The following is a 288,358-nucleotide window of genomic DNA, read 5'->3' on the forward strand; positions in this document are numbered from 1 at the left end:
ACTGTATCATAAAGTTTTTCTGAATGAAATATGAATGTCCTAAGTGTAGTATAAATCGTTGAAAAACGTAAAATGCGAATACTTGTTTTTGTATGTTTTTTCTCAATTATTGCTATTTTGCAACAAGGGTGACTATTTTGTAAATTTTTAACTAATTCTGTGTTATAGGAAAATTAATTACGCAACTTTTATGTCAGTACAACTTTTCTCGTAAATGAATACTTTTAAAGTTATAATCAAAAAACGAAGAAAAAAATCGAATTTTTCCTTCATTTTTGACATTTTGATTATTTAAACAATGTTCAGGACCTTTTTGAGAGGGAGGATAACTCAAATATTGCTATTTGAGTTATTTTCAAGCAATTTCTGCAAAAAAATTGAGTCACCTCTCAACGTCCAAATGTACTAATATTTTTACAGATGCGCCCTGATCTATATACGTTATCTTCATTTTTCATTTCTGAAGATGCTAATATAATTGTATCACATAATTCTTATAATTAAATCATCATAGAGTACGTCGTATCACCTTTCATTCTATTTACTTTTTCTTCGATTTTTTTGTACTAACATAGGTACCTACTAACATTTTGTACTAACATATAAATAGGTAGGTATTAATAGTATTTTTACAAACATTTTCGTTCATGCATCTGCATTAAAATATACAAGAAATCTTAGCTTTTTTACATTTGCTTAAGTTTTTAGAGCAATTTTTACAGTTACATGGTGGTTCTTGGATGCATTAAAATTAAAACTTTTTGGGGCTTCAGAGTCTCATTATCTATATTATATCCAAGTAAATGCGGATCAATTTCTTTGCAGCATCATCAAGGCACGTCAATTATGTGTACGTCACATAAAATGCTCGTTTTATAGGCACTGATGATCCTACAAAAGAACTCAAACTTTGTTTTATTGTAAATATCCAACCACCTTTCCTGCTTCAAATTGTCTTTTAAATCTTTATTACTTTTTTATTTGGTTACTAGATATTTTAATTTTCTTTTAGTAATTTTTTTTGTTAGACTAGTGATGGAAACCGCGATTGGATAATGATCTGAAGTAGTATTATTTTCAAATACAAATGGCGTTATGTTAGAGTAATCAGCAGGTCTTTTTATAAAAAAAATGTCTATACATATAAGTTTTACTTCTTATTAGGTCCAGTTGTTTTATTTATGTAACATTTTGCGAAGCTAGAATGTTTTGGTATTCTTCAGTGTAATCCAGATCCTCAAACATTAGTAATCCAGAGTAATAACGATTTTCGCGGGACACTCAAAGATCCAGGTAGCTGACTACTTTTTTAGTTATTTTGTAGACCTTTAGGAAGAAAACCTACCTGTTTCCTGCCTAGAGTTCGCGTCCGTTTTTTAATTATTAACAATTTATTGCAGGAATCGCGATTTTTTTCGATTTTTTGTACCCTATTTAAAAGCTAAATAGTTGACATAAAATTACAAAATTTAGTTTTTTAGAACATTGAAAAACTTTAAAATTGCCGACTTTTGAAAGTTAAAAAGTTAATTTGTTGCTACGCAAACTGAAAAATAAGTGAAAATCGTTATTTGTTAATAATTTTTACAAAAACTACCTTAGACCTTTAGTGTTTCACCCAAAGTTGGGTATTGGGGTACTTAAAACCTCAAAAATTGAGACCGATCCATTAATTAGTTTAAGAGTTATTCTATTTGTTTATCCCAGAGACCTTTATTTTGCAATAACATAAGACAGAAAATAATGAAGATATGGCAATTCTGAGTATGCCAAATGAAAGTAGAAGAGTGATAGTATCAAACTGTATTAAAAAAAGATAAAAAAAATAATTAATATAGTCAAAAATCCTAATGCAAAATTTTTGATATTTTGTAGTTTATAAACATTTAGAATAACTTTAAAAATGTTGTCCGTAGAAACAATATTTTTATATATTCGAAAAGCTGGTATTTTAACACGAATTTTTAAATAAAAAAATTTAGCCTGGGTTCATTTGGGACAAAGTTAGCCATGTGTTTTTTTTAATTAACAGCTAATTTGTTTATAATGATTAAGGAATCTCATTAACGCCATTTAAAAAGAATGGGATTTGTATTTTTTCTTTAAAAATTTGCACAAACATTGTACCTTCACTGCACCCTCTACGATTTTTTTAAAATGTAGTTCAAACGATTACTAGGGGGAACCTACAAATCTACCGAGTTAAATACCGAAAAAGCAATTTCAAACTAATATAATTTTCTGTATCTCCGGATCAACTCAATGGATTTTGATCTTTCTTTTTTTAATTTGTATGTAATTGCTACGTACATTACAAATATGCAATTTGTTTATAAATTTAATAATTAATAAACAGTCTAATTTGTTTAAACAATTCTTGAAAAAATATTTTTTTTACAAAAATCTATTTTTTTAATCATAGTATCATTAATGATCATAGAAAAGGTTAAAACACACTTTAATAAATAAATGATTTTTATTAGATAATTATTTATTGAAGATAATTTATTTATTAAAGTATACCTTAACTTTTTCTATGATTAATAATGATAGTATGATTAAATCATGGAGTTTTGGGAAAAAAATATTTTTTCAAAAATTGTTTAAACAAATTAGAATGTTTATTAATTAATAAATGTCTAGACAAATTGCATATTTGTAATGTACAGAAAAATTACATTGACATTAAAACAAGAACGATCAAAATATATTCAGTAGATCCCGAGATATAGAAAATGATAGTATGTAGTTTTAAGTTGCCTGTTTTAGTTTTTGAACTCGTGCATTTGTCGGCTCCCAGCTCCCCCTTCACTTACCACGACTAGTCACCAATTGAACTACATTTTTAAAAATTCGTGTAAAATACCAGCTTTTCTAATATGTAAAATGATTTTTTCCACGGACAATATTTTTAAAGGTATTCTAAATGTTTATAAACCACAAAATTTCAAAAAGTAGTCATTAGGATTTTTGACTACATTAATTTTTTTTAATGCATTTAGATACTATCGCTCTTCTACTTTCATTTGGCATACTCAGAATTGCCCTATATTCATTATTTTCTGTCTTAGTTTATTGCAAAATAAAGGTCTTTGGGATAAACAAATAGAATAACTCTTAAACTAATTAATGGATAGGTCTCAAATTTTGATGGTTTGTTAAGTACCCCAATACCCAACTTTGGGTGAGACGCTAAAGTTCTAAGATAGTTTTAGTAAAAGTTATTAACAAATAACGATTTTCACTTATTTTGCATTTTGCGTAGCAACAAATTAACTTTTGAACTTTCAAAAATCGGCATTTTGAAGGTTTTTCAATGTTCTAAAAATTAAATTTTGTAATTTTATGTCAACTGTTTAGCTTTTGAATGGGGTGCAAAAAATCGAAAAAATCGCGATCTTTGCACTAAATTGTTAATAATTAAAAAACGGGAGCGAACTCTAGACAGGAAACATGTAGGTTTTCTTCCTATAGGTCTACAATATCTAAAAAAGTAGTCAGCTACCTGGATTTTTGAGTGTCCCGAACATGGTCTATTTCTAGCTTATTTCCCTGGAGTATAGTATTAATATCACCACACCATTTAATATATTATGAAAACACATTCGTTTTTTACTTATGAGATCTTGATGTCAATCCTGATCCTGGGATATTGATTTGTAGCTATAGTATTTGTAGAATTTGTAGTTGGTGATTTAAATCGTTACTGTATGGTATTTACATACATAATATTATTTCCTTATATATTTTGATATACATATTATGGAAACAGCTTCCACAAACAACCTTCCACACTGGCTTATGTGGGATGATAGTTTGGTAAAGATGAAGGGAAGTGGTTTGAAGTTTGGATAGGAAAATACTGGGGTGTAAACCTGCTTTTCTTGGATGAATGAGGTATTTTTATAACCGAAAGTTTGTTTAGAGGAAATTGTTTCAAGCTTAACTGATGACTTACTTTGGCCTGGATCTTGTACGCAAATAGCCATGCTTTCAGTAGAAAATTCTGAGGGTGATGTTTTACCCACCGGATGATATCAAATTCTGATTGTTTTGCGTGTTTGTGTTTTGTTTGTGGATGATTCATTTGTGTATTATATGTTGCATATGTATAGTTGAATCTTGTACTTTTCTATCACTTGTCTTATGATGAAGATTATCATTTATTACAGACATGATCTGGCTTTTTGGAATGTGTTGTTCTATTTATTGTTGTTAATTTGTTACTGTATCTGTAAGAACTTCCCTGTCAGCCAGTGTATTGATGCCGGTATCCCATCACTAGGATACACGTAGTGCATATGGAATATAACCAATCAATGGCGAGATATTGAGATTATTTAACTAAACTACGATAGCTCATACATCTAGAAAGGGTAAATGAAAAAAGGGTATGTTTAAATATTGATACAAACAGGGGTGAACGATGAAAAAACAACTCTTTGGCCCCCAAGAAAAAGATAGAAAAAACTAAGAGAGAAAGATACAAAATTGGAATTTAAGAGGCTCTATATCTCTTTCTGACTTAAATTGGAATTTATGGTGTGTACAGATTCAAATGCGAAACGATTTGCATTAATATTGATTGTATGAAGTAACTCCACTTCAGTTGACCGATATTCTTTTTCTTCCTCTTTTGACATCATAACCCTGGATGGGTATTTGCCTGTCTGGCAATCTGGCCTGTCTGTTCGGATCTCTTTGGTGCCGTTATTTTCCATTGTCTTATATTCATGGTTTTCAGATCGTCTTCCACGTCATCGAGCCATCTCGTTCTGGACCTTATTTTTGTTCGCCTTTCTATCGGCTTTCATTGTAATATTTTCTTTGTTTTTTTTTCATCGTCTTGTCTCTGCACATGTGCCAGCCATGACAGTCTTTGACTTTTCACAAATCGTACAATATCGTACTTTACTTTACTTTTTCGTGTCTGGATCCGACTACAGTTTTTCTGCCCGATATCGGGCTACGTCTACACCCTTTGTATTTGCGAGCCATAAATCATCGAGGGTGCACTGTGATATGCAAAGTCTGCATACTCTCAGATGATCCACGCTCTGTATTTCCCCACATTCGCAAAGTGCGTCGTTATCTGTCTTGATGCCCCATTTAATAAGGTTCTGTTTTACAGGGGCAACACCTGTGCGTATTCGGTTGAGTGTCCGCCAGGTTCTCCAGTCCAGGTTCATTCCATTAGGTCGTTCTGGATGTAGGGGGAACAGTTCGGGTGGTTCGACGCTGACATTTCTCATAAACCTTTTCCTTGATTTAAGTCGGCGGATTCCTGGCGGTTCGTCAAACCCGTATAATTGGTGCCTTTCATCGAAAGTTTGCCTGAACTTCTCCACATATTGTGAGGCGCATCTGGATCCGAACAAATACAATATCGTAACCTTCATTCAATGCATTAACCTCGTTGTTTCTCCTGATTCTCCATGTGCCGTCTTCCTCTTGCACCGGGCCATATACTTTTCTCAGTATTTTCTCTCGAATATCCTGAGTTAAGCTTGCAACGAACGAAATGGCATAGATGCCCTAGCGGCAACTGCTAGCAAAAAGACTAAGTTTTCACTCTAATGGCATATAAAATTTACATTTACTCTGATTGGAGTACGAAGGGAACCATTCTCGTTGGAACTTTACCGAGCTGAGCAGATGGGACGTGAATTGTAAATTGTAGAATTCCCTCATCTTCCTTAGTCTCAGCATCCGTATGGCTTGCAAATTGTAGAAGCCTCGGAGGTGTAACCAGAGAAGGTTCCCATTGTTTTCATTCTGGTGGGATATGTTATATGCCATTAGAGTGAAAACTTAGTCTTTTGCTAGCAGTTGCCGCTAGGGCATCTATGCCATTTCGTTCGTTGCAATCCGTGACTGCACGCCGGGGTTTGTTTTGGTTGGATCAGGGAGAGCAGCATATGTGCCTCCTGATGAGAGACTAATAAGTTTCGAAACCGGTAGAGGTGCTTGCTGCACTCTCTGATTGGACTAGAATATGGTTCAGCTGTATTTTCGTTTTGCAACGAAATTGAAAGTGGTTATTCATTTTTTATTTACATTTACTCTGATTGGAGTACGAAAGGAACCATTCTCGTTGGAACTTTACCGCGCTAAGAAGATGGGACGTGAGTTGTAAATTATAGAATTCCCTCATCTTCCTTAATCTCAGCATCCATATGGCTTGCAAATTGTAGAAACCTCGGAGGTGTAACCAGAGAAGGTGCCCATTGTTTTCATTCTGGTGGGATGTAGAATAGCATTATGTTGTTTTATATGCCATTAGAGTGAAAACTTAGTCTTTTTGCTAGCAGTTGCCGCTAGGGCATCTATGCCATTTCGTTCGTTGCAATCCGGGACTGCACGCTGGGGTTTGTTTTGGTTGGATCAGGGAGAGCAGCATATGTGCCTCCTGATGAGAGACTAATAAGTTTCGAAACCGGTAGATGTGCTTGCTGCACTCTCTGATTGGACTAGAATATGGTTCAGCTGTATTTTCGTTTTGCAACGAAATTGAAAGTGGTTATTCATTTTTGATTTACATTTACTCTGATTGGAGTACGAAAGGAACCATTCTCGTTGGAACTTTACCGCGCTAAGAAAATGGGACGTGAGTTGTAAATTATAGAATTCCCTCATTTTCCTTAATCTCAGCATCCATATGGCTTGCAAATTGTAGAAACCTCGGAGGTGTAACCAGAGAAGGTGCCCATTGTTTTCATTCTGGTGGGATGTAGAATAGCATTATGTTGTTTTATGTGCCATTAGAGTGAAAACTTAGTCTTTTTAGCAATAATTGTAACAGTTGTAATAGGCCAACCAGCTAACTGAATACAAGCTTCAGTTTGCTGGTATCTTCCCTATGACGTAGATATAGTCCTTTTCAAGTAGGGTTCAGGATATTTCAATAAAAGGAAATCTTTTAGCATCGACCGTCGCTTTAATTTTTAATACATTTAACATGTAAGTAATCTAGTTTCAACTTCTAAGGTTTTTCACTTCTAGTTTAGTTTTCACTGATGATGATGTGATAAGATCGAAAACCTTCTGAAATTTTAATCCGTTTGGATTTCAATCTTTTTTTTTCAAAATATGTACCATTTTACACTAGAAGTTTTTCACTTCACTTTAAGTACTTTACTGATATTCGTACTTGTTATAGTAGTACCAGTAATCTAAGGGACTCATGAATATTGAGCTCAGCGGGGTGCTATTTATATTTCAACGTTTACTCCGAAAAAATTTTCAGAAATGCAATTTCTGAAAAACAAGAAGGAATAATATTGCGAACGGTGAAGTCATCAATAATTTGCGATATGCGGACGATACAGTACTCCTAGCTTCTGGTCAAGAAGATCTCCAAACACTACTTGATAGTGTCGTTGAATTAGTCACGGGATACTAGAAAATGTCCCCATTGAACAAGCTGGCTTCCGCCCTCATCGAAGCTGTACGGACCAAGTGCTGTCATTAACAACTTTTATAGAAGCTAGTTTTCAAAAGAAACAAAAGACAGCAACAGTATTTATAGATCTACCAGCAGCATATGATACTGTTTGGAGACAGGGATTAATATATAAACTGGCCTGTATTATCCCCTGCAGAAAGATAATTAACCTCATTGACAACATGCTGACAAACAGAGCCTTCCAGGTTATAATGGGAAAGGAGACGAATAGACAGACGAAACTTAACAATGGTCTTCCACAGGGTTCTGTCCTTGCCCCTTTACTTTTCAGCCTCTATATTGCTGACATGCCTGAAACCGAATCTCGGAAGTTTCCATATGCTGACGACTGGACCCTTGCAACAAGCCACCAATCTTTAGAAACTACAGAAATCACTCTCACGAATGACTTATCTATCCTCAGTGAATACCTTAAAAATGGAGACTACAACCAAGTAATACAAAAACTGAAGTATCAGCTTTTCATCTCAACAACAAGCCGGCAAACAGAGAATTGCGAGTGTATTTTAATAACAAGCTGTTAAAACACAATAAATACCCGACATACCTTGGGGTTACTCTAGACAGAAAGCTCACATTCAGAAAACACCTGACGAAAACAGCAGCAAAATTGAAAACACGCAACAATATAATACAGAAACTCTGCGGCACTACATGGGGGTTCACAGCATCAACTTTAAGATTCTCTGCTCTTGGCCTGATATATCCGGTGGCAGAATACTGTGCACCAGTGTGGCTAAATAGCAGGCATACCCACCTGGTCGACACACAACTAAACCGTGCTATGCGTATGATAACAGGCACAATTAAGCCCACCCCTACAATGTGGTTACCTACCCTTAGTAATATACTACCACCCAACCTACGCCGCGAACATGCATTGGTTAAAGAATATAACAAAATAATGGAGAGTCGCCAGCTTCTAGTCCACAACGACATCCCCGATGTTCTTGGAAGTCGTCTCCGATCCAAGTTACCCCCTCTGCAATCTGTTCAAGCACTGCAGCAATCCGACTTTGACTTAAATACCCGATGGAGAGAAGATTGGGAAGGTAGGACATTACCATAGTCTACCGGACATCATAGGAAAACCTGGCGAATTTGAACGTCCCCGTAAGATTTGGGCAGCCCTTAATCGAATTCGAACAGACTGTGGAAGATGCGCCGACTCCCTTTACAGATGGGGTAAACTCCCCTCGCCTTCTTGTGACTGCGGTGCTGCAAGACAGACGATCAGTCACACTGTTCAGGACTGCCCACGCAGAGCATACACAGGCGACCCTATACACTTTGTAATGGCAACCGAAGGGTCAATCGAATGTATAAAAAAACTGGACATATGTTTGTGATGTATTGTATAATGCATAAATCTAAATATATTCTGTGATGTACTTAAGCCATACGCTAAATAAAAAAAATAAAGTGTCGTTGAGAATTGTAGTGAGGCAGGTCTGGATCTGAACATACGGAAAACCAAAAAACCAGTAATAAGTAAACAACAGAATATAAAACCGTCTATATATGTAAATAATGCCAAACTTGTGTGTGTCAGAGTGGTAGTTGGTTTCGGACATAATCCATGAGCCACAGATTTTTTTATTTTAATTATTTTGTTGATTAGTTAAGATTAAATACGAATTTGAGATATTGCCCAACTTGAGCAAGTTAATAAAATCGTTTACCTTGAACAGCAATTAAATTGTAACGCAGAAAGTCACGGCGAAATTAGATCTAGGATAGAGCAGGCCAGAGCCGCTTTTAGAGGGATATCCAAAGTGTTACGTTTAGAGACCTAAAATTGACATTGAGGATCCGCATACTTCGCTGTTACGTGTTCTCGGTCTTACTTTATGGTGGCGAGTCCTGGACTGTGAATAAAATCGATCTAAATCGACTTGAAGCTTTCGAAATGTGGTGCTATAAAAGAGTTTTAAAAGTTTCCTGGGTGGAGAAGATTTGAAACTCCACAATACTAGAACGTCTCAGCAAGACTACTGAGCAGGGCCGTAACTACGATGTTGGGGGCCCCAGGGCAAATGTGAACCGGGGGCCCCAGGGCAAATGTGAACCGGGGGCCCCCTACCGGGAGGTCTGGGGAATCTACCCCCGGCGCAAGGGAGAGTCCGGAAGAATGTTTGATATTTAACCCCTTGAAAGCGCATTTTCCCTCCTATGTGAACAACACACTCTCTTCTTTCTTTTTTTTTCAGCATGTCCTGCAATAACTATAAAATTAGCAGCGCTAAAATGATTACAGCTTCATCTGTATCTCACATTGCGGATGGATTATCAACGAATGCGTTCATTTGCTACAATGTAAATGGTCTTACTTTGTACCGAACGAATAACCAAGCGAACACCTACGAATTCGTTCCTTCGTTCATGTTCACTTTGATTTAAAAGCACCTTAAGGTGCCTTAAGCTACTGCAGTGTGAGGTGTACTGGTGGGACTGATCCTAATGTGCTCATTTTATCTTATGTATACCTTTCTTGTCAATATGTGATTCCTTTCACGTACCAAGATGTGGTCTGGGGTAAATTGATTAAGACAAAGTAGCTGGGACCTGAGGTCCCTATTCCGGTTGCATTTTAGTTTTTATTTCGCCAAAATAACTAATTTCCTCAGTCACAATTTATATGTTTACGAAAGGTCTCGGGGGCCCAGCTTAGCCCGGGCCCCCTCTTCCAATGGAATTTTAGGTTTTATTACGCCGAAATAACTCATTTCTTAAGTAATAATTTAAATTTTTATGTTAAGTTCTCGGGGGCCCCAGCTTAGCTCAGGCCTCAGGGGACCTGTTCTGTTCCAATTGCATTTTAGTCTAAAAGACTAATTTCCCCAGTGAAAAATTAAAACTATGTTGCGGTCTTTTTAAAATTGTCATTTGAAAATATTTCGTTGGGATCGGCTTTTAAAATACATATTTTTATTTTCCTCGTTAAAATCTATGCACGGGGCCCCCCTTGATCGAGGGCCCGGGGATTCCGTAAAATAGGGATCGATCCATAGCACCCCGCTGAACTGAATATTAATGAGTCTCTTAGATAGCTGATATCTAGGAGGACTTCTCTATTATACAGAAGATGGATTACATCTTCGAGTCTTACTATGTCAACAAGTCAATCAGACATAGAAATGCTGGTCTGTTATACTCTAGTGATTTCTCAGTAATTTGCTTTATAACGAATATTGCATCTGTACACGATCTTCCAGTAAGAAAACCCTGTTGGTCATCTGCTAAACTTATCATCTGATTCATTAGGTCTTGTAGAATTTTAGTTGTAAGTTTTAGAGTAGTATTTGACAAGTTGATACCGATACCTCTGTGGTTTCCTGGCTGATTTTTATCTCCTTTTTTGAATAGTAAAATTAGCTCGCTCGTTCTCCATTCTTCCGGTATTTTAAGATTTTGTTGTTAATTGTTCTGTCATTGCTGCTCAACAATATTTCAGTAATTCGTTTGGTATTCCGTCCTTACCTGCAGCTTTTCTGTTCTTCTGCTTTTCAAGTGTTTTCCGAACTTCCTGTGTAAAAGAACATCTTCATTTGTGGTAATTTCTGGTGTTTCCGGTTCTAGCGTCATTTGTTCTTCCTCTTCATAGAGGTTTTTTAGATAGTCAATCCATATATCCTTTTCTATGTGTTTTTGAATATATTAGTTTCTTTACCTCCGTTTTTTAACCTCTTATAAAGCGCCATATTTGCTTTTGCAGACCATAAAAATCATGTTGCAGTTCTTTCGAAAAACGTTCCCAGTGACAGTGGCGGATTCAGCATCGTCAAGAGGGGGCCTATTGGCTAAATTTCTATGAAAAATAAATGAATGCTTTTATAATCTTTATATATAACTTGTTTTGAGAGGGGGGCCGACCGCCCCCATCGCCCTCCCCTGGATCCGCCACTGCTTAGTGATCACTTTTTATTATTCTTACGAGTGATTGTGTTTCATTTCTAATTGTCTTTTAATTATCGTATGCCTCTTGTGTCTTAGTTGACATATATGTTAGGTAAGCTTTTTTCTTTTCTTTACATGTTTCCTTCACTTCTACATAAAACTATGGAGTTCTTCGCCTTGGGAGCGATTTATTTTTATTAATGTTTCTTTCTCCAAGAACTTCCTTGGCTGAGGCTAAGATATAGACTTAATTTTTGCCCAGCTTTCTTTGACTCCGTTACTTTCTGTGATATACATGTTTCCGCTTCTTTCCGTCATTATTTTTTGAAATAGGTATCTTGTGGAGTCGTCCTGTAAGCTTTCGATTTTTATCTTGGTGGTGTACAGGGTTATTCACTATATTTTGACCCCCTGTAAACTGCTTTATTTACAGAATTATAAAAAAATGTAAAATACAAAAGTTATTCGATTTATAAATTATGATTTTTTGACATATATATCGTACTAGTGACGTCATCCATTTGGACGTGATGACGTAATCGACTATTTTTTTAAATGGGAATTGGGATCAAGTGCTAGCTCATTTTAAAGGTTATTTAATTCCCTATTCAGTAATATAAACATTAATATGATTAATTATACAGGGTGTCCAAAAAATTTTTTTAATTAAATTAATTGACACAAAAAGAAGAATGTATGTAATTTATTTAATTTAAAATACATTTCACTGCTGTTAGAAAACAGAAATAAAAGTTTATTACACAAATAAACATTGATTTTTGCTTAAATTCAATGTTTAAACTGCCAAGAGGCAGATGGGTGGCAGCTTGAACATTGAATTTAAGTGAAAAGTAATATTTATTTGAACCCTTTTTAATATTTATTTGTTCAATAAACATTTATTTCTGTTTTCTGACAGCAGTAGAATGTATTTTGAATTAAATAAATTACATACATTCTTCTTTTTGTGCCAATTAATTTAATTTAAAAATTTTTTTTTACATCCTGTATAATTTTAATCATGTTAATGTTTATATTATTGAATAGGGAATTGAATAACCTTTCAAACGAGCTAGCACTCAACGCCCAAATGGATGACGCCACTAGTACGATATATGTATATGTCAAAAAATCATAATTTAAAAATCGAATAACTTTTGTATTTTACATTTTTTTCTAATTCTGTAAATAAAGCAGTTTACAGGGGGGTCAAAAAATAGTGAATAACCCTGTAACTGTACATATTGTGCTGTTTTGTTATCACATAATATAAATATTATGTGTTGTAATTCTGTCTTTTTGGTTTTGTTTGGATAAAATTAAAAGTCAGTATGATTGAAACGATGCCATATTTATTTTTACACATAGATATTAGGATACATTCACTTCGGTAATAGGAAGAAATAATTTATGTTGATAATATGCATAGTTATGTTAAAGCTGGACAAAAGTCAAATATGGTTCATACAATTTTCACATACATATAATATGTAGTAGATAGATAGACAACGAGTGAACAGTAGAAAAGAGTGTTGAGGTAACGTCCAGCATTAAGTCTTACAATAGATATTGATATTTATAAATATACAATAATGAGATAACGTAACATAAGATGGACCGCTAGGTTTCTAGTGGTAAATAACAAAAATTACATACATTTATACATATATGATAAATAGTTTACAAAATCACACATATTTTCAGCTTATATTAAAAGGTACATTAATCCCTATGACAAGATGAATAGGTGAATCAGCTGGTGATGACGTAATATAATAATACAATAATAGTTTAAAACGAGGATGGTAAACAATCAATTTGAATAAAATACAAAATAATCATAGGAATACATTGGCAAAATGAAGCAGTATTTGTGCTATTTCAAAAATATCCGTCAAATTAATCCTTAACTAATAATAAATAACTAAAAATATAATAAATATGCTCCTTTGGAGCACGATATGTCCAATCTCTTTTGAGAATCATCACAAAAACAGTGGCGTTTTGGTAACCACTACATCACATCAACAACTAAACTAACAGTTAGGAAACAGAAACTGTTTATTTCTCCTTCCTAGTCATCATGGACTTGAGGTGTTCGACTTCTGTGGAAAGCCGAACGATTTCTGAGTGCAGTCTATGTTTTGCGGTGGTGTCGCCTTCCGTACTGTCTTGCATAGTTAGCTGGGATTGTTTGAGGGTTTGGAGAGTAGCTGCAGCAGTTGCAGCGGCTGACCATTCGGCACCAAGGGAAATGCCTGAGTCTCTTTCGTCACTGGAGCCTTCCCCGTCCCATGGTGGACTAGCGCGGGGACCTGGCTCTTGTTTGATGTTTTGTAAGGCGAGGAGTGCGTTAGCAGCGTCTTTATCTCCAAGGTGGGACTTATGTCTTAGTTTCAAAGGTAGGCTATTGTTGGCTTCGTTTGTCGTTAAAGCTACAGGAGCGCTTTCATCGCCTGAGTTACTTGAGACTTCAAAAGGCGATTGTACTCGTGAGCGGGAGCGAGAGAGATTCAGAGCATTATTAGAGTCGTAGGAGATACCTGTGTGGTAAGCTAGTTGGTAGTGAGGATGGTGGTAATCGGGTTCTCTGTATGCTGGTTCCAAATGTGAAGAGGGAGGAGCATGAAGGACACTGTGGGAGTGAGGAATTGGTTGTGGTGGAGGAGATCCCATAACAGGTTGATGTATTACTGGGGTAGGGATAGGTGTCTGTGGATTATATAAAATAGGAGTTGCAGGATGAGCGAGCTTCTGTCTTTTGGACAAACTTAAAACTTGTTCACTAGATGGTAAGTTTGCTAAAACTTTTTCTACACATACAACGTTTTCGCCACAGATCCCATACTCTTCCTTGATAGCTTCCAATTGAGCTTTTAAAATAGCATTTTCCTTAGTCAGTTCAACGACGCGCTGTTCCAAAACCATATCATTGAATCGTCTCTTTTCCCTGGACCTCTTGGCAGCTTCATTATTTCTTCTTCTACGATCCCAATAACTATCGTCTTTCTTATTATCTGGAGTAAATTCTCTTTGCTTGCGTTGGGAGAACAACTCCTTATGTTTGACAGAGGACATTCCATAGCTTCCGGGAGGAAACTCGTCTCCTGATGTAGATGTGCTGGCCATCATTTCAAGTTGGTGAGAAGACGGCAAATTTGAATTGAGATGTGGTATTTCACCATTTACTGGGGACCCACTTTGACCACGGCCCACGAATTCGGCAACCATTATATGTTGTTTTATAACATCTGAAACAAAAAAAAAACAGTATTAACATCTTTGTCTTTGTTCTATACAAATAACAATATTAAAAATAGAAAGAGGTTGCCATAAATTATTTAAAAAGAGGATGGTAAAAAATGTAGACTGGTTTTTGCACACAATTGAAGTCAAGGATGCTTTTCTAGTTGGTGGTTATTATCGAAGGTACACCAAGTACAATATGCAATTATCAGGATTAATGATACACGAATCATATTATTTTCATATTCTTTTGGCAACCAGTTATCCTTTACTTTTAATTCCGTTCAAAAGACCTTATTACTCTTGCGTGACTTCGTTTTTTAAATAAGATTATTTAATCTTGCTACTTTTTTGCTGTCTACTCTGTGTTACATAAACAACTGTATGAGCAACGTGACTCGAAACACGCGGAAAATCATAGCACGTTTATAGTTTTCTCGGGACCTTTAAATCCATTATGTAATTTCCATCGAAACACGTGGATTTCCACGTAATATGCGCGATGCATGTATTGGATTTTGCTATAAATGTGAAATATTAATGAAAAAAATTTCTAAATCGATATCATCATCGTAACAATAAATTAATTCAAAAATTTCCTGAATTAAAAAAACATTATTCAATAACAATTAGTACTGACAATAACAATTATATAAAAATGGGAAAATAAGGATAGTAAGACATGAAAGAACCAGGATTTCAATGAGTTAGACATAAAGATATAAAGATACATAATATGGTGAAATAAAGACAAAGGAATCTAAGAAAAAAATATTAAAATAACAATAAAGAAACAATGTGTATATCAAATTATTTAAAACATAAAAGTAAAATTCAGAACTAACTCTTTCCAGTCAGATGATCCCATTTGGGATCATGGCAGTGTTGCATTGATTTATTTGACAGTTCTGTCATTTATTTGACACTGCATTGAGATTTCTTTGACACTGCATCGATTTATTTGACGCTGTAATGATTTATTTGACAGTTCTATCAGTAAGGGCGAGTCAGAAATGAATGTGAAACTTCGAACCAAAAAATAATTTGGACTGTAAAGGGCTAAAAACTAAAAGTAACAAAGTTTGTCCACTGTTTGATAACTAACAGCTTTCTAGGCTTTCACAAAATTAAATAGATGGTGATTTTTCTTTGATCTATTGGTGACCTGACCAAAATTTTATCAGAACATCAATAAGCAAGGACCGGAAAAAAATGCACCAAAAAAATGTAAAAAATGCGCATTTTAATGCAATTCATTTGTGAAAAATATGCAAGAGCCTTTATGAAGAATGCAATATTAAAATGCAACATTAATAATCCTCAATTTATATTTATATGATGTTGAAATAATAACATTTAAACACAATAGTTAGTTTTTATCCACAAATGTTTAATACTTGTCACTTTCGGCATTTTGGCGAAAAAAATATTCGTTACTCAATTTAAACTATATGTCAAAAATAATACGCAACAACGCACTGCGAATCAAAACAAGAAATGAACTTCAGCTTTTATAAACAAATATTCAAATCTAAATTTCTGTAGGTACCTGCTTATCCCCCTACAAAGAGCAAACAGGTTTTTATAACCTAGTCAACTAATTGTTGCCCTACCGACCAAGTTATATTAGGGATTAGTCGGCTTAGTCCCAAAAATAGATAATAGAATAAGAATATTACCTGATTTAAACATTTTTCTTAAGAAATGGATTATACACAGTTATTGAATTTACGACTGATAGTTTTTTAATTGGAAGTGAAAGTGAACCTTTGAGATTTAAAATATCGAATTAATGCAACTTTTTTCTGAATTTATCCAGAAAAAATGCAAAATGTTAAAAATGCAACATTTTCTAATTTATCAAAAAAAAATGCAAAAATATGCAAAAAATGCAGATTGCATTTAATCCGGTCCTTGTCAATAAGAATTGCTGTACTGATTTAACTGATAAGTTATCAGTTAAATCAATAGAGCAATTGTCAGTGATAACCATCAATGGCGACTGCTCCACCTGAAACATGGTCTCTAAAAAAACGGTAGAAGCAAGATCGAAGCCTTCAAAATGTGGGTCTACAGAAGATCTAAGGTTTTCTGGACAGAACCCAGAGCCAATCTGTCAATTCTAGAAGAGCTTCATATAAAGGACAGGTTATTAAAAAAGTAAATTGAGCATACCTGGATTACTTCAGTCATACAGCGAGAAGAACTGCGACTATGAAACTATTGGTAGTAGAAGAAAGGTGGAAGACCAAGAAGAATATCTCCAACACGACGAGCAGACCAAGTAAAGACTCTGGTGAAAAAATCCCTACGTGAAGCTGTCCATCTAGCACACGATCGCAGACAATGAAGATAGCAAGCTAACAAGATTTAGCGTCATCATGTCAACAAGATTTAGTGACAAGGGCTCAAGGAATGATAAGGAGGAGGATTGAACATAGATGACAGAAAAAGGTAAGTGGCCTTCAAACGACAAAAGACAAGATTGTCTAGTCTAACTCAGCTGATTCACAGAAGAAGCAAATAAAGATTGAGGTAGAAGGTAGAAGGGATTCACACAAGAAATATAAAACGTAAGGTAGTAAAAATACTTAAAAACACGTGGAGGCAGATGGAAAAGCATCTCAATAAATTTAAAAAATCTTTCCAAGCATTCGTTTGTTTCCTTGGCTTTCGCGGGCCGATTAATACATTCACGGGCACGACTGCATATGCAGACAGTAATTTCCCTTTATAAGTGTCTGCATATGCAGTCATGTCCGCGAATGGGTTAAGCAGATAAATTGTGTACAAACAAAGCGCACATGCACATTTTGTGGAAAAATACTTCCCGGAAAAGTTTTCGTAATAATTTCCGAATGCGTATCAACTATACAAAGAATAAATCATCACGCTTCGGGGAAATTATCCAACACATTGTAATTTTCGAATCATTCAATATATTTGATAAACAACTTAAATTGCGCATATCTGATGAGGTAAGATACGTCGCGCAAAAACACGCGCTAAATTGATATATGTAATATATAAATAAACGAGTCGTACTATTCAGAAAAACCTACAGGCCTCCTTAAAATCAAAAGGAAACTAGGTCAAAGTCTATTACATAATATCGTAGATCTATATTAAACCGTTAGACGAATATTTGTCAACATATTCAATTTATTTTCAAATAGAATAGCGCTACACGAAACTTGCCAACACAATATGGACACTTTGTTCATTTTTAATTTGAAGTCAATGGAAAACGAGTATTGTTCAACATTATACACCAGGCAATATACAAATAATCGCTATATGCGACACTTGTATTTGCATTATGTGCATTAATTACTATCAAACTATTTAAAATTTACAAATTTAACCATATCAGTCACAAAAAGGTGAATTGTTTCTTGAAAGCAACTAATTATTAGAAATAAAAAGAAGTAGAAAGAGTTGTTTAGCACAATGGTCTAGAAATACTACATCTTTTATAAACAGGAACCTAAAAGGCAGTCAAAAATAATGAATGTCGCATAAACCACTACTGTATGTAATCATTAGCAAATATGTAATTTTATGAATTGTATATTAAATGTTGTAAAAAATCCAAACCTATCATACGATTCTGTGGTTGACTCAAATCGTTAAATATTCTTCGAGTTTCTCGCAAATAACATTTTTGGTATCTTGGTATTTCAGTGAATCCCAAATATTATGAAATGTTTTGTAATATGCTAACCTGCTTTGTTTCCTGTAGTGAACTTGAACTATAATCATGACTCAACATACTAGAATTCACGTATTGAAGTAGAAGAGCAGAAAAGAGTTGAATTCGTGAAGAATTTGAAAGAGAAGTGGATTCAAAGAATGGAATGGGTTGTCCTGTATAGTTTATGCATTAAATAATCTTGTGTTCTGGTTTATTGGACTGTAAGACAGTTTATTGGGAGTCATGACTCAACATACTAGAATTCATGTAAGAAGAAGAGCAGAAAAGAGTTGAATTCATAAAGAATTTGAAAGAGAACTGGATTCAAACATTGAATTGGGTTGTCCAATACAGTATATGCATTAAACTATCTTGTGTTCTGGTTTCTTGGACTGTAAGACAGTTTACTGGGAGTTATGACTCAACATAGTACAATTCACGTAAAGAACAATTTACGAAAAGAGTTGAATTCATGAAGCATTTAAAAGGGAACTGGATTCAAACATTGAATTGGGTTGTCCAATATAGTATATGCATTAAATTATCTTGTGTTCTGGTTTTTTGGACTGTATGTTTCAACACACTACAATTCACGTAAAGAACAATTTACGAAAGAGTTGAATTCATGAAGTATTTGAAAGGGAACTGGATTCAAACAATGAATTGGGTTGTCTAGTATGGTTGATGCGTTAAATTATCTTGCGTTCTAGTTTCTTGGGCTATAAGACAGTGTACTTGATACCAGTTGCTTTCATTATGTAATTTATCTATTACGGTTCCGGAACAATGCTCATACCAGCGAACTAAAAGGTTACATTTACTTCTGTCTCAATTAGAACAGAGGAATGAAAAACTGAATCATACCTAGGTTACAAAACTAACCTCTAAAATTTTTATTGCTAGATTAGATACCTAGGATCAGTTTAAAAATAATACATGGTGATATAAAGATAATAGTTTTCGCTGATATAATTTTATCTTTTGATTATGACTAACTACTAACAACAAAGGAAACCGTGGATACGTCATAAAGATCGTCTGCAAAATAATCACCAAATGTTATTGTCCTCTTAATCAAGTCAACGCAAAATAACCGATCTTTAGTTAAAATACTAAGGATTTGCTCAGACATATTCTACCTAATATCAACATTTTTATCCCCTTAAGGATCTCAAGAAAAAGAAAATGGGCAGAAAACATTATTTACTTAAAAAAAGGTTCGAAAATAATAATTGTTAATTACACATGAAGGAAAAAACAATAGAAGTAATGACACTTTTGTCTGCGTTATATACCTAGTTCTTGTAACAATATTTTCTCAGATGAATATAGTTTAGCTGATTTCGGAAAAACAAATTCAGGTCAAACTTTTGAACTAATTACCTATTTCCCAAGCACGTTTTTCTTAGAAGATTTGGCATATTTTGTGTAATGCGATTTTTTCAAAGAAATCTAAAATCGTTCGTAAATTATACAAAGAAGCAAATCCGGAGTTTTTGGTGGTTGTTCAAAAATTTTGAACTACGTGTCCAAAACAAAAAAAAACGCGCATTTTTGGCGGTGCCTGAAGCAAGACCATTCAAAAAACCTACTAGGAAATTACAAATAATTACGTTGGTCAGTGTCAGTGTTGCCGAAATAAAAAAGTGACAAATGCGTGGTTTCTTGAGAAGCGGATTTTCCGATTACACCGTAACAAAAGAATGAATCACCGGTTGTTCAAAGAAAACAATGAAAATGCAGAAGAGCTAACGACAAGAGATGAAGTATCTGCTAGGCTAGTGAAGACATTAAGATTGACCCAGTGAAGACGATTTGCTCTTAAAGAAACAATATTTAACGTTATAATATAATTATTAATAATTTTTAGATTGCCAATCGAGGCCAAAAAATATTTTGAAAATATTTTAAAATATATTTCTCGATTAGGCAAAGCCAACATAAACAAATATGTAATAATAATACTATGAAATTTGCGCGACAATTTTTTGTAGAACGGTGATAAATAGCGTATATTAGTAAAGATAATCTGTCGTTACTCATCAACTCATTACATATAATTTGAGAAACGCAGTAAATTTCAAATACAAAAATAATAATTACTAGATTGCATCATGATCTTGCATGAGCTGTCCAAACAGATCTGGGGAAATTAGAGCAGCTAACTGTATATTGTCACCAATAATGATGTGCAAAAATATTAATAGAGCGTATCTACATCTATTGTGTACTAAGTGAGACAAGGTAACTTGGAGAATCTTGCAAAGTGTTCAAAAATTACGGAAAACTCACCCGCTGTATTGGCTGACGTGGTGGCAAAATTTTTTTCAACGTCCCGAAGAAAAATCTTAATCACTTTTGAACAACTGACAATGTCAACAAAGGCACAATAATAACAATGTATTTCACTAAAAACACGTCTAGTTCGTATGAGCGATCGACAACAACTGAGCGTTGAACACGAGAGATTGTAGTTAACTAGCTGGTAGGGAGTTGGGTATTACGCGAGGATGGCAGTCAGCGGTCCGCGTGGTGCTTGTTGATCAAAGCCGCCGGTGGGGAAAGACAGAGGACAACACCCTCAGTGACTCACCAATCAGAACAGGGACAACTCCGACGATTACCGGGGAGGCGCAATAGGTTATTTTGTTTGTTGTTCGAAATTGCAAAACAAATCATAAACTGCGCGGCATAAGTTACGGTTGTCAATAAACTATAAACAACTTAGAAATTTAATAATTATTATTTTTTAATTTTGGTAATAAACACACACACAATAATTTTTATAATATAAATACACTGCGCGTCATTAAAAAGAGGCCACCTAAAATTTTTGGCATTTTTTAATTTTTACGAATCATACCAGAAAGTGATTGTCATTGGATGTTTGTGTACTGTTTAAGAATATGTTCTTAACGACGTTCTACACCTTCGGCAAAGAATTAAGGATTTGCATGAAATTTTAGTATGTTATAGTTTACTTCAAAAAATTAAGACTTGATTTTTTAAAAATTGTTTTACCGTGCCGTTTAATTACTATTAAGGGTCAAAGTTAAGTTTTAACATGGGCTCTTATGGGAATTCTTAAAAAGTTAATAACTTTTGACCCAAATTTACGATTTTTAATTATTTGTGCTTAAATTAAAGGTTTTTTTGTAAGGAATAACATATTATAAAATGAGGATTGTTTACCGTACCATTTATTTTTAATTTATTTATTATAATTAATTCCGTAATTTATTCCGTAATTTATTATAATTTATTTTTATAAAGTATTCAATACTGAAACATATGATTTGAGTATTCTGCTATAAATATTACCAACTTTCGCTTGCATAAGTTCCCCCCTTTCCTCTGAGAGGCATACCCCGCAACGAAGGTGTAGAACGTCGTTAAGCAGTATGCAATCATTTTTTAAATAACAAATGTCAAAAAAATAACTTTTTCCAAAAGAATGATTTTATTGAAAAATAAAAAAAATTAACATTGTACATTTTTTCTGTTTTCTTTATAAAAATTACAATTAAGTCGTGATTATTAATACTGTGTATTACCACCTCTATTGTGAATTACACTCGTCATTCGATTTGGCATTGAATTAATCAAATTCTGGATGTCTTTTTGAGCAAAAACTTGTCATTCTTCCATGAGCGCCAACCGAAGCTACTCACGATTTATTGGAGCAGGTATTCTGTTTCTTACCCTTCGTTTGAGTTGGTCCCAAACATGTTCAATCGGGTTCAAATCTGGACTTTGAGCCGGCCAGTTCATTTTTGGCACACCGACAGTTTCCAGGTATTGCGATACCATCCTGGCTACGTGTGGCCGCGCGTTGTCTTGCATAAAAATAAAGTTTTCGCCGACAAACCCAGCAAAAGGCATTACATGCTCGTCTATAATTTCGGTAATGTATCGGTGAGCATTCAACGCTCCTCTATCAATAAATACGAGATCAGTACGGCCTTCGAATGAAATGGCTGCCCAAAACATTAGCGAACCTCCTCCAAAAGCAACACGTACTCGTCGAACACAAGCAGCATATCGTTCCCCACGTCTTCTGTATGTTTGAAGAACCATCCTGGATTCATCACTAAACAAAACATTTTTCCAATCTTCTATCGTCCAATGCTCGTGGTCTCTAGCAAACTGTAGTCGGCGTTGTCGATGTGCTGCTGTTAACAAAGGTCCTGTTGCTGGACAGCGAGCCCTTAGCCCAAATTCCCTCAACCTTCTTCTCACGGTAGAACTGCTTAATGTCCACCCGTGTGAGCATTTTGAAAACGTTTTTGGATTGCTCTAGCCGTAAAGAACCGATTTTGCAAAGAAGTGCGTTGTAAAGAAGGGTCTTCTCTGGCCGTCGTGATTCTTCTCGGGCCTGATCCTGGTCGTCGTTCGTGAGATCCAGTCTCTACTAATCGTTGGTAACTTTTTTGGACCATACAACGACTAACTCCAAGCTGTCTGGCCACTTCTCTTTGGCTTATTCCATTACCAATCAAAGTAACAATTTGAACAGCTCTAGCAAATTTCTCAGCCATAGTTTTAAATTTAAAAATTGCACAAGTTTACTCTTAGAACAACTGTACTCTAGTGAAAGGTTTTTGAAAAACAGAATAGCCATATTTCAAGAAAAATAAGGTACAAACAACAACACTTGCATTATCCGAAGTCGTAAAACTGATATCCATTTTGCAAACTTATTACCCTTAATTGACCTGTCGGTACCTAAAAGACGCTAAAAGTGTTTCTGCATTGTGGGAATTTAGTTACAATAGAATAAATTGTATAAACTTAGTTATTGAAAAATTCTTACAAAATTCTAGGTGGCCTCTTTTTCGTGACGCGCAGTGTATATTGTTAATATTGTTATATAAATAATCTCATAATACGAGGTATTTTGGTAAAGTATTTTGAATTTGTATTACAATGTTTTGAACTTAATTAAATTATCTTTTATGCATTTTTTGGTTTTAATAGCGTGTGTTTTCCCCACTAGGCCTTACAGCTGCAGTCATTCGTCTTCTCATACTTCTGATACGGCTATTGATTAGTTGTTGAGGCAGTCTCTCCCATTCCTCAATCAAATCAATTTTTACATCGACTCTGTTTTGAACAGCAGGAACCCATGATCTAAGTTTTCTGCCTGGCATGTACCACACAAACGCTATCGGGTTTAGGTCTGGGGGACACGCTGGCCAATTCATCGTTTTTATACCCACGTACTTAGAGGGGTATCCATTGATCACCCTATTTACCTACATTAAATTAAAACAAGTTTAATTGTTGTAGGTTATTCGAATATGCTTGCTACGTCCGCTATGTTTAATCTTTTTAAACGTCGTACATCATTATGATCATCAGTGCAGTGAGGTTGCTTGCTAACTCGTTTGGATTAGATTCTAGTCTCTTCTAATATTTTTAGTAATATTCTGGTATTACTGTTTTTATGGATGGCACATTGAGGTCTAACTCTATCACATATTTTGGTACATACCAAGAGGCATTCAGCATTGTTCTAAGGACTTTGTTCTGGAATCTCTGCAGTAGTTTAAGGTTTGTTTGACTGGCTGTCCCCCACAGTTGATACCATAGGTCCACACTGGTTTTAATGTGGCTTTATATATCAGTAGTTTCTTCTTAAGAGGTAGGTAGTTGAGATTTACCACCGATGATCATGAACATTTCTTTAAAATTTATTCCTAGTTGTTTCCTTTTTGTGAAAATGTGCTTTTGCCAAATATATCTCCTATCAAGGTGGATTCCTAGGTACTTGACAGTATCTGTTTGTGGGAGCTGTGTTTCGTTTAGAGTTATAGTTGGACCTGTTTCTTTTTCATGGTGAAAGTAACATGGGTGGATTTACTCTTATTTTTTGCCTTCATCTTCTTTTTTTTTAAGCCATCATTGGATATTTTTAAGGTATTTTTTAATGAGATTGTGAGATTATTTTTATTAAACATATTTATAGTTATTTACAAAAAATATTATTCCCTCCAAAAAAGTCATATATCAACAATTAGCATCAATTATTGCTTGACTTCTACAAGGCATACTATCTATTAAATTATCAAGAGATTCTTGAGCAATTCTTCCCCATCACCATGGTAAAAGTTCTTGAAGTTGCTGAAGGGTCTGTGGGGGGGGGGGGGGAGTACGTGATCTATACGCCTTCTTTGTAGCATGTCCCAATGTATGATCAATGGGATTGATATCTAGACAGCGTGGAGGTGTGGAGTTGGGTATTACGTGAGGATGGTAGTCATCAGTTGATCCTGTTTTATAGGTTTTATAGCAGTAAAAAGTTTATAAAACTGTTGTTGTTTGCACGATACTAGAAATGCTTTCAGTTTTAATGTATCGATCTGGAAAATGAATCATTTTTCTGATATCTGGATCAGGTATGTAGGTTTTTGAGTAAATGTTAAAAAGTTAATATATGGTAAATTGTAATTGAATCCTTGCTAACGTCATAAAGTGCGTTTAGTTACTAAAATGCTCGTTAGCTTTGAATTTGAAGAATCATTGAGATCCAAAATGTGTTGTAAACATTAGGTATCATTACTTGTACTACCGCTTAAAAATAGAATCTTGAGGTCTCCAAGACTTCTTTGCTATTTAGTTGTACCGATTGCCAATAATTGTTGCCAATTTGTTCCCCGGACTGTGATATCAGTATTCCTCTGGGAGACCAACCCACTATTTTTCTCAGAATTCTTTGTTCAGTGACGAGCAAAAGTTATTTTTATGCAAATCTTAGCCGTGTCAACTCAGCAAAATATGAAGATTTATTTATGTACATAACTAACAGTAAAACAACTTATTATTAACTTTATTTTTTATTTATTATGGACAAATTTATATCCAAAATTGTAGAAGGACAAAGCCATAGATCTTAAATTGTATTTGAAACATACGGTAAAGTTGTTGAACTACCCCGGTAACTAGAACTAATGTTAGAACTAATGCCCGTCAAATCTATTCAATAGTAATACGATTGCGTCACAAGAATTTACTATTACAGCAACATAAACTGTCAGACATAAAAACTATCTACCGTTCAGAAAGGTATCAGTAAAAAGTGGATTTGGAATAAAAGCTTTTGAATATATTGATAAAAATAGGCAGAGTGATTATTGATTATGGTCTATTTAAGATTGTTGAGGGAGTAGGTAAGTGTTTCTTGTGGTATTGTTCATATTATTACAATCTAATTCTTATACCTATATCAGGAAAATAAAGATAACCACTAGTAGACAAACAACTACTAGTATAGTATCCTAATTCATTACCCCTAAAATACATAGACAAGTTTCTTACACTCTATTTAGTATAGAGAGTGTGTAAGATAGAGAGAGAGAGAAAGAGATAAAAAGAGCTATAAATTCCCATTAGGTATGGAAAACGCTTACAAAGTGGATAAAATATTTTAATAACTTTCTAGAACTTCTCAAATTCTTAAACATTTACCAAGAAGAGCTATCGTGTTTCTCACTACTTTATACAACATAATTCTTCATCTTTCCTACCATCCAACGCAATGGAAATTTACTGAAATTATCATGATCGGCAAACCTGGAAAGCCTCCAACAGAACTTGCCTCTTACAGACCTATAAGCCTGCTGCCTATACTTTCTAAAATATTTGAGCGATTACTGCAAAGTAGAATAAATAGTATCTATAACCTCGTTTAATAATTTAATACCAAATCATCAATTTGGCTTTAGGGAAAAACACACCACAACTCAGCAATGCCATAGGATAGTAAATTTAATCAGAGACGGTTTAGAAAACAAGAACATTGGCACTGCAGCATTTCTAGATATTCAGCAAGCCTTTGATAAGGTTTGGCATCAAGGGCTGTTATACCTATACAAACTAAAAAGTAACATTCCGAGTCAGATTTACTTACTTCTAAAATCATACCTTTCCAACAGACATTTCGATGTCAAAATGGAAAAAGATAACAGAAGCTACCAACTCATAAAGGCAGGAGTATCCCAAGGCAGTGCCTTGGAACCATTCTTGTAGTTTACATTATAGGTACACTGCTGATATACTAAAACACTGAGTTCTTTGAGCTATCTTTCTTAAAAGTTACCATATCATATTAACTTAAACATACCGCTTCAGATATAAAGAAACTGGTTTTTTAAACATAACTCAATAATTTCTTACAGATAATTTCTTCAATACTAAGAAATGCATTAATGGTTACATTTTAATTTTCTTATCCTAAAGTTTTTGTTTGATAACAATATTCCTTACTAAGAAATATTATTTCTCAGAAAGAAGAGTTTTGTAATGCCAAGAAAATATATTCTTATGACAAGTATAATTTCTTTCTGACAAATGGGTTTGCAGTTTGCAAGAAAGTGATAGTTCAATCATGTTTAAGATATATTTCTTTAGGTTAATTAAAATTTATTTGAAATATTTTAGAAAATTATATCTTACATACAAAGATATATTTCTTAGGCAATATGCCAAGTCGATCTTTCTTAAATATTAATAAAGTTTCTTTATGTCAAGAATTTTTTTCTCTCGGTGCAGTGGCTTCTAACAAGCTACAAACACACTTAGATCGATTACAAAACTGCCTCCAAAAATGGAAAATTAAAGTAAACCACGAAAAATCGGCTCACATAACATTTACGAACAGACATGTAAATTATCCACATATTACAATAAACAATCAAGTTATCCCAATGAAGACCGAAGTCAAATATTTAGGTATTCATCTTCATCGGAAACTAACATGGAAAGCGCACATTAAAGCTAAAAAACAACGACTCCAATTAAAAACCAGACAAGTGAATTGGCTTCTTGGTAGAAGATCACAATTATCCATAGAAAACAAACTGGCCATATACAAAATAATACTAAAACCTATATGGACCTACGGGATTGAATTATGGAGGTGTACAAAACCATCAAACACCAAAATTCTGCAGACAAACTAATCAAAAACTTTAATAATCATTGCGAATGCACCCTGGTATATTTCACACCAAACATTACATGAGGACTTAAAAATACCATTCATCAAAGACGTAAGAGGACTGCGTACTGCTTGCGACCAAACATAGAAAAAGAAGTATCAATCACAACAACGAGCTGATTTCCACGCTTACAAATCGTCCATTATACCAGTTCGGAGGCTCAAGAGGCAGTGGCCAGAAGACTTGTGTGAGTGCCACTTGTGTTAGTGAATACAGTGGTGAATAAGGTGAACCGGCACTGGCCGGCAACACCTACAAAACATTACATAACTTAACAGTTTTACTTAATACTCCTTTGCACAGAGTAGATTGTAAATTTGCAAGTTTCAAATAAAAAAAATAATAACTTTCTATAAACATTTACATGGCAAGTCGATCTAAACTTCCTATATTTGCAAAAATATCCACGAGGAAAAAATTTCCTGTAGTTGGCTGTATACCATTTATTACAAAAAACCATAAAATCCTTTATAAAAGGTATATTTGTTAAAATCCCTATCCAGGGCTACATCAAGAACATAACTAGTTTTCAATCGGTTGACCGATCATCATCAGTGTTTGCTCAGAATCAGAATCCAACATGCTAACCACCAAAGTAAAAAATATTTCGGTAAAAACCCTTTACAGTAGAGTCCCGTAAATTCGGCCACCTCGGGACTGGACCCTAGGCCGAACTTAAAAGTGGCCGAACTAACCGATGCCTACCTAAAAAATTCCCATTTATTGTTTGTACGGATCTAGCAAACACAAAACACAGGGATACTCTGACATATGAATAGACAGAAGGTTACAAAACACTCCAAAACCAAGTTACAGAACTGTAAGTAGGCCTAATAAAATTACTATACATTGGTGGTTTTGATTCGTAAACACTTAAAAAAATCTGCTTTTTTTTCTTTTTTAATAATTTTTTATGTTCAAAGTCACGCCACTTTTTAATAAACATTATATCGATGGCAGTCGCTTCTTTTTGCTTTTCGATATAGATAGCTGCCAGTTTCACAGCTGCTTTATCTTCAATGTGGCTTATTTTATTTTCTTCGTCTTCTCCTTCTATCTAAGCAGCATCTGCGTCGTTATCTTTCTCATTTTCCTGGCGAATGGCACACTCGGCGATTTCATTGTCGTTCAAAACCTTGTTGTGTCCATTTTCAAACTTGATCCACTCCAAAACATATTCTTTAACAATGGGACCACAGTTCGGTAGTTGCTGAAGGTCGTGCATTGTCATCAGGTTCGTTAACAAGAGTGTTGTTTGGCTCATCTGCTGTTGTGTTTGCTTGGTCAATTTTATCTTCTATATTTGGCTAAAGTTTTTTCCAAGATCTTAACAAAATAAACGTGGAAACTCTCCCAGTGTATTATCGGTCGCAGAAATCAGCGTGGATGGACACATATTTGTTTAGCGAATAGTTCGTTTACGAATTTGTTCTTAAAGTAAAAAAATATTTGACAAAACTAAAACTGCCCATCAAAGCAGTTCTACTTCCTGACAACGCCCCTACTCACCAGGAAGATATTCAGTGTGACGATGAAAAGAAGTTAAACTGCTGTTCCCAGTCTTTAACAGCCGATAGATCAAGGGGCCATTAAGTGCTTCCAGAGGAAGTATCGCCGAAAACTGCGATGACAATGACAAATAGTGGTCATTGTGGATGCTCGAAGCATTTGAACACAAGGCGACCGTTATCGTCTCTTTGCTGACTTTAAACTCCGTAGCAGATGTTTATTTCTGAGTGCATTGGTTTTTCTGGGCAGAAGTTTAAAATTTACCTAACTCAATTTCGTCGACGTTGTCTATTTGCTCTGGGCTCAAGTTTAGGTCACCGATGATTTTTAAAAATCTTGCAGAAAAATTGGTGGCCCCTAAAGGCAGAGAGCCGGCCGGACTAAGCGGAGACCGAACTAACCTAGGCCGAACTTACGGGAGTCTACTGTACAAATAATTCATCAAAGGAACATAGAAAATTGATGTGAATTTAAACCTGGATGTTTAAAATATTCAATGTTTCCTGCTCTAGGTACCATTGAGTTCGAATTTGACTTGTTCACATCATAGCTATATGGTAGCAAGTCCTGCTTCTCAGGATAATTCAGCTTGTTTGTATAATTTTTAGAGGTTCAGTCGCATTTTCTCTCTGAAGACTGGACTACCAGCATAGGCGTAACCAGGGGGTGGTTTTGGGAGTTATAACCCCCCCCCCTTTTTGATGTACTTTGAGCTCTATACGCTTAACACCATTATTATTCCATACCTCCAGAGACCTTCAAGTGGATGTAACCGCCCCCCTTAGGATCATCCTGGTTACACCTCTGACTACCAGAATTCATTCATTTTTAAACGTGTTTTTGTGTACCCTTTGAAAAAATCTAATAATAAAGCGCACAATGATTTCTGCAGTTTGAATACTTGTTTCGTCTTCCAATGCTTGAAAAATGAGAAGTCCTAATTTATTTCTTATAAAACCAACGAACTGGATTTTCCAGCTAATATAAATTGATTATTGAATGAGATAAATTCTCTCCAAATTATATTTATTCGCACGGATTATTAAGGTCCGGACAAACGGAGTGTGCTGAGGCGCGCTTCACCAGTTTTGACAATTTAAACGTCGTCAAGGAGAGATAGAAAATATATAATAGTGAAAAAGATAGAGAGCACAGTTGGCACCCCACACCTACCGTAAAATTAACAAATATTTATTTTGTGATAAAATCGGTCGGACCTTAATATCCCCAAGAACATCAAGGTACACCGCCAGTGTTGGCGTTATAAATATTAGTAGGTTGGGTAATTCACACAATAATAAAAATTGAAACACAACGTCGTTACCACAGAATTATCACGGCACTGACCGTACCCTCCGTTCCCGTGTTAGAAGGGTCTTGTTTGAGCTTCTGATTTTCTTTGAACTGTGTCATTTTACCGACAAATGATGGGACAAGCCAAGCCAGTCCGCTCTAGCCATAAATGGACATAAATAAGGGTTTGTTCTTTGTCCAAGGATCGTAAATCACAAAATTCTGAGGAAAATAACTCTATTTCACATTGCTTTGATACCCGTCTTCAGTTTTTATCTTTGGTTGTTACACTTTCCAATTTCGCGAAGCGCGCCTCAGCACGCGCCGTCGGAATTCTCTTTTAATAACATTGTCATTCATTCTAACAATAAAACCGTTCTGTGCGCGCGTAAGCGAACGTGACATATTACTAAATAAATTTAAATATTATCTTAACGCCTATTAGCTGGACTCCCACATTACATTTCTGGCAGATTATTTAAAAGATTTTGAACTATCATTTATTATTATCTTGAGGCACAAGTTTAGTGACCCCGAGGTGTTACCTGAACATCATTTTTTATTTCAAATCATATTTGCTATTTTTATATAACCTCAATTGAGGCCAAATCTATTATCACTATCGTCTAGTTTTTTCTGAAATTTACTACGGTTTTTGAAGTTACAAGCTATTTTTGATTAAGCAAATTTTAAAGAAAAATTTTCAGTTATCTACAGAGCCATTCCAGTAATGCCTAATTCTGCGTCCGAATTGTACTAACGCTCTTTGAGTGACTATATTAATGCCAAACTCATGATAATCACATGGTTATAAATCGGGATCACAAGACGGCTGTTTAAGATCTCCCACTCCATATACTTAAGCAGATATTGAACTGTGCGGGCCAGTGCGGGTCATAAGGAGCCACATGCTGTCTTGTTTCAAGTTTTGCACGCTGCGCTGCTCATATTCGCACGATGAGAATAATACTTATTTTTGTCCTATTAGAAGCTGAGAAATAGTACCAGCAGTACCTACCCTGCACGCCAGGAGAAAGCTAATTGAGGTCACCTGAGACACGAAGTTGAGCTTTTATCGAATCTGAAGATCCCTCAGAGTTATTGGTAATGTCTCACTTTTTGATGTCTTCATCATTCAATCACTGTTGAGAAAAACTGTGCTCACAGTAGCTTTTAGTTTGTTATATAAATGTTCATTGGCTGACAAACCTTAACAAAGCTTACCAAAAAATGAATCACAGTACGCATATTATTTTCGGGCAGTTATTTTGTACCTTAGTAACAATATTTAGAAAAGAAACAAATACAAATGTTTATGCAATATACGTCACTAGTACTTAACCAAACAAAAAACAAGTTTCGTTAAATCCAAATAGATCATTTTAAAAGTAATTCAAATTATTTAGCCAATTATTAACGAATTATCAGACTGAAACATTAAAATCCAATCGAATCAGAATATAATTTACTATTATGCTTGACTGCTTTCATTTCTCATAAGATTTACTAGACTTTTAATTTTTTAATTTTCATTCTCTAGAATATTCAGCACTTGGAAACAATTAGGAAAGAATTTAGAGCAACAATACCAGCAACAGATCAATTACTCACTATTTCATTGAAAACCCTTTATCGATTACAGGAAAGCCTATGACAATATGCGTTAAAATAAAAATTATGTGAAGTTATCTAAGCCACCCAAACGCATTTAGGACATGCTGTATGAAGAAAAAACTAATAGCGCCAATAAAGCATAACAATATATGGAGAACAAATTAAAAAAGTTGAAGAATATAAATCTGGGTACAATAATTATTGAAAATAATGAGTACACAGAAGAGATTAAAGGAAGAAAAGGACAGGCAAGAAATGCTTTCAACAAACTGAAAAAGTATTCTGTGGCAGAGATATTACCATATTGGAGGCTTGGACATCATACATTTAGACGTTGAGAGGCGACTCAAATTTTGTTGCATAAATTGCTTGAAAATAACTCAAATAATAATATTTGACTTATCCTCTCTCTCAAAAAGCTCCAGAACATTTTTTAAATAATCAAAATATATAAAGATATATAAAGATATATCATAAAGATCAAAATATATTCAGTAGATCCCGAGATATAGAAAATGATAATATGTAGTTTTAAGTTGCCTTTTTTAGTTTTTGAGCTCGTGCATTTGTCGGCTCCCAGCTCCCCCTTCACTTACCATGACTTGTCACCAACTGAACAACATTTTTAAAAATTCGTGTAAAATATCAACTTTTCGAATATGTACAATGATTTTTTCTACGGACAATATTTTTGAAGTTGTTCTAAATGTTTATAAACTACAAAATTTCAAAAATTTGGCATTAGTATTTTTGACTATATCAGATAATAATTTTAGTACATTTTGATAGTATCACTTTTCTACTGTCATTTGACATACGCAGAATTGCCTTATCTTCATTATTTTCTGTCTTATGTTATCGCAAAATAAAGGTCTCTGGGATAAATAAATAGAATAACTTTTAAACTAATTAATGTATCGGTCTCAAATTTTGAGAGTTTGTTAAGTACCCCAATACACAACTTTGGGTGAAACACTAAAGTTCTAAAGTAATTGTAGTAAAAGTTATTAACAAATAACTATTTTAACTTATTTTGCAGTTTGCGTAGCAACAAATTAACTTTTTAACTTTCAAAAATCGGAATTTTGAAGGTTTTTCAATGTTCTAAAAAATTCAATTTTGTAGTTTTATGTCAACTGTTTAGCTTTTGAATGGGGTGCAAAAAATCGAAAAAATCGCGATTTTTGTACTAAATTGTTAATAATTAAAAAACGGACGCGAACTCTAGGCAGGAAACAGGTAGGTTTTCTTCCTATAGGTCTACAATAACTAAAAAAGTAGTCAGCTATGTACCTGGATCTTTGATTGTCCCGAACATGGTCTATTTCTACCCTGGAGTATGATAGATATTTTAGTAAAATAAACGTCTTTTCGTTGCAGTAGTTTTTTTGTAGTTTAAAAGAATTACGTATTGTGCCGATTCTCTTGAAAATAAAAGGTCTTAAAATAGATACATGTCGACTATAGACTAAAGTAAAAATATTTGGTATAATCGAGTTGATATCACTACCTTGTCGAAAACATTTTCGGTTATGAGAGGTGAAGGTCGGTGTTTGGTGAAAATTAGTAATATTAAATATTTATAAGACTGTTCATGTATGGTAATAACAAAAACATTATGTTTCATAATTTATTTAGGTCCTTTTTGATTGTCTTAACGAAGAGATAAATATGCAGCCAGTATAAACAAGTTTATTTGCGAAAAAAATGAGATTTTTGACCTTATTCGCCGCCAATGCAATCTTATTTTTGTTTTCGCGTGGGTTATAAAGTATTTTTACATACCTGTAATGCATTTCAGACAATTATAAATAACATGTTATTGACGTTTACAAAAATTCAACAAAAACAACTTTGTTTTCAAATTCTGCTAAGGTACTTAACCCCTCTTTTGGAATATCTCTATCATTGACTTGCCGCTTTACGAAAATGTTAACGAATTCAATAGTTGTTTGTTCCAACTTGCTGTGTGTTCTTTGCAAGATAAAGAAACTTCACTGATACTCACAATCCTCAAAGTAACGTCATAAACCGGCGAAGAATTTAAAAATCATTTCAAATTTTCTTGTCTCAAATGTAATAACTTTAAATCATTAATTTAGGTATTCTACATGATCTGTTCAAGTACAAAACAGTATCATTAGGAATCATCCCCAATATGTCGGCCTAAAAATGCATATGACAAACACAGACAAACGACCCCAGACGTATAACTATGGCAATAAGAAAGGTCAAGTCCATGAATATATCTACCTAGGACAAATTCTGAAACTACTTTGTAAGATAAAGAAACTTCACTATAGGTACTCACAATCCTCAAAGTAATATCATAAGCCAGCGACGAAGAATTTAAAAATCATTGGAAATTTTCTTGTCTCAAATTTTGCAGTAGTAATTTTAAAACATTAATGGTATCTACATTATCTGTTCAAGTATAAAATAGTATCATTATTAGATATGATCCAAAATACGCCTGCCTAAAAATGAATAAGACAGAAACAAAAACAATGAGAAACACAGACGACCCCAGACGTATGACTATAAAAATGGCAGTGAGAGAACAAGTCCATGAATCATGAATATAATAATGTACCTAGGTCAAATGCTGAAACTTGATAAAGAAAACTAAAGTGCGGAAATCACTATAGAACAGCAAGACTTACATGGGCAGGATTTGGAAAACTCAGTTGAATACTTAAGAACCGCAAAATACCTCAATAGTTGAGGAACAAAGTGTTCAACCAGTGCGTCCTTCCTATAATGACATATGGATGTCAAACTTGGACTCTAACCAAGAGAAAATGTGAATGAACATGAACTAGCCACAACAGAAAGGACAATGGAAAGAGCAAGGTTGGCTAAAGGACTGTCAGATAAAAAGAGAAACCAATAAGAAAATTTATCATACTTATATAAGGACCTTATGTTCCTCAAAACTCAGTTGTTTAATGTTCTCAAAATGTTCTTACCATTCCTCTCTACTTCATAGGCGTCATTTCACGAATTTCATTGGGGTGGCAAAACCTACCAATTTATACACTATTTTTTATAACTATACACACTGGCTGTATACATCCTGATTTTCGATTTTTTACAATATCTACCACAACTTAGGATTCTACTGGATACAGGTCTAAATCTTATAAATTCAATATAATAATTCAAATATTTAATACGCTTTTATTTACAATAATATTTTAGTAAGATTAGTAAGATTAGAGAAACAATTTGTGTTTTAGAGTTGATGGATTCAAATGTAACTTAATGAAGCCTCTCCGGATATTAAATACATCAATGACACTTTCAATATCGACTGGGATTTTCCTTTAAGTGGCTAAAAGCCCCAATGCAGACATTCTTTCCTGGCCGCTAGCATTTCTGGTGTAGGTTTTTAATCTTCTCAGGCATGCAAAGGTCCTTTCACACCTAACTGAGTCTAGTAGTATCGTGAAAAATAGCCTGAATATTTCAAACATCATGGGCAAGACATTTTTTAGAGCCTTTTCCACAAAAGCTGACGATTTTTCTTCAACTGTTTTGTTTCTCATTTCTTTCATGTTATGAAAAATTTTCATTTCGCAGAAAAGTAACTCCTCATCCAAAGGTAGGTAGTATTTTGAAACAAACTTGATGGTTTCCTCCACTACTTCATATCTTCCCAACAATTGGCTCAGTACATCCAAATTGTCTTCGTGCAGCCTATTTTCAATTTTCTCTTCCAAAGTGTCTCAAGGAGTGGGAAAAAACGGTAGCTTTTAGTTGTTCTTTAACCCTTTCAAATGGAGCTTTAGGGCCTCCGCCATGTTTATCTGGGATTTTTTCTCTCCTTGGGAGCTCCGCTGGACGAAACCCACATTTTTCAGTAATTTTAGAGCAGTAATCAAACAGTAAATAAAATTTAGTTTTGTGGGTCAATCTTTGGGGTGGCAAAATAGGAGGGTACAAAACTTTGGGGTGGCAGCTACCACCCCTTGCCATCCCCGAATTACGCCTATGCTGTACTTGACGATTTTTCATTGTATTTAACAAGAAATGTATGGACCAATGTAGCTTGTACTTCCATCGGATTTACCTGCCTATTCAGTTTACAGTGCCCTTTTATTAGACCTACTATGGCTTTGACTGTTTTCCTGTCTTTTCTTATCTGCTATAAATTTTGGCGAATGTTCTCTAATGAACTATTTCGCCTGTCTTCTTTGTCTTGATGAATTCCTCCAGCATTCCAAAGATTTATGAGCTACCCACTTTCTTATAGTAGTTCTTGTTACTGCCTTTGAAACGTGCAGAGGGGTTCCCAAGCATCTAAAGAAATTGATGCTTTTTAATTGCTCTTATGACTCTTACCCCGGTACCCAGGCTACAGTAACCTTGCTACCGTCTCTTAGTTTTTTATGGCACCAGCACAATCCTTTACTATTAGAATTTATCTCTACAGAATTGAGTGCCTTATCACATTCGCTGCTTATCGAAGAGGATAGAACTGGACTAGGATACATTTTGTCGAACGGCACCTGACTGAAGCAACCATATACCGCGCAGACGCGTGATCGGCAGAGAATTAGTTAAGCTCTGCCTAGCTATCTGAAGATGGCAATTAAACGGTACATTATTTTCTGACTGACTTTATATTGCTTACACGCAGTAATAGATTGCCGTTATTTCTGCCTGGAAAATTATGACATCCTTTGATAGACTTACCGAGAAATCTATTCCTTGCTTTGTCCCTAATATACTGGCTCCTTAGACTAGAAGAATCCGAATGACTTGAGCAGCAGTAAGAAGACTCAGTGCCGTGTTAAAAAAACAAAACAATTCCAATCAGTCTAAAGAAAAGTGTATTAAACAGTGGAATTCTACCAGTTATGATCTATGGAATAGACACCGTGACAATTACAGAGTTATTAGCTAATAGATCAAGAACAACGCAGAGGGCCATCGAACGAGCTCTTTTAGGAGTTTCTCTGTGAGAACATAATATACGAGCTGAGGACATGCGAGACAGAACGAAGGTGGAAGATGTAATTGGAAGAATTCCGCAAATGCAATGAAACTGGGTAGGACACGTGGCACGACAAAACAACGAAAGGTGTATGAGAAACATTGTACATTGGAGACCACGCTAGCGCAGTCATAGAGGAAGACCACAAAAGCGATGGCTAGACGATCTAAAGACGAGGCGAGAAACTGGCAGCAAATAGCACAAAGAAGAGAAGAGTGAAGAACTCATGGGGAGATCTTTGTCCAGGAGTGGATGCAAACAGGCTGAAGAAGAAAAGATACTGGCTTCTACACCATTATCAACATAGTATAGGCTGACTTCATTGCAATACAGAGGTTTTTTTGCTATGTCAACTATTGCGCACATTGCGCAAACAACTATATTGCGCACATTATTTTTAATTAATATTGATTATTATATTATTAATTAATATTAAGAAATAACATTTCTTTTATTTCAGTAAATATTCATAGTTAAATAACAATTATCTTTGGAGCAATTTAAAGCTAACCTTATCGCGTACGCCACTGTTAGGATATCCAAACCATTTTTAAATAATAAATTTGTTGTTTGTTTATAGAAATGTTTTTAACGTACTCACTTTCCATTACGTTTCAAAAATATTTTGTGTTAAATACAACAATCTTATGCAATTATTAGCTTCTTTTATTTACCAATAATTTACTGGGAATTTACAGCGGTATAGGTTTTGCTGTAGAGATGTCCTTTCTCAACGTATCACGAAATGGTCAGTTGAGTCAGACATTGAGATCCGTTAATTGGTATACATATTGTACGTGGTGTTATTAAAAACCAGGAGCTAAAAAATGCGAAGAATGAGTCTCATGAGTCATCTCCTGAAAATGTTCCTAAAGATAATCTAAAAGAAAATTTACAAGCTCTGTGTACAGTTTGGGTTAATAAATGCTGTTGGTACTAGAGAGGCTTTGTTTTCAATACAAGTCTAATTCCAGAGATGCAGAGACTTAAATTGCGACGTATTTATACGCATGTCTCGTTGATTACGAGAAGGCGTTTGATCGAGTACAACACGCCAAGATGATGCAAATACTGAAAAAAGCAGGAATTAACCAAGATCTGAAAATAATCAAAAACCTTTAATGCTACAATATTAATGCTAACTTATTATTCTAGCATGCAATAGCATACTGAAATTAAAGCCCAACTATAGCCTAATATTTTCTTAACATTATGTTTTTTTATTCATTCACATATTGGATAATAAAAAAGTTAGGTACTTTTTTAACTAGCCATGTTTTTCATGTTTTTCAACACAATGTTTTTAAATAAGTATGGCAAACTTTAATGGGTAATTCTGCACAAAAAAGTAATGACAGTTTGCTTCATAAACGTTTATTTTATAAATGCTTTGTTTACCAAATAGGGGTGGTTGAAATTTTTCTTACAAACTGAGGATTAATTATTGCTCTAAACCCGGTTGAGATATGTAAATGAAATTTTGTGGGTTTTAAGAGGTACATAGTTTTAACTTTAGTTAGTTAGAAGATAGGCAGGAATCACTTAGATCGTGGGTTCAAACCCCACCCGGTGTCAGTTGTTTTGATATTTATTAATTTGGCTAGTCTTTACTATGGCTATGATATTCAAGCTTAAAATATACTTCTCTGTTATGTTGTTCTAAGATATGCAATAGGCTAATGGGCAACGCGAGACTTGCAAGACTCTTGCTGCAAGACCAAGACCAAGACCGGGAGCGCAATACCAAGACCAAGACCAGGTGTACTGGCGCAAGACCAAGACCAAGACTGTGTAAGTCTTGTCTTGATCTTGCTTTGGGCAACACTACTAAACACCATAATAAATGAAGAATGGACCAACAATCGAGAGATAAGAGCGTGCATCAGAATAGCTAGATCCACCTTCAACAGGATGGGGGATTTCTTCAAGAGCCACCACCTCTCTTTTGGTATAAAAGTATAAATGAAAAAGAATGCTGCAATGCTACGTCTTCTCTGTCCTTTTTTATGGTGATATATCGTGGACCTTAACACGTGGACTACGTAGGTTTTATCAAAGGTACCGATGACGCATAAGTGGCGTCAGTAGTACTGTGTTACTAAATGAACAATTTAAGTACGTGGTACCATCCAAGTGGCGATTGTTCAAGATGGGCACCGAACGTGTTAAACAAAGATATGTGCTGGAGATTGGAATCATTTGAGATTTGGCTATATCGGAGAATAATTAATCCCGTGGATTGACCGAGTCACAAATGAGCAGGACCTCAAAAAAATGAAGAAGAACCGAGAAGTTACAATACTTTGGACACATTATGCGAAATTAAACCAGATATGCTCTCCAAGAAGCCATCCTGCAAGGAAAAATATTTGGAAAGAGATGTCCTGGAAGAAGAACAACACCCTGCTTAAAGAACCTCAGAGCTTGGTTCAACACAACATCTGTGCAGCTGCAGATAAGATAAATCTTGTCATGATGTTTGTCAAGATTCGTCACGGATAGGCACACCAAGAAAGATATTAGGACTTATTATTGGAAAACGAAGATTTGTAGCTTGTGTTGATGATGGACTATAACTATGTAATTGAAAATTAACTTCTAAAGATATTCATAATCATACTTTTTTCTACAATGGTCCGAGTCGTTATGATCCGGATCATATTAATTCAGATCCTTTTACATTCGATTCCTATCTCATTGCTGCAATCCATTTCAGAGATTCAGTAAAAAATGCACCTCTATATTACTGTTAATCGCTATTTATAATTATGTGGAAAATATTTTTACAGTATTTTTATCCTTTTGTAGCATGTAATATTTAAACAAACAATTTATTATTATTTAAATCATTTTTTATTGCAATGACATGATTACGTCTACTGAGAGTCACGTTGGATTGACATGAGACGCTTATTACAACTTGATTCAAATATTCAAAGTATTTTTTCGATAATTAATTCTTATTACTGTATTGTTCTCATAGAGATATCTGTTTTAGACAATATTTTTATCGATTTTATATTTTGTTAAATGTTTTTGTCACCTGCATTTCGTTGGGTTGTTTTAATGAACATTACAGCGTTTGATCCATTAAACATCGTATTTGGGCCTCATACTTCGAATAAAAGATAAATACTCTCTGTTACAGTTATCATACAAGGAATAGTAGAGGGAAGAAAAGGCTTGGGAAGAAAGAAGAAATCTTGGTGGAGGAATATCAGAGATTGGACTAACCTCAGTGTTGAACAGATATTTCCCGTTGCAAAAGATAGGGAGGCGTTCCTCATTTGCTAGCTAGAGGATACTTAAAAACCAGCATGTTTTCGGTTTTGTATTTGTTGATGACTACAACACCTCGCTTTTCACACCCTATAATATCAATGTCATCAGCTTATGCTAAGCCTTGTATCTCCTTCTTGTTCTAGTGCCATCTCCACTAATGAAGGTTGGCTATAACGATTGCAAATTCGTCGCTATCTTCTTCTTCTTCAGTGCCTTATCCGGTCTGGATGTTGGCGATCATCAAGGCTATCATTGTTTTGTTGACTGCTCTGCGAAACAGCTCCGCGGAGGTTATCCCAAACCATTGTCGGAGGTTTTTCAACCACGAGATACGACGGCGTCCCGGTCCTCTCCTGCCAAATACTTTGCCCTGCATGACGAGTTGAAGAACTCGATATTTTTCTTCGTTCCGCATCACGTGGCCAAGGTACTCAGGCTTACGCTGTTTTACTAAATTAAGCACTCCTTTTTTTGTCATGCGCTGCAGGACCTCAATGTTGGTGACATGGTTGTTACCTCATGAAATGTCTTAAGAAAATCTGTGCAAAATATCAGGTAGATCGGCTGAGTAGTTTTTCAGTTACAATGTCCACCGCATTTGAAAAAGCAGTTTTGAGAAAAATGCGTTTAAAGTTTTAACAACTGTATCTTCATCTTCTTATTTGTCTGCCAAATCGTAAAGTGATGCACATTGGAATATGTTTTTTAAATCAAGGAGTAATCTACAAAAGAGAAGGCGAACAGTTGTTTAACGTTTCTCACTACGCTCAAGCGTGCTGGCGCGAAGTCGCGGCAAAGCGAGTCGAAGGTAGGGATATTCAAACACGCTGTATCTCTGGCAATTTTACTCCGATTATTTTAAAATTTTCAGAGAGTATTCTTCAAAGTATGTACTTTGATTTAAAATAATATTTATACTAAATTTATAATAAATATTTCAAACCATACCCCCCCTCCCTTAATGTTCTCTACAACGCTCTGCAACGCCTCTGCGCGTTGAGGGTTCTGCAAAATCCGCTGCATCTTGTTAAATTGCTATGACACATACGTTTTTATCAATACGCTAGGTAACAGTATTACTTCTTTTGTTTCCCTTAAAAATTTTAAGTAAACAAATTATTAACTATGCATCTATTATCAAAAAATATAATTTTTACTATCTGAAATATTTTGCTCGTGTGAATTACTGTGAATTTTAAGGTTCCTCTGTAATTGTTTACAATCCCTTATTGTTTTTGATTATAAACTGATAATTATTGATTAGCAATGACTTTTCTAAAATTTGAGGCCTCTAAATTAGGTTTTAGTGCTAGGGTTCATATTATGCTTATCTGTTTACTGTTTTCTAAATAATTTGTGAAAACTTGTGACACGGTTATCTTAATCAAAGTATAACTATTAGACAATTCGATTATATTCTTGTGTAATATTTTGAAATGTATTTAATAGTGAATTATGGGGCCCCTAAATGGGGACCATAAAAGATACAGAGGGAGATCTCCAGTATGATGGCCGCACCAAATAGAGGACATGTCTGGTTACTTATCCTCCGAAGCAAAACAATACGTACAGAAGAGAGATAATAATTGGACAGAAATAGTCAAACAAATTACATGACGCCCCTATATCCTTAGTCCAGGGCGCATCTGTTTTGAGATGGACGTTGAGATGTGACTCATATTTTTTTGCAGAGATTTTTTGGAATTAACTTCTATAATAATAATTGAGTTATCCTCCCACTCAAAAATGTCCGGAATATTGTTTAAATATTCAAAATGTCAGAAAACGAAGGAAAAAATCGATTATTTGCTTCGTTTTTTGATTATAACTTTCAAAGTATTCACTTCCAAGAAAAGTTGTACAGATATAAATGTGGCGTAATTAAATTTCCTACAATATAAGATTGGTTACGAATTTTAAAAATTGTCACCCTTGTTGCAAAAGAGCAATAATTGCGAAAAAACCATAAAAAACAAGTATTTGCATTTTACGTTTTTCAACCATTCATGCTACACTTAGGAACTTTATATTATACCCAGAAAAACTTTATGATATAAATAAAACAATACTGTAAATTTCATTAAGATGGGTTCAATCAATTTTGCAAAATAAATTTTGAAGTCCAGCTTTTGCAAAAAAAGTCATTTTTTCAAAATGTTTCAGGACTGAACATAAAGCAGATAGAAAGTTGAAATTTTTTATACATATAGAAGAATACTGTACATTTCATTTGCAATTTTTAAACTTAAAATCCATTAAATACCACGGCGCGGCGTCAGGAATTTTTTTAAGTAAACATTAATTTTTGGTGCTACGCGCAGGACAGTGGTGTTCGATTCACAAAAGTTGATTTCCACCAAAATTTCTTCCAATCTTTATCTAATATATTATTTTCTTACTGTATATTTTGTTGTATTTTAATATTTTAATTCCACAAAAATCAAACTAATTTGATTATTGTTTGTGAAATATTGTTTAAACAATTGCATTTGTTTAAAAATAATAAACTTTTCTTCTGTAACTTTATATGAACAAAGAAAGTTTTTGCCAAAAAAGTGTTATTTCAAAGTACAGAGTATGTGTTTTTATTTTGCAATAAACAAATTTATTTATTTATATCGAAATGTACTAAAAATTAAAATTTATCAATCATTAGCAAAGGTCATTGGAATGCCCAATCCGAGCAAACTATCCGCTGTCCTGAGCGTAGCACCAAAAAATAATGTTTATTTAAAAAAACTCCTATCGCCGTAGTGGTTAACCGATTTTAATTTTACAAATTGCAAATGAAAGGAAATAAATTCAACTTGCTGTCTGCTTTATTTTCAGTTCTGCAACATTTTGAAAAAATGAATTTTTTTGCGAAAGCTGGATTTCAAAATTTATTTTGCAAAATATATTGAACCGATCTTAATGACATTCACAGTATCATTTTCTTATATCATAAAGTTTTTCTGGGTAAAATATAGAGGTCCTAAGTGTAGTATAAATGGTTGAAAAACATAAAATGCGGATACTTGTTTTCTTTATCGTTTTTTTCGCAATTATTGCCATTTCGCTACAAGGGTGACAATTTTTAAAAATTTTAACGGATCCTATGCTGTAGTAAATTTAATTATACTTTTATGTCAGTACAACTTTTCCCAGAAATGAATACTTTTAAAGTTATAATCAAAAAACGAAGAAAAAAATCGAATTTTTCCATCATTTTTTGACATTTTGATTATTTAAACAATGTTCCGGACCTTTTTGAGTGGAAGGAGAACTCAAATATTATTATATGAGTTATTTTCAAGCAATTTCTGTAAAAAAATATGATTCACCTCTCAACGTCCAAATGTACTAATATTTTTACAGATGCGCCCTGGTCTACCTTACAAAGGAGAAAAGATAGAGTAAGAGAAGGAGGGGACCATATTCGGAACTAAACAGAATTATTATTAGACAAAAATGCGAACAAGGGAAAGAAAACTACGTAATTTCGCCTTCGGAATGTCAAGAAAAGGAAAGCCTATATGTTTTGTATGACAATGTACTCTTTGTATGACAAATGACAATGTAAACTTTCATACAAAGATTAAGAATACTGGTGTCACGTGTCACAAAGAAAGAACTTACAACATCCTTGGAACATGATGGAAACTTAATTTTGGATCCAGTAGAGCTATGCAACGTATGGAAAAGATATGCTCAATTATTGCCGTTTGAAGATCACGAAGAGGCTAGACAACCTTCAACTGGGAAGAATGGTCTGGTTCAGAAATTCTTGAATCTGAGTTTCAACAAGAGAGCAATGAAGAATCGAAATACTTAGTCTGGGTCATGATAATAAATCAACTTTTGGTAACAATTCCGTAAAAAGGTACTTCCTAAAGACTGTAGTGACTATATCGACTCATAAGATTTATGAGTCACACTCTGAAAGTTTTTTTACTCGAAATTTTAAGAAAATATTGGAGAGACACAATTTGGTTTCTATAAAGGGTTAGGTGCAAGAGAGGCTTTGTATTCAGTCAGACTGTTGATTCAAAAGTGCACTACGATCAACACCAAGATGTTTTCGTATTTTTCATGGGCTATCCAAAAGCTTTTGACGAATAGAAAGGCAAAAGCGGTTGTAGAAATAAGTGTTTGTTTGAACAATTATCCCTTCGTTGGAGCTGATTTTTTATTTAGGAGCCATCTCTTCAGATTTCGGAACACATAATAATCGAAAATAATCGAAGAGGGATAAATCAGGAGCATAAACTGGATGAGAAAGCAATTCGAAGCCCAACTCATGAATTTTAGCCATTGTCATTATGCTCTTGTTAGCCGGTGCATAGTTTTGGAGAAAATCGTCGCGTCACATGCGATTTTCTTTACAAAAGAAAATTCAATTTTAATGCAGATTTCTATAAGAAACCACAGTTTTCACATATTTTACTCCCTTGTTTTCATCATTCAGTACTTTCAAAGGCATAAAAGATACACAAACAACAGTGCAGGACTTATTATGGGTAATCCTCTAAACCCATTGCTATCAGATATATTTATGAACCAACTTGAAACAACAATTTCTAAAGATCCCGTATTTAAACAGTTCTTATATTGGTGGAGATACGTGGATGATATACTAGTACGCTTTACAGGAACTAATGGACAACTTGGCCAATTTCTATCTTACATTAATTCACTTCATAGTAATATTGAGTTTACAATAGAAACAGAACAGAATAACTCCATAAACTTTCTAGATGTAACGATTACCAGACTACACAACAAACATGAGTTCTCCGTATATCATAAACCTACCCATACTGACACAACTATACACAATTCATTATCCCATCCTACACAACACAAATTAGCAGCCTACCGTAGCATGATACATAGACTAACAGAAATTTCCATGACAAAAAATATCTTTGAGATAGAACTAAACATCATTAAACAAATAGCAGTAAACAACGGCTATAAAGAACAAACAGTTAACAAAATTTTAAACCAAAAACTCCATAAGAAAGCCCTGAACTTAGTGTATCCACCACCATAGAAAGAACCCAGTACCTTCTGCTCTCTCACATATACTGGCAAGATAACAACAAAAATAGCCAGATACATAAAAAAGAAAGGAATAACACCAGCTTTCAGAACTAACAACAACTTAAGCAAATATATTAAGAACAATAAATGCCGAAAGAGAAAACAACTACAAAGTGGTGTGTACTAACTAACTTGTGGTGACTGTCCGAAAACGTACATCGGTCAAACTGGCAGAACTTTTGACAAACGGATAGCAGAACACAAAAGTGCTTTCAACAATAGAAAAACAGACACTTCTACATACGCACTTCACCTTCTAGATCATAATCATTCTTTCAATAAAGAGTTTCAAATTCTGCATATTCAAAATAAAGGCCTTAAGCTATCTTTTTTAGAATCTATGAAAATTAATAAACTGAAAAATACAGATATAATTCTGAATGACCAACTCGAGACAAACAGCTCCCCACTCCTCAACCTCTTCAGTTAAAGGTCAAAACGGCAAACAGGTGTATGTTCTCAAAAAACTTTTGATACTGTGTAAAAAATGTTTTTACACACTATCACAAGTTTTTTGAGAGCATACACCTGTTTGCCTTTTTGACCTATTTAGAAGTGTGTACAAGTCTTACAGTCTTTTCCAATTCTTCAGTTAAAGACTTAAAAAGGCAAACACATTGTAAACTATATCACTTGAGAAAGGCACTCTGCCGAAACAGCTGTAGTCACATAGTTATAATAAATTTTGTGGAAGTATAGAAAACAAACGTTTTCAGTGTTTTATTGTTACATAAAAGATACAATTATGACTTAACTTCTTTTGAAATCTGACATTCTATAATAGCTTTGTAAATCTTATTTTTCCCTTATTTTCGCAGAAAAATCTTACAGATCTATTTATATATGTTTACGTCATATATTTCATTTTCATATTTAGATGTGAAATTATCAATTTATATGAAAAAAAAAACAACAAACAATATGATAACTTTGGTATTGTACGCATATAGATTTTTTCTGTGTTTTTTTTATGAGAATATTCCATTGTTTTGTCCCATGCTGGCTTATCAGATAGGAATTTTAGAGGCACAGACAAGGTTACAAATTCCCTTTTTTCTTAATTACTTAGTTTGTTTACTATTTTAACCTCTTTAATTAAAAATTAAAGTTGTTTTGTATTGTCGTTTTCCACCTATAAGTATTTTCACAAAAAAAAAAGCAATAATACAAGGAGATGATCCAATATTACGAAATTATAGATACAATTATTTTATTTTGATCATATTTACCTAGTTATAGATAAACAAAATATTGCAGGTTTAAACATGCCTCAAGGTTAGTCATTTTTGGGTTCAAGGTTCTAAGTAGTATGTAGGTATTATAAAAAGTAAATCTTTTGGAATTCAGTCAGGTAAAGAGAATACGATTCAATGGCCAATGGTTGTCTGAGCTGAGACTCTGAGACCCAAAAAAGACTACATGTAATAATATGGAAATAGATTGTTATGTTGTTTACATCACTTATTTTTCAGAGAATCATATTAGTGGCTTTTTATTTTGTATTATTTAACATAAATAATTTAGAGTACTTCGTAGTTCTTATATTTTTGTTTTGTTTGTTAGAATTAACAAGTATTTATTACACGGTTTGTTGTTGAAGTTCTTACATAATTGAAATTTCTGGTAAAATGTTTGTGTATGTCTGCTTAAAAAAATGAATTTCTGTGTATTTAAAGATACTGTTTTAAGATTTCTGAATTTATATCGTTAAAATTATCTTTTAAAATTTTCCTGTTCCTTAATAAAGTACTGAAGACTATTTCATGATCAGAAAAGAAGATGAAAGGACTGGAAGGTACAGATTCAGTGAGACTGTAAGACAACCTCAGTTTGTTCTCCACCTTGCATCTCCGTTGTGTATATCTGCAGTGGCGGCCGGTGAGGTAGTGCCATGGAGCCATGGCACTACCTTATTTTTATGCAGAAACATATTTTTTATCTTTAAACCGTTTTAATGCCCGTTCGTTTTTTGTGCGTATTTCTGTTCTCTTTATAAATTATACACTGTGTCCGTAAAGTATGGAACAAATTATTTTTTAGCTAAATAGAAATTTTAAGAAATAATCCTTAAACACGTCGATTTTTGATTTTAATTTACCGCATTTTAAAATAATATTCTAATATACAGGGTGAATTACTTTCGAGTAATGACGTCACCGTCATTTTTTTTAAATGGAACACCCCCATTTTGTCTCAATTTTCGGATTACTCCAGTTGAGCTGATTCCAAAAATGTATAACATGTTGATTCAAATTGGTACAGGGTGGACAAAATACAATAGTTTTGTGTGTGTTCATAAAGTAACGCGTTAGTTAAATTAACAATATTATCAAAAATACTTATTGTCTAGCGGACAGAATATGATGAAATACATGACTTTATAAATGTTCGAACTGCAGCTCTTGCTGTATTTGACAGTAACCCAAACGTTGTATAAATTCTTGTTGAACCTTGTTTATTGTGTCTTGAGAAATATTGTTTATTGCTGTCCGAATTCTCTGTTTTAATTCTTGAATATTTGCTGGTTTTATTTGATACGCAACATTCTTCAGATGGCCTTACATAAAATAATCCAAAGGATTGAAATCTGGTGACCTCGCTGGCCATTTAATAGGTCCACGTCTACCAATCCACCTGTTAGGAAAAATTTCATCTAGGTACCTTCTAACATCTGCAGCATAATGTGGAGGTGCACCATCCTGTTGAAACCATAAACCTTCATCAAAACCTCCAGGATTACGTCTGCTGGGAAACAAATTACGTAAAATAGGTACGAGATACCCCCTTAAAAACTCAAGGTACGTTGCCCCGTTTAAATTACCTTCAGCTTCAATTGGGTCAGTTAGTCCTTCTTCTATGTACTTTAGACAGCAATTTAGAGATGATTTATTGGAATATGACTAATAGATATTATTAGAGATACTGAAATAGAGTTATTTGTAAAAATCTATAAAAAAAAACTATATAAAGAGTGGCAAGAAAATCGGTGGGACAGAGAGCTTCAAAACCATAAAATTGCCAAAAAGGACACATTGCAAAATAGCAGTAGTGAAAGCTAAAGCAACTTATAAAAATATTTGTTTAAAAATGATCAAATTGACGAAATCTGTCAAAAGACGATGGAAAAAATAAGTTGGCTAACAGGTTTACTGAACAGAATTTTGAAAGTGAGACAAGTACAATACGAATGAAGAGGCAGACCTACATGGACGTTTCACAATGGATAAAGTACACTCATAAAACATGTTTTACACACCACGAAAATATGGGAAAAAGTAACTGACGTACGGATATGTGAAGAAACCGAAATATCTGAAGAGGTTCCGAGTTCCAGAAACCAATAGGAGAGGAAGACCAAAGAAGACGCTTTGACAAGAAACTTTTGTGAAAGGGTTTGATATTAGTATGATCTTAGTAAGATAAAAATCAGAATCCAGAATAGAGCAGGAAAGAGCCGCTTCTAGAATGATCTCCAAGGTACTATTTAACAGAGAACTAAAATTACTACTTCGCTGCTACGTTCTCGGTTTTACTTTTAGTCCAGGGTAATAAGGTTTGTCCATGACAATTCAACAGCCAGCGGTACTGAAGCGTTTTCTCGACAGGTAATGCCTATAAGAACAAATTGTAACTATTTCCTGCTTAGGATCTGACGGCTATTTTTATTTATAGACAATTTAGTGTCAAAAACGGTCTTTTTCACTTTTTTTCAAATTAATGGAAAACAGTAAGACATGGTTTTCTTAGTACAAACATCTTCGAGAAAATGGAAAAAGCTTTAAAATGGCGTATTACAAATTTTAATAGAGTGTCCAGAAACTCTACCGACAAACGAAGACAGGAGATTCTTCAGATACTTTTAAGACAATTTAGCTCAATTCGCCTAGTCCGAAAATGCTTCCTAAAGGAGCTAGAGCTCTTTGAAGATGGCTTCTTGTAATTAGTTTTTCTTAAATACCTCCAGAACGCTTCAATTTAGAAAAACGAAAATCGGTACGTATATTTATCTTTCAGAGATAAATCGATTCCATCCATTGCCAATTTCTGGTACCGATCATAGGCGTCCGTTTTGGGTAGGGCAACGGTTATTTTATCACATAACTTTTTTGTCTTTAACTTTTAAGCATTTTTGACACTGGATTATTAAATTGTGAGGTATTCTAGTACTAAAAGGTACTCTTAGTTTAAGTCCGTAGGACACACGGTTTTCTAGAAAAATCGAATTGAAAATTTTTCGTTTTTTAAATTTGAATAAAAATTGAAAAAATGTTTCAAAAAAAAACGGTGTATTTTATCAACTTAAAGCAAGGGTAACTTTTAGTATTAGAATACCTCATAACTTAATAATCTAGAGTCAAAAATGCTTAAAAATTAAGGACAAAAATATTATGCGATAAAATAACCGTTAACCTACCCAAAACGGGCTCATATGACCCGTACTAGAAATTCGCAGTTAATGAAATCGATTCATCTCTGAAATATAAATAAATGTACCAGTTTTCAGATTTCTAAATAGTTTTTTTTTTTTATTTTTTTTTTGTAAATTAAAAAGAAAAATTTTTCAAATTGATTTTTCTAGAAAACGGTGTATCCTATCGACCTAAAACAAGAGTACCTTTTAGTTGTAGAATATCTCACAATTTAATAATCCAGAGTCAAAAATGCTCAAAAGTTAAAGATAAAAAAGTTATGCGATAAAATAATTGTTGCCCTACCCAAAACGGACGCCTATGGTCGGTAATAGAAATTCGCAATGCATGGAGTCGATTTATCTCTGGAAGATAAATATGTGTACCAATTTTTGTTTTTCTCAATATAAGCGTTCTGGAGTTATTTAAGAAAAACTGCTTACACGACGCCATCTTCAAAGAGCTCTAGCTTCTTTAGGAAGCATTTTCGGACTAGGTGAATTAGGTTAAAATATCTTAAAATTATCTGAATAATCTCCTGTCTTCGTTTGTCGGTAGAGTTTCTGGACACCCTGTACTCATTTATTGTTAATATAATTGCGAAAAAAGGTCGAAATTTAAAAAAAAAACTAATTTCGCAATAACTATTGTAAAAATAAGTGTACAGCTTTGAAATTTTTGTCAAATAAGGGTTCTTTGGTGCTTAATACGTGACAAAAATTTCAAAGCAATTCATTTAATTGTTTAAATTTTATTCAAATTGTTTATCCCAGCGTACTTTTTTGCAATAACATAAGTCAGAAAAAAATAATGTCAGAACCATTCTACAGGTGTCAAATGAAAGAGTAGAGCTAAACTTCATTTATTAGTTATAAATAATTATGCAGAAGTATGTTCAATTTTTCCTTATAAACTTTTTATTTTTTTATATAATAAATTATATATATTTATTACAATTTTTCATCAATTATCATATACAAAACATTATTTGGTAGTTGTGCACCTAAAAAACGGCAAAAAATAGATTTTTTTGAAAAAAGTTATTCAAAAAGTTTATAAGGAAAAGTTGACGATACTTTTGCATAATTATTATTTTTTATTCACTTTTTTTCAACCATTTTGAACGTTTGGTTCATACTCTTTTATTTGACACCTGTAGAATGGTTCTAACATTATTTTTTTCTGACTTATATTATTGCAAAAATAAGCCCTCTGGGATAAACAATTTGAATAAAATCTAAACAATTGAATGAATCGCTTTGAAATTTTTGTCACATATTAAGCACCAAAGAGTCCTCGTTTGACAAAAATTTCAAAGCTGTACACTTATTTTTACAATAGGTATTGCAAAATTAGTTTTTTTGAAATTTCGAACATTTTTCGCAATTATATTAATAATAAATCAGTGTATTAAACTTTGTAATACGCCATTTTAAAGCTTTTTCCATCCTCTCGAAGATGTCTTTACTAAGAAAACCATAAGGCTTACTGTTTTCCACTAATTAAAAAAAAAGAAAAAGGCCGTTTTTTGAAACTAAATTGTTTATAAATAAAAATGGCCGCCAGATCCTACGCAGAAAAGTTACAATTTGTTCTTATAGGTATTACCTGTCGAAAAAACGCTTCAGTACTCTGGCTGTTAAAGTGTCACGAACAGGGTACGAACATTTTTGTCTTATTATTAATCTGGCCTATTTATGGTGTCGAGTCTTGGACTATGAATAAAATTGATCTAAATTGCCTTGAGGCTTTCGAAATGTGGTGCTATAGAAGAATTTTAAAGTTTCTTGAGTGGAGAAGATTCTAAACTCCACAATACTAGAACGTCACATTAAGACTACTAAGATTATAAAAAGCATCAAGTACAAAATATTAGGCAAGGGAAAATAGTAGGCAAATGCAGTCCAGGACGAAGAAGGATTTCATAGTTGAAGAACCTGCGAGACTGGTATAATATTGATACAAGCACGCTATTTAGGGTGGCAGTGAATAAAATTAAGATAGCTATGATGGTAATCAATGGTCTGAAAGGACATGGTACATGAAAAAGAAGATAAAACCTCGTAGAGATATATATTGATTTAGTGCAGCCGACTCTGCATAGGGATAAAGATAAAGAGACTGATGATGGTGATGACGATTAAATAATAAAATTTCACTTAGCTAAAAATAAAAATATAGGTACCTCGTATTGATTTTAAGTTCTTGTAGTTTTCTACCTGCGCACTTTTCGAGTTTCGAATGATCAGTTATTTAAAGCTAAAAACAGATAATGAACGATTTAGTACCCTATTGTACGGTGGTATTTAACTTAAGCTATCTCAAGCAGGTATAAATCAGTGGTTTTCTTAACCAAAAATATTATTTGAACAAGTATTATCGAATTCATTGTTATTACGTAACGATACCTGATCGTTCTTGAGCTTATCTCATATTATGATCAGCCGGAAATAACAACAAACTTTGTAAGTAGGTATGTCAATGCCACTATTAGAAACTATCATTAGTTAATTTTTAATGGTTCCTTAATAATGTAATAAACGTAATGAGGATTTAAAATTGTGGAATTTTTCTTGAAGAAAAATGAAAGAAAGAAACATTATACTATACAATAAATGATAACAATAGTATCACTAAATCAAAAAGTAAATTTGTAACATATATTTCGAATGAAATATCTTTTCATCTTGAATCTAACGTGCATCTGGTCACGTATTCAGAAAATTCAGAAATATAAATATAAAAATCAGACAAAGAAATATAACCAAAAAGTAATATACTCAGATACATTATTCTCCAAAATAACTAGTACCGAAAATAAACATTGTATTTAATGTTTACTTTTTGTGACTTCGTGTTCAAAATCTGCATCTTTGCCAGCCAAACAATATTCATACCTAATGATTTTGCAGATTATTAAACATAAATATGTAATAACAGTTTTTACTGCCGTTACCCAAAATTATTGATTTTATGTTTCGTTGTAGTTTTCCAATATGTCAAGTATTCAAGTTCAAGTTCAATTTTCAAGGTGTCTTATCTGACTCAAAGCATTATTTCCGGTCAACTTTTATCCACGAAAAATATTCAGTATTTAAGATAATCGTAAAATAACTTTATGGTTTGTGTAACTCAGTGGCGGATCCAGAAATTTTGTTTGGGTGGGTCATGGGTCTTGAGGGTGATTTAATTACCTATCTCTGATGCAAGGTGACTTAGTCTTACCAACCTTAGGATACATGGATTTACAATTATGGGGGGGGGGTCATGACCCCCATGACACCCCCCTGGATCCGCCAGTGAGTGTAACTGCAGAATTCACACGCGGCAACATGATTGTAGAGCTCTAAATAAACGTGTAATAATGTCTATAAAGCTATTCATAACTAAATGTCGTAGTTCTCAACAAAATTTCCATATAATTCACATTCGAACGAATCACACTATATATTCTTATCACGTTTAATGATTAAGAAGTCATTAAAGAACAACAATGGATGGACCAATTTGGGATAATTCCTGAAGCACAATTTGGCTTCATAGCACAGCACTCCTACGAACATCAAGTACTGCGACTAACTGAATTTATTGCAGCTGTATTCAACCATAAACAGGAGCTGCCTTCCTGAATGTAAGCAAAGCCTTTGACAGAGTATGGCATCAAGGGCTAGTATATAAAATGAGAGAATATGGATACAGCGTAGCCATGAAAAGACTACCTATCTTCTGCCTTGATGACGGGAGATTCAGGATCCGAATAGGAGAAGTCCTGCCGGAACACGGTGCCCTGGAGGCCGGAGTACCACAGGGGGCAGTATTATCACCCCTACTGTAAAGCATATACATCGCTGACGTTTCAGAAACACTCGGAACTCTGGATGTACGGAAAACCTGGATGTACGAGTGAGGAACCTAGAAACAGCAATGGAGACAATAGGAGACTGGTGTATCCAATGGACAATATCAATAAATCCAGAGAACACCTAAGCGGTTATCTTCAAAAAGAGAAGAGATAACCACATCGAACTAACCAACTTTGATGATCATTGGTTGTAACTTCGTTTTGATGACAACCATAAGTTTTGTCTTAGAAGTATCAAGTTTTAGTCCATATGCATCACATATTTCGGTCAGCATATTTATTGTCATTCCAACTATTTTTCATTGGACGCAGTCAGTACCATATCGTCTACGTATCTGAGATTGTTAATATTAATTCCCTTGATTTTATTGCCTGCCTCTTTATCTAAGGCTTTTTTTCAAGATGTATTCGGAGTAGATATAGATATTAAAAAGTAGGGAAGATAAAATACACCCTTCGCTCAATCCAGGTCGTATCTCCAGTGCTTCCATCGTGTTCTGACTAATTCGTATGTGTGAACATTGATGCCAATAAAACTTTTTGATAATACGAAGATCTTGGTCATTAATTTCCACTATCATTTTGTCTTGGGTGATTCGGTCAATGGCCTTCTCGAAGTCGATACCGGTAGTTCTATATCCCTACATCTTTGAACCATCACCTGCAAACTGAATGATGCTTCTCTGGTTCCATGGTTGTTTCTGAAACCAAACTATGTTTCGCTTAGTTGTACTTCTAATTTGTTTTAAATTCTCGAGTGGAGTATTCTTAAAAAATATCACTACATGGCTCATCAGACTGGTGATATGACTACATAGAAGAAAATATTTAGCTTTATCTTTGAGTAGTTTGATTATTTCGCTGGGAATTTCATCTGACCCGATTGCTTTCCTATTCTTTGATATTTTGATAGCTCTTTCCATTTCATCGAAGGTTATGTTTGGACCAGTCGATATATGTATTTATTCATTTGATTAGCTTTTTTGTATGTTTTTAAGCTATTTTATCTTGTTTTTCAAATAATTTTTCCATCCAGACATATGACGGCTACAACATATGAGTCTAAACAAATATTTATTACGATTTTCTCTTGAATATGTTGTCCTTGTTTTTCAACTACTGTAATCAATAATAACGCAGTAAGAAATGAGGGATCGAAGAGTTATACAGTCACTAATTTAGTTGTGGTTTAAGATAAATAGTACAGAGTAGTTTAAAAATAAACCAAAAACATTCAAAATTGCATAATTAGCAACAATATCTGCTTGGGTCAAGCTAATTTGAAAAAAATAACTCGACAAGTTATCAAGAAACGCTAAATTAAAATTTTGTCATCAATGTACGACTTGTAAGATTATGTTGACATAGGTTAGTGTTGTGCATATAAGATTAATAATATATTTATAGCCTAAAGTTCACGGTTTCTAGATAGCCACTTATAATATTACTGTATTTGTTATATGAAAAATATGATCGTCAAAAAGTTCAATGCCATTTGTTCCAGAGTTAGAGATGTGTGTTAGACAGAAACAAGATGAGTCAATTCTCGAATCGCTGAATTAAATTAAATAGATACTTTTTTTATTGAAGTTATACTTCTCTACGATCGAGGGTGAAATTTTATAATTACCTGGCGCATGCGCAGACAGACAGTATGTAGTTCGTTGTTAATCTTTCAAATTATATATGTATCAGCGCAAATAAGTCATTAAAAGAATATATTAGTGTTTTTAGTAAATGTATTATTTATTATAATTTTTGTGTCTTTGGATTTGTCTTCCAGGGGCGTAAGGTAATAAAATATCTATTTTTATACTTCACTTTCATCTATTTATCACCGTGATGTATAATTGTATCCGACACGGCGGGTTCAAATCCCGGACAATTCATATTCGTTTTTTTTTGGTATTGTTAAGTTTTGGTTAATTTTTGGTAATTATTGTTAATTTTTGGTATTGTAACTGTTAAGTATATTTATTTCGTTGAAATTATATAATAGAAGTATAACTTCTTACGTGCGTACAAAGTACACACACATTCTTTTTTTTTATTTTTGTATTAAAATCTTTTTAGTCTGTGCGCCTAAGAGCCTGTTCACATGACAGCGCGTTTTAAGTCATTAAAACGCGCGTTGGCATGTGAACGGTCTCAAGTAAAATGTATGTAGTTGTAATCGCGCGTTATAAAACCGCGCGTTAAGCGCCTCTCATGTGAACGGGCTCTAAGTTTAAAATGCAATAAACATAATGGTAACTGTAACGGAAATTGACTGAAAAAGTGAGACATCATTATAATTGAAATGACTCGAAAGATGTAGTGTCTTAAATAAGATTGAATTTGGCTGTAAAATAAGTCGTAAAATAATAAGAAATTACAAAAAAGGAATAAAAAATATGAACGGAATGAAAATTTGTTACAAACGTTGCAACCAATGAGAACTTTAGAACATTAGAGAGTTATCAAGTAACCCTAGGAGAATACGGTAACGCTATTTTACTGTATACTTTACATGTTATTTATAACGTTATCGTATTCTCATAGAGTTACTTGATAACTCTCGATTATTACAATAAATATTGCCTTATACATAGTAATTTTAATGAAAGGAAATAATAATAGATGTAAAGACTGAAATAGTTTTTCTACACACTTATGACATCAAATTTCTGTAATCTGTAATGTATATTTTTTGTGTGAGAGTCTTTTGTGCCCGTATTAGATGTCTTCAATGTTTAAACCAAAACCGGCAACACCATTAGACAATTTTTTTCCGAAAGTCAGACAAAGATTTTTTTACAAATAAAAAACTGCATAAGAAGTAGAAGTATTTTTAAATTTTACATGAGATCCCTCTCTCTTCATAGTGGTATTTTGAAATTATTGACCATAGCTCTGAAGATGGCTTTATAAGCCGAAAGCGCTCAGCTAGGATTTATTAATTTTACACACTTCAAAAGGACGCTTCTCAATGTCTTTCAGAAATAATAATAGTCTCCCGTTTTATACTGCTAATGCGGCTTTGGGACTATAGCAAAATAGTCTGCTATATCTAGGGTCTACAGTCTACGGTATACAAGGAAGGTAAGTAACAGGGCCAGTGCTACTCTTTAACCGCCTATTATTATTCCTGGTTTTACCCAAGGTACTCATTTTATTCAGGCTTATAGACGATCTGGGGCCTATAGACGTTTTTAAAAATGTCTACTTTAAAAATGTCTCACTTTTAAAAAAGTAGCTCACTCTTCTTTCCTTTATATTATTGTGTATTTCTTTTTATTTTTTCATCTTTCTTAATGTTTACGGGTTTGCTACATGCTGTGTCCATGATATTTTCCATATTCTTTGATAATACCACATCTCAAAAGCTGGCAAGTATTTTTTCAGTTGCGTTCGTAATTGTCCAGGCTTCAACTCCATATAAAAGGACAGAGAATACGTAGCATCTCAATACTTTGGTTCTAATTTCTATTTCCAGTTTTCCATTGCATAATACAAGATGAGGGCTAATTTTAAGTGATGAAGAAGGTGTTTAAAGAGCAAGAAATATATATTTTCACGATAGTTGGATTTGTTGATTTTTTTTCGTTATCACACTAAACTATTATCTTTGAGATTAATGACAGTAATGATTTTTTTCTTTATTCCGATAATATATAGCTAATAAAATGTTTTGTTGTTCTACATATGTTATCAAATGTGATGAGGCGAATATGTGGAACATATAAACAGAAGGATATACAAAAATAATAAACATAATTATAAGCCAATTACGAGGGAAAGGTTCAGAAAGATATACCAGATGAATAAATATATAAAGATTATGATTATGATGTGTTTGTATACTTGCTTTACAGAAAGGCTATAAAAGATATGCTCAAAAATATAGACCAACTGTCATTAAAAAATGTATTTACCACCCTCGCATTCCCTATTGGACTGCACACTTATCGATCTTCTTATACAGGGTGTCCAGAAACTACCGACAAACGAAGACAGTAAATTCCTCAGATAATTTTAAGGCAATTTAACCCAATTCATCTAGTCCGAAAATGCTTCATAAAGGAGCTAGAGCTATTTGAAGATGGCGTTTGGTAATTAGTTTTTCTTAAATATCTCCAGAACGCTTCTATTTAGAAAAACGAAACTCGGTACACATAATTATCTTCCAGAGTTAAATCGATTGCAAATTTCTAGTACCTGTCATAGGCGTCCGTTTTGGGTAGGGCTACAGTTATATTATGGCATAACTTTTTTGTTTTTAATTTCTAAGCATTCTTGAGTCTGGATTATTAGAATGTAAGGTATTATAGTACCAAAAGGTACTTTTACTTTAAGTCGATATGATACACCGTTTTCTAGAAAAATCGATTTGAAAATTTTTCGTTTTTTTAATATCAAAAAATATTTCAAAAAAAAACTATTTAGAAAAACGAAAACTGGTACGTTTATTTATATTCCAAAGGTGAATCGATTTCATTAATGGCGAATTTTTAGTAGCGTTCATATGCGTCCGTTTTGGGTAGGTCAACGGTTATTTTATCGCATAACTTTTTTGTCTTTATTTTTAAGAATTTTTGACACTAGATTATTAAATTATGAGGTATTCTAGTACTAAAAGTTACTCTTGCTTTAAGTTGGTAAAATACACCGTTTTTTTTTTGAAATTCAAGAAACAAAAAATTTTCAAATCAATTTTTCTAGAAAACTCTGTATCCTACCGACTTAAAACAAGAGTACCTTTTAGCACTAGAATACATCACAATTTAATAATCCAGTATCAAAAATGCTTAAAACTTAAAGACAAAAAACTTATGCGATAAAATAACCGTTGCCCCACCCAAATAGGATGCCTATGACTGGTACTAGAAATTCACAATAGATGAAATCGATTTATCTCTAGAAGATAAATATGTGTACCAATTTTCGTTTTTCTAACTAGAATCGTTCTGGAGGTTTTTAAGAAAAACTAATTACAAGTCGCCATCTTCAAAGAGCTCTAGCTCCCATAGGAAACATTTTCGGACTAGAAGAATTTGGTTAAATTGTTTTAAAATTATCTGAGGAATCTCCTGTCTTCGTTTGTCGGTAGAGTTTCTGGATACCCTGTATAATATTGGACAATTCACGATGTTGATGTTGAAAGGACATCGCACACATCTTATGGAAAATATAATGTCACTCAAATTCAATAAAATTTATACGAATAGATTCGTTTTAAATTAACGGTCAAATCTTATCATTGCGGCAACTCTATATTTTCAATAATAAGAGCAGAAATTGATATAAATAAATCTGAAATCAAATGGATACGTACATAAGTTAGAGAGAGAAAAAATATTTTAAAATACCCAAATTGTCGGTACTCCATAAATCAGCGGATTAGTTTCACTAATCCGCTTAGGCCCAGCGGGATTTAAGCTCTTTTGAATAGCACCCAGAGCAATAGTGATTGTAACTGATACTTTTACTGACTAAAAAAATGTGATTTCGATAAACTTTAATTGCAATTTGCGCCGTAATTAATCATAATTAAGAGTTGGCGCAATGATAAGATTTGACCGTTAATTTAAAACGAATCTATTCGTATAAATTTTATTGAATTTGAGTGACATTATATTTTCCATAAGATGTGTGCGATGTCCTTTGGAAACAAGAATTGTCATTTCCAATAATTTATTTTTAAATGTCGTCGTGATGAGTCCGTAATTTATCTTATTCTTTCATTTGTCTTGTGCATCATTCTGAATATACCTGCTGGTCTGCATCAAAAATCCATTTCCAGAGCAAGGAGTTTTGTTCCATTCTCTTTATGAGTTGCCACGTTTCACATGTATAAAGCACAACTGTTTTCCTCCATTTTCATCTGTCCATTGCCGCAGTTCTCCAATTTGTTATCCCAATTGTTTCAAGGTTTCACGCTCCTAACCACTTTTTCCGTGGTCATCATCGTTTCTTCTTTCCTTCCCCTCCCAATAACGATTCCTTTGCCCACCTTTGCTCCAGCCATTCTTGCAAGATGACATAACTAAGTCTCTTTCTTCTGACGACCTGGCTAATTTCTGGTTTCCTGTACAGCACTCTGTCTCTGCATGTGTTCGTCTCCTCCAGACGTCTTCACCGTCTTTTATTCCCCCGAATGAATCTTCCTTAGAACACTCAGCTTCCAGATGTTCTGCATATTTTCTTGATTTTTGTTCATCTCCCATGTTTCTCTTTCGTAAAGCACTGTGGGCTGGATCATGGGCGCCCATATTAAAATTTTTAGGAGGGAACCAGACGTGAAGAGTGGAGTCTTTATGGAGTCGGTATTGTTCTGGACAGTCGCATAAATGATTCGATGATAAATTTTGTTCCTTATTCAGATAGAGTAATGCTGATACAATTAAAAGCACAACCGAAGAACATTAATATTATTCAGGTATATGCCCCTACAGCAGATAAGGATGACAATGTAATTGAGGACTTTTATACACAATTACAAGCGGTCCTCAAAAGTATACAGAAAAAGGAACCTATAATAATAATGGGTGATTTCAACGCCAAGGTGGGTCAGGGTAGAGTGGAAGATTGTGTTGGAGACTATGGGTTAGGAGACCGTAATGAACGTGGTGACAGAATGGTTCAATTTTGTCAAAATGAAAAATTTGTAATTACAAACACAATGTTTAAACTCCCGAAGCGTAGACTTTACACATGGAAATCCCCTGCTGATGGTAACGGGAGGATGATTAGAAATCAAATAGATTACATTCTGGTTAACCACAGATTTAGAAATTCTATACTATCAACAAAGACCTACCCAGGTGCGGACATTTACTCTGACCACAATCCGGTTGTATCTGTGTTAAACATAAAATTAAAGAAACTAAAAAAGAAAAAAACGACTCGGATAGATTTCAATAGACTAAAAGATACAAGAACAAGAGAAGACATAAAAGAAAAAATTAATAAAAACTTGAAAGAAATTAATAGCGTGAACTCCGAAGAAGTTGAAAATAATTGGAAACAGATAAAGGCAGCACTAACAACAGCTGTTAAAGAGACGTTGACTCCTAAACGAACTGAGAGAACTAAAAGAAAGGCATGGATGACAAAAGAAATTCTTAATTTAATGGATGAGAGACGTGCCTATAAGAACAAAAACAAACAACAATATGATGCAATAAATCGAACCATAAAGAGAATGATCAAAGAGGAAAAAGAAAAGTGGCTGTCAGAACAATGCAAGGATATTGAGGAATGTGAGAGAAAGTACGATAGTTTCGGCATGCATAAGAAGATCAGAGAAATGACTGGTACAAAGAAGAAGACTCATAGTGGAATGGTGAATGATTCAGAAGGCAAGATTATAATAGATTTCAAACAAAAACTCACAAGATGGAAAGAATACGTAAAAGAACTTTTTGACGACGAAAGAGAATTAATAACAGTGAAACGAGAAGAAATGAAGGGTTTAAGGATACTTAAACAAGAACTGGAATATGCTTTAAAAAACACCAAGGATGGTAAGACACCAGGGCCTGATGAAATACCGGTTGAAGTATTAAAACTTATTGATGGAGAAGTGATGAACATGATACTCGAGTTATTTAACAACATATATGATACTGGAATAATACCACAAGACTGGTTAAGGTCCACATTCATTTTAATACCTAAAAAATCAAATGTAAAAGAGTGCTCGGATTACAGAACGATTGCCTTGATGAGTCATATGCTTAAAGTTTTTCTAAAAATCATTCATAATAGAATTTTCCGCAAACTTGAAGAAGATATTAGTGAAACACAAATGGGCTTCAGGAACGGCCTTGGTACGAGGGAAGCGCTCTTTGGTGTGGGCGTACTATTTCAACGGTGTTTGGATATCAATCAGGATGTATATGCCTGCTTTATAGACTTTGAGAAGGCCTTCGATAGAGTCCGACACGACCGACTGAGACAACTTCTAGTCGAAAAGAACATTGATGAAAAAGATATTAGAATAATAACTAATTTGTATTGGAATCAAACAGCACGAGTCAAGGTAGATGATGAAATGACTGAGGAGATCAAAATATGTAGAGGAGTAAGACAGGGGTGTATTCTGTCTCCTCTTTTGTTTAATTTTTATAGCGAAGTCATATTTAAAGAAGCTCTGTCGGACGTTAGTTGTGGTGTAGTGATCAACGGAAATACAATCAATAATTTGAGGTACGCTGACGACACAGTGATATTAGCAGACAATCTTACAGATCTGCAACGACTGATGGAACGCACTAACCACTACTGCAACAGCTACGGACTTACATTAAACCTCAGAAAAACTAAATGGATGGTAATAACAAAAGATCCACACGCCACGAATGATTTGGTTGTCAATAACACGGTTATAGAAAGGGTATCCTCCTATAAATACCTTGGAGCTTGCCTGGATCATACAGGCGATCAAACAAAAGAAATAAGAGCAAGAATAGAAATAGCTAGATCAGCATTTAACAAGATGAAAATATTTCTCTGTAGTCGTGACATAAATCTTGATCTGAGAGTGCGTATGCTGCGGTGTTATATCTTCTCCACTTTATTATACGGAGTTGAGTCATGGACCATCAAGATGGGCAGCATTAAAAACATTGAAGCTTTTGAGATGTGGTGTTACCGTAGAATGCTACGTGTATCTTGGGTGGACCACGTGACGAATGCCGAAATTTTACGTCGGATCGGAAAAGGATGTGAAGTTGTACTTACTGTTAAAAGAAGAAAGCTTGAATACTTTGGCCATGTTATGAGAGGTGACAAATACTCGCTGCTGAGACTGATCATTCAGGGTAAAATCAGGGGTAAGAGAAGTATCGGTAGGCGCAGAATATCTTGGTTAAGAAATCTGAGGGAATGGTTCGGCTGCAGTTCCATCGACCTATTTAGGGCAGCCGCCAGTAAAATAAGAATAGCTGTGATGATTTCCAACCTCCGATAGGAGACGGACTTGAAGAAGAAGAAGACGTGAAGATGTTGCACATTACATTTTGTATACTTTGGATGACAACATATAGTTTAAAGCATCCGAAAAGCTAGGGGGCACGCTCCCCCCTGCCAATGTGCATGGGCGCCTATGAGCTGGATCACTTTTCGGTAAAATCTCAATTTTGCCTCTCTGGAGATGTTTTTTGCTCTTAGTAGTTCGTCTAAAGCTCCGACATTCTTCCTTCCTCCTTTCATTAAATTCTTCCCAATTTGTTATTTTGTTCTTTAGTTTCTGAATAAAATAGCAAATTGAAAGAAACCCAATTCATTGATAAATAATGACAGCTGCAGGAAAATATTGGTTATTGATTCGTTAAAAAACTTCGAATCACTAATGGGATCTGATTGACGACATCTCTAGACAGTTAAAGAGTATAAAAATATAATAAATGAATGTTTTTTTGAGGTTTTGATAATAGCAGCCGCGCATTTTAGCTGATATGGAAAGGTCGTACGATTATCGCGAAATCTTCTAACCAATTATAAATTAAAAGTTACGAAATCCTATTAACAATCAATTCGTTTTTTATTTCGACACATTTTTATGGGAAAAGGATCTTTGGTCGAGTTTCCAGTGTTCGAAAAAGTGGGACGGGGATTACCGTTTTACTGGAAATTTTTTCGGTGTTGTCTACATATTTTAGAATATCATGATGAGTTAAGTTTAAACTATTATGGAATTATAATACTGTCATAATTATTACTAGAGGTCTTATGACACATTAATGGACAATGAATCAATAGTACCTAATAATCACAAAGATACTCAACAACACGTACAACTCTGGAGAAATACCAATAGAATAGCTGAAGTCTGAGTTTATTGCACTTCCAAAAACACCAGGAGCCAAAAATTCGAAGAATACCCTACCATAAGCCTCAGAGTCACCTACTAAAATTATCCTTAAATATGATCCACACAAGAATTTACAGCTGTGTGAAAGTCTTTCTACCAACCAATTCGGATTCATATATTAGGTAGTACGAGAAAAGCTTTGTTCTAAATATAAGTCTTATTCCAGAGATGCAGAGACGTCAATCGCGACGTATAAGCATGGCTCGTTGATTACGAGAAAGCGTTTGATCGAGTCTACGATAATAGTCTAGGTGCAGGTAAATTGAAGATGGAATTACAAAAACAAAAAATTTGTATGTGTTTGTACTCACTTTATAATGCTCAAAAAATTAGGATCTGGATTTCAATGCATATTTTTTTTATACTTCTCGTATCAAAGTTGCGCGTGAAGTTAGGTGTCTTAATGACAGTAGCGATTTTGGGGGCGACTCCTCCCAGAGACCATCCAGTAGTTGTATATGTTCGCCCCCTTAGGATCATCCTTCTTCTTCTTGCAGTACCGTCTCCTATCGGAGGTTGGCTACCATCACAGCAATCTTAACTTTGTTGACTGCAGCTCTGAACAACTGTATTGAACTGCACCCATACCACTTCCTTAAATTTCGCAACCAGGAAATCCTCCTACGTCCCACATTTCTCTTTCCCGAGATTTTTCCTTGGATTATGAGTCTTAACAGAGAGTACTTTTCTCCTCTCATTATGTGGCCTAGATACTCCAGTTTTTCGCTTGTATGATGGTTTTTATGACTTCAGTTTTAGACCATACTTATTGGTCTGAGTGTTTATGTTTTCCATCAAATACTGTAAATTTGCTAGGTTATCTGTTACTATTAGCGTGTCATCAGCGTATCGTATATTGTTAATTAACTCTCCGTTAATGTTCATACCAATGTTTTGCTCTAGGAGCGCTTGTTGACATATTGTTTCGCTATATATATTGAATAGTAGTGGAGAAAGCACACAACCCTGACGCACACCTCGACGAATCTCAATTTCTTCGGTTAACTCATTATCAACCGTAATTTTTGCTGTTCGTCCCTAGTACAACCTGGATATGATGTTAATGTCGCGACTGTCGATGTTTTTGCTTTTTAGGCTACGGCTCCACGGGCTGGAAATTGACGCTAGCAGTAGCCGCAAAACGAACTTAAGGTTCCGCAGAACGGAACAGGAATAGCCGAACTGTACCGACTACAGGACTTGTGCATAGTCGGTTCAGTTCGGCTATTCCTATTCCGTTCCGTGGAACCTTAAGTTCGTTTTGCGGCTACTGCTAGCGTCAATTTCCAGCCCGTGGAGCCGTAGCCTAAGGATTTCATACAGCTTTTGGTGTCTGACTTTATCGAAGGCCTTCTCAAAATCTATGAAACCTACGTAGAGGTCTTGATTTACATCCAAACATCTTTGCATTAACACACTCAGACCAAACAAAGCTTCCCGTGTTCCCAGTCCACTTCTGAATCCAAACTGTGTGGCGCTTATGTCCTCTTCTAATTTATTAAATATTCTTTTGTGAATTATTTAAAAAAATACTTTTAGTGTGTGGCTCATCAATGCTATAGTTCTGTGGTCTGAACACTCTCTGGCGTTATTCGTCTTCGGAATTGTGACAAAAGTAGAGGAGAGCAATTTCTTTGGTATGATGCCTGTTCTATAAATTGTGTTAAAGAGGTTCACCATTATTTCAAGAGTGTCGTCATCCATAAGTTTCAACAATTCTACAGGAATTTCATTGGGTCCTGCAGCTTTACCCCCTTTTGTGTTCCTTAAAGCATATTCTATCTCGCTTTTTAGGATTTCAGGCCCTGTTGTGTCGTCTGTAGGTTCTGCCACTGCTATTTCTGGTCTTTCGTCTGCAAAAAGTTCTTCAATGTATTCTGTCCATCTTGCCAGTTTTTCATTTAAATCTGTAATTATTTTACCTTTTTTGTCCTTTACGATGGATGCTTGTTTCACTTTTTTACCTGTTATTTCCTTGATCTTTTTATGCATGTTAAAGCTATCGTACTTTCTTTCATATTCTTCTATTTCCTTACAGTTTTCCAGAACCCACTTCTCTTTGGCTTCTCTAATTTTTCTTTTAATCACACGGTTCACTTCTTTGTATTTTGTCTTGTTGGTTTTATTTCTTCGCCTTTCCTCCATGAGGTACAAAATTTCGTTTGTCATCCATTCCTTTTTCTTAATTTTGCTTGGAGCTAAGGAGCCTTCACCAGCTGTCATAAGGGCCTTTTCTATCTCCATCCATTTGTCCTCTACATTGCCTGTGTTCCTATTTTTTGCAGCGAGGTTTCTAAGATTGTTGTTTACCTGTTCTCTTGTCCTTTTCAGTATAGTTGAGTCTTTCAGTTGCTTAACGTCTATCTTTTGTTTAGCTGCATTTTTAGGATCATCCTGGTTTCTTTTATCTTTTTTTTATATTGAATATATTACTGAAAACCCTTTGTACACTCTACACTAGCGTTTGAAAATGATAGAACCAATAGCAATAAAAATACTTTTTTAAATTAGGAAACAAATATTATATTAATTTAATTTTACCATTTTATCCATTATAAAAAAGTATTTTCACAAACCAAAACTTATTTCAACAGACGTTTGCTGAAGCATTGCACTACATAAAATAAAAATAAAACTAAATCGTGCACTAGCTATTCAAAGACTAAAAACCCATAAATAAAATCGGACGGCAACATCCCTGTTTTTGAAATTTGAATTGGATCAGTATGCCTTAAGTGGAAACATTTGTGCATTCAAATTCCAAACAAAAAATTTCGCACAGGTCCCTTTTGTCTCTTCTTATCTTAGATAATTACCATGAAAAGTATCGGATGTCACTAATAGTGATGTAACGAATATTCGTATTCGCATTCGCGAATATTCGCATATTTTGCATATTCGCATTCGTATTCGCATTCGCGAAATTTGTGCGAATGTTTTGCGAATATGAATATCAGAAAAAAATAATTTGAAGATAACATTAGGTTCATAAAATCAAAATCTATCCACTTATTATCATCTTTTTTTTATTAAGAAAAGGTATCAACCTCGTATAATCATATTATCAACCTTCACTTTATTTTATTATTTGGTATTATGTAATAAAGCTTAAGATTCAGTTTGATTTACACTAGATATCAATTAACTTCTAAAATATTACAAAACTAGAATTTTTTTTTTAAAACTGAAGATTCGCATTCGCATCCGCATTCGCGAATGTCGGTAGCAGATATTCGCATTCGCATTCGTATTCGCGAATGTTCAAAAAATGTCATTCGTTACATCACTAGTCACTAACATTCATCCAATATAGGTATAGGCCATTTATAGAAATTTGGGTGGAGGCAAAGAAAATGAATGTGTTGTTGGGAATATATGAATGACAAGCGGATTTTTTTAAGTTTATTTTTGTTATTACTCTGCTGCAATAGATTGGTAGATACATTGAAAAATATACGCAAATATCCGATTTATTTAAAGATACGAAGAAGATACGACAACTCTCAAAAAGATACGCAAATCGGATATTTATACGCCGATTGGCAACACTGGTCTCTGGAGTCCCAGAAGAGGACTCAGAATACTCAGAAATGAGAGACGCTTCTGAGACTACAAAATTTGTAGTATTTAATTTAATAAAAATTTAATTGGAATTTTACAGACAAACTTTCAGTATAGAACTTATTGTTCAAACAAACATAGCTCATAAGTATACTATACACACTAGAAAAATTATACAAACAGATCTAAGATCTATATAAATAGGCGGGAACGTGAGCCTCATCTCATATTTCTGTTACAAGAATACATTTTTCTGTCGCAAAGATCTTAGGCATGGCATTTAACATTACACTTAAAAATAAATAATTATTAGATAGCATTAAAACGAGAAGATTTAGACAGATCTTAGAATATTTGAAAATGATAATGACTGTTCGTTACGCTAATAAGTAGGGCAATTAAATAGAGATTTTAATATTCGTTTCGCTAAGGTAACGAAGCGAACAAAACTCTAATCGAGACAACCTACGGTAGGTAATAAAGATGGGAAGAAACCACGTTGAGATGTGATTTTTACTTCTGGCAGGTATTTTCCAACTTGATTTTAATTTTGTTCTGAAGCTATTTCCTTGTGGCATTTTTATAATGAACTACAGTAGAGCGTCGATAATCCGAACTAATTGGTACAGGGGTAGTTCGGATTATCAAATTGTTCGGATTATAGAACATATGTTCAAAATACATACAAAGCTCATAAACATAGTACATGTACATATGTACATACGTTTTAGTTACAAGGAACAAAACACTTGCATAATAAACAAATATATTGTATGTATTTCTGCATAAACAAAACAAAAATCCGCTGTCATATTTTGCCCATATTGTCATATTAAATCCAAAAATTCGGTCCGCGATCATATTTTTTAATTTTATAATTTTTTTTTGCGTTCGGATTAGCGATCGTTCGGATTACTAGGGTTCGGATTATCGACGCTCTACTGTATTTTAAATGGGAAATAAGCCACAATTTTACCAAAAAAATGAATTTATTAACGTTTCGACGCCCAAGTCGGGTGTCGTTGTCAAAATACAAAATTTTTTGTGGCGGATATTCTTGAGTTGGGGTTGATTTCATGTAATCGAATGAACTATCTTTTAGTAAAGTCGTCCCAGGAACGCAACTCATCAATATTGGCAATATCATTTTAAAGTCTTCTACTTTAAAATGTATAATACATGCCTGAATTGCCGATATAAATGAGTCAGATTAAATAAATTATTAGAAGAATTTTTTACTAAGCAACAACATTTTTGTTTATTTAGTATTATTTTGTATTTTGACAACGACACCCGACTTGGGCGTCGAAACGTTAATAAATTCATTTTTTTTGGTAAAATTGTGGCTTATTTCCCATTTAAAATAGTTCATTAATTTTAATTTTTTATACGCCGCTTGACGCATGAAAAATAATTTCTTTTAACACGTGGGACTATATAAAATTCGATACATGGCACTTTATGAATCAAAATAATTGTTTAATTTTGGATCATTTTCATCACCTCAAGTAAAATACATATCGTCGTCCTAATATGTAAACTGCCAAACTCCATAATTCTCTGAAAATGAGTTATTAGCTTATTTTTACCAGATGAGTAAATAGCGACCTTTTCGTATACAGCGTATCTCCCTTACCGCCAAAATTAGTACGAAAAATACGTAACTCCCTAGTTTGTCATACCACACGACTGACCTTTTAGAAAGTTATATTTTCAAGGAAAAGTTGGTGGTAGGTAATATTGAATATGTACTTATTAAACTAAACAATATACCAATGTTAGTGATATGTGTATCTATAAAATATTCAGTTTTACCATCCTATCTTTTAAAATGGGAGATACGTAGTATCTCCCTTATACGTAGTAATACGTATCCATTAGGCATATTTAGAGAGATAGTTTTTTATGTCACTTGTAAAATTTGGATAAATGGAGTTCGCAGTTTACAGATTAGGTCGACGATATTACAGTTAAACGTGTTTTCTCATGTAAATTTTGGATTCGTAATTAAAATTGCTTTAGCTATCAGTTTGATTTTATATAAAAGTAAAAGCAAAAAAGATTAGGTGAATTCTGGATATGACTGGAACGTGTGTATAGACAGAGTCCAGAGACTTATTTATTTTATTTATATATGGTTTTAGTATATGAATATAAGTATATTCGTACATGGACAATATAGTAATTATAAATGATTGTAACACATTACAAACACAAATACACAAAAACAAATATACAAAGTAAATTATGCCGCAGAGATAGGAACGAGTGTTATTAATCACTGCATTTGTCGCATGGAAGAAGTCGATAATGCTACCAGAGTATGCCGCCAGTCAGGACATTCCATCACAATGTGCTCAATGGTTTCGCGATGTTCTCCCTAGTCACATGATTGCATCTGGCTCAGCCCCATTTGAATAGTAAGTCGCGGGACAGCCCATGGGATGTTCTATACGATTTAAGATTCTTCCACTTAAAGCGGGTTAAGTCCATACCTGGTAGACGCTCATTGGAGTTTACTGCTATCTGTGGTGGGGATACCGTGTCCCAATAGTCGCTCCATTTTGCGTTGGCGCTGAAATCTTCCTTATGCATTTGTCTTGCCATAAGGAGTGGGGGCGATCTAGATTCAAGCCACTTCAGTGCGATATCTGTGACATATATATGCATTTATTCCAGAAAGCCACTGCGTATCCGCTAGGAAAAATATTCTGATTCGGATTTTTTGCACAATCTTACTCAAAAAGGACTCCTTTTAACAAATTTGCATGTTGCCAGGACCAAAAGGTGGTCAAACATTTTTTAAACGTTTTTTTTTTGTTTTTTTCCTAAAATTATTTTTTATGCATGGAAAAAAGTTTTTTTAGGTTTTTTGGATCATTCCACACAGAAAAGTTTTTTAGTGACTTTTCTCTAAAAATGATAGTTTTTGACATATAAGCGATTAAAAATTGAAAAATTGCTAAATCGGCCATTTTTAACCCTCAAAAACTATGTGAAAAACTGAAAATTTGAATGTTGCCAAGGTAGGTAGATATTCTTTAAGCACCGATTGATGAAATCCCGAAGAGTTTTTTGCAATAGAATGTTCAAAACTCCTTTGTTTTTTAGTTTTTTAATTGCTAATCAAGCGTGGGCGACAATATTTTCCACAGGTCGATTTTTATTTTTAAGTTATGATATTGTGGCATATATGGTATACTAGTGACGTCATCCATTTGGACGTGATGACGTAATCGATGATTTTTTTAAATGAGAATAGGGTTCTTGTGCTAGCTCATTTGAAAGGTTCTTCAATTCTCTATTCAGGAATATAAACACTTATATAATTATTTATACAGGGTGTCCAAAAATGTTTTATTAAATTAAATTATTTGACAAAAAAAAGAAGTAGAAGGGCACCCTGTATAAATAATTATGTAAATGTTTACATTACTGAATAGAGAATTGAAGAACCTTTCAAATGAGCTACCATACGACCCCTATTCTCATTAAAAAAAAAAAAACATCGATCACGTCATCACGCCTAGACGGATGACGTTACTAGTATACCATATATGCCACAATATCATAACTTAAAAAAATAAAAATCGACTTGTTTCAAGATTTTTCCTTAAAGTCGTCGGTTTACGAAATAACGAATTTATTCCTTTCATTTGCACCATACAATGTCGGTGGAAAATAGTGTCACGCACGCTTGATTAGCAATTAAAAAACAAAGGAGTTTTGAATATTGTATTGCAAAAAACTCTTCGGGATTTCATCAATCGATGTTTAAAGAATATCTACCTACCTTGGCAACATTCAAATTTTCAGTTTTTTACATAGTTTTTGAGGGTTAAAAATGGCCGATTTAGCAATTTTTCAATTTTTAATCGCTTATATGTCAAAAACTATCAGTTTTAGAGAAAAGTCACTAAAGATCTTTTCTGTTTGGAATGATCCAAAAACCCAAAAAACTTTTTCCATGCCAAAAAAATAATTTTAGGAAAAAACAAAAAAATAACGTTTAAAAAATTTTTGACCACCTTTTGGTCCTGGCAACATGCAAATTTGTTAAAAGGAGTCTTTTGTCCAAGGAGTGCAAAAAATCCGAATTAGAATATTTTTCCTAGCGGATGCGCAGTGGCTTTCTGGACTAATTGGTACATGGGGGTTTTCAATTATGTTTTTATATTCCCTAGGAGACTGGGTCTCTTGTCTACGGATGTCTGGAGGTGTAATATTACTCAAAATAGGAGTAGGGTATTACAATGGAGTAGGGGTACTTTTAAAAAATTTCCTTCATGGAGTTTGGTGTCGATCTTTGTTATGTACATAGTTCAACCACATTGGTGTGCAGTATTCGCTAATGCTGGGGCCACAGTAACGTTAACGGCATTAGACGTTACTGTGGTTTCAGCATAACTGAGTAGACCAGACTAAGAGTTGATCTTCTATACTTAATACTTATAATATATTTTATAAATATGTACGAGACTATGAGCCTGAGTTATTATCTTAATTTTATGTAGGTATGTAATTTTATCACTTATAATAGAAATGTTACATATTAGATTCAGAAATGCTAACATTATTATCAAGTAAAACACTTTAAAATATCATTTTTTTTATTGTCCTGGTAAAAAAATAATGATGTAAGTAATTGGTATTATATTTTATTACCACCATATCCAGTGATCACGGTGCAATTTTCTTGTTAGTCATCCGATTGTAAAATATGCGGAAAAACTAGAAAAAAACTTGTGGTTTACATAGATATTCGGTCTTACATTTAGTCTCATTATCGACACTAACTTTTACACTGCTAAATTTAGGAATATTTTCTTCTTCTAGTTCCATGAGCGATATCGATCGTTGGATATTGTGTTAACTTCCATATTCGCCACAGTGACTTTATTTACTATATTCTCACTTAAAGTCCACGCTTCCACTCCGTAAAATAGCACGGGAAAGACAAAGCTATATATCATTCAAACTCGAAGGTCAATAGTAAGATTGTGGTTGCAAAGTATGTCCCTCATTTTTACAAATACAGCTCGGGGTCGTTCTATTCAACTTTTAATGTCTACTATTGGATCCCAGTTCTGATTTATATTACTGCTGAGATACATGAGTTCCTCGACTCTGTTCAATACGGTACTACATACTGATCACAGGTCTGGTTTATTTTTTGGTTCATGAGTCTTAGTATTTCTTCTGTCATCCACCCTCGTTTTCGTATTGTTTTTACTGTACATACTCAATTTTGTTTCTTTATTATATCTGTCTTTATTATATCTTTCATTCTCGTCCAATCTTCCTCAGTCCTTTCCTCTTTCCTTGATATGAATTTTATTTTTTGTAGTGGTACACTGGTTAATTTTGTTGTACATTTGTTTTACGGTATCATTTGACATCTTTGCTACTCCTATCAAGAGTAACTGTTTGCTTATTCGCCTTTGTAACCCCTTTTTAATCTGTCTTATTTTTCGTACCAAAATATTGTGTTCCGTTCGTATATCTGTTGCTATGAATATTTTATTTTAAGTTACTAATTATATATCCACGATAGTTTGTCTTTTCGTGTTTTACCAATGTTGTTCTGAGCAATATTTGTTTTGTTTTAGTTTGCTTAACCCTTTCGCTGCGTCAAATAAATACATATCGCTGACCAGTGCGGCAGTAGTTTTTTAACACTAAATGCGATATTTTTTCAACAATTGTTTTTTGTACATATGTTAAAACGGATTATTATAATTTTTCTTCTGAATTTTTGCAAGACGCACATGTGCGCTGTACGCAGTTTTCAAGGAATTTCTTTTAAAAATGCGGAGGACGCACTTGTGCGCTTGATACAAATTTTTGTATTTAGTAAATTAAATCGACTTTTTTGATCTAAACTAAAATTTTATTCATTCAAACAGGATGTAAAATAAACAAATAACATATAATGTAAAATAAAAGTATACAAAATATTAATTTTTTCCTAATGTCTTTCTATATTGATACATGATATTCTCTGAAACATTTGCCTAAGCAGAGGCCAGGTTTATCGGGACATTCTTGACAATGATAAATAGTATCCTTACGTATCTTATTTTTATTGCATGTCCGACATTTTTTTCTAAGAGTTTTACCACGTTCATTATAGGTTTGTTCCAACACGACCGAGAACCGTCACGAAACGGTAACGCTCCTGCGCAGTAAAGAAAATCCGTTCCAACAAAAATATGATCGTCATCGGATCGTCCTTCCCATTGTTCCAACAAGAATTGTGATCTTTCGGTGACGGTTTCGTGATGATCATTTCAGTAATCGGGCAAATGCATAATGTGCTGGTTGGACTGACTTGAGCACTAGGATTTAATTCTTTAAATTTTTTGAGCCTTTGATCGACTAAAAGCACACAAGCTGTAACCAACAAAAATGACAAATATATGATTACCGTCATGGGACGATAACTGGGCGATACAATTACGAACATGCGCACAACAAACGGTACAAGTAGTTTCGTGACGGTTTCTGGGCCGTCCAAAAGTTCATGTTGGAACAAACCTTGTAACTCAATTTTTGAAGGTGTGTGGTTTACACCCGAAGTAACTGCTACTTCTGCCGTTACAACTGCTGTTCCTTGACATTTTTCTGGTAATAACTTTTCAAGTATTGACAATCGAAACTTATAATATGACATTTTGTTATTTCCGTGGTACTTATTATACAATCTATGAGCATTTTGCAAATATAGCTGAAACAGATGTATGCCAATTTTTTTGTACCAACGTAAAGTTTTGCGTGTCGGCGGATAATAAGAAGACATTTGGTCTTGAAGATCTACTCCGCCCATATATTTATTATATTGAATGATTGGCAGTGGTTTAATTTTCTCATCCCCTCGTCTATTTCTTATACCATCTCATTTTTATATTCAGTTGAAATGTAAATGATATCTGTTTTGTCTCGCCATTTTCCAACCATTACGTTGTTGAGGTACATACTTTTGGTCTGGCCTTTTTTTAACTTTGCGTCTACGACGTTTTTTGGACAGCCTTTCCTATCTTTTCTCAGAGTGCCTGTACAAAAACTATTTTTATCCAGTAGTAATTTGGCCAAGTTATAACTATTGTAATAGTTGTCCATATGAAGCGAATGTCCATGGTCGAAAAAATTACGCATTAGGTGTAGCACCACTCTTTCTGTATGAGACTTACCAGCAGTTGCATCACCTGCACCAGCATATATATGGATATCCAAAATTGTTGAATCGGCTTCTGTCAGCATATAAAGCTTTACTCCATACTTATGTCGTTTCTTAGGGAGATATTGCTTGAATACCAGTTTTCCTTTCCACAAGATCATAGATTCGTCTAGAGATAAAATACTTTCCTGGATAGTATACCGTCTTCATTTTGTTATTAAAATGATCTAGCAAGGGTCTTACCTTATATAGTCGATCTACTGGAACTGGTTCATTTTCTTTTACATTTTCGGCAAAATGAAGGCATCGCATTATAAGCAAATAGCGGTATCTACTCATGTATGAAGAAAAACAAGTCGAAAATAATCTATTTTTCTTCCAGTAGTCTTGTATGCTAGGCAATTGGATTGTTCCTGTATGGAAGGTTAATCCAATAAATATTAGCAATTCCGATATTGTTAATTCCTTCCATAGGGAAATCCTTGAACGGTCACATCTTTGCTGGTAGAAAGAACTTCAACTGCATAACTGTTAGTTTGTAAGACAATCATATTTAAAAGTTCATCGTCAAACAACAGCCTAAACCAATCGTACGCACTATCACCAGGACTATCGACTAACAATCCACTTCTTTTTGTAAATGGAATTTGTTTCATACCGCTAGTTGTTTCGGTCCATTCATTGTCTGTAATCTGTACGTCAGGATTATCTGCAACGGTATTATTTAACTCGTTCTGTAGTACATTATCCTCAGTATCACTTCCAGAAGAGTCTTCCGAAACATTTTCAATTTCAACTAAAAATATTAATTTCAGACCACAAGTTTATTATTACATTTATTTACTTACAGTTATCTACATCAGAGTCTTCATAATCTTCATCTGAGTCTGAATTATATAAAAACTGCATCAATTCCTCAACACTCAGATTTTTTTCATTTCTCACTTTCACGGTCTTACGTCTTTTTACGCCTGAAGGTCCAGCTTTATTTAAATCAGCCATTATTATACAAATAATTAAACTTATAATCACACTAAACCGTTTGAAACGACAACACCTTTGAAAACCTAACTATGTGAGTAACTGATCTGCGACGCCACCTATGAATAGCTCTGCAAACCTAACCACATGATTCACCGAGCCGCTACGCCACCTATGAATAGAAGTGACCTTTAATAAAATGCGGACAAAGTTTCCTTGATCTCCTGAAACTGAGTCAATTTTAAATGTATATGGAAATCACCATATACATAGGCCGCTCATGTGCGCCATACGCATTTTACAAAGAAATAGGAGGGCGCGCATGTGCGCTTTACGCAGCGAAAGGGTTAAGTGGGTTTATAGGAGTAAGAAATTAAAGTAGACCTACTTCAAGTCTTTTATCATCATCATCATCAGTGGCGTTACAGCTCTTTATGAGCTAAAGCCCTCTTCAGAACAATCCTCCATTTGTCCCTGTCTCTGTCAACTCTTCTCCATGCTCTAATTCCAATAGATTTTAAATCATTTTCTAAGTTATCTTGGTACCTAAGTTTCGGTCTTCCTCTTGCTCATTGTCCTATCGGCCCTCTTCGGTCAAAAACTTTTCTGACTATGGCATCTTCCTCTTGCCTGATTACATGACCTATCCATCTAGGGCGTGCTGCCATAATGAATTTTACAACGTCATGTTCTCCAAAACTTCTATACAACTCAAAGTTGTAACGCCTGAGCCACAAACCTTGTTCTTTTATCCCTCCATATATTCTTCTTAGGATTTTTCCCTCAAAACGTTTGAGCAGTTCTTGGTCATTCTATGTAAGTGACCAAGTTTCTGAACCACATGTTAGCACTGGTCTTATTAGTGTTTTCTAGTCTGTCTTCTTAAGCCATAGTAACACTTATGGGCGAGTACTATTCTTCTTTTAATTTTTCACTGAAATTGTTATCTTTAGTTAGCAGCCAGCCTAAGTATATGAAGGTGTCGACATCTTCCAGTTCTGGGTCGTCAATTATTATTCTTGTAGGTGTCCGGTTGCTTGACCTAGTGGAATACATAATATATTTGGTCTTTTGAAAATTATATTTAGTCCCATTCTATGTGCAGATGCTCTTAACGACCGAAATGCTTCAGTCAGAGATTATGTGGACCTACCTATAATGTCTATGTCATCTGCGTATCCGACAATTTGTACTGATTTGTTAAAGATAGTTCCATTTGTATTAATCTGGGACTCTCGAATTACTGTTTCTAATGCCAGGTTATAAAAGACATGATAGCCCATCACCCTGTCTCAATCCATTTGGAAGGGCCTTGAGAAATCGTTTTGGATTTTTACCATGCTCTCTGATCCTATGAGTGTAAGTTCAGTTAATTGGACAAGATGAAGCGGTATTTGAAATTCTATCATAGCAAGTAGAAGTTTACCTCTATTAACTGAGACGTATGCGGCTTTGAAGTCCACGAATATGTGGTGGGTCTTCACCCCAACCAACACATCAACCGAGCTCTAGGTTTTTCAAGGATCTGCCTCACTGTAAATATCTGGTCCGTTGTTGATTTATTAGGAAGGAAACCGCACTGATACCCTCGCACTATTTGTTCGGCGTAGGGAAGGAGTATTTTGTACAATACGCTGGACAACACTATATGCCATATTGAGTAGAGTTATGCCTCTACAGGGTGTCCCCGAAAATAGTGCGTTCCTTTAAAGGTATAGGGCAGGGCTTCCCAAACTTATTCGTACTGTGACGCCCTTGGGACTTTGCTATTTTTTTTGCGACGCCCCTCAACCCAACCCCCAATAATACTTACAAATTTTAGTACTAACCTAGTAACAGGTTATAGTTATATTATAACAAAACCACTATTTGAACATTTATAATTTTTATTAGAAATTAAGAACGAAATCAAAACATAGGCATAAAAATAAAAAGGGATATTATCGGTATTTATTTATGTAACTGGCTTGTTAATGTGAGGGATGTGCTTGCTTTTTTGAGCACAGCTTATAAAACCGGGGCTTCAGTTTGGAAATTGCCACTCTCATTTCTTTGTCTACGTTTATGTTTGACCTGTACTTGTTTTTAATTACTACTACAACTGCAAGAAAAGACCGTTTCGCACAGGTACGAAGTCGCAAATGATAATTAAACCTTTAATGCAGAAATACTGATGGCATTATATTCATGAGAAACTGAGCTCCAAAAGCTTTAGGTTAGAATCATAGGACAATTCTGTCAGTTGTTCTTCTTCCTCTGTTGAAAGTGTCGATTGTGTGGATAACTGGAAAGGGTTTCTGACCCAGTCATATTGCTCCAGATCTTCGGGAAAATATTTCTCAAAGTGTTCGCTCATGTGTTGCGTAAAAATATTTTTTAAAGAGGGATCGAGGATTTCTATCGATTTTTCTTGTAGAATTCCTTGCAAAGCAGGGAAACAGTCAATTTCTTGATATTATAATTTTCTCTTCCATAAGAACAACTTCTTCTGAAACCAAGTAATTTTATCTGCCAATGGCAGGATATGAGTATTGTTTCCCTGCAAAGACTTATTAGGATCATTTAATTTCTTAAATATGTCCAAGAGGTATGCTAATTTTATTATAAACTCTGAATTAATAAAGTTTTGCGCAATATTATGCGATTCTGAATGTAGATACGTGTAAAATTCATTTCTTAATTCGTATACATGTCCGAGTATGTTGTCTTTGGACAGCCAACGAGAGTTGTATTAATAAATTAAAGGCATTTCTGCACAAAGTTCTTGAAAATGTTGATTTCACGGGTCGTGTGTAGTTCACCACTTTAATAATGCTATCCATCACAACACTTAATATTTCTTTGCTGCTAAGGCCTCTCTATGTATGACAAATGTGTCCATTTTACACTTGGAGCCTTGGTTTTGATGAGAGCTTGTAGTCCTCCATACTGTCCAGGCATCGCTCGGGCACCACCGTACACACGCCTACACAGTTATCCCACTTAATATTATTTTCAGTCATATATCACTATATCAGTTTAAAATATCGAATAAAAGTCCGCGCTGACACGCGACGCCCCTAGAACAAAGCCGCGACGCCCCAGGGCGTCGCGACGCACAGTTTGGGAAGCCCTGGTATAGGGTATAGGTAGAAGGCACAATGTAGAGCAAAAAGTCTTATAACTTTTTTTTAAATTGATCAGTTTGACCAAAAAACGAAAATACATTTTGATATGCAAATTGAAGTCTGGCAACAACGCGCAACTCAAAAATCTAAAGATTAAAAAAGTAGGTTTGTAGGTCAGTTGCATCTGGTAGGTAAAATAATGTAAATATCAACATCAACCAAACCCATATCCATTATTTTGCAGGTAGGTACCTACGATGTCAACAACCCCAAAAATCACACCTCAAAGTAAATAAACATGGGGATATTACGTTAAATTTCCACAGTCACAGCAAGTTCTTCTAGGCTACGTTGCCATGTCATTCAAATTATGAAAATAAAAATTCACTTATATGGAGAAGAATGTAATTTTTTTCTTGGAAACGATTAACTTTAGAAAAAAAATGTTATAGGACTTTTTTGTTCTAATTTGTGTATTATATTCATACCTTAAAGGAAAGCACTATTTTCGGGGACACCCGTATAATTATCACACACCATGTCATGTTTTTTTGTCAAGTCTTTTATAATCACAAATAATGCAGTAAGTATTTTAACTTTAGCACGACTCAATTAAATAGGTTCATTTATTCTTATTTACAATTAAAAAGTGAGTATATTGTTATAATATGCTCTATTAAGATCCATAAACGTTACGTAGGTCCCTATCTCGTTCGACTTTCTTTTCCAGAGCTATTATATAAAATACCGGTCCTAAAACATTTACCTCTAACATTCTTCGCTATGCTTTCAATCGTCAATGGAACGTTTCTCCTTGAGGCAGGTTATTCCCATCACAAACACTAAATACAAGCCAGACATATCGATCTGGTGCTAAGTTCAAAGCTACGCTAATGGATCCCCCTAAACTCTATTTGATACATAAACATTTTTCATTCCACGTATTTCTGAGGTAGTGATTACCTACCTGTGAAAAGGGTGTTGATATCTGATCGGAAAAGTATGAAATTGTTTTTTGTAAACAGGGTTATTTTAATTATGTTAGTTTTATTTGTAGTTTAACAATAACGTGTTATAATGTTTATGCATAGTAAAAAGAACATGAAGTAAAAAAAGGTATATAATTTAGACGTGTTTTTACATAGCTTTTCTAAAATTTAATACAATACTCAAAGAAATTAATGCACCAGCTTAAAAATGGGTTATTTTATGTCTCGAATTTCCTAAACCTGTTATCCGATTTAAGTGATTTTTTAATATGTTATAGCCTTATCTTTTAACAATATCGCTGTAATAATATTGTTGCTAAACAGGTAAACTGTCATTGTATACCGACCGGGTATACCAATCAAACTGTGTTTTTTTCTCAAAGTTCATCACACTCTGTGGAATATTCTAGCATTTATAAAATACTGAACTTAAAACCCAACTATAGCCTCAGATTTTCTAAATATTCTGTTTTTTTATTCAATCGCTTGTGTTGGATAATAAAAAAGTTAGGTATTTTAACAACTAGCCATGTGTTTCATCAGTACTGTGTGTGCGACAAACTTTAAGGGGCAATTCTGCACGAAAAAGAAATAACAGTTGGTTTTATAAACGTATGTACGCAAAACGCTTCGGTTTCCGAGATACGGAGTGTTGAAATTTTTCTTACAAACTGACAATTTATTTATTGCTCTAAAACCGGTTGAGATATGCTAATGAAATTTGGCGGGTTTTAAGAGGTAGTTATTGCGCATTATTTGACATACAACTAAGAATTTTATATTCACCATTGGCGTGCATACGGGTAATATGACCTGTATGCGCGCCAATGGAGTATATAAAAATTTTAAAGTCTAAGTTTTTCAACCTAATAAAAATATTTGTAAAATAAAATACTTTTAAAAGATTTTTAATTGAAAAACTTATTGGACCATCTAAAAAGTGCAAGCCAGATGGATGCCGCAGTGAAGATAAGAGGGAATTCTAAAAAGTTACAATTCACAACCCCGTCTACAGCTTGGTAAAGTTCCAACGGAAAATGGACCTAGTTACTCTATATAGGAATAATACTAATATAAAATAAAAATGTAGGTATACCATTTTTATTCAGTTGCCATGCGAAGCCAAAACTGTCTTAATTTTTACTTAGGCTAGAGAGCGCAACCAGCACCCTTATCGACGATTTTACCTCTTGTTAGAGGTTCTTCAGAGAATGCATAGGCTGCTATCTCTACTCCAGGTAAAATTTTTTTTAGCAGTTATTACATTTATTTATAATTAATAAAATGACTATTTGACTATAAATACTTAAATTTAACGTTATTCAAAAACAGCATAAAAAGGTCGTACAAAATGGCGATAGTTTTTTACCTTGTGCCATCTATTGGCATTTCTCGAAATCTGTAGAACGTGCACTGACAATGAGAAATGGATTCCAAACAAAACCGAAGTTCACCGGTGAACCTCAGTCAAATGAACCATAGATTAACGCAGGAATGAGAAATCGACCCTAAGTGGAACTGGACAGGACATTTAGCTAGAGCATAAGATGGATGGTAGACAGGACGAATCATGGAATGGAGGCTCAAAAACTATAAAAGAAGCCAAGGACGACCACCGACTAGATGGAGCAGGAAATTGGCTACAATCGACACAGTGCAAAGAATATTTGAAGAAACTGAGGGAGCCCTATGTCCAGCAGTGAACGCGATTGGCTGAATAATGATGATGATTATGACTATCTCTAAGGCTACAGCGAGTAACAATCTCATTGCACCCTTGATTCATACATAAACCGGTCTTTGCACTGTTTGCAACTTTGATATTGCCTTTTGTTGAGTTGTTATGTCAATAGATCATTTTATGTGTATATTATGGTGTGGTCGGCAATGAAAATTCTCATTCCATTGAATTATTTCGCCACAGGAAGTGCTACTCATTAATACCTAATTAATAAATCAATTTGTACAAAAGCAAGTTTTATCACGAATGAACGAAGAATATGTTAAAAATAATTTAAGAGCACTTTTAAATATAGAATTTTCATAACTTACTAACATTTATAAGTACATTGCTAATCTTTTAATAGTTTATATAAGTTTATTAAACTTTTACAATCAGTTAGTTACCAATGACGCTAATTGTTTATAGAATTTCTACGTTTACATTTCATATTCTATTTTGTTTAATAATAGTTGTGGATGATCATGTCGATAGCATGTGAGTAGTTCATTGAAACTTAGGAATGGCATATTCGGATCTTTGTTTATTTCAAAACAATTATCAAATTCGCGTGAACCGTGAAAAGCCATTACCCGATACCCGATTTTTCGTCGTATTGGTAGCGGAGGCCATGAGCCACGCGCAAAGGAGAATTGATAACAAATCACGCGAAACATATCATAGATTAGATAGTACTGCCTTTACATTACTATTGAAGATTTTTACTTTGGTGTCCAGTTTTATCTCATTAGATTTCCATATATTATTGACCATATAGTATGCTGTCTGTGCTTTGTCAATTTGTGTTTGAATATCCTCCTCTGCTCCTCCTGTCGTGTTCAGTATGCTTCCTAGATAACTGACTCTTTCCACTGATTTCGGCTCTTGGTTTTCTATTTGTATGCCAATTTCTCTCGGTGTGTTAATCTTCATTAATTCAGTTTTATTCATGTTTATTTCGATACCCACGTTTTTACATTCTTTGGCTAATTTCTCACGTTTTTCTGCATCCTCTGTCTCTTTGCTGAAAATAGGCATACATCTTCAAAAAGGCTGCTTTTGATTGCTTTATTCTTGTTTGAATTTCTGATATCTTTCCCAGTCAGTTTGGTTTCAAAAATGAACTTGACACGGGCACGGGAGACAGGGCCGTAACTACGATGTTAGGGGCCCCGGGGCAAACGTGATCTGGGGCCCCCTACCGGGAGGTCTGGGGAATGCACCCCCCAGCGGAAGAGGGGGGTCTATGTCCTGCAATAACTATAAAATTAATAGCGCTAATGATTACATCTTCATCTGTATCTGACATTGCGGACGGATCATCAACGAATGCGTTCGTTTGCTACAATGTAAATGGTCTTACTTTGTAGCGAACGTAAATGCATCTTAAGAAGGTGCATTAAGCAACTGCAGTGTGAGCCAAACACACTCAGTGAAGCTGGTCAGTGTACTGGTGGGACTGATCCTAATGTGCTGATTCTATTACCCTTACCTTTCTTTTCAATATGTGGTACCATGTGGTTCCTTTCACGTACCAAGATGTGGTCTGGAGTAAATTGGTTAAGACAAATTCGCAGGCGCAGTGGCAGTCTCTAATAAGGGTATTAAAGTAAACGGATACTTAGAGGTAGGAATGATTACCCAAACGCAAAGATCTATGTAGCTTGAGAAGAAATCAAACAAGTCAGGCAGTTTCAATTCTGGGTTGTCTGCTAAAGGAGAGTTGGAACCCTGAAACTTAAATAAAAAACAGAGTAGAGCAAGCTAGAAATGCTTTTTTGAAATTTTGTAAATTTCTGACTGATCGCAAGATGGATGTCAACTGAGATACAAGATGATAAAGTGTTACTTTTTGCCTGTTCTCTTGTACGGAATGGAAGCATGGATGTCAAAGGCTAGTTCCATTAAAAACTTGAAGTTTTTGAAATGTGGTGCCTGTGCCGAATACTTACAATATCATAGAAGGCAGAGTCAGAAATAAGGAAGCATTAAGAAGAGCCGGCTTCGAGGATAAGAAACTTTTGGATTATTTAAAATCTAAAGAGTTGAAGACTGCCTACTTATAGTCCAGGGCGCATCTGTTTTGAGATGGGCGTTGAGAGGTGACTGATATTTTTTTGCAGAAATTGCTTGAAAATAACTCAAATAATAATATTTGAGTTATCCTCCCACTCAAAATGGTCCGGAACATTGTTTAAATAATCAAAGTGTCAAAATATGAAGAAAAAATTCGATTTTTTATTGGTTTTTTGATTATAACTTTAAAAATATTCATTTCTGAGAAAAGTTGTACTAACATAAAAGTTGTGTAATTAAATTTACTACAATATAGAATTGGTTAAAAATTTAAAAAATAGTCACCCTTGTTGCAAAATAGCAATAATTGCGAAAAATAACCATACAAAAACAAGTATTCGCATTTTACGTTTTTTAACCATTTACGCTACACTTAGGACCTTCATATTTTACCAAGAAAAACTTTATGATATAGTTAAACAACACTGTAAATTTTATTAAGATCGGTTTAATAGATTTTGCAAAATAAATTTTGCAATCCAGCTTTCGCAAAAAAATTCATTTGTTTAAAATGTTGCAGGACTGAAAATAAAGCAGATAGCAAGTTGAATTTTTTATTACTTATAGAAGTGTCCTGTACCTTTCCTGTGCAATTTGCAAAATTAAAATCGATTAATTTACACGGCGTCAGGAAATTTTTTTAATAAACATTAATTTTTGGTGCTACGCGCAGGACAGCGGTGTTCGATTTATACAAGTTGATTTCCACCAAAATTTCTTCCAATCTTTATCTAATATATTATTTTCTTACTCTATATTTTGTTGTATTTTAATATTTTAATTCCACAAAAATCGAACTAATTTTATTATTGTTTGTGAAATATTGTTTAAACAACTGCATATGTTTAAAAATAATAAACTCTTATTCTCTAAGTTAAAATATATGAACAAAGAAAGTTTTTGCTAAAAAAAATGTTATTTCGAAAGATAGAGTATGTGTTTTTATTTTGCAATAAACAAATTTATTTATTTATATCGAAATGTAATAAAAATTAAAATGTATCAATCATTATCAAAGGTCATTGGAATGTCCAATCAGAGCAAACTATCCGCTGTCCTGCGCGTAGCACCAATAATTAATGTTTATTTAAAAAAAATCCTGACGCCGTGGTAGTTAATCGATTTTAATTTTGCAAATTGCAAATGAAAGTTACAATACACTTCTATACGCAAAAAAATTTCAACTTGCTATCTGCTTTATTTTCAGTCTTGTAATATTTTGAAAAAATGAATTTTTTTGCGAAAGCTCGATTGCAAAATTTATTTTGCAAAATCTATTGAACCGGTCTTAATGAAATTTACAGTATTGTTTTACTGTATCATAAAGTTTTTCTAGGTGAAATATGAAGGTCCAAGTGTAGCATAAATGGTTGAAAAACGTAAAATGCGAATACTTGTTTTTGTATGGTTTTTTCGCAATTATTGCTAATTTGCAACAAGGGTGACTATTTTTTTAATTTTTAACCAATTCTGTATTGTAGGAAATTTAATTACGCAACTTTTATGTCAGTACAACTTTTCTCGGAAATGAATGCTTTTAAAGTTATAATCAAAAAACGAAGAAAAAAATCGAATTTTTCCTTCATTTTTTGACATTTTAATTATTTAAACAATCTTCCGGACCTTTTTGAGAGGGAGGGTAACTCAAATATTATTATTTGAGTTATTTTCAGGCAATTTCTGCAAAAAAATTTGAGTCACCTCTCAATGTCCAAATGTACTAATATTTTTACAGATGCGCCCTGGTCTATTAGGATACATATTACAAGGAGAACGATACACTTTTCAGTAACTTGTTTTTTTAACTCCTTTATTCAGCAATCTATATATCATGAATAACAATAAACGTTTTTGTTGACAAATAGTAATGACATGTACAGGATGCTCCATTAAGCACTCTGTTTTATAATGTAGCTATTGCTACTTTATGGGATTACCTCTACTATTGATATAAATTTTATATAATTTATATAAATAGTAGAGGTTAGTAACTAGTACCTGAAGGGAAGATAGTGGGTAGGAGAGGTCCAGGACGTACCAAGATGTCATGGCGGCCTAATTTTCGGCAATGGACAGGAATCCACAGTTATGAAATGCTGCTAAAAATAGAATAATTTAATCCAGTCTATCTAACATCTTACCTGACAAGACAATGTACGGTGGACGACTACGCAGAAAGGCACGACACCTCAAAAAGAAGAAGAAGAACAAGGGAACCAATAGGAAGAAAGAGCTAAGTCTAGTGAAGAAGATTTCAGAGAGGGCGAGATTATGTCGCTCAACCGGAAGAAAAGTGACACAACTGAAAAAGTGCATATCTAATTCCAGCTATTTTGTTAAATTGACTACAAAATCCTATACTTTCACCAAGTAAAGTGTCACATAGATGTTTACTTCCAACTTCGTAAAACGGTAGTGTCATTATTCGTTTGACGGTAAAATTAATATTTTTATTCCGGAACAATGTCACTTTTGAGTTATGCTCTGACGTTTGACGTGAACGTATTGTTATTTATTACAAAAACCGTAGTATTTCGAGAAGTGTCCTAGGCATTTTTCGGTAATGTTTAAAAAAGTGACATAATTCAAAATGTTGATCTTTTTCTTGTTAAATGTTAAAAAATAAGATATATATAAAAAAAAATCAATTTTTGTCTCCCCTGAGAAAAGTTATTTTTTTAAGTTGTGACGCTTGTCTTCCGAATAAGCGATGTGATGATTAAGTGAGGGGATTAGATGCTAAGGGGTACAAGTGACAAAATATTGTAAACTGAGTTAAGTGCACAAAATAATACTAGATAGTATTAAACATTTAGTGTGAAAGAGATACAGGTGAATTAAACTACTATTGGCGACATATCGCAGGTTCTAGTTTGACTACTTACGAAATATTTAAAAACAGTTTGCGGCAACAGGTACAACTTCACTTGTATACCTTTGCCTGTAAGGTGTTGGATTTTATTTTTGGTGATTTGTTTAGTATCTTTGCAAATCAAGCCCTTAAAAAAATATTCAAAATAAGTGAAATAATAACACAAAATGTACCAAGTAAGTTTTCATAAATAAAAATGTTTAATTTTTACGTAATTTTTCTTTTATTTTTTTAAGAAATTCGTAAAGTATTTAAGTGGCAAAGAAAAACAAGTGCAAAATTTGAAGCAGAGAGGTACAAGTGCGAACGTTTTTTTTTCCAAATTTCAAATATTTTGAATGAAAATAAATACTAACTTTACAAAAGCTTTTACAATTAGATAAATAAAAGGTATAAAGTTAATTCAAAAGCAGTTCATAAGTGATTAATTTGCTGTAGAATTTACTATGTAAATTTAATGACTTCGTTTTTCTCAATTGAACCACTTTATCACTTGTATTCCTTAAAGCATCTGATCCCCTCAAGTATAATACACGCTCTTGTTTTGTAACAGATCACCTCGTATATCAAATCTCATGAGAAATATCTGGTAAATCCAAATAAATAAATGATATTATTATATTATAGAATATTGTTTTGATGAGCACGTCGTAATTAGTCCAACAAATTATAAATTAGCGACAGTCAGTGGAAAGTTACTCGAGCTTTCTCCCATAGTTAGAACGCAGAACAGTTTGAATCAATAGAAAAAGTAGGTTTTTATGAAAAGAGAAGACAAGTGAACGGTTAAATCCATAACCTAAAGCTTCACACATCCGTTTGAACAGATCCGAACTAAGTAATTTTACAAATTGATCTTTAATATTCGTCACATATATTTGCTCGGTGAAAAAAGTGTGTTATTTATATAAAATCTTTAATAAAAGGTATATTTTATCTAAAAATTTCCGTGAAGGCTACATCATAGAACATTTTCGAACTAAGGAGTTCATCATCAGTGCTGTTTACTGGTTTTTATACGCTTGAGCGACCAAAATATAGGGGTGAGAACCCTTTAAATATTAAATCCACCAGGAAATTAAACTTCCTATAGCTGGCTGTATACCATAAATCACAAAAATACTAGATTTGTTGTAAAAGGTATATTTTAAAATACCTTAAATAAGGGTCACATTAAAACAAAATGATTTCGGATAAGGAAATCCATCATCAGTGTTTCTAAAAGCCAAAAAATAGCATGTATGAGCCACCAAAATATTTTGGGTAAAAACCCTTTAAATGTGAACAATTGTGTTATGTTACATGTTAATATAATAGTTTAAGGCTATTGCAGATATGCCTGGATATTACCCAGGGCAACACAGGACTCTTCTCACGTGGTTGGAATTTTTTTGGAGAATTAAAACTTCACATTTATTGTATTTCAATGGCCAACTTTAAATGGCCTTTAAATATTGTACATTTGTAAAAAATTTACATGTTTGTATTAAAGTAATTATGATGTTTAAAATAATCCTGGATTTTAAATCAGGAAACACAAGACTCCTCACAATACGTGGATTGCTGGTTCAGAGGGTAGAACCTTACATTAGGGAGGGACTGTAAATACTCACTTCAGTTGCTATTTATAGTCCATAATGTAAGATTCTGCCCTCTGGACGAGCAACCCATGTGTTATTGGTAGTCCTGTGTTGCCTAATGTAAAATATAGGATTAATTTAAATATTACAATTAAGTTCAGAAAGTTGGAGGAATATCAGAGATAATATGAAAATGGCAGCAACGGAAGCACTTGGAGAACGTAAGATAAGTAAACATATACGAAAGAAAAGGAGAACACCATGGTTCTGTGAAGAAATAAAAATGCCAAGAAAAAAGAAAATCTACCTAGAATACAAGTCCAAAAGAACGAGACAAACATATGAAGAATATAAAAGAGTACGAAATGAATTAAACTCAATAGTAAGAAGGAAGAAAACAGAACATTGGGAAGCATTTTCAAAAGGGATGGAGCACGACTTTTATGGGATACAAAAGGAAATGTGGAAAATGATAAGAGGTCAAAGAGCATAGATGAAGGAATTGATAGAAGTAAAACATATTGATACAAATACATGGACAACTTACCTAAAAAACCTCTATCAAACAGCTAATCACGAAGAACTGTAAACACCAGGATTAGAATCGGATGAGCAAACAGAAATTAAAGAGAAAGATATAAAGAACGCCTTAAAAAAGATGAAAAATCGAAAAGCTCATCGGAAAGATGGAATAGCTAATGAACTTTTAAAATACGGAGGAGATAGAATTCACAAAGAACTGAATATTCTTATAAGTTAAATAATAAATACAGGGAGAATTTCAGAAGAATGGAGAACCACTCAAATAATAGCGTTATTTAAGAAAGGTGATAGGTCAGACCCCAGTAACTATAGAGGGATAAAGTTACTGAGCAATATACCGAAACTCACAAAGATACTTATGGAGAAAATAATGGCGTGCATAAATATATCGGATGAACAACAAGGATTTAGAAGTGGAAGATCATGTAACGATGCAGTTTTTGTGATAAGGCAAATAGCGGAGAAATCATTAGAATATAACAAACCAGCCCTTTTCTGTTTCATAGACCTAGAGAAAGCGTTTGATAGAATCCAATTAAAAGATGTGATACACCTACTATATGACAAAAATTTACCACTGGATATCATAAAACTGATAGAAAACATATATGTAAGAAATGAAATAGAAATGAAAATCAATGGAATAATAACAGAACCCATAGAAACAAACACAGGAATCAGGCAAGGAGATTCACTAAGCCCACTACTGTTTAACATAATGTTGGAGGCAATAATAAAACAAGTGAAAAAAAAAAGAGGGTACAAAATGGGCAATAGAGAGATAAAAGCAGAGTGCGAAGACGACCTTCAAAGATTATTGCACGAGTTCAACATTAACGCAAAAGAAATGAATATGAAAATATCAGCCCAAAAAGCAAAAAGCTTAGTAATTGCCAAACAACCAATAAGATGCAAATTGGAGTTAGACAATCAAATTATACAACAAGTAATGACTTTCAGATATCTGGGAATTAATCTATTCAGCCGACAACAATATCGAAGAAGAGGTAAAAGACCAAATAATTAAAGCCAGTAGAACGGCTGGATGACCGTATTAACTTGGTGAAAAAACTGTATAGAACAAAAGTTGCTTAGAATTAATCAGTTTATCCAATTCCGGACGTATTTTAAAGGTTTCTTTTTTCACCCCCGAAACGGAGTGAAACTCACCCCCAGGGTAAAAGCACACATCGGCACAATATCACTTTGTTTGTTTGACATGTTAGCTACGTGCATGCCAAATTTCATGTCATTCCAGATGGTTTTTTTAAATATAGAGCAAAAACCGTGAGTAAACGTACTATAAACCATTATTTTTGCAATAATTTATTAATAACAAAGTCGGAACGTGGTTTAAGCTATCACAACTAGTGACAATCGATTTTGCGTATAAAAATACCATGAAAAAGACTACAAACTTGCTGTAGATAACGCATTTTGAGCTTTTCGGCGAATAAATAAGTATTTTGTTATTAACAAAATAAGAACTTATTTTGAGTAACCGTGACTAGTCGCATTCAATTCAGCCACCAAAAATACACCAGAGAAGACCTTAATACATTTACAGGATTTACAGGGCTTCTAATAATTCCTGAAAAACACCTAATTTTACCATAATTTGTTAATAACAATTAAACGCACCATATTTGGGCTTCCAGGCCGCTTCCATTGGATTCAGCAACCCAAAAAACCTATAATACCACCATCAAATCGCGGCGACCTAAAAGTGTCCACGGGACTCGCTATGTTGCGACTAGACTATATTGAAATAAGAAGTTATCACAAAGAAATTACCAACACTCAACACTAATGATGTAACAACATATTAAGGACACATCATATGACACAGGTTATATCATTGTTAATAATTTCATTTTTTGAAAACGATTTCCGAGTTGAAAACTAAAACGTCAAAATAAAAACAAATGATTTTACAAACTTTTAATATGTAAAACTCAAGACATCCGTCTAACAGTAAAGCCGCCTCTGCTATTGATTCTAATAATAGCACATTGATATCGTTGTTGCTACTAGTGCTACTACTGTATGTAACTTATTTTTACTTTCTCTCGTCTAAACAAGATGTTCTAGAGTTATGGTAAAAATTCTACGATTTTCGGAGTTTTCACTCACCCACTTTGTGGTGTTACAAGTCCTACTTAAATCGCCTGAATGGGAATTGGAATATACAGGGTGTAACAAAAAAGTAGGTCATAATTTAATCACATATTGTGGGACCAAACATAGTTCGATTGAACCAAACTTACCTTTATACAAAATGTGCACATAAAATGTTACAAAATAAAAATCGATTTTTTCCATATATCGAAAACTGTTAAGAGGTTTTATATTGAAAATGGACGAGGCTTTCTTATGGCGCAAACATCTTAAAAAAATATCAGCGAAATTTGTGCACCTCATAAAAATTTTATGGGGGTTTTGTTCCCTTAAACCCCCTCAAATTTTTGTGTATGTTCCAATTAAATTAATATTGTGGTACCATTAGTTAAAAACAATGTTTCTAAAACTTTTTTGCCTCTTAGTACTTTATTGATAAGCCAGTTTTGATCGAGATGTGGCTTTTTTTAATTTTTTAAAAATTTCTGAGTAGCTAACAAAATGTAAATTATAAATAAATTTTCATAATAATTATTACCAGGTCTCTATAATCTTACTTAACCATTTACAAATATAAAAAATATATGGTGGATTTTACAAATGTTCAAAATATCTCGATAAAAACTTGTTTATCTAAAAAGTACTAAGAGGCAAAAAAGTTTTAAAAACATTGGGTTTAACTAATGGTACCACAGAATAATTTAATTGTCACGTACAGAATCATTTGGGGGGTTTAAGGGAACAAAACCCACATAAAAGTTGTATGGGGTGCACAAATTTCATTGTTATTTTTTAAAAGATGACTTGCCCTAAAAAACCACATGTCCAGTTTTAATGTAAAATCCTAACAATTTTCCATATTGGAAAAAATCCATTTTCATTTTGTAACTTCAAAGTGCTGTAATAGTCGATTCGTTAATCTGAGACACAACTGTCTACACTACAATCACAATAAAGATGCACTATACTCTAATAGAAATAAACAAGCACGAGGAGCACTCCCAAATCATGATTTGGTAGAGTTTCACGATACGATACAATATCGATACTTTTTAAGTATTGAGTATTGTATTGGTTATGCCAATGAACTATCGTATCGAGTATCGATATCGGCAATACTTTCTTATAAAAATATCGTATTGATATTGATTTCGATACGAGATCGATACAATACTCGATAAAATATCGACATAAAAAGAATAATTATAATTATACATCTGAGCTGTGTAGGCTCTTTATGCCCACTTTTGCATGCTTGGCAAATGGGCATTATTCTAAAAATATTACAAATAACTCTTATAACTTATAGATTAAACCCTAAAAACCCTAAAAGATAGGGAAATCCCGGAGATTCGGAATAAATCGCAATTCATTATTTTTGTTGAAAATTATTTTTGCGTCATCATCATTTACTTCCATAATATTGCCACAAATGCCACATGATATAAACAGTGTAATCATAACAGTCATTTAGTCACTTCCAGAGCTTCAATTTCAAGCACTCAGGTGAACTTTCAGAGCTTCAATTTCAAGCACTCGGGTGAAAAATATTATAACAGCTGATGCTTGGGTTGCAGATCACTTATCTAAATGCCTATTCCACGAAATATAATTAAACAACTGTGGCGTTTTATTATTTTTTTCTCGATATCGATATTTTCAATAATATCGAGGCAAGCGTATCGACAATACAAGAGTATTGTATTGATTTCAGATAATGAGTATCGTATCGACATTAATATTGCTAAGGTGTGTATTGTATCGGTATCGTATTGATTTTCGATACGATACCAATACAATATCGATATTTTTATCGAATATCGTGAAACTCTATGATTTGGGAGTGCTCCTCGAACATTCAACTTGTCTTGGTTTTTGAAGTTATATTTCTTTACGCGCGATTGATATTGAGGGTGAATTTATATTGATCTGCGCGCATGCGCACACCGACAGTTTGGTATTAGTCTTTATACGGGCTCTGATTGGGTGTTGAAATGATCTGTCAATAATTGTTCAATATGAAGGTTATCGGTAAACAAAAATGTTGTATAATATATTAGTTTTTATTGTTGTGAGGACAGAAATAAAATCAAATTTATAATTATAGTGACTTTTTAAATAGTTTTGAAAAGCCACAGGTACGTAATTTTAAATGTTTCAGTTGTATTCCAATAAAAAATTATCTTCATACCTATTTGGAAAATGTAAAAAAAATAATGTACTTACCTAGTACTTGCTATGCTATACCCCTAGTAGGCAATGCTTTAATTTACATAATCTGATTACGAACAAACTTTCTACAAATTTTCATCTAATGTATCGTTTTCTTACCCTATATATTGTTGTATTTTAATTCGACAAAAATCAAACTAATAAAAATTCATATAAACAAAATGTCAAAAAGTTGATCAGTTTGTGTATATTCCCACATGACGTATACGCGAAGGTGGTGCAGTTTGAAATCGCTTCGACTCTCGTACGGCGGGATACACGGGAAGTAGGTTCAAGCCCAATACAAGTTATATCATTTTTTTTTATTTTTTTTTATAGATTTTATGATTGTAAGTATATTATTATATAATTTTTTTCAGAAAATACGTATTTAAATAAAATTTTTGGCAACAATTATTGTTCAGAAATCATTTGTGGCATTTTTCAATGTGTTTGTGTGTGTTTTATTCTTTTATTTTTTTAATTTTTGGTATTGTTTTAATAAAAATTTTTGGAAAGTAGTAGAGAAACTGTTTAAAGTATATTGATTTCGTTGAAATCATATAATAGAAGTATAACTTCTTACGTGCGTACAAAGTACACACATTCTTTTTTTTATTTCTATATAGTGCATTTTTTTTGTGATTGTAGTGTAGACAGTTGTGTAGACTATACTTCTTTTATGTGCACATTTGTACTATGGTAAGTTAGGTTCAATCGAAGTATTTTTGGTCCCGGAATATGTGAATTAATTTATGACCTACCGTTTTGTTACACCCTGTATAGTAATGCAGAATCAGTTAGGCGACACAAATCCACTAAGATTTATTAACAAGAACACCTACTATGGCGTATGGCGTGCAGACTTGAAGACATGAATTGGATAAAACGAATAATTGTGTATAATAATAATATGTAACAACTGGAGATCATTAAAAAAATTAACTAGTTCTTGTAAGCACGTAAGTACAAAATTATACATAAACTGCTACTGAATTTACCTTGCATTGATCTCAATGATCAATTTTCTATGTTTATTCAATGTTCGTTCTTCAGTGCTAGTTTTAAAATGTAGTACCAAACAACAACACATGTTTTCTCTAAATTAGGCCAGGGTAATAAGACAAAAATATACCCTGTTCGTGACACTTCAACAGCCAGGGTACTGAAGCGTTTTTTCGACGGTAATACCTCTATGAACAAATTGTAACTATTTCCTGCGCAGGATCTGGCGGCTATTTTTATTTATAAAGAATTTAGTGTCAAAAAACGGCCATTTTCCCTTTTTTTTGCAAATTAATGGAAAACAGTAATAATTATGGTTTTCTTAGTACAGACATCTTCGAGAGAATGGAAAAAAGCTTTAAAATGGCGTATTACAAAGTTTAATACACTCATATTTCTGTATATGGGAGGCATACTATCCTAAGTCCATTTTTTCAGAAAAATACATTATTGCATAACTGGGATCGGAATACCCTATATTATTCAGGGGAATACTATACTAAGTCCAAACTCTTTTAGAAACGAAATTAGACGAGAAACTATGTATACTATGTCCAGTTTGCTTTAGAGGTATATAATCTTATCTGGACTTAAACTTATATTCCTCCAAATGAAATATTATGAACCGGATCCTAAGTCCATTATAGGATTATATGCCTCTCAAGGAAAATATATCAAGTATATAATAAAATATACACACACGTGTGCATTTTCATGGAACTTAATCTTTTTAAAACAAACTCAAGTTAAATGCATAGTATATTAAGTGCACATCAAGTGGTAACTGTTTAGAATATTGGTTTAGTAATTTTATGGTTTACAGGCCGCCCTAATTTATTGTGTTTATGTCTTTTGGAGATTGGATTTAATTATTACTTAATTTATTAGGTTGTACTAAGCAGTATTTTAACGAAAAATCGTCATTAATGACAGACAGGCGCATTCTGAAAATAATATAATATTTAGTTTTTAACATACCAGCATAACAAACAGATAACATATTTAAAGTCGAAAGCGTGTTATTTTAGAGAAGGTATTTAGTGAGTCTTTTATTGCTTTAACAATGGCTTTTCGCAAAAGAAGTTTAAGGATATTAGATTTGTCGCTCTCCGACATACCTAAGTCTTTAAATACAGACCCCAGATTACAAAAAGGTAAGTTTTATCACTAATTTACTATTTTTTTCAGTCAGTCGTGAAAAAATAAATGCAATATTTACTGCTTTTCTAAATGTTAATAAAAATATCTTTAATAATAATCATTTTATTTAAACTCTGCTTCCGTTGTAACGAAACTTTCTATTGCAGGTGAAGATAAAGAAACCCTACCACATTACGAACTTAGCGATATATGCGGCCAAGATGCAGCCATCAAATCGCCTAGTGTTGCAGAAGAAAATCACTCTAAACAAAGTTATGTGGTAAGTGCCAACCTTTATTTAAGTGACAGCGATGACTCAATAAAGGATAAAGATTATCAACCAGATTCGGACACTGATTCAGATGAAAGTGGAAGTAGGTTTCCTGTACCTTTATCGGCATTTCCAGAAGGTATGCCAAGTACATCTAATGCTATACCAGACTCTTTACCTAATACAGTAGAAGATAATAGAAATCACAATCGTCTAGTCACCAAAAGAAAAGTCGTCAATAAAACAAAAATAAAGCAAACAGGAAAGAAACGAACACGACATGTTCTTAACTGGAAAGCGAATGAGAGAAAAAGAAACTATGCTGGTGGAAGGGCCTATGTTAGTAAGAAGGGTAAGAATGTTCCTTGCAAAAACTTAAAAGTGCCATGCGGAACATCTTGCCGCATGAAATGTGGTTCAAAATCATCTGAAGCTCAAAGGGAAGATATTTTCAAAAAATATTGGAATGATACAGCAGATTATAACATCAAAAGGCAATTTATATTATCTTGTGTCCAAACGAAACCTACAGAACGAAGTAGGTCGCGCTCAAGAGATGAATCTAAACTAAGATCAAATACTTTGGTTTACTCTTTTGTAATTAACGGTAATAGAACTGTAGTTTGTAGAACCATGTTCTTAAACACGTTAAGTATTTCACAACAAGTAGTGAAGACTGCTTTATCAAAGCGACAGGATGGCGGCATGGTTCAACGGGAACTTAGGGGCACTCATGAGCAAAGTAATAAGACAACAGAAACAATTATTCATTCTGTGGTATCACATATTTCATCTTTTCCCAAATACGAGTGTCACTACAATCGGGAAAGGTCCAAAAAGAATTATTTAGGGCCTGATTTAAATATTGAAAAAAATGTATAAATTATACGAACAGGAAAAAACAGAGAATAAGGATGCTACTGAAGACATAGCAAAGCCCTGCCTATATCGCGATATATTTAATAAGCAATTTAATTTAACATTTAAACCCCAGAGGTAGACACTTGTGACGACTGCGATATGTTTGCAGCTAAAATACGAGCAATTGATAATGATTCTGAGAAACAACTGATTGAAAACGAGAAAGATAAGCACTTAAAGGAAGCAGAAGACAGATATAAATTTAAATCTATTGATATGGCCGAAGCAAAAGTAAATATAAAGCACAAAGTACTGACTGGTGATCTACAAAAGTGCCTTCCCATGCCATATTTGACCAATTGTGTAAATTTTTATAAGCGAAAATTATGGACTTTGAATTACACTTTATACGATGGATATAATAGTGTTGCGTATTGTGTAATGTGGGATGAAACCAAAGCAAACAGAGGAGGAAATGAAATTGCTTCGGGAATTTTAAAGTGGGCTGATCTAAATATTCCTTCATCTGACGTCGAATGTGTAACCATATGGGCAGATAACTGTTGGGGCCAGACCAAAAACCTATGTGTAGTTATGTGTGCATTTTACCTCATTCAACGATATCCCAGACTACAAGTAATAGATTGTAAATTTCTTCTAAAGGGGCACACGCATATGGAATCCGATTCAGTACACGCTAATATAGAAAGGAAACGGAAAAAACTACCCACTCTAACTATATTAACACCCTGAGACTGGCAACAATTTATTCGTCAGTGCTCAAATAAATACGAAGCTGTCAACATGGAACTCAATGATTAAAAAAATTCTTCAACAGGTCCATTTATTAATCGGAAAATAAATACTGATAGAGGGGCATTTCAAATTTCAAAATCAGTGATCTTACGTGTTACCAAAGAAAATTTTGGAATGCTTCAATATAAAATATCATTCAACAGTGACACTTTTCAAATGGTTGTCTTAAGACGAAATAAAAGAGGTGATATCATTTTGCCAGAAACTTTACCACAAATGAATATGCAATTGATTCCTATATCAACAAAAAAATATAGTGATCTTATGGACTTACTCTTATACTTGCCATCCTATTGCAATGATTTCTATAAAAATCTGCCACATTCAAACGAAGAGTCCGAGTACCATAATGATAATGATGACATGTAATTTGAAAACTGTATGTTAATTTTAACTAAATAAAATAAATACAGAAATATTGACGAGTTTTTTTACACAGATAACCAATTTATGAGGACTTAGTATATGTGTATTATAAATATAAGGAGTCTTATAACTTAGAGGTAATATATCCTAAGTCCATTATTTTATTATCTTTAAACCCTTACTTTACTTTCAAAATACCACAGCAAACTATACATAATACTATTTTTAAATACCGACAATAGTTTTCACTACAATTATTAATTACTTATCATTTTTTGAACAAACATCAAATATAATGTTTAAGTGCTCCTCCTGTAAAATTATGAAAATGTGACTTAGGATAGTATGCTTCCTATGTACAGATTTATTTTAATACTAGCTGACCCGGCAGACTTCGTACTGCCTCAATAGATAAAAACAAACTGTTGTATACAATAAACTTAAAATGAACAAAAGGAATTCGTAATTAATAAACAAAAATGCTCGATGTGAATGAGGTTTTATTATTATTTTTAATTAATTACACATGATGTTTGAAATAATAAAGTTTAATTAGAAGTAACAAAATAAAGTTTGTAGTGCAACAGTTACAATCTTAAATTTGTTTATCTTATAATGAATATAACAGCTTTATTATATCTACATTCAAAACAACCATCTATTTATTATTAGGTTCGGGGAGATTCCAAGTCTATAGGTGTTGATTAAATAAAAAGTAAATAAAATAAAAATTAAATAAAAAAGTAAATGAAGTAAATTAAAATTAAATGAAATTGAATAAACGTAAATAAAAATAAATAAAACTGAATAAAATTAAATAAAAATAATAAATAAATTAAAAAATAATAATAAAATTAAATAAAAGAAAATATAGTCTAATAAAAATAAATAAAATTTAATAAAATGAAATACAATAAAATAAACGAAAATAAATAAAATACTTAAATTAAATAAAATTAAACAAAATGAATTAAAATTAAATAAAATTTTATAATTTGCTGCTTGTTCTTTTCGTGTGCTCAGAATTTTTCTCCTGCTTACGGTTCCGTTTAGAGATATTTTTTGAAAATTTCGCAAAATTAAAAAATTCATATTTTGCCCAATTTGAGTCCCAAAGTTAAACTGTGCCACTTCTCTTCTATGAAATTTGTCGCTCGTTCTTCTTCTGTCCTCAGAATATTGCTACAACTTGAGATATTGTATTTCGGACCGATTGTGCTAGACAAAAAATTTTAGTACGGTTCTGCTCGGAATTAGCAAGGAGTCTACCTACTTAATTTCATATTTTTCACGTCATTATTGTGAGAGTTACGGCGTCATGGGCAACCCGCTAATGACATACGGGTATGAAATATAGACAGCAACCTACTCCCAGTACAGTCCAATATACCTGCAAAATTTCATAAAAATCGGTTAAGTCGTTTCGGAGGAGTATGGTAACAAACACTGCGACCGGCGAATTTTTATATAGATGTAAAATATTTAAATGGCTATTAAAAAATAACGGTCTGAGATAAAAAATTGAAAATTTAGGATTTTATGTATCTTTTGCTTCTACATCTCATAAAAATAGTAAAAAACGGTTTTTCCAAAAATTAAAAAAATATATCAGGGGGGCAACCCCCCTTATGACGTACGGGTATGAAACTTCATATTATTCTATTCCCAGTCCGCTAGAATATACATGTAAAATTTCATAAAAATCTGTTTAGTCGTTCTGGAGTTATAAATGGTGTAACTAACACAACCTCGACTTTCTTTTATATATATAGATAATTGCGAAAAAAGGTCGAAATTTCAAAAAAATTAATTTCGCAATAACTATTGTAAAAATAAGTATAGAGCTTTGAAATTTTTGGCAAATGAGGGTTCTTTTGTGCTTAATATGTGACAAAAATTTCAAAGCGATTCAGTCAATTGTTTAAATGTTATTCAAATTGTTTATCCCAGAGAGCTTTTTTTGCAATAACATAAGTCAGAAAAAAATAATGTTAGAACCATTCTACAGGTGTCAAATGAAAGAGCATGAACTAAACTTTCAAACTGGTTTAAAAAAAGTGAATAGTAAATGCATTTATTACTAATAAATAATTACGCAAAAGTATCGTAAATTTTTCTTTTTTTGAATCCTTTAAACTTTTTGAATAACTTTTTTGTAAAAAATCTATTTTTTACAATTTTTTTTGGTGCATAATTACAAAGTAATGTTATTTATATGATAATTGATGAAAAATTGTAATAAATATATTTAATTTATTATATAAAAAAATAAAAAGTTTATAAGGAAAAATTGAACATACTTTTGCATAATTATTTATTACTGATAAATGCATTTTTTATTCACTTTTTTTAAACCAATTTGAAAGTTTAGCTTATGCTCTTTCATTTGACACCTGTAGAATGGTTCTAACATTATTTTTTTCTGACTTATGTTATTGCAAAAAAGCTCTCTGGGATAAACAATTTGAATAAAATTTAAACAACTGAATGAATCGCTTTGAAATTTTTGTCACATATTGAGCACCAAAGAACCCTCATTTGACAAAAATTTCAAAGCTCTATATTTATTTTTACAATAGTTATTGCGAAATTAATTTTTTTGAAATTTCGACATCTTTTCGCATTTATATTAACAATAAATGAGTGTATTAAACTTTGTAATACGCCATTTTAAAGCTTTTTCCATTCTCTCGAAGATATCTGTACTAAGAAAACCATAAGACTTACTGTTTTCCATTAATTTGCAAAAAAATACCGTTTTTTGACACTAAATTGTTTATAAATAAAAATGGCCGCCAGATCCTACGCAGGAAATAGTTACAATTTGTTCCTACAGGTATTACCTGTCGAAAAAATGCTTCAGTACCCTGGCTGTTGAAGTGTTATGGAAAATACCCTGGACTAAATATCTAACAAGGAGTATCATTGCAAATTGAACTAAACAATAATCAAGTCCTTTTTCTCTTTTTCCTACAAGTGGTTGCTTGGTTTATCTTTGCAGTTAAATTAGTATTATACTATAATTTCAATGATGAGTGTAAAGAGGCCACACAGAAAAGAAATCAAGAACACACGAAATATATGGAGAGAAGAACCAGAAAAAGAAGAGCAAGACTTAGGGCTGATAGAATATGCTGATAAAATAACTTATTCATAAGTAGATTTCAAACAGGCCTACCACTAAATTAATAGATACAAGTTATATCAAATATTGCATAGCTTTAACATTCTCCAAAACTACATTCAAATAGTAAAAGCAACAATGGACTCGTCTACAGCAACTGTCAAAGTACGAAATGAGTTCACTGAGAACTTCTCAATCTTTTTCTTTTGGCGCCTATTCGTTTCGAATATTGGCGATCATTCTGGCTATAATTATTTTATTAACTGATACTTTAAATAGATTAGGTAGTTGTTGTGGAGAACCATTTCCCCGGGTTCTTTAACCATGATATTCATCTTATCCCAATTTTTCGCTTTCCGAATACTTTTCTTTATGTGTGTCCTTATTATGTGTCCGATATATTCTAACTTTCTCCTTTTAATCGTATACATCACCTCTCTTTCTTTCCCCATTATTCGTAGCACGGTCTCATTGGTTATCTTGTCCGTCCATGATATCCTTTGAATTCGCCTGTATAGCCACATCTCGAAGGCTTCAAGTTTTTTCTCGCTTCAGTAAGTGTCAAGGATTCAACTCCGTTGTATAACATTAAGAAGATATAACATCGTAGGAGCCTTACTTTTATCTCCAGATTAAGGTTGTGGCTTTTAAAGAGTTTGCCATGTTATTGAATGCACTCCTAGCCTTCTCTATTCTACATTTTACTTCTTGTGAGTGATCCCATTGTTCATTTACTATTATTCTAAAATAGGTATACTGTTTTATTCGGTCCACTGGTGTATTCTTGATAAGCAGTTGGACGTCTCTAATTTAATTTTTGCTAATGCCATAAATTTAGTTTTTGATATGTTTACTTGTAGTCCAAATCTTTCACTTACTTCATTTATTTTGTTTATCAGTTGCTGTAAAATGTTCAAATTGTCTGCAAAAATAACAGTGTCGTCTGCATAGTGGATGTTCGCAATTTTCCAAGGTTTCACTAAATATTTCCTCTGAATATAGGTTAAATAATATAGGTGAAAGTATACATCCTTGTCTAACCTCGTAGAATCTGGATCACTTCCGTCGGTTCATCTCCAAGATTTGTTCTTATTGTGGCTGATTGGTTTCAGTATAAATTTTGTATCATACGCCGGTCTTTATCATGTATTTCGGCTTTTGTTAGAACATCCATCATTTTTCGGTGTTGAACTGTATCAAATGCTTTTTGGTAGTCCACAAAGCAGGTGTAAATATCGCAAGTCATATCTCTGCATCTTTGAAATAATACCTGTAAGCTAAACAGTGCATCTCTTGTACGTACGCCTTTCATGAATCCAATCTGCGTGTCTTTTATAGCTTGTATAATCTGCGATGTATAATTTTTTGATGTTTCTTTGGTAGCGTAATCAATTCTGAAACTAGTCTATCTTTTTTAATATTGCTTATGTCAGAGGTATTCTTGAAGATTTTGCATAGTATTCTTAAAGATTCATCATCAAGAAGATTAAGAAATTTAGACTGTACCCCGTCTGGTCCTGGAGCTCTGTCTTCTTTTAGTAATTTAATACTTTAGTGATAACTTCTCGAAGTCAAAGGATTAAAGCAAGAATACGAGTTGGCAACGACACTATTCAACCTAGTTCTCTAATATGTGATAAGACAGCTGCATATAGAAAGAACTAATTTCCTAACAAATAAATCAATGCAAATTGCCGTCTATGCCGACGACATCAGCATTATGTGTCGCAGAAGAATATTCAAAAGACAAAAAGGCTTATGTATTTTTCAATCGTCCATGTGTTTCACTCTAAAAACTGACAAAAAGACCCAAAAAAGTTCTGTTTGATATGAAAAAATGGTCGTGTAGCTTCATAAAACTAAAGTGAGATTAATAAAGGGTGTTGCTTGCTGGTCTGAGAGAAAATTAGCTACCCTATTTGAACACGCTCGTGCTGATTTTTCTTATGTTTCTATCCTGAAGAATATCCCGTCTGTACTATTGTAGTGTACCTCAGATAGGAAATTTTAATGAAAAACACAATGTTCACAAATGAAAAATATTTTGCAACATTCTTTGTAATACTTGACACACATAATAAACCCACATTATTAATCTTAATGCATTTTTTCACCCGATACTGTTAGCTCGGTTTATATAATGTGTTAATACGTTGTCGATTATTTTCAATGCCATCATTCTGAATATTATGTGTAACAGTGTTTGTTTACTTCCAAAAACATTGTTTTTTATCAGCTATGAAGACACACCGGAAAATTTTGTAATAATGGAAAATGTATAAGTTATTTGTTACTCACATTATTTTTTAAAACAGTGATATTACAATATTTGTAAAAACGAACGAAGCTTTTTAATTTTATTATTATTCAAGAATTTTAAACTGAAAAAATTAGGAGCGTAAAATTAATCTGGAATTTGAAATTAAGCTGGAAAAACTTTTTCAGTGAAAAAATAGCGAGTTTGTGAGTCCTCAGTCCTTGTTCCTGAACAAGTGAAGCTGATTTTATTCGACGGGAATGAAAAATATTGGTGTATTTTATGTTTTGTTATACCGGGTGTCCACTTATATTTTCCCCCATTTTAACCACCTATAACTTCTAAACGGCTCAAGATAGAAATATGCGGTTTTCGCTGAAATGTATTATTTTAGTGAAAGTTTTGTCTGAATGGATTGAATTTTTTAGATCGCTTTCAAGTACGAAAACAAAAATGGCGGATTTTTGAAAAAAACGGTATTGACTTTTTTTTAATTTAACTCCCAATATATTTTTTTGTAAATTGAAAGAAAGGTCATTTACCTATCCAGCGATATAAAGTTTTTTAAAATCGGTTGTCAAATTACTGAGTAATTAATTTTCAAAATGCAACATGGATATCACATACCTAAATAACATAACTAAGCAAATTGATATTATGTTATGTGATTTCCACATTGCATCTCTCATTTTAAAAATTAATTGCTCAGTCATTTGACAACCGATTTTAAAAATTTTTATATCGCTGGATAGGTAAATGACCGTTTTTTCAAGTTCTTAGGTAAATGACCATTTTTATATCGCTTGTAAATAAAAAATGGCGGATTTTTGAAAAAAAAACGTTGTTGACTTTTTTTATTAAAACACCCAGTATATTTTTTTGTAACTTGAAAAAATGGTCATTTTCCTATCCAGATATATAAAAATTTTTAAAATCGGTTGTCAAATGAGTGAGCAATTAATTTTTAAAATGAGAGATGCAATGTGGAAATCACATAACATAATATCAATTTGCTTAGTATGTTATTTAGGTATGTGATATCCACGTTGCACCTCTCATTTTAAAAATTAATTACTCAGTGATTTGACAACCGATTTTGAAAGACTTTATATCGCTGGATAGGTGAATGACCCTTCTTTCAATATACAAAAAAATATAATGGGTGTTCCATTTAACAAAAGTCAACAAGGTTCTTTTCAAAAATCCGCCATTTTTGTTTTCGTATTTGAAAGCGATATAAAAAATTGAATCCATTCAGACAAAACTTTTACTAAAATAAAACGTTTCAGCGAAAACCGCATATTTTTATCTTGAGCCGTTTAGAAATTATAGGCAGTTAAAATGGGGGAAAATATAAGTGGACACCCGGTATTTATATACAGATCATATAGCTTGGAGATATTATGTCTAAGCAATAACTAATAAGAATATGAGGAGTAGTGTTGCCCAAATGTAAGACCAAGACGAGACTTAGACAGTCTTGGTCTTGGTCTTGCACCAATACATCTGGTCTTGGTCTTGGTATTCCGCTCCCGGTCTTGGTCTTGGTCTTGTTCTTGCAGCAAGAGTCTTGCAAGTCTCGCAGTTACTCATTAGCCTATTGCTATTTATTAAACGTTACTTTAGATCTTCGAACAACGTAACAGAGTGGGTACGTAGCTTGAATTAACTTAGCCATAGTAAAGACCAACCAAATTAATAAATGTGTAAACAACTGACACCGGAGTACAACAAGGATTGGATGAAAAACAATTATTACATTAGACTCGAAGGAAAGCTCAATTGAGAATGAAATTTAGTGATGTCGAAAAAGTAACTACTCATTCTACTCATTAGGTACTTTATACTCGTTACTATCCAATACCCGAAGTACCGACTACTGAACGAGAATTATAATATCGTTACTTTAAATATTTCGGTATTTTGTTTACACGGTAGCCGGCATTATCTGTTATTAATTATTTGTCTCGTTAATTATTAATCTCATCGCACTTATTTAGTCGATTTAGTCTTAGGCCGATGAGATTTGTGGTAGACTCCTACTAGTCCAGGGCGCATCTGTTTTGAGATGGACGTTGAGAGGTGACTCAAATTTTTTTGCAGAAATTGCTTGAAAATAAATCAAATAATAATATTTGAGTTATCCTCCCTCTCAAAAAGGTCCGGAACATTGTTTAAATAATCAAAATGTCAAAAAATGAAGGAAAAATTCGATTTTTTTCTTCGTTTTTTGATTATAACTTTAAAAGTATTCATTTTCGAGAAAAGTTGTACTAACAAAAAAATTGCATAATTAAATTTCCTACAACACAGAATTGATTAAAAATTTAAAAAATAGTCGCCCTAGTTGCAAAATAGCAATAATTGCGAAAAAACCATACAAAAACAAGTATTCGCATTTTACGTTTTTCAACCATTTATGCTACAGTTAGGATCTTTATATTTCACTCAGAAAAACTTTATGATACCGTAAAACAATATTATAAATTTCATTAAGATCGGTTCAATAGATTTTGCAAAATAAATTTTGCAATCCAGCTTTCGCAAAAAAAATTCATTTTTTCAAAATATTACAGGACTGAAAATAAAGCAGATAGCAAGTTGAAATTTTTCTTTGCTTCTAGAAGTGTACTGTACCTTTCATTTGCAATTTGCAAAATTAAAATCGATTAATTGCCACGGCGTCAGGAAATTTTTTAAATAAACACTAATTTTTGGTGCTACGCGCAGGACAGCGGTGTTCGATTCGCACAAGTTGATTTCCACCAAAATTTCTTCCAATCTTTATCTAATATATTATTTTCTTACTCTATATTTTGTTGTATTTTAATATTTTAATTCCACAAAAATCAAACTAATTTATTATTGTTTGTGAAATATTGTTTAAACAATTGCATATGTTTAAAAATAATAAACTTTTATTCTCTAAGTTAAAATATATGAACAAAGAAAGTTTTTGCTAATAAAAGTGTTATTTCAAAGGATAGAGTATCCGTTTTAATTTTGCAATAAACAAATTTATTTATTTATATCGAAATGTAATAAAAATTAAAATGTATCAATCATTATCAAAGGTCATTGGAATGCCCAATTAGAGCAAACTATCCGCTGTCTTGCGCGTAGCACCAATAATTAATGTTTATTAAAAAAATTCCTGACGCCGTGGTGTTAATCAATTTTAATTTTGCAAAATTGCAAATGAAAGGTACAGTACACTTCTATACGCCAAAAAAAAATTCAATTTGCTATCTGCTTTATTTTCAGTCCTGTAACATTTTGAAAAAATGAATTTTTTTTGCGAAAGCTGGATTGCAAAATTTATTTTGCAAAATCTATTAAACCGATCTTAATAAAATTTACAATATTGTTTAACTGTATCATAAAGTTTTTCTTACTAAAATATGAAGGTTCTAAGTGTAGCATAAATGGTTGAAAAACGTAAAATGCGAATACTTGTTTTTGTATAGTTTGTTCGCAATTATTGCTATTTTGCAACAAGAGTGACTATTTTTTAAATCTTTAACCAATTCTATATTGTAGGAAATTTAATAACGCAACTTTTATGTCAGTACAACTTTTCTCGGAAATGAATACTTTTAAAGTTATATTCAAAAACCGAAGAAAGAAATCGAATTTTTTCTTAATTTTTTGACATTTTGATTATTTAAACAATGTTCCGGACATTTTTGAGAGGGAGGATAACTTAAATATTATTATTTGATTTATTTTCAAGCAATTTCTGCAAAAAAATTTAAGTCACCTCTCAACGTCCAAATGTACTAATATTTTTACAGATGCGCCCTGGTCTATACTAAATAATAAGAAAAAAAATTTAATTATTGAGTGGGTGTCCTTAACAGTAGGTATGCTAACCTTATTATATTTTTAACAGCTGCTAAGGTGACATATTTTTAAGAAGTTTCGATACGATTAATTAATTTCAGAGCGAAGAAGTAGTCTGATGGGAAATAATGTACAAAATAATTTATTTTTACATTGTAATTGTGACCTCTGAGTACTTGTCAAATGTGTGAAGTGTTCTTTTAATGGATATTTTGATAAGTCCAATTTTCCAAATTTTTGTTACATATTTTTTTGCGTCTCATAGATCTTATAGAGTTATACCCGAACGAATACGACACTCAGTCCCAACTGCAAGACGCAAGAGTCTCGCAGGCTTATTCTTGTTCTTGCAGGGTCAGTCTTGGTTTTGGTCTTGCGAAATCAAGACCAAGACTGCAAGACAAAGACAGATTTTGGCAACACTAATGAGGAGGGAACAAATAATATATGTTTCTTTGTTCTAAATATTAGCTAATCCTCCTCCTCTGTCCTTTATCATTCATAAGGATATGGTGACGTTAGCTATTCCCTGTATGGCTGCTATCAATTTTTCTCTCTCCTACGCGCAGTGTTGCCTCAGAAAGAGAGTAACGGTTGGTGCTTTTCGTTTGGTATGACCATCGAAGTGGCGATCTTGCCGGAGTTCTTTTACTATTTACCTTTAACCTCCAATCTCTCAATAACTTTCCTTCGTCTGGATATGTGTCCAAAATATGTACTTCAATATATATTTGGTTAATAATTGTGGTAAGTCTAGTTGTGTACTACCACTAGTATTGAATGGATGAAGTGTAGATTTTAATAAAAGTACATTATGCAGTCTGTTTGGTGTGGTTTTTGCACTAAAAACAAAAAAAAACAGAACCAAACAGCGGAGGTAAAAAGAAGGGTCAGGTTAGCCTGGGCAGGATTTGGGAAGTTAAAATGGATCTTAAAGAATAAAAAGATACAACAATACGTAAAAACGAGAGTGTTTGACCAGTGCATACTCCCAATTCTCACATACGCATGCCAAACATTGACCTTGACCAAAGCAAACATGGATAAAATAATGAAGACACAAAGAGCCACGGAGAGAGCAATGTTAGAAGTAAAATTAAAAGAAAAAAAATCAAAACAACTGGGTAAAAAATAAAACAAAAGTCAAAGACGCAGGACAACATATAGCCAGGCTAAAATGGAGCTTCGCAAACCAGAGACAAACGTACAATAGCTGGAATACCATAATACAACAATGGATACCATGCACAGGAAAGAGAGCAAGAGGACGACTCCAGATGAGACTACATTAGAAAGATAGGAGGAATACACTCGAAAAAGAAAGCACTAAACAGAAGCGAATAGAGGAAACTGAGGGAAGCTTATGTTGAAAATTGGACGAATTAAAGGGCAAAAGAAGAAGATGCAGTATGTTGTATTTAACAAACTAAAGTTACTAATGATATCAAAAAATGATAAATCTGACAACGTTAGAAACATTAAATTTCAAATCTTCATATTGCTTTGAATTCATCCATCGAAATTTTGTAGCTAGGCCTTTTCTTTCTGCGATGGTAACCTTGAAAACTTGTCATTCTTTTTTTGCAGCTCACTGTAGAAGTCTTGAATTTTTTGTTTCATCTACATTAAACACTCTTGTGTTATTGCTGCTTGTCTAGACAAAACAAAAGAGTTTCGAAATTATTAAAGAACATACCTACATTATGGCGGTTAAAAGATGACGCTCTACTTAAGCTGTAGCCTTCAGGAGTTCGCAAACATAATCGATTATCTCTCTTTCTAAGATTATATAAATACTCAATGTCAGAGTGCTTTGTTCCGTGCCATTTTTCAGGTACTATATTATTCAAGTTTGCTAGTTCGTAAATTAAGCGTCAAGCGTTAATAATTATTGTAAGTTAATAAAACATTTGGCTGCTTTTCATGATTATACTTCTGCATAAAGGCAAATGAGAGGCGCACGACTCAGTCAAAAGTAACAGACTATAAGTACTATATATTGGTTGAATTGGCAACACCACACAAGCTAATTAGACTCATTAAAGCCACAATGGATGGCTTGTGTACGAACACAAAACCACCGGACAGATTTTTTAAAAATCTCGCAGGGACTGAAGCAGGTCCCAACATTATTTAACCTGGCACTGGAGTAAGCGGTTAGGCAAATGCAAACTGGACGAGGAAATCTACTGACCAACAGAACGGTTCAATTGGCCGCTTATGCCGATGATATTAATATTATAAGTAGAACATCAACAGGTATGTATACAGAAAACATACGCAGAGTTAAAAACGCAAACGAAAAGGCTAGGGAAATTAACACAGAAACAACAAAAATAATGATACAGGCGAGAAGAAATATAGTCCCACAAAACATTACACATGAAGATGACATTGAATCGGTTAGAAAGTTTACATTACCTGGGAATAGAAATATATGCCGACGTATCAGAAGATGGAGAAATATGGAAGAGTATAACGCAGGCGAACACAGCTTATTTTGGCCTCTCCCATAAATTTCGGTCTAAAAGTGTCCACCGAAATACAAAGACTATAAAATAATAAAATCTATAAAACCTTAATTCGACAAATAGGACCATGCTATGGAAGTGAAGCATGGGTCCTGAAAGACACATCCAAAAAAAAAACTCGATACATTCGAAAGGAAATTACTGATGATAATACTAGAACCTGTGAGGGAAAACGGAATTTTCAGAATTCGATACAACAACGAGCTTTATCAATTTTATAAGGAAACGCCAATGTCAGACTTCGTTAGAATACAAAGATTGCAATGGGCCGGACATGTGATAAGAATGGGAGAGGATAGACTACCAAAAAGAGCACTGAAGGCTAGAATGCAGGGAAAGAGACCGGTTGGAAAGCCAAGAAAGCGCTGGGAAAACATAGTAAGCAGCGGTGCACAAAGGAGTCCGTGAGTGGAGAAGAGCAGCACAGACAAACAAGGGTGGAGGCAAAACATAAAGGAGGCCAAGGCTCAATTTGGGTTGTAGTGCCGTAGAAGAAGTAACCACGACTCTGACTATTTTCTTCTTCTTCTTGACTGGCTTTACAACTAGGGGTGAGTCATCACCGCATCCACTATAGCCCTCCATCTTTTACGATATTGCGCTTACATTTCCCATTGTACGTTGTACGTTGTACCCCAATCCTAGATAAATCTCAGATAGATAGATCGTCTGCCGTCTGGTAATCAAAAAATCTCAAAAAATACTGTCTTTAACACTCTGTCTTATTCTGATCTTACTATATGACCTGCCCATCTTATCCGGTTAGCTTTTATATGTTTGACGATGTTTTCAGTACCATACAAAGTCACCAATTCAGCATTGCGGCGCCTTCTCCACTCTCCTGTCAATTTATCTCTTTGAGGGTCAAATATCATTCTGAGAACCTTCCTTTCAAATACCAGCAGCTTATTTATTTCCCGCTGATGTAGAGTCCATGTTTGACTTCCATATTATATAACAACTGGGCGAACAATTGACATGTACATTCTTAATTTATATTGTCTTTTTAACAGCTTACTTAGATCTTAATAAGGATGATAGGGAGTATAATGGTCTATTTCCCGAAGCTATCCTTACTGAGACCTCTTTTTCTATGTGGTTGTGATCTGTGATTACAGCCCCCAGATATATAAAATCTTTTACTACTTCGAAGTTGTGGTCATTAATATTTATATTCTGCCGAACTCTTGGTCTTGGATTTTTGGTTACTAGCATGTATTTCGTCTTCTCTTCCTTTATTCGAAGGCCCAGACTACCTGTTTCTTCCTAGAGTTGTGAAAACACTTCTCTCACGTCTCTTGTAGGATGAGCGATTGCATCTAGATCATTAGCAAAGGCCAACAATAGTTTTGATCCTCGATTCGCAAATCCCCTGTCAGCTGAGACGAGAATATATTACTTATTGAATGTTCTAAGGCCAAATTGAAGAGCAACAATGATAAGGCATCTCCTTGTTTAAGTCTTGATGTTATACTAAATGGCATCGATGTTCTGTTTTCTATGGTGTAACGAATATGAGCGGATTTTGCTACTTCTCTTATTTTCTGGCCGCCTGAAATAATTCTAGAGCGTTGCTAGGCAATTTTACCTATAAAGAAAATATTACCTATATGACAAAAATTTACCACTGGATATCATAAAACTGATAGAAAACATAAATGTAAGAAATAAAATAGAAATGAAAGTCAATGGAATAATAACAGAACCCATAGAAGCAAACACAGGAATCTGACAAGGAGATCCACTAAGCCCTCTACTGTTTAACATAATGTTGGATGCAATAATATAACAAGTGTAGAAAAAAGAGGGTACAAAATGGGCGATACAGAGATAAAAATACTCTGTTACGCTGATGACACCGTGTTAGTAGCAGAGTGCGAAGACGACCTACAAAGATTACTGCCTGCACGAATTCAACATTAACGCAAAAGAAATGAGTATGAAAATATCAGCCCAAAAAACAAAAAGCTTAGTACTAGCCAAAGAACCAATAAGATACAAATTGGAGTTAGACAATCAAATTATACAAGTAATGACTTTCAAATACCTGGGAATTAATCTATCAGCCGACAACAATATCGAAGAAGAGGTAAAAGACCAAATAATTAAAGCCAGTAGAACGGCCGGATGCCTAAACGACACAATTTGGAAAAACAAACACCTAAGATTGGAAACAAAGGCCCGAATATATGTCAGTTATTAGGCCAGTTATGACTTACACGGCCGAAACAAGACCAGATACAAGCAAAACACGAAGACATCTGGAAACCAACGAAATGAAGATCTTAAGAAAGATTGCTGGAAAAGGACTACAGGATAGGGTAAGAAGTGAGGAAATCAGACGCATATGTGGGGTAGACAATATAAATATCTGGCTTAAGAACAGAAAAGAAGAATGGAATCAACACAAAGCAGGATGCCTGAATCACGGATAGTAAGAATAGCCAGAGACAAATCACCGTTAGGCAGAAGAAGTATAGGATGCCCAAGGAAAAGATGGAATGACAATTTAGGGACAGAATTAAAAGCACCGTTAAGGAAAAACAGGCAGTACTGCCTATAAAAAAGAGAAAAAAAAAGGAGAAAATATTAAGTTATAATATCTGTGGGTAATAAAAAACACGGATCCACTGCAGCCCAAAACAAAACTATCCAATAGCTTTTATCAACTAAAAAAAATCGATAAAAAATAAATAAATAAGTAAAAAAACTGTTTAGCTATCTGTCAACTAGATCGTCGCAATGCTACCTCATTTAAATTAAATGGACCGATGGCAAAATAAGTCTTTCTACCTTAACAAGTAGAATCAAAGTGTACATGAAAAAAATAAATACTTAATTCTTGAGATATTTTGCGGTTACATATACAAGATTATTTTGTCACGTAATATCGAATTAATTCAGAAACAGACAGATAACAAAAATATAACTGAATTATGTAATATTTTGGTTCGTAAGTACATACTCGATCATAACTGTTTTTGTAAAGAGAGGCAAACATATCACAGTTCTGCGTATAGAGAAATGGTGTCTAGGACATATAATTTAATTTAGGAAATAATTCTGTTGATAAATATTTGATAACAGTAAATGCTATGATGTAATTTTACTTTTAATAACATTTTCCGAGAAGATTTCGTCATGGGTATTTAGAATTATCTCTATAAAATATTTAAGTATCTGATACATTTGCCTTATGCGTTTGTTATTGTAACAGTTAAATATATAAAAACTTAAACATCGAAGTAAAAAAACTCGTTAGTAGTAGGTATAATTTAATTAAAAGCCATAAAAATCCAAATGGATTATACAGGGTGTCCCGAAACGATTGGTTATAAATTATACCACAGATTCTGGGGTCAAAAATAGGTTGATTGAACCTTACTTACCTATATACAATAGTGCACACAAAAAATTTACAGCCCTTTGAAGTTACAAAATGAAAATCGATTTTTTTTCATAATATATCGAAAACTCTTAGAGATTTTTTATTGAAAATGGACATGTGGCATTCTTATGGCAGCAACATCTTAAAAAAAAATTAAAATGAAATTTGTGCACCCCCATAAAAAATTTATTGGGGTTTGTTCCCTTAAACCCCTCCCCAAACTTTTTTGTGCGTTCCAATTAAATTATTATTGTGGCACCATTAATAGTTAAACACAATGATTTTAAAACTTTTTTGCATCTTAGTACTTTTTCGACAAGCCAGTGTTTATCGAGATATTTTGAATATTTTTCGAATCTACCACATATTAGTATACATAATATGTATTTATGGTTAAATACGATTATAGAGACCTGTTAATAATCTGAAAATTTATTTATAATTTACATTTTTAGGTGTATGTATTTTGAAAAAGAAGCTACATCTCGATAAAAGGTGACTTATCAAAAAAATACTAAGAGGCAAAAAGTTTTAAAAACACTGTGTTTAACTAATGGTACCACAATAATAGTTTAATTGGAACGTGCACATACATTTGGTCGGTTTAAAGTTAAGGGGTATCACCACAAAACTCCCATAAAATTTTTATGTAAATATATTAAAAAGAAGCCGCATCTCGATAAAAACTGGCTTATCGAAAAAATACTAGGATGCAAAAAAGTTTTAAAAACGTTATGGTTAACTAATGGTACCACAATAATGAATTAATCGGAACGTACACAAAAGTTTGGGGGGTTTAAGGGAACCAAACCCCCATAAAATTTTTATGGGGTTGACAAATTTCACTATAATTTTCTTTTAAGATATTCCTTCCATAAGAATGATACATATCCATTTTCAATAAAAAATCTCTAATAGTTTTCGATATGTTGAAAAAACCGATTTTCATTTTGTAACTTCAAAGGGCTGTAACTTTTTTTATGATCACATTTGTACTAAGGTAAGTTAGGTTCAATCGAACTATTTTTGACCCCATAATGTGTTGCATAATTTATGACCAATCTTTTCGGGACACCCTGTATAAATTTGTTCAGGGCGAACGTTTTAGGGCTCATTAGTCCATCAGTGAACTGATGTACTTGCAAGATAGCCCCAAAAGCAAACAATGGTTCTTCTTCTTCTTTACGTTCCATCTCCGCGACGAAGGTTGGCAATCATCATTGCTACTCTAACCTTTGACACTACAGCCCGAAAGAGTTCAGTTGAGCTGCATCCAAAACATTCTCTGAGATTTCTCAGCCAGGACATTTTTCTTCTGCCTATGCTGCGCCTTCCTTGAATCTTTCCCTGCATTATTCATTTTAGTAGTTCATATCTGTCACCACGCTTTATATGACCCAAGTATTGCAGTTTTCTTATTTTGATTGAATCCAGTATCTTCCTCTGCTGTTCTCATGGTTATGTATATCTATTATCTCATAAACAATGGTTATACATATATGTATAATTTAATTTGCATTGCGATATCTCCTTGCCAAAAGATATCGCTCCGATGAGGAAGTAATCGCCGAAGTTGAAGCCTATTTTGTAGACAAAGATAAATCGTTGTCCAAGGACAATCGTTGGACATCGGTAACCGCTAAAGGAGATTATTCTGATAAATAAAGAATAATTTTTGCAAAAATCTGTTGTTTTTCTAATTAGGCTCGGGACTTATTGACCCGACAAACATTAAAATTTTTCAAAATTGTACTACTTCACATGTTGTGGTTCAGAAATTATAATTGATAAAAAATTACTTAAAGAAGTAGTACTCTTGTGGAGAATCCATCTTGTGAATATGGATACATATTTTCCTATAATTCTGTAAGTATTAAAAATGTTAGACATTTTCAATTTCGTTGTAACCCGAAACCGCATCAGCATTATATTCTAGTTCAATCAGAGAGTGCAGGAAGAGTCTATACCGGTTTCGAAACTTATTAGTCTCTCATCAGGAGGCACATATGCTCTTCTCACTCCTTACAAGAGAAGGTTACCAATGTTTTCAATCTGATGGGATATTAAATAATATTTTAATGTTGTAATTAGATTGAAAACTTAGTATTTTTCTAATTCTGTCAGTATTCGTGAGAATATTAGAAAAGTATCAATATTAGTTGAAAGACATACATATTAGTTAAGAGAAATAAGGCTTTTGTCGGGACACTTGAGCAGCCAGGTTGCAAATGAAGTTTTGGGTACTATATACCGAATACATTATAAATAAAAAAATGCCCTTCACAGTTCGGACGAGAAACTTAGTTATTAACAATAAGGGTCAAAAATGGCAGTTTTTTCGTTTAAATCGCTACAGGTAAAAATAGGGTAATTAAATATCTTATTTATAATATTCTTCTTTTTGTAGATGAGCCAAGGTTTAAAATGGCACTTTTTGAATTTTCGTCCTATCCTTTTTTGTTTCAGAAAGTGCAAAATAAGACTAAAACTTCAAAAATAAAAAATGTGCTATACCTTTTGCGAAAATGGCCTTACGACTTTCATGTTGCACGAAAAGTTGATTCAAATATTTCATATAATGCACAAAAAATTTTAAGACGATTCGTCAATTAGTTTAAATTTTATTCAATTTGTTTATCGCATAGAGCTTTTTTTCGCAATATTATTGTTCAGAAAATAATAATTACATAGCAATAGTTATATTTTTAAACTATTGAAAAAAATTAGTAAAAAGTCGTTTTTATCACTCCGAAAAAAGTTTAGTAAAATAGAGTCATTTTTGGCTTCTAAACAATTTGAATAACTTTGTTAATATTGACCATAGAGTAAATCTACTTAAGGATTTCAAAAGCTGGTATTTTTATACGAATTTTCAGAAAAAACTTTTTGCCTAGGTTAATTAGGTTCAAAGTTAGCCACTTTTATTATTTAATTCGCAGTTACTTCTACATACATAAAATTCTCCTGTAACAGTGTTAGTTACCATACTACTCCAAAACGGCTTGGCCGATTTTTATAAAATTGTACACGTTTATCCTGTAGGACGTTGAAGAGGTTTTAATCTATTTTTTATACCCATAAATTATAAGGGGGGTTACCCCCCTGACATTTTTTAAAATTTTTTTGGACACAATTATCTATCTTAATTTTATATGATGTAGAATTAAAAAATACATACAACCCTTAATTTTCACTCTTCTACCACCAACCCCTATTTGTTAATAGCCATCTATATATTTACATCTATAAAATTCTCCTGTCACAGTGTTAGTTGCCATACTCCTCCGAGACCGCTTGACCGATTTTTATGAAATTATATATGTATGTTCGGTAGGTCTTAGAATCAGTGGTAATCTATTTTTCATATCCCTGAGTGATAAGGGGAGTTCCCCCTAACATTTTGTAATGATAGGTGGGGTTGTGTGTACATAACGTACTCTATAAGACTACGAGTACATACAAATTAAAAAAAATATGATCAAAATCCATCAAAAAGTTCCAGCGATATTAATCGCAGCATATGTTTGCAGAATCAGTTTCATTTTTTGACTGCACGTACTTTAGTAATTCCCCTCCACCGACCACGAATTAATTCCGTTTGGACGCCATTTTTAAAGCTTTATTAACCAGTCTGTTGAGGTTCAAAGTTTACCCAAACTTTTACAAATAACCTATATATCTTCAACTTCAAAATGGCTCTAGTTAGGTTGCTTAATTGTTATAAACAAAGTAGCCGTCAATTAAATAAACAAAGCGGCTAACTTTGACCGTAATTAACCTAGGCGAAAAGTTTTACTTTGAAAATTCGTATAAAAATACCAGTTTTTCAAATTCCATTGTAGTTTTAGCCTACAGTCAATATTAACAAAATTATTCAAATTGTTTATAAGCCAAAAATGACTTTATTTTAGTAAAATATTTTCTGAGTGGTAAAAATGACTCTTTAATGATTTTTTCACAGAATTGCTGTATCATTATTATTTTCTGAACAATAACATTGCGAAAAAAAGCTCTTTGGGATAAACAATTTGAATAAAATTTAAACTAATTGACACATCGTCTTAAAATTTTTTGTGCATTGTATGGACTATTTGACTCGACTTTTCATGCAATATGAAAGCCCTAAATTCATTTTCGCAAAAGTTATAGCAAATTTTTTATTTTCGAAATTTTAGTTTTATTTTGCAATATCCGAAGCAACAAATAATCGGACCAAAATTCAAAAAACGCTATTTTAAACCTTGGCTCATCTACTAAAAGAAAAATATTATAAATAGGACATTTAATTACCGTATTTTTACCTGTAGCGATTTAAACGAAAAAACTCTCATTTTGACCCTTATTTGTTAATAACTAAATTTCTCGTCCAAACTGTAACGGGCATTTTTGTATTTATAATGTATTAGGTATATAGTACCCAAAAAACCCATTTGCAACCTGGCTGCTCAAGTGTCCCGAACATGGTATATTTTTGCCTTATTTCCCTGGTGTATATTAACTATAAAGGTTTATTAGCGTTGACCTATTGATCGAAACGGATCTAAATTTTCGACGGATACCGATTTGTGAAAGCAGTGTATTATAAGTAAACTCATGTGTCCCCAAAAAGATTTCTTTCATAGCCATGCATTCGTATGTATCGTACTTGCCAAGAATAAGAAGCTGACCTCAAAGTGACAAGGCTCGCTGTATACTGACCTCACAGCCGATTCGTTTCCGGTTAAAGGTTTTTTATATTATTACAAATAATTTTTACTATCGGCAACCTTGATTTTAGATGGATTGGGTGTACCCGATTTGTAAGATCTTTTACTATTAAATAATACGTGTCCAAAATATTGTTAAACGTAGTTCTATGGTAGACGGAAAAAGAGGGCCAGGTCGAAGAAGAACGTCATGGCTTAGAAACCTGAGAGAATGATTTAACAGATCCTCTGCATCCCTTTTCCGAGCTACCGTTAACAAAATTACTATAGCCAACGCTCGATAATAGAGCAAGGAACACGAAGAAGAAGTTCTATTGTATAAAGTATTGTCGAATGAATTCAATTTTTAATCTTAAACATCTTAGAGAAGTTAAACGGCAAAACATATTTCCTAAAGTAAATACGAGAAAATTAACTTAACGTTAAGCCACCAATTTACGTCTGCTTTATTGATTTTGAAAAGGCATTTGATAGAGTCTAAGATGATAGGCTGTTTGAAAGATACAGACAAAGTTTTCATTCAAAGAGGTGTCATATAAAATTGTGCATTAAGGTACAGTGTGTCTGCGTAACTTGGAACCACATGGGAAACTTTTTTAATATCAATTTTACGAAAAAAAGTTATTCTTCATAAAGTGCTCTCCATAGTCTAAAACCTAAGATGCAATCATCAGATATCAAATTTTATCAACAGTATACGAGGTATGTCAAAAAATATGAATTTCGCTCAAGAGTAAAGTGCCTTTATATTTCACAATATCGAAAATTGTCATTGAGGAAAGTTGTTTGTAATTAATAATTATGTTATAATCTGCAATTACACTCTTATAATTGAAAAATAATATTTTGAAAATTTTCTTCAAATTACTGATACCCAACATTTTTATTTAAGATAACACAGTTATTATTAATCTTGCGAAAAAAAGATATTCTTTATATAAAAATGTTTTAATAGTCAAAAAACTAAGATGCAATCATAAGATATCAATTTTTTTCAATTTTATACGAGGTATGTCAAAAAATATGAATTTCGATCAAGAGTAAAATGCCTTCATAGTTTACAATATTTCAACTAGAAGGATTCAATTGCATATTAAAACATAATTTTTAATTCTGAACAACTTTTTATAATAACAAATTTCAATATTGTGAAAAATAAACCTTACTCTTCAGCGAAATTCATATTTTTTGACATACCTCGTATAAAATTGACAAAATTTAATATCTTATAATTTTATCTTAGTTGTTAGACTATGCAGAACGTTTTATAAAGAATAACTTTTTTTCGTAAAATGAATAATAACGGAGCTATCATAAATAAAAAATGTTGGATGTCCGTGATTTGAGGAAAATTTTCAAAAAATTTTTTTTTAATTAGAAGAGTGTAAATGCAGACTATAACATAATTTTTAATTACAAACAACTTTTCTCAATGACAATTTTCGATATTGTAAAATATAAAGGCACTTTACTCCTGAGCGAAATTCATATTTTTTGACATACCTCGTATACTATTGATAAAATTTGATATCTGATGATTGCGTCTTAGGTTTTATACTATGCAGAGCACTTTATAAATAACTTTTTTTGCGTAAAATTGATATTAAAATAGTTTCCCATAATATGGTTCCAAGTTACGCAGACACACTGTTTGTACTAGTATACTTTAGTAAACCAAAAATAATCATTTTTTTCAAGAATTTTTTTCTCAAAACCTTTATTAAAAATGAACATAAAACTTCTTACATATTAATATATAACTCGTAGAGAGTACAAAAAATATATCTTTTTCATTTATGCACGTACACTAATATTGTAGAGAACGTAAAAGTCGAGGCCTCGAAAAATGATGGCGGACAGTTAATCTCAGGATTGGGATATCTGAAACAAAAAAATCGTACTGCATTTGAAAAGGGAAGGTTTCTTACGTGACAATTTACCACAATTTCACCAAAAATAAAAAATAAATATTTTTAACCATGGAAAACTGAAGAAAAACGGGCGATTTTCTCACAAAATTTTTTAAAATTTCCGTAAAATCTTTTTTTGCGTTATTTTTTACTAACGGTGGTAAATTGTCACGTAAGAAACCTTCCTTTTTAAAATGCCGTTCGACTTTATTGTTTCAGAGATCCTAATTCTGAGATTAACTGTCCGCCATCGGAACTACTTTTTTTCGAGGCCTCGAATTTGGTGCCCTATACAATATTAGTGTACGTGCATAAATGAAAAAAAGATATACAAACTGGAACATGAAGTAAAAACCACTTCTATGTAAAAGGTATATTTACTAAAAATTTTTAGAATCCCAATGGATTCAATAAAATGAGTTCATCAGAACGTTTTCAAACCCATCGGTCCATCATCAGTGAATTTGAATACTTGCAAAATAGCCCCAGAACCAAACAATGGTTGTGATTATAAATAAATCTATATTATGTTGAAATAAATTTAAAATGGCTAAACGCCGATGTTCAGGGATTAAACCTCTGGGAACATGGTGAAACTCTACCCGAGGACCCAATCAACCATCTTCGGTCAACGATGACTACTAAGTGTTATACCTTATAGTTAAACAAACTGGAACATGAAGTAAAAACCACTTCTATGTAAAAGGTATATTTACTAAAAATTTTTAGAATCCCAATGGATTCAATAAAATGAGTTCATCAGAACGTTTTCAAACCTATCGGTCCATCATCAGTGAATTTGAATACTTGCAAAATAGCCCCAGAACCAAACAATGGTTGTGATTATAAATAAATCTATATTATGTTGAAATAAATTTAAAATGGCTAAACGCCGATGTTCAGGGATTAAACCTCTGGGAACATGGTGAAACTCTACCCGAGGACCCAATCAACCATCTTCGGTCAATGATGACTACTAAGTGTTAGTACTACTAACACTTAGTAGTCATCGTTGACCGAAGATGGTTGATTGGGTCCTCGGGTAGAGTTTCACCATGTTCCCAGAGGTTTAATCCCTGAACATCGGCGTTTAGCCATTTTAAATTTATTTCAACATAATATAGATTTATTTATAATCACAACCATTGTTTGGTTCTGGGGCTATTTTGCAAGTATTCAAATTCACTGATGATGGACCGATAGGTTTGAAAACGTTCTGATGAACTCATTTTATTGAATCCATTGGGATTCTAAAAATTTTTAGTAAATATACCTTTTACATAGAAGTGGTTTTTACTTCATGTTCCAGTTTGTTTAACTATAAGGTATACAGCCAATCCAGGGAACTACCCTTTTTAGTAAAAAAAGATATATTTTTTGTATTCTCTAAGAGTTAGATATTATTATGTAAAAAGTTTTGTGTTCATTTTTAATAAAGGTTCTGAGAAAAAAAATCTTAAAAAAATGCTTACTTTTGGTCTTCTAAAGTGTATGTACTAGTACATACCTTAACTCCTCAACTTTGTTTAACGTGTACTCGGAAATAATATTCAACGAAGCCTTAGAAGGGCAATTTAATGTTCGAATTGGGGAAGAAACTATTAACAACATCAGATATGTAGATGACACAGCTATCATGGCTGAAAATATCAAAGATCTTCACTTCCTTATAGATCTAGATACTCGAGAATGCTCCAATAACTAACTTGGTATAAATACATCAAAGACAACATTACTTGTGGTTAGTAAACAAGACGTTGGTCCTATGCAACGAATTGTCAAAAATGAGCCTATTACAAAAGTTAACCACTTTAAATACCTAGGATGTTGGATAAACGAGACACTCACTAAATCCTGAAGGAATGAAAAGTCGTATAGAAATTTGCAGAAATGTCTTTCTGCTGATTTGGTGCCCTTTGGTCTTATATCTCTTGTATTCCAGGGCGCATCTGTTTTGAGATGGACGTTGAGAGGTGACTTAAATTTTTTTGCAGATATTGTTTGAAAATAATGCAAATAATAATATTTGAGTTATCCTCCCACTCAAAATGGTCCGGAACATTGTTTAAATAATCAAAATGTCAAAAGATGAAGGAAAAATTCGATTTTTTATTGGTTTTTTGATTATAACTTTAAAACTATTCATTTCTGAGAAAAGTTGTACTGACATAAAAGTTGCATAATTAAATTTCCTACAATATAGAATTGGTTAAAAATTTAAAAAATAGTCACCCTTGTTGCAAAATAGCAATAATTGCGAAAAAAACCATACAAAAACAAGTATTCGCATTTTACGTTTTTCAACCATTTATGCTACACTTAGGATCTTCATATTTTACCCAGAAAAACATTGTGATATTGTAAAACAACACTGTAAATTTCATTAAGAGTGGTTCAATATATTTTGCAATCCAGCTTTCGCAAAAAAATTCATTGTTTCAAAATGTTACAGGACTGAAAATAAAGCAGATAGCAAGTTGAATTTTTTTTTGCTTATAGAAGTGTACCGTACCTTTCATTTTCAATTTGCAAAATTAAAATCTATTAATTACCACGGCGTCAGGAAATTTTTTAAATAAACTTTAATTTTTGGTGCTACGCGCAGTACAGCGGTGTTCGATTCACACAAGTTGATTTCCACCAAAATTTCTTCCAATCTTTATCTAATATATTATTCTCTTACTCTATATTTTGTTGTATTTTAATATTTTAATTCCACAAAAATCAAACTAATTTTATTATTGTTTGTGAAATATTGTTTAAACAATTGCATACGTTTAAAAATAATAAACTTTTATTCTCTAAGTTAAAATATATGAACAAAGAAAGTTTTTGCTAAAAAAAGTGTTATTTCAAAGGATAGAGTATGTGTTTTTATTTTTCAATAAACAAACTTATTTGTTTATATCGAAATGTAATAAAAATTAAAATGTATCAATCATTATCAAAGGTCATTGGAATGCCCAATCAGAGCAAACTATCCGCTGTCCTGCGCGTAGCACCAATAATTAATGTTTATTTAAAAAAATTCCTAACGCCGTGGTAGTTAATCGGTTTTAATTTTAAAAATTGCAAATGAAAGGTACAGTACACTTCTATACGCAAAAAAAATCAACTGGCTATCTGCTTTATTTTCAGTCCTGTAACATTTTTAAAAAATGAATTTTTTTTGCGAAAGCTGGATTGCAAAATTTATTTTGTAAAATATATTGAACCGATCTTAATGAAATTTACAGTATTGTTTTATTGTATCATAAAGTTTTCCTGGGTGAAATATGAAGGTCCTAAGTGTAGCATAAATGGTTGAAAACGGTAAAATGCGAATACTTGATTTTGTATGTTTTTTTCGCAATTATTGCTATTTTGCAAGAAAGGTGACTATTTTTTAAATTTTTAACCAATTCTATATTGTAGGAAATTTAATTAAGCAACTTTTATGTCAGTACAACTTTTCTCGGAAATGAATACTTTTAAAGTTATAATCAAAAAACGAAGAAAAAAATCGAATTTTTCCTTCATTTCTTGACATTTTGATTATTTAAACAATGTTCCGGACCTTTTTGAGAGGGAGGATAACTCAAATATTAATATTTGAGTTATTTTCAAGCAATTTCTGCAAAAAAATTTGTCACCTCTCAACGTCCAAATGTACTAATATTTTTACAGATGCGCCCTGGTCTATTGCTATCCGGGCTCAATATCCATTCGTGTAACATATTGATTCCATTCCTGTATTCTCTGTCTTTCCCATCGTATAGTACTCTGTATTTTACTGAGATTTCTTATTTGTTTGTTTGGTATTCTATCTTTTAATGTTTTCCGAACAATTGATCTCAAGACACAAAGTGTACGTATTTTTTTGTTTCTAATATCAACTAACTGCTCTCATTTATATTGGATATTGGATATATGTCATTATTAGTCGTACACATTATTAGTCATTATACAAATATCTTTGTTAGCAGTTTAGGAGTTGTATCGATCAATTTGTGATTTGTATATTGTAATCATCATCACTTTCTTCTTCTGCCTTTGTAGGCCTATCTTCTGTAGGTCTTTCTACTGTCTAAAGATGATGCATTGTTCTGTTTCTATTTTGTTTACTTACTTACTTATGATTGGATGTAATTCCATTTCCAAGTTCTCAGCGACATTCTTGTCTTGTACATCCTTCGCATAGGTCCACACCAGAGTAATTTTCGTTTTTCTATTTGGTTATTTAGTGTTCCTTCACATTCATTAGGTCTCTAATTCGTTCATTTCTCAGTTTCTCCATTAGTGTTAATCTGCAGATTCTTCTCCACAGCGTTATTTCCATTACATTTATTATGTTTTCTTTTATTATTTGTCACCAAAGTCTCTGAGCCATACATTGAGCAGCTTTCCATGAGCACCAGCTTACAAATTCTTCTTCTAGCTTTTTTATCATGTAGACGACGTCTTCTGCTAAAATTATTTGGTTCTGCAACCTTATCATAATTAATATTTGCTTTACAATTCAGGATTAAATTTAGCGGTGTGTTAAACTTTATTAGGATTATAAAATGATCTAATATAACTACTGTTACTGATATACCCATAACATTCTATAAACAAATATTAATTTTCTAGTCGATTGACATATCAAATTTATAATTTTTTAACGTGAAATTGCTTTTATTAAAATTAAATAAAAATAAAAGCATTAAAATTTTAGATTGTATCGTCATTTTATAAATTTTATATCATATCTTATTCTATTCTGTATTTTGAGCTATCAGAATCTGTACTCGTTCTTAAATTTATTGAAGTTTTTATCGATGCATCGGAAAAAATCGATTATTCTATTCGATATATCCAAAAACATTCGATTGATGCATCGAAAAAGACATCCATAATATATAATATATTTTAAATGAGCATCAGAGCATCCATAGTTGAGACAAGAAACGGCAAGGGACTATTGCGCCGATTGTACCTGAGGTGCGTTCAGCTGAGGCCACAATTGCGCTGAACTAACTCAGATGGTCCCTAATCCCTGGGTATGATTGTGGGACACCAAAAATGTTAGACCAAAAAGCCACTTCACGAAATGCCCTATATTAGAATTGTGATTCCTGGCATCCTCACATCTTGTTTAAACAATTTACAAACTTTCCTAGAAGAGCAGAAATTCCCTAATAATTATCGTGCTGTGAGGATTAATAAATATGCTGCCGAAGCAATCGTGCCCATAACTTAAAGGAACTTTCATTGAGACCGGATATAGCAGGCAGCATCGGCTCAATTGTCCCCTGCTCAACAACACCACGGGAGGCGGCGGAATCATACCCAGGGATTAGAGACTATCTGAATTAATTCGGCGCAATCGTGCCCTCAGCTGAACGTATCTCAGGTAAAATCGGCGCAATCGTCCCATACCCGCCATACAAGTTGTCCTGTAATGAATTTCAAATCAAGTATAATTTTTGAACATTTATGAACAAATTCTTGAAAATATACGTCGCTATTTTCAAACTCAGACGTTTTTTAATAATATAGTATATCGTGGATTACGCCATTTCACCTTTCAGCAGTTGTTTATTATTATTGTTATTCCCCTGATTAGAATAATAATATTTGCAATATTATTATTCAAATCTCCCAATCGTACTTGGATATTTTGATCAAAAACTTTCAAGAACACTTTTGTTATGTCATACTATTTAGATGAAACGGTTTCAAAAATCCAAGGTGAATCATTAGGTTGCTAGATAAACTGCGAGGAAGTAAACACTTGAATACACTGCTCACGATGAGACAGGTTTTAAGAATAAGTCCCGAAAAAAATAATCGACGTAATGGGATAGTAATAGTACACTGTTCAATGTCACGGACAATAGTTTTATGGGAAATTATCAAGATTATTTCATTCATTGAGACCCTAACCAATAGAAACCTACTAAAATAAAAATTTCAGCGATAATATTTTTTGATAATTTCCCGTCGTCAAGTTAAATAAACATTCAGTGACATTAATCACAATCAATGTTTTACAACTTGATGAACTTGGTGACAACTCAAAGTGAACACCATGAGCAGGTTTAGCAAATATTCAGAAGAAGATATCAATAAAATATTAAAATCCACAAGGAAAAGAAAAAGGTTTTCCTGTAGTTGGCTGTATACCATCAATCACAAAATTGGAAAGAAATCCTTTGTAAAAGGTATAAAAATTTTTTATTAAAAATCCCTTAAAAGGGCTACATCACAACAAAACGTTTTCGATTTTTATAAAAAATCATCATCAGTGTTCGATCTAAAAATAAGTATAACCGATTTAATGAATATAAAGTTATTATTTAAATTTTGACAAAGGTTAGAGCAAGTTGGTTTTACTTACAAACTGGATGCTAGCTGAGCCACAAAAGAAAAATATTTGGGTAAAAACCCTTTACATAAAATATAGATGCCTTAAAAGTGCATACTTCAGTAAAAAGGCCTGTGATGGTCACATGGCAAACAGGATAATGCCCTAAGGTAAGGTATACAGGTTTCCCAACACGTGGGATCCAAATTGAGTTGATCACATTTCAATGACTTAATGGCAACTGAATGCAAAATGAGTGATGTTTCTGAAAGGTGTCAAAAGACAGATGGACAACGTGACGTGGAATTTACCCTGTATTCCGACAGCCAACTAATTGTTAGTAAAATATTTAATGAAAATTTACCTAGTAATAACAAACATCAACAAAGTTGTGGCTATAATTACATTTAAGTAAGTACTTTGAATATGTAAGATGAACGTGAAGTATGAAATGATTTTTATAATGAGAAATAGCCAGAATCTATGCAGCCATCTATACATGTTCCTATTCAAATTGAAGTAAGTCCAACTGTGCTGTTGAAAATTTGATTTACTATGGATTAAAAGGAGTGTTTGGTTTAATTGTACCAATGGCAGAGTAAATTAGAGAGTCTACAGTAAATGGAAGTCTGATATTAAAGTAGTGTTGAAATTAAGATAAGTTGTATGAGTCACAGGAGGAAACTGATATGATATAATGATATGTGAATTAATTGGTTAAGGTACCTGAGTGTTGATATTGGAAGTGAAGAAGAATATCAAATGAACTAATAACCTGGCAAAAGTATGAGGTCCTTTTATGTAACATAGCATCTAGGACTAAACATGTTTATGAAATAGGGATTTTTCTATTTTTTATTTTTTATACCAAGTTATCGAGTTGAATTGAAAAGGTTTAAAACTGGATGGATGTATGTAGGTGTATTGGAAAACAAGCAATATGTGTAAAATTAGAAGGTAGTGAATAATTTGTGATTTGATATCAGAATTGTTTACTGTAATGAGGTGTGATGAAAAAGGCTGGGCGCCCCAGAAACCAGACCCCACATCCCATGGATAAGAGAGTGGAAGAATTAGTATAAAAACCTTTTATAAATATTTTTCTGAAGTTTAGTTGGACCTATAACGAAAACCTGATCAAATGGCAATAAGTTATGAAAATTGGGTGGAAGAGATCAAATAGTGTTAGAGTTGTGACTGGTCGATTTAGTAAAAACTGTGGAAAAAGTTAAAGTAGATTATTTTGGAAGACTAGTAGAAGTTAAGGGATAATGAGTTGATGTTAGAAATGTCATCTGTTAAATGAGTAAATATGGAGGAAAAGTTAATATAAATGAAAAAAGAGTTTGGAAACAGCAAAGAAGTTTGGAAATTTAGGTTAAGAAAAAAGTTGACGATGTAAGGGATTGAAGTCACGATTGAAAGACACATGGCGGTTAACACAGTTAGGGCTACTTTGCTCTTCTCTAATTATTTCCAAGTCCTCGTATAGGTCCAGTCTTAAGAAATTCTTTTGAGGTATGTTGTGTATTAGAGAAACATTTTCCGGAATGTTAAGAGTATGACTGTTTTGTTTTAAATGTTGAGAAAAGGTGGAAGTGTTCTCTCTTTTTGTGTGTTCAAGGGAACGAGATGCTAGTGACCTACAAGTTCTTCCTATGTAATAAAATGTAATAAAATATTAGTTAAAATGATTTAAAAATACAGTTTTTAGCTTACCGAATTACATTCGAGCTATTAAAATTACCGATTTGTAATGCCCTCGTGACAATTTGACATAATTTCCCTCCCCTTCAGGTCGGGAAATTAAAGCTGTCAAAGTGTCACTCGGGATACAAATCGGTAATTGTAGAGCTTTTGTGTAATTAATTATTACATTACAAGTGAAAACATCGATATATAATACGTACTAATAATTTCCATAGATTCTAATAAGGATGGCTTAAGTCCTTTATTTTGAATATCGAGAATATGAAATTGGTCATGAAGTCAATGACTATGATCTAGATCTAGATCTAGATAATCTAGAAGGTGCATTGCGTACGTAGAATCTGTTTTTCTACTATTTATAGTCCTGTTGTGTTCTGCTATACGTTTGTTAAAGGTTCTACCAATTTGACCGATGTAAGTTTTTCGGCAGTCAGCACTTAAAAGTTTCTATACACCACAATGTAAGTGCTTTTTTGGTTCTTCATGGCTTTCTATTTCTACGTTTTTAATGTTAACTTCTTTTTCAAACACTATGTTTTTCCACAGTTTTTCTCGATAATTTTGATGAAGTTGATATTCAGATAGTAGTACCTAGTTAATATTTGCTATTCAAAAATGCGCGAGGTATTGAATAACTTTTTTATTCGGGTTAGTTATCTGCTCTAAGTTCAAGTACCATTAGCAGGTATCATCAAAGTACGAATGATAATAGTGTATCAGTAGTTCTATTATTAACATATTTTTATTGTTTTGGTTAAAAATACTCGATCACTTTTTAAATAAGATGATCTGATTTATTATCTATCTACAATCATCAATTATATAATTATAACCAAGGAGATAGGCACATAATGCCACCCCTTTTAAGGCTGCATTACCTCAGAAAGACCTTTCGAATGCCTCACTTTCCAGAGCTATCAAGATAAAAAACAAGTAAAGCCTCATCAACGTTATGTCTACGATTGAGGGCCAGGGAGGTATCGTCTTTTCACGAGACGTGCCATTTTTGATCTTCGGACATGAGAACATCTTACTTTAAAAATATCATGTCCTTGAGTTGCGATTTACTTTGCTTCAAATGGATTACAATAGTTGTTCATGGATTGATAAAATTAAGTGTCCCAGCAACCCTTTTGATGTCTTCTGTCCAACGTGTAGGTGGTTTATCTCTATTTCTTTTGCTCGTCTGCTCGTGGTCTCTACACTGTAATTTTTGGGTCCACCTTCCGTCCTTCATTCTGGCTACATGTCCCGCCCAATTCCACTTCAGCCATGCCATTCGCTCTATGACAACTATGACGCCTTTCCTTCTTCTGATTTCTTCGTTTCTGACCCTGTCTCTGAGAGGCATTCCAAATAGTGACCGTTCCATTCTTCTTTGGGCCACTCTAAGTTTGGTTGCTGTTGCCTGGGCTAACGATAGTGTTTCGGCATCGTAAGTCATGACTGGTAGCACACATTGGTCGAGCGTCTTCTTTTTCAGATAATTTGGCGTGTTGCTCTTGAACATGCCTGATAGAGCTCCATATGTGGCCCATGCTAAGATTATTCTTCTTTGCAGTTCGGCAGTTTCATTGTCCCTGGCAACTTGGATTCCATGCCCTAAGTATTTATATTTATGGACCAATGCCATTTCGTTGAAGTCGACTTTTGGATTTTCTCTTGGTACCAGGTTTGTCAGTATTGTGTCTTTCTAAACAGGCGGACCTGTAAAAGTCCAAGTGTGAAATCTGGAAATATACTTCTAGAACAATGAAAATTTGATGTCGATTTATTCATGTAACAAAAATTAAGACATTTTTATACAAACTGTATATCGTACTTAACTCATATGGGGCAATCGGTACTAGAAGCTGTTACTTACTCCGTGGCGTTACAACCCTTCGTGGGTTTTAGCCAACTCGACAACATGCCTCCACTGTTCTCTGTCTTGAGCAACCTCCATCCAATTCTCCACGCCCATAGTGTTCAGGTCTCCTGCTATATTAGGGGCCGTCCATTACTCAAGTGATGTTTTTTGGCATTTTTCAACCCCCCACCCCCTTGGTGATACATGGTGAGGTTTAAGGCTAACCACCCCACCCCACCCCTATATCACGTGTATTTTTCAGTATCTACAAAAAATTTATTTGAAGCTAGCGCGTTTAATATAAGTTCCAATAAATAATTTTAGACAATAGATTGTATTTTAGTTGAGTGATTACTGAATAAATAGTTATATAAAATGGTATTGTATTTTTTATTCACATTGTTTTATTCAAATTGTGCTAGTATGTCAAAACAAACCTTAAGCAAGTTTGTATCAAGTTTGAAAAAACAAATTTCATGCAACAAAACAAAAACAAACCTTCAGCAAGTTTATTATCTCAAGTTTGTATCAAGTCTAAAAAACAAACTTCATGCAAGTTTGTCACACTCCAACTAGCAAGTTTGATTTAAACTTGCTGCAAGCTTGCAAAGTTGCCATGGCAAACCTGCAGCAAGCTTTCATGTTTGATGTATCAAACTTGTTGCAAGTTTGAAACAAGTTTATATTGCTATCTGGGAATACATAAGTAACTTGTAGTGAAGCGGTAACGATTAATTTTATTTGGGACGCTAATTAGGGGGTGATTTTCACGATTTTTTTTATCAAAAAAGATACCATTATTATTTTTAGCCTAACTTAGGTACTTACTTTTGAAGTTATAAACTTAAAAAACGAACAAAAAATAATGTTTCACTTTCACTTTTTTATAAGCTTTATTTTTGGTAAGAACATTTTGTTCGACAAAATACTTACTGAACTTACTGAAAAAACTCTAGAACAAAAGTTGCTTAAAATTAGTCATTTTATCCAATTCCTTTTTTGAACGTTTATATGTTTTTTTACCCCCGAGAAGGAGTGAAACTCACATCCAGGACAAAAGCACACATCCGCACAATATCACTTTTTTATTTGACATGCTAGGTATGTGTATGCCAAATTCCATGTTAATGCAAGCAATTCTTTAAAATTCGGAGGTTTTGCAAAATTTTACCGTGAGTGACTGGACTATAAATATGACTTCTAAAGTTCAGTTTTTTGCTTTATTTCAAGCACCTACCTACCTACCTACCTTCAAAAAATAAATAGAAAAACATTATCCAAAATGCCTTAAGTGGAGCCAAAGTCTTTTTTGCACACAGGCGCCAGTTACCCTTACGGGGGCCCTGCATAAAACAATAATAAGACCAATAACGATGTATGCAGAAGAAACGATGACTATGACAAAAAAATAAGAAGAGAAATTAAGGATAAATGAACGGAAAATAATAAGGACAATACTGGGTCCAGTGAGAATCGAAGAACAAGAGTATAGAAGGAGAATGAGTAAAGAAATTTTAGAAGAACTAAATGGTGAAGATATAGTAAAGAAAATAAAAGTACAAAGAACCAAATGGCTGGGTCATATATGGAGACAAGGACCAGAATCAGTATCAAACGCTATGGTATTGTGGCAAACAGGAGGAAAAAAGAGACGTGGTCGACCCAGATCGAAATGGTTAACTGAAGTAGAGAAGGACGTAAGAGGGACAGTAATTACTAAATGGAAAGGGAAGGCAATAGACCGGACGAAATGGAGACATATTAGTGAACAAATACAATGATCATGGGGAGTGATCCACCCCGTAAAATGGATCTAGAAAGCGAAAGCGGCGAAACCCCACATGGGGTGTGAAGCCATATACTATTATACTATACTATCTTCGTACGTCTTGTTGGTTGTTTCGATTTTATAAGGTTTTGGAGGGAAAAGACATCTGTTGCCGGCCTGTATCCTATTGTTTATTTCTTGTGATCCGTTATTGTCTTCAGTTAGAATCTGTTACCCGGTTTTATTTAATTCTTTAGATGACATAAAAATGTTTAAGGTAATTAGTAATAATTTCCTCTGAATTCTGATAACAGTTTATTTTTAGCCACATAATAAAACACAAATATTTATTTATTGTTACACTGTCTTTGTATGTGTTGTATGTATATGCGCTTCTAAGCACACGCATTGGAGATGAGCCAAATTATGCCTGGTTTTAAATACAACTCAACAGAATTTTTATGATTCATTTTTTTTGGAAAGAGTTCCAGCAAGTTCAATTTAAAAAATACGATTCAAAGTATATCTAAATGTTTTCTAAGTGATGATATAAAAAGATAATTAATATTGGTCGAGTTAACCGGAACACTATAAAAAACAGCTGAAACAAGAATTACAAAAATTTAGAGCATGACGTGATTGCTTCCATGTAATGCACTGGATAAACATTCTGACATGAAAATAAAAACTAGTTTTTTATTGGTTTATCTTTATCAGATTTTAAAAATGCTTAATAACATTATTTGATTAAAGTGGCAAATATTTCTTCTTTTTTTTTGTCTTGCTGAGACGTTGTAGTATTGTGGATGTTCGAATCTTCTCCACCTAAGAAACTTTTAAAATTCTTCTGTAACACCACATTTCGAAATCCTTAAAGCCATTTAGATCAATTTTATTCACAGTCCAAGACTCGACACCATACAGTAAGACCGATAACACGCACAGATAACACGTAACAGCGAAATAGGCGGATCCTAAGGGCTTGTTTATATGCAGGCGGTTTGCCAACGTCGACTGCGCGGTTTACCTGTTTTACTTGATCTCACCCTAATGCCGCCTTTGAAGTTTCACCCTAATACCAAGTAAAACAGGGGGAATAAACCACGACGTCGACGTTGGCAAACCGCCGGCATATAAACAAGCCCTTAATGCCAATTATAGATACAGTCGGAAAAATGAAAGAATACCCATGGACGATCACATCAATCACTTATTTTGTATTTGCTATCTTTTTCTATAACAAATGTTTGTTATTTATAGAAAAAGACAGCAAATACAAAATAAGTGTTTGATTTGATCGTTCATGGGTATTCTTTCATTTTTCTGACTGTATCTCATACATAATAAACTTGCTCACGTTTGGTATTAATTACATATATAGACGGTTTTCTATTTTTCTAGAGAAAAACTAGAAAACACCTTTGAGGAGAGACAGAGTGGTTTCAGAAAAGAAAGAGGGACGAACGATCAGATTTTCATAATAAGACAAATAATAGAAAGAGCTTTTAAAACAGAAAAATAAATACATGCATGTTTCATAGATATGGAAAAAGCTTTCAACAAAATTAAAAGAGAGGATACTTGGAAAATACTAGAGAAGAGAAAAATTGAACAAGATCTAATAGGATGCATCCAGAGTTTATACAAAAAAGTGAAAAGCTATGTAAGGACAAGAAACGAAAAATCAAAAGTATTTGACAGCAACATTGGATTAAAACAGGGTTGTGTCCTGAGCCCACTACTCTTTAACCTAGTACTAGATGACGTAATAAAAGAATGCAAACACAAATGGAGAAATTATAAAGTAGGATATTGGAAGTTGAGAGTGATACAAGTAACAGAACTATGCTACGCAGACGACCTGGTGATCATTGGGGAGTCAGAAAAACAATTACAAGAAAATATAAACATATTGTATGAAGAGTTAAAAATCAGAAATATGAAAATAAACAAAGAAAAGCAAAAACAATGATAATTGGAAGACAAAAAGGAAAACATGAAATAGAAGTAGATGGCAAGCAACTTGAACAGGTAGACAGATATAAGTATTTGGGGGTAATCATAAGCCGGGATGGAAAATTAGAAGATGAGATCAATGAAAGAATTGCAAAGACTGGTAAGCTGTACAATATTATTAAGAGAAACTTTTTAAAAAAGAAAGAAATACCTAAGAATATAAAAAAGATTGTGAAACCCACTCTAACCTATGCCTGTGAATCTGGGCAGTAACAAAAAGGCAAAAGAATAGACTAATAAGCACAGAAATGAGATTTTTGAGAACAATAGAGGGGAAAACAAGGAAAGATAAAATTAAAAATCAAACCTTTAGAGAAAATCTGAAAATACATCCAGTTACAACAACAATCGAACAAGGACAACTTAGATGGCTCGGTCATGTACTGAGAAGAGGAGAAGAAAAAATAGTAAGACAAATATATGAAGCGAGAGATATGGGAAGAAAGAAGAGAGGAAGGCCAAGAAAGACGTGGACAGAAGAAGTGAGGTAAGCGGCTGACAAAAGAGGAATGGATAGAACAAAATGGAAGGAAATATGGAAGAAAACGACGGAGAACCCAACTCCGTAATAACTCACACCGAAAGATAGACGAGTTCTGGATTAAGTAAGTAAGTAAGACGGTTTTCTACTCTGTTGTTTACTTATTCGAGTATTTTGGTTTTCCGTATGTTCAGATCGAGACCTGCCTCCTTACAGCTCTCAGCGACACTATCAAGTCATGTTTGCAGTCTTCTTGAGTAAAAGACATGAGTACTGTGTCGTCAGCATATGGCAAATTATTGATTGATGACCTCACTGTTCACAATTATTATTCTTTCTTGTTTTGTACGGGTCATATTACCCGTATTCACGCCAATGGTGAATATAAATTTCTTATTTGTATGTCAAAAAATGTGCAATAACTACCTCTTAAAACCCACCATATTTCATTTGCATATTTCAACTGGTTTTAGAGCAATAAATAAATAATCATTTTGTAATAAAAATTTCAACATCCCGTATTTTGGAAACGAAGCATTTGCGGACATACGTTTATAAAGCAAACTGTGATTTCTTTTTCATGCAGAATTACCCCTTAAAGTTTGTCGCACAACTTGTATTGAAGAAAACATGGCTAGTTGTTAAAGTAGGTACCTATACTAAATTTACATTCAAGTTGCAGTAGAAATAAACAAATCCAGACACGTTAAATGCTAGTAGGAGCACTTCCGAATCCTAATTTACAATGTATATACTTTGGAAATCAAAATTTGGGATTTACAATGTCCTATATACATTGTAAATTATGATTCGGGAGTACCCCTAGTAGCATTTAACATGTCTTGGTTTGTTTATTTCTACTGCATCTTGATTGTAAATTTAGTATAACTTATTTATTATCCAACATAAGCGACTGAATAAAAAAAAATCAAAGGCACTCGTGGGAGTGACGACAGAAGTGAAAACTTCTTATAGTATATAAATGACGAGCTCAATGCTTTTACCCCATCCTAAAAGAAGTGCTATAAAAAAAAGCTATGCGATTTATGTATACATACACATAATTTACATATGTACGAAATTTATTTCAGCGAAGTGATGACGGTCGCAAATTCAATACTTTTTCCCCATCCAAGAAGTGCACAACGTCCCTAAAGAAATTTTCAATTCAAAAATTTATTTCGTCGAAGCAATAACGGTCGCTAATTTACTACTTTTTCCCCATCCAAAAAGTGCACAACGTCCCTCAAGAAGTTTTCACTTCAAATATTTATTTCGTCGAAGCGATGATGGTCGCTAATTTAATACTTTTTTACATCGAAAAAGTGCACAACGTCCCTAAATAAGTTTCACTTTAAATATTTATTTCGTCGAAACGATTACGGCCCTAATTCAATATTTTTCCTCCAAACAAAAAGTGAACAACGTCCCTGTAACAGTTTTCACTTAAAAAATTTATTTCGTCGAAGCGATGACGGTCGCTAATTTAATAATTTTTCCTTATCCAAAAAGTGCACAACGTCCCTCAAGAAGTTTTTACTTCAAAAATTTATTTCGTGGAAGCGATGAGGGTTCGCTAATATAATAGTTTCCCCATTCAAAAAGTGCAGAACGTCCCTCAAGAAGTTTCCACTTCAAAAATTGATTTCATCGAAGCGATGACGGTCGCTAATTTAATGCTTTTTTCCATCGAAAAAGTGCACAGCGTGCCTAAAGAAGTTTCACTTCAAATATTTATTTCGTCGAAGCGATGACGGTCCATAATTCAATACTTTTCCCCCATCCAAAAAGTGCACAACGTCCCTGAAGAAGTTTTCACTTCACGAATTTATTTCATCTAAGCGATAACGGTCGATAATTTAATACTTTTTTCCATCCAAAAAGAGGACAACGTTCCTAAAGAAGTTTTCACTTTAAAAATTTATTTTGCCGAAGCGATGACGGTCGCGATGACGTTCGTTAATTCAATACTTTTTCCCTATCTAAAAAGTGCACAACGTCCCTAAAGAAATTTTCACTTCAAAAATTTATTTCGTCGAAACGATGACGGTCGCTAATTTAATACTTTTTCCCCATCCAAAAAGTGCACAACGACCCTCAAGAAGTTTTCATTTCAAAAATTTATTTTCTTCGAAGCGATGACGGTCGCAATGACGGTCGCCAATTTAATACTTTTTCTCATCCAAAAAGTGCACAACGTCCCTAAAGAAGTTTTCACTTCAGTACATATACGTACCAAATTTATTTCGCCGAAGAGATGACGGTCGCGATGACGGTCGCGATGACGGTCCAGAAATAAATCGTTTTTCCCTATCGAAAAATAGGTTTTACATTTATTTTAAATTTTAATACTTCTATACAATTTATATATACATACAAATAATATATAGTAATAGTAATATATAATATATACATACAAATAATATATATTACATTTATTTTAAATTTAAATACTTCTATACAATTTATATATAGATACACATAATATAGATACGTACAAAATTTATTTCGTCGAAGAGATGACGGTCGCTATGACGGTCGCTATGACGGTCGCGAAATAAATCTTTTTTCCCCATCCTAAAATAGGTTTTACATTTATTTTAAATTTTAATACTTCTATACAATTTATATATACATACAAATAATATATAGCATAAGCGATGACGGTCGCAATGACGGTCGCGATGACTGTCGCAATGACGGTCGCGAATTCAATGCTTTTTCCCCTATCCAAAAATTGCACAACGTCCCTAAAGAAGTTTTCACTTCAAAAATGTTAAGAAAATCTGAGGCTATAGTTGGGTTTTAAGTTCAGTATTTTATACATGCTGGAATATTCCACAGGGAGTGGTGAACTTTGAGAAAAAAAAACACATTTTGATTGGTACACCGGGTATACAATGACAATTTACCCATCTAGCAACAATATTATTACAGCAGTATTGTTAAATAATAAGGCTATAAGATATTAAAAAAATCACTTAAATCGGACAACAGGTCTAGGAAATTCGAGACATTGAAAATGACCCATTTTTAAGGTATTGCGTTAATTTCTTGGAGTAGATATAATTAGGTAGAAAATAATAGTGATCAGCTTCTCTAGCCTTTATTGATTATACTCCAGGGAAATAAGGCAAAAATATACCATGTTCGGGACACTTGAGCAGCCAGGTTGCAAATAGGTTTTTTGGGTACTATATACCTAATACATTATACATACAAAAATGCCCGTCACAGTTCGGACGAGAAATTTAGTTATTAACAAATAAGTGTCAAAAATGGCAGTTTTTTCGTTTAAATCGCTACGGGTAAAAATGGGGTAATTAAATATCTTATTTATACTGTTATTCTCGTAGTAGATGAGCCAAGGTTTAAAATAGCAATTTTTGAATTTCAGTTCGATCATTTGTTGCTTTAGAAATTGCAAAATAAAACTAAAATTTCGAAAATAAAAAAATTGCTATAACTTTTGCGAAAATGACCTTAAGACTTTCATATTGCACGAAAAGTTGAGACAAACAGTCCGTATAATGCGCAACAAATTTTAAGACGATTCGTCAATTAGTTTAAATTTTATTCAATTTGTTTATCCCAATGAGCTTTTTTTTCGCAATATTATTGTTCAGAAAATAGTAATGTAATAGCAATTCTGTGAAAACCACAAGAAAGAAGAAAAGTCATGATTTCAAAGTATTTAAAAAAATCATTAAAAAGTCATTTTTATCATTCCGAAAATATTTTACTAAAGTAGGGTAATTTTTAGTTCATAAACAATTTGAATAACTGTGTTAATATTGACTGTAGATTAAAACTACTTTAGGATTTGAAAAGCTGGTATTTTTATACGAATTTTCAAAAAAACACTTTTTGCCTAGGTTAATTACAGTCAAAGTTAGTCACTTTTTTAATTTAATTGACAGCTACTTTGTTTATAACAATTAAGCAACCCAACTAGCGCCATTTCGAAGTTGAAGGTATATAGTTTATGTGTAAAAGTTTGAGTAAACTTAAAACTTCAACAGAGTTGTTAGTAAAGCTTTAAAAACAACGTTCTAACGAAATCGATTTGTGGTCAATGGAAATGAATTATTAAAATCCGTGCACTCACAAAAAATGAAACTGATTCTTCAAACATATGCTGCGATTAATATCTCCAGAGCTTGTCGATGGATTTTGATCATATTTTTTTTTAAATTGTATGTACTCGTAGTCTTGTAGAGTACTTTATGTACGTAAATCCCCACCTAACATTTCAAAATGTTAGGGGAGTTCCCCTTATCACTCAGAGATATGAAAAATAGATTACAACCGATTCTAAGACCTACCGAATATACATATATAATTTCATAAAAATCGGTCAAGCGGTCTCGGAGGAGTATGACAACTAACACTGTGACAGGAGAATTTTATAGATGTAAATATATCGATGGGTATTAACAAATAGGGGTTGGTGATGGAAAAGTGTAAATTAAGGGTTGTATGTATTTTTTAATCCTACATCATATAAAATTAAGATTTGGACAATTTTGTCCAAAAAAATAAAAAAAAATGTCAGGCAGGCAACCCCCATTATAACTTATGGGTATAAAAAATAGATTAGAACCTATTCTCAGTCCCACAGGATACACTTGTAAAATTTCATAAAAATCGGCCAAGCCGTTTCGGAGTAGTATGGTAACTAACACTGTTGCAGGAGAATTTTATGTATATTAAAGTAACTGTGAATTAAATAATAAAAGTGGCTAACTTTGACCGTAATTAACATAGGCGAAAAGTTTTTTTTTGAAAATTTTTGTAAAAATAACAGCTTTTGAAATTCCAAGGTAAATTTACTCTACAGTCAAAATTAACACAGCCATTCAAATTGTTTTCAAGCCAAAAATGACTCTACTTTAGTAAAATGTTTTCGTAGTGACAAAAATTACATTTTAATGATTTTCTTCAATAACTTGAAAACAAGACTATTGTTCTTTCATGCGGTTTTCACAGAATTTCTATATAATTATTATTTTCTGAACAATAACATTACAAAAAAAGCTCTTTGGGATAAACAAATTGAATAAAATTTTAACTAATTGACGAATCGTCTTATAATTTTTTGTGCAATATACGGACTCTTTGACTCAACTTTTTGTGAAATATAAAAGTCGTAAGATCACTTTCGCGAAAGTTATGTTAAATTATTTATTTTCGAAATATTAGTTTTATTTTGCAATTTTCGAAGCAACAAACGATCGGAGCAAAATTTAAAAAATGCCGTTTTAAACACTGGCTCATCTACTAAAAGAAGAATACTATAAATAAGATATTTAATTATCCTATTTTTACCTATAGCGATTTAAACGAAAAAACTGCCATTTTTGACCCTTATTTGTTAATAACTAAAATTCTCGTCCGAACTGTGCCGGGAATTTTTGTATGTATAGGAGGAAATACATATCCGCGCCGCGAACTCCGCGCCGTGTGTGCGCCGCGCGTTCGTGGCGCGGTTATTGTTCGTTAAAATTTTTCATTTTGACGATCCAGAGGAAACTTACGAACGTTTAGTAATTGTAGATAATCATGTCTCTGTCCTGTACTTCTACTACATCTTATTTTGGTATTGTTCTGAAAGTATTTTCTTGTGTCATCTTATGCAATTTACTATTTTATGTGAAATAAGCCACAGTTTGGGAACATTTCGGGAAGTACCTTTTTCGCTTCCTGACAACACAAATATAATGGTAGGGGAGCCCAAGCGGGGATTTTTGCAGTTACTCGAGCGCGTCAGATTATCATATGGGGAGAAACGTGGTACCCTGCAGATATACCTCCACCATATATTGGCTCTTAACACAGGGGAGTTCGTTCAGGGGGGCCCCAAAAAAAATCTATCCTTAAAATATTCGAAATTGTCAGATTAAGATAAGGTAAGTTAAGTACATGCAAAAGATCTATATTTCAAAAATATGACGATTTGAGCGGGGCGTACGGAAATGGGTGAGTCAAAAAGTTTCACAAAAAAAGCGAATATTTCGCGAAATGAACGTCAGATTGAAAAACTAAAAACTACGTGTTCAATATTTTTCAAAAATCTATCGAAAAATACCAAACTTGACCCCCCACGGAGAGGGGTGGGGGGGTAAATTTAAAATTTTAAATACAAATCCCGCGATCTTTCGCAAAATAAACATCATATCGAAAAACTGCAAAATACACTTTATCAATGTTTTTGAAAAATCTATCGAATGGTTCCAAACACGACCCCCCACGGAGGTGAGGTAGATCTCAAAATCTTAAATGGTAGACCCCGTTTCTTATTGCAGATTTGGATTGTTTGTATAAAAATAAACAACTTTTATTCGAAACATTTTTTTGAATTATGGATAGATGGCGCTATAATCGGAAAAAAGATTGTTGGAAATGGAAAATTAAATTAAAAAATGGGAAGTCCCCACTAAAATGGAAAATTTTACTTAACTTTTTTGGTTTTAGGACCTAATAATCACAACCCAATATGTCCCCAAAGCGCTCGAGTGACTGCACATTTAGCATACTTTGCTCCCCTACCATAATATATCTGCTTGTTCCTACAACCAGAAACAAAATTAGAGAACTATAGGTACTTCCAAGTCATGCGATACCTTTTTCGTTTTCCGGTGACACAATAGTAATGTATCTGCTTGTTTCAACTGCGTAGCTTCACTGGAAACGAAATTAGAGAACTATAGGTTCTTCCAAGCCCTGTGTTAACTTTTTCGCTTTCCGGTGACCCAATTATAATATATCTGCTTGTTCCAACTCAGTTGCTTCACCAGAAGCGAAGTTAGGAAACTATAGGCTCTTCCAAGATGTGCGTTACCTTTATCGCTTTCCGACGACACAATTATAACATATCTACTTGTTCCAACTCCGTTGCTTCACCAGAAGCGAAGTTAGGAAACTATAGGCTCTTCCAAGTTGTGCGTTACCTTTTTCGTTTTCCGGTGACCCAATTATAATATATATGCTTATTCCAACTACGTTGCTTCACCAGAAGCGAAGTTATAAAACTATTGAGTCTTCCAAGTTGCGCGTTACCTTTTTAGCTTTCCGGTGACCCAATTATAATATATCTGCTTGTTCCAACTCCGTTGCTTCACCAGAAGCGAAGTTAGAAAACTATTGGGTCTTCCAAGTTGTGCGTTACCTTTTTGGCTTTCCGGTGACCCAATTATAATATATCTGCTTGTTCCAACTCAGTTGCTTCACCAGAAGCGAAGTTAGGAAACTATAGGCTCTTCCAAGATGTGCGTTACCTTTTTCGCTTTCCGACGACACAATTATAACATATCTACTTGTTCCAACTCCGTTGCTTCACCAGAAGCGAAGTTAGGAAACTATAGGCTCTTCCAAGTTTTGCGTTACCTTTTTCGTTTTCCGGTGACATAATTATAATATATCTGCTTGTTCCAAGTCAGTTGCTTCACCAGAAGCGAAGTTAGAAAACTATCGGGTCTTCCAAGTTGTGCGTTACCTTTTTGGCTTTCCGGTGACCCAATTATAATATATCTGCTTGTTCCAACTCCGTTGCTTCACCAGAAGCGAAGTTAGAAAACTACTGGGTCTTCCAAGTTGTGCGTTACCTTTTTGGCTTTCCGGTGACCCAATTATAATATATCTGCTTGTTCCAACTCCGTTGCTTCACCAGAAGCGAAGTTAGAAAACTATTGGGTCTTCCAAGTTGTGCGTTACCTCTTTCGTTTTCCGGTGACCCAATTATAATATATCTGCTTGTTCCAACTCCGTTGCTTCACCAGAAGCGAAGTTAGAAAACTATTGGGTCTTCCAAGTTGTGCGTTACCTTTTTGGCTTTCCGGTGACCCAATTATAATATATCTGCTTGTTCCAACTCAGTTGCTTCACCAGAAGCGAAGTTAGGAAACTATAGGCTCTTCCAAGATGTGCGTTACCTTTATCGCTTTCCGACGACACAATTATAACATATCTACTTGTTCCAACTCCGTTGCTTCACCAGAAGCGAAGTTAGGAAACTATAGGCTCTTCCAAGTTGTGCGTTACCTTTTTCGTTTTCCGGTGACCCAATTATAATATATATGCTTATTCCAACTACGTTGCTTCACCAGAAGCGAAGTTATAAAACTATTGAGTCTTCCAAGTTGCGCGTTACCTTTTTAGCTTTCCGGTGACCCAATTATAATATATCTGCTTGTTCCAACTCCGTTGCTTCACCAGAAGCGAAGTTAGAAAACTATTGGGTCTTCCAAGTTGTGCGTTACCTTTTTGGCTTTCCGGTGACCCAATTATAATATATCTGCTTGTTCCAACTCAGTTGCTTCACCAGAAGCGAAGTTAGGAAACTATAGGCTCTTCCAAGATGTGCGTTACCTTTTTCGCTTTCCGACGACACAATTATAACATATCTACTTGTTCCAACTCCGTTGCTTCACCAGAAGCGAAGTTAGGAAACTATAGGCTCTTCCAAGTTTTGCGTTACCTTTTTCGTTTTCCGGTGACATAATTATAATATATCTGCTTGTTCCAAGTCAGTTGCTTCACCAGAAGCGAAGTTAGAAAACTATCGGGTCTTCCAAGTTGTGCGTTACCTTTTTGGCTTTCCGGTGACCCAATTATAATATATCTGCTTGTTCCAACTCCGTTGCTTCACCAGAAGCGAAGTTAGAAAACTATTGGGTCTTCCAAGTTGTGCGTTACCTTTTTGGCTTTCCGGTGACCCAATTATAATATATCTGCTTGTTCCAACTCAGTTGCTTCACCAGAAGCGAAGTTAGGAAACTATAGGCTCTTCCAAGATGTGCGTTACCTTTTTCGCTTTCCGACGACACAATTATAACATATCTACTTGTTCCAACTCCGTTGCTTCACCAGAAGCGAAGTTAGGAAACTATAGGCTCTTCCAAGTTTTGCGTTACCTTTTTCGTTTTCCGGTGACATAATTATAATATATCTGCTTGTTCCAAGTCAGTTGCTTCACCAGAAGCGAAGTTAGAAAACTATCGGGTCTTCCAAGTTGTGCGTTACCTTTTTGGCTTTCCGGTGACCCAATTATAATATATCTGCTTGTTCCAACTCCGTTGCTTCACCAGAAGCGAAGTTAGAAAACTACTGGGTCTTCCAAGTTGTGCGTTACCTTTTTGGCTTTCCGGTGACCCAATTATAATATATCTGCTTGTTCCAACTCCGTTGCTTCACCAGAAGCGAAGTTAGAAAACTATTGGGTCTTCCAAGTTGTGCGTTACCTCTTTCGTTTTCCGGTGACCCAATTATAATATATCTGCTTGTTCCAACTCCGTTGCTTCACCAGAAGCGAAGTAAGAAAACTATTGGGTCTTCCAAGTTGTGCGTTACCTTTTTGGCTTTCCGGTGACCCAATTATAATATATCTGCTTGTTCCAACTCCGTTGCTTCACCAGAAGCGAAGTTAGAAAACTATTGGGTCTTCCAAGTTGTGCGTTACCTCTTTCGTTTTCCGGTGACCCAATTATAATATATCTGCTTGTTCCAACTCCGTTGCTTCACCAGAAGCGAAGTTAGAAAACTACTGGGTCTTCCAAGTTGTGCGTTACCTTTTTGGCTTTCCGGTGACCCAATTATAATATATCTGCTTGTTCCAACTCAGTTGCTTCACCAGAAGCGAAGTTAGGAAACTATAGGCTCTTCCAAGATGTGCGTTACCTTTTTCGCTTTCCGACGACACAATTATAACATATCTACTTGTTCCAACTCCGTTGCTTCACCAGAAGCGAAGTTAGGAAACTATAGGCTCTTCCAAGTTGTGCGTTACCTTTTTCGTTTTCCGGTGACCCAATTATAATATATATGCTTATTCCAACTACGTTGCTTCACCAGAAGCGAAGTTATAAAACTATTGAGTCTTCCAAGTTGCGCGTTACCTTTTTAGCTTTCCGGTGACCCAATTATAATATATCTGCTTGTTCCAACTCCGTTGCTTCACCAGAAGCGAAGTTAGAAAACTATTGGGTCTTCCAAGTTGTGCGTTACCTTTTTGGCTTTCCGGTGACCCAATTATAATATATCTGCTTGTTCCAACTCAGTTGCTTCACCAGAAGCGAAGTTAGGAAACTATAGGCTCTTCCAAGATGTGCGTTACCTTTTTCGCTTTCCGACGACACAATTATAACATATCTACTTGTTCCAACTCCGTTGCTTCACCAGAAGCGAAGTTAGGAAACTATAGGCTCTTCCAAGTTTTGCGTTACCTTTTTCGTTTTCCGGTGACATAATTATAATATATCTGCTTGTTCCAAGTCAGTTGCTTCACCAGAAGCGAAGTTAGAAAACTATCGGGTCTTCCAAGTTGTGCGTTACCTTTTTGGCTTTCCGGTGACCCAATTATAATATATCTGCTTGTTCCAACTCCGTTGCTTCACCAGAAGCGAAGTTAGAAAACTACTGGGTCTTCCAAGTTGTGCGTTACCTTTTTGGCTTTCCGGTGACCCAATTATAATATATCTGCTTGTTCCAACTCCGTTGCTTCACCAGAAGCGAAGTTAGAAAACTATTGGGTCTTCCAAGTTGTGCGTTACCTCTTTCGTTTTCCGGTGACCCAATTATAATATATCTGCTTGTTCCAACTCCGTTGCTTCACCAGAAGCGAAGTAAGAAAACTATTGGGTCTTCCAAGTTGTGCGTTACCTTTTTGGCTTTCCGGTGACCCAATTATAATATATCTGCTTGTTCCAACTCTGTTGCTTCACCAGAAGCGAAGTTAGAAAACTATTGGGTCTTCCAAGTTGTGCCTTACCTTTTTCGCTTGCCGGTGACACAATTATAATATATCCGCTTGTTTCAACTGCGTTGCTTCACCAGACACGAAGTTAGAAAACTATAGGTTCTGCAAGTCGTGCGTTACCTATTTCGCTTTCCGGTGACACATAATATATATCTGCTTATGAATGTTTTTTTGATATTGATAACTATTTCCGAAGTGAAAGTCGAAAGGTCAAGTAAACTTGATTTCAAACTCGAATTGTGGCTTATGCCCAAATAAAATAGTAAATCTTATTTTTAATACATGTTATTTTTAGTACAACAATGAACTATCATTTTTTAAAAAGGTCCGCATGTACATTTTTTTATTTCAGCTTCTATTTCCGTTCAGATCGGATTTAAGTTGTTTCTTTAAATTAAATGGTTCTTTATTGAGGATCCCACAATAATGATTTTCCACGGTAAACATCAATTTCCTTCCGACAATTCCGACCATTCCATTACTAACAAATATTCAACTCATGCGCGCCAAAACCAACAAACCACTCGCAAACCCGTCCAAATACGTATTGCGAACCATCAAAGCGTTTGTTGAAAAACCGACAGAATTTAGATCGTGGTGCGCCGTGTGCGTGCCGTTTGTGCGTCACTTGAAAACACGTACTAATCTGACGAATACGCTGCGCGCGAGCGGCTCGCACACCGAGCAGAGCGCATATGTATCTCCGCCTTAATGTATTAGGTATATAGTACCCAAAAAACCCATTTGCAACCTGGCTGCTCAAGTGTCCCGACAAAACCCTTATTTCCCTGGAGTATTACCCCTTTGCTTTAGATTCGTATTAGGAGATTATCAGTTCGTTTATTTTTAGCGTGACACCAATAAATGTATAATTCTCAACATCCTGCCGTAAAATTAAAGATATCATACACTCAAAAAGATAAAAAAACTGTTCAATTTTTATTGCAGAACAAAGCAATTATGCAAGACTCCCCACTTGGTTAAGTAACGCAATAATTAAAAACTAGATAAGGTAACAAGTAAATAGTGGTATTGTTACTTGATAATTTCTTGGTAAAACTGAATCATTCAATGAAAATAGAGTATAGTTTGAATATCAGACATACGTGTTTTTGTTACGAAATCTTGAGATATGGGAATTGTAAATTTATTAAAAGTTATGTTTAAAATAAAGTTAAGTACAATTTTTGGGTAATGAGTAATACTTACTATAAACATTGTTATGTAAACGTTTAACAGAAGCATAAATAGTAGTCAACCTACAGTATTCTCAGAATTTTCGAATTTGAATCAACATTTGAGTTTATATAATGATATCTAGATCAGAGTGATTTATAATGAACAAAGAAATACTATAGGGAAATAGGGACACAGTTTAAATGTCTCCTGTTTGTAGAAAGATATCTTTCTCTTCCTCTTCCTCTTGGGCCCGTCTGTATTCTCTCTACATGTATTCTCTCTACATTGCCCAGCCACCTCATTCTTTGGAATCTAATTTGAGTCATTATCGAAGAACTGTTATACATTTCCATTATTTCGTTATTTGTTCTTATTCGCCATCTTCTATCGTTCTTGAACCCTCCTATATCCAGTGTAGCATCTTCCTCTTTCATATATGAATCTTTTTTGAATTTTTGTTCTATGTCCACAGTTCTTATCCGTTCAAAATCTTATGACAATTATATACATCGCTTTTCTTTGATTGTCCTTTACTTGTACTTCTACTTCTTGTATTGATTCTGCCCCAGATTTCTCTCGATTTCTTACTTCAGTCTTTTAGATTTCTTCTTTACTTTTTTTTAATATTTAAATTTTTTTCTTTGCTACTTTTTTAATCTTCTATTTATTGTTTATGTCTTTTAGCTCTTTTTTAAGCTTGGTAGTAGACCTTTACATATTTACAAATCATTTTCTTAAGAAGAGTGATCAATATAGCATAAACTTCATCTATCAATTTTCCTGAGAATAATCAACTCCTTTCTCTTTGTTATCTCTCTACTATCCATGTTAAAGTCGCTGAGAAGATCTCCGCACACTTCACTTCTCCAGCAGAAGTCGCACAGGGCTCAATGCTAGCGCCTATTCTATATACACTCTATAACAGTGACACGGCTCTACTATCAGCAGGACCTCCACAGGGCAACAGTAGAGAAAGCTCGGTGTTTGAAAAGGCCTAAGTACAGCTTGACGCCTTAGTTAAGTGGTGCAGCAAATGGGAAGTAACTCTATCCAGACCATAGGTTGAACAGGCGAAAGCCTTAAAGAAGTCGTCATAACATATTTTGCTATAATTTCTCTGGTAGTTATTATTGTTGGTCAAATTTACTGTTATTCTTAAGTTGTTTTTAATTCCTGTCTTGTCAGTATTTCTTCGATTTGGGCATTGGCCACTCCTAAAATTATATTTTCTAGTCGGGAATATTGTTATTTAATATATTTTCAAACGCTGTATCTATCTGTTTGTCATTTTCTCCTCTTCTCCCACTAGATTCACTTCTTTGCACTTACAGAAATTTGCTGCTGTTAATGACTGCTTCTCTTTTTCGCTTTTTGTTAGAGATTTCTCATATCTTTGTTAATAAAATTGTCTGCAATTCTTTTGGTGTTGCTTTCATCTTATTTCTATCTGCTTCAGTTTCTGTAGCGTATCTTGATTCTCACCAATTTTCGCACTCTTCTTTTTTTTTCTAAACTTTCAAGTATTTCTGCTAATGATTTGATTGCATCTTCGATCTCTGTCGAATTTTCCTTATCCTGTATTCTTTTAAGACGGGTTTTTATAGTTTCTCGATATTTTTCTGCATTCGAGCTTCATTTTGTCATATTTAATACACTCATTTTTAGTTGTCTTTATCTGCATAACTTTTGTTTTGCTAATATTTATCTTCATTCGAGATTTCTACCCTTTGCTATACCCGACATGCAGCTATGCACATACATACGTATGCTAAAAGACCCTGACACGAAAATGAGGGTCCAAGCCACGTTAAACGAGCAAGTGACTGCAATTAGAGACGAATCGAACGAAGAACAAATGATCAAACAGATGACCGAAATAGTCCAAAATGTAAAGGATAAACACTTAAACGCAGATAAATTAACCAAGAAGAAATCATGGATGACAGATGAAATCCTGAAACTAATGGACGAAAGAAGAAATGCCAAAAATGACCCCGACACATATATCAAACAATCAATATATCAATATGAAGGAAAATTAGAGAAGCAAAAGAAAAAGAAGCAATGGAGAGATGCCCAGAAATTGAGACTCTACAGTAAAAGTACGATAGTCACAATGTACATAGGAAAGTTAAAGAACTCACAGGTGGACTAAGACGGAGACAGAGAGGAAATCTAACTGATTCTGACGGAAATATCATCTAAGACAAACAGAGTAATATTAGAACGTGGAAAGAATATTTAGAAAAACTATTTGAAGACCAAAGAGATAACACGTTGGAGTTAGAAGAAGAGGTAAATGATGGACCAAGAATATTACAGCAGTTTATTCTGCCATAACACAGCTAAAGGATGGCAAAGCAGCAGGTCCCGATAATATACAAGCAGAACTACTTAAACTGATGGACAACGAATCAATAGAAATAATCACAAAGATATTCAACAACATATACAATACAACTCTGGAGAAATACCAACAGAATGGCTGAAGTCTGAGTTTATTGCACTTCCAATAAAACCAGGAGCCAAAAAATGCGAAGAATACCGTACGATAAGCCTGATGAGTCATCTCCTAAAATTGTTCCTAAAGGTAATCCATACGAGAATTTACAAGCTATGTGAAAGTCAAATTTCGCCCAACCAGTTCGGGTTCATAAATGCTGTTGGTACGAGAGACACGAGAGAGGCTTTGTTTTCAATACAAGTCTTATTCCAGAGATGCAAAGACGTCAATTGCGACGTATACGCATGTCTGGTTGATTACGAGAAGGCGTTTGATCGAGTACAACACGCCAAGATGATGCAAATACTAAAAGAAGCAGGAATTAACAACCAAGATCTGAACATAATTAGAAACCTTTACTGGAATCAGACTGCAAACCTCAGAGTTGACGGTAAACACACCGAATATTATGTGAAAATCATGCGTGGAGTGAGGCAGGGCTGTATTTCCCCCCTAATTTTCAATCTTTACTCTGAAAGAATATTTATCGAAGCTTTGCACGAAACTGAAAAAGGTATTCTACTAAACGGGTACCGGCTAAATAACATCAGGTATGCAGATGACACCATAGTATTTGCGGACAACCTAGAAGACCATTAAGTCCTCATGAACAAAATCACGTATTATAGTCAACAATATGGACTCAATATAAACGTAAAGAAAACAAAGCTTATGATCGTCAGCAAGAAAAAGATAACAGAAGGTCAACTCTATATCAACCAAACCCCTGTAGAAAGATTGAGGCACTACAACTACCTCGGCACCATAATAAATGAAGAATGAACCAACAACCAAGAGATAAGAGCGCGCATCGGAAAAGCTAGATCAATCTTCAACCGTATGGGCGCGTTTTTCAAGAGCCACAACCTTTCTCTTGGTATAAAAGTAAGAATGTTAAGATGTTACGTCTTCTCTGTCCTTTTTTATGGTGTTGAATCATGGACCTTGAATGAGGATATATGCCGAAAGTTGTAAGCATTTGAGATGTGGCTATATCCGAGAATTCTTAAAATCCCATGGACTGATCGAGTCACAAATGAGGAGGCCCTTGGAAGAATGGGGAAAAACCGAGAGGTACTGACCACCATCAAATCTCGAAAGTTGGAATACTTTGAAGAAGAACATCTTAAACATGAACATGCAGCTCTTTTACTTCTTATTGTGCATTTCTTAATAGTGTCGTCCATGAATATTATAAATAGTGTTGGCTAAGTGCTCCTCCCTGTCTTAAAAAACCCCCATTTATTTATTGATAGAACGGATCTGATCTTGAATGATTATTACGGCATTGTTGTTCCCATTGTACATTTTTGGTATCATTCTTAATATTCTGTTGCCTATTCCTTTTTCTTTTAGTATTTTTCATAGTGTACTTGGTACTTTATCGAAGGCTGTTTTTAGGTCAAGAAAGACAGTATACTTTCTTTTTCTCCTGCAGCGCTTTTTGTGTTATCTCTTTTAGAGTAAAGATATGGTCCTGTTTACTCATGCGACTTCTAAATCAAATTTGTATTTCATCTAATGTGTGTTCTGTCGTTATTTTTAATCGTTTGTTGTTATTATACAAGTTAGTAAACAGTGATCTGCCCAGTGATGTGAAATAGTAATTTTTAGATCACAAATAAAAAATTTCCAGGATATAATCAAGAAAGACTACTAAAAAAGATGTAATACATGTTTTTTATACAAAACAAAATTTTCAAATATGCAATTATCAGCGTTCGTAAATTAAATTTTGTCCTAAATAATTAAATATTTAGTGTTTTTTAATTATAAATATAATTTGTAGGTTATATTAACCAATTAGGACTATCTTGAAAATTAAATAGTAATTTTGATAAGTATAGATATCTAATGTAATAATAAGTGAAAAAGAAATAGTCTGAGATTGCAATGAACTAATTGTGTAACCAAAATACATTGTCTTATCTGCAATGTTGCAATAGTTCTAATGAACCCATCTGATCAGGAATAAAATATGATCATTAAGATGTATTTAAGCTTCTTAGAAAGGAATAAAATTTCGAATCGACATAAAATTTCTATGAACCAGAGGTAACGAGAGACAACGAAGACAGAACAGAGGAAACAGATATATAAGATTAGCCGAACCAACCAAAGACGAAGTGCAAAGTTCCTATTGTAAACAAACTGAAAAACAATGAAAGTCCAGGTCAAAATTAAATAAGTGCAGAAATGCTGAAGGCAGGGGGAAGAAAACTACAGGAAAAGGTGTATGAACTAATAGAACTTATATGAAAAGAAGAAAGGATGCCTGAAGAGTGGATCAGAGCCTGTATAATCCCATTTCATAAAAAGAATGTGTGTGTACTTTGTACGCACGTAAGAAGTTATACTTCTATTATAATATAATTTAACTTCATATTATGATTTCAACGAAATCAATATACCTATCTACTTCAAATAGTTTTTTTGTATTGTATTTAAATATTAAACTAATTTTAGAAAGGACAAAAAGAATACCAAAAATTAAAATAATAAAAAAAGGATATGAGTTTGCCAGGATACCTCTCGATCCCTAGGCGAATGCTCTACCGATCAGCTACCACGGCTTTTGTATTCAGTGGATCATTTCTCGGACATAATTACAATCTCGGTGACAGATACTTTAAATGAAAATAAACATTTTCAATAATACATACTCTTATTATTTAGGAGGAAGACAAATCCCCAGACATAAAAATTATAATAAATATATTTACTAAAAACACTAATAATATATTCTTTTCACATAACTTAAAAGATGTAGTGACTGTTTTTTAACACCATACTGTCCGTGTGCGCATGCGCCGGAGAATGTAAAAATTCACACTCGTGCCTAAAGAAGTAAAACTTCAATAACAAAGGGGATGCAACGATTGCTCAAAATCACAGGGGTGTGGCTCTGCTGGACGTGGGCTACAAGATATTTGCTAGGATTGTGAGAGAAGGATTAGAGGTAATACTCAGAGAAACTAACAGAAGAATACCTACTAAGTAGACTAGAAATAACAGATCGACGATAGAACAAATATTCAACATAAAAGAAATCCAAAACAAACACGGAAGACGGTTGGCAAAGAAGAACCAATCAAGAATTAAGGATGCTTTACAAGGTACCAAGTATAACAAGATACACAAAGTTACGAACAAAGAATCAGGTGGGCAGGTCATGTCGAGAGAATGGATAGGGCAAGAATGCCAAAGAAGGTATTGCTAAGACCAGTTGGGAAAAGGAGACGAGGTAGACCAAGAAAAAGATGGCACAAGTTTCAGGAAGATATAGGATCAGGATCTATGGATATTACAGACTGGAAAGAGAAGGCTAAAAATAGGATACGGTGGAGAACCAAAATTATATATAAACATTAGTATATACTGTCATGTGATAAAATTCTAAAGCCCCTAGGCCTATAAGGCCTGTAGAGCATAATTAAATAAATAAAATTATTTGTCATTGTCAATTATTTCATTTAAGATTTACATTTCATCTGTTTAGAACTTTAAGCATAACGTACAAAAATTGCTAGGTTATCTACTAATGGTGACAAAAAACAATATCAAGTAAACTCATTACTTCACTGAAAGTAATACATAAATATTTGTAAATAATATAAATATTTCTGGATCTTTAAAATATATCGGAATTTTGTTATCCTCTGATGATAACCATTTTTATCTTCTAATTTTATAAATTTTACTGCACCCCAATATCACCTATATTATTTTCTAATCCATTCCTAATGTCAATGACTCATCTTCACGTGTCACATAATTCTATTTTCAAAGGTTCCTTAACAAAACTGTCCAGTTTTTGTTTTATGTATTATGCATATGAGTTGATAAGATGATCATAAGCATCGTAACAATAGATTCAATGGTTGATTATTATTATTCATATTGTTATGGTAATTTGAATGCATAGATAGGAAAATGTTTCTACGTGTTGAAATTCATAGATATCACGAAACACGTTTTCGTAGTGTGAATATTTCTATTTTTAAAAATCCTTCCAGATCTTGCAGGTCTTAGTTAACAAAGGTCTATGAATAATTTTTTGTATTTTTTTTTGTGTAACACCATCAGAAACAAAGTCTGACCCAACACAAGGGAATAGAGAATGAAATGAAGTCCAGAAAGCGGTTAGATCGACTGCACACTTCAAAAAAATAGCTCCTGTATTGCAAAGACTGCACTAGAGTGGAATCCACCAGGAGAAAGAAGAAGAGGACGCTCAGCACAAACATGGAGGAGATCAATTATGGATGAAACTTCGAGAAGAGTTTTTATTTTAAAAATTTAAAATGATTACTTCTGTTATAAGTAATAAAAAGAAAAATAAGGGCAGAAACATTTTATATGTTGTTTATTTATGAAAAAAGAATGTTTTATAAATAAAATTCGTTTTTTATTTAGTTCAAACATTGCATTATTTCAAAATATTCAAAGAAAATTTAATTGATTAAAATGAGAAAAAATGATAAAAACTAAATTTTTAGGGGTTGATGGCGGTTTTATAGGGGTGAAAATATGTTGGTACTTATTATTTAGACGAGATACCCAAAATCAAAAGAAAAATAGAGCTCTACGTTACACAGAAACTGAGATATTGCGTTTTTCAAGCGCGTTCAATTTTGAAGTTTCGTTTTCATGAGCTTGAAAGCAATTCCCCTCATCATGTCGCCCCCTCGGTGACCTTCCTTTTGGTCTGCAAACTTTAGCAAGTTTTCACAATGTTAATTATGCATATATTAATATTAATTAAAGTGAAAAACTGAAACTTCAGTTCTTAATGTTCTTAAACAATTGCGCTGTGAATTAAAACAAAATATCTCCCGTTCTATGGGTCGTACAAACTTCTTTTTTGTTAAGACGTGTTTTTTCATAAAAGCGGCACAGATAATTAAATTATTTATATAAGGCGAAACAGGGTACTTTAATCTGCATCAATTATTTTTAAGTAAACAATTAAAATTAATATATCCTTTTTTAAAAACATGAAGATTTGAGGCGAAGACAATGAGACCAAAAAACCCTCATAAGTATTGACAAATCAACTTTACTACCATTTCAATATTACCTATTTTTTGTCTAAAATGGGATCTTCTTCTTCTTTATGTGCCGTCTTCTACCGAAAGTTGGCGACCATCAAACGATAGGTTTCTCTGTTTTGTGCCGCATGTATTATGTTCGCAGCTTCTGGTATTTGAAACCATTCTCTCAAGTTTCTCAGCCAGGATTTCTTCTTCCTGCCCAAAACTCTTCTACCTTCAATCTTGCCTTCGACGATAAGCTGTAGCAGACTGTACTTATCATTACGGAACACATGGCCCAGGTATGATGCTTTCCTCCTTTTAACAGTTGTTAACAATTCCAACTCTTTACCCATTCGTCTCAATACCTCTGTGTTGGTCACTCTGTCTGTCCAAGGAATTCTCAGTATGCGTCGATACAGCCACATTTCTAGAGCCGCTAACTTCTTTATAGTTGCTGCTGTTAACGTCCACCCTTCTACTCCGTAAAGTAGCGTAGAGAGTACATAGCATTTTGTGGCGCGCCATCGGAGGTTAACGCTTAGGTTGCGGTTGCTTAAGAGCTTTCTCATTTTTATGAATTTGGATCTTGCTATTTCAATTCGGATCCTAATCTCTACGTCTGGGTCCCACTTATCATTTACTGTATATCCCAGATATTTAAATCGGTGTACTCTTTCAATACGTTCGGCTTCAATATTCAGGTCGATATGTTGAATGTTCTTTTTACTGATCACCATAAATTTAGTTTTCTTTCTATTGATCTTCAGTCCAAATTGGTTGCCAGTTGTACTTACTCTATTTAGCATCATCTGTAAATCTTCGATGTTATCGGCTAGTATAACAGTATCATCTGCATATCGAAAATTACTTATTGGTACGCCATTAATCTTGATGCCCTCATTGTACTCTTCCAGTGCCTCTAGAAATATTTGTTCCGTGTTCAGGTTGAAAAGCAGTGGCGAAAGAATACAGCCCTGTCTAACCCCTCTAGAAATGGTTATGTTTTCACTCACCATATGTCCATTCTTTATGTGGGCTGTTTGATTCCAATATAGATTTTTTATAATCTGGATGTCCTTAGTGTCAAGTCCTGAAAGATGTAATAGTTCTACGAGTTTGTCATGTTTGATAGTATCAAATGCTTTCTCATAGTCGATAAAACAGGCGTAAACATCTTTCTGTTGATCCAGGCATTTTTGAATCAAGACTTGTATTGCAAATAGGGGCTCTCGAGTTCCAAAACCGCATCTAAAACCGAACTGTGTTTTACTTATGCTGTGTTCTAATTTTGCTCGTATTCTGGAATGGATAATACGCAAGAATACTTTAAGGGTATGACTCATTAAACTTATAAGGCGATATTCGCTACACGTCTTAGAATTGGATTTCTTGGGAAGGGGCACAAATGTAGATTTCAGCCAGTCCGATGGAATTTGACCAGTATCGTATATCTTATTGAACAGTTTCAATACTACATTCATGTTGTTCTCGTTAAAAACTTTAAAAAAATGGGATAAACAAATCGAATTGTTTAAAAACTACTCGATCGATCGGGTTATCTTTTTCATATCTTCTTCTTCATATGCCTATCCGTGACGAATGTTGGCGGTCATCATGGCATTCTTTATCTTATCTGCAGCAATACGGAAAATGTACACAGATGTTTTGTTGAACCAGGTTCTGAGGTGCTTTAAGCAGGATATTTTTCTTCTTCCTGGACCTTGGTTTCCAAATATTTTTCCTTGCAGAAGAGTTCCCCCAGATATTTAAGATAAAAGCTGGATCTGTCTTAACCGACCACTTGAAATCAAATTGCGACGTCAAAACAAACAATAACATTAACATTAATAAATTGCGCAGATTTAACTATTTTATTTATTCTTGGAAATTTATGGCTGAAAAGAATGGCTCGTGTAATATTATTATGATAACAATTAGGAATTGCAACTGCTATCACTTTATTAGCAGATAACATTGTCTGCCAGGAAATTTTGAAAACCAATACAATAACACCTATTATTATATATAGTCTAAATAGCATGCTTGCTGATTATTATAAATAAATTATTTTAGATATCATTGTATCATAAAGTTATTAAAAACTGCGCCTAGATATATTTAAATCAGTGTAAAGTTTCCCAGAACTATGTTTTGGCAAATTGTTGAAGAATTTTCGAAATTCGAAATTTCGAAAAAAATGTACTTTCAGTTTTTGTGGAAGGTAGCCCAAATTATACTAATCCCTAAGACAGGAAAACCTGCTAAGCAAAACACACCCTACAGACATATTAGCCCAGTCCCTGCTACAATAAAGTTACTAGAAAAAACTACTTGTAGAGAAAATTGAACTCTGAAAGCAAATCCTCATCCTCAATGCTTATCCTCAAAGCCTACCTTCAAAATAGACACTTCCAAGGAAGGTATCAAGACAAAACCACAACTTTACACCCAATAAGTACTGGCGTGTCTCAGGGGAGTGTACTTTGTCCGATCCTCTATATCATTTATACAGCTATCTTCCCACTAGCAAAAACATAATCATTGCAACATAATATGCAGATGATACTGCTGTTATAGCATCTCACAAAGATACTGTTATTGCTTCTCAAATCCTGCAGATTCACTTGGATGTTATTTCCTCGCGGCTAAAGCCTGGCGAATTAAATCATATGAAATTAAATCTATCCATGTTATCTGCACCCTAAAAAGAGGTGCCTGTCCAATTGTGGCTTTAAATGGCCAGCTCTTGCAACAAAGAGAAAATGCAAAATATCTGGGAATCCATCTGAACCGGAGGATGCAAATATTTGCTAAGAGAAAGCCACTGGGCTTAAAGCTTAGCAAATTTTACAAGATGTTAGTTTGTAAATCACAATAATTAACAGTTACCAATAAATTGCTAATTTACAAAGTCGTCCAAAAACCGACATGGAGCTAGGGAATTCAGTTGTGAAGGACAGCATCCCACTCAATGAAGTCCTACAAAGATTCCAGTCCAAAGTACTTAGGATTATGGTAAACGCTCCATGGTACGTAACTAACAGTGTTATTCCTCGTGATCTTAAAATTAAATATGTCAAAGAAGAAATACCATCCTACTTCTCCCAGAAGTATGACGAACGCATATACCAATGCATTGGCTCAACCCTTAATGAGACGTCCCGTCCAGCGAAGATTAAGAAGGTATCTTCCATGAGTTCCATGTGATCAACCTGTCAGATTTTTCGAACTTTAGTACTGTTCTATAGTGTAGTCTTGTGTAGTAGTTAAATTTTCAAACCCAACTTTAAGCTTTATTTACACTTTGAAAGTTTACTGGCTGAAAGTACTTGGGGCCACTAAACTTGCCTTGTGTAAACAACAAGAAAGTGCACTTGCTACCACTTTCCTGCTGTTTTCACATGGCAAGTTTAGTGGCCACAAGTACCTTCAGCCGGCAAACTTGCCAAGTGTAAATGAAGCTTTAGATAAGTAAAAGGAAACTGTCACTGGACAGTTTTCCTAAAGGCTCATTAACATTTGGCAAGTTTACTGGCTGAAAGTACTTGCGGCCACTAAACTTGCCATGTGTAAACAACAGGAAAGAACTAGCAAGTGCACTTTCCTGTTGTTCATGCATGGCAAGTTTAGTGGCCGCAAGTAGTTTCAGCCAGTAAACTTGCCAAGTGTAAATGAAGCTTAAATGTTTTGTTACTGTCATTATCATTTTACTTTTGTAAAATTTAAAGATTGCAAATTAAATGGAATGTTTATTAAAAAAAAATGATTATATTATCAAAAAACTGCGCCTTAATATAAGTGAAAAATTTCCCGGAACTATATTTTGGCAAATGTTGTTTTAGAATTTTTGATTCGCTGGAGTAATTGGTATTTCCTGTTTCAGATATTTTGAAAAACATAATATTATTTCATATCATTAAATAATACTGACACAAATATTGGACCGATTCCAAAAGGACCAATTAAAATAAATAAATACCAAACCGACAACAAACAAGGGACTTAAATATACTAAAAAATAATATTTTTATAATTACTTATTAATTCATTTCATTAAACAGTATTTTGGTTTTGGTGGTATTTGTCACATCATAGATAAAATAAAATAGAAAAAAAAAACGAAAAGAAAGAAAATATACATATTAAAAAGTGAAATAAAAACGCATGTTAACATCGAGAGTTAGTTACACTTTATTTGGTATTGAGAGAGAGAGAGAGTTGTAAACTCAAACTATACTAAATTTACCATCAAGATGGGGTAAAAATAAACAAACCAAGACACGTTATCACGTTAAATGCTACTAGGAGCACTGCCGAATCATAATTTACAATGTAGGTATATACATTGTAAATTATGATTCGGGAGTGCTCTTAGTAGCATTTAACGTGTCTTGGTTTGTTTATTTCTAGTGCATCTTGATTGTAAATTTAGTATAGGTCTGCAAAACTTAATATCGAATATTAGAATCAGTGAGTTTGAATCTTTATATACTCTTAAATCCATATAATTGAAGAAGCAAAAGATCATTAAGGACCAATTTTCAAGTGAATCAAATTTGTGATCATTTTAAAGGACATTGATTTATTGAAAATTATGCATAAGTCAATGTTTTTTAGTCAAATAAACCTGTTAACAATAAATTTATACAAAAAAATATTATAACCATTTCTAATGTCAATGCTCCAATAAGTAAATTAATTCTGATCAACATGCGTGGAACTTGAAGATACGCAACATCATCTGTCACTGACTACGGCTTGTAAAGAGACATAACATGACCTGCCGATGGCACGGATAATCTTCTTATCTAAATGTTGTCAAACAAGTATCTGCAATCGAATGATTTATTTAGTATTATACTATTTGGTTTTATCAATTTTGTTCATTTCTATGTATTTATTTATTCAATTTATACGTAACAGTATTCGCCAAATCGCCCTTTTCTTTTCTAGAACTTTTAGGATCACGAGCGTAATTGAATCCGTGTAAACAAAAACGTTCTAAATTATGAAAACTATTTTAGGGAAAAACTGAAAAAGACCTGTATAAATTTGTATTAGTCATTTAAATAAATACCAAAAATTTTGGGAGTGTTTTTGACACTTTTAGGTGTAATGTTTTATGTTGCTTAGTACAAAATAATATGTATGTATATTATGTAATGTCAAAAATGAAAAAAAAATGACTAACCATTCTTTTGTTTACACCGATTCAATTTTTGTATCTCGATATCTTTAAATTATTATACAGGGTGTAACAAAAATACAGGTCATAAATTAAAGTACATCTTCTGGGACCAAAAATAGTTCGAATGAACTTACCTTAGTACAAATATGCTCATAAAAAAGTTACAGCCCTTTGAAGTTACAAAATGAAAATCGATTTTGTCGAATATATCGAAAACTATTAGAGATTTTTTATTGAAAATGGACATGTGGCATTCTTATGACAGGAATATCTTAAAGCAAAATTATAGTGAAATTTGTGCCCCCTAAAAATTTTATGGGGTTTTGTTCCCTTAAACCTCCCCCACCCCCCAAACTTTTGTGTACATGCCAAATAAATTATTATTGTGGTACCATTAGTTAAATTCAATATTTTCAAAACTTTTTTGCCTTTCAGTATTTTTTCGATAAGGCAGTTTTTATCGAGATGCGGCTTCTTTTTTAATATGTTTACATAAAAAATTTATGAGGGTTTTGTGCCTTTAAAGCCCCAAATGTTTGTGTAGGTACGTTCCAAATAAACTATTACTGCGGTACCATTAGTTAAACACAGTGTTTTTAAAACTTTTTTGCCTCTTTGTATTTTTTCGAGAAGGCTACTTTTATCGGATTTGGCTTCTTTTTAAATATGGTTCAAAATATACCTAAAAATTTAAATCACAAATAAATTTTCATATTATTACAAAGTCTCCATAATCGTAATTAACCATATACAAATATGTGGTGGATTTGAAAAATATTCAAAATATCTCGATAAAAACTAACTTTTCGAAAAAGTACTAGAAGGCAAAAAAGTTATTAAAACATTGTATTTAACTAATGGTACTACAATAATAATTAAATTAGAACGTACACAAAATTTTGGGGGGATTTAAAGGAACAAAACCCCCATAAAATTTTTAAGGGGTGTCCAACTTTCACTATACATTTTTCTTAAGATACTACTGATAAGAATGCCACATGTCCATTTTCAATAAAAGATCTCTAAAAGTTTTCGATATATTGGAAAAAATCTATTTTCGTTTTGTAACTTCAAAGGGCTGTAACTTTTTTATGTGCACATTTGTACTGAGGTAAGTTAGTAGGTTCAATCGAACTATTTTTGGTCCCAGAATATGTGATTAAATTTATGACCTGTATTTTTGTTACACCCTATAACAGAAGTGTTCTTAGAAATATTTTATTGACATGGAAATAATTTTGTCTATCTCACTAATAATAAAATATATTCATTAGATCTATTTTCAGTTGTCATCTATTAGCTTATTTGATTTTTCTTTTTTTACTATCTATCTGTTTCTTTCAAGACTATTGATAAATATTTAAAGTGTTAATATGTTCAAAGAATTAATGTGCTCGTTGTCTTCTTCTTTTTCTTCCTCTTTATAAGCAATTCTGCTTGTTCATTGGCGGATTGATACCTCTATCTTCTCTCGTCCATTCTGCTTATGTGGTTATTCCATTATTTTTTTCTATTTAGTGTCCATTTGTTTATACACTTTATGTTCCATTTTATTCTAATGTCTTCACCCCTCTTTGGACCTTTCAGCGTTTTTCTGTAATTCTTTTCAGTACATACTCTCATCTCTGCCGTTTCCAGTAGTCTTTGTGTTGTTGATTTGTCGAGTCTTGTTTCTGATGCATTATTGGTCTAACACTAGCTTTATAAATTATTGACTTCATCTGTTGTAATATGTCGGTTTCGCCATATACTGTTAGGAAGGCATTCTGCCGGTCTATTTGCTTTTCAACGAAAACATTTCGTTTATAAATTCGCAAAGTCAGTGCGTTGCCGCTTCTGCAATACTTAGAGCAGATTTATCGGTAGATTTTTATGTAGTTTTGTCTTCTGAATCCAAATCTGAAAACGGCATTTCGATGTCTCTAACCCTCCTCGAGATAATCGACTTTAAAGTCTAAAATGTCTAATTTGGAATAAAAAATTATGGTCTGATATGTGCAATTACATCCTTCTAATGGAAAAAAATATGAAAGATGAAGATTGTTCTCAAATTATGGAACAACAACATTTCCATTTATAACATTATAACTCTTTTATTTTTAATTTGACGAAGAAAAGTTATTCTTCATAAAAAGCTCTTCATGGTCTAAGATTTGTGATGCAACCATCATGTCAAATTTTATTAATTTTATACGAGGTATATAAAAAATATGAATTTCGATCAAGAGTAAAGTACCTTTATAGTTCACAACATTTAAATTAGAATGATATAATTGCACATTAAAACATAATTTTTAATACTAAACAACTTTTCATAATAGAAATTTGCCATATTATGAATTAAAATACGTAAATAAACAAAGTTTTCGTTATGATAATGCTCGCATTTTCAGCTTGTTGTACTTGATCTCTCACTTCTTTGCTCTGGTCTCCATAGTTGACAGTGTAATTTCAAGGTATTTGATTTCCATTAATATTTGTTCAATATCGATACTGTCCGATACCATCGATTTCTATTTTACATCTGACTGATTCTTTGTCTTTGCTGATTACTATTATTTTAGTTTTCAATTTGCTCGTCGTGAGCTGTAATTGTGATTATTTTATATATAGAGATATTGACCAATAGAAATCTACAAGAATAAAAATTACAGAGGGAGTTTTTTTCGATAATTTCCCGTCGTAGAGTATTACGTCAGATGCCCTTCGTTGCTACGCCAAAATGAACATTCGGTGACATTAATGACAATTAATGTTTCACAACTTGTCAATAGAACACCAGAACAGGTTTAGCAAATATTCAGTCGAAGATATCAATAAAATATTAGCTAAAATGATTTAAAAAACAGTTTTATTCATGGAATAATCTTACTGAATTACACTTGAACTCTTAAAAATTACCGATTTGTTTTGCCCTCGTGACACTTTGACATAATTTCTCTAATTAAAACTGTCAAAGTATCACTCGGGATACAAATCGATAATTTTGGAGCTCTCGTGTAATTACCACTGATAAGTTTTTCTTTATTAGATTTACGTTTGTCTTGATGTAATATTTGAAATATTTGAAAAATTTAAAAATCAAATACATAATATAAAATAAGGTACTTTATCTGTTATCACTAGCGTTACAAATTGTTTAATTTTTCAGCACTGTTAACGCTTTTTGTTTGAACAAATATAATTTAAGTCTCGGAATATTTTCCAGTTACGTCAAATTTCACAATTACAATGTACTTATTTGTGTTTACAACGATTTAAAAAAAATAGACTTTGCCTCGTGACGCTAAGTCGTAATGTAACTGACCTAACCGTGATAAACAAAAAAATATTTTATTTACAAGACGGTGCACAAATAAAAAGCGATTGTATATTATTTTTAATGTGTCGGTAATTTTTTTATTGTCTAGGTTAGCGTTTAGTCAATAAACAATGTTATTTAAAATGTTAAGGCCTGCTGATAAAGCGAATCAAACAGGGCGTTGGATTAGGTATTTTTAAAAATAACTTTTATTTTTATTTGTCAAGATAAGTTTTAATGCGCACATTATGTAAACAACTGTATAAAAAACATAATGCTTAGAAACGCAGTTTGAGAATCCTTTCCAATAAAGAATTAATACAGAAATAAGCTGCAAGAAGTTATTTAGGTATTTGGAGTGGTAATTTATATTTTTGAGAAAATGCCAGCAAATTGAAAATTTATCATATGCATGTAGAATAATCCCGATAGCTATGAAACGGAAGACATTTGACCAATGTGCTCATCCTATTGTGACATACGGAGCTGAAACTCTCACGCTCACAAAAACAACAGCACTAACAATGCGAGTATCATAAAGGCGCATGGAAAGATCGATTCTCGGCGTGACAAAAAAAGACAAAATAAGGAACCAAGACCTAAGGAAAAGAACAGGTATCATTGATGTCATCGAACGTATAGCCAGGCTGAAATGGAATTGGGCAGGTCACATAGCGAGACACAAGATGAACCAGAAAACTAATTGACTGGCGCCCAAAAGAAGACAACGACCACCAACACGCTGGATGGACGACATTAAACGGATATCCAAGAAATGGCAACATGACGCACAGAACCGTGGAGAGGGGCGAAAAATGGGAGAGACCTATGTCCAGCAGTGGACAGAAGAGGTTGCATGATGATGATGATGTTGAATAATCGACAAAAAAAATTAAATTCTTGTATTATCGTGTTTGTTCAGCGGAGACCAACGTTGGAACGCCACAATACAACATTGGGGACCTTAAAAAGGTAGACGAACAAGATAGTCTAGGCGCCAGAGGGGTCACCGTGTCCTTTTCAATTCTGATGGAGAAACTCAAGGGTTTCTTACGGATTTTTGGCTGCTGATTACGAATTTCGAGGGAGGATTTCGATCCGAATGGTCAAAAAATTGTTATAAACAATTTAATTGTTTATAAGGCTCTGGCTCATAAACTAAAAGAGATAAAAAATGTTTTAAATCAAATTTGTTCCTTAATAAAAAACGACGAAAAAACCGTTTACTAAACTTAAATCCAACAATTAGAACTCAAGATATTGTAAAATTAGTGCACAATGCAAATTACAAATTGCAAAATAAGTATTTTTCGAAGCTTTATCGATCGTAACTCGGCTTCTACGCATGCAAATGAGCCTTAGAGGGTCTCATTTTAAAACTTAATTAATAGGCTTCCAAAACAAAGTTTGTTAAATTACTTTATATTTATTTTTTTAAGTTATGCCTTTTGAAGTTATAATTTTCTTAAAAAAATTAAACATTAATTTGTTTATAAGGGTCTCAAGCAAATTTGAGTTATAAACATTTATACTTTAATTAACAATAATGATAGAAGAACTCAAAAGGAACAATTTGAGCTTATGAAAATGTTCGTGAGTTTATTTTTGGCCAAGATATAGATATTTTAATGTTCGTTATGAGGCTAAAGATCGGCTCATAGTTAAGTAAGCAGTTTTCGACGTTTTATCGATCGTAACTCGGCTTCTACGTATGCAAATGACCTTTTCAATTTTAAAAGTCTCATTTTAAAGCTTAATTAATACACTTCCAAACAAAGTTTGTCAAATTATTTATCTTCATTTGTTTTAAAGTTATACTCGTTTGAAGTTATAATTTTCTTAAAAATTTTGTACATTAATTTGTTTATAAGGGTCTTTAGTAAATTTGAGCAATAGACATTATACTTTAATTAACATTAATAATAGAAGAACTCAAAAAGAATAGTTTGAGCTTAGGAATTTGAGCTTAGGAAAGTGTTCGTAGGTTTATTTTTGGCCAAGATATCGATAGAGATTTACGCTGTGAGCCGATCTTGCTCCTCATTGCGCGCTATTAAAATATCGATATCTTGGCCAAAAATAAATTTACGAACACTTTCGTAACCTTAAAATGTTCCTTTTGAGTTCTTCTATCATTATTCTTAATTAAAGTATAAATGTCTATAGCTCAAATTTGCTTGAAACCCTTATAAACAAATTAATGTACAAATAACGATCAGTCACATTGTTCAGGACTGCCCACGCAGAGCATACACAGGCGACCCTATAGACTTTGTAATGGCAACCGAAGGGTCAATCGAATATATAAAAAAATTGGACATCTGTTTGTGATGCATTGTATAATGCATAAATCTAAATATATTCTGTGATATACTTAAGCCATACGCTAAATAAAATAAATAATGTACAATTTTTAAGAAAATTATAACTTCAAACGGGTATAACTTTAAAACAAATAAAGATAAAGTGATTTAACAGACTTTGTTTGGAAGCCTAATAATTAAGTTTTAAAATGAGCCCTTCTAAGGCTCATTTTCATGCGTAGAAGCCGAGTTACGATCGATAAAGCTTCGAAAAATACTTATTTTGCAATTTGCATTGTGCACTAGTTTTACAATATCTTGAGTTCTAATTGTTCTTTCTTCGTTTTTTATTAAGGAATAAATTTTATTTATCTCTTTTAGTTTATGAGCCAGAGCCTTATAAACAATTCACAAATACAACATTCCTAACAAATAAAATATAGGCTAATCTATGTAAAAAAAATGAGAAAATCGTAATTTTTTTTTGTAGTTTAAAAGTGCTTATAAAATTAAATGTTTCACACTAAACACTTCTTGGCTTAGAATACTGTTGATACAACAATCTAAAAACTGTTACTTCAGTTGTATATTGTTTTGATTTATGTTTTGTGTAAGTTATTTATTGAATAAAAATAATCTCGTTATATTATTATATACAAAATAAATTTTTATTTGTATGAATTTTACGATTCTTGTATATTAGGGAAATATGATAATTTCTTAATACCAAATTTATTGGTACATTTACTGCATATTATTATGGTTTATATTTTGTGTTAGTTATTTATTGAATAAAAATAATTTTGTTTAATTATCGCTCAATACTAACTTATTTTTAACAGAGAAATTGAATGTATTCCCGATATTTGAAAAAAACTAAAAATATCTCGAAAAGTAATGAATTTAAGTATAGGGAATGCTATATAAAAATGAAAGATTATCATAAATATAATGTTTTTAAAAAATAAAATATAGGGTGATCCATTTAAAAAAATTGAGAAAATCATAATTTGGTTTTGTAGTTCACCCTGTATAGAAATATTCGTCAATGATTTCAATTAAACTTAATTTAAAAACTACAGTAAATTGTTTATCTCATTATATAAAACAAATTATTATTTATGAGTTACTTCTTTATATACATGGTGTTAATCTCATAGGGATTTCGAAATAAACATGGTCATAACTTGTTAAATACTCTGTATAGTAATGCAAAATCCTATATTATATGAACAAGAATTATGAGAGAAATATAAATATGAATAATGTATAGGGTGTCCCTTTTAAAAAATTATATGTTTGATATACCACGCAGTTATTGATCACCCTGTAGAAATGAACATATTTTCTAAACCTGGAGAATATCATTGCCTACATTTTTTCTTAATAACTTTTTTCGATATTCTATACCATTATGGAATTATCGACCGATCCCGCACTAAAAACTCACCCTATATGTAGAGACATGCAAATATAATTACACTATAATGTAGAATAAAGGTGCGCATGACTATAAAGTTGGTATCTATAGTCTCGCTCTTGTCCTCCCCGTACTATTTTCTGAACCTTCTTCAAGTATGATACTCTTTCTTCAGCGTTAACACAGTCACCTGCCATTTATTTGTAATTACCCCTCTCTATCAAGTGTAATGGACTTAATATAAATGTAAAGAGGACAAACCGTATGATTATTAGCAAGAAATAGATAATAGAAGGTCAACTCTACGTTAACTAAACTCCTGTAGAAAGAGTGACGAACGGCAACTACCTCGGCACCATAATATATGAAGAATGGACCAAAAACCAAGAGATAAGAGCGGCATCGGAAAAGCTAAATGCACCTTGAATGGACCAACAAGCCAGAGATTATAGCTGATATCGGAAAACCTGTGGATAACTGTAGCGACAGACAGAGAAAAATGGAAAAGGATTGGGTTGGCCTATGTCCAAAGATGGACCGAAGAAGGTTAATTAGATAGATAGATCGAAAAAAATAGATCCACCTTCAACCGGATGGGGGCTTCTTTAAGAGCCACAACCTTCCCCTTGGTATAAAAGTAAGAATGCTGCGATACTAAGTCTTCTATCCTTTTTTATTATGTTCAATCCAGGACCTTGAACGAAGATATGTGCAGAAAATTGGAAACATTTGAACATGTGGTTATATCGGTGAATACTTACTTAAAATCCCGTGGACTGACCGAGCCACAAACGAGAAAGCCCTCAGGAAAGTGAAGAAAAACTGAGAGGTACTGACCACCATCAAATCTCAAAAGATACGATGATTCGGACTTCTTAGTAATTAACCTGATGCAGGTATCGTGATATGATTCAGCTATTAGCTGTTTTTCCAATGTTCCTCTATTTCTCTCTCTTTTGCAATTCTAGCACATTTTGACAATAGAGCACCAATAGTAGTAACAATGTGGTCCGTGTATCGTGTGGTAGATCTACCTCGACTTCTTTTGCTTTCTACCTTTTCCTGGATAGTAAGTTTTTCAAGATCATTTCTTAGCATCCCGTGTCCAAAGTAGCCTATTATTTGTTCTGATATTTGTGTTCTTAGGCTTTTTTATGTTTAGCTGGTTCAGTATCTCCTTCTTCTTCTTCTTCTTCTTCTTCTTATAATAGGCCTCTTGGCCTGTTCCTTACCGATTTTGAGCTTGTATTCGTAGCTGTGATGTTGACTGCCAGCTATCTCGCCACCTTTTAAAGGGCCTTCCTATTGGTCTCTTGCCTGTTGGCTTCGAATCCCTGGCTATATGGGCTATTCTCTCGTTGTCCATTCTCGTCACATGCTGATTCCGCTCTCGTCGTCTCTGTCTTCCCCACCGTACTATATCTTATATGTTACAGAGATCTCTTATTCTGTCATTCGGTATTCTGTCTCTCAGTGTTTTCCCAGTTATTGACCTCACCGTTCTCATTTTTGATGTTCTCAGTATCCTCTTGGTTTCTGCTGTGTCACATCTTGTTTCTATCGCGTACGTCGTGATCGGTCTTACACATGATTTGTATATGCGTACTTTCCCTTCCAGCCTTATATCTTTGTTTCTCCAGATGACATCCCTCAGACATCCTGACACGTAATTGGCTTTATTTGCTTGCTTTCGGGCGCTCTCTTTAACATCTCCATTACTACATATTTCGATTCCCAGATATTGGAATCTCGAGACTTGTTCAATTAGTTCGTTGTTAATTACTAATTTACATCTTATGGGTTCCCTTGACACTACCAGGGATTTTGTCTTGGCTGTTGATATTTTCATGTTGTAGTTCTTGGTGGTTTCTGTTATGGTTCAGTATAGATTCATTTATTTTTCGGGCCACCCATGGTATTTTCTCAGCATTCGTCTCCAGCAGTATAGTCTATAATCTTTTTACCTTTCTCTATAAGGGTCCATCATTTCAATGCATACGTGAAAACTGGAAAAACTAGACTTGTTACCAGGCTCATTTTTGTGTCAATAGTTATTTCATAACTTTTCCAAACTTTTGTTAACTTTGCCATAAAGCCTTTTGCAATAATTGCTGACTGGCGCTTTATTTCTTCAGTCAGTCTGTCTTGTTAGTTATTAAAGAGCCCAGATCTACAAATTTACCTACAACAGTGATGTTTATCATATTTAGATGATTTTGATTGTTGTGAGCTCTGTCAATTATGATTCTCGTTTTGTCTCTGTTTATTTTAAGACCCATAGATAAGCTTACAGGGCTTACAGCTTCTAAGGCTGCTCATATCGACTTAGTTCTCACGACCACGACTTAGTTATATTTATTATAGTCCAGTAAATATCATTTATTTTTACTTTTCCTGCTAGTTCTCTTTTCTTACCGTTTCCTAGCATGGTACTTGTTCTGTTTCCATAATAATTGCATGGTAATTACATTGGAATGTAATTTCATGTCACTGCTTTTTTTACAGTCCTTAAACCAGCCACGTTTTTTACATTATCGTTATCGGTAAAAATAAATATTTCTTTGTTCTATTTATTGTTGCCACGAAATTTATGTGTAGTATATTACATCAGTTTTATCTTCTAGGAAAATATATATCAGTGAATATCAGTACAAAAACATTGATAAAAGAAATAATTCCGATCTTAGACTATATGTCTCCCATACTGTACCTCCAGCCTTTTATAGTCACGCTGATAAAAATAATAATTATAACTTGTTTCATAACCCGATAAAAAAATCACAGGATTACGTTATCTATTATTATTCGCACCTATAAAGGTTAAAAACAATTTTAAGATCCATTGATTAACAACAAAACAATAGTTTAATTTTTATTTTTTTTTACTCGAGTCCTTAAACCGATAATAAATATATTTTCGCAATTATTCCACGAAATATTTTGTAACCTCTATCTCGCCTCTAAACTATGCGAAACAAATAAGGTATTCGAAAAAAATGGAATAAATTAAAAGGAAAATCAGAACAGGTGTCTGAAACAATGACGTATATTGAAAATCGTAAGGACATAATTAAAGAGCAAAATAGCAATAAGTATAAGGACACTTGGAATAACAAGACGAACATTCTTCTTTTTCACGTGCAATATCAGAATTATCCGACACTGCAAAGGCTTCTGGATCTTCTGCAACATAGAATAACCCAAGTAGCACAATAAAAACATTTTAGTTTTATTTAAGGTTTATAAAGGTTTTATTGTGGTAAATAAGAAGATAATGGTTTTAAAGTTACCTCGTAGATGTACTGCCAGAACTTTAAAACTGTTAAGCATTTGCCACTAGTTTTAAAGTATCTAATAAGAGTATCAAATATTTCTAATTAATTCTAATAGATAATTTGTCTTATTGTAGTTTTTAAACTGGTTTATTCTCAGTTCACTTTAAAACTAATCAGTTTTATGAAGAACTTCCGGACTGTTTGGTTTTATTAGATTCTAGTGTGTGACCTTTTAGTTTTATTGCAGTTTTAAAGATTCTCCTAGTATGAATAATAAAACCTGTTATTAAAACTACTTGATCTCAAGACTATTATGTCAGTAAAACATATGCCTTAAAACTATTTTTTTAGTTTTCTTTAAAGTTGCTTTCTTAAAAGCAATTATTAGGCTATATTAAAACCAAACGCTCTTAACTGAATCAATTTGGTTATCGTAAAGACTAAACTATGCATCTTGTTAGAAACAATAAAACTATACTCACCCCTCTTCTTTGATGTCCAAAATGGTCGGTCATTTGTTTTAGAGGGAAACAGTGGTGTAGTGTGTTGTAAAAAGTGGAAGTACACTTAGTATGGAAAAAATAAGTCGCATGTACTTAAAACATAAACGAACTGGTCATTTAAAAAAAAATACAACACGCACAGCACTACGACGCCGACGCCTCGATTTTAGGTTAGATTCACATTAAAACCGAGTGGCCTTATTGACAGCAGCATTAAAACTAAGCGGTTTTAATTCAAGGCAACCTTGCTCTTATGCAGGATATATGCTCTTGGAAAGGTATAAAATAAACCCATTTGATCTTAACAACTCTCTGTCGATAGACTAAATAGTTTTATTTGGATTTCAGCCATCTTGGTTTCTGAAGATGATGAAATTGATAGATTAGGAAGATTAGAAAATGAAGATGATAGATTACAATATAAGGCTTACATAAAAAAGCGACTTAAAGACATAAATTCGATTTGTTTTAACATTAAAACAATAAAATTGTAGAACAAATTATTTTTCTTTCAAATTAATATTTTCGGATTTAATTTTTTTATTATGTTTATGTTTTAATCGCCAAAAGTCAGAAATTTTAGGGCGCGTGAGTTATTTAGACTTACTTTTGTTAACATTATCAATAAAGTTGGGCGCGCAAGTGTTTTCTACCTTGAAAGTCCGAAATAATTTTTTTAAATACTTTTTATTATTTTATGGTTACAAATACGTATCTGCCTATCATAACACATGTAAAAATTTGATGGCATATAAGCCCTATATGGAGTATATGGGTTTAAAGAATCATGTAATATGGTAAATTGTCTTTAAAAGTGTCCATTTAAGAAACCTTTTTAAGTTCGCTATAAAACTGCCTGCACTTAAAGTGTCTTTTAACATGGTTTTAAAAGCACCTTCACAGCAGCTTTAAAACCAGTTGCTTAAGAAAACAAAGTTTTAAGAAGATTTTTATTTTTGGTTTTATTGACCTCTTTCAGAGTGGACCCTTTTATGCCGAAAGCGGTTTTATTGCAACCTTAGGGTTTACTTAAAAACCAAATGGTTTTAATTTTAGTTTTATTCTACAGTTTTAAAGCATCCTTAAAAGACTTAATAAACCCGTTCGGTGCTACTTGAGAATTGTCCTGCATTTGATATCTGAGTACATTCACGAATGTTTTTAACCAAGAAACTTGTTTTCTTCCTACACTTCTACGGTCTTCTATTTTCTTTTTGTTTTTAGAACAAGTTGTAGTAGTCTATGTCGATTTCCCTGACTAAATGTCCCAGATAAGACATTTTCTGGTATTTAATAGTCTTTAGCAGTCCTCTATCTTTGTTGAACCCCTTTATTTATCATTAATTTTTCTTGCTGTCCAAGGTATCTTCATCATCTTTGTATGAATCCACATTTTCAATGCTTCAATTCTGTTCATGCTTGGTTTTTTTAGTATCCACACTACTACACCATACAAAAGTACAGACCAAATATAGCACTTAATCATTCTTTGTCTTAGTTCTAAACTGAGATATATGATTATTGCAAAGAAATATCTTTATTTTCATAAAAGTAGTTTTGGTAATTGCTATTCAGCATTTTATTTCTATGTCTGGATCTAATTGGTCCATTATGACAGATCTCAAATATGTAATTTTGTAAACTTTTTCAACTTGGACTACAATTAATTGAAGCTGGAAGCATCTCGATGTGCCTTACGACTAAAGACCAAAAATTTGGTTTTGGTTGAGTTCAGGGCCCCCGTAAGGGGTACTGGCGCCTGTGTGCAAAAAAGGATTTTGGCGCCCCTTAAGGCATTTTGGATCATGTTTTTTATATATTTCTTAAAAGTAGGTAGGTGCTGAAAATAAACCAGAAAACTGAATTTAAGAATGTAAGTTTCACCCCTTTTCGGGGGTGAAAAAACATACTATAATATATAATAATAATAATAAATAAAATGACTAATTTTAAATATCATTTCTTCTATAAAGATTTTTCTCTGTCAATACTTTTCAATAGTTTTCAAGTTATTTGCCAGTAAATTTATGTTCATTTTTCAACAAAAAAAAACAAGTTTTTAGATCAGCGTTTCCCAACCGGTGGGTCGCGGACAGATTTCAAGTGGGTCGCGGAGTGGCTCTTACAGTAGCTGAGTGGCGTACAGAGTACAGAATAGCGTATCATCATGGGTGAGGGATGGGTCGCGAATATGAAAAAACACCAGAAGGTGGTTCGCCAGACATAAAAGGTTGGGAACCACTGTTTTAGACGGATTTTCGCAAATAACTCAAAAAGTAAGTATTTTATCAAAAAAATATAGCTTATAAAAAAGTGAAAAAAATGGTGTAACTACCTATATATGAAGTCTGCAGACCCAGTAGAAGCAGAGTTGTAGCTGATGAAAAGGAGGTTTTTATTCGTCAAATAGCAAATCAAATATTTCAACGTAAAATAACCAAAAAATCAAGCACTTGATCAGAGAAAACTCATTACAACTTTTTTAAAGTGTTTAAAAGAAGCTATATTTTTGTAACATCAAAAGTCAGTAAGTTAAAAATAATGTTGGTCCCTTTTTTTGGTAAAAAAATCATGAAAACCACTCCCTAATTAGCATCCCAAATGAAATTAATCGTTACCGCTTCATCACAAGATACTTTACTTATGTATTGTTTATATGATCAGAAGTTTCATCGGTTCAAAATCCTTATTTTTGAAAAGGCTGTAGTTAAAAGGGCGAAAGGGCTGAACGAGTCACTAATCATGAGTGTATGCAATATTTGAACAGCCATATCTTCCAATTTTTGTCTTACAGGAAAACAAAACATCCAAAATATTCAGAAAAGCAAAATCTACATTTTTTTACTGCTTGAGATTTTTGGTATCCCTAATTAATTTTAAAGTTATTTGGAAAAAGAAATTTTTTCAAGATTGAAAAAAAAATTAATTGAAACCAAATTTTTTCAAAAATGAGCACTTTAAACCGATGAAACTTACAGATCATATAAATAAAGCTTTTCTTAAACATTTTAAAGAAGTATTAATGAGTTTTCCCTGAAAAGTGCTTCATTTTTTGGTTATTTCACGTTGAAATATTCGATTTGGAATTTGACGAATAAGAACCTACTTTTCATTAGCTACAAAACTCTGCTTTCTACTGGGTTTTGCAGACTTCATATATAAATTATTCTTTCACTTTCTAGTAAGCTATATTTTTGCTAAGAGCAATTTTTCGTTAAAATAATTAGTTTTAATTGCGAAAAACCGTCTAAAAACAGGGGGGAAATGAACATACTCACTCGCAAATAACTCGAAAAGAATTGACTTGAAGTGAAAATCTCTATACAACAACAGTTGCTTAGAATTAGTCAGTTTATCCAATTCCGGACTTATTTTGAACGAATGTTTTCTCATCCCCGAGAATACCCCCAGGTATTCTCGGGCGTATTCCCCTGAGAATACCCCTTTTACCCCCAGAGTAAAACCACACATCGGCACAGTAGGTATCACTTCTTTTCTTGTTAGCTATGTGTATGACAAATTTTATGTCAATACGAGTATAAGCGGTTCTTTAAAATTTACAACAAAAACCGTGAGTAAATGGACTTTTATTAGTAGGCTAAAATATAAAAAAAAATGAAACAAACAGAATAAAAGCATAACAAAATAAATTAAAATGCCTGACTTCTGACATGTTCTCGCAAATGGGAATCGGATGATATATACTAATAAAATTTCGTGTGTGTTTAAAGTGAATCCTATTTAATTTCTCAACTTTTATTTTAAAATTAATTTTTGTTTTTTTGTTTCTATGATTTTTTTGCAATTTTTGACCCCGGGTATTGGCGCCCCTAAATTATGGCGCCCGTGTGCGTTGCACACTTTGCACATATGGTAGCGGGGGCCCTGGTTGAGTTTATTTTAATGTCCATTTCCTCTCCTACTTCGTGAATGCGATCAAGCAGAATTTGGAGACCTTCAATATTTTCTGACAGAATTACTGTATCGTCCGCGTTTCTAAAATTACATTAAGTAATTCCCCGCTGAATTTTATTCCATATGGCTGTCTCTCAAGTGCCTTTTTAAATAACTGGTACAAGTAAACATTAAACAATACTGGGGACAACACGCAACCTTGTCGGACGCCTCGTTGTATAGATGGAGAATTCGTCGTATAGTTATCTCTAATTTTCGCAATGGCAGTTTGATTCCAGTACAGATTGTCATCTATTCCTATATTTTTAGAATCCGAATTAATTTTACACGCTACGCTGTATTGTATTTAGTCCTGTCGCCAGGGGGTACAACGGCCTCCTCTATTCAGATGCCCTTACCCAAGTCTTTTTTATGTATTTTGACCCGTAGAACACGAATTTTTTGGGTAACAGTTGATCCGGATGTCGATAAGACTGTTATAGACAAAGAACTTGAAGAATTAAATACCAGCAATTTTTCGCAAAACATAACATTTTTTTTGTATTTTTTGGGTCATTCTAAGCAAAAAATGTTCTTACAAGTATTTTCGTAGGATGCATAGTTTTCGAGATAAACGCAGTTGAACTTTTAAAAAACCGCAAAATTGCAATTTTTGAACCCGAATACCTTTTGATTAAAAAATAAAATAGCAATTCTGCTTACCGCATTCGAAAGTTCAAGTCAAATTATACCGGTTTTGATTATTTGCATTGCTAAAAATTAATTTTTTTATTGTCAAACAAAGCTATAAACATATAGTTTTTTATGCCAAATGCACGCGTTTTACCGCATGCTACACGTAGAAATATCCTGTTTGTAGATGCGCCTACTCGTTAGATTTTAAATGGGAGATGCATCGAAAACATCACTCAAGCACTATGTGTTTATAGCTTTGTTTAACAATAAAAAAATTAATTTTTGGCAATGCAAATAATCAAAACCGATAAAATTTGACTTGAACTTTCAAATGCGGTAATCAGAATTGTTATTTTAATTTTTAATCAAAAGTTATTCGGGTTCAAAAACTGCAATTTTTCGATTTTTTTATAGTTCAACCGTCTTTATCTCGAAAACTGTGCATCATAAAAAAAAATTGTAAAAATATTTTTTGCTTAGAATGACCCAAAAAATCCAAAAAAATGTTTTGTTTTGCGAAAAATTGCTGGTATGTAATTCCTCAAGTTCTTTGGTTATAACAATCTTATCGACATCCGGATCAACTGTTACCCAAAAAATTCATGTTCTACGATTCAAAATACATAAAAAAAAAACTTGGGTAAGATCATCTGAATAAAGGAGGCAGTTGTACCCCCCGTGGCGACAGGACTAATTTTATCGAATGCGTTTTCAAAGTCCACGAAGCATGCACATACATCTTTTCTTTGGTCATGGCATTTTTGTAATAGGATATTTACCGCGTAAAGTATCTTCCTAGTTTCCATAGCATTTCTAAAACCAAATTGGGTATCTTTGAGATCTTCTTCGCATTTGTGTCTAATTCTGTTGTGAAGTATTTTTAGGAAAATTAAAAGTGTGACTCACTAGGCCAATTAATCGATATTCTGAGCATTTTCTAGCATTGTCTTTTTTAGGTATTGCAACAAACATGGATTTGAGCTAATCTGATTAAATCACTCCAGTGTTTTATATTGCATTAAAAAGTTTATTATAGTCTGTAATCCATTTATTTTTCTTGATTAAGTTGCTTCTACAAAGATTGTTTGTGGAGATTTCGTTAACTTGGTTTTTAATTTCATTACATAATATCTCTGGATCTTATCTTTATTCTCCGATATTCTTTATTCTATTCTTTATTAGAAGCATATTATAAGGTCAAAAATATGAGATAAGAAACTAAAAATGGTGCGAAGGGAGCTCAAGAATCAAACCAAGGAAAAATAAAATCAATGAAGCCATTGTACGTTGAAAATGTATGTGACATGCTTCTAAAATGAATCACTCCATATATGGCAACATTCACACTGCATGTCGCTTCTAGGACAACATAATTGACAAACTTACTTCAATTGGACATTAACAAATTTTTACGCTTTTTTTTACAAAGTAAATTTTTTTCTCTCCCGAAAATTTTTAATCTTTTATTTTCTATTTGTTTTTACTTATACCTACTGTGGTTTTTTTATAATGACAATTTTCCATAATTTGTCATTGTGTTACAACAGAAATATATTTAAGGAGCAGCCATAACGGCCGATCCCTCTCTGGCCGGTATCACTCATGCGTTTATTAACCATACACACACCACATCGCCTTCAAGAACAGTTTCAGCGTGACCCTGTATAATATTTGCTTAATGAGTGTTACGAGAGGTTTCACTTGTCCGTTACAATATCGAAAGTAGACCGAAAATGTGTAACAGGAGGTATTTTATTCGGAATGAGTAAAGCTGAACGAAATGTATAATGGGTACCGTCCAAAATTATAAATTAAAATGTTATTTCAGTTACATTTAGGGCAGATAAAAATACAGCACTCGCTGAAACGGGGGCAGCCATGAAAATGGCATTGTTAACGAATGAGCGAAACAAAACCTTAATCACATTACTACAGTCGTTACGTCACAAAGAAAAACCAAGGGAGCCGGGTTTGGGGGGGGGGGGGCTTATAATGAATGACAAAACTATACATGGAAAAATTATGTAATAAATGTTCTCTAATTTATATTGTTTGATAAGCGTTTGGAAAGTTGAGATGGATACTAAAAAGCACAAAGATACAACAGTACCTAAAAACCCGTGTATTTGATCAGTGCATCCTTCCTGTTCTGACGTATGGCTCAGAAACATGGACATTAACAAAGGCCAACATAAACAAAATAGAAATAACTCAAAGAAACATGGAAAGATCCATGTTGGAAATAATACTGCAATACAGAGAGTCAAACACATGGATAAGAGAGAAAACAAAAGTAAAAAATGTAACAGAACATATAAGAGGGCTTAAGTGGAGATTTGCGGATCACAATGCAAGACAGGAAGATAAAAGGTGGAATGCTGAAATAAAAAACTGGACACCGTGGACAGGAAAAAGAGGAAGACCTCATATGCGATGGAAAGACGATATTATAAGAGCTACAGGTACTTACTGGAAAAGCGCAGCCAAGCACAGACAGATGTGGAAAGATTCGAAAGAAAGCCTATGTCGAAAGTTGGATAAAAATGGACTAAAGAAGAAAAAGAAGAATTTATATTATAATTTAATTGTAAATAAATACAAATCTTCTTCTAGTGCCCACTCCACTAATGACAGTTGGCTATAAGTGCTACATTGCAAATAAATCTCTCTTCTACTTTTCTTAAAAGCGTCTGTGTGTTTAACCCGCTCTAATAGTAGTTGTCGTCTACCAGCACCACTTTTCCTTTGATTTTACCATTTATAATCAGCTGTAACAACTCGGTACTTATCACTTCTAAGTATCGGCGGTTAAACTGCAAAACCTCGTGAGTCAGTTTTATGTAACTTTAGAGGAGAGACGAAAAACATTTTGTCTTCTTTATGTAAGATTTAATTTATTCGTTTTGTGTGTGTAGGATTCTTTTTAGGTAACGATTCCATTACCATTAAGTAAAATTCAGTAATATTGTTTTTTTTTGCCAAAGAGCGACTTACGAGGTTTTGTTACTTAAAATCTTAAACTATCATTAACCTTACGAGGTTTTGTCTCATAAAAATGCAACTTACGAGGTTTTGTAACTTAAAATCTTATGAGGTTTTTGTAGATGTCTCTAGTACCATTAAATTTAAATATTGACTTACAAGCTTTCGTAGTTTAAAAGATATGTAAAAGTTCACAAGGAAAAAGTTTCCTGTGGCTGGCTGTATACTATGTAATACAAAAAAACAGTAAAATGCTGTATAAAAGGTATATTTAAAATCCCTCAAAAGGGCCACATCAAAATCACATAACTAGTTTTCGACTGGTTTACCAGTCATCATCAGTGCTTACCTAAAGTGAATATAACCTGATAAAATAATGCAAAGATATTGAAATTTTGACTACGGTTAAAAAATTATCAGTTATACTCATGTGCAATGTACATGCTAACCACCAAGATATTATTTAACAAAAATATGTGGGTCAAAGCCCAGTAAAAGTAGTCCGTCAAGGAAACATTGGTTTAAAATGCTACATTAAGTGTGGATGTTTAAAATATTTAGCTAATCTGCCCCAGGTAACATCTGAGCTGCGGATCTGACTTGTTTACATGTTGAAAGTATGACGGCAAGTGACAATGAGATGGATAGGACCTCCGAACGATGATAAGACAGAAATGACAGTTCCACAGGAAGTTAAAAATTAACCTGTCATATTTAAAGACTAAGGTGTACAGCTTGTTAAAATTAGAAATGATGTAACAACACATTCCATTGTGAAAATTATCATTTAAAATTCATTAAGCTAGTTATATGTGAAAATATAAACCAACAAAGTATAAAATTAATAATGGGCCAAAAATCGACTTACGAGGTTTTGCAGTTTAACCGTCGGTATGTGCCCCAAATATGCTGTTTTTCTCCTTTTAATGGTGGTCTCTGTCTCTTCCCATACTGTGCAACACCATTTCGTTTGTAATATGATCGGTCCATGGTATTTTCAAAATTCTTCTAAAAAGCCACATCGCAAAAGCTTCCAGGTTTCTCATTAAGTCAACATTAATAGTGCAAGTTTCGGCACCATAAAGAAGAATAGAGTGATTATAACATTTTACCATCCGATATCGGATTTGCAGATTGATTACTCCGAAAGATTACTGGTTACTCAGAAATTTCCTCATCTTAACATAATTTAGTAGGGTGTACAGTACCTGCACTTTCTGCCAAGTACCATAAGGATATGTCAAATAGTTTTATAGGACCGGGCGCACATAGTTCTTAAAGTTTTAAATAAATAATAAATTATTAAAAAAAAAGAATACTTTAAAATAATTTGACATATCCGTGTGATACTTGGCAGAAAGTGGAGGCACTGTACACCCTACTAAATTATGTTAAATAATCGTTTCTGGCTACTACCAGAGGCGTACGACAGGAGAAAGTGACTGGTTGACCCTTCCCAAATTCTACGCCACTGATGAAACTCCTATTTTAGCATAATTTTTAGATTCTCCAATACTTTCTATGCAAATAATATTCTCTTCATTTGTAACGATAAAGACATTAGTTTTCGAGATATTTGAAGTTAAAAATGAAAAGGCACACTTATTTTGATTAATGTATTATGCTCCTTCGTTTTTAGTTTCAAATATCTCGAAAACTAATGGCTTTATCGTTACTAATGAAGAGTGTGTTATTTACATAGAAAGTATTGGAGAAAGATTGCACTAAAATAGAAATTTCGCCAGTGGCGTAAATTTAGGGAAGGGTTAACCATTCACGTTCCCCCGTCGTACGCCTCTGGTAGTAGCCAGAAACGTTTGTTTAACATAATTTAGTAGGATGTACAGTACCAGCACCACTTACCAAATTTCGTGTTGTTGTCCTATGCCTACCAGGAAATATTCAAAAATAAATAAAATAAAATTTTAACTGTGACACCCTGTATTTCGGTTATTATCAACTTTTGTACTAAGGTAAGGTAACTTAAATCGACCTCTTTTAACCTCAGGAATCTAAGGTTAAAGTATGGCCCATTGTTTACCAAACACCCTGTATGTCTGGACCATGTCATCACAAAATCAAGATGTTGAAATTAAAAGAAGAACACAGCTGGCATGGACCACTTTCAGTAAAATAGCATATTATCTTGAAAACATCCCAATTCCTATAAACGTCAAAAAGAAAAAGGTGTATAACACATGCGTACTACCAGTTTGTACCTACAGCTTGGAGATCGTTGCCCTTACCAGAAATTCTGCTAAAAACTAGCAAAAACGCAAAGGCCAATGGAACGAAACATGCTTGGATTGGTTGGAATATCACTGAGAGACAAAATTAAAAATACCGAGAAAAGACGTAAAAGATCGAAGATATTCCAAAAATAGCCAGAAGGGGGACGACAAAAAGTAAAGGTAGATTTTAAAAGAGATGACATAGGAGCAGTGGCAGACAAGAAGTAGATTAGATTGGAGCAAGAAAGAGAAAGGTGGAAGCAATTGGGAGAGATTAAGGAGTGGATGGAAAATGGTTGACGAAGAAAAAGAAGAAGAGAAATAAATACATCAGCTACTACTTGCACACGTTATTTGTGATAGTATTTCCCATTCTTCAATTCTACGGCTTAAAAAAAATTCTAATAGTAGAAATGTGTAAAATTTAAAATTATTTGTGTCTTAACATTTAGTAATAAAATTTTTATAACGTAAACCCTTATCCTTATAGGTACATATACCTTTTTAGACTTGGGTGATCAAGTTATATAAATGCGGAAAGAATATTTACACGACTTTTTAAACAAATATTACAATCATGGAGAAATGCACTATAAAAGAAAAACATATTATATCAGGTCACAGTCAGAGTGAAAATAGCTACTGCTTCATAAAAAGTTAAATAAATAATATAGTAAAAAGACAGACCAAACGACTTCACAGAGACGGTAATGTTCTAGTTAGAAAAAGAAGAAAATTAATTAATTAATTAGTTCTCCAAAGAGTACAATCGAATGTTTGTAACGATACTCCCTTTTAAAGAATTCTACAGGCTTCTTTTTCTGTCTGAATGTCTGTTATTTAAATGCCGAAGTAGTTTCGAGGGTATCATACTTTCTTTTGACAAAACTTCTCCACAAATAACAAACAGTGGCTTATCTAAAATAACTGTAAAGCTATATTCAAGATACTCATCACTGTACAATCTGCTTTTTCTTTCATTATTTTCATTTCCAGGCGTAGACGTCTCTAATGATCTTTTTAAATATTGATCCATCTCTAATAAAATATTGTAAAGATGAAAAAACGAACAAACGAACCAAATACAAATAACTCATGCACCACTTTACTGTAACAGGACAATGCAATGTTTGTTGTTTCATCACATTTTCTTGCTTATGTAAAGTCGAAGGAAAACGTAAGAAGAAAAAATGTGTATTTAGCTCATAGATGGCACAAGTAAAAACATTTTTCTCTATTAAACAACTGTACCAAATCGTAAACGGCGTATTAGATCTTCCACTAACTGAGATCTGAGATTGGACTAACCTCAATGTAGAACAGATATTTCACGTTCAGAACACAGAACATATTTCATAGAACATAAGTGATACCCAACCTTAGTTAGAATATGGCACGAGAAGAAGAAGGATATATACCAGGGGTGGCCAAACTGTGGCTCGCGAGCCACATGTGGCTCTTTGAAGGATTATTTGTGGCTCTCAATAAATGTACCTGAATTACTTTTAATTTTTGTGTTTTAAAATGACTTAAATTATTGACTGGCCTTTGCTGATGATCTACATAGGTGCAGTCGCTTATTCTACAAGAGACTTGATAGAGGTGTTTTCACAACTAGTGGAAGGAACAGGTAGAAAGAACGAAAAACATGAAAGTAACCAAAAATCCAAGACCAAGGTTTAACTTAACCTATGCGGAACATAACTATTAATGACCACAACTTCGAAGTAGTAAAAGAGTTTAAATATCTAGGGGCAGTTTTCACAGATGACAACCACATATAAAAAGAGATCTCAGAAAGAATAACTGCGTGGAACAGAGCATCATACTCCCTATCATCATTATTAAGATCTAAGATGCTAAAAAGGCAATCTAAATTAAGACTGTGTGTCAATTATTCGTCCAATTGTTACATATGGGAGTGAAACATAGACTCTACATCAGCGAGAAAAAAATAAGCTGCTTTAAGGTGTTTGAAAAGAAAGTTCTCAGAATGATATTTGACCCTCAAAGAGATGAATTGACAGAAGAGTGGAGAAGGCGCCGCAAAGCTGAATTGGTGACTATGTGGTACTGAAAACATCGTAAAAGATATAAAAGCTAAGATAAGATGGGCAGGTCATGTGGTAAGATTAGATGAAGACAGTGTGTTACAGACAGTGCTTTTTGAGAGACGGTAGAAGATCAGTAGGCCGTCCCAGAAAAAGATGAAAAGATGATGAAGAATTGAATTATTCTGAATTAGTAAAGGCTGCTTGTAGAATTATTTGCATATTTGAAACAACGATGTGAACCATTTTATTTCACTTTAAAGTTCGTGTAATCCAAACAGTATGAGAAAAATTAAGGACCTTTTTTACGCTTTTTAAATAATTGTTTAATTGCGGCTCGCGAAAAATTTCAAATTTTGAAAAATGGCTCGATTATCAATGAGCTTGGGCACCTCTGATATATACCTATGCAAAGAGGTGCAAGAGCATGAGTAAAGACCAAAACTAATTTATGACCAAAAGCTGAACAGATGATAAAACAGAAGCAGATCCAGAGCACAATTTAAGGACCAGGTGGAGGAAAACTGCAGAGTATTGAAGCATTGAACATGAAGAGTATCGACCATGAAAGTAGAAAACCTAAGCGAAGAAGAGGAATGAATGGAGACTGATCCTGGAACAGACCATTACCCACGAAGGGCTGTAGAGCCAATGTTGTTGATAATGATGATAATGTTTATATTTGAGATATTTTTAATTTCAATAACTACCTACTAAGTATTATAAAAACTTCATAGTTTTGACAATGGAAAAACAAATCATAGGAATTATTTCGTAGACTTTATCGTGTTATCAAACCGGATTATAATTATCGATGAAACTATAACAATGACATGATACGTAATTGAAAAAATGCAAAATCTTATTGCATATTCGTATTACATACTAGAAAAATCTAGAAAAACACCGAGAACCATTGTTTTCTAAATTTCCTTCAAACGAATTGCATTATTTACAAAATTATTCCAATCATATGATTTAATAAATGCAATTGACGAAATAGAATTTCAAATCGTTTTTATGTCAAACTGTAAAACTGTAAATTTTTTAATATTCCAAGAAAACCTGCCAAATTGTATCAATAGTTTCAGTATTATTTTGTCTAAAATGATCAATTATTGCGGATTATTCCTAAAAAATAACTTAGAAGAAGACTAGGTAAAACGAAAACTGCAAGAATAACTTTTGTAAAGCTAAAGAATCTGTGGTCATATTTTTTATAGTGTAGGCATTTATTAGAAAGCAAAATAATGCAAAAGAGGATAATATATTATATTCGCCAAGATTCCAAGATGATCACATTAATGGTCCCAGTAGTACAAACGAAGGATATCTAACCTGAATAATTAGATATTTTTTAAGTATACAGAGTGTCCAGAAACTCTACCGACAAACGAAGACAGGAGATTCCTCAGATAATTTTAAGACAATTTAACCCAATTCACTTAGTCCGAAAACGCTTCCTAAGGGAGCTAGAGCTATTTGAAGATGGCGTCTGGTAATTAGTTTTTCTTAAATACCTCCGGAATGCTTTTATTTAGAAAAACAATAATTGGTATGCGTATTTATCTTCCAGAGATAAATCGATTCCATTCATTGCAAATGTCTAGTACCGGTCATAGGCGTCCGTTTTGGGTAGGACAACGGTTACTTTATCGCATAACTTTTTGTCTTTAAATTTTAAGCATTTTTGAGTCTGGATTATTAAATTCTGAGGTATTCTTGTACTAAAAGGTGCTCTTGTTTCAAGTCAATAGAATACACCGTTTTCTAGAAAAATCGATTTGAAAATTTTTTGTTTTTTAAGTTCCAAAAAAAATTCAAAAATAAACTATTTAAGAAACACGAAAACTTGTACGTTTAATTATATTCCAGAGATGAATCGATTTCATTAATTGTGAATTTCTAGTATCAGTCATATGCGTCGGTTTTGGGTTATTTTATCGCATTACTTTTTGTCTTTAATTTTTAAGCATTTTTGACACCAAATTATTAAATTATTAGGTAATCTAGTAGTAACTCTTGCTTTTAAGTGTCAAAAAATGGCATTTTTTCCTTTTTTTCAAATCAATGGGAAACAGTGAAACTTATGGTTTTTTTAGTAAAAATATCTTTGAGATTATGGAAAAAGCTTTAAAATGACGTATTACAAAGTTTGATACACTCATTTATTGTTAATATAATTGCGAAAAAAGTTCGGAATTAAAAAAAAAATTCGCAATATCTATTGTAAAAATTAGTGTATAGCTTTGAAATTTTTGTCATATAAGGGTTCTTAGGTGCTTAATATGTGATAAAAATTTCAAAGCGATTCATTCAATTGTTTAAATTTTATTCAAATTGTTTATCCCAGAGAGCATTCTTTTTGCAATAACATAAGTCAGAAAAAAATGACGTTAGAACCATTCCACAGGTGTCAAATGAAAGAGCATGAGCTATATTTTCAACTTGGTTTAAAAAAAGCGAATAAAAAATGCATTTATTAGTAATAAATAATTACGCAAAAGTATCGTAAATCTTTCCTTATAAAATTTTATTTTGTTATATAAGAAATTATTTATATTTATTACAATTTTTTATCAATTATGATATAAATAACATTACTTGGTAGTTGTGCACTTAAAACAGGGTAAAAAAGTTAATTTTTTTGGAAAAAGTTATTCAAAAAGTTTATAAGGAAAGATTTACGATACTTGTGCATAATTATTTATTATTAATAAATGCATTTTTTATTCGCTTTTTTTAAACCAAGTTGAAAATATAGCTCATGCTATTCCATTTGACACCTGTGGAATGGTTCTAATGTCATTTTTTTTCTGACTTATGTTATTGCAAAAAAATGCTCTCTGAGATAAACAATTCGAATAAAATTTAAACAATTGAATGAATCGCTTTGAAATTTTTATCACATATTAAGCACCAAAGAACCCTCAATTGACAAAAATTTCTAACCTGTACACTAATTTTTACAACAGTTATTGCAAAAATAATTTTTTTTGCAATTCCGACCTTTTTTCGCAATTATATTAATAATAAATGAGTGTATCAACCTTTGTAATATGTCATTTTAAAGCTTTTTCCATAATCTCAAAGATGTTTCTACTAAAAAAATCATAAGTTTTACTGTTTTCCATTGATTTGAAAAAAAAAGGGAAAAATGCCAGTTTTTGACAGTTAATTGTTTATAAATAAAAATGGCCGCCAGATCCTACGCAGGAAATAGTTACAATGTGTTCCTATAAGTATTAGTTGTCGAAAAAACGCTTCAGTACCCTGGCTGCTGAAGTGTCACGAACAGGGTATATTTTTGTCTTATTACCCTGGCCCAATTATTTATTTGGTCTGACCATCGTACTGGAGAAGTTCCTCTATATCTTTTGCCCGCTACGTTGCGTTGCTTTCAACTTCAACTAGCATTGGTATGGTACTAAGCCTTCTTTTCTTCTAGTTATATGTGCAAAATATCTCAGTATATTTTGGTTGATATTTATGACGAGTCTAGTTTTTATGTTAAGTGCTTCTAGTATTGAATTATTTATGTGATGTACTGCCCATGGTATGCGCAACAGTCTACAGTAGATTCACATTTCAGATGCCATTGTACGCTTCGTAACAGCTTTTTTGATGGTCCATGTTTCTGGAGCGTAGGTGACGGTAGGAAATATTAATGCTCCAAAATGGCGTAACTTTGTGTTTTCTGTAATGTCAGTGTTTTTCCGCATTATTGTGAGTTTGACTGTTACCGATCTGGCCATTGTGATGCGTCGACGGATCTCATCTTCGCATCTTCTACTGTTAGTGATCTTCTTTACATGCCATCTACGCAACGGAGGGTGGCAATCATCACGGCTGTTCTGATCTTAGATGCTGCTGCTCTGAATAGTTCGGTTGATGTGCATCCGTACCATTCCCTCAAGTTACGCAACCATGAGATTCTTCTTCTTCCTACACTTCTCTTGCCCTGGATTTTCCCTTGTATAATTAGTTGAAGTATGATGTGTTGTATCTCTTATTATGCATAACATGCCCCAGGTATTGCAGCTTTCGTGTCTTGACGGTTTCCAATATTTCCATTCCTTTGTTGACTCTTCCCATGGCTTCGTTATTTGTTACATGCTCGGTCCATGATGTCTTCTATACGCCCAAAGTTCAAATGCTTCCAACTTTTTAGCAGTGTTTTTTTTTAGCAGTAGACGTGTTAAGTGTCCATGCTTCTATCCCGTAAAACAGAGTTAGTGATGACTAAGCCTATACTACAATCATAATAAAGATGCACTAGAAATAAACAAACCAAGACACGTTGAATGTTACGAGGAGCACTCCCAAATCATAATTTACAATGTATGTAAAGTTCTTACGATGTCAGTTGGACCAGAAGCATTTTTGGGGTCCGGTCAGTAATTCTACGAAGAGCATAGAAATAAAGGTAAACCATATAAACATTTGCTTGCTTCAAAATTGATCACTCCTTGTATTAGTCCACATGGACGCGGGTGTGGCTTATTACTTTCTAACGTATCTTATTGGGCAATACTGAAGAGTAATTGGTCAAATTGTTCGGAAGTGCTTAGGCTCAAATCATATCCTTATCTGGTCAAAATACCTTCTCATGTTTCAAAGGCGGCAAGCAATATAAACACTATATAAACAGTATTGTCGTCATAACTTACAATTATTTTATTTTTATAATACATTTTTTGTCTCATTTCTTTAGTACTTAAAAAATGAATAAGCACATTAAATTGCATTTGTAAGTATTATATACTTTTAATGATCAATTTTAAATTTTAATAACTATTGTTTATACAGGATGTCCCATATATTATGAGAGATTTAATGAAGTCAATTTGCTCAGTCCGCTGATTGGATAATGTAATTAATGGAATTTTTCATGTTTCATATTTTTATTTTTTCCATATTTTCCTTTGTATGTGTCCATGTCTAAGAGCCATATATGAGGAGAGGGAGTGTACATCGATTGAAGACTCTTGATTTTAGGTATTGGGGGTATTTTTGTTTCTTTAGAATAAAAGACAGTTTTCCGAGTGATGCCCAAGCCAATCTTATTATTTTTTTTTTATTTCTTCGGTCTGATTTTTTTTATTTAATTTAATGATTTGTCCTAGAATATCTCTTTTACTTGCTTTATTCTTGTTTGTGCCACTGTAATTATTGGTTCTCCTTGTTGATTGGTCATGGCTTTTGTTTTACTGTAAGCGATGTTCAGTCCCATCTTTGTCGATTCACTATCTAGTGCTTCCATCATTCTTTGTAATTCTTCACTATTTTCTGTTTTAATACAATATATATACTTACAAGTCAAAAGTGACATTTGGAAAAATTGTGTAGCTCATGTTCAAGTAAAATAAAAATATTATCTTGCTTTGTCACCAATATTAATGTCATCTTCTTCTTTTCCTTCTTCTTCTTCTTGTGTAGACATGACTCTGTCTGTTTTTCAATGTGCCTCCAGTAAGTTGTCATTCCATCGTTTTCGTGGTCTTCCCACTTAGGTTTGGATCCCGCGTATGAAAAAAAAGTTGATTAATAGCAAGCTGAAATTTTTTTAATAGCTTAAGGGTGTCTAGTTGGAGAAACTTTGATATATGGGAACACTGGAACAGGGGAAGTTTTAATTGTGGAACAGGTTAAAAATTTGGAACGGCCAGACCACGAAAACGGCACATGTATTTTGTCCGACAGAACAGACTTAAACTCTCAGAACAGAGATTAAACTCTCATGCAAAAATCAGCCTACTATTTATCACCAAATGGGCGTTTTAATGAGTGGAACATGTAGAATATGTCAAATGACAGGAATTATGACAGGTGATAAATAGCAGTCTGATTTTTGCATGAGAGTTTAATCTCTGTTCGGAGAGTTTAAGTCTGACCGTTCCAAATTTTTAACCTGTTCCACAATTAAAACTGCCCCTGTTCCAGTGTTCCCATATATCAAAGTTTCTCCAACTAGACACCCTTAAGCTATTAAAAAAATTTCAGCTTGCTATTAATCAACTTTTTTTTCATACGCGGGATCCAAACCTAAGTGGGAAGACCACGAAAACGATGGAATGACAACTTACTGGAGGCACATTGAAAAACAGACAGAGTCATGTCTACACAAGAAGAAGAAGAAGGAAAAGAAGAAGAAGACATTAATATTGGTGACAAAGCAAGATAATATTTTTATTTTACTTGAACATGAGCTACACAATTTTTCCAAATGTCACTTTTAACTTGTAAGTATATATATTGTATTAAAACAGAAAATAGTGAAGAATTACAAAGAATGATGGAAGCACTAGATAGTGAATCGACAAAGATGGGACTGAACATCGCTTACAGTAAAACAAAAGCCATGACCAATCAACAAGGAGAACCAATAATTACAGTGGCACAAACAAGAATAAAGCAAGTAAAAGAGATATTCTAGGACAAATCACTAAATTAAATAAAGAAAATCAGACCGAAGAAATAAAAAAATAATAATAAGATTGGCCTGCGCATCACTCGGAAAACTGTCTTTTATTCTAAAGAAAAAAAAATACCCCCAATACCTAAAATCAAGAGTCTTCAATCAATTTGTTTGTGTCAATTAATTTATTTAAATTTTTTTTTGACACCCTGTATAAATAATTATGTTAATGTTTATATTACTGAATAAAGAATTAAATAACCCTTCAAATGAGCTAGCCCTCGACCTCGACCCCTATTCCTATTTAAAAAAATAGTCGATTACGTCATCACGCCCAAATGGATGACGTCACGAGTACAATATATATGTCAAAAAATCAGAATTTAAAATTCGAATAACTTTAGTATTTTACATTTTTTCTAATTCTGTAAATAAAGCAGTTTACAGGGGGGTCAAAATATAGTGAATAACCCTGTACATTGTAAATCCCAAATAATGATTTACAAAGTTTATACATTGTAAATCATGATTCGGGAGTGCTCCTCGTAACATTCAACGTGTCTTGTTTTGTTTTTCTAGTGCATATTTATTGTGATTTTAGTAAACCTAAATAATTAACTTGTCTAACCACTTCGTAACCTATCCTGTCTCTTATGTCTGGTTGTTTCTGTTTCTATCAATGATCATCACTTTGGTTTTTTGTATATTTCTGTTCAAACCATATTCCGTACTCACCGTGCCCAGCTTATTCATAATTTGTTCCAGTTCTTCTGGTGAAGACGCCAATATAACCGTGTCATCAACATTTCGTAGGTTTTTGATTTTTCTTCCTCCTATAGTTAATCCACCTTGCCGTTCCTCAAAAACTTGACGCACAATGTGTTCACTGCATATTATATTGAATAGAATAGGGGATATCATACATCCCTGCCGAACTCCAGATTTCAATTGGGACTTTCTCGAAACAGGCAGAATGAAATATAGCGCAGAAAGTGAGAAATGGAGGAAAAACCGTCATACCTAGTCCCTGTGAATGTGAAATGCCTAGTAATATGAGCCAAATGAGTATTAAACCAGGCAAATTCCTGATAGGTCGTAGTTTTTAAGAGGACATGATCTGGTGGAGTTTGGAGAAAAAGTAGAGTACGGTACAACAGTTTCACGACCAAGTTTCAGAGACAAGCAGTATCTTTCTTGATCCAAGGAGATGAAGTAGAATAAAAAGATGTTCAGCACACGTTCAATGCTGAAATGATTATCTTCCTTCCATCATGTAGAATTGGTGGGTATCTAGTTACTAACAGTGGTAGTAGAAGTAGGCCAAAGAAGACATTGTGAAAGACATTTTTGTGACGCAGATTATTTAGTATGGGCCAATATAAAAAGATGCTGCAAAATGTTAAACCTATTCCAATCATTGATGTTTCTATATGGTGATGATGGTGATATTATGCAACACAGTGTGGCTTATCTTTCCTTCTTTGATACCAGGATGATCTTAACATCTTGATCTTAAAATATTGAAAACATTGGAACACTTTATCAATTCTAAACAGTTTTTTTAACTTTATTTGGTCTCCCAAGCAAAATTACTTTTAATTCTTATTTGTGATAGCAGTAAACGCATTACAATGTGATACTTACAATTTGTGGCAAAATTGACGGGTTTATTCCTGTGACCTATTTTTGTGAAAATTAGATTTTCCATTACAAAAAATAGGGTGCTGCAATGAATTTCTGAGTCCTGTCATATCCAGAGAATGACAGGTTTATATATTATATTATACTCCGTTAGCCCTTTTGCAACCCTCCTGCCCTCCTGCACAATTTTCTTCATAAAATCGATGGTCGAAAATCGTCATTCTATGGATATGGCGACTCAGAAGTTCGCAACACCCCATTTTTTTTTCATGGAAAATGTCACAAGTCACAGGAAACCCGTAGAGTTTTCCACAAATTGTAAGTACCTCCTCTAACCTTCCAGTACTGCAAAGAGCAGGAATCGTGACTGAACTTCTATCTAATATCTCCCGGTCTAATATATAAATGTCTATTATTAATAAATTAAGTGGAAAATCTTGATAAGTATGGAATTCTTTTTCTTCTTATGCAATCCACTAATGGATGTTCCCGATCACGTTTGACCATTTTCCTCTTCTTCATTTACCTCATCACTTGCAGTATGTATGTCTCCTATGTTTCTTAGCCCTGTCCATTGTTTGACATTACGGAGCCATGACATTTTCTCCCTGCCCACTCCTTTTCTTCCTTCGATTTTTCCTTCAACTAAGGTTTGCAGAAACTGGTATCTTTCGTTTCTAATTAGGTGCCCCAGGTATGCCGTTTAGGTTTCTCTGTTTAATTGTACATAGCAGTTGTCGTCCTGTACCAATTCTTCTCAGGATTTCTTCATTTGTTATTGTTCGTCGACAAATCCAGATCTCAAATGCCTCTAGCTTATTCATTGTGTTTATTTTTAAAGTCCATCCTTCCATGCCATATAGGAGCACCGACCATATATAGCATTTCGTGAATCTTAGCAGCAGTTCAGGTCAAAGTCAGAGTTCGTAAAGACGTTTATGTCTAGTATGGAATTACTTTTTACTAAAGAATTAATTATTATAAAAGAATATCTTTATAATTATTATGTAGTGCAGTGTCCAAAAATTTAGAGAACTTCCCAAGAAATATGCTTATAAGTCCTCAGATATATCCCTAAAACTCCCAACACCATTCAACCAAATAAGTTTATCGTATTACAGCGCTCTTAAGATTATTCTTTCACTACGTATGTGGTAAATTAGCCAATCGCAGGCCTTGAAAGTTGGCGGCCAATTCAAAAGTGCAACTGGTTGATGAAGCAAGGTCTCATCGACCTTGGTCAACCTTGGTCAATGAATTTTGGTAATTTACATGAAATTAATTTTTATTGTCAACCGTGGATTTTAGTGGCAACGTACTCATGTAGAGGTTCACGTAACTCAGAATTGTTTATTTGAAAAAAATTTGAACTCGTGCTTACAAAATGCCGGTTTAATAGTCATAATCGTTAAGCGGGATCATCAAATCTCGATAGTAAACAAACGTTATGGCCATTGTTAAAGACTTTAACGACTAATAGTATTAATACATAAAATTTTATATTTGTCTCAAAATAATATGTAGCAAGGTGAATATTAGAACATAATATTTGCATATAAATTACAATTGCATAACGTTTCATATGAATTATGAAGTTTCATAAGCCAATATGGTAATAGATATTCAAGGGCAGACTTATACATTTTGGTGTTTAGGGAGTGATGGAGCCGCTTGAAGTTATTGCTCCTTATTTTACAATTGTGGAAAATGATATTGGGAGAAGATGGTCTCCGAAAAATTTGATCAGTTTTAAATGATCTAAAATACAAAGATGACAGTCAGGAGAACATCAGAAGAGTTAGAAACGGGTGGTTAAACAACAATATCAACTATATTGTTTAATCTAGTTGTATTCATCTGATCATGAAGAAAGAACTCAAGAGAACAGTCACATTAGAGAGCAAAAATCATCATATAATGGGTCTATTGAATAAAAAGAAGTATTTGCTTTTACTTACAAGTATTTAAGTACTTACTTAATAGTAATTAAATAAAGCATTAAAGAAATGACTTTATTCAATTAATATTAAGTAAATACTTAAATATTTGTAAGTAAAAGCAAATACTTCTTTTTATTCTGCGCTAAACTTATGGTTATGAAAACTGGAACTGGAACTGAATCAGAAACTCCAAAAACTGGTAGAAGCTTCATAAAAAGCTTGAGGATAAATAATAAGTAACAAAGGTAATATATGTCATAATGATTTCATGGCGTTGGTGTGTTAAAAAACGGGAGAATTAGTGAAAGAAAAATGACGAAAATGTAAAAAACAGTGCGAATTTTCCACCAAAATAGAATTAGGAGAAACAACGAGTAGCTCTAGAATTTAGCAGGCAGAGATAGGAAAAATAACTGTTCAGCTTTAGTTTGACGCATCTCAAACCATGTATACGACTGACGCATAAGGTGTATGCTATACTGTAGTATGGCTGTATGGCTGTAAGTGTTCTTCCTTTATGTTCCTATTTGTTCGATATTTCTCCTTTGGGTTGAATTCCCTGTTAAATAGTGTTTTTTGTGTATAAATTCTATAGATCCCTAATTCAGTAGAAGTTTTCATTTTTAATTGCAAATATTTATGATAGTTCTGCCAAAAAACTCAACCAAACTTAACATACACGGAATATATTCAAACGCGTTCAAAACAAAGAAAGGAAGGAACTAGACAGGGTTGAATATTAACACCATTATTATATAGCATGTATTCTGAATATTAAAGGAGGAAAGTACTGGACGTATGGGACGGAGGAATCATTATAAGAGGCAGAAAAATCAGTAACCTGCGATACGCAGATAACACAATTATACTAGCATCAAATGAAGTCGAAATGGTTACTATCACCTAAAAGCTAAACTAGATAAACAAAGAATTCGTACTTTAGAATAAACACCGGAAAAACAAAAATAATGACTGTATACAGGGCAAATAATAATCTACCACACCTTCGAAATACAATCACATACAATCTTCGAAATTCGGAAGAAGTAGATAGATTTGTATATTTTTCATTCAACATCTAATGAGGTCAAAGCTATATCCAAATGTACAAAACCATAATACGACCAGCAGTGACAGACGGAAGAGAAACATGGACATTGAGAAAGAAAGAAATCAATAAACTATTAGTATGAGAACGCAAAGCCAATAGACTAAGATGGGTAGGCCACGTGGTACGGAGTGATGACAACATTTATATTATGATCGATATGATCGATAATAATTGAGTAATCTTCAAATGACTACAACTTGGAAATACTAAGATCCGAAAAAAGTTAGGTATATCGAAGATCTAGAAGAATGGTCTGTTGTTTTCTTTGTTCTAGAATATTCTAGAGACTGAAAGCTCAACGTGATACATATATACATGTTTGGAATATTCTAGAAAATTCTACGACCTGATATAAGCAGAACATGTAGTAAAAATAATGTAGGAAAAGGGGAGCACATTGTATCAGTTCATGAATAAGTACGTTTCTAGGAAGTGTAATTTATCCTAACCTTATCCCGAAATTAAAAAAAGTGTATGCATTAAAAACAAATGCAATGAAATAAAGTTTTTCGAAAATTGTTAAAGATCCAAATTAAACTTTTCGAGTAACACTGTATTGTATTAACATGAAAGTCTCAGACTAAACCAGATTCATTTTAGCCCGAACGGCATTTTGATATATTCTGAAGGATATTTGCCACTTTACCATTAACAGAAACAACAAAAGACAAGTAGAGCATGACCCAAATTTGATGTAAACGCCACAACAAAGGATTTATTGTACCAACACAACAGTTATGTTCCTTAAACTATTCTTTTGTTTCAATTTGAGAATGCCTAACTGTTAAAAATTAGTTTATGTAATAGGCCAACCTATGTATTATTGAAAAGTTCTACTTTGAAATATTTTAGGAATACATTTCTAAGTTGAAATAATAAAACTAAAAAATGGAGTAAGACAAGGAGATGCGCTCTCAACGGTACTATGGATAATAGGATATGCGGACGATATAACTATAGTAGCCACAGATAAAAGGGCATTAAGGAAATACTTCCAAGAAATAGAAAACGAAGCCAAACTAAGAGTACTGGAAATAAATGAAAATGAAACACAATACATGAACGTAAGCAAGAAAAAGAAGACGCAAATGACAGAACTGATAACAGATGCACACAGCTTCGAAGAGGTTGAAACGTTCAAATATTTGAAAGTATTAGTCAACAGAAGAAATAAAAGTGTAGATATGAAAAGAAGAATTCATGCGGGAAATAAAGCGTTCTAGAAGAAAAAATAAAAAAATGTTTAGAGATAAGAATATAAGAGGAAACATAAAATAAAAATCTACAAAACGACCATAAGACCAATAGTATCTATATGCTTTAGAGACATTTGAATTAACAGCAAGAGAAGACTAACTGAAAATTTTTGAGAGGAAAATTATGAGACACATACTTGGACAAAAGAGGGAAAACGAAGAGGAGACAAGACAATGGATGAATCACGAAATACAAGAATCGATGGGTTAAGAGCAGATAGTCAGAGCAATAAAAGCACAGAGAATTAGATCCGCTAAGAACTATAAGTCAGAGTCATAGAGAGAGTCAAGAGAGCCATATATTGTTCTAATATATGGCTCTCAGACATGGACGTTTACAAAAGAAAATATGGAAAAAATGGCAAAGACAGAAAGATTTATGGAAAGACAAATTCTGAACATTAAACTATCAGAGAGGAAAAGAAACGAATGGATCCGTAACAAAACAAAAGTGAAGGATGTCTCTACCCAAGTAGCAAAGCTTAAATGGAAGTTCTCCAGACACACCCTACGCCAGAAGGATGAAAGATGGACTAAGATGATTATACATTGGAGACCGTGGAACCACAAACGAAAAAGGGGAAGGCCACAGATGCGATGGTCGGATGACCTGAAGAAACACACTGGGTCAAATTGGATGCAAATTGCCCAAGATAGAGAGGCATGGAAGAAGGAAGAGGAGGCCTATATCCAAGGATGGATGTTTAGGGCTGATTAGATAGATAGATAGAAGAGCTATAAAGGAATGGCTACCACCAGGTAAAAGAACCAGAGGCAGACCTAAACTGAGATGGAGGTACAAGTGGAAAAACACTTAAGGAGCATGGAAATAAGAAATATAGGAAGAACAATCAAAGCGAGAGAAGAATGGAGAACAGTAGTGGAAATTCACACCAGAAACTGTAAAACCAAACCTAGAATAGGATGATCCTCCACACAACAAGGGTCTTCAAGTGAAAACAGTTTCAGCTTCCTCGGGAGCGTATAGCTTGTATATGTAATATATTTCTGTAAGTTTTGGAAATTCCAAGTGGAATGCACTATATATTAAATCATTGTTAGACTCAACGTTTTGTATAAACCACCCCCAGTTTATTTTAAATTTTAGTAATCAATGTAAAATATTGGCATTTTTATAAATGCTACTACATATAAAGCTGTTTATGTTTTTAATGTCAATATACTCGTCTCGTACATGTATAACAAACTACCTCGTTTAGCTGATTGTTTCGTTACTATTTTTAAATTTTTCTAATCGAGTTTTTTTAAGCTTTTGCTTCTAGTTGCGATTCTGACCTACCACAACTAACCTTGAAAACAAAGACTTTCATTGTCCCATTTTTATTATCAGATTAAAAGATTGTTTTGATCTAGGTCTTTGTATTTTTAAAACGAAAGGTAAACTGATAATTTTCAAAATTGTTATGAAACGCTACAAACAAAATGCCTGTGTATGCAATAACATTGATAACAAACTGTAACAATATTATGCCAAATTTAGGTCAATCAAAAATTTACTTTGTGTGGCCAAGCACAGGAAAATTAAATATTGATAGTGACCCTTGTTCGAATTATAACAGCGAAAGTTGATTTAATGATGGATGGCAAAAGGGGGTCAAACTGGGAAATATTGAGGACATTTTACTGGACATCGGTTAGCAACTAAAAATTTTTTAAGGGTTGTTTTTATTTAAAGCATTTTAATTAACGCTAAATTACCTAATGTAAAAAATCTAATAAAGGCGTGACATTGACATTATGCATTAATATGTATAATGTTTTTTTTTAATTAACAAGTAAAATTTTGTGACCTGATTATCGGTGTATGTATTTATTGAATTATTAGTAGGGTGTTTGTGTTTTTAGTGGATGAAAATGTAGCTTACCTGAGGGTTGTGAGAAAATTAATCCGTTTTCAGTGCGCATGGGCATGTTGAAGGGAATAGGGCCGACAGGGAGGTTCGAGGGCGGGCCCGCAGAGGGTCTTAGCTGTTGCAGCGCAATGATTAGGCCTTTAACGACACAGGACACAAAAAAGCACAGAACCGCAAAGCCGGCGAACACAGTCTACTAAAAAAGACGCGCGAAGTAAAGTCCTTAGTGGTTTCACTAGAGCACAAGGCCAGAGTTGAGAGTAGCGAATGGTCTGAAGAGCAGTGGTTCACTGTAAGTGCGGGCCAAACAGTAGAACTCAAGCGAGGATGTAAAAGTATTATTGAGATAGTGACCTACAATTCGCGAGCCGGCTAAGTAGTGGCAAAACGAAGAAAGCGGCGAAAGGGAGACCTAAAGGAAATGCGGCCACATCAGTAATATGTAGTTACGTGAGATTACCAAGACGCATAATATGTTTGTGTCCTCAATTTCTGAGTATGGAACTTTCTGCAGTGCATTCTCGAATAAAAATGAAACCATCCAGATTCGAATTGGAAAAGCCGTTAATAGGGTTATATCAGTCATTAGAGAGAGTTCTACATATACCTATTATGTTTGTCAACAAATTATTTAGGGCTTGTTTGTCACACAATATTAGTAGGGGCGATAAGATCAAAATTCGTTACATGACCATGTAAGGGAACGACCTTCTTTTTCGGTTTATAACAGCCTTCTTTTGATGGATCAAAGGAATAAAACCTTACGTCTTTGAGTATTTATAATTCATCATCATTCTCTTTGCCTTATCCCTATGCGGGGTCGGCTTCCCTAATTGCATTTCTCCATACAATTATATCTTGGGTCATATCAATATTAATCCCCTTTACCAGCATGTCCTGCCTAATCGTCTCCCCCCACGTCTTCTTTGGTCTTCCTCTCCTACTCCTTCCAGGAATCTGCACTTCAGCTATTCTTCCAAACCATCTCATCCAAATGACCAAACCATCTTAACCTATGCTCTCTCATTTTGGCATCAATTGGTGCCACACCTAGACTTCCCTTAATATACTCATTTTTAATTTTATCCTTTTTTGACACTCCACTCCTCCATCTAAGCATTCTCATTTTAGCCACATGCATTCGTTGTTCCTCTTTCTTTTTCACTGCCCCCAACATTCAGTTCCGTACATCATAGCCGGTCTTATGGCTGTTTTATAGAATTGTCCCTTCAACTTCATTGGAATTTTCCTGTCACACAGCACACCACTCGCTTCCCTCCACTTCATCCATCCAGCCCTAATTCTACTGCATGCATCTCCATCTATTTCTCCATTACTCTGTAATACCGATCCCAGGTACTTAAAACTATTGCATTTTACAATCAGTTCACCATCCAAAGATACCATTTTATTTGTAGTAACTCCATCTTTAAATGAACATTGCAAATACTCTGTCTTTATCCTACTAAGTTTTAAACCTTTTTCCTCCAGAGCTTGTCTCCACTGTTCCAGTTTTTGTTCTAAGTCTCTTTTACTATTTCCTACTAACACGACATCATCAGCATACATTAAGCACCATGGAATGTTACCCTGTAGTTTCGCTGTTATTTGGTCGAAAACTAATGAGAATAAATACGAACTAAGCACCGAGCCTTGGTGGCACCTACTTTCACATGAAATTGACCAGTCTCTCCCACACCTGTCCTAACACTAGTCGTTACTCCCTCATACATATCCCTCACAATCTTTACATATTCACCAGAGACTCCTTTCTTATTGAGTGCCCACCACAGAATCTCTCGAGGAACTCTATCATATGCTTTCTCAAGATCAATGAATACCATATGAGCGTTTGTTTCTTTACTCCTGTATTTTTCCATCAACTGCCTTATAATGAAAATTGCATCTGTTGTTGATCTGCCCTGCATAAAGCCAAACTGATTCTCGGATATTTCGGTCTCTTCACGTATCCGCCTATCAATTACTCTTTCCCATATTTTCATGGTGTGGCTAAGCAGTTTTATAGCCCTGTAGTTTGTACATTGTTGTATATCTCCCTTGTTTTTGTAGACAGGTACTAGTATACTGCTTCTCCATTCGTCTGGCACTTGTCCAACTTCCATAATTCTATTAAATAAACCTGCTAGCCACCTTGTTCCTGTCTGTCCCAATGCTCTCCATACTTCCCCAGGAATATCATCTGGTCCTACCGCTTTTCTTTCTTTATTTGTTGAAGCGCTTGAGCCACTTTCTCGTTTGTTATTTTGGTGACCATTGCTGCTACTGTCTCCGTTGACTCTACAGGCTGCCTGTCAAATTCTTCATTTAATAAGCTGTTAAAGTACTTTCTCCATCTCTTTTTGACAGCCTTTTCGTGAACTAGTATTTTATTATTTTCATCTCGGATACATCTAATCTGATTAAAATCTTTTGCTTTCTTTGCTCTCTTTGGCTATTTTATATATCTTCGTTTCGCCTTCCCTGGTATCAAGTTGATCGTATAGGTTTGAATATGCTTCTGCTTTGGCTTTTGCTACTGCTACTTTCGCTTCCTTTTTCGCCACCATATAGTTTTGAAGATCTATGTCGGATCTGGTTTCTTGCTACTTTTTATATAATTTTCCCTTCTCTTTTATTTTTCCTTGTATTTCGTTTGACCACCACCAAGTCTCTTTATCCTCAAACTTTTTTCCTGACGTTTTCCCAAGTATTTCAATAGCAATCTCTCTAATACTACTGGCCATTTTTCTCCAAATTTTATTAGGGCTTGCAAATTAATTATAAATACTCATCTTTGAGTATTTATAATTAATTTGCTAAACTCTTATTTACTGGAAAATGTTGCGATTAGTATACAGGCTTATAGCTATACAACTGTGGTACAGGCCTTGCAGGCCCCTGGCTTCCAAAAACTTTGTTGTTTCCCTCCACTTTTTCCGGTCCCTTGCTTTTGCTCTTCAATCTTTCACGCCCATTTCTGACAAGTCTTTCATTACTGCTCTAACCATTTCTTCTTTGTACGTCATCTTTTTTCCCCCATTTCTCCTGTCTTCACTATTGTTTTAACATTTCGGTTCTCTTTCTCTGGCATTCTTCATATAATGTGACCAAAACATCTAGTTCTTTGGGCTCGTATTTTGTCTTAATTGTTGGCAGCGGCGTAACCAGGATAACCCTAAGGGGGGGGGGGTTACAAATAACTTCAAAATGGCTTGATTTGTCAACAACACATAATGGTGTTAAGCATATAGAGCTCAAAGTAGATCCAAATGGGGGAGGGGGGTTATAACCCCCAAACCCCCCTGGTTACGCCTATGATTGTTGGTTTTCCATACATCATCATTATTTCTATATTTGTTCGTCTTCTCCAAATATTCCCTGTCATCTGTATTACTCCATAAAGATTCATCTGAGTATCTTTATTTCCCAGATCTCTAGTTTCTTTCATCTATTTTCTTTCGGCTGGTTCATAATAGACATTTCGACGGCATACATTATTGTGGGTCTGATTACTGTCTACTGAGTAATATGATAGTTCTGAGCTTACCAAGACGCATAATATGTTTGTGTCCTCAATTTCTGAGTATGGAACTTTCTGCAGTGCATTCTCGAATAAAAATGAAACCATCCAGATTCGAATTGGAAAAGCCGTTCATGCGGTTATATCAGTCATTAGAGAGAGTTCTACATATATTATGTTTGTCAACAAATTATTTAGGGCTTGTTTGTCACACAATATTAGTAGGGGCGATAAGATAATAATTCGTTACATGACAATGTAAGGGAATGACCTTCTTTTTCGGTTTATAACAGCCTTATTTTGATGGATCAAAGGAATAAAACCCTACATCTTTGAGTATTTATAATTCATCATCATTCTCTTTGCCTTATCCCTGTGCGGGGCCGGCTTGCCTAATTGCATTTCTCCATACAATTCTATCTTGGGTCATATCAATATTAATCCCCTTTACCAACATGTCCTGCCTTATCGTCTCCCCCCAGGTCTTCTTTGGTCTTCCTCTCCTACTCCTTTCAGGAATCTGCACTTCAGCAATTCTTCGTATTGGGTGATTAACGTCTCGACGTTAAACATGACCAAACCATCTCAACCTATGCTCTCTCATTTTGGCATCAATTGGTGCCACACCTAGACTTCCCCTAATATACTCATTTTTAATTTTATCATTTTTGTCACTCCACTCATCCATCTAAGCATTCTCATGTCCGCCACATGCATTCGTTGTTCCTCTTTTTTTTTTCACTGCCCAACATTCAGTTCCGTACATCATAGCCGGTCTTATGGCTGTTTTATAGAATTTTCCCTTCAACTTCATTGGAATTTTCCTGTCACACAGCACACCACTCGCTTCCTTCCACTTCATCCATCCAGAACTAATTCTACTGCATGCATCTCCATCTACTTCTCCATTACTTTGTAATACCGATCCCAGGTACTTAAAACTATTGCTTTTTACAATAAGTTCACCATCCAAAGATACCATTTTATTTGTAGTAACTCCATCTTTAAATGAACATTGCAAATACATACTCTGTCTTTGTCGTACTAAGTTTTAAACCTTTTTCCTCCAGAGCTTGTCTTCACTGTTCCAATTTCTGTTCTAAGTCTCTTTCACTATTTCCTACTAACGCGACATCATCGTACAGGCTTATAGCTCTGCAACTGCGGTACAGGCCTTGTAGGCCCCTGGCTTCCAAAAACTTTGTTGTTTCCCTCCACTTTTTCCGGTCCCTTGCTTTAACGCCCATTTCTGACAAGTCTTTCTTTACTGCTTCTAACCATTTCTTCTTTGGACGTCATATTTTTTCCCCATTTCTCCTGTCTTCACTATTGTTTTAACATTTCGGTTCTCTTTCTCTTAGACGGGGCTGTATCGTCGCCCCAGCTAGCGAAATTATTTCGCTATTATTCGATTTTTTTGCACAAACTTACTCAAAAAGAGGTCCTTATAAAAAATATCCACAGGGTGCCGGGCGGTGCCGTGGTCGAAAAACTGTTTAAACAATTTTTTTAAACAAATTCACAAAAATAATTTTTGCATTTCGAACAATTTTTAGATAATTTGGGTCACTCTGAGCAAAAACGGTCTCTTGTCATTTTTCTCTAAAATTGATTGTTAATGGCAATTTTCCAGGCTTAATAACTCGATTAAAAATTATTATTATGAAATTCAAAAAGCGATCAAATCAAGTTTAAAACCCCTTCTTCGAGGTCCTGAAGAAATTTTTGTCATTATTTTTTTACAAAGCTGTTATTTTTAATTATTAACAATTAGCGTTATAGCCCAGGATGTATCGTCGCCCCGTTAGTGAAATTATTCCGATTCGATTTATTTTTGCACAAACTTACTCAAAAAGAGGTCCTTATAACATATACATAGGGTGCCGGGCGGTGCCGTGGTCGAAAAATTGTTTAAACATTTTTTTTTAACAAATTCACAAAAATAATTTTTTCAGTTCGAATAATTTTTTTTATATAATTTGGGACATTCTGAGCAAAAAAGTTCTCTTGTGATTTTTCTTTAAAATTGATTGCTGTCGAGTTATACGTGATTTAAAATTTAAAAAATGCGAAAATGGCAATATAACTCGACAACAATCAATTTTAGAGAAAAATTACAAAACACCTTTTTTGCTCAGAATGACCCAAATTATCTAAAAAAATCGTTCGCAATAAAAAAATTATTTTTGTGAATTTGTTTAAAAAAAATTGTTTAAACAATTTTTCGACCACGGCACCGCCAGGCACCCTGTGAATATGTTATAAGGACCTCTTTTTGAGTAAGTTTGTGTAAAAAAATCTAATCGAAATAGTTTCGCTAACGGGGTCGACGATACAGTTGGACTATAGCGCTAATTGTTACTAATTAAAAATAGCAGCTTTGTAATAAAATAATGACAAAAATCTCTTCAGGACCTTGAAGAAGGGGTTTAAAACTTGATTTCGTCACTTTTTGAATTTCATAATAATAATTTTCAATCGAGTTATTAAGACTTGAAAATGGCCATTTCGCATTTTTAAAATTTTTAATCGCATATAACTCGACAACAATCAATTTTAGAGAAAAATGACAAGAGACCTTATTTGCTCAGAATGACCCATATTATCTAAAAAAATATTGTTCGAAATGAAAAAATTATTTTTGTAAATTTGTTTGAAAAAAATTGTTTAAACAAATTTTCGACCACGATACCGCCCGGCACCCTATGGATATGTTATAAGGACCTCTTTTTGAGTAAGTTTGTGCAAAAAAATCTAATCGGAATAATTTCCCTAGCGGGGGCGACTATACAGGCCAGTCTATTTGCATTCTTCATTATTATAATGCGACCAAAACATCTAGTTCTTTTGGGCTCGTATTTTGTCGTGATTGTTGGTTTTCCATACATCATCATTATTTCTTTATTTGTTCGTCTTATCCAAATATTCCATGCGTCTCTATTACTCATTACAAAGATTTATCTGAGTACCTTTATTTCCGAGATCTCTAGTTTCTTTCTTCTATTTTCTTCCGGCTGGTTCATAATAGACATTGTAGGTCCCTGGTTTCCAAAATCTTTGCTATTTCCCTCCACTACTTCCGGTTCCTTGCTTTTTCTCTTCAATCTCTCACGCCCATTTTTGATAAGTCTTTCTTTACTGCTTCTAACCATTTCTTCTGTGGACCTCCTCTTCTTTTTTCCCAATTTCTCCCTCCTTCAGTATTGTTTTAACATTTTGGTTCTCGGGCATTTTTCGTATAATGTGACCAAAACATAGCTCTTGGGCTCGTATTTTACCGTAATTATTGGTTTTCCATAATTCATTATTAATTTTTTATTTGTTCGTCTTCTCCAAATATTCTTTGCCGTCTGTATTCCTACGAAGATTTTTCTGAGTACTTTTCTTTCCCAGATCTCTACTTTCTTTCTTCTATCTTCTTCTTGCTGAGACATAATCCACGTTTTGCTGGCATACATCACTGTGGGTCTGATTAATGTCCATTGAGTAATATGTAGTTACGTGTGATTACCAAGACGCATAATATTTTTGTGTCCTTCTGAGTATGGAACTTTTTGCAGTGCATTCTAGAATAAAAATGAAACCTTCCAGATTCGAATTGGAAAAGCCGTTAATAGGGATATATCAGTCATTAGAGAAAATTCTACATCATATTATGTTTGTCAACAATTTATGTAGGGCTTTTTTAACACACAATACTTAGTAGGGGCGATAAGATCAAAATTCGTTATTGTCATTTATGATACCCGAAAGAACATGTAGGAAAATTATCTTCTTTTTGGGTTTATACGACTATATTATTGACGTAAATTTTTGATGAATCAAATGAATAATCCCTTACATCTTTTAATAAAATTGATAAACTCTTGTTGTAAAGGAATATGGTTCGATCTTATATCTTCTTCTTAGCCTTCTATCGTCCACGTTTGGACATAGGCCTCACCTAACTCCTTCCACCGGTCTCTACCCTGAGCAACATATTTTTAATTTGTTCCGGCCACTCTTTTAATATTATCAACCCACCTCTTCTGTGGTCTTCCTCTAGGTCCTTTACTCTCGTAAGGTCTCCAGTGTTGTATTGTTGCATTCCATCGTCGGATCCCATCGATCTTAATATACAGGGTGTCCCAGACTAATTTATCCAGGCTATATCTCTTAAAGGAATAGAGATTTTCGAATGGGACAAAAACAGGTCTATTCCATTTGTAATACACTTTAATACGGCGTAGAAAAAAATCATCCCCTCTATATTCATCCCTTACTTACAACCCCTAGCTTTTATTTTTTTAATAGCACCCTGTATATTTTTTTATAATTTTGGATGTGGTATTCTATCGTCTATTCAACAGATTTTTTAAAAATAACATCGGTTTGTAAATAATCAACAAAATATCAGTTTATTTTTTTAATTTTTGTTAATTATGGTATAGTTAATAAAAATACGCCATATTAAAGTGTATTACAAATGGAATATATCAGTTTTTGTCCCATTCGAAAATCTCTATTAGTTTAAGAGATATAGCCTGGATAAATTAGTTTGGGACACAGACATGACAGAAATAAAAAATAAACTGATATTTTCTTGAATATGTATTTACAAACCGATTTTATTTTTAAAAAATCTGTTAAATAGACGATAGATAGAAGACCACATCCAAAACCATAAAAAAATATACAGGGTGGTATTTAAGAAATAAAAGTTAGGAGTTGTAACTAAGTAATGAATATTTAGAGGATGATTTGTTCTATACTATATTAAAGTGCATTACAAATGGGATAGAGCAGTTTTTGTCCTGTTTGAAAATCTCTATTCGTTTAAGAGATATAGCCTGGATAAATTAGTCTGGGACACCCTGTAGATCGAATCATATTAATATCATTGTCTAGGTCTTTTGACGCTTCTTAGATATCACAGTGTAATTTTAACGGATCATTGGACCATCTATTGCCAGTTCTTCTCGCTAAATGTCCCGCCCACTGCCATTTGAAGATTTTATTCTGTGGATTATTTCAGTGACCTGGGTTGTCTATTTGATCCATTCTATTCTTTTGCGATCTTTCTTTGTGATGCTTAGCATACATCGCTCCATTGATCTTTTGGTTGACTTTGAATTTCGCTATTCTCTTTCTTTAGTGTCCAAGTTTCGAAGTCGTATGCCATGATTAGTTGTATACACTGATCGAATGCTCTTTCCTTCCGGTAGAGTGGCATCCTGGATTTGAATATTACAGCATTTTTACCAAAAGATGCCTAAGCCAATTTGTAAATACATACCTATATCGCTAAGATTTTCCAGGTTTTTTGCTAGTGATTTAAGCAGTTCTACTGTTATGCCATCTATTCCAGCTTCTTTACCGCTTTTAATTTTTGTGATTTTCGATTCCACTGCTTCCAGAGACCAGAAGGACTTCTGGTGCATCCTCTTGGTTACTGGTTGCTTCTTCAAGTGTTTCAGGGCTTTATATAGTTCGATATAGAATTTAGCCACGAGCTGTATTATTTCTTTTTTGTCTGTAATACCGGTGTCTTTGTTTGTTATGCTGTTCTTGTTATATTATAGTTTTGGAAACAGTGTAAATGTTTAGAAAACTAATGAAAAAATATGAAAAATGGGGCCTCAATATGAATATGTCAAAGAGAGAGTATCTTAAAATAGGGGATGATGAAGAAGGTCCAGAGTTAGAAATTAGAACCACAAAAACATAAACAATATAAATATCTCGGATCTATAATATCTAAAGAAGGCACTACAAAAAGAGACATCGAAAATAGAATGCAGCAGGGCAAAAAGTGGTAAACATTCTAAGCTCTCTGCTATGGTCTAAAGATATAAGACACAAAACGAAATTGACAATCTATCCTACCTTGGTAGAGCCTATTATGACTTATGGGGCAGAAGTTTGGCAGACCACGAAAAAAGATAAAAAAAAGAATAGAATTAGTAGAAATGGATTATCCAAGCAGAGCGTGTGGTATATCCAAAAACGATCACATCAGAAATGAAGATATTAGAAGGAGGACAAATACTGTATATTCCAGTGTAGATATATGAAAAAACCCGTGGAGTGCTACCATTTGAAGGGGTGCGTTGTTTTTGAGAAAGGGGTGAATTAGTGCCTATGCACTAGAGTGCATTATGGTGAATTCTATGCACTTTTGTACATCAAAGAAATGTCACGTTAAAGTATACAACTTTTAAGAACCATATCTCGCTTAAAATTAGTCCTAAAATCTTCTACAATAAAACATTTTGAAGGTAAGTAATTTATTTTTCCTTTTATTAAATGTACCATTAGATATACCTAAACATGCGTAAAAAAGGTGAAACACGCTGAAAGTCCTCCGTTTAAATATTTGAAATTTCGACCCAGTAATACTTTCGCTACGCCCTGTATATCGATCTTCCGCATAGGCAGAGTATGGCGTTATTCAATTCTCACGGGATTTGGATGTTTATTTCGGTTCTTGCGATTCTTTGAAATTTGGTGTACAAAGGTGCCCCAAATTGTTTATATCCTACGCATTTAAGAAACGAATATTTTTCAATAAACCCTTGAATTGTTGTAGTTTACAAGGTAAAAAGGTTTTTATGATATTTACAGTTTTGGTTTGTCGGTTATATGTTTCGTCGGTATATCCAAATAGCTAGAGGAAGGACCCCTGCTATGCTGTTGGGCTGTTGCAGTCTAGAAGATGAAAGATTTTTATGACTTTCTCAGACACAAATTTATTGAGGGTGTATTGCAACCGGAAGGCTCAACCTAAAATAAGCCGATGTCTTTAGTAATATTGGTTCTCAAAACTAACTGTAATATATTGAGTCATCGCATTTCGTGTAAACTCAAGAGATTTTGTTATTGCGAAGTTTAAGTAATTGTAATTGGTTTAAAGTAAAACCATCATGGCGTTCGAGGGATGTCTTGAGAGTTTTTCTGACCATTTGATTGGTAGAGAAATATCTGGTATGATTCCTATTGGTCTAAGTAGGAAGTCACTTTTTTTGGGAGAAGAAACCCAAGTTTGAGAAGGATCGAGTTAGCGGTCCTAGAAAGGAGTTCCGTATAGGCTATCATCATGTTCAGTTGAGTTCAGTAGAAGCCATCATCATGTTTAGTTGAGTTCGGTAGAAGTCACCATCAAGTGAAGTTGAGTGATCAGTTCCACGAGGGCCACCATCGAGTTAAGTTGAGTTTTGGTTCCCTTAGGGCCATCGTCATGGAGTTGAGTTCCATTGGGCTGATTCTAGCCCGGTGAATGTGATGGTGTATCGTGAACCCCGGCGATTTTCCCGCTGTTTCTAAGCAAATCGTCGTTACCATTTTATACCAATGTTGGTATCCATTAATTTCTTTTAAGCAGTCAGAACCAGAAGTATGAGAGAAGAGTTTCAATTTTCTCATTGCTATGTTTAACAATGCAGTTAAAACATGTAGTATGCTCACATACTTTATTTTGGTCAAAGTTAATGAACTTTCAATAATCATGTTCGAGTCTAAATAATTTTATTCGAGTAAAAGTAAAATTTGATCCAGTTTAACGAACTTTTAAACTATTTATCTTCAAGTGAAAGCTGAATTTTTCTATAATAATGTTTGTTTATAAACAATGTACTGTTTGTTTGCTGTAACTAACGACAGTGAAGTGTTTCGCGAGTGCAATAGCGCCTTGGACTTTTGAATCAAGCTACGAGGAAGAAGCCAGGACACTAATTGTTAAGGTATAATTTTTATATTTGTAAAACTGTTCGTTTCATCTTTGATTAATTGGTAATCTGGTCTCTAATTATAACAGAGAGATCAGAGATTAATTTTTTTGTTTTTAATAAATAATGTTTAATTTTCAACATATAATTTATTTTCTTCCCTTCTCTCTTGAATCGTAAGAACGATAAAACATTGACTGAGTATATAATTTTGAGTATAAAGTAAAGGAGGTAAGTTACATTATAACATTTTGAATATTATGTATATCATTTTATTTGACTATGTTTCTTTGTTTTATTTTAATTTATCTTTCTTTGTTTTATTTCTATTTTTTTATATAAAGTTTGGTTTCCCTTAGGTAACCAATGGCGCCCAATATTTTATTTTTTGTATTTTTTTTATCTTTTTATTTCACATCCATATTCTGATTTTTCTATCTTTCTAATTTTTCTAAGCTAATGAGAGTATATATCATAACATCTATTAAAGAATCCACTCCCTAAAATCTCTGAGACAGAACAACCGAGGTACTTAATAAATTATGTAGCACGAATTTTGTCCAATTCTTAATTAGTCATGTTTCATAAAACAACAGGGGCTATATTTTGTCTTACATTAAAATGGCCCCATATGACTTCCATTCTTTGTCGTGTTTCATAAAATGGCTTCCATGCGTGGGGCTGTTTCATAAAATTAATCGTGCTACAAAGGTATAGAACAATGTTTGTGAAAAATAAGAAATATGGCCCAAAAATGATGTGAATGTGCGAACTTTGAAAAATCATATCTCGGATACTATGAATCCTGAAAACTTCTACCAAACGTCATTTTAAAGAGGAAAGATAAAAGTTGTTTTTCTGTAAAGCATTGCCTGTTCCTATAACCCCCTTGGAACAAAGTTATGGGGCAAAATTAAAAAAAATAAATTAAAAAATTAATAAAAAATTAAAATCGCGTTCTTTTGTATTTTCTTTTGCTTCGTTTTTTTAAAAACATTTTTGTAAAAAAAAATTATTTTTGACTTTATAAAGTAACAGTTCTATAGGAAACTTAATTTTGAACAACTTTTCTGTAGACGCATGCATATGTACGAAGAGTGCATATAATCCACCATATGCACTCTTGTGTATAGGGACTAATTCACCTTTTTCTCAATAAATGCATCCCTTTAAATGGTAGCAATCCTCGGTCTTTTCATATTTGGGCGTTAATTGAACATATACATTAAAACCCTATATTTTACTTAAAAACCTATATGTATTTTTAAGTATAAATAATTTTTATAAGGAAATCATATTTTTGGCACATACTTTATTATGGAGAAACCCGTGAAAAGATAGAAACGGCAAAAAGAAAATGAGTAAGTTTTTCTCAGATTTTCAAAGTCCCCAATGAAATTGAAATGTCCAATTATAAAGGACCTCCACAGGAAAGTAAATTTATCTTGAAGTTTAATAGAACGCAATTTATTTTCCCGTTTATTTTTAAAACCGTTTCTAACAGCAGCTTTGGATGACTCAATTCGTGGAAACAAATTTTTGTATTTGTTAGTCGCTGATTCTATGAAATTCGCGACCACATCCCGGGCCAATAACTTCTGTTGTTTTTTACGTAACTTACAAGGACTTCTATTTGTTTAAAATCCAGATTAAAATCCAGATTTAAATTAAACACAGGTAGCAATCACAGAATGCTAGGAACACGAATAAAAATTAACACCAAAACAGAAAGAAAAAACTTAATAACGCCAGGTCAAAATAATAAAAATAGACGAACGAAAACAAAGAAAAATCAATTACGAACAAAACTGACAGACCGTACTGAACTAATAGGCTTATTCTTTTTCTTTTTATATAGACATGACTGTCTGTTTTTTCAATGTGCCTCTAGTAAGTTGTCGTTCCATCGTTTTCGTGGTCTTCCCACTGATCGTCTTCCTATTGGGGAATCGTCTCTCGCTGTCCTGACTACTCTATTCGTTGTCATTCGGCTTATGTGGTCATTATATTCTATTCTTCTGTTTCTTACCCAGTTATTATCCACCTTGCATCTCCGTCGTATATCTGTACTTCTAGCTCTGTCCCATAGAGCCGTACCATCGATTTTTCGAAGGGTTTTCATCTCCGCTGTTTAGAGCAATCTTTTTGTCCTCTCTGTGTTGGGTCGTGTTTCTGCCGCGTATGTCATTATTGGTCTGATGACTGTTTTGTAAATTCTGCCTTTTATTTCTTTTCCGATATTTTTATTTCTCCATATTGTGTCATTCAGGCAACCTGCGGCTCTGTTTGCTCTATTCACTTGATCTTCCACTTCTGTTTCGAGCCTTCCGTAGCTAGATAGTGTGATGCCTAGGTATTTAAACTCCATCACTTGTTCTGTTATCTGACCTTCCAGCTCCAATTGACATCTTATTGGATCTGCTGTTATAACCATGCCTTTTGACTTTTTTGGGGAAATTAACATTAGACCAGGGCGCATCTTTAAAAATATTAATACATTTGGACGTTGAGAGATGACTCAAATTTTTTTGCAGAAATTGCAGAAAATAACTCAAATAATAATATATTAGTTATCTTCCCTCTCAAAAAGGTTCGGAACATTGTTTAAATAATCAAAATGTCAAAAAATGATCCTGGATCATACAGGCGATCAAACAAAAGAAATAAGAGCAAGAATAGAAATAGCTAGATCAGCATTTAACAAGATGAAAATATTTCTCTGTAGTCGTGACATAAATCTTGATCTGAGAGTGCGTAAACTGCGGTGTTATATCTTCTCCACTTTACTATATGGAGTTGAGTCATGGACCATGAAGATGGGCAGCATTAAAAACATTGAAGCTTTTGAGATGTGGTGTTACCGTAGAATGCTCCGTGTATCTTGGGTGGACCACGTGACGAATGCCGAAATTTTACGTCGGATCGGAAAAGGATGTGACGTTGTACTTACTGTTAAAAGAAGAAAGCTTGAATACTTTGGCCATGTTATGAGAGGTGACAAATAGTCGCTGCTGAGACTGATCATCCAGGGTAAAATCAGGGGTAAGAGAAGTATCGGTAGGCGCAGAATATCTTGGTTAAGAAATCTGAGGGAATGGTTCAACTGCAGCTCCATCGACCTATTTAGGGCGGCCGCCAGTAAAGTAAGAATAGCTGTGATGATTTCCAACCTCCGGGAGGAGACGGACTTTAAGAAGAAGAATAATATTTAAGTTATCCTCCCACTCAAAAAGGTCCGGAACATTGTTTAAGTAATCAAAATGTCAAAAAATTAAGGAAAAATTCGATATTTTTCTTCGTTTTTTGATTATAACTTTAAATGTATTCATTTTCGAGAAAAGTTATACTGACATAAAAGTTGCATAATTAAATTTTCTACAATTTAGAATTGGTTAAAATTTAAAAATAGTCACCCTTGTTGAAAAATAGCAATAATTGCGAAAAAATCATACAAAAACAAGTATTCGCATTTTACGTTTTTGCATGAGTAAAGTTCATTCAAGTATACGCACCTACTACAGGCCAGTCAGACGAAGAAGTCCAAATATTCTACGACCAAATATCCTGTGCAATCAAGGAAAATCCTGGCCACTTCTTAATAATAGGCGGTGATTTCAACGCCAAAATAGGTACCAAGGAAGACCCCTCTGAAATGATATTGGGAAATTTTGGAAGCGAAGGCAGAAATGATAGAGGCAAACAACTATTAACTTTTCTTTTGGAAAACAATCTCTATCAAATGAACAGCTTCTTTAAAAAGAAAAAACACAGAAGATGGACCTGGGAAAGTCCTGATGGAAAAACAAGGAACGAAATCGACTATTTCTTAACAAACAAAAAAGAATTATTTAAAGACGTAAATGTGTTAAACCAGTTCAGTACAAGTAGTGATCACAGGTTAGTAAGAGCTAAAATAACAATATCGATCGAAAAGGAAAGACTCAAAATGATAAATAAGAAACACCCAAAGAAATGGGCAACACCAACTAATATTCAGGAGTTCGAAAAATATATTAATGATACATTGAAAGATACAACAACAACAGACATTAATATGTTGAATAAACAAATAATCACCACAATACAACAGGCTCAAACTAAATATTGTCCAACAACCCAAAAATAGGAAAAACTAAGTCAACCTACTAAAACCCTTATAGAACTAAGACGACAGATGAAAGGAGATACCAGTTCCAGCAAAGAAGCGCTAAATCAAATAAATAAGACGATCACAAAGGCAATAAGAAACTACAATGTAGAAAAAACAAAACAAGCAATAGAGCAAAATAAGAACATAAAAGTTTTGAAGAAAAGTGTATAAAAAGGAAAAATAGAAATCAACAAACTAAGAAACAGAACTGGAAAAGAAACTACAAACAGAGATGAAATATTAACAATAGTCGAAGAGTTCTACACAGAGTTATACAAATCAAGAAAAAAAGATGACAATACGCAACATCCAATTACAGTAAAAACTGGGGTATTAAATCAAGGATCAGATTTAATGCCCGATATAACAAAATCAGAAATCAAAGAGGCTCTGAAGAAAATGAAAAATAATCGAACTCCAGGCGAAGATGGAATAGTATCAGAAGCACTAAAAATTGGAGGAAATATACTACTTGAAAAAATTAAGCTACTTTTCAATACCTGCCTTCACAACGCCAATATTCCAACAGACTGGAAAAACGCTACTATGATTCTATTACACAAAGCAGGAGACAAAGCCAATTTAGAGAATTACAGACCGATTAGCCTCCTCAGCCATTTATATAAGTTATTTACGCGAATAATAGTTAAGAGAATGGAAAGAAAGTTAGAGACTTATCAACCAAGAGAACAGGCAGGATTCCGAAAAAGTTACGGAACAAATGACCATCTACAAAGTATAAAAACCCTAATAGAGAAAATAGTGGAATACAATAAACCTCTAGTTCTAGTTTTTATCGATTTTCATAAAGCTTTTGACACAGTTGAGCTTAGCAAAATATTACAGGCGCTTAAAGAATGCAGGCTAGATTATAGGTATACAAAATTATTACACAAAATATACTTACAGGCAACAACCACTGTCAAATCACATACTAACAGTAATCGCATAAAAATAGAACGGGGGGTTAGACAAGGAGAGCCAATGTCACCTAAACTTTTTAATACGGTCTTAGAACATGCCTTTAAGAGTTTGGATTGGATGACAAAGGGAATAAAAATAGATGGAGAATACCTAAACAACTTACGCTTCGCCGATGATATAGTCATAGTAGCTGAGGATCTAGGTATGGCAAGAGAGATGGTACAAGGTACAAGAACTCGTTGTGGCTACAGAACATGTAGGTTTAAATATAAACATCTCGAAAACAAAAATAATGACAAATTTGGTACCCAACCAGAACATCAGTATTGTTGGGAAGGAAATAGAACTCGTAGATAGATATAAATACCTGGGACATGAAATTACGATTGGCAGGGATAACCAGGCTCATGAACTGAAGAGAAGAATAGGTCTTGGGTGGGCAGCATTTGGAAAACTGAGAGAAACTTTTAAAAGTGAGTAGCCCACATGCCTAAAGAGAAAGGTATTTGATCAGTGCGTCCTCCCAGTCTTGACGTACGGATAAGAAACACTCACCTTAACAAAAGCCTCGGCTACCAAACTAAGAGTCACGCAGAGAAGAATGGAGCGGTCAATGTTAGGAATAACTCTGCGAGACAAAATCAGAAACGAAGAAATCAGGAGAAGAACAAAGGTGACTGACGTCATCGAGAGGATAGCCAGGTTGAAATGGAGATGGGCAGGACACATAGCCAGAATGACAGATGGGCTATGGACGAAGAGGTTATTGGAATGGAGGCCAAGAGAAGACAAGAGAAGCTTCGGTCGACCTCCTACAAGATGGACTGACGACTTAAGAAAGGTAAATAAAAACTGGATGAGAGCGGCGCAGGATAGATGGGGTTGGAAACGAGGGGAGGAGGCCTATGTTCAGCAGTGGACTTTGAGGCTGGATGATGAAGAAAAATATACTTTTAATTTATACTGTACAAAATTTCAATATTAAGTAATTAATGACTCTTTATGCCCCAAAAATAGCAAAAAAGGTACAACCGAATCGTCTTTCTTTGTATTCTCTTATCCTACTTCAGAATCTGACTTTCGTTGAAAATATTGTGACCCTAAAGCGTTCTTTAAATTCACATAATCCGAAATTTGCATGACGCTTTTTGTTCCAAGTCGTTAACACTCGTTTTAAAAATAACAAGTTCATTGATACTTGTTGAATAAAGAAATATGCTAAATTTTGAGTTAAAAACGTTATAAACGATGCTAAACCGATAGCTTGTTAAATAGATTATGTCTGGCTACCTAGTATTATTTATTCATTTATTATCTAACAATTTTTATAGTATTGCTTGATCTACTTGTTTCTAGCAGTAGGGTATTTTTACATGTAATCCATGTTGTCATGAATAAAAAACAAAAACAAAATAAAAATACACTAGCTTTGAATTTATTTCCCGTCGAACAAGTTGTTTACTAGATACTTAAGCATAAACATGTATGCGATGATTGTTCAGAGTTTACATATTTTACACTGTTGTAAACTGTGTGTATAAAATCACTGGTACAGTGAGATTCATACCCTTTTGCAGCCTAAACCTTTTCCCACTACGCGTGAGGAGAATTGCTATAGGAAATGCCTTAAGGTTAAGACAGGCTCAGTATTTAAAACACCACGACCTGACTAAATATCTGGAATATCTTCACCGGAAAATAGAGGACAACGCCTCTACTGGAATTACTAAAAAAAATATTGGAAAAAGCATCTACAAAAGGCTCATCAAGCATGCAGAAAGAACAAGAATTATACAAGAACTAAATTTAATTCGATTACCTCATTATTTGTTCAATAGTAGGTACCTATATAAAGTAACAGAACATTTTGATTTTCAACTGACCAAAAGATCTCCAGGATGCAAGAAGTTCAGGAAGAGAAGTCTCAGGACTCTCAAATGAATTCCAACCAACAAGGTGTCAGACAATGATATACTTCTCTCCACAATTATTTAGTATAATTAGTGTTGCTCAATATCGGTCTTGGTCTTGCAGTCTTGGTCTTGTTCTTACGTTTTCACAAGACCAAGACCAAGACCGCCTTATTTTAGCAAGACCAAAACCAAGACTGACCGTGCAAGACTTGAGCAAGAACAAGACTAAGCCTGCGAGACTCTTGCATCTTGCAGTTATGATTGAGTGGACTCGTTTTAGGGAATATAGTAGTTCGGGTATATGCTTAAAGACTATGAGACGCAAAAAAATGTAACAAAAATTTGGAAAATTGGACTTATGCGAATTATGAACAATACGATAAACATACATAGCGAATCAAAATATCCATTAAAAGAACATTTAAAATATTTATTTGACACGTACTCAAAGGTCATAATAAATTATTACAATGTAAAAATAAAATATTTTGTAATAATACAATCTTTCCTAGCAGACGACGCCTTCACTCTGAAATTAATTGTAATTGTCTAGATTTTGAGAATAGCCAAGCTGTCCTTTCATATAATAATCTTGTATTGCGACGACGACAGTAACATCCTATTGAAACTTTTTAAAGATATGTCACCTAAGCTGATAAAAAATATAATACGATTAGCATACATACTGTTAAGGACACCCGCTCAATTGTTTTTCCTTATCAGTTAGTAGGAATCTAAATACCACATCATAAAGGCTAAACATCGTACTTATAAACTTATTTCTGCAGAGTCTGCAATTATATCAATCGGTCAAACAAAATTCCTTGCTATTGGACAAATAATGTTCTTTATACAGTCAAGTTTATGTCATTTGTCATGGGTAGATAGCTCAGTTAGTGAGAGTATAGGCAGGGATAGTTTAGATCGTGGGTTCAAACTCTACCCGATGTGAGTTGTTTAGACATTTATTAGTTTGGTTGGTTTTCACTATGTCTATGTTAATTCAAGCTGAAAATGTACTTATACTGTTACGTTGTTCTAAGATCTAAAGTAATGTTTAATAAATAGCAATATGCTAGGGGGTAACTGCGAGACTTGCAAGACTCTTGCTGCAAGACCGAGACCAAGACCAAGACCGGGAGTGCAATACCAAGACCAAGACCAGATGTATTGGTGCAAGACCAAGACCAAGACTGTCTAAGTCTCGTCTTGGTCTTGCATTTGGGCAACACTAAGTATAATATATGGGGAGTATATTATGAGAAGAGCGCTTGACGGATGTGAAAAGGGCATCCCAAGAAATGTCCAAAAAATAAAACAACCTACTATTTGCAAATAAAAAAGACACTGATCAGAAACACAGGGTCACTACAGGGAGAAATAAAACGTAGATGTGATCTGGCAAAAGTCTCCTTAGGAAAGATGGAAAAAATATGGAAGGACTCTCAGATTTCACGAACTCTAGGTTGAGTTTGATCAACTGCTTAATATGTATTCCCAATACTGACATACGGATATGAATTTTGGACCCTAAAACAAGCGAAAAGAAGATAGATAGACGCCACTGAAAATGTTCTGTTGGAAAAGAATGTTACGAATTCCGTGGACCGATCACAGGACAAAATACTTTGGACATATTACGAGAGCAGACCCAGAAAACATGGAAAGACTAATTATCCAAGGAAAGGTGGAAGGCCGAAGATCACCAGAAATATCCCCAACAATTATGGGAATGTGTAAAACAGCTATTCATGAGTTACAAGAAATGCCTAGAAACAGAGATCTTTGGAGACGGACAATACACGACATCACAATGACCATTATGCTCTCTCTGAGGGTCAGGACTGAAGAGAAAGAGAGAGAGAGAGAGAGAGAGAGAGAGAGAGAGAGAGAGAGAGAGAGAGAGAATTACGTATCCAATGAATTTCTTCAAAGAAGTCACTTCTTGGTCCTGATATACTCGGCAAGAGCAAATATTACGTAAAATTGGAAAAGAAAACTTTTATGCTATTTAATTTTTTTTTGTAGGAGTAGTATCTTTCGAGTTATAGAAGAAAAAAAATGAAACACGAGGTTTGCCACTGGCCCATATCGTGGTTATTGACACAAAGTACATTCTGAAGTGATTCCAGAAAAAAAATAGACATAAAAAATGTCGAATTCAAAACAGATCCCGCCTGACTTTATTAGATATTAAAATTTTGTACATTTCAGCCATAAAAAATCTGCAATCCTAGCAATGTGCTTAAACTATACAATATACAGAAAAAGATTAATTACAGCAAGTGATCAAAACAAAATAGTCGATTCTCCAGAAATAATAAAAAAAGTATATAAGTATAATTCTCCATAAGCTTATTGTCACGTACCTTGAAAATTCTATTGAAAATTATCCACGCCAGAATACATTCTAAACTGGAGCTGGATATTAGTGACACTCAATAGGGGTTCCGCAATGGTATGGGTACCAGAGAGGCATTATTGTCCTTCAACGTGCTGACACAGAGATGTTTGGATGTTAACCATCCTCTTTACGTCTGTTTTATAGACTACAATAAAGCGTTTGATAAAGTAAAACATGATCGACTCATGGAAATCCTAAAAAATAAAAACCTAGATGAAAGAGATTTAAGACTAATAACACACCTCTATTACAATCAGCGAGCAATAGTAAGAATTGAAAAAGAAACATCTGAAGAAATGGAAATAAAGAGAGGAGTCAGGCAAGGCTGCATACTATCACCTCTATTATTTAACGCTTATTCTGAAGAGGTAATGCGAGAAATTCTGGAAGATGAAACAGTCAGCATAAGAGTAAATGGAGTCTTAGTTAACAACATCAGATATGCAGATGATACAGTAATAATAGCCGATAGTTTACAAGACCTGCAGAGACTCATTAGTAAAATAGTAAAGTGTAGTAGGGAGTACGGACTCTCTCTCAATATCAAAAAGACGAAGTTTATGAAAATTAGTAAAAACAACCATAATACTAACGAAATCTTGATAGTAGAGGGCCTGCAGATCGAAAAAGTAAAAAGTACACTTACCTAGGAACACTTATAACAAAAAATAATGAATGCACTGCAGAAATAAAAGTCAGAATCGAAAAAGCACGTTCTAATTTTATAAAAATGAAAAAGGTCCTATGTAGCAAAGATTTAACATTAGCTCTTAAAGTACGCCTAACAAACTGTTACGTCTACAGTGTACTATACTATGGATTGGAATCATGGACGTTAACTTTAGATACAATGAGACGACTTAACGCCTTTGAAATGTGGACCTATAGAAGAATTATGAGGGTTTCCTGGGTAGATAGAGTTACGAACAATGAAGTACTGAGAAGAATAGGTAAAGAGAAGGAAGTTGAACTTACAATTAAAGAAAAGAAGCTACAGTATCTCGGACATGTGATGCGGGGTGAGAAGTATGGCATCCTACGACTCATAATGCAGGGAAAGATAGATGGCAGAAGAAGCATCGGAAGAAGACGAATTTCATGGTTGAAGAACCTGAGAGAATGGTTTGGATGCAGCTCAAAACAACTATTTAGAGCTACTGCCTCAAAAATTAAAATAGCTATGATGATTGCCAACCTCCGTAGCGGAGATGGCACCTGAAGAAGAAGAATAAAAAAAGTGATTTTATAAAGATTTTTTAACAAAGAAGTAAAAAATACAAAAAATAGGCTGGAATCTCGATACAGCCCTGAAAAATAGCCAATTCTCCAGAAATGAAAAAAAAAAGAAAAGTGATTTAATGAAAATTTTTTAAAATACATAAAATAGGCTGGAATCTCGATCCAGTCCGAAAATAACCAATTCCCCAGAAATAGAAAATAAAATAAAAGGGAATTTATAAAAAATTTGGAACAAATAAATAAAAAAAAATACTTAAAAATAGGCTGCAATCTCGATCCAGTCCTGGAGTCACTGTCCTACATTAACATTCATATGTCACAAAAAAATGGCCAATCTTCCAGAAATGAAGAAACAAAAAAGTGATTTAATCAAGATTTTGGTAACAAAGAAATAAAAAAAAACACTTAAAAATAGGCTGAAATCTCTATTCAGCCCTGGAGTTCCTGTCCAACAATAACATTTACATGTCACAAAGAAAAATAGCCAATCCTCCAGCAATGGAAAAACAAAAAAGTGATTTAATCAAGATTTTTGTCACAAAGAAATTTAATAAAAAAATACTTAAAATAGGCTAGAATCTAAATCCAGCCCTGGAGTCCCTGTCACAACAATAACATACACATGTCACAAAGAAAAATAGCCAATCCTCCAGCAATGGAAAAATAAAAAAGTGATTTAATCAAGATTTCTGTAACAAAGAAATAAAAAAAAAACACTTAAAAATAGGCTGGAATCTAAATCCAGCCCTGGAGTCCCTGTCACGACAATAACATTCACATGTCACAAAGAAAAATAGTCAATCCTCCAGCAATGGAAAAACAAAAAAGTGATTTAATCAAGATTTTTGTAACAAAGGAATAAAAAAACACTTAAAAATAGGTTGGAATCTCGATTCAGCCCTGGAGTCCCTGTCCAACAATAACATTTACATGTCACAAAAATAATTGCCAATCCTCCAGCAATGGAAAAACAAAAAAGTGATTTAATCAAGTTTTTTGTCACAAAGAAATTTAATAAAAAAATACTTAAAATAGGCTAGAATCTAAATCCAGCCCTGGAGTCCCTGTCACAACAATAACATTCACATGTCACAAAGAAAAATAGCCAATCCTCAAGCAATGGAAAAACAAAAAAGTGATTTAATCAAGATTTTTGTCACAAAGAAATTTAATAAAAAAATACTTAAAATAGGCTAGAATCTAAATCCAGCCCTGGAGTCCCTGTCACAACAATAACATTTACATGTCACAAAGAAAAATAGCCAATTCTCCAGCAATGAAAAAACAAAAAAGTGATTTAATCAAGATTTTTGTAACAAAGAAATTTAATAAAAAAATACTTAAAAATAGGCTGGAATCTCGATCCAGCCCTGGAGTCCCTGCCCAACATTAACATTCACATTTCATGTGACCTTGCGTTACAGACAATGCATCATATTTGCCAAGTTTTCGGTCAATAATATAAAGAGAAGTGCATCGACTTTTTATCATCGCTAGCGATTTTCATGAGGCTGACCTTGATTTTGTTTACAGCTTGATGTGCTAATAATTTGCGGTTCATGGCTGCGCAGCTTATAAAATCTTGCATTAATTATATACAAACACTTTTTGTTTTCTCCGTTTATCTTTTTTGTAAAAAAACCATTATGACAAAGACTTACATCGGCTGTTATATGTAGCTTGTTTTTACATAGGCGTACAATTATTGAATACCTTCCATGTTTCATTCCAATTCCTATAACATTTATTTAAAGAGGGGTTTAATTACCGAATATTTTTCATTTTCGTACATCTTCTTTTATTAATGCATTCCTTCGATTCAGGATAAAAAACTTTTGGGAGCGTTCAAGAAAGTACATATTACGTAACGCAATTTTTGAAGATTTTTGACCCCCTCCCCCCCCATGTAACGCACCGTAACGTTTTTATGTACCCCCTCCCCCTACCTAAACGTTACGTAACACCCAAGTGACCATTTGAACCTAAATGGAAAACTAGGTTACGAAAAGTACCGGAAACCCGGTAAAAGAACTTTATTATTTTAATCGCATTTGAGGTCATAATAAAAACTTACAATCATCATCCAGCCTCAAAAATCCACTGCTGAAGATAGGCCTCCTCCTCTCGTTTCCAACCACGTCTATCCTGCGCCACTCACATCCAGTTTTTATTTAGCTTTCTTACGTCGTCTGTCCATCTTTTAGGCGGTCAACCGATGCTTCTCTTGTCTTCTCTTGGCCTCCATTCCAATAATCTTTTTGTCCATCGACCATCTGTCATTCTGGCTATGTGTCCTGCCCATCTCCATGTTAACCTGGCTATCCTTTTGATGACGTCAGTCACCTTTGTTCTTCTCCTGATTTCTTCGTTTTTGATTTTGTCTCGCAGATTTATTCCTAACATTGACCGCTACATTCTTCTCTGCGTTACTCTTAGTTTGGTAGCCGAGGCTTTAGGTAAGGTAAGTGTTTCTGATCCGTACGTCAAGACTGGTAGGAAGCACTTATCAAATACCTTTCTCTTTAGGCATGTGGGCAACTCACTTTTAAAAGTTTCTCTCAGTTTTCCAAATGCTGCCCACCCAAGAACGATTTTTCTTTTTAGTTCATGTGTATGGTTATCCCTGCTAATCGTAATTTCATGTCCCATGACATGAAATATGTCCAAAACTTAGAATAATAATCTTTTATTACTAATTTTACATTTACATTTACATTTTCCCTGCTTTGCCCCATCCTTACATACATTTTTGGCTTCATCCTTTATTGTTCTTCTCATGCATTCTTCTATTTTATCTTTTTTAATAAAAACTTAAAATAAAATAACATATTTATTATTTCAATATTTTATTTTGCTTAGTAAAAATTTTTGTATAACAAATAATATACGATGTTGCCAGTAGTTTCGGAAAATAGTGAAAAAAATGTGTAAAACTTTTTGTTCTTCAACGTCCTGTATCGTGAAAACGCATGCCGTTACAAAAATCTTATACTAAGCAAACCCCAATTATTTTTCAGTTTTTCACCTAGCTTAGAGATCGTGTTACCTTTTTCTGAAACACCCTGTATATATAAGAAGGCACTTATGGAATAAAATTATTTCTGTCCTTGTTTTAATCAATTTTAAATAACGCTGAGACCCGTAGATATTTATATATAAAAATGTGTGCTTTTTAAACATAAATTTAAATGTACAGGGTGATTCATGCAAGCCTACCGTAGTCCATAAGCTTTATTTTTTAACACCCTGTATATTTTTATATTTTTAAAAGCTGCTTAACAATCTGATTTCATGGTCTTTATGAATAATACAGGGTGATAATTTAAAATTATAATGTATGGAAACCACTTATGGAATAAAATTGTTGTCATGTATCATTATTTTAGAAAATTATAAAAACGCTAGGATACGTCAACTTGTAAATTCAACTATGCACTATTTAAACATAAATTTAAATATACTCAAATATTCACTCAAGTCTAGCATAGTCAATTATCTTTAATTTTAATTAAACACCCTGTATATTTTTGTTTTTAGAAGCTGCTTAACAACCTAATCTCAAAAATGTGTATTATGTAGTGTCTATTATGAATAATGCAAGGTGAAATTTTGAAATTATGTATAATTTTCGTCAAGATATTAATCACATAAAACTTTGAAATTAATAATTCAGGAATCACACTTTAAATAAGGGTATTATTTTTTTTTTAATATCCATCAATTTTATAAACTAAGTATCAATATAGTGGGTTTTGTATTTAATGCTTTTTATTTAAAGACATTTTTAAATAATTTGAAAATTTGCGTATTTAAAACATTAATGAATACCTACTGCAGAAAACGATTTCAGAAAACATACATGATTTATGAACACGTAGTTCCCTCTACAACCTCTAAATAACATCTGTATCTTTTAATCTTTTGTTGTGGAGAGAGGTCCATCTTTAATTATTACAAACATATGTTACTGTGCTTCATCTGTGTTACAAATTTTAAGATTTTTTCACTTGAATAGGTACTATTGTCCTGTTGTCGGAACATGAGCGGAGCGTGAGGGTGCAACATAATACAATTCAGGGGTCTATGTAAAACATAAAAGAAATTCCGTAGTTTTTTTTTCATTTAAGTTAAAAAATAATGTTACGTAACGCGTTGTTCGAACCCCCTCCCCCCACGTAACGCGCCGTAACGTTTTACAAGACCCCCCTCCCCCCAAACTGCGTTACGTAATACTTGAACGCTCCCTTTAGAATTTTTTTATTTTAAACAATAAGGATACACCTAATCTATAACATTATTTTTCTTTAACCTAATTTTCTTAAAATCTAATCTAGATGTCACCTGGTCCATCCTAGCTGTTTTTGACATGAAATGCCCACTTCTTTGTTGTGGCTACACAGCACTGACTCTGTTTTTGACTATGGCCTTGTTTAGATAGGGCGGTTTGCCAACGTAAACGTCGCGATTAACCTGTTTAAACTCTGGTAAACCGCGTAAAACTCGCGTTTGCATATGTACGGTGACGAGCGGTCGCATTTGTTTCTATGTTAACTTGAACCGCGCCGGTTGGGGTTTTCAGGTAAACCACGACGTCGACGTTGGCAAACCTCCTGCATATAAACAAGCCCTAAGAGGTAATACAGACGGGGCGGCGTACGTCGACTGAACCCCCGCTGAGATGTCGAAAGCGACGCATCCCTTACTATACTTTGATGCAGTAACACACACCAGACGCTCTTAAGATTTTCGATTAAGCGACTTTCTGGCGACATATCCTGGAACCCATCCACCGCCAATCGGTTTTATGACTTCGACGGCATATCATCAGGGTTGCCAATTTAGTAGATTTTCTACTAGATCTAGTAGAATTTCTTGTGATTTAGTGGGAAAATTTTAAATCTAGTAGATTTTAGAATCTGGTAGAAAATTTAGTAGATTATAGTAGGATTTGGTTGTAAGTAAAGGAATCTTTTATTTTGACAAATGACAATGACATTACATATTTTTATTTTTGTAAATTTGTAAAAAATAACTTCTAAAATGTGCTAAAATTCTATTAGTTACCTGTAATATAGATAAAAAGTAAAATAAGATCATGGAAAAGAGTAAAACGTTGAATTTAATTAGTATTTTGTCATTTAAAGAACAACATAACCCATCATAATACTCATCCTACTGGAAGTGTATTCAGAAATACTCTATTTTAGTTGTTAAATACTTTTGCATATTATGAGTATATAAAATGAGGAATTTATGGACAATGTATTGTTAGGAAATATCCAGTTCTCAACTACCTAATGAAATGACACCATTGCAGAATCTTCAGACAGCAGTTAAAGTGCTGTTTAATCAATCATAAATTATTGCTTCAATTGTTATTGAAAGAAGGTTTGGTATTCTAAAAAGATTTTTCATATTAATATGTGAAATGAGATGCAATGCAAGATACCTTTTGTTCAAATAGTATCAGCTTTACAAATATTGCAGTTGTTTAGAGAAAACATTGAAATACTGGCAACTGAGCCTGCGGTTATTTAATCCAACAAGCTATGGCAGTACATTTATACATTTTTAACCAGGAGAAAATCTAGTGCAACTTTTTGTGCGTGTGTGTTTGTTTGTTTTAAAATGTTGCCATTTAAGGCAAATACAGTAAAACCTCCGTTAACCAAAACATTGTTAAACCGAAATGGCTGACAGTTTCAATAATTTTGGCAAAAAAAAAATAAATTAAACAAAAAGCAATAAAATTAAGGAAAATGAACATGTTGAGTGTTTTTTTAAAGAAATCTATTTTCTTTTGTGTTTCCCTTTGACAATGATGTTTTGTAGCTACATCTCTCCAATACTATGTAATTTGATAAAATAATAATACAAAAAACAATGTAATTTTTTACTGAAATTTTTGTTATCCAAAATGGCCTAACCCCCAATTATTTCGATTAACGGAGGTTTTACTGTAAATGGTTAATGTTGATAATATATTATTTTTCTTGGACTGCAGTTTGTTAATAAATTTATAAATACATACATGATATTGGTGTTTGATTTGAAATGATTTAAAGTATCATTTAAAGTATGTTATATCACTTTCCGTTAAAAGAACTTCCACAACTAGCAAAAATGTATGAATAAACAAATTGTTTTAAAGGACAAAAAAAATAATAGTAAAGGAATTGGCTTTATGGTGGTTTTTTATAGCACATTTAAATAAACAAATGCTGGTGGCATGCAAATAAAATTGTAATACTTTTAGTTCAAAACTTTATAGATTCTAATACATAAAGTATTAAAATTTAAAAAATAAATACTTAAAGCTTTGTTTTATTGTATTAACATGTTTATATTGTTAATACCATTTATGTTATATATCTGTTGAATTGAACTCCTACTTTTGAATCCAGAATTTTAACAAATCCTAGACTTTTCCACAATGTCTCGTCTCAAGCGTGATATTTGTGCATTCAAATTAATTTACATTGCATCTTAAATGCCTTAGATTGCATATCAACCAAAGGATAACATGGAACAAACACCTCCAAATGAAATGCAGGCAGTTGGATCTCAAGTTCAGACAAATATACTGGCTCCTTGGTAGGACATCCAAATTGTCATTAAATAGCAAATTACTACTATACAAAGCCATGTTGAAATCAATTAGGATGTATGGTATCCATCTCTGGGATTGTGCTAAATTAACACACATTACAACCATACAACAATTTCAATCAAAAGTCCTTAGATTAATTACTGGCGCACCCTGGTATGTCAGTAATCTCACACTGACCTGAATATTCCCTTCGTAATATGAAGAAATACACATAGATGAAATACAGCTACCTTCCATGAAAGTCGAACAAGAAACCAAGATAACGAACTGATCACACATATCTACCAATGGACCGATAATCAGAAGATTCAAGCAAACGTGGCTACAAGATTTAATACAACAGTGAAATAAACCTATAAGACGAAGCATCATTGGATCATCATCCTTCCTTGCTTAAAATTTCATTCAAACTTGCTTAAAACTTTTAAGAAATTGATTGTAAATAAAAGTTCACAAGGAGCAAAAAATATATACAAATGTTATTTTAATTCCGATATACCTACCTTTAGACATTACAAAAGACAGAAACATACCATTGTGGGTTTAGAATTAGAGGAAATCGAAAATATTTTAAGTTAAAAATGAACTTTGTACATATATACTATTTAAAAATTTTTTGCCTAGAACTTATAGTTATCTTTTACATTTTTAATATGTAGAACTTTCCTTTCAGTTAAATACAACTTATTTTGTTATTTTTACCTTAGGATATTCTTGTGATATGTGCAATCAAATGAAATTGCCAATGCTTGCAGCATTATCAGTTGGGGCACAGATTAACCTGATTAACACAGCATTATGTTATGTTAATCTGTGGTTGGGGTTTATTGAGTGTTAGAAACGAACTTTAATACACTATTTTTACTGGGAACAAGCTATAGTTTTACATTAAAATAAGTTTACAATTCGAAACGCTAAACTAAAAGTAAAATTTTGGATAGTAAACTGTGTTAAGCACAAGAAAGAGACTTTAAAAAAATTAAATGTACAAAATGTATTAGCATTGTTTAAAAAAGGGTAGTTCTTAAATAATGGTATTAGTTAAAATGTAACTTGTTTCTCTTGTTTTCACCACTTTCTCCTAGAGAGGATATATTTTTCTATAGAATAAGTATTTAACATTTTTTTAAATTATTTTTTAGAAATTTCAGTTATGTTGTTCATGTAAATATTTATAAAAATTATTATATTTTAAATAAAAATGGTTTTTGTATATAACAAAATAGCCTGTCATCTGTCATTTCTTCTTCTTTTTCGGCTGTCATCTGTCATTTCTTCTTTTTTTTGGGCAGTCATCTGTCATTTTTTTCTTCTTTTTTGGCTGTCATGTGTCATTTGTGAGCAAATAATTTAGTAGAATTTTTGGTAGATTTTATCCTCAATCTAGTAGAATTTGGTAGGTTTTATATATAAATCTAGTAGAAAACGAGGTTCGGTCGTTGGCAACCCTGCATATCATAAATACGTGTATCGTGCTGCAACACAGACGTTTGAGCTGTTTTCTAGCGAATTCTGTAGTGAGTGTTGTCAGATCGTGTTTTTGTGATGGGAAATACAGATGTAGAAAAATTAATTAATGAAATTCAAATGAGACCAGCTATTTGGGATATGCGTATTGATGAATATTCAAACAGAATAATAAAAAACAGGCCTTATTTATTATTTTATTTATTATGCTCTACAGGCCTTGTATTTACAATTTTAGATAATACAGTTTATGCTAATAATTTATATATAATTGTATTTGATGTCTATGTAAAAATTTCTGAACTATGGTTCTCCACTATATCCTATTTTTCACCTCCTCTTTCCAGTGTGTAATTTCCATCGATACTATACCTTCCTGAAACTTTCTTACCGTCTTTTTCTTGGTCTACCTCGTCTCCTAGTCCCAACTGGTCTTCTGTGCAGTACCATCTTTGGCATTCTTTTCTTATCCATCCGCTCGACATGACTTGCCCACCTGATTCTTTATGACTTTGTGTATCTTGTTACACTTGGTTCCTTTTAAGCATCCTTAATCCTTGATTGGTGCTTCTATGCCAGCCGTCTTCTGTATCTGTATAATTTCCCCTGAAAATAGCTCTTAGTACGTTCCGTTCTCAACTCTATATCATTTTTTCTTCTGTTTTATTTAGCACCCATGTCTCACATCCGTAGGTGACTGTTGCTCTTATTACGGTTTTGTATATTCTAGTTTTCGTCATTCTCGATACGTACTTTGGCTTTAATTTGGATATTTTTTTTGTTAATTTTCATTTGTGAAACATCACTATTTCCCAATAGATGGGGTATAATAGAGGGGCATCAATTTAACACCTGTATTTGCTCAGTGGCGTACCATAGAATGGACAGCCTCTTAGCGTTATAAATAGTTTTTCTTAGGTGATATGCTTTCCCTCATAACGGTGTTATTTCTTGAACACGGCTCTTTAATACTCACTAATAACTCCTGAAAAGATTTTTTAGACATTCTTGTAAAATTAAAAAACATCTCTGGGCCTTTCTTATATTAATTTCGTTAATATAATGTGTAAACCATCCCTTATAATTTCGTTCCTTTATGATGGGATGTATCCAATATCTGCGTTTCTTTTTTTCTTTAATCTAAGATAAAATAAACTTGTATTTATTACAAAAGACAAATCGTCATAACTTTCAGACATCGTATCGTACAGCAGCTAACACGCGACTAAATTTGGCAACAACGAAATACAAATAATTTAAATCGTAGCATAGCTGCCGCTGTTATACCGCGCCATGTGTTTCACGCTGCCTCGACGTCGATTCGACACGCGCTGCCTGGTGTGTCCTTGCTCTAACTCAGTGCTCTACAAAGTGCGGCTCCGGAACCGCATGTAGCTCTTTGGCTCCTTAGGTGCGGCTGTGGCACAAATAATATCCACGGAAGGCGCAATAATATTTTCATTTAAAAAAACTTGCTAGGAAGAACATTACCTACATCTTATTCTGATAAATTAGCTTTTATCAAGGTTACAAAGTTTAACATTTGTCAAAAATCCAAATCTATGTCTTAATGCTACAATAACCGAGTTGAAATTGGCATTAATAGCTTTGCAATACAATTTCTGGATTTACGAATAAGGAGGTATGGCGCTCTAAATTCGAACGTCTTTGTGTTGAATTGTGTTGAAATATTGGAAAAGAAAAAAATGTTCACAACACAAATGGTCTGCTTTAAATCACCTGGAGAAGGAAGACGTGATAATTTTCAACGCTTGGAATAGAATTCCTGATTCTTATGATGAGCTGAAAAAGCTCACGTTTGCTAGTTCTCTTTTCGGTCCTACATATTGTCAACATTAAAAAAAAATTATTTTGCGCCAAAAATTTTGTAAAAAATACAGTGTTGTAGTTTGTAGTAAATAAAACCTTACAAAACGTAAGAAAATAGAAATTTCTACGATGATTAGAAACGAGGATATCGCCAAAAAACGAAAAAGCACGTTTTAATTTTTTGGGGGGTTATGAATGGGACAAGGGGTTTAAAAATTTTTTTCGTTGAATACTTTTTGATGTAGAGCATGTGGTTTATTTTATTTTTGAAATATCGCTGGGAGCATTCTTCACTATCTTAACCGACTAGACCCTTTAGTTTTATTTAGTGTAATAAAAGTTTGCTGAACAAGCAGATTTTACTCCCAATTTTTTTTAAATTGTAATGTTCATATTTGGCTCTTTAGCTAAAAATTTTGCCGACCACTGCACTCACTGCTCACGTCTTTGTTGTGGCAACAATGCACAACACTCACTAATTAAGCCTTTCACAACTTCTCACACTACACAAGCCCGAACGGTTTAGTCCTCTTGAGCCTTCGCATCTGGAGTTGGTTGACAACTAACTGAAGTACTACATGGTTGGGATTCTTAAAGAGCCTATCTTCATGTCACCTGGTGACTTTCTTAATCATTTGGAATAGATTCGACTTTAAGGTCTCTACGTAAATCGTCATTCCGAACATAACAACGAGCACCTACAATATTCCTTAGTATTCGGTTCTGGAGCTTTTCTAGATTTCTATAATTGTTTTTTTTTTGTACAGCCCCATAATTGTAGGCCTAGGTCCATAACGGTTTCATTATCTGTTCGTAAAATCGTAAATCAGTACTATGCTCTGGATAGAAAGTTGAGAGTACCCACCTACTAGCCAGTACATATTTCTGTACTTTATCTTCAACTGTTCAGTTTTCTTTTTAACATGTTCCCTCATTTATATATTAATATCTTCTATATAATAGAGAAGTTCCCTAGATAGCATAAAAACTATTGAAAATACCTACCAAACCAAAACAACATAAAAGTCAGAATAAATGGACAAATTGCAGAACCCATAGACATTGACATAAGCAGCGGAATAACGCAGGTGGACTCATTGAGCCCTACTATCTTCAATTTAATCATGGATGCAATCATCACAACTTCAACAAAGGAAGAGGGTATAAGAGGGAATGGGAAACAAAGAAGTAAAAATACTCTGTTACGCAGCCGACGCAATGTTGGTAGCCCAAGATGAAGATAGTCTGCAAAGATTAGTCCATAGGTTTAACATAAGACCAAAAGAATTCAATATGACAATCTCATCTCAGAAAACTAACACAATAGTAATCAGCAAAGGACCAATTAAACGTAAAATAGAAATTGATGATACATTCTTTTGCTCCTATGTTAGATCTGTAAAGTTATATTTGCAGATTATATTCATCTTTGCGTCGTCATCATAACAGAGTATTTTTACTTCTTTGTTGCCCATTCTGTATCCTCTTCCTTAGTAGACACTTTTGATGATTTCATCTATAATTAAATTGAAGAACATAGGGCTCAGTTAGTCTTATATCGCTGCCTATGTCTATGTCTATAGGTTCTGTAAGTTGTTCATCTATTCTGACTTCTATTTGATTGATTTTGTTTTGTTGTCCAAGTTATCTGTCGGATTTGGTTTTGTTTCTAGGTGCCCGATTACCAGCTCTGCAATCAAATCCCTAAATCTGGACGACCAGGTATTTTTGTACAAGGTGTTCTCTCTCTCTCTCTCTCTCTCTATCTCTCTCTCTCTCTCTATCTCTCTCTCTCTCTATCTCTCTCTCTCTCTCTCTCTCTCTCTCTCTCTCTCTCTCTCTCTCTCTCTATCTCTCTCTCGCTTTGTAGACAGGTCCTCTTTATGTACATCCTCTCTGTTGTTTTGCTAGTTTTGGTCCACGCAGAGTATTTCATTTCCTTGGCATCACTAGGTATTCTCTTTGTTCCACCTTAGAACTTACTCGATGGAGGAACTAACAACCCTATATGAAACAGAATGCTACATATGAAAACTAAATACCATTATATAACCGATATACTCTGGTGGAAGCTGTAGCTGTTTTCAATTTTTCAAGATTTTATGTGGGCGATTGGCCCATTCTGAGTGCTAATTTATTCCCTGTCCACACCGCCTTTGACGATATCTGCTGCAGCTGCAGTCGAACGGTCAGGACCAAACACCAATACCATAGTGTGAAAGCCTTCACACCTTATGAGTCTCCCATCAGTTTCTGATTTAAAATTTGAGACGTCAATGCAAGAAGTGGGAAAAAGGAAGAAAAAACAAAAATGCGATTAAGGGTGGTTAACCTACTTTCGATATATTAAAAGTAGAAAAATATTTTGTAAAATGGACCTTTAACGATAACAAAATTAGATAACAGCTCACTTAATATAGAATATGCAATCGCATACGAGGATGTCGTGACAGAGATAACATGAATGAAAGATGACAAAAACATCCGGAGCAGATCACTTTTATGGTTTAAATCCTTAAATTTATACATAATGAATTAAATTTTATCGGAATGGTCTAACTAAAGCTACTTTAATAATATATATCGTTTCAAAATACAACTTTTAACAATAATTGATGTGTTACTTAGTTTGCTGCTAAATTTTCACAGGTATTACAAAACTAAACCAAATTAAATTGAGCTGTAACGTTCAAAAACAAAAAAATATTAATGTTCGGTATTCACTCATCTTGCTTAAATAAAAACTTGGATTTGTCTTTTTCTTCTTCTTAGTCTTCTGTCGTCCATGTTTGCACATAGGCCTGTCTCAACTCCTTCCATCGGTGTCTATCCTGAGCAACATATTTCTAATTTGTTTCGGCTATTCTTTTTATATCATCTACCCATCTCATCTGTGGTCTTCCTTTTGGTAGGGTCTTCCATTCCTCTTCTCTTCCAGTCTTCCTCAAAGGAAGAGGAAGTCTACAGATAAAGAAATGGTTGGGAACAGTAAAACAAGACTTGTCAGAAATAGGCGTGAAAGATTGCAGAGAAATAGCAAGGGAGAGAAAATAGCAACCTGTAGAGCTGTGAAAATGAAAATACAAATAGATGAGAAAACCACAGTTATACCAATCAACAGAGGAGTTCGCCAGGGAGACGTTATCTCACCAAACATGGGACTAGACATGAACTGGGCAGATAAAGGAATAAATGTTAATGGACGAAAACTGAGTCATTTGAGATATGCTGACGACATTGTAATATTCGCTACAAGTTTCGAATAATTACCGACCACGATGACACAACTATTTCAAGTTTTGGAAAAAGTAGGCCTTAGATGAACTTGGAAAAAACAAAAATAATGACGAATACATCGATTATTAGAAAAATAACGTTGAACGACATAAATTTAGAAACAGTATGCGAATACATTTACCTGGGACAGATAATGAAAGTTAATAAAGAAAATCTGTTAGTTCAGGGCGGATCTGTTTTGAGATGGACGTTGAGAGGTGACTCTAATTTTTTTGCACAAATTGCTTGGAATTAACCCATATAATAATAATTCAGCTATCCTCCCACTCAAAAAGGTCCGGAACATTGTTTAAATAATCGAAATGTCAAAAAATGAAGGAAAACTTTTGAAGTATTTTTTTCTTCGTTTTTTGATTATAACTTTAACTTTGATTTCCGAGAAAAGTTACACTAAAATAAAAGTTGCGTTTTTAAATTTCCTTCAATATAACATTGATAAATTTTTTTTAAAATTGTTACCCTTGTTGGAAAATAGCGAAAAAACACAAAAAACAAGTATTCGCATTTTACGCTTTTCAACCATTTATGCTACACTTAAGACCTTCATATTTCACCCAGAAAAACTTTATGATATTGTAAAACAAGAATGTAAATTTAGTTAAGATCTTCAATCCAGCTTTCGCAAAAAAATGTATTTTTTCAAAATGTTGCAGAACTGAAAATAAAGCAGATAGCAAGTTAAGTTTTTTTTACAAATAGAAGAATACTGTATCTTTCATTTGCAATTTGCAAAATTAACATCGGTTAACTATCACGGCGTCAGGATTTTTTTTAAATAAACATTAATTTTTGGTGCTACGCGCAGGACAGCGGTGTTCGATTCACACAAGTTGATTTCCACCAAAATTTCCTCCAATCTTTATCTAATTTATTATTTTCTTACTCTATATTTTGTTGTATGTTCATATTTTAATTCCACAAAAATCAAACTAATTTGATTATTGTTTATGAAAAATTGTTTAAACAATTGCATATGTTTAAAAATAATACACTTTTATTTTCTAAGTTAAAATATATGAACAAAGAAAATTTTTGCTAAAAAAGTGTTAATTCAAAGGACAGAGTATGGGTTTTTATTTTGCAATAAACAAATTAATTTATTTATTTCGAAATGTACTAAAAATTAAAATTTATCAATCATTATCAAAGGTCATTGAAATGCCCAATCAGAGCGGACGTATCCGCTGTCCTGCGCGTATCACCCAAAATTAATGTTTATTTTAAAAAAATCCTGACGCCGTGGTAGTTAACCGAATTTAATTTTGCAAATTGCAAATGAAAGGTACAGTATTCTTTTATATGTAAAAAAAAACTCAACTTGCTTTCTGCTTTATTTTCAGTGCTGCAACATTTTGAAAAAATTAATTTTTTTTGCGAAAAGTGGATTGCAAAAGTTATTTTGCAAAATCTATTAAACCTACCTTAATGAAATTTACAGTATTGCTTTATCATATCATAAAGTTTTTCTGGGTGAAACATGAAAGTCCTAAATATAGCAAAAATGGCTGAAAAACGTAAAATGCGAATACTTGTTTTTTTTTCGAAATTATTGCTATTTTGCAACAAGGGTGACAATTTTTAAAATTTTCAGTTAATCCTATGTTGTAGGAAATTTAATTACGCAACTTTTCTAGAAAATGAATACTTTTAAAGTTATAATCAAAAAACCAAGAAAAAAAATCCAATTTTTCCTTCATTTTTTGACATTTTGATTATTTAAACAATGTTCCGGACCTTTTTGCAATAAGATCTGTTTCGAAGAAAATGAATTTAGCCTCTTCCAAAATAACATATTTTTCTTTGTTCGAGTCCCATCTTCGATATGGTCTCCCTTTTTGGGGTTCTGGTACGGATGCCCAATCAGATGTTATTTTTAAATTACAAAAAAGAGCAATAAGATATCTGTTTGGCCTCAGAAGAACAACACATTGCAGAAGCTACTTCAAAGATCACAGGATTCTAACAGTACCTTCTTTATATATTTTAGAAACTATTTGCTTAATTCGTAAACATCTACATGTCTTTCCAGCAAGACCTAGACATGATTATTCCACCAGAAATTCTACCTTTGACATCTATTTACCGATCCCGTCCAGTGAGTTAGTAAAGAAATCTATATTATATTCTGCAAAAAACTTTACAACCATCTCCCTCTACAACTTAAATCTGCAACATCTTTCCCCAAGTTCCGTAAAATGACAAAAGCCTATTTATCTGAAACACCATATTATTCAATAGCAGAGTTTCTTAACCAATAACTAAGAAGGTACAGTATTCTTATTTATTATAAGTAGAATCTTAATCTATATTTGAGTGTCGTATCGTCATATTATGCAGCAGCTTAACTTAACTTATTAAATTTTTTAAGGTAGATTATGCAATTTTTTTAAATTTTGCAATAAATTGTTACTGTTTTTTGTTTCACTTCATTATATTTTATTTATATTGACGATTTATATAATTTTAGTAAATTGTATTTGTTATTGTTCTTATTTATGTTTCTTGTAAGCTTTGTCTATAAAATTGTTAAATTCTTCATGACAATAAAGCCTATTTCTATTCTATTCTATAAGAGCTGTTGTACCCCAGGGCCGTTTTGAGATGGACGTTGAGAGGCGACTCAAATTTTTTTGCAGAAATTGCTTGAAAATAACTCAAATAATAATATTTGAGTTATCCTCCCACTCAAAATGGTCCGGAACATTGTTTAAATAATCAAAATGTCAAAATATGAAGAAAAAAATCGATTTTTTTATTGGTTTTTTGATTATAACTTTAAAACTATTCATTTCTGAGAAAAGTTGTACGGACATAAAAGTTGCGTGATTAAATTTTCAACGATATAGAATTGGTTAAAAATTTAAAAAATAGTCACCCTTGTTGCAAAATAGCAATAATTGCGAAAAAAACCATACAAAAACAAGTATTTGCATTTTACGTTTTCCAACCATTTATGCTATACTTAGGACCTTCATATTTTACCCAGAAAAACTTTATGATACAGTGAAACAACACTGTAAAGTTCATTAAGATCGGGTTAATAGATTTTGCAAAATAAATTTTGGAATCCAGCTTTCGCAAAAAAAATTCATTTTTTTAAATGTTGCAGGACTGAAAATAAAAGGGGATAGATAGCAAGTTGAATTTTTTTTTGCTTATAGAACTGTACTGTACGTTTCATTTGCAATTTGCAAAATTAAAATCGATTAATTACCACGGCGTCAGGAAATTTTTTAAATAAACATTAATTTTTGGTGCTACGCGCAGGACAGCGGTGTTCGATTTACACAAGTCGATTTAAATCAAAATTTCTTCCAATCTTTATCTAATATATTATTTTCTTACTCTATATTTTGTTGTATTTTAATATTTTAATTCCACAAAAATCAAACTAATTTTATTATAGTTTGTGAAATATTGTTTAAACAATTGCATGTGTTTAAAAATAATAAACTTTCATTACCTAAGCCATTTCATATACAATAGACCAGGACGCATCTGTAAAAATATTAGTACATTTGGACGTTGAGAGGTGACTCAAATTTTTTTGCAGAAATTGCTTGAAAATAACTCAGATAATAATATTTGAGTTATCCTCCCTCTCAAAAAGGTCCTGAACATTGTTTAAATAATCAAAATGTCAAAAAATGAAGAAAAAATTCGATTTTTTCTTCGTTTTTTGATTATAACTTTAAAAGTATTCATTTCCGAGGAAAGTTGTGCTGACATAAAAGTTGTAAAATTAAATTTCCTATAATATAGAATTGGTTAAAAATTTAAAAAGTAGTCACCCTTGTTGCAAAATAGCAATAATTGCGAAAAAAACCATACAAAAACAATTATTCGCAATTTACGTTTTTTAACCATTTATGCTACACTTAGGACCTTCATATTTCACCCAGAAAAACTCCATGATACAGTAAAATAATACTGTAAATTTCATTAAGATCGGTTCAATAGGTTTTGCAAAATAAATTTTGAAATCCAGCTTTCGCAAAAAAATTCTTCAAAATGTTACAGGACTAAAAATAAAGCAGATAGCAAGTTGAATTTTTTTTTGCCTATAGGAGTGTACTGTACCTTTCATTTTCAATTTGTAAAATTAAAATCGATTAACTACCACGGCGTCAGGAATTTTTTTAAGTAAACATTTCTTATTGGTGCTACGCGCAGGACAGCGGATAGTTTGCTCTGATTGGGCATTCCAATGACTTTTGATAATGATTGATACATTTTAATTTTTATTAAATTTCGATATAAATAAATAAATTTGTTTATTGTAAAATAAAAACACATACTCTATCCTTTGAAATAACACTTTTTTTAGCAAAAACTTTCTTAGTTCATATATTTTAACTTAGAGAATAAAAGTTTATTATTTTTAAACACATGCAATTGTTTAAACAATATTTCACAAACTATAATAAAATTAGTTTGATTTTTGTGGAATTAAAATATTAAAATACAACAAAATATAGAGTAAGAAAATAATATATTATATAAAGATTGGAAGAAATTTTGATTTAAATCGACTTGTGTGAATGGAACACCGCTGTCCTGCGCGTAGCACCAAAAATTAATGTTTATTTAAAAAATTTCCTGACACCGTGGTAATTAATCGATTTTAATTTTGCAAATTGCGAATGAAACGTACAGTACAGTTATATAAGCAAAAAAATTCAACTAATTAGGTAAGCTTAAATTATATTTAATTGCGTACAAAATACTGTGCACAATAACATACAAAAAAAATGACATGATTTTGTAGTTAATTTCAGTATATTTATTTAATGTTTATTATATATCTGTATACAATAATTGTTACAAATTCTTTTGAAATATTTTTAAAAAGTGTAAGTGATTTTATTGTTGAGTACTGTACGTGACAGGAAAGTGAGAATCTGCTCGTCCATTTTGTAGGTTAAAGTGGATGTTTATACAATGTAGAATGTAGTCATTAAAATAATGTGTTGAAAATTTGAAGTTGCGAATCCTAAATACCGGCTGCAAGATGTAACTACACTAACATAACAAACAACATTCATATTAGTTATATTTGTCTGGCCTTGCATTCGAAGGTTTTGGTCGCAGCAGGCAGGGGCAGGCCGTTCAACTGTCGACCTTTCGCAGTTCGCAGTCAGTCAACATGTATATATCTGCCTGCCGCCTGCCGTCTCCGACGAGGAGCGAGGAGCAAGGTCTCCGCTCAGCGCTCACAAAAAATTGGGACCGACGACGGGGCCCGGACGGGGAGCACCGTCGGAGTCCGACCCGCTCCCCTTTTTCTTCGCGAACTTTCAACCCTAGACCGACGCGTTACGCCAAAGCAGCGATTAAGGAGGCGGCAGCCCCTTTTTTACGTTCACATTGGGTTTTGGATACGTTGAACCTATTTTGTCACCGGCCGCGGCCGCCTGATGATTGGAATATTATGAAATTTAAGTAATACGATATGGCCGCCTTTGCATTTTCAGGGTGGTCTGGTAGCACAAGCATAAGACTTACTTAATGTGCACAAAAAAGTAAAAGAAATAAACAACATATTTAAAAAACGTGTTCCCTCTGGACTAGTTGACAATAAAAAAATGATTGTAAATGACAACGTAATAAGAAGAAAATTGCAACTGTATAAGAGTTGTTTGAAGATGAGAGAAATAATATTACCGAATTCTACCAAAATTGTATTAACGGCCCAGAAATTATGAAATCAGAGGTAGAACACGCTAAAAAAATGCTAAAATGTGGTGATACACTGAGTTGCCAAAGCTAATAGATTAAAATAACATAAAAGTAGTAAAACTTTTCAATGCAATATACAGGGTGTCCCGAAAAGATTGGTCATAAATTATACCACAGATTCTGGGGTCACAAATAGATTGATTGCACCTAACTTACCTTAGTACAAATGTGCACATAAAAAAAGTTACAGCTCTTTGAAGTTACAAGATGAAAATCAATTTTTTTAATATATCGAAAACTATTAGAGATTTTTAATTGAAAATGGACATGTCGAATTCTTACGGCAGGAACATCCTAAAAAAATTATAGTGAAATTTGTGCACCCCATAAAAATTTTATGGGGGTTTTGTTCCCTTAAACCCCCCTAAACTTTTGTGTATGTTCCTATTAAATTATTATTGTGGTACTATTAGTTAAAAAAAGTGTTTTTAAAACTTTTTTGTCTTTTAGTACTTTCTCGAAAAGCCAGTTTTTATCGAGATATTTTGAATATTTGTCAAATCCACCACATATTTGTATATGGTTAAGTAATTATAGAGAACTGTTAATAATATGAAAATTTATTTATAATTTTCATTTTTAGGTATATTTTGAACCATATTAAACAAGAAGCCACATCCCGATAAAAGGTGCCTTATCAAAAAATACTAAGAGGCAAAAAAGTTTTAAAAACACTGTGTTTAACTAATGCTACCGCAATAATAGTTTAATTGGAACGTACACAAACATTTGGAGGGTTTAAAGGAATGAAACCCCCATAAAATTTTTATGTAAACATATTAAAAAAGAAGCCGCATCTCGATTAAAACTGGCTTATCGAAAAAATACTAAGAGGCAAAAAGTTTTAAAAATATTGTGTTTAACTAATGGTACCACAATAATAATTTAATTAGAACGTACACAACAGTTTGGGGGGGTTTAAGGGAACAAAACACCATAAAATTTTTATGGAGTTTACAAATTTCACTGTTGTTTCTTTTTTTAAGATGTTCCTCTCATAAGAATGCCACATGCCCATTTTCAGTAAAAAATCTCTAAGAGTTTTCGATATACCTATGAAAAAAAATCGATTTTCATTTTGTAACTTCAAAGGGCTGTAACTTTTTTTGTGTGCACTATTGTATATAGGTAAGGGAGGTTTAATCAACGTATGTAATTTATTTAATTCAAAATACATTTGACTATTGTCAGAAAACAAAAAAAATGTTAATTTGACAAATAAGCATTGTTGTTCGCTTAAATTCAATGTTCAAACAAGCTCCGCCAACCACCTGCCTCTTGGAAGTTTAAACATTTAATTGAAGCGAAAAGCAATGCTTATTTGTCAAATAAACATTTTTCTCTGTTTTCTGTCAGCAATAAAATGTACTCTGAATTAAATAAATTACATACATTCTTCTTTTTTGTCAATTAATTTAATTTAAAAAAATGTTTTTGGGCACTGTGTATAAACAATTATGTTAAAATTTATATTACTTACTGAATACGGAATTGAATACCCTTTCAAATGAGCCATCACACGATATCTAGTTTCTAGATAGATAGTATTTTGTATTTTGACAACGAAACCCGATTTGGCTTCGAAACGTTAATACATTCATTTTTTAGTAAAATTGTGGCTTATTTCCCATAGAAAATACTTAATTATATCTAGTCTCATTTAAAAAAATCATCGATTACGTCATCACGTCTATATGGATGACGTCACTCGTATGAAATATGTATATGCCAAAATATCGTAATTTTAAAATAAACAAATCGACCTATTTTGGGATTTTTCCTTAAAGTCACTGGTTTACGAAATATCAAATTTATTCCAGACATTTGCACCATACTGTATAATAAAGTGGTCACGTTGTGACTAGTATGACGATCAGCTATAGGCTATGGGTATAAAGAAGATATATTATCCGTAGTTGTATATATGTATAACAATAAGGAGAACACCATAAACAAGATGAGTTAGTTAATAATGTTATAATAATTGCTACAATAAATTGGAAAACCATAGCTTATGCGAAAATGGAAAGAGTAATAATTTTTTAACTACATATTTGTTTTTTTAAACGATTAATCAATCTTCAAAGAAAAACAAATATTTCTCTGAAAATCTTATTATACCATTCATAAACATTATTATGAAAACATCTATTTATATCATAACCCCTGTATCGATATCTTTTTGTTGATCAATATTTTTAACCTACAGAGTATACAAGGAGAAACTTTTGTTTTTACGTAATTACAAATAGAGATTTGAAAATATTTTGAAAAAATTTTCTTTTTATTTTAGATTGTAAACAAATATATAAAAAAGTATAACAACAACAACGATTAAAGTAGGTACACACTAGCGAATTATGTTTTTACATTTTATGAATAAATCAAATAATTCTCTGATTAAATAATTTACTATTATATACAGTGTGTCAATTTTAAAACTTACAATGGCTATATCTCACGAACAAAAGCTGATATCGAAAAATGTTTGAAACCGTTTCTAGGAGAGTAAGGGGGAACTAAAATGATATGAAAGAGAACTCACCCCCGTCAACCCCTTAGGCCCCACCCATCACAACCAAAAAAGTTTAAATTGCAAACCTCTACTTGTGATACATCATTGAAAAGGCTACAAAAAATGCTATTCAATGGTATAAAGAATAATTATACAGGGTGAAGCAATAATTGTGAAACTTTGGCTTAAATGAAAAATTTAATAAGGATTTGTTGAATTACATATTCATTAAAAATGTCAATTAAGTAAATATTTAATGTAAATTCCGTTGTTTGGTAAACAATAATACAGCCTATTTTCAAATTCTGCACGAAATATAGCAAATGTTCTAGTAATAGGGCGACATGCTTTAGTAATTCTTTCTCGCAATCCCTTAAGTGAAGCAAGTTGAGTTTTATAAACAACTGATTTAGGGTAACTCCATAGAAAAAAGTAATATACTATCCTACTATAAAAAGTACTATCCAATGGTATAAATAATAATTATACAGGGTGTTAATATCAGCTGGCTTACTATGACTTTTGTATTTATAATGCTATCTCCCGGACTATTATTTTAAATGGTAAGTGTCCGCTCGTACTTTTTTTTGTTAATTAAAACTTAATTTGCCATTTTTGCCTTAAATCAGTTGTTTATAAAACTTAACTTGCGTCACTTGGGAAATTGCGAGAAATAATAATTACTCAAGCATGTCTCCCTATTACTAGAAAAACATTTGTCAAATTTCGTGCAGAATTTGAAAATAGACTGTATTATTGTTTACAAAACAACGGAACCCACTTTGAACATTTAATTAATTGACATTTTTATCAAATTTGTAGTTCAACAAAACCTCATTAAATTTTTCATTTAAGCCAAAGTTTCACAATTATTGCTTCACCCTGTATAATTATTATTTATACCATTGGATAGAATTTTTTATAGTCTTTTCAATGATGTATCACAAGTAGGGGTTTGCAATTTAAACTTTTTTGGTTGTGGTGGGTGGGGCCTAGCGGGTTGATGGGGGTGAGTTCTCTTTCATGTCATTTTAGTTCCCCCTTACTATCCTAGAAACGGTTTCAAGCATTTTTCGTTTTCAGCTTTTGTTCGTGAGATATAGCCATTGTAAGTTTTAAAATTGACACACTGTATAGAAATAAATAAATGATGTATGTTGAAAACAAATCAATGGATACATATTATATCATTAGAAGACAGAATTTTGAAGACAGAAGGCTTCCCACAGCACATTCATAAGATATTAATAGAATAACTATCAAAGTTTGTGTGCGCGGTGGATACCGCGACTGATTACGAAAATCATAAACAGCAGCCCAGCAGTTTTGTAATAATGTAAAGACAACGTAAAAGGATTCCATTGTTACAGGCGACGAAATATGGGTGTTTCACTTTATAACCCGGTCTATATAGACATTTCAAATAACAAAAATTGCCGAAGAGCCAAATTTTGGTGGAGAGCTAGGGTATACCATAACAAATAAAGTTTTAAAAGTCCCCATCGATCCCATGTGTGCGTCAAAAGTTATTCGGGGTCAAAGGTCAAAATTTGAGATTTTTTGGATTTATTTCGAAAACGGTAAGTTTTATCAAAAAAAAAACCTTAAACCAAAGTTGTAGATCTTAAAATTCTCTACAAAAATAGTCCTTACTATTTTTTTCCTAAGAGTTGCCATTCCTGAGATATCGCGATTCAAAAAGTCACATTATACATGATATGCACACGTTTCCACACCACCTGTGAGGTAGTGTACTCGGAGCGTTTTTTTACCATGGTTTCCCCTGTAGGCCTACTGTTTTGACAATTTTAGGATAATTTAAGGAAACAATACCGGTCAAGCTACTATTGCTATTGATAATCTTCGGATTTCCTCTTCCGATTTCATCTTCTTCCTCTTCCTCTTGCTGGATGTTCAAAAATTGTTCAAATGTTACTGAGTCTCTTCATTAAAATCACAGGAGTCTTCCTCTGTTGTACTAAACTGGACATTTGAGCAAGACTGACCTTGGCAGTTGGTACACACTAGAGAACACAGCAACCCGACTTTTTTACATCCACATTTGGCACTACAACCTTTTTTGCAATTGCAAAAAATAGTGTTAAGGAGTTTTTCTGGAGCAGGTGGGAGTAAGGTTTTAATCGGTTCCAGAGTCTTCTTCTTCTTCAGCCTGTGTTCGTCCACTGCTGGACATAGGCCTCTTCCATTTGCTTCCATCGATTTCTACTCTTGGCAATTCTCATCCACTGTTTGCACGCGACTTGTTTGATATCATCTGCCCACCTCTTCTGCGGTCTGCCTACTAATCGCCTGTTCTCTCTTGGTCTCCAGTTTGTTAGTCTCTGTGTCCATTTTTCGGGATTATCTCGGGCAACATGTCCGACCCATTGCCACTTGAGCCTTGCTATACGTTCTGCGACATCAGTAATCTTTGTTCTTTCACGAATGTCGATATTTCGAATTTTGTCTCTCAAACTAATCCCTAGCATGGCCCTCTCCATCGCTCTTTGAGTTGTACTGAGCTGCTCTAAAGTTTTCTTTGTAAAGGCCATGGTCTCCAGTCCATATGTAGTTACAGGCAAGATACATTTGTCATAAAGTCTACGTTTTAGACACATTGGTTCCAGAGTATTATCTATTAATTTCCAACCCCAGTCTTCTGGATTCAGTTCATTGCCTAGCCATGTTTGAACTTGATAATATACTCGATACAAATGTTGAAAAGCAGATGCTGATGTTGGAGGAAGACATGATAGTTGTACTTGTTTCTTGTTTCGCGTATTTTTTACAAAAGTTAAGTATCGGTATTTATCAAGACAAATATTTTTTTTTGGAGCTCCATAAACCGCAAGAAGAAAGCTGAAAGAAAGCTGAAATGTTAACTGACAAATTAACAGCTGCGAATTTTGAAATGAAACAAGCTAAAAATGACGCAGATGTCCTTATAATTGAGACAGCAATTGAAAAATTTAAGGCAACAAACACAACAATTGCAGTTGGTGAAGGTGTTGATTTGTTGGTACTGATTACTGCAAGGACTCCAGTAGATAAAGTTATTTATTTTCTGAAACCTGGAAGGGCTCAACAGCGAACAGAGATATATTCTTTGAATACTTTATCGGCTTATCCCAAATGACAAAAGTACATTTTATTTTTACATGCGATAACCGGCTGCGACATTACGTCCGCAATGTACAGAAGGGGCAAAACGTCCGCACTTAAATTATTCGAAAAAAAAAAAAAGATTTGACTGACTGCTGTAAAGTTTTTACAGAACTTGATTCTACACTGCAAACAATAATTACGGAAGGAATTCGCTTTCTTCTTGCGGTTTATGGAGCTCCAAAAAAAATTATTTGTCTTGATAAATACCGATACTTAACTTTTGTAAAGAATACGCGAAACAAGAAACAAGTACAACTATCATGTCTTCCTCCAACATCAGCATCTGCTTTTCAACATTTGTATCGAGTATATTATCAAGTTCAAACATGGCTAGGCAATGAACTGAATCCACAAGACTGGGGTTGGAAATTAATAGATATACTCTGGAACCGATTAAAACCTTACTCCCACCTGCTCCAGAAAAACCCTTTAACACTATTTTTTGCAATTGCAAAAAAGGTTGTAGTGCCAAATGTGGATGTAAAAAAGTCGGGTTGCTGTGTTCTCTAGTGTGTATCAACTGCCAAGGTCAGTCTTGCTCAAATGTCCAGTTTAGTACAACAGAGGAAGACTCCTGTGATTTTAATGAAGAGACCAATGACTCAGTCAGATTTGAACAATTTTTGAACATCCAGCAAGAGGAAGAGGAAGAAGATGAAATCGAAGAAGACTTGACTGTTGAAGTAGACTTTCAAGAATATGAATCTGATTAAAATATCTAAAGAAATCAAAACAATAGTTAACCTAATAATCAATAGCAATATCAATAATCAATATCAATAATAAGGTAATATCTAGAACTTGACCGGTATTGTTTCCTTAAATTATCCTAAAATTGTCAAAACAGTTAGTGGAGTAGGCCTACAGGGGAAACCACGGTAAAAAAAACGCGCCGAGTACACTACCTCACAAGTGGTGTGGAATCGTGTGCATATCATGCATAATGTGACTCTTTGAATCGCGATATCTCAGGAATGGCAACTCTTAGGAAAAAAATAGTAAGAACTATTTTTGTAGAGAATTTTAAGATCTACAAACTTTGGTTTAAGGTTTTTTTTTTGATAAAACTTACCGTTTTCGAAAAAAATCCAAAAAATTTCAAATTTTGACCTTTGGCGCCGAATAACTTTTGACGCACACATGGGATCGATGGGGACTTTTTAAACTTTATTTGTTATGGTATACCCTAGCTCTCCACCAAAATTTAGCTCTCCGGCAATTTTTGTTATTTGCCAAGCATTTTGATGTCTAAGTTGACCGGATTATTATCCCTGAAACCAAGCAACGATTACATGAATGGCATCACTCAACTTCGCCAAAGACGAATACGTGTAAACAAACGCAGTCTGTTGGAAAAGTCATGGCAATCGTCTTTTGGGATAGGAACGGCCTACTTTAACCTTCGAATGACCGATGGGGGTAAATTTGGACCCCAGTGCATGTATTTATTTAATAAATTCAGAAATATTTTCAATTTTAAACTCATTATTTTTTTATTTGACTTTAATATCGTTCTAGATACCATCATATTTTTTTTTCGTAAAATTCCCTATATTTTACGAAACAATTTTTTTCTGAATTTGGGGTCAAAGACGAACTCCCTTGGCCCTCCATGTTCCAATTTTATATTAAGTAAATACCGTCTATTATGTGGAATTGTATGTAAGAAACATTTCAATATTGAAAAATATGGTTTGTTAAACCTGTATGTGGCGACGTAATTAGAGTATATTTTAATATTTCTTTAGTTCTAAGTTCAGAATGATGATTCCTGTTTTTGTTCTGTTGTAATTAAAAATATGTTTTACTAATGTTTATTTATAATTTCTTGATACAATAGTAACATTAAACTTACGAATACATTTCTTAAAACAACTTCAATTTTTTATCAATTGTTATTTTTGACTTGGGGTCATTTTTTACCCCCTTTGGTCATCCGTGTAACAAAAAAAGGTTGGTCATCGGAAGGTTAATCGACTTTTTGCCTCATGAAACAACAATTAACAATCAACTCCGACAGATATTGCAAGACATTAAAAAGACTGAGACCTGTGATCCAGAACCGCCGGTTAGGGCGATTGTCGAGTGGTGTGAGGCTTCTCCATGACAACACTCTATCTCATATCTCACACCAAACAGAAGAACTGCTGATATATTTTAGCTGTCCTGTTGTGCCCCACCCTGTTGCGTCCTACCATCAGGACCTATATAGCACCAAGTGATTATTCTTCTTCTTAACGTGCCTCATCAAGTCCCCTTGACGTTGGCGATTAACATGGCGAAACTGTCTCTGTCTCGAGCTATTCTAAATAGGTGTTGTGCTTTCTTTATTCCTGTCCACTCCCGGATATTCTTCAACCAAGAGGCTTGCTTTCTACCAATTCCTCTGCGTCCTTCGATTTTACTCATCATAATAAGTTGAAGAATATTATACCGGTCTTCCCTTACTACGTGTCCAAAATAGGCCAATATTAAGCAGAGCATAGCCGTCCATGGTATTTTCAGTGTACGTCTGTGCAGCCACATTTCAAAGGCCTCCAAACGATTAATGGTGGATATTTTTAATGTCCATGCTTCGACATCATACAAGAGGACTGACCAAATGTAACATTTAATCATGCGCTTTCGAAGTTGAAGTTGCAAGTTATCATTACAGAAGAATGACCTCATTTTTAAAAATGTCGTGTGGGCTATCTCGATTCAGCGGCGGCCGGCCAGGTGAAGTAGGTGAAGGTGATCTTCACCAAAAAATATATTCAAATTGAGACAAAAAAAAAATAAAAAAATATAAGTAGCATTATTATATCTAAATATTGAAATTAATTATTATAAACCTATTTTTTTAATTAATCCAAAAATTAAAAAAGAATTTTAATATGTAATCCAAAAATTAAAAAAGAATTTCAATATGTAATCCAAAAATTAAAACTGTAGGTCCTTGACGGTCAGATACCGACCTGTGTCATTTGACTTCTATGCTCGAGCAGAGTTAGATGAAGGCGTAGATGAAATTTCGGTTCCCGGCTGCACAAGCGTCAACGGTTGTCATGGCAACGTGACGTCATCATATCGGCACTGGTAGTACCCAAATTAGCGAGTGCAGATGAATTTAAAAATAAGTCCACCGTATTCACCTATTATAGTAAAATTTTAGTTGGACGGGTGCTATGATGGGCAGTATTCGTTTTTTTTTTCGGAAGATGGAAGACCGCAAATCAGTTCAGCTGGCTAAAGGCTTTTTATGAGATTTAAATGATTTTGAGTTTACATTTTTAGCAGTTTTTATCGACCTTTTTCATATTATAACAGATATTATTTTATATGACGTTCTTAAAAAAAACGTCCCCAGATATTCATTTTTGTTTCAACTAGATAAAAAGGACTCGTCAATTAATACGTGATAAAAGAAGCTAATAATTTTTTAATTCTGTTTTTGACAAAGCAAGCACAATGACCGTTATTAATACTTTGAAAAGATCTATGTGTGATGATGGTATAAGCACGAATGCAAATTCTACCCAATTTTTCTATTTAATATATATTATATTTTAATGGAAATGGATGTACATTTTCAGGATTGTGATGAATTAAAATTCTTTGTGAATTGTGATTGTGATGAATAAGCTTAGCAGATACAACAAAGTTTGGGTCATACAGTTTGATCATTCCTTCCGACGCTTTTCAAAATTTATTTTTGAGTTTTTGGCAAATATTTACTAAAATTCAAAGACTTAAAAGAGAGCTCTGCCTTTTTTATGCTGACGGATATTTAAAAAATGGTAATTTGCAAGAAATGGTTATAAAATTACAACCAATTAAAGACATTGTTACAGAAGCCTATAATTTGTTTTGTTTAATTCTGACAATTCCATCGAATACCGTATCTGTAGAAAGAGAAGTTTTTCGTGCTTAAAAAGGCTAAAAACTTTTAGTTTGACTGTTATCGCACTCAGAGCACTATTATATAAACTTTGCACAAGCATCCTTTCTACGAAGATATCATTGATAGATTTGCTTCCATAAACGATCAAAGACTCGACTTGATTTATAAAAAGTAATTAAGTCAGTTTTATTAATCTATCTAATACATACTGCTTTTTTGTTTAAGTATCTCTTCATCCTCGTCTCTAATATAAGTGCCATAAAAAAATTTTCAAGTTGTTAGGGCCCTAAACTCTAAACATTTTTTAAAGCATTTTTAATGAGATTTGGGCGCGTCATAGGTATAAGTATACCGAAATTTCTTTTGGGTCCGGCAGACTTTCCTCATCTTCACCACTTTTTTAGGCCACGAGCCGCCGCTGTCTCGATTCTACATTTTATCTCTTTATCTGGATCTAGTTGTTCAGTAATATGGCAACCAAGATATTTAAAACTGGGTACTCTTTGAATTATATGACCATCAACATATAACCGTGAATCTTGATGGGCCAAACGGCTAAATACCATGTATTTTGTTTTTGAACAGTTTATGTTTAGGTCAAACTCTCTTCCCACTGTTTCAATAGCATTTAAAAGGTGTTCTAGTCCATTCATATCATCACTTAAAATAACTATATCGTGTGCATATCTGATTGTATTTATCAGAATTCCATTAACTTTCACACCGCATTCCAAATTATGCAGCGCTTCCTTAAATATTCTATCTGAATAGAAATTGAATAACAGTGGGGACAGTATACAACCCTGTCTGACACCTCTTTGTTTTTTGCATAGTTTATCAATCACTTTTGCAAGTGATTATTACTTTTCCCAAAATTAAAGAAACAGTCGGGTGGCTTACGCTTCAGTACCGATGATGAAGAGGTTCTAGAAGAAGAATTCTATAACATGGGGATAGAAAAATTGGAGCATCATCTGCAAAAATCTTTGGATAGAAACGGCCAATACCTAGAAAGTTAGCGTAAGTTTTAGGTTTTAAAATGCTGTTCAACACTACTCTAAATTTACATTCAAGATGCAGTAGAAATAAACAAACCAAGACATGTTAAATGCTACTAGGAGCACTCCCGAATCATAATTTACAATGTATAAACTTTGGAAATCATGATTTGGGATTTACAATGTATATAGATTGTAAATTATGATTCGGGAGTACTCCTAGTAGCATTTAACGTGTCTTGGTTTGTTTATTTCTACTGCATCTTGATTGTAAATTTAGTATAGGAACAAAAATAAAGCTCTCTATTTTTTAAATTCATGGCGATATTATTCAACGAATGGCTGTCGTACATGTACATGTAATATGTTAGTAAATAATTCACACAAATATTTGATAATGATAAGACAAAGTCAAAAAAATATAAATTCAAAATATTAGATAGCGTTAAATCTGGAGATTCAGCTGGCTATTTATAAACCAGTGTCAATATTTATGCATATTTTCACCGATCTATATAAGTTGATTGTACCCGTTAAGATAGGCAAACTGCCCTCACTCCTAGAATTAAATTTTTTTCATTTTTTACTTTCTATGTTATTATAAATAAGTTTTAGCGCAATTTTAGCCCATCAATTCTTCTCCCAAAAACATAATTCTTTCGTTTTTATTATTATTATTATTATTCGGTGGATTGCTGTCAATTTAATAATTTCAAAAAATTCACATGCACAATTGGGGCTTATACAAAACTTGGCTATTTTTATAGACCCATAAACCACCTAAAAATGCATTTTTTAAAGCATATTATAGCCTTTTTTGGAGGGGGCTGCAGATGTAATTTTATTTTTATTTTGTGTATTTTATCAAACACTATTTTTCGAATTTTTTCGCCACTTTCACAAATTCAAATCACTGTTTTTTATGGTTTTTTTAGGGATTTTCTCCATTTTATTGACTTCAAAATAGATCAGATCAACGTTTTATTTATAGATTATATATAATTTGAAGTAACTGACTCCTTTAGGACATTAAAAAATTGGGCAAAACAACTTTAAATCCCAAAAAATCCAAGTTTTTAAAAAACATGTTTTTTTAGGGTTTGTAGGTGTTTCGTCCAATTTTTGAATCTCGTAAAGGACGCACTTACTTCAAATTATACAGAGAGAATCTGTAATTTGGAATAAATTCAATAGTTCAAATACTAATTGCTTTTTTGAAAAATGCTTAGACCTGTCGATTAGTATTTCAAAACGAGATTTTTTACATACAATAATAATGTATTCAGGGTGTCCCAATTTAGAGATATGACGTCATCGTTGATTTTCTTAAATGACAATACCTACTGTCATTTTGATAGCTATTTTGTTAGGGTGTGTAAAGTTAAACATAATTGCAAAATATCAAATTTTTATTCCGTACCGCTTACAAAATAACAAAGTTATGAAGAACAAGTATTCAAATAATAATGGAATTTTAACTATTTAGAATGGGAAATAAGCCACAATATTATTAAAAAATGATTTTTATTAACGTTTCGACGCCCAAATCGGGTGCCGTTGTCAAAATACAAAATACTATTAATATAAACAAAAATGTTGTTGCTTAGTAAAAAAATTCTTATAATAATTTAATAAATTATTAGAAGAATTTTTTTACTAAGCAACAACATTTTTGTTTATATTAATAGTATTTTGTATTTTGACAACGGCACCCGATTTGGGCGTCGAAACGTTAATAAAAATCATTTTTTAATAATATTGTGGCTTATTTCCCATTCTAAATAGTTAAAATTGTAAAAAAATGCCACAAGAAAATAGCTTCAGAACAACAATAATGGAATATAATTAATTCAATTAATTAAATAAATTAATTAATTCCTAATTTTAAGGATGTTTTAAGATATTGTCAAATAGTCAATGGGCAACATTATGAGCATTTACTTAATTGAAATTATTAAATTCAATTATTTGATTACCTACTTGTTTTTCATAACTTTGTTATTTTTTATTAACTTGTAAATGGTAAAGAAAAAAGAATGTGTGTGTACTTTGTACGCACGTAAGAAGTTATATGTACTTCTATTATATGATTTCTTAACAATAAATATACTTTTAACAGTTTGTTTTAATTTTTTTTAAACACCAAACTAATTTCGTGCTTACCGCTTTCAAAAAAATAAAAAAAAAGTATAGGATTGCACTGGATTCGAACTCGGGACCTTTCGATCTCTGGCCGAGTGCTATGCCAAATGCGCTACGACGACTGTGTCTGTATGTATCTGTATCGTTTCGGACGTACCTAATGACAATTCACGGTAACAAACAGACAAGGTGAATAAATATACAATAAAATGTTTTAATAATACTCATCTTACTCCTGAGGAAGACAAATCCAAAGACACAAAAATTTTAATAAATATATTTACTAAAAACACTAATATATTCTTTTCACACCTATTCTTGCACTGATATATTTATACATAACTTAAAATTTAGCAACTAAATGCTATACTGTCTGTGTGCGCATGCGCGCAGTATTATGAAATTTTACTCTCAATCGCGCCTAAAGAAGTATAACTTCAATAAAAATTTGATATTTTGCAGTTATGTATAACTTTACACAACCTATCAAAATAGCTATCCAAATGACATTGTTGCCATTTAAGAAAATCAACAATGACGTCATATCTCTAAATTGACACCTTGTATACATTATTATTGTATGTAAAAATTTAGATTTGAAATACTAGTCGACTGTTCTGAGAATTTTTCAAAAAAAAAACAATTAGTATTTGAACTATTGAATTGATTCCAAATTACAGACATAGCTTAGTTATTTTTTATCAGGCCCGGCCCTAGGGATTTTGCCGCCCTGGGCAAGATCGGCGACCGCCGCCTCTCCCCCTTAGTATACCCAAAACTCAAAAATTTCATTATGGCTAATTTGCTGAAATCTATATCACTTAATTCATTAATGGTTGTGTCTATAATTTTTAAATAGAAGTCAACTTTATATCGTGTCTCTTGATCTGGGTCCATACTTTCATCTTCAGCCTCCTTTTTGGATTCTTAATATCTAACTTTGATGAGCACTTTTGCGTCTGTCAAATAGCCCTGGAATTTTAAATCACTTCCGAGAGACTTAAAGTGAATTTCCGATTTTTCTAATAAACTGATAGCTTGATACGCTACCATATCAATACTCTGCATATGCGACTACGTTGACGTGAAGTAAACTGTCATGCCATATTACCACAGAGCAAAGAAAAGTAAAATCACGGATATGATTTGCCAAACAGCTTGCCTCATAGCAATTATTTTATCGCTGTTTTTATTCACAGTGATTTCTACAAAAGCATCGTAAATTTTTTTAATTTGGTCTCTAATGGGAGTAATTGCATCACTTTTTCTACTTTCCCATATAGTTTCGGACAAAGGTTTCAATGTTAGGCTATATAGAAATATGATTTTTCAGCATAGTCCAACGATGCATAGATGCTGAGAAAAACTTGTAAATTTTGTCACTAAGGAAAAGAAAGAAACTGCAAACTGTGAGGATTTAGCAGCATCGTTCACGACTAAGTTAAGTGAATGGCTAGATCATGGGACAAAAATGCTCTAGGATTCATTTTCAAAATTCTGTTTCGAACTCCCAAGTTCTTCTCTTCCATGCTTGCCCCATTATCATACCCTTGTCCTCTCATATCTTCCAAAGGTATTCCCAGTTCATTCTGAGACTCTGTAACTCCCAAACCAGTGGTGTCCACTACAGGCACAAATCCAAGAAAATGTTCTTCAATTTTAACACTTTGTGAACAAGAACCTAAATCGAAAAATTGTACAACAATAGTCATCTGTTCATCTGTTTCACCCCAGCAATATCAGATATACAATCTAAAATTATGCTATAATACTTTGCTGATTTCAAAAAGTTTAAAATTTTGTTTTTGATTTGGTCATGGAGGAGCTGAATAATTTCGTTTTAAATACGTTTTCCCAAGTAGGGATGTTGCTTGTTACTTCCATTAGTTATTCTCCTAATGTGCTCTTGTAACACAGAATCAAAATTTTTAAAGAGCTCAAAAATCTTAAAAAAATTACCATTGTTTTGATGAAAATGTTTATCAGAATCGCCTCTCATTGGATGACACTGATGTGCTAAGAACTGTATTATTGATATGTCGTTGTATTACATTTTCCCAATGACCAGTTTCTGAATTTAGAACTTTTTGTGATTCTTCATCTATGATTTTGCCCGATTCTAGTCTAATTGCTAGTTCTACCCACTGTCACTGTGACTGTAGATGAGCTAGAGACTTAGCGTGGCTGGACAAAGCTTCAGCCATATGTTTCTAATTATTATATCCATTTTCAGTAAAGTTAATTTTAAGTGAATTTCAGTGAATTTAGTTTAGTTCTGATCCCACTGTTCTTATGCGATGAAGAAGAAGGCGGTGTTGTCGATTTTCCGTAGAATTGCAATTCCGAACCTTGCAATTGTTATTGTTTCACTTACTTAATTCTCGTTTTTACAGTTGCATTTTTGCCGCTCTTGTTCATAATATTAATTTTTTATAATATTAAAAACATAAGTCATTATTTCTTCAATTTCAAAAATTGGCTGTCCTCTAAAATTTGCCGCCCCTGAATGTGCCGCCCTGGGCAGCCGCCCAGTTCGCCCACCCCTGGGGCCGGGCCTGTTTTTTATTATCTTGTAAATGGTAGGGAATAAAAATTTGATATTTTGCAGTTATGTATAACTTTACACACCCTATCAAAATAGCTATCAAAATGATAGTGTTGCCATTTAATAAAATCAACGATGACGTCATATCTCTAAATTGGGACACTTTGTACACATTGTATGTAAAAAATGCCGATTTGAAATACTAATCAACAGGTCTGAGCATTTTTTAAAAAAAAAATTAGTATTTGAGCTATTTAATTTATTCCAAATTACAGACTCACTCTGTATATATACTCTATAAAAAAACCTTAATTTGACCTATTTTGAAGTAGGTATATAAAATGGAAAATATATTTCAAACCCTCTAAAAAACAGATTTTCTGATAGACATGATGATTTTTTTCTATCAAAAAAAAATAGACAAGTTTTGTAGAAATTTCATCTGCGCGTGTAAATTTTTTGAAATTTGTAAATTGATTGTAAAACAGAAAAAAACGTAAAACCGAAAGAATGACGTTTTAAGGGGTTAGGGGTAAGCGGTGCCAGGCTAAAATTGCGCGAGTCTTATTTTTGAAACACGCAAAAGTAAAAAAATGAAAAAAATTATTCAGATTGTATCGATCTCAAAAATATTAATAGGCCTGCAAAAAATCGCAAAATTACCAGAGAACGACAGTTCTCGTCAGTGTCGCACAATACCCCTACATGCGACAGACACTATATTTTATATACACGAAATTTTCGATTTTCTAAATCTGACTGAATTGAAATTGGGCCAAATCCCATCTTATAGTTTAGGAAAAGACTCGCCCATCCATACGCCAACTCTCCATTTTGGTCCAAGGGTGTGGATTTTACGGCCCTTCCCATTTTTGCTCTGGTTTTCGTTCTCGTCCCCAAACCTCTCAAAAATTTCAAAAATTTACCTTTCCAGCGCATGTTTAATTTTTAAAATCGCTTATTTCATCAAAAGTTAGTACTCTAAAGTATGATTCAATTTTTATTTAAAAAGGAGAAAATGTTTGTGGATATGTATGTATGTATGTGGAAAAGTTACACCCATCTGAAATTTTTTTCTGTTTCAAAAGGGGATCTGGGCCGATTCAGAACCGGTATACTTTGTGACTTTTGACCACCCATAAGCCAGCTAGAGGGCTCTAGGTAGATACAAAATGGCATATTTTTTGGGCGTATATATCTTAGGTTCAAGAAGAGACAGGAAAACCGCAAATACACCAAATCAATAGCGTTGAGTTAAGCTTTCAAATGGGGCCTAAGCGGTCAAGACCATACCTACACACGGCTCAGTATAGCCGAAAAAGTAAAAAATTAAACTTTGAAAATTTTGGTTCTTTGACAATTACTCAAAATTTCAAACTACGAATTGCACCAATAACAGTGTTTGTAGGAGGACTCTAGATGCGTCTAATAGTGTATACCTCATATCTTAGAAAATTCTAATTTTTAAGTTATAGGCTTCATAAATATGATCAAATCTATTTCTTATGGGAAAAACGGTTTTTCAAGCTCAATAATTCCTGTAATACCTCCAGTTATCATACTTGACCTTGGATGCATCAAATACTACTTGTCAATACGTTTCAAACCCATGTTTAATGATCAAAATTGGTTAAGCTGTTCAGAAGTTATCGAGCTTTAAAAGTATAATCCATTTAACCATTATCATCAAAATGGTTTATGTAGTTGTAGTGGTTACGACGCAAAGTTTAATAGGGCAATCATAGGGACGCATAATTTAACAGGGTGGCTGGGATATGAACTCGGATTGTCTTATCACACGGTGCCGTAACTACTAGTTCATTTGGAAGAGAATGCGACCATTTATAATGCTTAACGTGTATTCGAGAAACATTACATTCAACTTCATATATTTAATTTTTAAAAAAACTTTGAAAAACTCTGGATATAAGAATAAATAAAAAAATATAAAAAAAAATTTCGGAAACGCTTTTCTTTAGTTACGAGTGACTAAAATTAAAAATATTATAAAAAAATCAACTAAAAAGCAAAAAATAAAAAAAATTCAAACACATTCGTTAAAGAAAAGCGTGGGGCGAAAACCATTTATTCGATGAAGATGCGCCCCACGCTTTTCTTTAACGAATGTGTTTGAATTTTTTTTATTTTTTGCTTTTTAGTTGATTTTTTATAATATTTTTAATTTTAGTCACTCGTAACTAAAGAAAAGCGTTTCCTAAAAATTTTTTTTTATATTTTTTTATTTTTTACTTTTTAGTCTTACAGTTTTCAAACATTAAAATATATCATCATGTTTATTAAAATATATGTATAAAACATAACATGATTAACAAACATGAAAATTAGTCGGAATCGGCAAAAAGATTTAATCTCTATTGCTTATTTATGAAGCATAATGTAAACAATTAACGTAAAAAGTGAAATTATGTATAGTTCATATAACTAGCTACAATCTCTAAAACTTTCAAGTCTCTTCATTGTAAAAAACAAGGGAATTTAAGCATTTTCCATTAAAATCGTGTTTTTTATTTAAACAATTAATAAACATAAAAAATTTTTTCTTGACTATTCGTGTATTGTTCCTGCGAATGCATATGTCTGCAAATTTCATTCATTTTCATTGAAGAAAAGGCAGTCAAATTAACGTCTAAATATTTGATACAAACGATTGAACTAAAGAAAAGTGTTTAATAATAAATTACATACATTCTTCTTTTTTGTCAATGTCCCCTATTCTCATTTAAAAAAATCATCGATTACGTCATCGCGCCCAGATGGATGACGTCACTAGTATGACATATATGTCAAAATATCGTAATTTAAAAATAAAAATCGACCTCTTTCGGGATTTTTCCTTAAAGTCGCCTTTTTACGAAATAACGAATTTATTCCTTTCATTTGCATCGTACTGTATAAACAAATATATGAGTGTTCAAAATTTAAAACTTTATTGTTTATTTATGACGCATAACGTAAACAATTAACGTAAAAAGTGAAATTATGTATAGGTTATATCATTAGCTACAATCCGTAAAAGTTTCAAGTTTCTACATTGTAAAAAACAAGTGAATTTAGGCCTTTTTCCATTAAAATCGTTTTTTTTTTATTTAAACAATTAATAAACATAAACAAACATTTTTTGTTGTCTATTCGTGTATTGTTCCCGCGAATGCATATGTCTGCAAATTTTCATTCATTTGCATGGAAGAAAAGGTAGTCAAATTAACATCTAAATATTTGACGCAATCTATTGAACTAAATAAAAGCGTTTATTAAAAACAGCTAAACGTCGTAAAAATGAGTGGCGCATACAATATTCCAGCTACAAAAGATCTGATATGAATATTACGTGGCGCGAAAATGTATTTTCATTTTGATGGAAAATAAAATTCTAGTTTTATTTTGAAAGATTTTTTCCATAATATTTGCTAAATTTGAAGTAAAACGCGCCACAAAAGAGCCTTAAAATGCAAACTGTACCAAAGTTACTCTTTTGTGGCGCATTTTATTTCAAAGGACATCGCACACATCTTATGGAAAATATAATGTCACTCAAATTCAATAAAATTTATACGAATAGATTCGTTTTAAATTAACGGTCAAATCTTATTATTGCGCCAACTCTTAATTATGATTAATTACGGCGCAAATTGCAATTAAAGTTTATCGAAATCACATTTTTGGAGTCAGTAAAACTGTCAGTTACAATTACTATTGCTCTGGGTGCTATTCAAAAGAGCTTAAAAACCCCGCTGGGCCTAAGCGGATTAGTGAAACTAATCCGCTGATTTATGGAGTACCGACAATTTGGGTATTATAAAATATTTTTTCTCTCTCTAACTTATGTACGTATCCATTTGATTTCAGATTTATTTATATCAATTTCTGCTCTTATTATTGAAAATATGGAGTTGGCGCAATGATAAGATTTGACCGTTAATTTAAAACGAATCTATTCGTATAAATTTTATTGAATTTGAGTGACATTATATTTTCCATAAGATGTGTGCGATGTGTGAGCAAATATTATGGGAAAATCTTTCAAAATCAAACTAGAATTTTATTTTCCATCAAAATGAATCGGCCCACGTAATATTCATATCAGCTCTTTTGTAGCTGGAATATTCCATGCGCCACTCATTTTTACGGCGTTTAGCGGTTTTTTATTCTTCTTGAATTATACACAAAACATTCTTTGTTTTCGTAAGAAGGAGTTTATGGGAAATATTTACCGCTCATACGCAATATGGTGCAAATAACACCCAAGCGGCTAGACATAAATATTGCACTAAAGCATACCTTGCCGACAGCTAAGTCTATTCCACAAATCGCATAAACTTGGCAGCCCCAACATTGTTTTGCGCAAATAGGTCAGTAACATCTCATAAAAAATAAATGTCGAAGAAAAACAGCGATGTTAGAAGTTCCAATAAAATTATTTTTAGTCTATTTTTTTTTCGGATCGGCTCGAGTTTTAAATCTTGCAAAACAAGTGCATCATCCTCATCCTTGCAGTGTGCAGAGGCACCCATGGGGATACAAATATTTTCAAGCTTTGCCAATGCCTTACACATCGGTCGCAAAAGCGGCAAAGAGCTATTGACTCTTGTTATTTAATGACCATAATTCACTGGCGGGAGAGGCGGCTTTGCAAATTTGAGAGCATTATTAGGCCAGGAGTCTTTGGACGAATTAATTTGTACATTATTTTTGGGTATTTATCTGAATACGTTAAATTTCACCGTATATAATATGTCACAGGCCAAACCCGATTTCAGGACAAACTAGTTTGGCCTACGCGCGATAGAACAAACTAGTTTGGCCTAGGCCAAACTAGTTTATCCTGATATAAATACACACACTTGAGGCCAAACTAGTTTATCCTGATATAATAAAGACTCACACTTCAGGATAAACTAGTACGGCCTATTAGTCTGAACCAATTTAGCCGAGTCGAAAGTAATTTAGCGAACATGTAAGGACTTTTACATGCGAAGAATTTCCAAATCACGTCTCAACAGGGATGGCAAAAAAAGTTATACATCGGTATATTGTATCATATGATACATCGAATGAAGATATTGATACATGCTATAAATCAATATATTCTTATAATTAAATAATATAAAAAAATAAATAAAAGGATGAGGTTTTCTCTAAAAATTAAAAGAAAAGATTCACTGACGAATAAAATCGAGTACGAATTAATATTGTTTTCACCAAGTTTGAAAAATTGTGAAAACGTTGAATTATCCACGTCCGTGTGTCCGCCTGTTCGTCCGTCTCTCTCTCTGTCCGTGAACTCAACTCCTCCGTCATTATACCAGGTAGAATGACAAATGAGGTGTCAAATGAAAACTTATAATCCAAGGATGGTACTAAAGGTGAGAAATTTGACCTAGGCTGTCTGTCCGTCCGACCGCGCATATAACTCAATATTATTGTTTGTTTGTTACGAATAATTATAATTTTAATAAAAATAATTATTTTTCCAAGAACAAAGTATTTTTTTCAATTTATTATTTATATTAAGCCGTACTAGTTCGCTGAATTACTTTCTTCTTCTTGGCTTTTTCCCATTATGAGTTTGCCGTTTTCGTCTTCCATAGCACTCTATTCTCCCAGTCGCCATCTCTGAGGTCCTCAGGTCTCTAGCTATCATAGCATTTCCTATGTGAGTTTTCCATCTCACAGCAGGTCTTCCTCTCCATCTTCCCAGTCCAGTAATCTTTACGGCCACCTGTGCTCCGGCATTCTTTGTACATGCCCGTACCATTTCAGGGCTCTACTTTTACTACCACAACTTTTTTGTACTTGAGCATTCTACTTCTATTCTGTTTCATATTTCCTCTGTTCTAATTCTATCCTACCTGGTAATTTGTAGACACCTTCTCATAAACTACAATTCAACTGTTCGTACTTTATTTCGTATTATTGTTGTCACTGGCCATTCTTCGGCTCTTGTACGGTAATATTCAGCACTATGCCCTGAAAAATCCTTTTTTGTTTTCTTCAGTTGAAGTTTTCTTCCATAGGTATCACTCCATGGAGTGCTTTCGTGGCTTGTTTTCCCCGTACTATTTTCATTTCTATATCTTTCATACAAGTGCCATCTCGGTTTATCATTTACCCTAAATACTTAAAAGTCTACAACTCTTAATAGTATCTTCTAAACTTACGTTTAAATCAGCAACCAATCTGTAATCAATTGTGTACTTTCGACTAGATTAAATTGGTATAAACTAGGCTAAACTAGTTTATCCTGATATAAAAACATACACTTCAGGATAAACTAGTTTGGCCTAGGACAAACTAGTTTGGCCTACGCGCGATAAGACAAACTAGGTTGGCTATACTAGTTTACCCTAACGCGCTTAGAACAAACTAGTTTGGCCTATGCCAAACTAGTTTGTCCTGAAATCGAGCCGGTAGCATATACATTACATTGTAAAAAATGGCTCACCATATGTATGTAAAATTACGGTTGAGTATGTGTGTTATGTCTTTGTTTTTTTCGGTATACATACAAGTTTTTCTTCTTCTTATATTTGAATCTAGGCCTATTACCTATTTTTCTTCTTCTTTTTGTATAGACATGACTGTCTGTTTTTTCAATGTGCCTTTAGTAAGTTGTCGTTCCATCGTTTTCGTGACCTTCTCACTGATCGACTTCATATTGGGGAACCGTCTCTTGCTGTTCTTACTACTCCATTTGTTGTCATTTGGATTATGTGGTCATTCCATTCTGTTCTTCTGTTTCTTACCCAGTTTTGTTATTAATGTTGTCCACCTTGCATCTCCGTCGTATATCTGTACTTCTAGCTCTGTTCCATAGAGTCTTACCATCGATTTTTCAAAGGGTTATCATCTCCGCTGTTTCGAGCAATATTTTTATCCTCTATGTGCCAGGGCGTGTTTCTGCCGCGTATGTCATTATTGGTCTGATAACTGTTTTGTAAATTCTGCCTTTCATTTCTTTTCCGATATTTTTATTTCTCCATATTGTGTCATTCAGGCAACCTGCGGCTCTGTTTGCTTTATTCACTTGATCTTCCACTTCTGTTTCGAGCCTTCCGTAGCTAGATAGTGTGATGCCTAGGTATTTAAACTCCATCACTTGTTCTATTATCTGACCTTCCAGCTCCAATTTACATCTTATTTGATTTGCTGTTATAACCATGTCTTTCTTGGGGAAATTAACATGTTAAATTTGCTGGCGGTTATGTTAAATTGGTGCAGCATACGTTATAAATCATTTTCACTTTGAGAGATTAGTATTGTATTGTCTGCATAGCAGATTATTTTAAGTTGTTTTTCTTCCATTTGGTATCCTTTTTTAGTTTTTACTTTTTTTATTATTTCATCCATGATCAGGTTGAACAATAAAGGACTCAAGGAATCCCCCTGTCTTATCCCATTGCCGGCTTCAATTGGGTCAGTTAGTTCATCTTCTACTTTTACTTTTATTGTGTTGTTCTGGAAGATGCTTTCGATCGTTGTAATTATTCCTAGAAGTACCTCTCTTGAGTAAAACGAATGGATAACGTCTTTTAATTTGACCCTGTCAAACAGTGGCGGATTTAGACATGCACTGGGAGGGGAAATTTGTCTTAGGGGGGGAACTTCCAATGAAACACCAATAACCAAAAGCCATAAAAAAGAAACCCAAACTACAATAAATAATAATTTAAATGTATTTTTTTTGGCTTTAAGATAAAACCCACACAGCCAGATACAAATGTTGTAAAAAAAAGTGCAAGGATTTGAAATATAACAAACAGTCGTAAATTTCTTTTCTGTTTAAAGCAAGAAGATACATTACGTTATATGGGCTTTCAATGTTCAATTGTAGAAGTTTTCTGAACAGCTCATTGGATTGAGCCCTATATTTTTGGCAATCAAAAAAGATGTGGTCCAGGTCACCGATTTTATTACAAACTTCACAAAGATCACTCTCAAGTATTTTGATTTTATGTAAGTGTGCTGGATAACATGCATGACTAAGCTTCATTCTACTAATAGTGGTTATGCTTTTGCGATTGTAATCGAACTTATTGTACCAAGGTTTTTTCCTCAATTTGGTTTCTAGTCTGGTGTATTAACGTGTTGGATTTGTAAAGGTGTATTCTTGGCACAAGTAGGACCACTTAAATGTACATACATATTAAGTTTCATTAATTTTTTAACTAGCGTGTTTATTGGGTTGAATTTGTCTGTCTGTGGTTTAAGTTTCCTGTCAGCTAATATATTTTTATGTTTCAACAATTTTTTTATTTAAATTTTGGACCTTGTTAGGGGGGAAAATTTCCCCTTTTTCCCTCCTCGTAGATCCGCCACTGCTGTCAAATGCTTTCTTAAGGCCCACTAAACATAAATATTTTGTGAAATATCTGTCACATATTGGCACTATCTTTGATATTGAACTATATCACAACAAAGAAATCAATTTCTTTGTTTGGAGACCCAAATAACCATTTTGCCTATATCGGCCTCCTATTATGATTGTTTATGTATGATTATCTGTGTAGTTTCCTTGTTGAACTAAATCATCTCAATGATGTTTACCTGTCGTAATCTCTGTATACTTGATTTTTAACATCATCATCGCTTACGACAATATTGACATAAAAAGAAGACATAACATGAAATATTTTTTCACGGCACTTAAAATTTTGAAACATTAACGATAAAACAGTATGAACAATATGAGGCCACATTGCTGTGTCCTACAAGATCTAGGCCAAGTATATCAATATACACTGGGGTGCAAAATTAACCGGACACCTTAAAAATGGGTAATTTTTGATGTCTGGAATTTCCTAAACCTGTTGTTAGATTTAAGTGATTTTTTTAATATATTATAGCCTTATTCTTTAACAATATCGCTGTAATAGTATTGTTGCTAAACAGTTAAATTTTCATTGTATACCGGGTGTACCAGTCAAACTATGTTTTTTCTCAAAGTTCGCATGACCCTGTGGAACATTCTAGCATTTATAAAATACTGAAATTAAATTCCAACTATAGCCTCATGTTTTCTCAACATTTTGTTTTTTAATTCATTCGCTTACATTGGAACATAAAAAAGTTAGGTACTTTAACAACTAGCCATGTTTTTCATCAATACATGATGTTTTAAATAAGTATGGCCAATTTTAGGGGGAAATTCTGCATAAAAAAATAATGGGAGTTTGCTTTATAAACGGTATGTCTGCAAATGCTTCGTTTCCGAGATAGGGGGTGTTGAAATTTTTATTACAAAATGACGATTTATGTATTGCTTTAAAACCGGTTTAGATGTGCAAATAAAATTTGGTCGGTTTTAAGACGTAGTTATTGCACATTTTTTGACATACAATTAAGCATTTAATATTCACCATTGGCGCGCATACGGGTAATATAACCGCTCATATTACCCGTATGCGGGCCAATGGTGAATATAAAATTCTTACTTTTATGTCAAAAAATCTACAATAACTACGTCTTAAAACCCACCAAATTTCATTTGCATATCTTAAGCGGTTTTAAAGCAATAAATAAATCGTCAGTTTGTAAGAAAAATTTCAACACCCTCTATCTCAGAAATGAAGCATTTGCGGACATAGGTTTATAAAGCAAACTGTCATTATTTTTTCATGTAGAATTACCCCTTGAAGTTTGCTACACTTATTTAAAAACACCATGTATTCATGAAAAACATGGGTAATTGTTAAAGTACCTAACTTCTTTTATGGTCCAACATAAGCAAATAAATAAAAAAACAGAATGTTGAGAAAACATGAATCTATAGTTGGGTTTTAATTTCAGTATTTTATAAATGCTAGAATATTCCACAGGGTGATGCGAAGTTTGAGAAAAAAACACAGTTTCATTGGTACACCCGGTATACAATGAAAATTTACCCGTTTAGTAACAATATTATTACAGCGATATTGTTAACGAATAAGGCTATAACTTATTAAAAAATCACTTAAATCGGACAACAGGTTTAGAAAATTCAAGACATCAAAAATGACCCATTTTTAAGGTGTCTGGTTAATTTTGCACCCCAGTGTATAACTGAAAGAGTTAAAGAATGTCAAAAAATATTTTTACGTTTAGTTGTCTGTGATATCTGGAACGTCAACATCTTAAAACTGGTCAGGATATTTACTATTTGCACTAACATTGTCTATTTCTTCACTTACTTCAGAATTACTCTTGCCAATACATTCATTCGTCACTGTCTGCTTCATCTCATAATATCTGAAGACGTGCTTGTTCTCGTTCGCAATTAATTTTAGCTTAGACTAATAAAAACATACTCTAAAATCTGTAGTAAGTTTTATTCACTTACTTATAGGTACTTATTTATAGGAGAATAAAAAAATAAAAACAATTCTGCGGAAAGTACAAAATCCGACTCGTGGGGTGTGGCCACTTTCAATCCAAATTTACTTGCTGAAACTAAACAGACGATTAAAAACTAGTGATGTTGATTATAGTTACTTTCGAGTATTCGTTACAAATCGTTACTTTTGTATAAAGTAATCATTTACAGTATTCGTTACTTTGATTACTATAATTACTTTTGTATCTGAGTACCGGTAATCATATCGAGAATCGTATTTCTCCTTAGGTAAGTACATATTTTGTATAGGTAAAGATATAGATCTAGATAAAAATATAGGGTTCTCGCATTCGATCTTTGTTAATGACATACATTACATATTTTACCTCCATTATACCTCCCTCTGTTTCATGTTCTATCTTCTCCTCACCCTCACAGTGTGAGGCTCTGAGGCTCACACCCTTAAAACGCTTCATACCGGTAACGATATTCGATAACACTCGTAAAATACCGGTCCCGTCTGTTACTGGGATACGATTGGTAGAAAGTAATCAAGTGTACTGGTTATAGATACAATAGTTGTTACTCGCTCTGATACGATTGGTACGAAGTAATCAGAGTAATCAAAGTAACGATTTTCCTCTCTGTATAGTAATCGTTACTTTCGGTATTCGTAAGTAACGAATACTTTATAATGAATAGATACTTTTTCAACATCTCTACTAAAAATTGTGTCATCGCATAGATGAACATACATTAGAAATATTGCTGTGGCCACTACATGCAAAGTTTACTTAGGATTTAGGCGCTTCAGTATTGTTGGGGTGTACTACACCCCACCTGTCGGATGCCGGGTTAAAAATAATTTACAATAAAGTTTCAAGTAAAATTGTGGCTTATCCCCAAGAAAAAATCGTAAAGTATGTCAGTTGCTCTGTTATTTTTCATCATTTTAAGCTTGTTTATCAGTCTCTTATTTCGTAAGCTGGGGAGTATATAGACATCTTTTTTTTTAACTCATTCGTATGAAAGGTCTTTCCCTGAATAGACCTTCTTTCTCATCTTTTAGCATCCACCACTTGATTTTTTGTGATCCTCTCCGATATTTTGGTTTAGTTTCACTTTTTACTTCGATGTCCAAAACAAGCAGCGTATGTTGTTGGCTTACTGTCTCACTAACTATTACCTTGCAATCATTGCATTCGCGTATGTCTTCTTTCCTTATCATGAAATAGTCTATTTGGGATTGATGTTGTCCACTTTTGTACGTAATAAGTTGAGTTTCTCTCTTTTTAAAGAATGTGTTAACAAACGCCATATCTAGTGCTGTTGCTAATTCAAGCATATCATCTCCAACTTCAGTTGTAATTCCAAAGCCTAATAACCCATATATTGCTTCGTATCCTGCCTTGGCTTGGCCCACATGTGCATTGAAATCACCTCCTATTATAACTTTCTCCTCTGACGGAATATCACTCAGGACATCTCCTAATTGGTCATAGAAAGCTCTTCTTTCATTCTCACCCAGACCTGTTTGAGGAGCATACACAGACAACATTCAATTATCAATTACAAATTTCACTGACATCATTCTATCACTCGTTCTTACAACTTCCACTACGTTATCTTTCATTTCACTATCAGCAATTATACCAACTCCATTTTTACAACTCCCTGCATACCACAATTTGTATCCTTCACCTAGTTCTTTTGCCCTTTGTCCTCTCCACCTAGTTTCTTGAATGCAAGCAATTTGAAATCTCCTTCGTTTGAGCGCATCCACTAACTCCAGACTCTTACCTGTAAGACTACCAAGATTTCACGACCCTATCGTGATTTTTCTAACCTGCAATGGTGTTCCCCCTGAGATAGTCCTCACCCGGAAATCCGAACGGAGGCTCATTTTACTTCCGGCACATTTTACCTCAGGAGATGCCATCATTTCAGTATAAGTTTTTTATATCATTGGAGAAGGTCTTTTCATTATTATGAAAAGATTTGCGAATGGGAGACACCAGCATGTATTTAAACTGAACGTGAATATCTAGACTCCCTTTCTGTTGGTCTCATGTGTTATATAGAGGTTATCGTATGTGCAGAAAGCAACACCACCAGCAGAACAAAGGAAAAGATAAGCATAACGGAATAATGATATAATTATTAATGAAGAGTTAACTAAGACAGTTTCAAAACCGTGTACTAAAAATAAATTTAATTTGCGCAGTGTGCTGCAATTTTTTATTAAATTCAATAAACTCATTGCCGCTTTGCAACCTATATAAGAGGATTTGTTTTATTTTACTTGCTTTTTATCTTGTATGTAGTAGTGCACATACTCAATTGGAATGGGAGACACCAGCATGTATTAAACTGAACGTGCATATCTAGACTCCCTTTCTGTTGGCCTCATGTGTTATAATATACAGGTTATCGTATGTGCAGAAAGCAACACCACCAGCAGAACAAAGGAAAAGATAAGCATAACGGAATAATGATATAATTAATGAAGAGTTAACTAAAACAGTGTCAAAACCGTGTACTGAAAATAAATTTAATTTGCGCAGTGTGCTGCAATGTTTTTATTAAATTCAATGAACTCATTACCGCTTTTCAACCTATTTTAGGATGTGCCGTTTAACATTTAGCAATAATTACAGAGGCCCGGGCCGCGGTGCTAAAAAAGCGAGAGCCGTAATGCTCCGTCTCGCCAGTGTACGTCGGCCCCACGACACGGCCTCTGAATCGATTTTACGCAGCAATTTCTTTGCCCTTGGGTAATAGAAGTCAATTCATCGCATCTAATGTAATAAAAGTTAAGTTATGGTAGGTCAAGTTTTAGTAAACATATTTATTGAGTGTGGAGGATTTCGTCCTCGTCGCTTCATTGTCAGATAAAATGTCTATTTGCAAATATGACAGAGTAAATCTAGCTTAAAACAGCAACATGTTTTTACTCAATTTTGGCGGGGAGAACATAGTCGCGCGCATATTTTTTAGGTTTTTTCCAACAGACTAATAATTACTTGGACTAATATTTTTTTAAACAAAAGTTTTAATCCAATTTTGTATTATACAGTGAATGCAGTACAGGGACTACAGGGATCACCACAGTGGCGGATCGTGAAATTTTTTTGGAGGTCATGGATCTTGAGGGTGATTTAATTACTTTTCTCTGATTTAAGGTCACTTAGTCTTACCAACCCTAGGATAAGTGGGTTTTCAATTATTTTTTGGATAGGCCTAATTTTTTTTTGTTTGACAGCTCTCCTTTTTTCTTTTTTTAGGATTATTGAATTGATATTAATTTTCGTTAGGGGGGGGTGGTCATAACCCCGTGACCCCCCTCTGGATCCGCCACTGGATCACCAATTATGTTCCCTGGGGGTCAAAGTAAAGTCAAGTAAAAGACAACTTCTTTGAGAAACTAGAGGAACTGACAAATATACTACCCAAAAAGGACATGCATATTATCTTGGGAGATTTCAATGCAAATATTGGGAAGAAAGTAGCATACAAACCAACTAACCAACAATTGGTAAACATCCATGATGTCAGTAATGATAATCGAACAAGGCTTTTAGACTTTGCAGCGTCCCACAATGTTCTAATACAATCAAAAATGTTCGAACACAAGAAAATATATAAAGAAATGTGGGTTTCCAACGACGCCGACGGCGTCACAAGAAATTAGATCGATCATGTTCTAGTATTCCATCTTTTCCAGGAGCTTTTCGATTTTTCATCTTTTTTTCTTTTTTCGATTTTTCCTCTTTAATTTCTGTTTTTTCATCCGATTCTAATCCTGGTGTTTCCAGTTCTTTGTGATTAGCTGTTTGATAGAGGTTTTTTAGGTAAGTTGTCCATGTATTTTTATCAATATGTTTTACTTTTATCAATTCCTTCATCTCTGCTCTTTGACCTCCTTTGATCAAGAAAGGTTAAGAAAGGTGATAGGGCAGACCCCAGTAACTATAGAGGGATAAATTTACTGAGCACTATACTGAAACTCACAACAAAAATACTTATGGAGAAAATAATGGCGTGCATAAATATATCGGATGAACAACAAGGATTTAGAAGTGGAAGATCATGTAACGATGCAGTTTTTGTGATAAGACAAATAGCGGAGAAATCATTAGAATATAACAACCAGCCTTTTTCTGTTTCACAGACCTAGATAAAGCGTTTGATAGAATCCAATTAAAAGATGTGATACACCTACTATATGACAAAAATTTACCACTGGATATCATAAAACTGATAGAAAACATATATGTATGTAAGAACTAAAATAGAAATGAAAGTCAATGGAATAATAACAGAACCCATAGAAACAAACACAGGAATTAGGCAAGGAGATTCACTAAGCCCTCTACTGTTTAACATAATCTTGGATGCAATAATAAAACAAGTGAAGAAAAAAAGAGGATACAAAATGGGCAATAGAGAGATAAAAATATGTACTCTGTTACGCTGATGACACCGTGTTAGTAGCAGAGTGCGAAAACGACCTACAAAGGTTATTGCACGAGTTCAACATTAACGCAAAAGAAATGAATATGAAAATATCAGCCCAAAAAACAAAAAGCTTAGTAATTGCCCAAGAACCAATAAGATGCAAATTGGAATTAGACAATCAAATTATACAAAAAGTAATGCCTTTCAAATATCTGGGAATTAATCTATCAGCCTACAACAATATCGAAGAAGAGGTAAAAGACCAAATAATTAAAGCCAGTAGAACGGCCGGATGCCTAAACGACACAATTTGGAAAACAAGCACCTAAAATTGGAATCAAAGGCCCGAATAAATGTCAGTTATTAGGCCAGTTATGGGCCGAAACAAGACCAGGTACAAGCAAAACACGAAGACATCTGGAAACCAACGAAATGAAGATCTTAAGAACTTGGAACCATATGGGAAACTTTTTTCTTATCAATTTTACGAAAAAAAAATATTCTTTATAAAATGCTCTGCATAGTCTATGTTATACGAGTTATGTCAAAAAAATTAGATTTCACAACATCGAAAATTGTTATTATGAAAAGTTGTTAAGAATTAAAAAAACTATGTTTTGGGACGCATTAATTTTATTACATCATTCTAATTGAAAAAAAAATGCATTTTTTTTTAAATTACGGATACCCAACATAATTTTATTACAAATATCTATAAGTATTTTATTATTAATTTTACGAAAAAAGTTATTTTTTACAAAAAGCTTTATATGGTCTAAAATTTAAGATGCAATCATAATATATAAACTTTTGTCAATTCTATACGAGGTATGTTATATGAATTTCGTCCAAGAGTAAAGTACCTTTACAGTTCACAATATTTAAATTAGAAGAATGTAATTGAATATTCAAACATAGCTTTTAATTCCGAACAACTTTTTATAAAACATTTTTCGATATTGTTTAATATAAGTATAAGGATATTTTACTCTTGAGCGAAATTCATCTTTTTTAACATACCTCGTATAAAATTCACAAAATTTGAATCTGATGGTTGCATCTTATATTTTATACTATTAAGAGCATTTTATGAAGAATAACTTTTTTTCGTAAAATTGATAACAAACAAGTTTCCAATTGCATTTGATTATTTTTCCAATTCCAATTCATTTTATTATTTTTGCTGGTGGCTATTCTCGACCACCAGTTGCCCGTGCTCACAATTTGGTGGGCCCACTAGTTGCGCCACTAGTTGCGCCACCAGTTACCTAGACTAATAGAGCCCTAAGAGGGGCGGATGGAGTTACAGATCATTCTCTGGTAAAAACAAGAATAGAGTCCCAAAAAATCCACAAGAAAACGCCAACAACATTATGGAATACGGAATTTCTGCGGGATGATGAGACAGAGCAGAAATTTCAAAAGGCTACACAAATAGCGCTATACAGACAGACGAATATAACATCATAGACTCAGCTTGGAAAAATTTATAACTAACTTTGACAAGCGCATCAAATGAAACACTAGAACACAAAAAGAGAACAACAAAAAAATGGTTCGATAACGATTGCCTGAAATTCATAAAATAAAGAAACATGGCTAGAATGGACATGCTACAAAATCCCTCGCACAACAACAGTGAAAGGTACAAACAGACAATAACAGAGACAAGAAAACTAATGAAAAGGAAAAAGAAGGAGTATCGGGAACAAATAATCAGAGATATAGAAGACAAAGGAAGAACAACCAAGAAAGACAATTCTTTAAAGGAGTTTCAGAGATCAAGGCCGGGTACCAAGCAAGAACAGGAAACTTCTTTCAAAATGACAGTGGTCAGCTTATTACTGATGACTAGAGAGCGGAATATAGGCAAAGTGCATATAGATGCATATATTGCATATTTTCAGCCAACAAACACAACATTGCATATTTTAGCTAAACACGATTTATTTTGCATATTTTAAAAATAAATTATACAAAAGTTTAAAATTTTCCTCTCTTAGTTGGAATTTTATAACTTCGATACTTCGATATGAACGAGCTCGTTATTTATCTATCTATCGCTCATCTGAACTTTCCCATTACTACCTGAATTTAACAATTATGGGTGTTCCCAGAAAAATATTATTTTATTAGCGTAGCAAGTCGTAGGTACCTACCTGCTTTTAAGGGTCTAATATTTATTTTGTCAGTTTCCGGCCAATATTTGTTTAAAGTAAACGTTGTATCGTATTTAGTGTTTTTGAAGTGATTGGTATATATTAAATTTAAGTATGTCTACCATTCAAAAAAGTGCTTGGATAAAGTGTTTTCCCGAGTTAAAGCTAAGTGGAGACAAAGTATTTTGCAAGGCCTGTTCCAAAATCGTAAGTTACATTCATTTTCACATTTCATTTTTTAAATGAGGAACTGACTAACAAAAGCATCATGTCCCACAAAAGAAATTTTTCTGAAAAGAGTGTTTTTATTCGACAAATTAGCTTTTACTTCTATAAAGACGGACATAGAGGGAAGCATCAAAATACAAAAATCCATCAAATTGTAGACAATTCCGCTTTTGTTTTTCAGCTTAAGTAACGTACTTTGTTCTTTAAGTAACGTAAAAATTGCTAAAGAACTTATGTTCATAAAAGTTAATTTTAGTTTTTTACCAGATCTAATAAAGTCATTAGAACAAAGGAATTTACAATTAAGTGATTCGGTTAATCTTGTTAACACTTTTTCTGCTCATTGTCAAAAAATTCCCGGAAATACAGGGATTACAATTAGAAATAAATTAAAAAATGTTTTAGAAAAAAATGAGGGCTTCGATTGTTCGAGGAAAGTACGTATTTTTGAAGGCTTTCTGAAGATCTTACGACTTAATATATTGTTTTATTTTTGAGTATTTTTAATATGCATTTGCATATTTAGACAAATTTAGAAAAAATACCTGCATATTTGTAGTAAAAGTAATGTTTATATATGCGCATATTTTGGTAATGTTGTGTTGCATATATTCCGCTCTCTACTGATGACAAGAAAATCTTAAAAACCTGGAAGGAACACTTTTATCAACTGTTAATCGACCAATCAGAAATACATCAAACATAGAAGTGAATATAGCTGAAATAGAAGACCAATACCCGACATACGAAGAAGTAATCCAGGCAATAAAAAAACTTAAAATTAATAAGCCACTATATAGCCAGTATGGTATATCGAAGAATATCGAGATTAAAGATCAAGAACTAAAGACAACGATAATGACCATTGAATGGAAAACATTATAAAAGTAAACCCAGGAAACAGACGGAATAGCTATTTGTATAAAAAGGGAGGAAAGTGCTACTTTTCCTCCCGAGAATGAAGTTTACTGCCCGACGCGTAGCGGAGGGCAGTAATCATTCAAGGGAGGAAAAGGCACTTTACTCCCATGTTATACATATGGTTTTTCCACCTTCCTCAAATAACAAGTCATTTTTTCATTTTTACTTAATTTATTTATGCAACTAACCAACAAAATTTATTAGAACTAAAACTAACAAGTAGGTACAATATAACTGTCAACTGTCAAATATAAGTCAAATTATTAATGTAAACAATGTTAAATCAGAATAACAATTTACTGTTTTTTACCATTCTGCAAAATAGAGAGTGTTTTTAAATAAACGTTAAAATGTTTAGATACTTACGTAATATAAAATAGATATTGTACAGGGCGTCAATAAGTTATATTTCATGAATGAAATATCATGACGTCACTTTTACTTTTCCTCCCTAGGGAGGAAAAGTACAACTTTGCTCCCTACAATCAGGTCCGGAAAAGTATACTTTCGGTAGAGGTAGGTGGAAAAATTCTTTACCGAAAATTTAAAAAAATGTATACAGGGTGATTAGTGGAGTAAAGCTCCGTAGATCCGTTATAGTAATAGATAGCGATAAAAGTTAATACAAAAATTGTAGACAACTTTGAGCTTCATATTGAAAAATTAGTTAGAATGTTACAGGGTGTTCGATAACATAGTGGCAGAGCAAACTTATGTTTTTTTAAATGGAACACCCTCTATTTTATTTTATATTCGAAATCCTGTTAACTTCTTCATTACAAAAATATAAAAATTTGGTATGTTATACAGGGTATTTACAAAGTTATAACCAATTTTATATGAACATCGTAACAAGTTCAATTCCCTGTATAAATAAAAATTGCTAATTTTCTTTATATCTAATACAGGGTGAGTTAAAACGCAAGTATATTATTTTCTCAGTAATTTTAAATGGAACACCCTGTATTTTATATCACTATTGAAAAGTACCATTACCGTACTTTAATTTGTATACAGCATTTCCTATGTCTAAATTTATTAGTTTTCGAGATATTTTTATTTTTCAATGGACCAGTAGCGTGGCCACCCAGGTTACCAGAATTTAATAAACTGGACTGATTTTTTTGGGGTTACTTTAAGAATGAAGGTTATAAAATGCCTCCAACAACAGGAGATGAGATGAAAAATAGAATACAAAGTGTATTTCGAAGTGTTAATTTACAAATGCTTTGTAGTGTAAGTAACTCAATCAATGACCGTTTTTAGGCATGCATAAATGTGTTAGGAGGTCATTTTGAACAACTTATATGTAATTAAATATTTAAAATATTTTATTAAAAATAAGTTTCAATTTTTTCAAAAATGTTGTATACTATTAATAAGTTTCGAAACCAGTAGAGGTGCTTGCAGCACTCTCTGATTGGACTAGAATATGGTTCGGCTGTATTTTCGTTTTGCAACGAAACTGAAAATGGTTATTCATTTTTGATTTACATTTACTCTGTATGGAGTATGAAGGGAACCATTATGTTGGAACTTTACCGCGCTGAGCAGATGGGACGTGAATTGTAAATTGTAGAATTCCCTCATCTTCCTTAGTCTCAGCATCCCTATGGCTTGCAAATTGTAGAAGCCTCGGAGGTGTAACCAGAGAAGGTTTCCCATTGTTTTCATTCTGGTGGGATGTAGAATAGCATTATGTTGTTTTCTATGCCATTAGAGTGAAAACTTAGTCTTTTTGCTAGCAGTTGCCGCTAGGGCATCTATGCCATTTCGTTCGTTGCGGTCCGGGACTGCACGCTGGGGTTTGTTTTGGTTGGATCAGGGAGAGCAGCATATGTGCCTCCTGATGAGAGACTATTAAGTTTCGAAACCGGTAGAGCTGCTTGCAGCACTCTCTGATTGGACTAGAATATGGTTCGGCTGTATTTTCGTTTTGCAACGAAATTGAAAATGGTTATTCATTTTTGTTGTATTTTATGTTCATGTTTATTTTTGTAAAATTTTTTACTGATAAATTATTTCTCGTTCTTTATTTGTTACATTTACATACAAAAGTAGTCTCTAATTGTTTTCACAAAATGTTGCATTTTGTGTTTGTGTTTTTTTTTTGTAAAATTACATTTACATACAAAAGTAGTTTTTAATTGTTTCAAAAATGTTATATGTTGTGGTTGTGTTTTTTTATAGAATTTATTACTAATAAATTATTTTTCTTTCTTTATTTGCTACATTGTTACATTTATTACCAGATTCATAATCAGTAATCGTAAATTGTCAGTTTTAGATAATTCAGTCATGGCTTACTTAAAATTTGGAAAAGTTTAGACCCGTAATTAATAATTTGCTCTGAAAAATGAAAATATCTCGAAAACTAATAAATTTAGACATAGGGAATGTTATATAAAAATTACAGTACGGTAATGGTACTTTATGATAGTGATATAAAATACACGTTGTTCCATTTAAAATTATTGAGAAAATAATGTACTTTCGTTTTGACTCACCCTGTATCCAATATAAAGAAAATTGGCAATATCAATAATTTATGAAAATTTTGACACTAAATAAAAAATATGCCATCAATCTATTGCTTTTGTGCTTATTTTTATTTATGCAGAGATTTGAACTTTTTACGGTTTTTATATAAAATTGGTTATAACTTTGTAAATACCATGTATAATGTTGGAATTCAACTTTATTATTTTTGTTAAGTGTTATAATACACATGTGAGAAAAAATGAAGGATAAATTTGATCCAAAAGGTGAGTCACTGATATTTGTAGGTTACTCTGATGAATCAAAAGCGTATAGATTGTTAAATGTAGATACAGAACGTATTACAATTAGCCGTAGTGTGGTGTTTTCCAAGAGAAATATATGCGTCGAAAAGTTGAACGGCAAGAACTATCAATCTTGGAGTTATTTAGTGAAAATGTTACTCATCAATGCTGATCTATGGGAAATAGTTTCGAGTGAGTTACCATTAGAAGCAGATCGAAGCAGTTCTTGGAAAAAACAAAATGATAAGGCTTTGTCAACTATAGCCTTACTTGTTGACGTTAATCAATTAGTGCATATCCGGAACAGGGAATTCGCGCGCGATGCGTGGATAGCGCTAAGGGAGTATCATCAGAAATCAAGTTTGTCTAGTATGGTGTTTTTGTTAAAGCAAATCTGTAGGCTATCGCTAGAGGAGAATGGTGATATGGAAGCACACATTAGTTTATTCCTAGAATCGTTGAATAAACTGGCCGCCTTAGGGGAAGAAATTAAGGACAGGTTCTCAGCAGGAATTTTGCTGGGAAGTCTTCCAGACTCATACAGTTTTTGGATTACAGCGCTGGAAAGTAGGCCAACGAGTGAATTTACTCTAGAATTTGTTACGTGTAAATTAATAGATGAGTACAGGAGACGTCAGGGAGCTTTGGGAAGAAATCAGGAGGAGTCGGTGATGAAGTCAGTATACGAGGGTAACAAAAATAATGGTACTGCAAGGGCAGAAGCAAGGCAGTGTTATTTTTGTAACCGGAAGGGCCATTTTAAACGAGATTGCTTTAAGTACAAAGCGTTTAAGAAGGAAAAGGCCAATAAAGTCACTGAAGGTACTGATGATGCATGTTTTATGGTCAATTATAGCTCAAGGGACGGAAAAAGGGATTCTGCTTCGTGGTATGTGGACTCAGGAGCTTCGAGCCACATGGTTAATTACAAAGGATTCTATACCCAATTTGACGGTAGCAGAAAGGGCGTTGTAAGTTTGGCGGAGAAAGGGCAATACTCCGAGGTTCAGGGTATAGGGACAGGACTTATTGAGTGCGTGACTGGATCGGGAGTGGAAAATTAAAAAATCGACGAAGTGTTGTATGTGCCGGGATTAGACTCAAATCTGTTTTCGGTGAAAAAGCTAACAAGTGCGGGACATAATGTGCAATTCGATAAAAACGAGTGTAAAATCGCTTTACACGGAAAAGTCGTCGCGAGTGCGGTGCCTTCACCGGACTTATACAAACTTTCAACTGTGGACCATGGATTGAGTGCTGTGGAGCACTCCAGCAACTGTCAACATATATGGCATAGACGGTTTGGACACAGGGACATGGATGCAGTCAAACACTTAATGGAAAGGAAAATGGCAGTCGGGATTGATATGACAGACTGTAGGATTAGGGAAACTTGTGAATGCTGTATGAAAGGTAAAATTTTACGTAAGAGTTTTCCAAAATTTTCTCATAGCAATACATTTAATATTCTTGACTTATTACATTCGGATATTTGCGGGCCCATGAAGACTGTTACTCCAGGGGGTAAACGTTATATTTTGACTTTAATTGATGATTTTTCTAGATATACAACTATATATTTATTAAATCATAAAAATGAAGCGGTAAAATGTATAAAAGAGTTTATAGAATTTGCGAGTAATCAGTTAGGTAGGGTTCCAAAAGTAATTAGGTCGGATAGGGGTGGCGAGTACGTAAATAATAATTTAAGGGAATTTTTAAAGGGTAAAGGTATAAAAATTCAATATACAGTGGGGTACTCTCCAGAACAAAACGGGGTTGCAGAGAGAAAGAATCGATCTCTAGTTGAAATGGCTAGGTGTATGTTAATCGATGCGGGTTTAGCAAAGAAATTTTGGGGGGAAGCGATAGTGACAGCCAATTATTTGCAAAATCGATTACCTACTAAGTCGAAAGAAAAAACGCCCTATGAATTGTGGCATAAAGTAACACCGAATGTGTCGAATTTGCAAATATTTGGGTCTACGGTTTATAGCCACATTCCCAAAGAAAAAATGAAGGATAAATTTGATCCAAAAGGTGAGTCACTGATATTTGTAGGTTACTCTGATGAATCAAAAGCGTATAGATTGTTAAATGTAGATACAGAACGTATTACAATTAGCCGTAGTGTGGTGTTTTCCAAGAGAAATATATGCGTCGAGAAAAAGGAGGCAAAAAGTGAGGAAATATCCATTGGGTCCATGATGGAACGGGAAAAAATAGAGCCAAACGACGTAGAAGACAAAGAGGTTGCAAATTTTGAAAACACGGAGGAAATAGAAAATTCTACGGATACATCTAACACGTATGAGAGCTTAAGTTGGGAACAATCCCATGACGATGACGGTGATTCTAACTATCAATTAGATACAGATCTCGATATAGAGAATTCAGGTGATCGTATATCTAGCAGAATAAATAAAGGTATCCCACCTGAGCGCTACATAGCAAAGTTGACAAAATTCCAAGAAGAAGAACCAAGAAACTTTAAAGAAGCGCTTGAAAGAAGTGATAGTGAAAAATGGAAGCAAGCTATGCAAGAGAAAATCACGTCATTACGGAAAATTTTTTGTAAAAGCAATATTGATATATATTTATATATCAAGGTAATAAATCATGAAAGGGTTTACGTACTTATATACGTGGATGACATTTTAATAGCAGCAAAGGATTCACAGGTAATAATTGATATATTTGAAGAGAAACTAAAATGTAATTTTTATATAAGGAGTTTGGGATTATTACAAGATTATTTAGGTATGAAGATTGAAATGTGCGATAAAGGGATATGTACTTTAAATCAGGCCAGTTGTATTGACAAATTGCTGAACAAGTTTATGATGAAAGATGGAAAAGAGTTCAATATACCGCTGGATGTTGGATACTATAAGCCTAGCAGAGAAAAGCCGGTGCAAAACAGTGAAATATATCAACAATTTATTGGTGGTTTATTATATATTGCGGTAAATACTAGACCGGATATATTGGCAAGCGTCACCATACTAAGCCAACAGAATAAAAATCCAAATGAAGTAGATTGGAACGAAGCAAAGAAGGCGTTAAGATATTTAAATAAAAGTAAATATAAAAAGCTTATTTTAGGACAAGAAGGGACAGATAGTGCATTATACGGCTATGCAGACGCTGACTGGGCAGAAGACAAGGGGAACAGAAAATCAAATAGCGGGTATATATTTTTATTACGGGGTTCGCCTATAAATTGGGGATGTAGAAAACAGAATTGCGTGTCTCTATCATCAACTGAAGCAGAGTACATAACATTGGCTGAAGGATGTCAGGAAGCAATTTGGTTAAAACAGGTTATAAAGGAATTTGTGGGTTTAGAGCCGGAATTAGTTATATAGAAAAAGGGGTTGTTAACTTTAGGTATTGTCCTACCGAGGATATGATAGACTATATGTTGACTAAGCCGCTGAATAGGGTTAAGTTAGAGTACTTAAGTAGTAAAGGGGGTCTGTTTGACTAATTCAAAAATAATTTTAGTTGCGAGGGGATGTTGGAATTCAACTTTATTATTTTTGTTAAGTGTTATAATACACATGTGGGGTCTTCCTTCATGGGTGGGCCAATTCTCCGAATGCATTAGGGCGATAAACTCTTACCTAAGGTTGCACATGTTACAAGGGATGTGAATGTCAGAACTGTATGTTAGTGTTAGTTCTGCGTTCGATACAGTAGTCTAGAAGAATATCTCGTTGTAGAAACACGTATCTTAATTTCTTTGTATATTGTAATATTACGGTTTTTCGGTTAAAATAAATAGTTTGTTTACTATTATTTGTACCTTTTATTATCTACTATTTCTAATATATAACATAACAAACCTTTATATTTTTGTAATGGAAAAGTTAAGAAGATTTCGAATATAAAATAAAATAAAGGGTGTTTCTTAAAAAAAAAACATAAGTTTGGTCTGCCACTATGTTATCGAACTCCCTGTAACATTCTAATTAATTTTGTAATGTGAAGCTCAAAGTTGGCTACAATTTTTGTTATTAACTTTTATTGCTATCTATTACCATAACGGATTTACGGAGCGTTACCCCACTAATCAATCACCCTGTAATAGAAAATACTCTTATGATATTTTCTACATGGTAAAGTACTACATATTTCGAAAAAAACAGTATGTTAATAAAATACTGAATCATATTTCACCCTTTCGATAAAACCCGGGAGCAAATCTCAAGCTCCTTATAAATATAAAACTAAATTGTAGGGGCCCATAAAAATTCGGAAACGTGGCTAATTTGAAACAGCGTTCCAAATCGCTAACTCTATATGCAGTGGACCGTCTCGTGGTCCAAAAAACGCCACCAAAAAAGAAAAAACCGTACAAAGCAGAAGACAAGCTATTGAATGCATGCAGGTGTAGGTCGGTTTGGCTATATAGACCAAGCAATAGACATTTAAAAAGGCATCGATGATGATATAACGTTAGATAATAGTGTTAAATAATAGTGATAAATACCAACTACAAAGTTGCACGAAAAAAGTACCTAGAGTTATGAATAATTAATTTGACCAATTATTGATTTATTCAGATAACAAATAATTAGAGTTTATGGATATATTTTAAATAAGAACCAATAGACCAGAAAAGTTAGCAAAATAAAGGCATTTTCGCCACTCTCTTTAGCTATTTACCAACTGCTTTTGATAAATTAATAAACAAAATACGCAAAATATTGAATGTCTTTTTTTACTTATGAATAATATACAGGGTGTCCAGAAACTCTACCGACAAACGAAGACAGGAGATTTCTCAGATAATTTTAAGACAATTTAACCCAATTCACCTAGTCCGAAGATGCGAAGGGAGCTAGAGCTCTTTGAAGATGGCGTCAGGTAATTAGTTTTTCTTAAATACCTCCAGAACGCTGTTATTTCGAAAAACGAAAATTGGTATGCGTATTCACTTTTCAGAAATGAATCGATTCCATCCATTGCGAATTTCTAGTACCGGTCATAGGCGTCCGTTTTGGGTAGGGCAACGGTTATTTTATCGCCTAACTTTTTGTCTTTAATTTTTAAGCATTTTTGACCCTGAATTATTAAATTGTGAGGTATTCTATTACTAAAAGGTACTCTTACTTTAAGTCGATAGGATACACCGTTTTCTAGAAAAATCGATTTGAAATTTTTTTTGACCTGGTTTTCCCTCGTGATTTACTATGGAATCTCTAGCGCGAGAATTTTACTGTCACCATTGCATGTGGTTGTCTTTTTAAAGACAGATCACATGTTATGATTTTTTTGTGACGGATATTCTTGAGTTGGGGTTGATTTCATATAATCGAATGAACTATCTTTCAATAAAGTCGTCCCAGGAACGCAACTCATAAATATTGGCAATATCATTTTAAAGTCTTCTAATTCTAAGTTTAATTCATTAATATTTTTTGTATTTTGACAACGACATCCGATTTGGGCATCGAAACGATAATAAAATCATTTTTTTAGTAAAATTGTGGCTTATTTCCCATCAAAACTAGTTACATAATTGCAAAAATGCCACAAGAAAGTAGCTTCAGAACAGCATCAATTCAATAATCCTAAAAAAAACCGAGAACCGTCAAACAGAGACGAATTTGCAATGGTTATAGCCAATCTACATTAGTGGAGTCGGCACTAGAAGAAGTTTTCTCTATTTAATTTTTAAGTGCCTCAACTGAACCATACAAGAGTGTAGGAAATATGTCATCAGAATATATTATTTTACAGATACTCTTTCTAATTTGATGAATAACTTTTTTTATTCATATGAACGACTTTCCATAAGACAGTTTCAGTGTTTTTTATTTTAACCGTCTTTAAATTATCCTTAATATGAATTCCTGATTTATATTATTCACTTTTAAAAAATTTTGGTCATAAATCAATAACTTTTCAGCATAAAAAGAAAAATTTTGAAAGCCAGTCAAAGTGAAATAATTAAGTATATATTCCTCAGCCTTGACATTTGACAAATGCATTTACAAAATTGCCTGGTCTAAAAAGAGTGCATTTAAAAGGCCAAACACCCGAATTTGGGGTCACAGACATTAGACGATGGAGTCAGACGCCGTGCATGTGCAAAATCTAGGGCCAATGGACTATTCAAGGCAGTCGGGCAGTCGGCCTGCTGTCAGGGCCATGAAGTTCGCTTAGACTTTTCAGGTGATGCATCATGCCTCATTTCGTTGCTGTTGCCGTTGGTGTTGCTGATGCCTCGCCCTCCACACTGGGTTAGATACACGATACATACCGAAAATGTGTGTGTATGTGTGCAATGCAACATTTACGTGATCCCATTTTATAACAAGCTTACTTTGCTGCAATCTTGTTATAAACATTACCAATACAAAATTCGGTGGATAATTCTTGAATTAAATGAATTAGTTTCACGTTAATTACAAATTGTTGTTAAAAATTAAATTTCTGCTAAAAATAAATAGTCGAGGATGTGATGACGCTCTCGTGTCTCGTAGGAAAAATGTTTCTTACCATCGATTTTTCTAAGGATTTTCATCTCTGCTCTTTCTAGGATTCTTTTTAGTCTCTCTGTGTCAGGTGTCAGGTCGTGTTTCTGACGAGTAGGGTAAAGGAGGGTAAGAGTACGCACTTAGTTTATTTTGGGTTGTAACTTAAGGGAAGAAAGACATAACAATACCATATTTGTTGAATATCGACCTTTATTTATTATGCAACAATAAAATCATATTTTATTATGTTTAAACAAAAAAACATCCCTGTAAAAAGTATTTTGGAAAAGTGTCATTTGCGTACTCTTGAGCTCCAGGGAGGCTAAGAGTACGAATGAGTTCGAGTAAAAGTTCGCACTAGCTAAGAGTCTTACAATGGTCGCAAACGAAAGGTCCGCTTCCTTCATACGCTGAACAGGCCTGATGCCACCATTTTGCACATATTCCACATTTAATCCAATCATCATTAAATGACTGTCCACATCCTGGGCACTCAACAATCTCTTCTAATTCTCAGTTTGAGCTTGTAGATGGTTTGGGTTGCTCAATATCAAAAGTTAATTTAGTTTTGACGTTTGAAGCTTTCTTTTTGGTTTGTTGTCACTATCTTTCATATTTTCCTTTTGATCCGTTTTTCCATCCTTGAAATCTTTAGACTGCGTACTTTTAAACTCATGTGATATTCAAAGAATGGTTGCTACGTGCCTTCACTAAACAGACTCTCCTCTTTAACTCCATTCATTAGATAGCTAATCGTATGGTCTTTGCCTTAATATTAATACAAAATATGCCTACCACTGTTAAGTAACCTTAAACTCTTACGTTTTAGAGTAAAAATATTACATTCCGAAGGCGAAAAAGAACAATTTACCTTGTAAAATCCAAAGATAGAGTGTCAGGTGGATGACAATATGGCGGGTTCTTCTCCAGTTGAAAGCACACTAAAACGTGATATCACGAAATTCCTGCAGTGATGCCAAGTGTTTAAAAATTTCCTGTGTACTTTTATCCGACCGCGTACTCTTACCCTCCTTTACCTTATGTCATTATTGGTCTGATAACTGTTTTGTAATTTCTGCCTTTCAGTTTTTTTTCGGTTATTTTTATTTCTCCATATTGTTTCATTTAGGCAACCTGCGGCTTCCCCGGTATCCTTTTTTAGTCCTTACTTTTTTTATTATTTCATCAATAATCACGTTGAACAATAGACCACTCAGAGAATCCCCTGGTTTATCCCATTACCAGATTCAATTGAGCCAGTTAGTTCTTCTTCTACTTTTACTTTTATTGTGGGGTTCTGGTTGTTCGTCCCAACTCGTGAGAACAAAATAGACAAAAATAAACGGTGTAAAAGAGGGCTGAGAAATAAATAACTTGAATCTGAATCCGTAGAGAGGGTGTAGAACAAGAAGAGAGGCGGCACTCTTCGTGACGATGGGTCTCAGTGACACTAACTAGGATCCTTTGCACATGCGCACGTACAGATACTGCTGCCAACAGAAGAAAAAAAGTGGTTAGCTAACCGAGATTTTCTTAACTTGGTTTAAAGCACTGAAAAACGTTATGAGGGTTAAAATATTTAAACTAGGTTAGCTAACCAAAATTTTAACCGCTCACTAAAAAACCGGGCCTTAGTCAGGCAATTTCTGCAGAACCTAATATTTTTAGTTTTTATGGCAGTCTTCAAGTGTAGCTAGATTACTTACTGATATATACTGGTTCCTGTCTTTTACCGCAAGAGGTATTGTATTGTTCTTGAAGAGTGTTCTTGGAATGTTTGCTGTATTAGCTGTATATAATATGTTTTAATACTGCTGGAGATAACAATACTGCTTCCTGTGATACTTCCGTCTCTAGATACCCGTCCTATTATAGGGCTTATTCTATAAAAACCCTGAATTCAGCTGGATATGAGGAAAACACTTTTGCCATGGCCTCACTGTATCCGTACTCCTTCATTTTCGATATAAGTTATTTATGACACACTCTGTCGAAGACTTTGTTTACACCCAAGAAAGCTGCTTTTGGGTATTGCTTGTCGTTAAAGGAAGCTGCTACGTACTCTGTTAATCTGATTACTTGGAGTTCACTGGAATGTTGTGCTTTGAAGCCGAATTGAGTTTCTGCGATTATTCTTAGTCTTTCGTTTCTCCCTGAAGTCTTGTTTATATCAATTGCTCAGCTATCGGAATAGAATTCCTGACTGCTAGAAGTAAGCTTATCGGAAAAGTGGTGTTTTTCCCTGACTTGTGTATCATAATGACGATTTGAGAAGGGCCGGTACCTCAGCATGTAATTTATTCTGTTGTTCTTCGATAAAGTCAACTTCTTTGAGTTGGAGATAGTTTAGTATACAGGGTGTAAAACAAATACAGGTCATAAATTTGATCACATATTCTGGGAGCAAAAATAGTTCGATTAAACCTAACTTACCTTAGTACAAATGTGCACATAAAAAAAGTTACAGCCCTTTGAAGTTACAAAATGAAAATCGATTTTTTCCAATATATCGAAAACTATTAGAGATCTTTTATAAAAAATGGGAGAGGATGAGGGGGGACATGAAAGGAGCCTCCACGTAGATTGTGATCACTTGTGAATACAATCGGGCGTCCCCTGGAAACGAGTAATGTCGGCTAATCCTTTCAACACCGGTGCACCAACAACACAGATGCAATCAAAATCAAAACGGTCTTTATCAAGGCCATTTTTGATGACGACCTCAATTAATATTGAAGGACTATCAGCAGATAAAGAAGACCTATTGTCTAATATGTGCAGAGAACATGGTGTCGATGTTCTACTGGTTCAAGAAACCCATAGAGGTACTGCAAGCCGCAGACCAAGGATTCGGGGTATGAAGCTCATACTGGAGAGACCACACGACCAATATGGTAGCGCAGTCTTCGTCAGACCAGATATCGACGTAGCATCCACATCTCTAACAGATCAAAATGACATCGAGATCCTCACAGTGGAGATAAACTCCTGTACAGTAACGTCAATGTACAAACCACCAAACGCTGACTTTGCTTTTGAGGAACCGAATAACTTTCAATCACAGCAAATCAAATTCGTACTGGGTGACTTCAACTGTCACAGTGTCGCGTGGGGTTACAACGAAACAGATTCCAATGGCGAAGAACTAGAAAAATGGGCTGAAAGCATGAACCTAAAACTTATTCACGATCCAAAGCAGCCTGCGTCGTTCAACAGCGGAAGATGGCGCAGAGGTTACAACCCAGACAATATATTTGTCAGCGACAGAATTGGAGACCAGGTGACAAAAATCGTTGGAAGCGCTCTCCCAAAGACACAGCACAGACCAATAATTTGTCTTTCCAACGCGGCAATCAGATACGAAATTGTTCCTTTCAAGAGAAGGTTCAACTTTACTAAAGCAAAATGGGAAAAATTCTCTGAAACATTGGATCAAGAAGTTTCCCAGCTAGAACCTTGCCCTGATTCATACGATAAATTTGTAGAAATCGTAAAGCAAGTATCACGGAAATTTATCCCTAGAGGTTGTCGAACTGAGTACATAGCGGGGCTCAATGAAGAATCTAAACCCCTACTTAAAAGATACGAACAGCTATATGAAGAAGACCCTTTCTCGGAAGCGACAATACAGGCTGGGGAGGAAATGTTACATGCGATATCCGCCAACAGAACGGAAAGGTGGTGCAAGCTGGTCACGAGTCTGGACATGAAACAAAACAGCAGACGTGCCTGGAAGCTGATTCGGAATCTTGGCAACGATCCCGCTGCTCCGGCAGTCAACATGACAGAAGTCACACCCGATCAGATAGCCCATCATCTTCTAATGAACGGTAAGACGACATCAAGAAAGAACAAGGTGAGAGCTCAACGGAATATCGACGAAGAAAGAGATGTTCTAGGTACCTCTTTTTGTCTAGAGGAGATGAGAGGCGCGATCCATCAAATGAAAGATAATAAAGCGGCTGGCCTGGACGACATACGAACAGAGCAAATAAAGAACTTTGGACTAAAAACAGTAGAGTGGCTCGTAAAAATGATGAATTGCTGCATCCGTACATTACAAATCCCCAAAATCTGGAGAAAAGCTAGAGTGGTAGCCCTCTTAAAACCAGGGAAGGATCCGGCGGATACAAAGAGTTTTAGACCTGTATCTCTCTTGTGCCACCTTTTCAAGGCCTTTGAAAGAATGATACTGAACCGGATCGCAGAATATGTGGAGACTAAAATTATTCCAGAACAAGCAGGATTCAGACCCGGAAAGTGCTGCTGCAGTCAAATTCTTAATCTCACCCAACATATTGAAGATGGTTTTGAACGGAAGGAAATAACAGGAGTAGCGTTCATAGACCTAACTGCCGCCTATGATACAGTTAACCATCAACGGCTACTCGCAAAACTCTACGAAACTACAAAGGACTTCCGACTAACAAGGTTAGTGAAATGTCTCCTCCAGAATAGACGCTTCTACGTAACGCTCCAGTCCAAGAACAGTCGGTGGAGGGACCAAAAAAATGGGCTACCACAGGGAAGTGTCCTCGCGCCGTTTCTATACAACATATACACCAACGACCAACCCATACACCAACAAACAAGGCAATTTATTTACGCTGATGATACAGCGGTGGCAGCTCAGGGAAGAACCTTCAATGAAGTCGAAGTGAAGCTGACAGATGCCCTGGGAGACTTAGCTCTATACTATGATAAAAACCATCTGAAACCCAATCCCACAAAAACCCAGGTATGTGCTTTCCACCTGAGAAACAAGCATGCCCGAAGGTCGCTGGAGGTGGAATGGCGTGGTCAGATGCTGGAACACAACAAGACGCCAAAATACCTTGGCGTCCGTCTGGATAGAACTCTGTCTTACCGATACCACTGTCAAGATGTTAAGAAGAAAGTAAGTGCCAGAAATAATATCATCCGCAAGCTAACTAATACAAAATGGGGAGCACAACCACACACTCTCCGCACTTCTGCCTTGGCATTATGTTTTTCGGCCGCGGAGTTTGGAGCACCAGTATGGGCAAACTCTGCTCACGCAAAGAACGTCGACGTGGCTCTAAATGAAACGGTCCGTATAATATCGGGTTGCCTGAAACCGACACCTATCGAAGAGGTATACCCCATTGCTGGAATTGCTCCACCACCAATCAGGAGAAAGGTCACGTCAGAGGTAGAACGGAAAAAGCAGGAGACAGACCGAAGACACCCCTTATATGACCACCAAACTCAGCCAAGCAGACTAAGATCTCGGAAAAGCTTCCTGAAAACATCAAGATCCATCCCCGAAGCGCCAGAGACGCGCCGAATACACCTATGGCAAGCGTCAACTACTGCGACACATTTTCCTCCCTCGGAGGAAATGGCTGCTGGACACAATTTACCGTATCCGACTTGGAAAGCGCTAAACAGACTAAGAACCGGCGTTTCACGTTGTGCTAGTAACCTGAAAAAATGGGGATACCAGGAGGACGATACCTGCGACTGTGGCGCGGTTCAGACCAGCCGGCATCTACTATCATGCACAGAGATGAGAGAGACCTGCACAGAACAAGACTTAATTATAGCAAATGACAGGGCCATCTATGTGGCCAACCATTGGAAATACAGAATTTAAAGTTGTTGGTGTTCCGGACACGGAAAGTAAGTAAGTATTAAAAATAGACATGTGGCATTCTTATATGGTAGTAGTAACTTAAGAAAAAATTATAGTGAAATTTGGACACCCCATAAAAATGTTATGCGGGTTTTGTTCCTTTAAACCCCCCCAAACTTTTGTGTACGTTCCAATTTAATTATTTTTGTAGTACCATTAGTTAAACACAATATTTTAAAAACTTTTTTGTCTCTTAGTACTTTTTCGGAAAGTCGGTTTTTATCGAGATATTTTGAATATTTGTCAAATCCACCACATATTTGTATATGGCTAAGTACGATTATGGAGACTTGGTAATAATATGAAAATTTATTTATGATTTACATTTTTAGGTATATTTTGAACCATATTAAATAAGAAGTAATATCTCGATAAAAAGTGCCTTCTCGAAAAAATACAAAGAGGCAAAAAAGTTTTAAAAACACTGTGTTGAACTAATGGTACCGCGGTAAAAGTTTAATTGGAACATACACAAACATTTGATGGTTTACAGGAACAAAACCCCCATAAAATTTTTATGTAAACATATTAAAAAAGAAGCCGCAACTCGATAAAAACTGCCTTATCGAAAAAATATTAAGAGGGAAAAAAGTTGTAGAAATATTCAGTTTAACTAATGGTACCACAATAATAATTTAATTGGAACGTACACAAAAGTTTGGGGGGGTTTAAGGGAACAAAACCCCCATAAAATTTTTATGGGGTGCACAAATTTCACAATAATTCTTTTTTAAGATGTTCCTGCTATAAGAATGCCACATGTCCATTTTTAATAAAAAATCTCTAATAGTTTTCGATATATTCGAAAAAATCGATTTTCATTTTGTAACTTCAAAGGGCTGTAACTTTTTTTATGTGCATATTTGTACTAAGGTAAATTAGGTTCATTCGAACTATTTTTGGTCTCAGAATATGTGATTTAATTTATGACCTGTATTTTCGTTACACCCTGTATTTTGAGGACTCTTATCATCACCTCTGGTTTGTCTTCCGTGGGATAGATCATGATATTTGCGCCGTGCAGTGAGGCAATTGGTCTATTAACGCTTCTTATTATTGTTTTTTGAGTCCCACATTTCTTTATTTTTTTGGCATCTTCCTTCTATTTTCTTGACGCGTTCTTCCCACTTTTGGCTTCTCTATTCTTAAACTCTATTATTGAATTGTCGCTTTACTCAGTTTACCCTGTTTTATTCTCGTGATTTTTTAGCTCTTTTAGCTCTGTTCTTTTCCCTGATTAATTCACTCGAGCCCAGGTTGATTTCTCTGAACATTCTCATTGAATTGTAGTATGTTATTCTTTTATTGTGCTATTTGTTAAATCTCCTTTTAAAATATTTTAGAACGCTAGGACCTTTTCTCCTTTTCTTTTGGGAGATTTTTCTGGGCTGTCGATGTTCTGGGCTGTTAAATGTTAGCCATGTTGCTAATATTTTTTTGTAAATTGCTGGGTGATCTTCTTCCCATGTGCCTATTTGTAGGATTATGAGGATATGATTTGGTTTCATATTTCAGTTTGTGTCACTCCAGTTAGGGGATCTAGTGTTTAGGTCTCCCGTTATTATAGTAAGCTCGCTTTTCGCTAGACTTTTCACGTGATGCATCATGCCTCATTTCGTTGCTGTTGCTGTTGCCGTTGGTGTTGCTGATGCCTCGCCCTCGATACTGGGTTAGATGCATACCGAAAATGTGTGTGTATGTGTGCAATGCAACAACATTTACGTGATCCCGTTTTATAATAAGCTTACTTTGCTGCGATCTTGTAATAAACATTTTGTTATAAACATTACCAATAAAAAAGTCAGATAATTGTTAAATTACTAAATTGGTTCACGTTAATTACAAATTTTTGTTTAAATTTTATGGAATTTCAGTTAAAAATAAATAGTCCAGGTTGTGAAGGCGCTCCCGTAAAAAATATTTCTGATTCGGTGGATTTTTGTTTCTTTGAGGATTACTGTTCAAAAATGTACCCTTTAACAGTGCCGGTTTAGGGTATTTGCGGCCCTAGGCCAAATTACCCCGAGCGGCCTCCGATAACTTCACGATTATGTAATTAAAGCATAAAGACTTAATAATAATAATAATTAAAACGTTTATTTTAATTTTACTTTTTAAAATTCGTAATAGAAAGTATAACATAAATGAATAGAAATGCCTCTAATGTTCTATTTGAATACGGACATAAATAGGTTGAAATGTATTTACTAATTAAATAATCTTGTTGTGCAAATTTGGCTAAAACCCCAAAACAGCTCTAACAATTACTATATTCATAGAAATTTCGAAAAAGAAAATTTATAGAAAGAATTATATCAAAAATGAATAACCATTTTCAATTTCGTTGCATAACGAAAATACAGCCGAACCATATTCTAGTCCCATCAGAGAGTGCAGCAAGCACCTCTACCGGTTTCGAAACTTATTAGTCTCTCATCAGGAGGCACATAAAAACTGCTCTCTCTGATCCAACCAAAACAAACCTCAGCGTGCAGTTCCGGATTGCAACGAACGAAATGGCATAGATGCCCTAGCGGCAATTGCTAGCAAAAAAACTAAGTTTTCACTCTAATGGCGTATAACACAACATAATGCTATTCCACATCCCACCAGAATGAAAACAATGGGAACCTTCTCTGGTTACACCTCCGAGGCTTCTACAATTTGCAAGCCATACGGATGCTGAGACTAAGGAAGATGAGGGAATTCTACAATTTACAATTCACGTCCCATCTGCTCAGCGCGGTAAAGTTCCAACGAGAATGGTTCCCTTCGTACTCCAATCAGAGTAAATGTAAATCAAAAATGAATAACCATTTTCAATTTCGTTGCAAAACAAAAATACAGCCGAACCATATTCTAGTCCCATCAGAGAGTGCAGCAAGCACCTCTACCGGTTTCGAAACTTATTAGTCTCTCATCAGGAGGCACATATGCTGCTTTCTCTGATCCAACCAAAATAAACCTCAGCGTGCAGTTCCGGATTGCAACGAACGAAATGGCATAGATGCACTAGCGGCAACTGCGAGCAAAAAGACTAAGTTTTCACTCTAATGGCATATAACACAACATAATGCTATTCCACATCCCACCAGAATGAAAACAATGGGAACCTTCTCGGGTTACACCTCCGAGGCTTCTACAATTTGCAAGCCATACGGAGGTGTAACCAGAGAAGGTTCCCATTGTTTTCATTCTGGTGGGATGTGGAATAGCATTATGTTGTGTTATATGCCATTAGAGTGAAAACTTAGTTTCTAGGAAATAATTTACATAGGAGAAAGATACAACTTTTTACGACTCATAATGGAAGGGAAAGTGGAAGGAAGAAGAGGTTCAGGAAGAAGAAAATGCTCCTGGCTGAAGAACGTGAGAGACTGGACAGCTATGGACACACATTCGATACTAAGAACCGCTCAAGATAGAGAACAATTTGCTGTAGTTATATCCAACCTTCAGTAATGGAGAAGGCACCTTAAGAAGAAGATAGAAAATATATAATTCAAAATGTTAGCAAACAGCAGTCAGCAGTTATTTATAAAATTATTAATATTGCTAAAATTATTATATTATAAATAATTAGTATTGTAGTTAATTGTTAAAATTAAATACCATTTGTTTCATTCGGAGGGAAAAGTACAGATGACAAGAAAAAACTAAAAAAAGCCGAGTTGAAGAGACATTATAAGTAAAAGAACAAGCAAAATAATATGAACTGTACTACTAGTAATAGCCTACGGTACTGAAAAATAAAAATATTAATGCCTGGTTGCACCAACAAATCTTAAGCTCCAGCTTAACCCAGCTCAGCTTATAGATAGGGCTGCTTTAAGTGTCACATACGTTGCACCATAATTTTCAATTCTTATCAATTCAATCCACATTCATGACAATCCATTGTGGCAAGCTGAAAATTGATCTAAGACTCAATGGTGCAACGCATATGTTTCGTTAATGCACGCCTTAAGCTTAAGATCTGTTGGTGCAACCAGGCATAAGAATACAACAAATAAACTTCTAGATCGTTCAATTCATTATTCATTAATCTCTTATAATAAATATCATATCTAAACTCTAAAAACTCACTTTTCTAGCTTTTTTGGCTGCAAAATCTTCAATCAAATTTTTAAAGTCTAAGGCTTGAAAAAGCTCAGCATTTGAAACAAAACTGGCCGAACTAGACAATCTAGAATCTTCGTGAGAAGTTGAGTTACTCAAGTAGCTTTTGATTCTTTTCAAGACGCTGAATGATCTTTCTCCAGATGCATTAGATATTAGATGTCATCATGCATAGTAGAATGCGCAAAGCCGTGTCTATATTCGGAAATAATGTTGTTCAACTGTTTTTCATGAATGATTTTCAGAGACTCCAAAAGTGTATTTCTCGGAGGCTTGGTAATCTTGTTGACATGAGATTCTCTTTCTTCATCAAATATACCTTCAACAAAGCCTTTGAACTGTACACACTCTTCTCCAAACTCGCCATCTATGTCGATTCGATACTTTTTGGTCAAAATAGAAACGTTTATCCCGATTTCTTCATTGGAAATTGATGATAAGTTGTTTTAAATCCATATTCTTCATTAAGACTGATATAAACTTCGGACATTTCATTCAATTCTGAATAAAGCGTGTCAATTACAACATTGAATCTTTAAGTTTTCTTTGCCATTAAAGTGGGGTTCAGTGGATTTATCTTCTTTGTCTTAGCCAAGGAGAACTTTTCTTTTCGGGCGTCTTTTTATTTCAAGAATTTAGGTTTCATTTTTAGACAACTCTTTTCCTCTTTTTTCATAGGAATCAAAGTTGTCTCTCAGACTCAATGCATACCCCTTTAGAGATTTGTATGTTGCAAGTCACATTCAAGTCTGTAGCAGTTAATGTTTTGCTACTCTTGTCAAAACGTTGTAAAATACCGTATCACGTGTTTAGTACAATAGCCATTCTCTTATTTGAAAAATTGTTTACCGATTTCAATTCAATTAGTAAAATTTTTTTACCAAAAATTTTTTTTACAAAACGCTGCGGCCCCCTTTTGGTTGCGGCCTAGTCGGCATAGTGGTAAATCCGGCACTGCCTTTACGTACTGCTTCTAATATTTCGTCCATTATTATATTAAAGAGCAGTGGGCTTAATGAGTCACCTTGTCTGACTCCGCTTTGTATTGGTATAAACTGTGTTAGTTTTTCATTTATCTTTGCCTGTATTCGATTATGAAAGT

General features: G+C 33.6%; 1 protein-coding gene across 1 annotated transcript; it reads right to left on the reverse strand.

Moving 5' to 3' along the window:
- Positions 1–12,694: 12,694 nt before the first annotated feature.
- Positions 12,695–194,346, reverse strand: LOC114334866 (nuclear factor interleukin-3-regulated protein). Its single transcript, XM_028284979.2, has 2 exons — positions 194,083–194,346; positions 12,695–14,613 (listed from the first exon to the last, which is right to left on the reverse strand). Exons 1-2 carry the CDS (start codon positions 194,126–194,128, stop codon positions 13,424–13,426), a joined length of 1,236 nt encoding a protein of 411 aa, XP_028140780.1. The 5' UTR covers positions 194,129–194,346; the 3' UTR covers positions 12,695–13,423.
- Positions 194,347–288,358: the final 94,012 nt, after the last annotated feature.

Source organism: Diabrotica virgifera, chromosome 10, assembly GCF_917563875.1.
Source record: "Diabrotica virgifera virgifera chromosome 10, PGI_DIABVI_V3a".
Lineage (NCBI taxonomy): Eukaryota > Metazoa > Arthropoda > Insecta > Coleoptera > Chrysomelidae > Diabrotica > Diabrotica virgifera.

Coding starts and splice junctions, on each gene's coding strand:
- LOC114334866 (XM_028284979.2), bottom strand. CDS start 194,128: ATGCCCATGCGCACTGAAAACGGATTAATTTTCTCACAACCCTCAG. Junction 14,614..194,082: donor AATTTTCTCACAACCCTCAG/GTAAGCTACATT, acceptor TTTTTGTTTCAG/ATGTTATAAAACAACATATA.